At 42.7% G+C, this 288358-nt stretch overlaps 2 protein-coding genes across 8 annotated transcripts; one reads left to right on the forward strand and one right to left on the reverse strand.

The window, feature by feature from the left end:
* The first annotated feature begins 5362 nt into the window (after positions 1–5362).
* On the forward strand, positions 5363–23704 carry LOC110535810 (leucine zipper putative tumor suppressor 1). Of its 4 annotated transcripts, none has more exons than XM_021621110.3 (5): positions 5379–5803; positions 19224–19684; positions 20824–21666; positions 21893–22087; positions 22302–23704. In XM_021621110.3, exons 2-5 carry the CDS (start codon positions 19346–19348, stop codon positions 22803–22805), a joined length of 1881 nt encoding a protein of 626 aa, XP_021476785.3. In that variant the 5' UTR covers positions 5379–5803; positions 19224–19345; the 3' UTR covers positions 22806–23704. The 4 variants fall into 4 exon arrangements, with proteins under 4 accessions (XP_021476787.3, XP_021476785.3, XP_021476786.3 ...); XM_021621111.3 differs by lacking the exon at positions 5379–5803 and adding an exon at positions 18106–18264; XM_021621112.3 differs by lacking the exon at positions 19224–19684 and having other exon boundaries at positions 5363–5803.
* A 26926-nt stretch (positions 23705–50630) lies between these two features.
* On the reverse strand, positions 50631–236609 carry LOC110535812 (3',5'-cyclic-AMP phosphodiesterase 4D). Of its 4 annotated transcripts, none has more exons than XM_090190371.1 (14): positions 235202–236609; positions 85162–85353; positions 79508–79544; positions 79236–79312; positions 78531–78580; positions 66003–66115; positions 58785–58878; positions 58379–58557; positions 58082–58180; positions 57828–57992; positions 57556–57655; positions 56198–56352; positions 55709–56014; positions 50631–55605 (listed from the first exon to the last, which is right to left on the reverse strand). In XM_090190371.1, exons 1-14 carry the CDS (start codon positions 235477–235479, stop codon positions 55126–55128), a joined length of 2325 nt encoding a protein of 774 aa, XP_090046497.1. In that variant the 5' UTR covers positions 235480–236609; the 3' UTR covers positions 50631–55125. The 4 variants fall into 4 exon arrangements, with proteins under 4 accessions (XP_090046497.1, XP_021476788.3, XP_090046498.1 ...); XM_021621113.3 differs by lacking the exon at positions 235202–236609 and adding an exon at positions 147694–148642; XM_090190372.1 differs by lacking the exon at positions 235202–236609 and adding an exon at positions 102748–103632.
* Between the last annotated feature and the right edge of the window lie 51749 nt (positions 236610–288358).

The following is a 288358-nucleotide window of genomic DNA, read 5'->3' on the forward strand; positions in this document are numbered from 1 at the left end:
CAGAGACTAAAACAGGAAGCACCCGCACTCAGGTCTGTCCAACGCTGGTCCGACCAAGCGTATTCCACGCTTCAAAATTGCTTCGATCACGTGGACTGGGATATGTTCCGCATAACGGCAAACAACAACATTGATGAATACGCTGATTCGGTGAGCGAGTTTATTAGCAAGTGCATCGGTGAAGTTGTACCCACAGCGTCTATTAAAACATTCCCCAACCAGAAACCGTTGATTGATGGCAGCATTCGCACAAAACTGAAAGTGCGAACCACTGCTTTCAATCAGGGCAAGGTGACAAAAAACATGACCGAATACAAACAGTGTAGCTATTCCCTCCGCAATGCAATCAAACAAGCTAATCGTCAGTATAGAGACAAAGTGGAGTCATAATTCAATGACTCAGACACGAGAGGTATGTGGCAGGGTCTATAGTCAGTCACGGACTACCAAAGAAAAATCAGCCCCGTCACGGACCACGATGTCTTGCTCCCAGACAGACTAAACAACATGTTTGCTCGCTTTGAGGTCAATACAGTTCCACTGACATGGCCCGCTACCAAAACCTGTGGGCTCTCCTTCACTGCAGCCAACGTGAGTAAAACATTTAAAAGTGTTAACCCTCGCTAGGCTGCAGGCCCAGACGGCATCCCCGTCCGCATCCTCAGAGCATGGGCAGACCAGCTGGCTGGTGTGTTTACGGACATATTCAATCAATACTTATCCCAGTCTGCTGTTCCCACATGCTTCAAGAGGGCCACCATTGTTCCTGTTCCCAAGAAAGCTAAGGTAACTGAGCTAAATGACTACCGCCCTGTAGCTCTCACTTCCGTTATCATGAAGTGCTTTGAGAGACAAGTCAAGGACCATATCACCTCCACCCTACCTGACACCCTAGACCCACTCCAATTTGCTTACCGCCCCAATAGGTCCACAGACGAAGCAATTAAAATCACACTGCACACTGCCCTAACCCATCTGGACAAGAGGAATACCTATGTAACAATGCTGTTCATCGATTACAGCTCAGCATTTAACAGCATAGTACCCTCCAAACTCTTCATTAAGCTCGAGACCCTGGGTCTCGATCCCGCCCTGTGCAACTGGGTCCTGGACTTCCTGACGGGCTGCCCCCAGGTGGTGAGGGTAGGTAACATCTCCACCCCGCTGATCCTTAACACTGGGGCCCCACAAGGGTGCTTTCTCAGCCTTCTCCTGTACTCCCTGTTCACCCACGACTGCGTGCCCATGCACGCCTCCAAATCAATAATCAAGTTTGCAGACGACACAGCAGTGGTAGGCTTGACTACCAACAATGACGAGACGGCCTACAGGGAGGAGGTGAGGGCCCTCGGAGTGTGGTGTCAGGAAAATAACCTCACACTCAATGTCAACAAAACAAAGGAGATGATCGTGGACTTCAGGAAACAGCAGAGGGAGCAGCCCCCTATCCACATTGACGGGACAGTAGTGGAGAGGGTGGAAAGTTTTAAGTTCCTTGGCGAACACATCACGGACAAACTGAAATGGTCCACCCACACAGACGACGTGGTGAAGAAGGCGCAGCAGCGCCACTTCAACCTCAGGAGGCTGAAGAAATTCGGCTTGTCACCAAAAACACACACAAACTTTTACAGATGCACAATCGAGAGCATCCTGTCGGGCTGTCGGCCTGGTACGGCAACTGCTCCGCCCATAACCGTAAGGCTCTCCAGAGGGTAGTGAGGTCTTCACAACGCATCACCGGGGGCAAACTACCAGCCCTCCAGGACACCTACACCACCCGATGTCACAGGAAGGCCAAAAAGATCATCAAGGACAACAACCATCCGAGCCACTGCCTGTTCACCCCGCTATCATCCAGAAGGCGAGGTCAGTACTGGTGCATCAAAGCTGGGACTGAGAGACTGACAAACAGCTTCTATCTCAAGGCCATCAGACTGTTAAACAGCCATCACTAACATTGAGTGGCTGCTGCCAACACACTGACTCAACTCTAGCCACTTTAATAATGGAAAGATTTATAAATGTATCACTAGCCACTTTAAACAATGCCACTTTATATAATGTTTTCATACCCTACATTACTCATCTCATATCTATATACAGTACTCCATACCATCTGCTGCATCTTGCCAATGCCGTTCGGCCATCACTCATTCATATATTTTTATGTACATATTCTTATTCATTCCTTTACGCTTGTGTGTATAAGGTAATTGTTGTGAAATTGTTAGGTTAGATTACTTGTTAGATATTACTGCATGGTCAGAACTAGAAGCCCAAGCATTTTTCTACACTCGCATTAACATCTGCTAACCATGTGTATGTGACAAATACAATTTGATTTGATGTAGAAAATAGTAAAAATAAAGAAAATCCTTGTATTAACAGGTGTGTCCAAACGTTTGACTGGTACTGTACATTGTAATGTTGTTGTATGGTGGTATTATACATTTTGTATTGTAGATATGTTGTGGTGTTGTAATAATGTTATATGATGTAGTGTTTTGTCTTTTCTTTTATGTGTCATGTGTTAAATACAAATATTATTTATCCTTATCAGAAAGTTTTTTACATGGATGATACATTGAAGTTAATATAAGACAAATACTGGAAACAATAGAACACTGTCACACCTTGATCTGTTTCACCTGTCCTTGTGATTGCCTCACCTCTGATTTGTTGACCTCTGCCTACCCTGACCCTAAACCTGCCTGCCATCCGGTACTGTCGCCCCACCGCCGGTTTACCGACCCCGGTCTGTCTTGACCTGTCTATTGCCTGCACCTGTTGGAATATTAAACCATTCTCAATTCGATGTGTCTGCATTTGGATCTTACCTTGATTGCTGGTAGAACACTATACAAATCTGTGAAACCAGGCCTGGCATTCATAGCTACCTTTGAAAAGTATTCTGATAAAGTATGACCGGAATTTATACATAAATGCCTGGACTATTTTAATTTTGGAGAATCGCTTATCCAATGGGTTAAAGTTATGTCTAGTAACCCCAGGTGTAAAATAGTAAATAATGTTCTCATAAAGTATTACATTGTTAAGAGGAGTAAAACAAGGCTGTCCATTATTGGCATGTCTATATATTATAGCCATCGAAAATGTTAGCTAATAAAATCAGATCCAACAACAATGTCAAGGGGCTACAAATCCAGGGCTTAAAAACATGTCGTTATACACTGACAATTCATGTTCTCTTTAGAAAACAATGCACCATATTACATATTACATATTGGACCTCTAAAAAATGTTACTTTTACATTACTGTGTAGTTTACCAATAAAATTGTCCGACGGCGAAGTGGACATTCTCAGTATTCACATACCTGAATAAATAAATGATCCCAATACAATACATTTGAATAGAAAGTTAGCCAAATTAGATAAGATTTTGCTACCATTGAAGGGATGAATATATAACGAATATGAATTTGGAGGGCAGACATGATTAAATATTAAAGCATTAGACCACGCACTAAAGGCTTCAGTCATACACAAGTTATACTTAAATCCGAACTGGTTCTCTAGCAGATTAGTACGAATGTCTCATCCAATGTTCCGGAATGGCCTTTTCCAATGAATTCCGATGACAACCTCTCACTTTCGATTATTTGAAAATGAAATCACCTCCAAAATAATGCTTTTTTTTAAAAACAAGCAATAGAAAGCTGGTTGCAATTTCAGTTTATTCCACCAGAAAAGACAGAACACATTTTAGAACAAATATTATGGCTAAACACAAATGCACTAAATTGATTAAAGAAAAATATTATTTATTTTGTTGAAAAAAAAGTAAAACGGTAAAATCTTTGTAAGTTATATCATAAATATGTCACACATGCAGTTAACAAAATATATGGACCTTTTCTATCTGTTGGCCCTGCATTAAAGACCAAAACTGGCTAAAGATAATTGTGATAATAAAAACGTATATCAGTCTCATTTAAGGACCAAAAAAATCACAGCCTGCACCATACAGGTTACAAAATAGTTGGGAGGATATTTTCGATGTACCGATTCCATGAACTGACACACTAAACGACACCAGATTCAAAACTTAAAGTTTTTCAATTGATGTTATTATACAAAATTCTTGCAACCAATAGAATATTATATATATTTGGGGGATACAACCATCCCAGTGCTGCAAATTTTGCTGCCAAGAGACAATCATTAGATCACTTGTTTTGGTACCGCACATATGTGTAGCTTGTTTGTGGTCACAGATTCAGTGAATGGCTGAAAAAATGCAACATTGACTTAGAGCTAACTCTGCAAATAACACTAATGGGGGATTTGATAATCATAGTCAATCAATCAATAATATATTAATACTCTTATAAATGGTGTTTATCTTTAATTTACAATCTGCAGAAACTACGAGAATAGAAAGGTTCAGAACTTTTGTGAAACATCACAGCACAGTGGAAAAATATATACGGCAGCTAGAAATCAAAACTGGATGGTCTTCAGACAAAATATAACTTGTGTAAAATATACTGTCCGTGAAATGTATGTAGAATGTACAGTATAAGCTTGAAGTGTAATCCTAAGAATTATTGTCCATTAGTTTACTCCAATTAGGGGAAGGGTGGTAGGGTTAGGGGAAAATAGTAAAGGAGGGACATCCATTTTAACAGAAAGGTCACTTTTAATGCATATAAGTAGAGCTACTATGAGAGGTTTGGAATGCGTCTTCCTCCAACACCACAGTCGGAGTTCTAACCTGCATCCAGCTGATCATGAATGCATCTGTTACATAACTGTTATGAACCAAAATATATCCCTGTCTGAATTATTGAGCAGGGCTGGACGAACCAGTGAAGCAGGTTTAATCCTCAGGAGCTAAACACTGAGCGCTCAGACCAGGGAGAAACAGAGGATGAGTCATATCATCAGCCCCAGAGCACTGTCAGAGTTTAACTTTCATCTAAAACCAATCTGTTTTCAGCACACAATTCTTTAGAGTATTCACAAACTGTCAAATAAATACAGTAGAGACATTGTGTCAGCTGTTACGTACTAAGTTGTTACTGTTTTATAATTGATTTGCCTGCTCCTCTGTATTATTAACGTGGAGTAAATCAACATAGATTCGAAATGTTTATGGCACAGTGGGTTGAATTACAAAACCAGCATTGTGCACACTGAAAGAGACACACATGCATCACCGTGCCTCGGAAAAGCTTTAGAAGAGTGTGGAGCCATCCAATAAGAACAGTGGGCTGATGGTATGTGGGTACACACAGGCAGTGGAGTTATGATGGATAACAGAATATTGTGGCTGAGTGCCAAGGAGGGGGAGAGAGAGTGAGCGAGAGAGAGAGAAAGAGAGAGAGAGAGAGAGCAGATAGAGGGAGAGCTGAAAGAGGAAGAGGGAGGGGAGCAGAAAGCAGAGTGGAGAAATACCGCTCAATAGATAGGATGACGGGAGAGTGAGAGGGGGAGATAGGAGCGAGCAAGAAAAAGGGTGAGTGAGTGGTAGAGAAAGGGACAGTGGGAGGGAGTTAAAGAGGGAAGGAACAAGGAGAAAGGAGAGGTAGAAAGAGGAAGATAGCAAAAGAGGAGCTATGTATTTCTGTGGGAGGGTGACAGCGCTCCATTCCTGGGAGATGGGATGAAGTGAACACACAGTATGGAGAGACAAAAACAGGCTTAGAGGACAAAGAAAAATATAAACACAAACATAAAAAGAGACATTGCCCCTTTGTGTCCCACTCAGCAGCGCAAGCCATCCTCCACATGGAAGAGGCAGACCCGGGAAAGTAGCTCAGCACTCAGTAATGGAGGTAGGTCACCTAAGGCTCAAATGTTATGGCTGCTAAACTGGATGTGACTTGGTACAAGTGGTTCATATCAATGACTAGCCCAGGGTAAACATGCTAGGAAGTAACGGAAAGGCAGCAGAAAGAAGTTGAGCATGTGAATGTGCTCTGACTCGTCAAGGTTTTACTGTAGTTAGAGCAAATGTTTTGTCGTCTATGATTGAAGAAGAACCTTTATTTTAACAAATAAAGAGTAGAAAAGTTTGTCATTCTGTGGAGGTGTTTAGCTTGTTTCTAAAGAACAACTCTCTGGAGTGCAGGCGTGTCGGTCCTAACTGAGGTGTTAGCATTCCACTGCTGTCTCTAAACACTATCGAGTGCAATATAATATGTAGTAATATACTGTTTCAGACTACAGCTTTTCAACAGCTTGTAGTTAGTCTCTAATAGACAACAGACCTCCCCAGTGTACAACAAACAAGGAAATTGGTGTGCACTGCTATAACCACAAAAACATTGTGACCACTGTGTACATTATGTGTTGAAACCTGCAGACGGATCTATCTGGTGACAAGATGAGAGATTGGATAAACTGTGTACCTGCATAGACATGCATTGTAGTGCTGCTTCAAAAGGAATACAGAAACGTGTGGGTGTATAAAAACTGGAGAAGACAGGCTTTGGAGAGCAGAACGGAACTGCATTTCTTTTATATCCAATCTGCAATCTCTTCAGACTAACCATTAACATTGTCATGGCCTGCTAAAGAGACTCTCAAAATAACTGGCCCAGATACCTAAATACAGCATCCGTATATGAGGCTTGGTTCAGCGATGCTAATGTAGGGATGCTATTGCAGCGAATGAGTACACATATTTGCTTCCCCAATCCCAAATCTAATGTACGGTGCATTCGGGAAAGTATTCAGAGCACTTGACTTTTTCCACATTTTGTCATGTCACAGCCTTATTCTAAAATGGATCGAATAAAATAAAAATCAATCTACAAAGCAAAAACAGGTTTTTATAAATGTTACGTAAGTATTCAGACCCTTTGCTATGAGACTCAAAACTGAGCTCAGATGCATCCTGTTTCCATTGATCATCTTTGAGATGTGTCTACAACTTGATTGAAGTCCACCTGTGGTCAATTCAATTGATTGGACATGATTTGGAAAGGCACACAACTCTCTATATAAGGTCCCACAGTTGACAGTGCATGTCAAAGCAAAAACCAAGCCATGAGGTCGAATGAATTGTCCGTAGAGCTCCGAGACAGAATTGTGTCGAGGCACAGATCTGGGGAAAGGTTACCAGATTGAAGGTCCCCAAGAACACAGTGACCTCCATCATTCTTAAATTGAAGAAGTTTGGTACCACCAAGACTCTTCCTTAAGCTGGCGTCCCGGCCAAACTGAGTAATCGGGGGAGAAGGGCCTTGGTCAGGGAGGTGACCAAGAACCCAATGGTCCCTCTGACAGTGCGCCAGAGTTCCTCTGTGGAGATGGGAGAACTAGAAGGACAATAATTTCAGCAGCACTCCACCAAACAGGACTTTATGGTAGAGTGGTCAGACGGAAGCCACTCCTCAGTAAAAGGAAAATGACAGCCTGCTTAAAAGGCATCCAAAGAGAGATCCTTGATGAAAACCTGCTCCAGAGTAATCAGGACCTGAGACTGGGGAGTAGGTTCACCTTCCAACAGGACAACGGACCCTATGCACACAGCCAAGACAACGCAGGAGTGGCTTCAGGACAAGCCTCTGAATGTCCTTGTGTGGCTTAGCCAGAACCTGGACTTGAACCTGATCTAACATCTCTGTAGAGAACTGAAAATTGCTGTGCAGGGATGCTCCCCATCCAACCTGACAGAGCTTGCGGATCTGCTGAGAAGAATGGGAGAAACTACCTAAATCAAATAAAATGTTATTTTATTGCAATTCAGTTTTAAGAAAAATTTGTGTTAAGTAAAAAATAGATAAGCCAAAAAAAATAAAAAATAAAATAATTAAAGAGCATCGGTAAAATAACAATAGTGAGGCGTTGTACGGGGTTAGTCGCGGTAATTGAGGTAATACAGTTGAAGTCAGAAGTTTACATACACTTAGGTTGGAGTCATTGAAACTTGTTTTTCAACCACTCCACAAATGTCTTGTTAACAAATTATAGTTTTGGTAAGTCAGTTAGGACATCTACTTTGTGCATGACACAAGTCATTTTTCAAACAATTGTTTACAAACAGATTATTTCAAAAATATATATATATAATTCACTGTATCACAATTCCAGTGGGTCAGAAGTTTACATACACTAAGTTGACTGTGCCTTTAAACAGCTTGGAAAATTCCAGAAAATGATGTCATGGCTTTAGAAACTTCTGATACACTAATTGACATAATTTGAGTCAATTGGAGGTTTATCTGTGTATGTATTTCAAGGCCTACCTTCAAACTCAGTGCCTCTTGGCTTGACGTCATGGGACAAACAAGAGAAATCAGTCAAGACAGAATTGTAGACTTCCACAAGTCTGGTTCATCCTTGGGAGCAATTTCCAAATGCCTGAAGGTACCACATTCATCTGTACAAACAATAGTACGTTCATCTCTGTCTCCTAGACATGAACGTACTTTGGTGCGAAGAGTGCAAATCAATCCCAGAACAACAGCAAAGGACCTTGTGAAGATGCTGGAGGAAACATGTACAAAAGTATCTATATCCACAGTAAAATGAGTCCTATATCGACATAACCTGAAAGGCCGCTCAGCAAGGAAGAAGCCACTACTCCAAAACCGCCATAAAAAAAGCCAGACTACGGATTGCAACTGCACATGGGGACAAAGATTGTACTTTTTGGAGAAATGACCTCTGGTCTGATGAAACAAAAATATAACTATTTGGCCGTAATGACATTGTTATGTTTGGAGGAAAAAGGGGGAGGCTTGCAAGCCGAAGAGCACCATCCCAACAGTGATGCACAGGGGTGTCAGCATCATGTTGTGGGGTTGCTTTGCTGCAGAAGGAGCTGGTGCACTTCACAAAATAGATGGTATCATGTGGGAAGGAAAATGATTTGGATGTGTTGAATCAAAATCTCAATCTACATCAGTCAGGAAGATAATAGCTTGGTCGCAAATGGACAAAATGGACAAAGTTGTTGCAAAATGTGGCAAAATGGCTTAAGGACAACACAGTCAAGGTATTGGATTGGCCATCACAAAGCCCTGACCTCAAACCTATAGAAATGTGTGGACAGAACTGAAAAAGCATGTGGAGGAAGGAGGCCTACAAACCTGACTCAGTTACACAAGCTCTGTCAGGAGGAATGGACCAAAATTCACCCAACTTATTGTGGGAAGCTTGTGGAAGGCTACCCAAAACGTTTGACCCAAGTTAATCAATTTAAAGGCAATGCTACCAAGTACTAATTGAGTATATGTAAATTTCTGACCCACTGGGAATGTGATGAAAGAACTAAAAGCTGAAATAAATCATTATCTCTACTATTATTCTGACATTTCACATTCTTAAAAAATAAAGTGGTGATCCTAACTGACCTAAGACAGGACATTTTTACTCTGATCAAATGTCAGGAATTGTGAAAAACTGAGTTTAAATGTATTTGGCTAAGGTGTATGTAAACATCCGACTTCAACTGTACATGAATTCCTCAAATGTCAGCTGCACAATCAATGGCTAATGTCAACCTTGCACACTAGTTCTAAGCTCCGGAATGAGTCTTAAAGCCACAATCTGGAATTTGTATTTTAGCCCAACAGCAGCCTCACCACATAAACGTATGGGGTAGGATTGAAGAAATGTAACCACTCTCAAATTCATACCTCATACCTTATGTCTAGTGTCAGGTGTTTGTTTTTCTGACCACAACATATGACCAAGAAAAACTCCAGGCCCTACTTGTGGTTACTGTCTTTTATCACTTACAGATTTTATTTCTCCAATACTTAAACTTTTGTTCAAACTGTTAATTAGACAATTGTGATTTGCATGTTCAACCTGGTCTCATGGAAATTCATAGGATTTGGTATGTAAATCTGTTCCCTCCATTTTGTATGATATATTACGTTACGTTACATTATGAATTAAATAGCGGTCGTACAATATCATACGACATAGAGGATGTATAATATCATACAAATTGGATGATGTAACTTATCATACGTCTTGGTAGACTTTTTTTTGCATGTTGCATCATAACAACAAAGAAGAATTACAGGGAGAATTAACGTTAGTGGTTAGGAGAACAAAACAACAAATGTTAGGAGAGTTTTTGTAGCAGGTTATGTGAATTGGGTTAAGGTTAGAATAAGGGTTATGGGAAGGATGAACAAAAATGCTACAGTTGTCCCCGACGCGACTCAAACACGCAACCTTTGGATTGCTAGACGGTCGCCGTATACACCCACCCATCCGCCCCAACCAACCTCCATACTTTCGTTTCTGTTTCAAGTAACTAGACTTTGAGACAGAAATGCATATAGTAAGTATGTTTCATATACTGTATCTTTGAGGCCAGGCTGGAAAGTCTGGAGCTAAATTCACTTCCCCTCTAATGTAGCTCAGAAGACACTCTTGTCACTTTTTGGGGGCTTCTAATTTTTTGGGGAGGTTCACAAGCTTTCTATCTGTGGTCCAGCATTATTGAAGAAGGTTAGGCCCAGAGATACTTTTACCTACTGAACTTACTTTGAAAGTTACTACTTATCTGTAAGTGGATGCAAGTAGTATGGGTCTCTACAGTTTCACTTTTCGATAAAGGTAGACAAATACTGCTATTTGCTGCCTTGCTTTTCACTGTGGCCTTTCATTTTTAGTCTGACTCAGAGATAAAAGCCTAAGAAGTAAATATTTTATGACTACGGAGAGGCTACTGATCTGTAGCATCTAATGTACGATGCACACAACTCTCTAAAACAGTTTTTGGATAGATTCCAGCCACTTCAGTACGTTAAGTGTACAGACATCAGAGAGCAATAATCAATGTAGAATGTGGATAGTGTGGCTCAGTAAGGATATGCAATAATACATTAGGCATAAAGCCTTGTCACTTACAAACATACTTTCTTTGGCCTGGTCATTAATTAAGGGTACCATTTGGATGCAATTTAAAACAAGTTTCTCCTTGTACGGAGTCCAGCTGCTAGGCTTATGCAAATGCCTTTCAGAATGTTATCACCGGGCACCCCAGAAATGCAAATTCATAGAATGAGCATCACCTTTGTAGAGTAACGGTTGATTGTTTGTCGGCCTAATGTCTCATTTGAAAGGGTTGAATCGCTTCAGGCAAGCATTCTAATTTCAGAGATAGGCCTCCATTAAAACGGACCTGGCTGTTCTTACCTTAATGAAAAGCAATGATGTTTCATTAATGACTAGCACATGCTCACTTCACCACAACCAGTCATTTAACTTTTCCCCCCATCCACACAAGGCCCTTTCCTCCACCACTCAAAATGATTGATTGAAGGGCACTCAGGGTAGCCTACAAAATACCCATACTCACTTCAAACATAATGTTGACATTGTCATTGATATCACTCACTCGCACACAGACACAGAAAAACTCTCTCTCTCTTCCCTCAATGGCAGTAGGAATGAGCGTGTGCGATTCCCTATTCAGAGCTGAGGGGTCATTCACTCACAGCCTCCTCACCAATGTACTAAGTGGATTATCCAATTAGCTGCCATTGTATGCTCTGAGGAGAAATCACACTAGAGCATGTACAAGCTGGATGGATGGATAGCAGGAGAATAAGAGGGAAAGTGACAGATCGATGCTTGTCTCTGTCTCCCACATCATTCCCAGCAGAGTGTCATTTAGTTTAACGAAGATAACTCATACTTTCAACTTGGCCACACAATGCACAAGGAACAATGTCAAGCTATGTGAGGAGAATCCTTGACAGCATATACATATAGAGACAGAGCCTTCCTTTTCAATTATTCACCTCATCAAACCCTGGAAAGGTTTTTGTTGTCCTTTTTGGTGTCTCACATTCACACACACATACACACACTCACAATCCACAGTTGAAGTCAGAAGTTTACATACACCTTAGCCAAATACATTTAAACTCAGTTTTTCACAATTCCTGACATTTAATCCTAGTAAAAAATCCCTGTCTTAGGTCAGTTAGGATCACCACTTTATTTTAAGAATGTGAAAAGTCAGAATAATAGTAGAGAGGATGATTTATTTCAGCTTTAATTTCTTTCATCACATTTCCAGTGGGTCAGAAGTTTACATACACTCAATTAGTACTTGGTAGCATTGCCTTTAAATTGTTTAACTTGGGTCAAACGCTTCGGGTAGCCTTCCACAAGCTTCCTACAATAAGTTGGGTGAATTTTGGTCCATTCCTCCTGACAAGGCTGGTGTAACTGAGTCAGGTATGGAGGCCTCTTCGACTGCACATGCTTTTTCAGTTCTGCCCACACATATAGGCTTGAGGTCAGGGCTTTGTGATTGCTACTCCAATACCTTGACTGTGTTGTCCTTAAGCCATTTTGCCACAACTTTGTAAGTATGCTTGGGGTCATTGTCCATTTGGAAGACCCATTTGCGACCAAGATTTAACTTCCTGACTAATGTATTGAGATGTTGCTTCAATATATCCACATATTTTTCCTACCCCCATGATGCCATCTATTTTGTAAAATGCACCAGTCCCTCCTGCAGCAAAGCCCCCCCTCAACATGATGATGCCACCACCGTGTTTCACAGTTGGGATTTTTTTTTATTTTTTTTTTTATTTTACCTTTATTTAACCAGGCAAGTCAGTTAAGAACAAATTCTTATTTTCAATGACGGCCTGGGAACAGTGGGTTAACTGCCTGTTCAGGGGCAGAACGACAGATTTGTACCTTGTCAGCTCGGGGGTTTGAACTCACAACCTTCCGGTTACTAGTCCAACGCTCTAACCACTAGGCTACCCTGCCGAGTTCTTCGGCTTGCAAACCACCCCCTTTTTCCTCCAACATATTGATGGTCATTATAGCCAAACAGTTCTATTTTTGTTTCATCAGACCAGAGGACATTTCTCCAAAAAGTACGATCTTTGTCCCCATGTGCAGTTGCAAACCATAGTCTGGCTTTTTTATGGCGGTTTTGGAGCAGTTGCTTCTTCCTTGCTGAGCGGCCTTTCAGGTTATGTCGATATAGGACTCATTTTTACTGTGGATATAGATACTTTGTACCTGTTTCCTCCAGCATCTTCACTGGGTCCTTTGCTGTAGTTCTGGGATTGATTTTCACTTTTCGCACCAAAGTACGTTCATCTCTAGGAGACAGAACGCGTCTCCTTCCTGAGCAGGATGATGGCTGCGTGGTCCCTTGGTGTTTATACTTGCGTACTATTGTTTGTACAGATGAACGTGGTACCTTCAGGCGTTTTGAAATTGCTCCCAAGGATGAACCAGACTTGTGGAGGTCTACAATTTTGTTTCTGAGGTCTTGGCTGATTTCTTTTGATTTTCCCATGATGTCAAGCAAAGAGGCACTGAGTTTAAAGGTTGGTCTTGAAATACAGTACACCCACAGGTACACCTCCAATTGACTCAAATAATGTCAATTAGCCTATCTGTAACGGTCGTCGGTGGAAGAAGGTGAGGACCAATGCGCAGCGTGGTAAGTTTCCATATTTTTAATAAAGAAATTGAACACTGAACAAAAACAACAAAGTGAATGAACATAACAGTTTTGTCTGGTGCAGAATACAAACATTCAACAGAACATAATCACCTACACCACACAGGTGGGAAAAGGCTACCTAAGTATGATTCTCAATCAGAGACAACTAACGACACCTGCCTCTGATTGAGAACCATACCAGGCCAAACACAAAAACACCACAAAAGGAACATAGACAACCCACCCAAATCACGCCCTGACCATACTAAAACAGTCATAACAAAATAACTAAGGTCAGAACGTGACAGTACCCCCCCCCCCCCCCCCCCCCCCCACCCAAAGGTGCGGACTCCGGCCGCAAAACCTGAACCTATAGGGGAGGGTCTGGGTTGGTGTCTGTCCGCGGTGGCGGCTCTGGCGCGGGACGTGAACCCCACTCCACCATAGTCTTTGCCGGCCTCTTTACCCACCTCTATGGCCTCTTTAGAGCGCCGACCCTCGCCGCCAACCTCGGACTGGGGACCCTAGCAACGGGTCCCGAATGGATGGGAGATTCCAGCAGCACCGGGCAGGCGGGAGACTCCGGCAGCTCCGGAGTGAAGGGTGATTCCAGCAGCACCGGAGTAACGGGCGGCTCTGGCAGCTCAGGACAGACGGGCGACTCTGGCAGCTCAGGACAGGCGGGTGACTCCGGCAGCTCCGGAGTGAATGGCGATTCTGGCAGCGCTGGAGTGACGGGCGATTCCGGCAGCTCCGGAGTGAAGGGTGATTCCGGCATCACCGGAGTAACGGGCGGCTCTGGCAGCTCAGGACAGACGGGCGACTCTGGCTGCTCAGGACAGACGGGCGACTCTGGCTGCTCAGGACAGACGGGCGACTCTGGCAGCTCAGGACAGACGGGAGACTCTGGCAGCTCAGGACAGACGGGAGACTCTGGCAGCTCATGACAGACGAGAGACTCTGGCAGCTCAGGACAGACGGGAGACTCTGGCAGCACTGAGCAGGAGGGAGCACATGTAGGGAAGAGACGGAGAGACAGCCTGGTGCGGGGGGCTGCCACCGGAGGCCTGGTGTGTGGAGAGGCACCGGATAGACCGGACCGTGGAGGCGCACTGGAGGTCTCGATCACCGAGCCTGCACAACCCTACCTGGCTGGATACTCCCCGTAGCCAGGCCAGTGCGGCGAGGTGGAATAGACCGCACTGGGCTATGCTGGGGAACCGGGGTCACCATGCGTAGGGCTGGTGCCATGTACCCCGGCCCGAGGAGACGCACTGGAGACCAGATGCGCTGAGCCTGCTTCATGGCACCTGGCTCGATGTCCACTCTAGCCCGGCCGATACGAGGCGCTGCGCTGTAACGCACCGGGCTATGCCTGCGCACCGGGGACACCGTGCGCCTCACAGCATAACACGGTGCCTGCCTCGTCCACCTCTCTCCACGGTAAGCACGGGGAGTTGGCTCAGGTCTCCTACCTGACTTAGCCACACTCCCCGTGTGCCCCCCAATAACTTTTTGGGGCTGCCTCTCGTCCCAGCCTCACTGCCGTGCTGCCTCCTCATACCACCGCTGCTCAGCTTTCGCTGCCACCAGCTCTGCTTTGGGGAGGGAATATTCCCCAGCCTGTGCCCAGGGTCCCTTGCCGTCCAGAATCTCCTCCCATGTCCAGGAGTCTTGAGATTTCTGCTGCTGCCCGTTACCACGCTGCTTGGTCCTTGGTTGGTGGGTGATTCTGTAACGGTCGTCGGTGGAAGAAGGTGAGGACCAATGCGCAGCGTGGTAAGTGTCCATATTTTTAATAAAGAAATTGAACACTGAACAAAAACAACAAAGTGAACGAACGAAACAGTTCTGTCTGGTGCAGAATACGAACACTCAACAGAACATAAGCACCCACACCACACAGGTGGGAAAAGGCTACCTAAGTATGATTCTCAATCAGAGACAACTAACGACACCTGCCTCTGATTGAGAACCATACCAAAACACCACAAAAGGAACATAGACAACCCACCCAAATCACGCCCTGACCATACTAAAACAAAGACATAACAAAAGAACTAAGGTCAGAACGTGACACTATCAGAAGCTTCTAAAGCCATGACATCGTTTTCTGGAATTTGCCAAGCTGTTTCAAGGCACAGTCAACTTAGTGTAATGTAAACTTCTGACCCACTGGAATTGTGATACAGTGAATAATCAGTGAAATAATCTGTTTGGAAACAATTGTTTGAAAAATGACTTGTGTCATGCACAAAGTAGATGTCCTATCCAACTTGACAAAACTATAGTTTGTTAACAAGAAAAGTGTGGAGTGGTTGAAAAACAAGTTTTAATGACTCCAACCTAAGTGTATGTAAACTTCCGACTTCAACTGTATATGCGAGTTTGGAATATGGCTGTGTCATGACTGAGAGGACTTGAGGCTAACAACACTTTATAATTATGTCTTCTCAGTCCATCTATTCGCAGTTTACGCACCACGATGGGGCCTAACCACAATTCTACCGAAAATAACATTGGGCTGTGTGACACAAAATTTCATGACCCCCCACCCTACCACCTCCCCCCTAAGAAAATTAAGGGACCTAAGAAAATGTTTGTTTTGAAGCTCCTTTTCTGCAATTCTACGAAGTTTACCAATACTCATTACGTCTTTCAGGTAGGCTATTTAATGATAATAATAATGGATAAGGAAAATACAATGTTATTCTGCTACCAAATATGTTTTATTGTGATAATTTATGTCAACCATCAATTTAATTATACAGCACATATTCTATTTTACAGAAAGTGATTTAATCAATTGTTGACTGTGCCCAATAATGTTTGTACCATGTTTTGCGCTGCTCCCATGTGGTGTTGCTGCCTTGCTATGTTGTTATCTTAGGTCTTTCCTTATGTAGTGTTGTGTTGTCTCTCTTATTGGGATGTGTGTTTTGTCCTACATTGGTATTACATTTATTTTATTTATTTAAATCCCAGGCCCCCTGTCCCCGCAGGAGGCCTTTTGCCTTTTGGTAGGCTGTCATTGTAAATAAGAATTTGTTCTTAATTATTGTTCTTAAATAAATAAAAATACAAAAAAATGGATTAGTGACAGAGTCACACATTGTAGAAGATTACTTCCAATTTCTTAGACTCCTTGACTAGGTCATAGCTCAACTTCTGAATGTCATAGAGACAAATCAAAGATATTTCCATGTGCACCAGAGTCGCGACTTCCTCTGGCATTTTACCGCTTGTGTCTAGCATCACCGATTTAAAAGTTGTTTTAGATCGGTATAAACAATCACGAATTGCTCTACTGTACCTCTTTAGCAGAGGTTTCCAGCCGAGGGGCGAGGTACGAAACAGGACCGCTTGCTAAAGAGGTACAGCAGAGCAGAGCAGCTCGTTCCTTGTGGGACAGGTATAAATCCTGCCCTGTATGTCCCTGCTCTCGCCTATGAGGTAATGGATTGGCTACGCGTGTCACTGTGTGTCTCAGTGTCAGCTGGTCCGCTGTGTGGCAGGCTTTTGTGTCAGGCAGGTCAGCTGTGGCTTGGTGGGGGCACGTGTAGCAAACCCTCCCCCTCACTATGCACACACTCATGCAAAGAGATCACTCCCCCAAACCCCATTCTCAATGTAGCTCCAAATACCCCCAATTGTTCACCAGTGACTGAAGGCCTTACATCATTGTGATCCTAGGAGGCCCGAGGGTCAGATGGATTTGTATAATATATTTCAATTATGTAATCTTGATGAAATTACAAAATCTTCCTAAATACAAGAAGAGCCTCTGATATGGTTTAGTAAAGACAGTTCATGTACATTATCTTGAATATCTATGATAGAATAAAATGAAAGCAATTATCTACAGATTTTTGGTGAAATATCTCCCTACTACTAATGCAGTTGTGCCCTGTTGTTTATCAGGAGTTGAATCTCAACAAATGGATTTATTTTGAAAGCCCTTGAAATTAACATTCTTAAAATCAATAATGTTCCATCTGTGAACATTGCACAAAATATTTCCTTGATCAACTAAAAAAGTTGATCAATTAAGGTTTGTGTGTTAAAAGATTGAATCAATTTAGGCTGCTTGCCTAAAACAAGGGTTGACTTTTACAGTATATTCCTAGATAGGCTGAGAAAGTGGGCAAGCTGAAACTGATACAGCAGCACTAAGAGCAACTCAAAGCCCTCAGCAGTAAATCACTCTTACTGCACAATTTGCCCCTTATTCTAAAGTGTAGCCATTTATTTAACACTCAAATATGGTGTTTGCTGTTCAGTAGGAATAAATCAAACACCAGACAAAAGTCCACACAAAGAATGGCACACTTCAGCAGATAAAGAGGGGTTATTTCTCTTCAGCCAGAGAGGTGTTTGTTCAGAGTGGATGTGGGGCAGTGTGGGAGGAACAGGGAAGGGGGGGGGGGGTATTACACAGTCAGTTGATGGAGAAAAGGGGGCGGAGGGAGTTTGGGGGTGTACGGGGGGGGTTTAAAGAATCCATTGTGAGGAAAAGGAGTTAATCACTTGAGCGGCGTGTGCCAGGGTAAAAGGAGCACATGTCATACACCCCATTCCCTGGGGGGCTTCCAAGGTCCCATCTCCGTCTAGCTGAATTTACATGTCAGTTATGCAAAGCCGGGCCGCCTCTGAATAAAGCAAAGAAAGACCCACCCCCTCAGAATAGTACCCTCTTGGCTGGTGATAGTGGTGGTGTGTTCACTGCATGAATGGTTCATTCAGGGACGCACACTCGTACACACACACGGCTACGTGGTATTTCCAGGACTGAAGGGATTGCTGCGCGTTAGTCTGCTAGACGGATGCTTTGCCATGGCAGTAAGTCAATGTGAATATTTTCTAGTCTTGTGATGAATTTTGGTGGTGAATTCTAGAATTTGAGAGGGATTGTGAAAGAATGTCAGACAGACAGATAGGCTGGAGGTGGGGGTGGGGGGGGGGGGGGGTGGGGGGGTGATGTCAAAGATTGTTTACATATGGCATCTGGCATTGTTCTGTGCTTGAAAAGGTACAAATCAAAACAATAATTTGCTATTATTTGAGGAAAATTGTGAGGTATCATGCCAAACAGTACCATGTCAAACAATGTAAACATGTAAAAAATATCCTTCTCCTGAACGAAGCTAAATATAAATTTTTTTCTGACATGCTGTGACCAAGAGGCTGTATTCTGTTTCGTCCATTGTGATTATTGTCCCTGTTCACATAGCTATTATTGCATTTTCTATGAAAAGATAAGGTGAGCAGAAGAGTTCTTACTAGGTGCCTGTTTTGTCCGTTTTTTCATCTCTTCCTGTGGAATACTAACACTCCTTATTCATTCAAAACAACTGCACTTGCACCATACAAAATAAAACACTAACAGTGACAGCTATGCATGTCTTCCACGCCAGCCACGCCGTGTTAAGAATGATTTGCAACGGATTAGCTATCAGATACGTACTACTTAATGTGACTATTATAGTTGGCCCGTTGAGCCATGCTTTTGTTCCTGTCGACATTATGCTTAAAGAAAGGACACCAGGTGGTTGGGGAGCCCATGGGCAATCTCATTCACTTTGGAGACCTCTGCTACTTAGTAACTAGTGACAACTGAAAGACATTAAGTCTGTTCCCTAGAGGGTTTGAGATCATGGCTAGCAACATCTGGGACCTTGTATCTCCCGGGGCAGGGATGATGAAAAGAGGGTATGTCTACAGTATGGTTTGTTGCGAAAGTAATAGTGAGAAAAGTATAACAAAAAATCTCAAGTTGAATCTCAATTTCTTCCCTTCAGATGGAAATGTTGACAATATCTCCCTGGGGTCATGAGTTTTTCCCGCACTACAAGTACCTCTTCAACAAAATACGTTAAAGTTGTCAGGACATCCATTCTGCTTTCCCTAATGCTCAGAGACCATGGGAAGCGTCAGCAGCCTCGTCTCAGGTCACAGTCTTCACAGCAAGCACTGTCAGGCCACGGAGTACAAATTAAAGAAAGCAGGCCATCACCGGAAGACAGGCCGGAGCCTGGATGGCCTACTGAAGTATAGCTTTGCACAGGGGTCCTCCAACAACACATCTAAAGCCATCTCTCACTCAGGCAGGAGTGAGGACTTCTTTTATATAAAAGTGAGCCACAAGCCGCGGACGACTCACCAGAGAGGCATCCTAACAGAGAACCTTTTAGGACAGGGACATTTTACTGATACGGAACCAGACTGTAGAGTGCCAACTATGTCTGGGAAACTGGAGAAGGTGAGTCTCTGACTTCCTCAACATACTTGCTCAACATACTTGCCTGTGTCAATATTTCTGTGTTGTACAATTGATAGCCAGGGAGGCAATTTCAAACACAACTTCAAGATCAGACAAGCACAATAGATAGCAAACAAAAATATTACCTCTGTTGAAACACCAAGCTTTGTGTTGTCCAGTCTTTTTAACCATCGCCAAGGTTGATGACTTAAGCCACAATTTTGAGTTTGGGTTTCAGCCTAACTGCAAATGTGTGTAACCACACTCCATGTCATAGACAGAGCTAGATGCAAGGACTGACAGTCCAAGAGATTTAAATTAGAATTTTAAACATATTTTAAGCTATATATTATTACTTTAGAAAGACTAAAATGACAGCAAAAACATACCCAGCCAAACCCTAACCCGGACAACGCTGGGTCAATTGTGCTCCGCCCTATGGGACTCCCAATCACAGCTGGTTGGGATACAGCCTGGAATTGAACCAGGGTCTGTAGTGACACCTCTAACACTGAGATGTGGTGCTTTAGACCGCTGCGCCACCTAGGAGCCCTCACGAGGTATTATAAGTTATATTCCTTAAGAATGAATGGATAGGCTATATTTTAGTAATTCAAATCAGTAAATATTGCAGATTGCAATGCCTTGATCGTTTGTAAGATATCATCAGTGATGCTATCTTGTCTTATCCAAGTCCTGCTCTCTGAATAGGCCTTTATGCCCCAAGAGAGAAAGTGCTTTCCAGGCATGAAGTCACTGGACAGGAATGCTGAGTCCACAGGATTAACGCTCACACTTAAACAGCGCAACACATTATTAATATCACAGAGCAGGGCAATTCATCTTTTCTCTCTATAACTGGTGGTCTTCCCAGACAGCACAGATGGGACATATGGAATAAGCTCATGTTTCATGTTTCATGACAGTTTCATGTATTCTGTATATTCTTACATTGCACTTCTACATGTACAAATCTCCAATTTCTGGGTGGTTATCTGTTCTCGTCAGCACTAAATAATTGGTTATTCATTGGTAGCACTATTTGCTTACATGATCATCTCCATTGCTAAAAGGAAGGTTGAAAACTAAAACCAACAGGTTCTCTGATTGATTATTTGCTCTCCTTCCTCTGCCTCTAGAATACCGAGAACGCTTTGATCCGGCCCACAGCCTTCAAGCCAGTCATCCCTAGGAGCACCTCTTCCACAGAGACTCGCGACAATCTCACCCACCTGCTTATTCCCCCAGAAAGGACCAAAGACTCCCAGGGGCCCAAACAGGACACCTTTTCAGTGACACTCTCAGACTCTGGGCAGGATTCAATGTCCAGCCTGCCTACTCAAAGCACCAATGGGAGCCTCAGTGCTTCCACAGGCCCATTGTCTCAGTGTGCAGGAGGCTCAGCCCATGGCATGGCCCATCCCCTGCAGCCCCCCCGCTCTACATGGACCAATGGGAATGGCCTTAGAGCCAGTGCTAGGGCTGTAGCTCTAAGCAATGGAGGGGCAGTGAAGGCTAACAGGGATGCCGTCTCCATACCGTCCACTCAGCAGCCTATTCCTCTGTTGGAGGAGATGGGAGGCTGTAATCGCTCTCCCATCTCAATGGACGAGTCTCTCATTGAGCTGCTGGAGCAGAGGCTGCTGGAGAGTGAGACAGAGCTGCATGAGCTGCAGGTGAGCTTTGAGGAGAAAGAGGTGGACACTTGCCAGCTGTTCGAAGAGAGGCAGAGGTATTGTGTTGAGGAGATGGAGGGCCTGAAGCAGAGGTGCTCCACCAAGCTCAGGCAGGTCTCGCACAGGGCCGTGAGGAACCACCAGGCCTTGCAACTGCAGGTCAGTCAGCTGCAACAGGACAAGCAGAGGCTCCAGGATGAGCTGGCCAGGATGACCCAGGAAAAGGACCTGACAGAGGTCAAACTGAGGTCGTTTGAGAGGGAGAAAACCCAGCTCGAGCCCACCTTAGAGGAGACCCAGTGGGAGGTGAGTGCGGCCAGCATGTCTCATGAATTTTTCCTGACCACATAGCCTTACCATGAAAATCAGGGCCCTAGTTGTGACTGAGTGGGCCCAAAGTATTTCCTGGTCAGGTCACTAGGAAAATGCATTGCACAAGGTTTGCACAGGGTTTGCACAGGCCAGAGAGAATGTAATTTTAAAAAATTCAGCCAGTGATTCAACGCAATTTTTTTTTTGCATTCTTTACTAGGTATGTCAAAAGACTGGGGAGATCTCCCTGCTGAAGCAGCATCTCAGGGACTCCCAGGCTGATGTCACTCACAAGCTGAATGACATCGTAAGCCTCAAGGTCTCGCTGAAGGAGACTCGGGACAAAATGGAGGCATTGGGGCAGCAGAACAAAGAACAAGAGGACAAGATACACTCTCGCAGCGTGGAGGTCGAGGTACTGGGTCTCTTTTGTCAAAAGAAAATCAGAGGTAGTATGATATGCATACAGAATAGATTTCTTTAGTGAAGTACAGAAGCTGCACTAGTGGTGAGCAGATCTAAATTTAAGTGTGAGTGACAATGCTGAATCTAGGTCATTATCTACTAGGCCTCCATGTTGAACGGCAAACTGCATTTTATAATGACACAATTCATCTATTCCACCCCAGGTATGCCACAATGAGCTCCAGCGCAAGAAGAACGAGGCTGATCTTCTAAGAGAAAAGGTGGGTATACTAGAGACAGACATCAAAGGAATCAAAAAGGATCTGGCTCTGGCAAAAGAACAGAGGCAGCAGCAGAAGGCCAAACTGGAGGCCCAGGCCCAGCAGAGGTCAGACCAGAGTGGGGGGAGAGAAGGGTGCATGAGCACTGACTCCCTCCAGGGAGAGGTGGAGAGACTGAAAGGGGAGCTCAGGGAAGAGAGAGAGACTCAGGAGAGGCTGTTGAACAGCTTTGAGCATGAAAGACAGACGTGGAACAAGGAGAAGGACAGAGTCATCAAGTACCAGAACCAGCTTCAGCTCAACTATCTGCAGATGCACAAGAAGAACCAAGACTTGGAGAGGATCCTGCAGGAGCTCACAGTGGAGCTGGAGAGTCGGCCGGAGCTCGACGTGGACATCCACAGCTCAGGGTTACACTATGAGGATATGATAGCCACAGAAATTTGAGGGAGAAACTCACAGAGAATAATTTTAAAAAATCATCAACTGTTACAACAGGGTAATTAAACAATCATATTAAACACATAATTTGTTATATCTGTCCAGAAAACAGATGATCCATTGTTGCCTTGGCAGGGGCAGCGTTTTAAAGATAATTAAGTTGGCTAACATACTGCTGCACGATATGACAGAATTGGGGTCTGACTACTAAAATCACTGTAGTTCTCTATGACTGTGTAAAGCAGGCTTTAAGCTTGTGTTATGTTACCCATAGGGTTGGATTCCCAGAAACAGATTAAACCTAGACTTGGACCAAAAAAAAGACGAGGCTTAATCTTTGTCCAGGAAACCGCCCCATAATGTTCAATTGACAGTAGTCTACGAAATGTTCATTCCTCTTGAGCATTTTCCCAGTACTATAGTTAACTTAAGGCATTCGTTCTGCATGTGTCAAGTCCTACATATAATGTTGCAAGTCTCCACAACAACCACTGAGACTCAGCGATATGATTCTATTTAACCTTTTTGATCCCAAGCATCACCATGGCCAGAGATATTGCAGAGGGTGTGAGACAAGAGGATGCCCTCGTCAGCACCAACACAGATACTGGCATCTGCACGTGTATGGGAGTTCACATCTCTCTCCTGCAACATGATATAGTAGCCGCATGGCAACAAATGCTGAGGAGTGCAGCCACCTGTGTCACAGTCTTTCTTTTTGTCGGAAGTCTCCCCACTCTTTGTAGTAACTGTATAGCAGAGTTTGCCTAAGTGTCAAACCATTGGATGTATATTTTGTGAATTATCATCAGTATTATTTATTGATATAAGGGATATAAACGTTCAACGCAGTATTGTACTGATTATGGTTTGAAAGGGACTAATTAAACTGAGATGATAAAGAACGTATATCAATGCACTTCCATTGTAAGAGGGACTAGGAGAACATGATTGTCTCAAAGTGCATCCTACACTACACTGAGAATGTCTCACTGGTACAGATATCTCACAGAGGTACATTTGGCACTAAATCCTGTTCCCTCTCAGCCCAGCCTGATTGTTACTTACAGTATCAAGGCTGAAATCAAATTAAGGACTATTGTTAGGATATAGGCCCACAAGGCTGTAAATAGAACAATGGTTTCACCAGGCTGAGAGCATCATTCCAACCTTAATCTGATGTGCTTGACATGCAATGCAAACCAATGAAAACACAAACACAGAGAGAATAGCAATAGCATTTACATACATGTAAGGGTTACAGGTAGTTTCATTGAGGCCTCAAAATAATATATAATACATGGGTACTCAGATCTCTGCAAATCACATGGATGTTTTTAAATCTACTTTTCCAACATGACACCATAAAGGTTAGAAAGTCTGTATCAGTAATTGGACAGCAGTTAAGCTCATGAGTCTGATGATGGAGCCTTATCCTGCTGTGATTCTGATGGACAGACAACATTCAAGCACAAAGAGGTTTGAATAAATTAGCAGGGGGAAAGCACATGTGCAACGTACAAAAGAAGGACACTGGCTGTTTTCTGTGGTCTCTGGTCATAGAAGAACTAGCTGTTTTGCAGATGTATAATAACAAAGCACTCAATAAATCCACACATAAATTATGAAACAGAATACCCTATATATATTATATGTCCAAGTGCATGTATAATTAATGAAGTTCTACAAATGATCTTACAGTCAGCCACCACAGGCTAAAAGGACATGTTTTGGTATTTTGGTCCTATAACATTAGTACTTAATTAGAACAAAGTTAGCATAAACATGGCTGTATTTTGGATGGATGGATATCCTCCATAGGGTTCTAGCTTGGCAATAGTTTGAAAATATACTGTTAAAGAGCGTAGGCGAGCCTACCGTTACTCCTTACCCTCCAAGGACCTTGCTGTATATGCTATGTTAAGAGGGAGACTGGCTCTGGCTGCCAAAACGGTCAAATACTCCATCTAAACGTAAATCGATTCTCAAATGCGATATGGTTCTAGAAAAATGAAGCCCTTTACTTGCGTATCACATAAAAACCAATTTCACAAACGCTAAATATACATTTACTGTACACTATTTTAACCCGGTTTAGCACAGTTGCATCTGCCTGTATTTTTCAGTTACATTATTCTGGTGTACTTCCTTCCGTTACACACAGGTGTTCAGAGCACGCTAGATAGCTAACTAGCACAGGTGGTCACCTCAGTCTTCCGTAAACAAATCGCTGTAACATGGAAATATGGCCATATGGAAACCCTAACCCTATAAGGTGTGTTGTAATTTAACATTTAGTTTATTATTCTTTCTAGCTGATATGAAAGATAATGTTTCCAAAACCATACAGCATGCGATGCATATTAACATTTCGGACCGAACTCCGAAGATGTTAACGAAACCCCCCCAGACGGAAGATACCTTTGTGAATAGACGCTAACGTTAGAAGCATGCTGTCAACAGACCATCTGCTCGAACTTCCAGCATAAGCTAACATGGCTATGTCGCTGGAGGTTTGAGCCTGCTTGGCTAGGCTAATACTTGATGTATGTTTATACATTTTCTATAGTTTATTATGCTACCGTCATTTTTTAAAAACAAATTTTAACCACTTTCCAATGGACATACCTTCATAATTTCCCGAAGCCCACTATACTGAATCATATACAGTGCATTCTGAAAGTATTCAGACCCCTTGACTTTTTTCACATTTTGTTACGTTACAGCCTTATTCTAAAATTGTTGTTGTTTTTCCTCATCAATCTACACACAATAAACCATAATGAGAAAGCAAAAACTGTTTTTAATCATGTTTTGCAAAAATGTTTTTTTTAAAATATTTTTTACAGAAATACCCTTTCAGACCCTTTGCTATGAGACTCGAAATGGAGCTCAGGTGCAGCCTGTTTACATTCATCATCCTTGAGATGTTTCTACAACTTAGAGTCCATCTGTGGTAAATGAAATTGATTGGACATGATTTGGAAAGGCACACACACCTGTCTATATAAAGGTCCCACAGTTGACAGTGCATGTCAGTGCAAGTCATAAGGTCGAAGAGCAGATACATTTTAAAAACAAAATATTACATTTACATAAGTATTCAGACCCTTTACTCAGTACTTTGTTGAAGCACCTTAAACAGTGATTACAGCCTCTAGTCTTCTTGGGTGACGCCACCACCCCATTCTTCTCAGCAGATCGTTTCAAGCTCTGTCAGGTTGAATGGGGAGCATCGCTACACAGCTATTTTCAGGTCTGTCCAGAGATGTTCAATCGAGTTCAAGTCCAGGCCCTGGCTGGCCCACTCAAGGACATTCAGAGACTTGTACACAACCACTCATGAGTTGTCTTGGCTGTGTGCTTAGGGTCATTGTCCTGTTAGAAGGTGAACCTTCACCCTATTCTGAGGTCCTGAGCAGTCTGGAGCAGGTTTTCATATCAAGGATCTTTCTATACATCTTTCCCCCGATCCTGACTAGCTTCCCAGTCCCTGCCGCTGAAAATCCCACAGCATGATTCTGCCACTGCCATATTTCACCGTAGAGATGGTGCCTGTTTTCCTCCAGATGTGACGATTGGCATTACGACAAAAGAGAATCTTGAATCCTTTGGGTGCCTTTTGGCTGTCATGTGCCTTTTACTGAGGAGTGGCTTCCGTCTGACCACTCTACCATAAAGGCCTGATTGGTGGAGTGCTGCAGAGATGGTTGTCCTTCTGGAAGGTTCTCCCATCTCCACAGAGGAACTCTGGAGCTCTGACCAAGGACCATCGGGTCCTTGGTGACCTCCCTGACCAAGGCCCTTCTCCCCTGATTGCTCGGTTTGGCCAGGCGCCTCCTTCTCCCATTTAAGAATGATGGAGGCCACTGTATTCCCGGGGACCTTCAAGGCTGCAGAAATGTTTTGGTACCCTTCCCAAGATCTGTGTCTCGACACAGTCCTGAAGCTCTACAGAGGATCTGAATAAAGTAATTTGTTTTATTTTTTTTTATTTTATAAATTAGATTTTTTTTTTTATAAAAAAACGTTTTAGCTTTGTCATTATGGAGTGTTGTGTGTAGATTGATGAGGATTTGTTTTATATTTAAACCATTTTAGAATAAGGCTGTAACATAACAACATCTGGAAAAGGGGAAGGGGTCTGAATACTTTCCGAATGCACTGTACAAAGCATATTTAATAGAGAATATTATACTGGACCTTGTGTAGCAACTTCCTTTGAAGAGATAGCAACCAGGCCTAAATACACTATATATACAAAAGTATGTGGACACCCCTGAAAATTAGTGGATTTGGCTATTTCAGCCACACTTGTTGCTTACAGGTGTACAAAATTGAGCACATAGACATGCAATTTCCATAGACAAACATTTGCAGGAGAATGGCCTTACTGAAGAGCTCAGTGACTTTCAACGTGGCACCGTCATAGGATGCCACCTTTGAAACAAGTCAGTTCGTCATATTTCTGCCCTGCTTGAGCTCCTCCTGTCAACTGTAAGTGCTGTTATTGTGAAGTGGAAACATCTATGAGCAACAACGGTTCAGCTGCGAAGTGGTAGGCCACACAAGCTCCCCAAACGGGACCGCAGAGTGCTGATGCGCATAGAGCAAAAAAATTGTCTGTCCTCGGGTGCAGCACTCACTACAGAGTCCCAAACTGCCTCTGGAAACAAAGTCAGCACAAAAACTGTTTGTTGTGAGCTTCATGAAATGGGTTTCCATGGCCGAGCAGCCACACACAAGCCTAAGATCACCATACGCAATGCCAAGTATCAGCTGGAGTGGTGTAAAGCTCGCCGCCATTGGACTCTGGATCAGTGGAAACACTTACTCTGGAGTGATGAATCACGCTTCACCATCTGGCAATCTGATGGATGAATCTGGGTTTGGCGGATGCCAGGAGAACTCTATCTGCCCGAATGCATAGTGCCAACTGTAAAGATTGGTGGAAGAGGAATTATGGTCTGGAGCTGTTTTTCATGGTTTGGGCTAGGCCCCTTAGTTCCAGTGAAGAGAAATATTAACGGTACAGCATACAATGACATTCTAGACTATTCTATTCTTCCAAATTTGTGGCAACAGTTTGGGGAAGGCCCTTTCCTGTTTCAGCATGACAATGCCCCCATGCACAAAGTGAGGTCCATATAGAAATGGTTTGTCGAGATTGGTGTGGAAGAACTTGACTGTCCTGCACAGAGCCCTGACCTCAACCCCATCGAACACCTTTGGGATTAATTGGAACGCTGACTGCAAGCCATGGCTAGTCGCCCAACATCAGTGCCCGACTTCAGTAATGCTCTTGTGGCTAAATGGAAGCAAGTCTCCGCAGCAATGTTCCAATAGCTAGTGGAAAGTTTTCCCTGGTGAGTGGAGGCAGTTATAGCAGCAGAGGGGGACCAACTCCATATTAATGCCCATGATTTTGTAATTAGATGTTCAACAAGATGGTCATGTAGTGCATATTTGGTCATTTATAAGCTAAATTGAGTGTAGGCCTACTGGCATTTTCCTAGTCAGACTTCCCATTGAAATGTATTTTTCTCAGTTTCAGAATTCATGTTGTTACAAAATCACCTAGCCAGCCTAAATCACGCCACTGAAGGGATATCTATAATCCATAATCCCGTGTCCATGCATACATGTTGTATTACGTGTGAATATCTGAAAAATAAACTTCTGATGAAACTTTCCTCCAGATAGCACCATTTTCTGTCTGTGGGCTGCCATTGAAGACCACGCAGTCACACGAGCTGAAAACTACAGATGAAAAATGGAAGACCCTGGATAAAAACAGGTTTTAAACACTTAGTTGATAGCTAGGGACATACTCAACCCGTCGCTTAATATTGTCCCTAGAGATTATGGATAGTCCTTTTATGGCAGGAAACGTTGTTTTGATGAAAACCCACACTTTGAGCCTTATTGTTCAAGGACACCAGGCATCGGAACCTTGCGCAATCTTAAATATAAACATAATTTCAGTATCCTAGTTGCTGTCGAAGCTAGCCAGCCTACTGCTATTGCTACACAGTCGTCTAGGGGTTTTATGCCTGACTAAATTATACGTAACCTTTGCTGAATGTGTGCGTTGATATGAGAAGTAAGGGTATGCGGGTACTCGGCTAGCTCGGTCTTGACTCTCCTAGTTGGCCAGCCCAATCAGTTTGTTCATTAACATTTAAGTTTCGGTGACAAAATAATAATATTCAAAAAAGGAAAATACAAAGAAAAAATTCCAAAAGAAAAGTATCTAAACAAACAAATGCTGGCAAGGACCGCTAGACCAAGGCTCCACCTCTCTCACTGATTGCCAACACCTGAGTAATCGTCAAATGTATCACATTGCTGGCAGAACTAACTCAGCAACTGACCCAGTTGCTGCTGCCATCTAGGGTTGGGATATGGAAGTGGAAAAAGGACTGAATAACTCTGCCCTTTGCACAGTTATTCTCCATATGCTAACAATGTGGAATCAACAAATTAATAAACGCTGTATATCCATTTGAATAAATATTAGAAAATTAGCTTTTAATGTTTAAAGAGATTATGAAAGAGGATTGGTGTGTTTTTTCACTATCTAATCATGGTATGTGGTTGTTCAATGACAGACTTGCATTTGTTGGAACTGTATCACTTCATAGTTTAATTTCAAAGAGAACAGAATCATGTTTTTTTGCTAAATGCTGTATATCTGTCCTATCTCAGAGAAATAAGTAGTCCTGCAAGGTTTTACACAGTCAAATTAAATAATAATAATTCAATACAATGAGATCGGTATGTTAAACATTTGCATTTGACATTTTGGTCATTTAGCAGATACTGTTATCCAGAGCGACTTCCACTATTAAGACACAACCATCTGCCAGAACCTTGCGCGCAGCTGTTTCCCCCCTCTCAATCACAACAAACAAACCTCCTGCAAGTTGAGTTCAATATTTATAGGCAGATGTCAGAGGAAGCTTTGAATAGGTCTGTAACCTGCAGAGTAATATGAGGAGAATGCAATTGCTGAATGTAGATATTCTAAACTAAGTGTTTTGAACCCTTTCAAATGTAGTAACAGGTCCATATAAAATAAACAAACCTTTACATAATACCATAGAAGCAATGTGCACCTTTCACCTTCCATAGTCATTCCCAGCTGATACAGACACTGTGCCTATCGACATTTGGCTGGTGGTACAGGGCCTACCTTGGCAAACAGAATGGTCATACCTTCCTCTGTGGTGTCCCTTATACAACAGGAGTTCCCTGATCCTGGTGCAGAATACACAGGGGTTTTCTCTCCTCATATTTTTTTTAATTTTTTTAAATTTTTTTATTTCACCTTTATTTAACCAGGTAGGCTAGTTGAGAACAAGTTCTCATTTGCAACTGCGACCTGGCCAAGATAAGGCATAGCAGTGTGAACAGACAACACAGAGTTACACATGGAGTAAACAATTAACAAGTCAATAACACAGTAGAAAAAAGGGGAGTCTATATATACATTGTGTGCAAAAGGCATGAGAAGGTAGGCAAATAATTACAATTATGCAGATTAACACTGGAGTGATAAATGATCAGATGGTTATGTAAAGGTAGAGATAGAGATATTGGTGTGCAAAAGAGCAGAAAAATAAATAAATAAAAACAGTATGGGGATGAGGTAGGTGAAAATGGGTGGGCTATTTACCAATAGACTATGTACAGCTGCAGCGATCGGTTAGCTGCTCAGATAGCAGATGTTTGAAGTTGGTGAGGGAGATAAAAGTCTCCAACTTCAGCGATTTTTGCAATTCGTTCCAATCACAGGCAGCAGAGAACTGGAACGAAAGGCGGCCAAATGAGGTGTTGGCTTTAGGGATGATCAGTGAGATACACCTGCTGGAGCGCGTGCTACGGATGGGTGTTGCCATCGTAACCAGTGAACTGAGATAAGGCGGAGCTTTACCTAGCATGGACTTGTAGATGACCTGGAGCCAGTGGGTCTGGCGACGAATATGTAGCGAGGGCCAGCCGACTAGAGCATACAAGTCGCAGTGGTGGGTGGTATAAGGTGCTTTAGTGACAAAACGGATGGCACTGTGATAAACTGCATCCAGTTTGCTGAGTAGAGTGTTGGAAGCAATTTTGTAGATGACATCGCCGAAGTCGAGGATCGGTAGGATAGTCAGTTTTACTAGGGTAAGTTTGGCGGCGTGAGTGAAGGAGGCTTTGTTGCGGAATAGAAAGCCGACTCTTGATTTGATTTTCGATTGGAGATGTTTGATATGGGTCTGGAAGGAGAGTTTAGAGTCTAGCCAGACACCTAGGTACTTATAGATGTCCACATATTCAAGGTCGGAACCATCCAGGGTGGTGATGCTGGTCAGGCGTGCGGGTGCAGGCAGCGAACGGTTGAAAAGCATGCATTTGGTTTTACTAGCGTTTAAGAGCAGTTGGAGGCCACGGAAGGAGTGCTGTATGGCATTGAAGCTCGTTTGGAGGTTAGATAGCACAGTGTCCAAGGACGGGCCGGAAGTATATAGAATGGTGTCGTCTGCGTAGAGGTGGATCAGGGAATCGCCCGCAGCATGAGAAACATCATTGATATATACAGAGAAAAGAGTCGGCCCGAGAATTGAACCCTGTGGCACCCCCATAGAGACTGCCAGAGGACCGGACAGCATGCCCTCCGATTTGACACACTGAACTCTGTCTGCAAAGTAATTGGTGAACCAGGCAAGGCAGTCATCCGAAAAACCGAGGCTACTGAGTCTGCCGATAAGAATACGGTGATTGACAGAGTCGAAAGCCTTGGCAAGGTCTATGAAGACGGCTGCACAGTACTGTCTTTTATCGATGGCGGTTATGATATCGTTTAGTACCTTGAGCGTGGCTGAGGTACACCCGTGACCGGCTCGGAAACCAGATTGCACAGCGGAGAAGGTACGGCGGGATTCAAGATGGTCAGTGATCTGTTTGTTGACTTGGCTTTCGAAGACCTGAGATAGGCAGGGCAGGATGGATATTGGTCTGTAACAGTTTGGGTCCAGGGTGTCGCCCCCTTTGAAGAGGGGGATGACTGCGGCAGCTTTCCAATCCTTGGGGATCTCAGACGATATGAAAGAGAGGTTGAACAGGCTGGTAATAGGGGTTGCGACAATGGCGGCGGATAGTTTCAGGAATAGAGGGTCCAGATTGTCAAGCCCAGCTGATTTGTACGGGTCCAGGTTTTGCAGCTCTTTCAGAACATCTGCTATCTGGATTTGGGTAAAGGAGAACCTGGAGAGGCTTGGGCGAGTAGCTGCGGGGGGGGGGGGAGCTGTTGGACGAGGTTGGAGTAGCCAGGCGGAAGGCATGGCCAGCCGTTGAGAAATGCTTGTTGAAGTTTTCGATAATCATGGATTTATCGGTGGTGACCGTGTTACCTAGCCTCAGTGCAGTGGGCAGCTGGGAGGAGGTGCTCTTGTTCTCCATGGACTTCACAGTGTCCCAGAACTTTTTGGAGTTGGAGCTACAGGATGCAAACTTCTGCCTGAAGAAGTTGGCTTTAGCTTTCCTGACTGACTGTGTGTATTGGTTCCTGACTTCCCTGAACAGTTGCATATCGCGGGGACTGTTCGATGTTAGTGCAGTCCGCCACAGGATGTTTTTGTGCTGGTCGAGGGCAGTCAGTACAGGGCCTATATTGACTGATACCATTCAATTCAATAATAAAAAAATAGATTACAAGTAAAAGTTGTCTACTTAAATGTTAATGCTGAGTGCCAGGCCTCTCTCCATTCAGAGACATCACTATCAAGCCGGTCTGTCAGTCTGGACTTCATCACATTATCTTGCAAGTCTGCACGTGCTGGCGCCATACATGTTTCTGTGAACGCATACACACATTGTCACAGTTCTATTATCAATGGCAGTTAGGATAGGTAATATCTAACACATGAACACAGTTCTATTATCAATGGCAGTTAGGATAGGTAATATCTAACACATGAACACAGTTCTATTATCAATGGCAGTTAGGATAGGTAATATTTGACACACAAACACAGTTATATTATCAAAGGCAGTTAGGATAGGTAATATCTGACACACAAACACAGTTCTATTATCAAAGGCAGTTAGGATAGGTAATATCTGACACACTAAATATACTATTTTGAAGTTTGAACAGGTCAAATAAAACATACCCAATGGTTTCCCCATCAAACAACAGAGGCAGGAGTCTTGGCAAAAGCATCTACAGTCCTTTCCATCTGCAGAGTTGGCAGAGTTGAGGCAGAGTTCATCAGTGACACATTCACAGTCTGGACTTCATCACATTATCTTGCAAGTCTGCACGTGCTGGCGCCATACATGTTTCTGTGAACGCATACACACATTGTCACAGTTCTATTATCAATGGCAGTTAGGATAGGTAATATCTAACACATGAACACAGTTCTATTATCAAAGGCAGTTAGGATAGGTAATATCTAACACATGAACACAGTTCTATTATCAATGGCAGTTAGGATAGGTAATATCTAACACATGAACACAGTTCTATTATCAATGGCAGTTAGGATAGGTAATATCTAACACATGAACACAGTTCTATTATCAATGGCAGTTAGGATAGGTAATATCTGACACAGAAACACAGTTCTATTATCAATGGCAGTTAGGATAGGTAATATCTAACACACAAACACAGTTCTATTATCAAAGGCAGTTAGGAAAGGTAATATCTAACACATGAACACAGTTCTATTATCAATGGCAGTTAGGATAGGTAATATCTAACACATGAACACAGTTCTATTATCAAAGGCAGTTAGGATAGATAATATCTGACACAGAAACACAGTTCTATTATCAATGGCAGTTAGGATAGGTAATATCTAACACATGAACACAGTTCTATTATCAATGGCAGTTAGGATAGGTAATATCTAACACATGAACACAGTTCTATTATCAATGGCAGTTAGGATAGATAATATCTGACACAGAAACACAGTTCTATTATCAATGGCAGTTAGGATAGGTAATATCTAACACATGAACACAGTTCTATTATCAATGGCAGTTAGGATAGATAATATCTGACACAGAAACACAGTTCTATTATCAATGGCAGTTAGGATAGGTAATATCTAACACATGAACACAGTTCTATTATCAATGGCAGTTAGGATAGGTAATATCTGACACAGAAACACAGTTCTATTATCAATGGCAGTTAGGATAGGTAATATCTAACACATGAACACAGTTCTATTATCAATGGCAGTTAGGATAGGTAATATCTAACACATGAACACAGTTCTATTATCAATGGCAGTTAGGATAGGTAATATCTAACACATGAACACAGTTCTATTATCAATGGCAGTTAGGATAGATAATATCTGACACAGAAACACAGTTCTATTATCAAAGGCAGTTAGGATAGATAATATCTGACACACAAACACAGTTCTATTATCAATGGCAGTTAGGATAGGTAATATCTAACACATGAACACAGTTCTATTATCAATGGCAGTTAGGATAGATAATATCTGACACAGAAACACAGTTCTATTATCAAAGGCAGTTAGGATAGATAATATCTGACACACAAACACAGTTCTATTATCAAAGGCAGTTAGGATAGGTAATATCTAACACACAAACACAGTTCTATTATCAAAGACAGTTAGGATAGGTAATATCTAACACACAAACACAGTTCTATTATCAAAGACAGTTAGGATAGGTAATATCTAACACACAAACACAGTTCTATTATCAAAGACAGTTAGGAAAGGTAATATCTGACACACTAAATATACTATTTTGAAGTTTGAACAGGTCAAATAAAACATACCCAATGGTTTCCCCATCAAACAACAGAGGCAGGAGTCTTGGCAAAAGCATCTACAGTCCTTTCCATCTGCAGAGTTGGCAGAGTTGAGGCAGAGTTCATCAGTGACACATTCAATTAAAGGGTGTTGCTAATTCTGGACATTTCTGCTGTACTGTATTATTATTAATCACCTTCAGCCCCACATTGTGGATGTGTTAAAGTGCCTCTCATTTCAGAGACGTGAGTATCAAGCTTGTCTGTCGGTCTGGACTCAATCACATCACCTTGTAAGTCTCCAAGTGTTGGCTTCATAGATGAATCTGTGAACACATACACACAGTCACTGTTCTATTACTAATGTCAGTTAGGATAGGTGATATCTTTTTATTTATTTATTTTATTTTTATTTCACCTTTATTTAACCAAGTAGACTAGTTGAGAACAAGTTCTCATTTACAACTGCGACCTAGCCAAGAATAAAGCAAAGCAGTACGACACAGACAACAACACAGAGTTACACATGGAATAAAGAAACATACAGTCAATAATACAGTAGAAGAAGTTTATATACAGTGTGTGCAAATGAGGTGAGATAAGGGAGGTAAAGGCAATAAATAGGCCATGGTGGTGAAGTAATTACAATATAGCAATTAAACACTGGATTGATTGATGTGCAGAAGATGAATGTGCAAGTAGAGAAACTGGGGTGCAAAGGAGCAAGATAAAAAAATAAATACAGTGTGGGGATGAGGCAGTTGGATGGACTATTTGCTTTAACACCTGCATTGCTTGCTGTTTGGGATTTTAGGCTGGGTTTCTGTACAGCACTTTGAGAAGGGCTATATAAATACATTTGATTTGATTTACAGATGGGCTATGTACAGGTGCAGTGATCTGCAAACTGCTCTGACAGCTGGTGCTTAAAGTTAGTGAGGGAGATATGAGTCTCCAGCTTCAGTGATTTTTACAGTTCGTTCCAGTCATTGGCAGCAGAGAACTGGAAGGAGGATTTGGCTTTGGGGGTGACTAGTGACATATACCTGTTGTGTTGGAAAGGCATAGCCAGCTAGCTAACATAGCATCCCTCTGTTTGAGCAGGTTGTTTCAGTAGGCTAAACTAAACTCAGCAAAAAAAGAAACGTCTTCACACTGTCAACTGCGTTCATTTTCAGCAATCTTAACATGTGTAAATATTTGTATGAACATAACAAGATTCAACAACTGAGACAAACTGAACAAGTTCCACAGACATGTGACTAACATAAATGGAATATTGTGTCCCTGAACAAAGTGGGGGTCAAATCAAAAGTAAGTCAGTATCTGGTGTGGCGACCAGCTGCATTAACTACTGCAGTGCATCTCCTCCTCATGACCTGCACCAGATTTGCCAGTGTATGCTGTAAGATCTTACCCCACTCTTCCACCAAGGCACCTGCAAGTTCCCGGACATTTCTGGGGAGAATGACCATAGCCCTCACCCTCCGATCCAACAGGTCCCAGACATGCTCAATGGGATTGAGATCCAGGCTCTTCACTGGCCATGGCAGAACACTGACATTCCTGTCTTGCAGGAAATCACACACAGAACGAGCAGTATGGCTGGTGGCATTGTCATGCTGGAGGGTCATGTCAGGATGAGTCTGTAGGAAGGGTACCACATGAGGGAAGAGGATGTCTTCCCTGCAACGCACAGCGTTGCGATTGCCTGCAATGACAACAAGCTCAGTCCGATGATGCTGTGACACACTGCCCCAGACCATAACGCTCATTCCTTCGACAATAAACGCGAATCCGACCATCCCCCCTAATGAGACAAAACCGCAACTCATCAGAGAAGAGCACTTTTTGCCAGTCCTGTCTGGTCCAGCGACGGTGGGTTTATGCCCATAGGCGACGTTGTTGCTGGTGATGTTTGTTGAGGACCTTCCTTACACAAAGGCCTACAAGCACTCAGTCCAGCCTCTCTCAGCCTATTGCGGTCAGTCTGAGCACTGATGGAGGGATTGTGCTTTCCTGGTGTAACTCGGGCAGTTGTTGTTGCCATCCTGTACCTGTCCCGCAGGTGTGATGTTCGGATGCACCGATCCTGTGCAGGTGTTGTTACACGTGGTCTGCCACTACGAGGACGATCAGCTGTCCGTCCTGTCTCCCTGTAGTGCTGTCTTAGGCGTCTCACAGTACGGACATTGAAATGTATTGCCCTGGCCATATCTGCAGTCCTCATGCCTCCTAGCTGCATGCCTAAGGCACGTTCACGCAGATGAGCAGTGACCCTGGGCATATTTCTTTTGGTGTTTTTCAGAGTCAGTAGAAAGGCCTCTTTAGTGTCATAAGTTTTCATGACTGTGACCTTAATTGCCTACCATCTGTAAGCTGTTAGTGTCTTAATGACCGTTCCACAGGTGCGTGTTCATTAATTGTTTATTGTTCATTGAACAAGCATGGGAAACAGTGTTTAAATCCTTTACAATGAAGATCTGTGAAGTTATTTGGATTTTTACGAATTATCTTTGAAAGACAGGGTCCTGAAAAAGGGACGTTTCTTTTTTTGCTGAGTTTAGCTAGCTGCATTTGCTAGCTAAGTAAGTGAAACTTTCTCTCTTGCTTCTCCTTCATTTAGGAAGACATGTATTTGTTCAAAACTGTTCAACTATTGTCCTACTCTCTCTTTGAGTCAACTACTCACCACATGTTATACACTGCAGTGCTAGCTAGCTGTAGCTTATGCTTTCAGCACTAGATTCATTCTCTGATACTTTGATATGGTGGACAACATGTCAGTTCATGCTGCAAGAGCTCTGATAGGCTGGAGGACATCCCCCGGAAGTTGTCTTAATTACTGTGCAAGTCTAAGGAAGGGGGTGAACACCATGAGCCTCCTAGGTTTTGTATTGAAGTCAATGTACCCAGAGGAGGATGGAAGCTAGATGTCCTCCAGCTACACTGTGGTGCTACCCTAAAGAGTGCTGTTGAGGCTACTGTAGACCTTCTTTGCAAAATAGAGTGTTTTAATCAATTATTTGGTGACGTTATTATATTTAGTATAGTTTTATCTAAAAAGGATATGGTCCTCCCCTTCCCCCTCTGAGGAGCCTCCACTGTTACCTGTTAAACAGAATAAAGGAAAAGGAGACAGCAGGAGACGGTGAGTTGTAACAGGCATCTTCCTTGAGTGTTGAGACACAAATGGCTGCGATCCTGCCACAATTCCCAATTGAAAGCCTTGGATTAATAGTGGATTACAACAACAATATCTTGTGTTTTATACATAAAATGTGATACCATAACCGTATGGGCATTACAATAGTAGTAGTAGTATTAGGTAAGTAGTAGTATAACAATATAAAGCGTTAGCCATGAAAGAGAACAGTATGTAAAAAGTCCAGTAGATGAAGCAAAATAGTATGTATATACTGTATATAGCCATGCAGCCATAACACTCTCAAACCCTACAAGAATGGTGAAAAATCCATACATTCATTAAACACTGTACTTAGTGGCCTGTTAGTATACCCAGAATCTTTCCCTTTGGTTGAGGTGTTTAAGCCAGTCACATTTTCTAATTGAGACTGGACTATGATCAATGCCCATAACTTGTAGAGATCAAATCAAATTTTATTTGTCACATGTGCCGAATACAACAGGTGTAGTAGACCTTACTGTGAAATGCTTACTTAATGTAAAAGCCTTTAACCAACAATGCAGTGTTAAGAAAAATAAGAGTTAAGAAGAAAAGAGAACAAAAACCGATAACAATAACAATGCTGTATACAGGAGGTAGTGGTACTGAGTCAATGTGCGGGGGTACAGGTTAGTTGAGGTAATTAAGGTAATATGTACATGTAGGTAGGGGTAAAGTGACTATGCATAGATAATGAACAGCGAGTAGCAGCAGTGTAAAAGAGGGGGGGGGGGGGGGGGGGTCAATGCAAATAGTCTGGGTAGCCATTTAGCCAAATAGTCTGGGTGAAGAGATAGTATTGCTTTGGTGCAAGGACTTGTAGTGTCTCCCATGGGGTAGTACTTATTACCTACATGTATGGGGTATTTATGTTCAGCAATGCAATCCTGGAGATGTCTTTTTGTCCATCCAAAGTAGAACACGTTGCACAATGGACATTCCAGTCTGTCGATGACATGGGTGGTTTTACATTTACAATGTCAACAAAATAAGGCCTCATTCAGTCTGCAAACTCGTTTTCAACTGCAGTCCCTGGGTAGGAAGATAAAACTTATTTAAAAGCATAATAAACATTTCACATGAAAGTGTGATTCTACTGTAGCGATGCAGACCACAGCCTATACCCTGAGCAAACAGAAGATGACACTAAGAAGCCATCAATGGTCCTCTTGTCTGAAAGGTCATATGGACATGTATTTTGATTCTACAGTAACACCCTACAGACCACAGCTTGCCCTATACCCTGAGCAAACAGAATTGTGTTTTTTTGTTATTATTATTATTGTCACATATACAGTGGGGCAAAAAAGTATTTAGTCAGCCACCAATTGTGCAAGTTCTCCCACTTAAAAAGATGAGAGAGGCCTGTAATTTTAATCATAGGTACACTTCAACTATGACAGACAAAATGAGGGAAAAAAATCCAGAAAATCACATTGTAGGATTTTTATGAATTTATTTGCAAATTATGGTGGAAAATAAGTATTTGGTCACCTACAAACAAGCAAGATTTCTGGCTCTCACAGACTTGTAACTTCTTCTTTAAGTTGCTCCTCTGTCCTCCACTCGTTACCTGTATTAATAGCACCTGTTTGAACTTATTATCAGTATAAAAGACACCTGTCCACAACCTCAAACAGTCACACTCCAAACTCCACTATGGCCAAGACCAAAGAGCTGTCAAAGGACCCCAGAAACAAAATTGTAGACCTGCACCAGGCTGGGAAGACTGAATCTGCAATAGGTAAGCAGCTTGGTTTGAAGAAATCAACTCTGAGAGCAATCATTAGGAAATGGAAGACATACAAGACCACTGTTGATCTCCCTCGATCTGGGGCTTCATGCAAGATCTCACCCCGTGGGGTCAAAATGATCACAAGAACCACACGGGGGGACCTAGTGAATGACCTGCAGAGAGCTGGGACCAAAGTAACAAAGCCTACCATCAGTAACACACTACGCCGCCAGGGACTCAAATCCTGCAGTGCCAGACGTGTCCCCCTGCTTAAGCCAGTACATGTCCAGGCCCGTCTGAAGTTTGCTAGAGAGCATTTGAATGATCCAGAAGAAGATTGGGAGAATGTCATATGGTCAGATGAAACCAAAATATAACTTTTTGGTAAAAACTCAACTCGTTGTGTTTGGAGGACAAAGAATGCTGAGTTGCATCCAAAGAACACCATACCTACTGTGAAGCAAGGGGTATTGAGGGGAGGATGGATGGGCCCATGTATCGCAAGATCTTGGCCAACAACCTCCTTCCCTCAGTAAGAGCATTGAAGACCCATCGTGGCTGGGTCTTCCAGCATGACAACGACCCGAAACACACAGCCAGGGCAACTAAGGAGTAGCTCCGTAAGAAGCATCTCAAGGTCCTCGAGTGGCCTAGCCAGTCTCCAGACCTGAACCCAATATAAAATCTTTGGAGGGAGCTGAAAGTCCGTATTGCCCAGCAACAGCCCCGAAACCTGAAGGATCTGGAGAAGGTCTGTATGGAGGAGTGGGCCAAAATCCCTGCTGCAGTGTGTGCAAACCTGGTCAAGAACTACAGGAAACGTATGATCTCTGTAATTGCAAACAAAGGTTTCTGTACCAATATTAAGTTATTCTTTTCTGATATATCAAATACTTATGTCATGCAATGAAATGCAAATTAATTACTTAGAAATCATACAATGTGATTTTCTGGATTTTTGTTTTAGATCCGTCTCTCACAGTTGAAGTGTACCTATGATAAAAAATGACAGACCTCTACATGCTTTGTAAGTAGGAAAACCTGCAAAATAGGCAGTGTATCAAATACTTGTTCTCCCCACTGTATGAGATTTTATTTTTATTTATTTTTATTTCACCTTTATTTAACCAGGTAGGCTAGTTGAGAACAAGTTCTCATTTGCAACTGCGACCTGGCCAAGATAAAGCATAGCAGTATGAGCAGACAACACAGAGTTACACATGGAGTAAACAATTAACAAGTCAATAACACAGTAGAAAACAAAGGGGGGGTCTATATACAATGTGTGCAAAAGGCATGAGGTAGGCGAATAATTACAATTTTGCAGATTAACACTGGAGTGATAAATGATCAGATGGTCATGTACAGGTAGAGATATTGGTGTGCAAAAGAGCAGAAAAATAAATAAATAAAAACAGTATGGGATGAGGTAGGTGAAAATGGGTGGGCTATTTACCAATAGACTATGTACAGCTGCAGCGATCGGTTAGCTGCTCAGATAGCTGATGTTTGAAGTTGGTGAGGGAGATAAAAGTCTCCAACTTCAGCGATTTTTGCAATTCGTTCCAGTCACAGGCAGCAGAGTACTGGAACGAAAGGCGGCCAAATGAGGTGTTGGCTTTAGGGATGATCAGTGAGATACACCTGCTGGAGCGCGTGCTACGGGTGGGTGTTGCCATCGTGACCAGTGAGCTGAGATAAGGCGGAGCTTTACCTAGCATGGACTTGTAGATGACCTGGAGCCAGTGGGTCTGGCGACGAATATGTAGCGAGGGCCAGCCGACTAGAGCATACAAGTCGCAGTGGTGGGTGGTATAAGGTGCTTTAGTGACAAAACGGATGGCACTGTGATAGACTGCATCCAGTTTGCTGAGTAGAGTGTTGGAAGCCATTTTGTAGATGACATCGCCGAAGTCGAGGATCGGTAGGATAGTCAGTTTTACTAGGGTAAGCTTGGCGGCGTGAGTGAAGGAGGCTTTGTTGCGGAATAGAAAGCCGACTCTTGATTTGATTTTCGATTGGAGATGTTTGATATGAGTCTGGAAGGAGAGTTTGCAGTCTAGCCAGACACCTAGGTACTTATAGATGTCCACATATTCTAGGTCGGAACCATCCAGGGTGGTGATGCTAGGCGGGGATGCGGGTGCAGGCAGCGATCGGTTGAAAAGCATGCATTTGGTTTTACTAGCGTTTAAGAGCAGTCGGAGGCCACGGAAGGAGTGTTGTATGGCATTGAAGCTTGTTTGGAGGTTAGATAGCACAGTGTCCAATGACGGGCCGAAAGTATATAAAATGGTGTCGTCTGCGTAGAGGTGGATCAGGGAATCGCCCGCAGCAAGAGCAACATCATTGATGTATACAGAGAAAAGAGTCGGCCCGAGAATTGAACCCTGTGGCACCCCCATAGAGACTGCCAGAGGACCGGACAGCATGCCCTCCGATTTGACACACTGAACTCTGTCTGCAAAGTAATTGGTGAACCAGGCAAGGCAGTCATCCGAAAAACCGAGGCTACTGAGTCTGCCGATAAGAATATGGTGATTGACAGAGTCGAAAGCCTTGGCAAGGTCGATGAAGACGGCTGCACAGTACTGTCTTTTATCAATGGCGGTTATGATATCGTTTAGTACCTTGAGTGTGGCTGAGGTGCACCCGTGACCGGCTCGGAAACCAGATTGCACAGCGGAGAAGGTACAGTGGGATTCAAGATGGTCAGTGACCTGTTTGTTGACTTGGCTTTCGAAGACCTTAGATAGGCAGGGCAGGATGGATATAGGTCTGTAACAGTTTGGGTCCAGGGTGTCTCCCCCTTTGAAGAGGGGGATAACTGCGGCAGCTTTCCAATCCTTGGGGATCTCAGACGATATGAAAGAGAGGTTGAACAGGCTGGTAATAGGGGTTGCGACAATGGTGGCGGATAGTTTCAGAAATAGAGGGTCCAGATTGTCAAGCCCAGCTGATTTGTACGGGTCCAGGTTTTGCAGCTCTTTCAGAACATCTGCTATCTGGATTTGGGTAAAGGAGAACCTGGAGAGGCTTGGGCGAGGAGCAGCGGGGGGGGCGGGGCTGTAGGCCGAGGTTGAAGTAGCCAGGCGGAAGGCATGGCCAGCCGTTGAGAAATGCTCATTGAAGTTTTCGATAATCATGGATTTATCGGTGGTGACCGTGTTACCTAGCCTCAGTGCAGTGGGCAGCTGGGAGGAGGTGCTCTTGTTCTCCATTGACTTCACAGTGTCCCAGAACTTTTTGGAGTTGGAGCTACAGCATTCAAACTTCTGCCTGAAGAAGCTGGCCTTAGCTTTCCTGACTGACTGCGTGTATTGGTTCCGGACTTCCCTGAACAGTTGCATATCACGGGGACTATTCGATGCTATTGCAGTCCGCCACAGGATGTTTTTGTGCTGGTCGAGGGCAGTCAGGTCTGGGGTGAACCAAGGGCTGTATCTGTTCTTAGTTCTGCATTTTTTGAACGGAGCATGCTTATCTAAAATGGTGAGGAAGTTACTTTTAAAGAATGACCAGGCATCCTCAACTGACGGGATGAGGTCAATGTCCTTCCAGGATACCTGGGCCAGGTCGATTAGGAAGGCCTGCTCACAGAAGTGTTTTAGGGAGCGTTTGACAGTGATGAGGGGTGGTCGTTTGACTGCGGCTCCGTAGCGGATACAGGCAATGAGGCAGTGATCGCTGAGATCCTGGTTGAAGACAGCGGAGGTGTATTTGGAGGGCCAGTTGGTCAGGATGACGTCTATGAGGGTGCCCTTGTTTACAGAGTTAGGGTTGTACCTGGTGGGTTCATTGATGATTTGTGTGAGATTGAGGGCATCTAGCTTAGATTGTAGGACTGCCGGGGTGTTAAGCATATCCCAGTTTAGGTCACCTAACAGAACAAACTCTGAAGCTAGATGGGGGGCGATCAATTCACAAATGGTGTCCAGGGCACAGCTGGGAGCTGAGGGAGGTCGGTAGCAGGCGGCAACAGTGAGAGACTTATTTCTGGAGAGAGTAATTTTCAAAATTAGTAGTTCGAACTGTTTGGGTATGGACCTGGAAAGTATGACATTACTTTGCAGGCTATCTCTGCAGTAGACTGCAACTCCCCCCCCTTTGGCAGTTCTATCTTGACGGAAGATGTTATAGTTGGGTATGGAAATCTCTGAATTTTTGGTGGCCTTCCTGAGCCAGGATTCAGACACAGCAAGGACATCAGGGTTAGCAGAGTGTGCTAGAGCAGTGAGTAAAACAAACTTAGGGAGGAGGCTTCTGATGTTGACATGCATGAAACCAAGGCTTTTTCGATCACAGAAGTCAACAAATGAGGGTGCCTGGGGACATGCAGGGCCTGGGTTTACCTCCACATCACCCGCGGAACAGAGAAGGAGTAGTATGAGAGTGCGGCTAAAGGCTATCAAAACTGGTCGCCTAGAGCGTTGGGGACAGAGAATAAGAGGAGCAGGTTTCTGGGCATGGTAGAATATATTCAGGGCATAATGCGCAGACAGGGGTATGGTGGGGTGCGGGTACAGCGGAGGTAAGCCCAGGCACTGGGTGATGATGAGAGAGGTTGTATCTCTGGACATGCTGGTTGTAATGGGTGAGGTCACCGCATGTGTGGGAGGTGGGACAAAGGAGTTATCAGGGGTATGAAGAGTGGAACTAGGGGCTCCATTGTGAACTAAAACAATGATAACTAACCTGAACAACAGTATACAAGGCATATTGACACTTGAGGGAGACATACAGCGAGGCATACAGTAATCACAGGTGTTGAGTTGGGAAAGCTAGCTAGACAGTAGGTGAGACAACAGCTAATCAGCTAGCACAGCAACAGCAGGTAAAATGGCGTTGACTAGGCAACGGGGCCAACAGATAAAACAAACAAGCAGAATGGAGCAGAATGAGTAATGTAGGGTATGAAAACATTATATAAAGTGGCATTGTTTAAAGTGGTTAGTGATACATTTAATTACATCAAGATGGCAAGATGCAGTAGATTGTATAGCGTACAGTATATACATATGAGATGAGTAATGTAGGGTATGTAAGCATTATATGAAGTGGCTAGTGATACATTTATTACATCAATTTCTCCATTATTAATGTGGCTAGAGTTGAGTCAGTATGTTGGCAGCAGCCACTCAATGTTAGTGAGACTGTTTAACAGTCTGATGGCCTTGAGATAGAAGCTGTTTGTCTGTCTCTCGGTCCTCGCTTTGATGCACCTGTACTGACCTCGCCTTCTGGATGATGGGTGAACAGGGTGAACAGGGTGAACAGGCAGTAGCTCGGGTGGTTGTTGTCCTTGATGATCTTTTTGGCCTTCCTGTGACATAGGTGTCCTGGAGGGCAGGTAGTTTGCCCCCGGTGAAGCGTTGTGCAGACCTCACTACCCTCTGGAGAGCCTTACGGTTATGGGCGGAGCAGCTGCCATACCAGGTGGTGATACAGCCGGACAGGATGCTCTCAATTGTGCATCTGTACAAGTTTGTGAGTGTTTTTGGTGACAAGCCAAATTTCTTCAGCCTCCTGAGGTTGAAGAGGAGCTGCTGCGCCTTCTTCACCACGCTGTCTGTGTGGGTGGACCATTTCAGTTTGTACGTGATGTGTATGCAGAGGAACTTAAAACTTTCCACCCTCTCCACTACTGTCCTGTCAACTTTCCACCCTCTCCACTACTGTCCTGTCAACTTTCCACCCGCTCCACTACTGTCCTGTCAACTTTCCACCCTCTCCACTACTGTCCCGCCACAATCGTCTCCTTTGTTTTGTTGAAATTGAGTGTGAGGTTGTTTTCCTGACACCACACTCCGAGGGCCCTCACCTCCTCCCTATAGGCTGTCTCGTCGTTGTTGGTAATCAAGCCTACCACTGTAGTGTCGTCTGCAATCTTGATGATTGAGTTGGAGGCATGCATGGCCACGCAGTCGTGGGTGAACAGGGAGTACAGGAGAGGGCTGAGAACGCAGGGGATTAGCGGGGTGGAGATGTTGTTACCTACCCTCACCACACGGGGGCAGCGCGTCAGGAAGTCCAGGACCCAGTTTCACAGGGCGGGGTCGAGACAACATAGTAGTTAATCCACAATACCAACCTAACTGACAGTGTGAAAAAAGGAAGCATGTACAGAATAAAAATATTCCAAAACATGCATACTGTTTGCAACAAGGCACTAAAGCAACAAAATTGTGGCAAAGCAATACAAAATGTTATGTTTGGGCAAATCCAAATCCAATACAACAATCTCCATATTTTCAAACATAGTGGTGGCTACATCATGTTATGTGTTTGCTTGTAATCGTTAAAGACTGGGGAGTTTTTCAGAATAAAAAATAAACTAAATGGAACTAAGCACAGGCAAAATCCTAGAGGGAAACCTGGTTCAGTCTGCTTTCTACTAGACACTGGGAGATTAATACACTTATCAGCAGGACAGTAACCTCAAACAGAAGGCCAAATCTACACTGGTGTTGCTTGCCAAGAAGACAGTGAATGTTTCTGCCAGACCGAGTTACAGTTTTGGCTTAATTTTACTTGAAAATCTAAGGCAAGACCTATTTGACAGAGTTTGAAGAATGTTGATAAGAATAATGGGCAAATGTTGCACAATCCAGGTGTGGAAAGCTCTTAGATACTATTTTCTAACATGTATTGACTCAGGGGGTTGAAAACTTACAGTATGTAATCAAGATATATTAGTGTTTATTTTTCCTATTATTTTTTTTTTTACAATTGTTAGATTTTTTCTTCTACTGTGACATTACATAGTTTTTTGTGTAGATCGTTGACAATAAAGTGACAATTAAATTCATTTTAATCCCACTTTGTAACATAACAATATTTTACGTTGTTTTCATAAAAATGTTCATGATTGAAAAGGTAAATATTTTATGCTCTCTAAAGAAGCTATGCGCCTTTATGCATCAGTTCGGACATCGTCTGCACTTTATTGCCATAGCAATTTGTCTGGAAAATGCTCAAAGATTCACAGAATATAATACACAGGATTGCATAACATATCAGGGGTCAGATTCATGTTTAGTGCAGCCCTTAACAGTAGCCTACCTAAAAGGTTAACAAATATGACATGCTGGGAGAACAACCGTGGTTTGGTTTCTTCCAAATGATTGATCATTGATATACTAGCATTACAGAATTTAGACTGAACTACAATGCAATGTATTGTGGATGCTTGGGACGGTGGGTGGTGGGCCGTGAGATGGTCACCCAATACCGTGTCCAGCTTTGAATAAAATGGGCATTGGTTTCTCCCATTCCCAGTCCTGCTATTACAGTCCCTGGCCTTTCTGTACAATGTTTTAAAATATATGGTTTTGCACTGACATTGGATGTGGGGACAGGAGAACCCTTTATTTTCTCATTCCCAAATATATATCTTCATGTCTATATACTTGATCTAATTTCGATTGGACTGTGTCATCCGACCACACCATGATCTTAATTCTGAAGGAATTGTAGAGGTATCATTCTCCATAATTATCCCTCAACTGGCCTGTATGATTTTTTTGATAGACAACCATGATGGTGGCCAAATGTATTATTATTATTACCTTTATTTAACTAGGCAAGTCAGTTAAGAACAAATTCTTATTTTCAATGACGGCCTAGAAACAGTGGGTTAACTGCCTGTTCAGGGGCAGAACGACAGATTTGTACCTAGTCAGCTCGGGGATTTGAACTTGCAACCTTCCAGTTACTAGTCCAACACTCTAACCACTAGACTACCCTGCCGCCCACTAGACTACCATGCCGCCCGTATATGCTTTCGTTGTCAGGTTTCATTTACACTTCAATGATATATGTGCAAGAAGCGTCGTTGACACATCCGGAGGTGGTCATGAAGATCTAATCACAATCAGATCACAATGCGTCTTTTGATTGTCTACATCTGTCGAGAAATGTGGGCACAATCAGAATGTGTACAAGATCAGAACAACAGATGCATGTTAGAACTGGGTATAAACAGGGCTTCCAAGAGAAAGTGGTCGTGTTTCTGTTCTATTGCATTGTTTTGTATTTTTTCATGATGAGAGCTCTAAATCCGAGATGAAACCACAACTGATTGGTTCGTTAGACCGTCCCCCTTCATAGGCCGTCTCCCAGGCTGTGGGCTCTTTCACTCAGAGGGACAACAAATTGTAACAGGTCACTCCCTATACAAACGTGGGGTGTGAAACCTGACACTTCAAGTGGTAGCGGAGAGCAGACAGATAGGGCTTTCTGACCTTATAAGGCACTGGACTCTACAACGTTCACAGAGCACTTTGTACCCCGAAATGTCAGTCGGAACTGGACCAGGACTGCTCAAAGTCCCCTATATGGGGAACATTACATCTACATCGTGAAATGATTCCTTTTTAAGAAATTCTTAAAGAAACATTCAACATCTAATCGAATCATAGTGTAAAAGCAGGTGAGCTAGTTCTTCTCTTTTTGCCCATTTTCTGGTGTTTTGTGGTGGACAGCGGATTGAGCCTAACACGTCAATCATGTTACCCATAGATAGACAGACTAGAAATGTTTGAACAATGAAAATCAGTTCTGTGAAGCTTGCATTCAATTACCACTCCCTGTTGAACACAAGATTCCATTCCCTCTGTCACAAGGGGATTTTGTTACGAATTGAAAACTGGTCAAGGTGTGGAGAAATTCTGGATGCAAAAGATAAGGCAAACAACTTTAATATTTAAAGGTTTAATAGACAGACGTATGCATATCGTCTAAGAGGAAACCTACCACAGTCGAAAGGGGAGGGCAGACCTAAATACCTTTCCTTATCTGTTCGCTGTTTCATCCTACCGTGCCTGGTGCCAAAGCATTGAATCAAGGCAGAGACCTTGAGTTTGAATAGACTACACGTTTGAAACATTTTAATCACTGAAATAAACCATTGGCTGATTTTATGGCTCAAGGGCCCATATGCCAGCCACTAAAACCTGCTTTATGGTGAAATCTGGCTTAAGAGTGGGTACAAATTCCAATAGGGAATAATCATCCGAAAATAGCATTCTTATCTTTTGACAGCTGATTTAAGTAAAATCATTAAACCAGTTACATTATTTTGCACTTAATAAGCACTGCCCAGTGGCAGTCGGTGACGTTTAAGATGAGGGAGGACAATTTATTTTTATGAGCATGGTCTTATTTATATTACAGCATATTGGATGACTGTCATTCATATTCCATTCACCCAGTTCAATGTAACGTCAATAGGTTTAGCCTACTACATGATACCAATATTGTCCCTATAGTACCTATCATGAGGTTTTTACAACCTAACCTATGAATTAAAGTTTACAACGTAAGTGCACAGGTTGAGATATTTGTTTTTGTAATCTAGGTGACAGACAGTGACACATTCAATATCACCTTGCACACTTTTGCCTGCATCTAGCTGATATAGGGTGTTATCATTAGTCCAACAGTTGCAAACCAGAGTTTATATTGGACAAATTCAGATATGTTTATCCCCATTTCGTTCGGTTTGCTTCCATTTAAGAAACGTTTTTCAACAGAATCGGTGGAATGGATACACCCCTGATCACACACAAACACAGTTCACTTTCATAGCAGCCATATACAAACATGATCATTTTGCTTGTTGTATAATTCCTTCTCGCAACTACGCACTCTCCTCCTCTCACCTTTTCCCTTCTCTTGTGGACTTCAGTGCACAACACATCAGCTGTCTGTGACCAGGTGGAAAAAAAATTCCAAGCCAAACCTTTGTATTATAACTGCTAACTGCTACACACAGCATACATCGATGTCACCATATTAGATAACGTCATAGCTACTAGAACTAACGTGTTACAATCATACTGTACAGTCAGCAAGCTGTTTAGCAGTTACACCAGCGGACCCCGGTGGCAATAAATTAATAAAACCAAAAAGCTTACCTTGACTTGAAAGAGTTTCAGTGTTGAATAGCCATAGCCAGCTAGCTAACATAGCATCCCTTACTGTTTGAGCCAAGTATTTGAGTAACTGCATTCGCTAGCTAAGTGAAAGAAAATAAATACATAATAAATAAATAATCTCTCTCTCTCGTTTATTTCTCCTTCCTTTTTTTAAAATTAATTAATTTAAAACGCTTCAACGATTGTCTTTCTCTCTTTTTGAGTCAACGACTGATCACATTTTATGCAATGCAGTGCTAGCTAGCTGGATACATTTTCTGATCCTTTGATTGGGTGGACAAAATGTAAATTCATGCTGCAAGAGCTCTGATAGGTTGGAGGACAGAAACTAGCTGCTACACCATGGTGCTACCTTACAGAGTGCTGTTGAGGCTACTGTAGACCTTCATTGCAAAACAGTGCATTTTAATCAATTATTTGTATCAGACCTCAGGATAAGACCCAGATGCAGACAGTTCGAAGTAACAAAAGTTTATTACAAAAACAGGGGGCAGGCAAACGACAGGTCAAGGGCAGGCAGAGGTCAGTAATCCAGAGCAGAGTTCGAAAGGTACAAAACAGCAGGCAGGCTCAGGGCAAGTAGAGGTCAGTAATCCAGGGCAGTGTCATAAGGTACAGAATGGCAGGCAGGCTCAGGGCAGGCAGAATGGTCAAAACCGGGAAAACTAGAAAACAGGGACTAGAGCAAAAACAGGAGTATGGGAAAAACACTGGTATGCTTGACGAGACAAGACAAAACACAGGTATAAATACACAGGGGATAATGGGGCAGATGAGTGATACCTGGAGGGGGGTGGAGACAAGTATGAAGACATGTGAAACAGATCATGGTGTGACAATTTGGTGACGTGAATATATTTAGTATAGATTTATCTAAAAAAAAACATTTTTAATGTTTCAATATGTTTATTAAATTCACTGAGGAGGATGGTCCTCCCCTTCCTCCTTTGAGGATCCTCCACTGGCACTGACTATGGTGTTTTTTATTTTAAATGTAACCTCTTGGGATGAGAAAACGTGTGCTCTTTCTGACAGAATGTTAAAATGAGGTGAAATCAAACTTTTTTTTGACCAAGTTAAACTTCTCAAAAGGCACCAAATTGTTGGAACGACCTGCCTATCTTTACTAAATATGCCGTACAATTCCCTTTATAATGATACAGAAGAGACCAACGGGTAGGCAGAATCAACCCATGCTTTTATTTAATCTGTTGCATATAAAAAAACATTTTTTCTTCACTTTTTTAAATATTTTTTTTTACAGAAAGTTTATGATCTACAGTGCTATTCAATAGACTGCAATTGACAAGGAATCCATTAAAATAACTTTATATTGTCTCGTGAAACTTCAAGACAAGTTGGCATTCTAAAGACATAACCCAAAAATAATTGTCCTGAAGACCTTTTTGAAGTTACGTACAGTTTGTGTATTCCTTTCATACCATAAAAATATAACACAAAATGACAAAAGAAACCACTGATTCCATTGGTCCATGGCTGTTAATAATCTACAGTATGTGTGTCAAAATAAGAGTCCCCATCGAAGGATGTGTTTTTAGAATGACCCCCCCCCTACTATATAAATACTAGCCTTCTCCTCTCCAGGCAGAAAGATGCTAGTGGTTTTAGATATTGCATGTTGTATGGTTAGATGTGCTTGCCAAGCATGGATGAGCAACACATCGTGAGTGTTTCAGCCTAAATAAATGCAGCAGTGACTGAACACGTGGATGCGTCTCTAAATCTTGGTGCTTAATAACCCCATAGGACCAACCAACCCCATGTATCCAGCTTGGCCAAGCCACCACTCATCTAGTGGATCTTAGGCCTGAGTCGACCAGGAACTCCACAGCCATGACCTCCGTTTTCAACCTTGACAACAGAATGTATAGCACGTACTGCCTTTTTTTCCCATGTTCACATAATATTTCTGATTTGGCTGTAATAGTAAAAAGGCAACATTAATTAATGAGTTCCTTTCACAACTGGAGGCCATTGTCTGGGTGAGGTCAGCTCAAACCCCAAGACTCTCTAATGCAGCAAACGAGGAGAATTAAAAAGAAACGAGAGACATAAAAATGGCATGTTGAATTTAAGGCACAGCCCATGGGCCAAGGAACAGCTTCCTCTAGAAAACAATTTGGCTTTCCCCTCTCCTCCTCCACTCTAAGCAAGCTTCTCAGATAACCGATATCAATGGATCAGTTTTTGTGTAATAAACATTCTCTCAACAAGAGGGACATGATACAGCCACACCATCACCATAAGGGATGATGAGTCAATGAACTTACAACAAACAGCATCATGAGGAGAATAATAATAATAATAGTAATGGTAGTATTTACAGCACAATAAATATATGTTTGTAAACAGAGATACAACCAGAAAAACTGTATTATGGGAAGGTCATCCGGTGAGGATGGGGGAAAAAACTTGGCACAAGGAAATAAGAATGAAATAAAACATTAGAAACGACACATTTCTTTTAAAATAAGCACTCTTTAAAAAGACATGTTCATTACTGCAAGTCATATTTTACATTTCAACATTTTTTTTTATACTGTATGTACATAGTTAGAAAAACAGCATATTTGGGTATAGTAACTGGCAAGCCTGTACTGCGTTCTATGCTACAGTGAAAGCTTTACTGTCCCACCCTAATACGGCAAGAAAGACACAACAAATAGAAAAACATAGCAATAAATAATAACATCAATTGTAACAACAACAACAATAGAAAATGTGGAAAAGAAAGAGTCTCTTGGATTAAGTGTATAGGGCATTGTTCAAGCCTAAATGTGCACGTGAGTTTTGGCGAGTTGAAATCAAATAGTAAAGTAGAGAGATATGAAAACATCAGTGCATTAACTGTAGCCGACTATACTTCTTATGAGACCACTACTACACCATGGAGCTGATTGTCTTGTGTTCTTGGTCAAAACAAACTAATCAAAAAGGATAGTGTCATGACAACGACAGGCATTTTCTTAACGTGTGAAAACATCAACCATGTAGTTGCGTTGGTAAATATTACTGACCTGCAGTAACGGCTGCGGTCAATTCCATTCCAAGTAAATTCAGGATAGTAATATTAGTTCCCCATTCAAGAGATGAAAAGAGACATTTATTTTAAATGAGGATCTTTCAATTATTGAATTGGAATTTGATTTGTTTCTTATAAGCCATGACAAATTGTAATAATGACTGTCACTTTTCATATTTCAGACATATCACAAAGCTGTTACTTTATCTGAGGGATTTCAACGCTAAATATATTCTTACCACTATTTTTGAACAAATTGCTTCCCGAATGAGAAACAGAATCGACCACATCCCTACACCACAATCAGAAAACGAAGACAAGATTGACAGAAAATGGGAAATAAGGTTACTGTGTGCTTAGCACAAAAAGTGTCCCAACCCCCCCCAGACTTCCACAACTTATTAACCAAAGGTGCTTCTTATATCCAATACAAGCATTGCATTGTCGGATGACATTTGCTCACATTTACTGCAGGCAACCACAAGTAGAACTTAAAGGCGTCCTTCTGGTCAGTCAGACTAAATTATTTCATTGAACGTAAAGTAAAGTAGGCCTACATGTCAACATGTGTCATTTTTTTTCAGCGAAAACATTCTTGGAAATAATTGTTACATGGTTGTTACAACCAGAAATGGGGACAGTGGTGTGGGAGTAATAGTGTAAATTACTTTTGATAGACATGCAATCGACAAAATCAAGCCCGAGCACCTGCCCCCTAGGCACTCCTGTAGATATGAGAGGATTTTGAAACTCTTAATATATATCCAATCCTCTCAGATCAAGTGCGTAGACAGAGGGTAGGAGCTGGGGGTTGATTTGGAATTGAGCGATATATTAGACTGGACTCATAATTTAGACGTTTGCTATTTGACATAAAATGATAAGTTCAGTTATGCTACAAATGGAATAATGGTCTGGTTACTTAAGACAGAAACAAAATGTGGTTGCTCGGGAAGGATAGGTGGGCGTAAACCGCAACCATCTAGTAATGTGTAGCATTTTAGCTAACACTTCCCCAACCCTTTACCTAATCTTAACCTAATTCTTACCTTGTATTGTCATTTATTTTTTACCTTTACTTAACGAGGCAAGTCAGTTAAGAACAAATTCATATTTACAATGAAGGCCTACTCCGGGAAAACCCAGACGACGCTGGGCCAATTTTGCGCCGCCCTATGGGACTCCCAATTACGGCCGGATGTGACACAGCGTGGACCTTCTAACGTTTTACATACATTCTTGTCGCAGTGCTTGACTTAGACTGAAATAGGTTCTGGTACTCATTTTGGGTGCCGGTATGGTTTATATTTCAGAGCAGGAGCTCCACAATACATTTGAGCTAATATTCTATAAAATGAACAGAAGCTCAAGCAGTAGAAGCTTTTTGTGTACCGGTACTCTGCTCTGGTGAGCTCCTGCTCAAGTTAACCACTGCTTTGTTGTCAATTCTCCTAATCAGCAAAGTCAATTATCCTGCAACGCAACAAGCAGCCTGGTTTCAGACAAAGACATATACATCCTCCAAGACATACGATAACTTACTTAATACAATTTGTATGATATTGTTCGACCAGGTAAGACTTATGATACTACACATCCTTCAATTTGTATAATATTGTACAATCACTATTCCATTTGTAATGTAACATATGATACTAAATGGAAGGGGCAAATGTCTGTCCCAGATGCTACGAATTGCCCTGAGGCTAGGTTGGATATATTTAAAGGAGTGCAAATATTCCCCAATACTAACCCAAATACAATAACTAGAAAATGACCCTTTTACACACAGAAAAGCAGTGGCAGACGAGGTATTCTCATCAACAGATTTCACTTGACTTTCAAGTCACTTCTCTTTTTCTTTTTGTTAACAAAAGTAAAACCTAGGATAGCAAAAGTAAAACCTAAAAAAGATACGTACATTATGATACAAAAACTCTAGAGGTCAAATCTAGCATTAGTAAGATCTTAGCCTTTTTTTCAGTCAGGTTTTCAAGGAAGACTTCAACTTCAGAAAAGTGTCTTGATAAATTCCCACAATGCATTTCTCTCCATGTGCTGCAGCTCCTCTCTGCATGGTGACGTGTCTTGTTGGGCTTTCATTCATCCAGACCACACAGCAACTTAGCACATTGCTTCACTGGCTTTGCTGAGGAGTACAAAGAACTAAGAAAAAAATATACTATAGCAACTTCTGCAGAACGGCACTTAATAACACACAGAAACACTGCCATCAGTCAGGCAAGGCTGAAAGGAGGAGATATACTGTATATAAACAGCATTAAACACACTCTAAACGGCTGATCAAAATCCTTAATGTAACTTCAACACAGTAGGACAGGGTTTAAAGTTAAATAACACACAGACAACTCCAGTACAAATGTGAATGGAAAAGGGTTTTCCTGAGTGCAAAAAACGTGTAGAAGTACCAGTGAGCGTGTCTAAGAAGCTGACCAATAGGATGAGGAGAGAGGAGGGACCAAGGGGTGAAGAGCAGCGTGCGCTTTGGAACCATAAACATATATATATATAAAAAAAACAGACAGACACTCCACAACACCCCAAAATACTCTATAAATAATAATCTCTGGTTACTAAGAAGAAAAGTTTAGTTGCCGTCCATACACTGCTATGTATCGGCTGCTTTCTCCTCTCCCTTCTTCTCATCATCCTCCCCCTCCTCTTCCTCTTCGACTACAGATGGTTGCGATGAAGAGGATTCTCCTTCCACTTCCACCTCCTCATCCTCCCCCACCTGTTCGTCCAGTGGTATCTCTGTCGACTCAGAGTCCTGCGTACAGAGTGTTTTCGAGTCACTACAACTATTCTCCTCTTCTTCATCCTCTTCCTCGGGTTGGCTGCCACTGTCCTTCTCTGTGTCCGACTCCCCGTCTTCCTCCAGGGTGAGTTCAAACTGGAACTTGTCCCCTCCAAGGGGGCGGCTGATATCCTCAGGCTCGTCCAGGGTAGGTGAGGGGCTCTGGGGTATGGTGCTCTGGTACCACTCCCTGTTGTCCTCCAGAGTGTCCAGGATGTCCTGGGCGTCAGGGTGCACCAGGTCTGCCCACGTCTCCCATAGAGGGTGGACAATGTAGTCTATGAAGCCTACCTGGAGAGAGGAGAGGGAGGCTTAGGTTTAGTTAAAAACAACAGTAAGGATATGTGCGAGTGTGTGTTGGGTGTTTGTGAATGTGTCTGGTGTGTTTGGGTACCTGGCTTTTCTCAACCGAGGCATTGTGTTTGTCACACATAGGGCTGATCTCCATGCCTCTCTCCCTCTCTCTGTCCCCCTGGGTGAAGAACTCTTCCATGATGCGATCGGTCCACTGGCGGTACAGCTGCAAGGGCTTAGTGGGGTTACTCAGGTCCGCACAGTGCACCATGTTCTGCAGTACCTGTATCCTGTCAGAGTAGTTGTCCAGGAGTAGAACTCCAGAGCTGGTCACCTTTTTGGTCTCCACCATGGTCTTTAGGTCAGCCAGCAAGTTCATGTGTTTGGACATGTCAGTGGCTAGGACCTGGGGACCACCAGAGATGCAACACAGGCTGTCACAATACTGGCAGGGACAAAGCAATAGAACAGAACTTTCATATGAAGTTAACAGAAGCAATCATGTACAACCATGGACATTTTCTAAGCTGATGTGGAGACAATTTCACAGACGTTCGTATTGGTTACTGATGATTATCCAGTCACTCACAATGTCGATGACCATCTTGCGCAGTGATTGTCGTTGTTTTTTGGTCAGGTTCTGGAAGATGTCACAGTTCTCTTCCTGAAGCAGCTTGAAGCCCACAGCCAGGTGGTGGTTCTCCAGGACTGACGAGTCATTGTACATGAGGGCCAGCTCTGAGTCTGCAGGACAAACACACATACACTGACTCAGATGTTTGACATAAATAACGTATTACATCCACAAAACAGGGTTCGTGGAGAGGCGTTGTTGAGGTCCTTTGCCTCACCAGTCAATATATAAAACAGAAATATATACTTTAAAACACATGCTCTGGAACTTTGGAGACTACTAAGTATTTTTTTAAACCTACCGCTTTGGGCTTGATGTATGAATGTGTAATTCATTTAAGCAAAAAGGCCTTGGCTATACCATGGCTAAGGGCTGTTCTTATGTACGACAACATATCATAGCCGTTAGCTGTGATATATTGGCCATATACCCCAAACCCCTGAGGTGCCTTATTGCTATTATGAACCGGTTACCAATGTAATTAGAGCAGTAAACAAGTAGTTTTGCGTCATACCCGAGGTATATTGTCTCATATACCACATTTCTCAGCCAACGAGCATTCAGAATGACCCAATGAAATCCCTAGTTTGAAAGTGACTGTTTATCTGGAAGCTGTGCTGAGCCATTTTCCCTACATTTTCCCCACGTGGGCTAGCCCCCTAGTAATTCGAGTTCTAGCCAATGAGCTTCAGCCCCTCGCCATCTGAGTGACAGCTAGCAAGATGCACACACAGCAGAGCGAGAGAGAGAGAGAGAGAGCAATGATGTGGTGCACATATGTGACGTAGTACACAATTGGTTTCAGAACTACCAGCTAAAAAGCATACAAAAGTGCCGGAGAATCTCTTTAACACATCTGCAGAGGTCGATCATTTGTAGAATAAGGACACTATTTCCACTTGCAATGAAGCGAGTGTTTACACTATACTATTTGGTACTGTATTCTACAGTATGTGATGGAATTATAGTACCAACCAAAATACAGCAATTCCTGTTGTACTTAGAGCTTCCAAGAACAAGCATTTGTCCCAGAGCTGGGAGGGGGATGGTATCTGGTGTGTGTGCACATGGGTGGTTGAATCTCGTGAGTGTTGATCCCAGATGCACAGGAGAGACAGAGGGCATCCATCATTGATCTCTACAGTTCATTCTTGTGTGTGTGCATGTGTGTAGGGGTTGGCACGTGTGTGTGCGTCTACGTTTTCGTGCATGCTCTGATGAGTGGCTTTTATGTGTATGTGTGTGTGCGTGCATGCGTGTGCACCAGCCAGCCATTGACGTCGCTATTAAGTCAGGCCTGTACTCGGACTCACTAGTGTTGATGAGGAACTGGTTGGAGACTCCAGGGTGGTCAACGTCATGAATAGCACTGGCGAATATGGCAGCTAGGATCTCCAGGTCGGTGAACACAGCCTGGGAACAGCAGAGAAGACAGTACAGGGTCACACCAGCCATTCAAACATGATAAGATGGTGAGTAACACACCAAGTAACAGCCATCCGAAATCTGTCAGTTACAATCTGACAAATAAAAACTGAAGTATGTAACTAATGAATCGATTGACTGATTGATTGAGGGGTCCAACCTCTAGAGCGGGGGTGGATAGCAGCACGTGAGTGGACTGGGTGACATCAGCAGCATGGATGTTGTTGTGGTAGGCCACGTCGCCATGGTAATGGTCTTCTAAGGTCATCAGGTATGTTATAAAGGTGTCAAGTGGAATTTTGAACGTTTTTAACAAGTCTCTCTCCTATAAGAAAAAGCAAAACATTATTGTGTATTCTAGTAGTCATGTAAGTACAATCAACAAAAATAGAGCAGATCAAATGTGATGATTACCTGGAATATAGTGTGCATCATGACGGTCAGGGGCCTGTTCCCAGAGAACTCAGTGACTTTGAAAACATTAAGGCCCCATTTATTTACATCCTCCAGCTCCTGCAAAGGGAAACCAACCCTTCACACACCAATATACAGTAGTAAACATCTGTTTAAGAGCATCGCTCTGTCTGTCTTCCCCTCTTTCTCTACCCCTCCCATCAATCTCTTTCTGTCCCTCAATTTTCTGCCCTTTACCCTCTCTCTTCATGTCTCCTCCCAATCCCTCATCTCCCCCTTTCTCCCACTGCTGCCCACCTTAGCCAGTTCGTCTTCTGTCTCTGTCTTGACTCCGAAGCGGGGTATGTTTGAGTTGGTGAGGCTGGAGCTGTGCTGCAGTTTCTTCACCCCACTGATCTGACACATGGGCCTGTTCTTCTTGTCTTCCTTCTCCTTCTGCGTCTGCGGAGTTGGCATCTCCACCTCGTGCTGCTTGTCTGTGTCAAACACAATAAAGAAGAGACTATGTGTTAAAAACATAGAACAAGAGACCGTGAGTGGGATGTCCAAACTGTCTGTATTAACAACACAAAATACGGCCTATGAGACCTGGTCAAAAGTACTGGGTTATATAGGAGATAGGGTGCCATTTGGGACACAGATCGTGCCTCTACAGGGCCCCGGATGAGCAGGGAGGAGCCCAGGGGTCACTGCGGTCACTCACCCAGGAAGGTACTGGAGATGAACTCCGACACCTGGTTCCCAGAGCGGCTCATCTCAGACAGGTGGCTGAGCTCCCTGTTCAACATTCTCTTGAACTGGAACACAACACACAGACAAACAAACGCAGAGAGAAGGGGTTAGAGTTTGTAGTAAAACAGGGAAAATGGAGTTATATTCTGCACTGGATGTGTCACTCGTGATTTTGTATGACTTGGGACAAAGATGGCGGAATCCTGGAGCACATATTGGAGCATTCACTCTGACCATGCCATTGAGGGCCAAAGTCATTTATAAAGGCCGAAAAGTATTTTAGAAGGAAAATGGCAGACACTATGAGACTCCACACTTCAATCAATACTACTACAGCGTGCTATGACACACGCACACACACACAGTTGAGAGGCTAGAAGCGGTACCAGAGCAGGTGAGATACCCGCTGCTCCCTCCCCACTAGCCACAGTTCTGATGTCATCGGTAACCCAATTCTTCGTCAACCACTATCATTCTCCCTCGCTCCCTCTGTCCCTCCGTCGCTCACTCCCTCTCTCCTGATTGGAGTGGCAGACCCAAATGTAGATGAGGTCTTTGATTTGGAGGACAATAAGAGGAAGGTGGAGGAGAACTCGTAAAACAACAGTGATTTGCGAAACCAGGCTGAAGGCTGTGGTGCTGACACTATCTGAATACACACACATTTACATTTCATTCTCAACCTGGCAATTGTGGCGCCCCGCGTTAGGGAGCCAGCATGCATAATGTATGTGAATGGTCAATATAGATCAATATCAGAGGCCATTATAAACCCATAGTACTTACTGTGCAGTTGGACTTTGACATAAGACTCTTTGTTAAAGTGACTGCCATTGATACAGCCCTATAAATATTTACCAACGCACTCGATCACCTTTCACATACAGCATATCTCTATCCCTGCATTTTCATACGAAAAAAAACCCGGCCCCTGTATGCTATAAGCTATAAGTCATGTGAACATGCAGCCAGCAGTAAGAGCATCAAAACAATTGGCGGACATCTATATCAGAGCCACAGACTGCACACCCAGCCATACAACCATTTAACTCATAACACCAGCAATACAGGTGGACTATGTCCAACAACACGTCCACCGGTTTTTCAGGGACAAGCCTTGCTTTTCCTTCATCTGGCAAGGACATCATTCTCACCTCATCGGAGGAATAACGACTTGCTTTATCAGAAAAATACATATTCATGGTATTTTGAATAACAAAATCCACCTGACATCTTACCTTTAGAAATCCCCAGGACACAGAGTGCAGGTAGTTGACCTCAGGCATTTTGAAAAAAAAATCAATATGTGGTCCAAATATAAACAGAACAGGCAGACTAGAGCCAGCTACAGTGCAGAACGACAGAACCGCCAACAAAGAGGGAGAGGAACAAAAACAACACCTCCAGCAAAAGCAGCTCAATACAGTGAGAGTAGAGTCCCAGAATAAGAGGGGCCTTGAGGTGTGTTGCAGATCCATTCACTGAACAGTCAGTCATATCTGCCTCTTCCTCTGCGTCGTTCCTCTGCATGGGGAAAGCCATAGTCCAGGGTTTTGACTGGAGCGCCGCGCTCTAGGGAAGCTGGGGACAGCGTTTGGCTGCCCGTGGTTCTGGTGAGAGCATCCTCCCGCACACACGGACAAACACACTCACAGTAAAACCCGTACACACACACTAAAGACACTACTGGGAGGTGTGAATAATAGATGACGTGAGAGGAGGATGCCTGGATGCTGCCAGTGGTCCTGGAGAGAGAAGCTCTCCTCTCAACGACTTCTAAAGGCTGCCTCTGCCCCTCACACACACACACACACACCCAGCCTATTAGGGAGAGGATCGAGAAAACACCAGAGCTGATTGGCTGGGCTGGAGCAGAGTGAGCTCATCTCTCTGTGAGATTGATTGAGGTTGATTGAGGTTTGAGGTTGATTGAGGTTGGTTCCTCTGATAAGTTGTTTTTTCCACATTTTCTTTGAATTCTGCAGTGCAGCGGGATGCGTGTTGTGTGTCATGAGTGTGAGTGTACTCTTGATGTGTGTCATCTAGCTGAGGTAATCTGTGGGAGACTGTTGCTGGAAGCGGCGATGGTCTCATCCTGGTCATGCAATATTCACACTGGAGATAGTTCAGGCTAATTTCCTGGGAGTTGAGTCAGAGAAGACCACAGAAAATAATATGTGTAATACATTTATAAATCCCATTCAATTTGCACAAGGCGCGAGGGTCAGTCACTGGGCTGTCTGGAACATGTCTGAATGGGACAGTTTTTAAAGCACAGAGAAAACTGTGTGGCACTTTATTCAGGGTCATAAATGATGCTGTATTCTATTTGTTTGACCATGAGGCCATGGCTTTGTCCTCTGGTCAGTAGTGCACTACAGATCTGATATCTTCACTTGACCAGTTTCTCATAGTAGGAAAAAAATCCTACAGCTACAGGACATGTTAATTATTATGTGGATAATAATTCATGGGGATTTTTGTAGGGGTTGTAGGCATTTTTCATTAGGGCAAATCAAGTCCGACAATTTTAAAGTGGAAATTACAAACTTTAGAAGTCTACTTAAAAGTAAAATACACTACAAATTTGAATTTCCTGTGGCGCAGAGTGATCAAATAAAGACAGAACATCTGTATATATTTGGGGTGGCAGGGTAGCCTAGTGGTTAGAGTGTTGGACTAGTAACTGGAAGGTTGCAAGGTCAAACCCCCGAGCTGACAAGGTACAAAACTGTCGTTCTGCCCCTGAACAAGGCAGTTAACCCACTAGGCCGTCAGAATTTAAGAATTTGTTCTTAACTGCCTAGTAAAATAAAAAAATACGGAATAGAGTGCCATTTGGGACACATCCTATGTCTTTGGTCCTGACTTTCATGATCAGCAGTAACCTTGCTGGGTTTTCTCTGAACAGCTCGAATTGCAAAATTCCGGGAACTTTCAATAAATTCCCTGCTTCTCCCAAAATCTCAGTTGGAGGATCCCAGGAATGAGGAGGGTATAAGCAGGAAATCCGGAATCCTCCAATCAGGATCTCTGTAAAAACTAAAAGACTACTACACTATCAGTTTACTAGCCAAGCGTGTGTGTGTGTGTGTGTTTGATGTTAGGAGGGAATAAACAGGAAATCCGGAATCCTCCAACCAGGATTTCTGGAAAACCAGGAAATGTATTGACATTTTGCAATACTAATACAGCACCAGAGTATGTATGTGTGTTTATGAAGCAGCTTGGATGCAGCATGGATGGATGGTAGTCAGAACACATTAAAAGGCATTAACAGAGGAAGCGAGAACAGGCTATAGTTTTGCTTAAATACACATGGCACCTGAAAGTATTACATTGTAAACTACATTGATGCATAGACAAAAGACTACTACACTATCAGTTTCCTACCCGAGCCTGTTTGTGTGTGTGTGTGTGTGTGTGTGTGTGTGTGTGTGTGTGTGTGTGTGTGTGTGTGTTTGATGGGACTACTGCGTGTTGGGTGTCATGACTGTGAGTGTGAGTGTACTCTTGATGTGTGTCATCTAGCTGAGGTAATCTGTGGGACACTGTTGCTGGAAGCGGTGATGGTCTCATCCTGGTCATGCAATATTCACACTGGAGATAGTTCCGGCTAATTTCCTGGGAGTTGAGTCAGAGAAGACCACAGAAAATAATATGTGTAATACATTTATAAATCCCATTCAATTTGCACAAGGCGCGAGGGTCAGTCACTGGGCTGTCTGGAACATGTCTGAATGGGACAGTTTGTACAGCACAGAGAATACTGTGTGGCACTTCATTCAGGGTCATAAATGATGCTGTATTCTATTTGTTTGACTATGAGGCCTATCTTTAGTTTTTCTCTCCCTTTTTCTCCCCAATTTCATGGAATCCAATTGATAGTTACAGTCTTGTCCCATCGCTGCAACTCCCGTACGGACCCGGGAGAGGTGAAGGTCGAGAGCTGTGTGTCCCCTGAAACACGACACAGACAAGTCGCACTGCTTATTGACACAATGCCTGCTTAACCTGAAAGCCAGCCGCACCAATGTGTCGGAGAAAACACCATACACTTGGCGATCGTGTCAGCATGCATGCGCTCGGCCCGCCACAGGAGTCGCTGGAGCGCGATGGGACAAGGACATCCCGGAGCCTGGACTCAAACCAGGATCTCTAGTGGCACAGCTAGCACTGCAAAGCAGTTTCTTGCATTAAGAAAATAGTCCTGCAGCAACAGGACATGTGAATTATTATGTGGATTATAATTAATGGCTATTTTTGTAGGGGTTGATACGCTACCAGCGCAGGAATTTCTCTGCGACAACAGAGTGATCAAATTAAGATAGACAATCTGAATATAGGGAATAGAGTGCCATTTGGGACATGTCTTTGGTCCTGACTTTTATGATGAACAATAACCTGGCTGTGTTTTCTCTGAACTGGGGTTGGGTACATGATCACTGTGCTGTATGTGTGCTTCTGAAGCAGCTCGGATGCAGTATGGATGGGCGGTAGTCAGAACACACTGAAAGGAATTAACAGAGGAAAAGAGAGCAGGCTATTTATCTGCTTAAATAAACATGCCACCTTAATTGTAAACTATATTCGTGGGGCATACACTAAAAGACGACAACACTATACGTTTCCTACCAAAAAAAGTTAAGTTAAGTTAAGTTAAGCCTTGGACCAATCAAAATACCCTCTCAGTAGATAGCATACAGAGACACTATAATTGCTTTGGCTTTTTTGGAACAGGTCATGTCTCAGATGACCTTCCACCTTGGGTCCCTGAAGGCATTGTGGGTAGCAGCGCTGGAGCAGCTGAGACTGCTGGTCTCCCGTTAAGAGAGATATTGCGCCTCCGCCTGTGTCCGGGAGAGTAGGAACAGGCCGTCACAGGCCCACAAAACAGGCAAGCACGCGCACACAGGCCGGCTAGCTAGGCAGTCTGCTATTGTTAACTCAGCAAATAGGTTTGAAACACCCACCTTTAGGTAGAACATTTGTTTTGGGGAATTGTGGCACAAAACAGCAATTCCCTACTGAATATAGACCCAGTCAAAATGGATCTCATATCTATAGCTATTTTTTGATCTCTAACATTTATTTTGGTGGCAGATTTCCCTTTCCTAGGTGAAGGAAAAGAAAGTGTGTGTGTGTATGTAAAAGCTAACAACATGTACATCACCTTCACATAACATAACATAATGGTATATAATGGCACACATGCCCCTTATTAATACAACATGCCCCTTATTAATACAACATGCCCCTTATTAATACAACATCCCCCTTATTAATACAACATGCCCCTTATTAACACAACATGCCCCTTATTAACACAACATGCCCCTTATTAATACAACATGCCCCTTATTAATACAACATGCCCCTTGCAAATACCAATACCCATTATGTCTTTCTTCAACTTCAGGATGGATCAGAGACAATAATGACATGTGATACTGACATCATCACTCGTCACAATAACAGTGATGTCACCATTACATACAATACATGCAATTCCACCGTCTACATCTTTTGACCCTCCCCAGCCTGTGTTCTGCGTTTTACCTAAGCCTTGTATAGCTAATGCACATGTTACAACCTGCTATAATTGCGTGTAGTGAATACAAACAGCACAAAATAAGACAATGGTATGTGGATGATACTGGTACCCAATGCTACTGTTCTGTATCACCAAAATGAAATACTTCATGTTGATGTTTTAGTCAAAAAATAGCCATGTCAGAGGTTGATAATAACCGAGGAGGAGTGACAGTTGTGTACATGGTGTGTTCTCGGAGAGTAACATAGCCCGTCTGCCTGTCGTGTGTGTGTGTTCACTGGAGTGAGACGGCAAGCCAACTAGGTGTGTTGCTATGGAAACCAGGGATAGCTGTGTGTGCTAGCCGCTCATATAAGACAGGGTGACATATAGCCTGCGTATAGACTGTGTTTCTCACCCCTGTATAGGGTCAATGCACATCTGTCTGTCTGTGATTGTACTACCATCTGCAAGTGTTACAGCTACAGGATCGGTGTCTGACTGTGTCCTTTTGTCTGTCCGACCTGCCTCTCCTTTATCTTGCGCCCATCTACCCTATTGTGACATCATGGGGTGTGACATCACCAGCCAGGGAGGCAGCCTCTCCAGCAGAGCCCAGAGCTGCTCAGCATGCAGGGCGTCAGGCCCATGCTGGAGAGAGCCGAGCAGAGCCGAGCACTCTCCGTGCACATCTCCCTTCCCTGCATGATAACGCTAGATACAGCAACAGATACTGATACAATGGATCTCCCCATACCATGTGAAAGACAGTATGATTCATTATATCATTATCCGTATTAGTACAGATACTACTGTTGTAGAAGGAAGAGGAATAGGTCTGAGTGAGTGAGTGAGTGAGTGAGTGAGTGAGTGAGTGAGTGAGTGAGTGAGTGAGTGAGTGAGTGAGTGAGTGAGTGAGTGAGTGAGTGAGTGAGTGAGTGAGTGAGTGAGTGAGTGAGTGAGAGAGAGAGAGAGAGAGAGAGAGAGAAAAAGCGAGCGAGCGAGAGAATGGGGGTACTAGGGGTGCATATCAATAGTCTAAAGTCACTTCCCTCTCCTTGTATCCTTCCTCACAATCAATCCAAGTATGAATTCAAGATGGCAGTTTGGCTGAACACAACATTTGAAAAGCTGTCAAGCTCCCAACTCAGGCAACTCTCTGGTGGCAGGCCCTCCTCCTCTCTAACCTCTAGGCTACCTGTCAATGGTCACTCCATACAGTAGAGTCATGTTCCCAGCTGAGAGGGACCGAATGCATTGCAGTGTAGTGTAGTGTAGTTCCAAAACACTTCAGTTATGCACAGGTATGCATGAAGAGATGGATAGTCCATCCTTACAGTACCTCAACAGACCTTTCCTCTAGCATAACTGGATACACAGAACAGTACAGTAAGGAAAAACCCAGTATTTGGCAACATGGATCATGTAGTTCCAGACACTCACAGCCCACAGGAGCGCCCTGGTCAAATGGACACATCATTCTATAGTTAGATGACACACTTTACCAGATCTCTCTGGGAAAAGAGGTTCTGACCTCAAGACACTGGTCAAAGTTTGATTGCGAAAGATCTCACCTCCATGTTTTTTTAAACGAAGACTTACTCAAACGCAACTAAATATGACACACAATAATAAGTAAAAGGTTGTTGTCCTTACCTTGTTGGAGGCCATCTCGCCGACTGAGTGTCTGGTCTGCAAGGTCTCCAGCTGGTCCAGGCACCAGTCTAGCTCCTCCAGCGTCTCAGTGGCCAGTTTCTGATAGGCCTCCTCTGGGGGGGCAAGACAGGGGGGCAGGGGGTCAGTACAGAGGCGCTTCAGGGGGCTAGCGCAGACTGCTGGCCCGCGGTCTGCCTCCCCACACACAGCAATGCTGAGATGCCCCGAGTGGACGCATGGGTGACTCTTCATACTGGTGCAGAGGGGCCAGTAGGAGAGTGAGAGAGGCCAAGTCACAAGTCTGATTTCCACCCCAAGACAGACACCCTGATAGGGTGAGACCAGAGGGGCTTAGAGTCCTGAAACCTATCCCAGAGACCCCCCCCCCCCCCCCCCCCTCCGTGTCCAATAGTCCTACTGTCCAAACCTTTGGAGGAATGACAGGGGCGTATAGTCCTGGAACCTAAACCTAGCCCAAAACCCTGCACCAGGCTGTTGAAGCCCAAGCACCCCTAATACAGCAACAGTTAAAATCACAGCAGAGACTGAGAATATGGAGGGTGCCCCTTAGGTTTGGATACGATACAACACCAAAACAGAGACAAAGACAAACACACACACAGACACACACATACGCACAACAACACACAGAATCCCAGTCTCTCAGTGATGTGTGTGTCTGAGGTTCAGTATACAGTCCATAGAAGAGATATAATTCCAGTCATGGAGAAGGATGAAGAGCAGTCTGGATAGCAGGCCCATGTCTGCCAGGGGGAAGGATGGAGAGACAGAGGGATAGCAGGCCCATGTCTGCCCAGAGGAAGGATGAAGTGCAGTCTGGATAGCAGGCCCATGTCTGCCCAGGGGAAGGATGGAGAGACAGAGGGATAGCAGGCCCATGTCTGCCCAGGGGAAGGATGGAGAGACAGAGGGATAGCAGGCCCATGTCTGCCCAGGGGAAGGATGAAGTGCAGTCTGGATAGCAGGCCCATGTCTGCCCAGGGGAAGGATGGAGAGACAGAGGGATAGATGAGAGGAGGGAGGGATGGGGGTGAAGGAGGGGCAGTAGGTCCAGACGCTGTCCAGAATCTCACAACCAGGAGGGTTTCATCACCAGGCTGGAACAAAGGGGAGCACACTGTAGCATGCTGGTTGGCTGCCTGGCTGGCAGGCTGGCTGGCTGGCTGGCTGGATGGCTGGCTGACTGGCTAGCTGTGGAGTGCGCGCTTACCGCACACACACACACAAATCACACACACACCAGATGGAGAGCTAACCGTAACACATCACTCTGCCTCAGCCTCCCTGCAGCAGAAACGCTACATGCCAACGCTATAATCCAATGAGTGTGTGTTGAGTCTGGGCTCCGTCCTATAGATGATGTGTGTGTAGCATCCCTGGTATCCAGACGGCAAATCGCTGCTCTTCCTCAGAGCTGTACCTAAAGCCTGAGAGGACTGCACTGTGGATAGGGGAGGACCCCACAGAAAGCCCGGCCTGGAGTATGAGGCAGTGGAGCTGGAGCTCAATCTGCGTGTCCATTCAACGGAGAAAGAGAGAAGGGTGAGGGAAAATAGGTGGACAGATAAGAGGAGACAAAGAGAAAGAGGGATGAAGAAAAAGAGAGGGAGAGAGAGGAGAAAGAGACAGAGCTTCACAGGTTTTTCCCAGACCCTTCAAGCGACTGCAGTTTCTCTGATGTATCGTATGCAGTATGTGTCTGAGACAGATGACTGAGAAAGAGATTTATGGGTAGTGATGCTTTTTAAAGAGGAATAATCTCTGAATAATGATTGTAAAGTCAGACAATTTCAAACAATGTTAGGGTGAGGTATCAGTAGTCTATTCTAACCTCTTTCAACCTTGAATAACAGTGTATCAAATATTTGTAATTTCTATTATATTCTATATTCCTTATTTCCATTGCAAATGTAAGCAATGCACTGAAACCTCTCTCAGTCATTCATTAGTAGAGTGTGTCACCTTCTCAAAACCCAATTAACCCTCTTGCTGTGTTCCGGTCGAATTGAACCGATTTACAAGTTTTCTCTCTGAGAAATGTAGTTAATTTAATCTGGTTGTCATAAGGTTCCACGACTTTGTCCACACACGGCATCTGAACACACAAAATACATTTGGATAATTTTCAAAACATTTTGGGTGCTTTATTTAACTTTTGTACACCTGTGGTGTTCACGGTCAAAAATCTCTGGTCATTAGAAATGAATGGGTGAGACTACAATTAGTGTATAAAATTAAGTTCCTCACTTCCTCTCCCAGACCCCCACATACTATACATGTGTGTTTGAGCACACACACACACACACACACCCACACACACACACACACACACACACACACACACACACACACACACACACACACACACACACACACACACACACACACACACACACACACACACACACACACACACACACCTCCCCTTCTCGGCTTCCATGGCAACCCCCACAGGAACCTTTCCCCAAATAGAATCTTTCCCCCATGGGAACCACACCTGTTGGAATTCTCACAAACAATCGCAACATTGTTTCAATAATGTATATAACTTTTCTTGCAGCTGGTATGTAAAGCTTTTTTGAGGCCCTTCTCACAATTCATTCTGTGGCAGCACATTGACCAAACAATATACTGTATGTGAGGCTCTTGATCATATCTTTGTTCATGACACTGGTGAGGATTAATCCTTAGTCCTTGTTAAACTTTGACACAAAGTAGTCTGTGACTACTTTTTTTTAAACTCAAAAAACAGTTGTATGTGCTCAGGTCAATGAGGCCTACAGACCATAAATAGCAAATAGAAGTTCAAAACGTATAATGTTCACAAGAACTTAAGTTGATAAAAAGATCTAACACAACATTAGGTGATAATATATGTATTATTATGGATTTATAATCAGCTATAATGGGGTGGTCATACCTTGTGGGATTGGTAATAATCTGAGAAAGATTTAGGGAGTTCCATTGGTTTAGGACTTGGTCAGTTGGTTTAAGCATGTCCAGTTTAGGTCACCTAACAGGACAAATTCAGACTTAGTGTAAGGGGCCAGGAGAGAGCTTAGGGAAGGTAGGGTACATGACGGAGCTGATGGAGGACGATAACACTCAGCAACAGTCAACAAAGAGCTATTTGAAAGTGTAATGAATAAAACCAGCAGGTCAAATGGTTTGGGGACAGACTTGGTGGAGACAACCGAGGACTGAAGGTGATCCTTGGTAAAGAGTACCACTCCCCCACCTTTGAAAGATCTGTCTTTCCGAAAAAGGTTATAACCAGAAAGGTTAACATCAGTGTTCAAAACACTCTTTCTTAACTACGTCTCAGTAATGACCAACACATCTGGATTGGAGCTGTGAACCCACACTTTCAATTGATCCATTTTAGGTAATAAGCTTGTGTGTATGTGGCTGCTATGAAAGTTGAACTGTGTGTGTGGGTGATCATGGGTTTGCAGCAACCTCATGATGGGGTATAGAGAAAATTCAAGTTTCATGTAGTAGCGTAAATATATCGGTGTTACATTGAGCTGGGTGAATGGAATATGAATAACAGTCATCCAATATGGTGTAATAAAAATAAGACCATGCTCATAAAAAAAATGTGTTGTCCTCCCTAATCTTAAATGGCACCGACTGCCACTGGTGTCTGCATATGTACTATGTGCCAAATGTACAGTATAGTACATTACAGTATAGGCTATGTGTGTGCAACATGTACAGTAATTTTCCCAGCATGCCTCAAACATCAGCATTGCATCACTGTAACTGGCCCTAAATCTCTCTGTCATTCTCCTTTGTCTTTCAAGCTCAACTCTTTTACATTTCCCTCTCTGTATCTCTCCCTCTCTGCATCACTCTCTTTATCTCTCAATGGCAGGGGTGCCTCTCTCTCTCTCTCTCTCTCTCTCTCTCTCTCTCTCTCTCTCTCTCTCGGGTGCCACTCTCTCTGACAGAGACTGCACTGACGTCAATGACATTCTTCTCATGCTTAGTGCGACATCAGACACCAGCGCACAGAGAGACCACTCTGCTGCACAGACGGCAGGCTGCTGCCAAACACTGGACCGGAGCAGCTAGGAACACTGGAGCTGGACTGGAAGTGGGAGAGGGGTAATCCTGTACCTACCGCCAGCAAGGACATGTAGTTGTTTTAATATATGTTGCCATTGCTTTGGAAATCATCATTATCATTTAGATTTGAGTCATTTTGCAGACGCTCTTATCCAGAGTGACTTACAGTAAGTAGTGAGTTCATACATTTTCATGCTTGTTTGTACTGGTCCCCTGTGGGAATCACACCCACAATCCTGGTGTTGCAAGCACCTTGCTCTACCAACTTCGCCACAATGAAACCAAAACCCAAATTGGTTTAAATCCATTATATTTTATGTCCAATCTTCATGAGATTAAAGCAGAAGGAAACTAATTTGAGAGATACAGCTACACAGCGATACTTTGTCCCTTATACCAGTGGTTCCCAAACGGTGGGGCTTCTGAAGTTGTAATAGCAGAATGCACAAGGTGCAATTTCGAAAATTGGTTTGTGCATCACCAGTTTTCCTCTTGACATGTCAGTCATTGCAGACCGTAGAGAGCCATTTATAACTGGTCAGAAATGTCCAGATCAATTAGCCAGCTAACATTTTTTTGCTATGTTTTTTAGCCCATTGATTTTGTTTTAATGTTTGAGTCACTCAAATATGACATGAACACACATAAGACATGCAAAATGAATAGAATTGCAGGAAATTAGCTTTAAAATGGGAAAAAGTCTCCATCCCAAAATGTATAGCATTGCAATAAATGCGCCATCAAGAGGGGCCAACAAGAGGGGTGTGAACAGTTTGTGTCATGAACAATGCTTGTGCCCATAGCAATAGATGTGTGCAGGGGTAACAAGAATGCAATGGTAACAAGAATGCAATGGTAACAAGAATGCAATGGTAACAAGAATGCAATTAACCACTAAGAAACGGACAGCTGTTCCATTCCCTCACCACCTGGTCTGGATCACAAGACGAGCGTTATCTTTTCTCCTCAGGTCAGAGTTCACACAGCTACAGCACTCTTCATTGGTCTATTCTCCTCATCCAGCCTATTCTTATCCCACACTAAAAATAGCCGTCTTCAAACACCAACCAATCGATACATTGATGGACAGATGTCTAACAAATAAAGTGATAGGGGAGGGAGGAGGGGGACGGAGCTGAAAGAGAGCAGCCTAAATGTCATGTGCAACTCATGGCAGGGCTCGTCTAATGCCCCATTGGCCTCTCCATGTCCCATTTGGACGGTTCTACATGACATCCTTTATTGTCCTTCTCAGCAGGATAGCACCAGAATCTTTAGATCAAATTTCACTCCTTGACAATCCTTGTCATTCCCAAAGAGGCTGGCCTTTCGGCGCTGGATTTACGAGAGAATTGCTCGGTTGGTTGTTGGAAATAACAAATATAACATGTGGAGCCTCAAAAAATTGAATTAGAATGTAAAACAACGTTTTTTTAAAAACATTTAGCTGTTAGCTAAAAAACATGTTGTATTTTGAGGCTTAAAATCAAAACTAAGACGTTTTGTGGTTGGATTTGCAGTATGTATTCAGTTTGAGAATTTAGACTGAGCAAGCAACTTTTGACAGGCTGGCTTCATCTGGACAAACAAAATACGGTTTCTTAGAAACCAGATACCAATGTGTTCTGTGGAGAAAAGACAGCGTTTCAGTATTTGCATAATCGTTATGATTGGAGAATAGCTGTGAGGGTGATGAACCCGGATCAAATCCTCTGTTCTCCTCGAGCTTCGATACAATGTTCATATTTGAAGATGCAAGAAAGGCCAGTCTCTGGCACATGACATGGAGCAAGCACAGAGAGTGGATTAGCTAAAGATACTGGGACCCAGGCTAGGATGACACAGCCAGCACAGGCCTTCACATGAATTACAAGTAGTCAATTCTCTCAAACAATCAGTCCCATGACTCACACTATCTTTTATGGCCAGGGCCATAATGGATGCACTCTAATAATTTCTAAATATAGTGCAATGTCATCAATTATTCACACACTGTGTGCTACACATGTTCCCGGGTAGATAGTGGAATGTTTTGTGAGAAAAGGAGGTTTTGAATGTCATGGCACCTTACACTAGTGCATACTGTACATGGGTTTGGCTTGTCACACGTGTTTTGTTTTAACAGGGCAATAAGAGCCTGTGGATTCTAGCTTGGATATGTATGGCCCAAATACAAGATCTACAGCACTGAGAATGAGAGGAGCAGGATATGGGAAAGAGTATGGGACCTGTTATCAGAGTATGGGACCTGTTATCAGAGTATGGGACCTACCGACATGGTATGGGACCTACTGACACAGTACGGGTCCTACTGACACAGTATGGGACGTTCTGACACAGTATGGGACGTTCTGACATAGTATGGGACCTACTGATATAGTATGGGACCTACTGACATGTTCAGGGGCAGAACGACAGATTTGTACCTTGTCAGCTCGGGGGTTTGAACTTGCAACCTTACTAGTCCAACGCTCTAACCACTAGGCTACCCTGCCGCCCCGACCTACTGACATAGTATGGGACCTACTGACATAGTATGGGACCTACTGACATAGTATGGGACCTACTGATATAGTATGGGACCTACTGACATAGTATGGGACCTACTGATATAGTATGGGAACTACTGACAAAGTATGGGACCTACTGACAAAGTATGGGTCCTACTGACACAGTATGGGACCTGCTGACATAGTATGGGACCTACTGACACAGTATGGGACCTACTGACATAGTATGGGACCTACTGACATAGTATGGGACCTACTGACACAGTATGGGACCTACTGACACAGTATGGGACCTACTGACATAGTATGGGACCTACTGACATAGTATGGGACCTACTGACAAAGTATGGGACCTACTGACAAAGTATGGGAGCTACTGACACAGTATGGGACCTACTGACATAGTATGGGACCTACTGACATAGTATTGGACCTACTGACACAGTATGGGACCTACTGACATAGTATGGGACCTACTGACATAGTATGGGACCTACTGACACAGTACGGGTCCTACTGACATAGAATGGGACGTACTGACATAGTATAGGACCTACTGACACAGTATAGGACCTACTGACACAGTATGGGACCTACTTACATAGTATGGGACTTACTGACATAGTACGGGACCTACTGACATAGTATGAGACCTACTGACATAGTATGATACCGACTGACATAGTATGGGGCCTACTGACACAGTATGGGACCTACTGACACAGTATGGGACGTTCTGACATAGTATGGGACCTACTGACATAGTATGGAACCTACTGACACAGTACGGGTCCTACTGACATAGTATGGGACCTACTGATATAGTGTGGGACCTACTGACATAGTATGGGACCTACTGATACAGTATGGGACCTACTGATATAGTATGGGACCTACTGACACAGTATGGGACCTACTGATATAGTATGGGACCTACTGACACAGTATGGGACCTACTGATATAGTATGGGACCTACTGACATAGATGGGACCTACTGATATAGTATGATACCTACTGATATAGTATGGGACCTACTGACATAGTATTGGACCCACTGACATAGTATGGGGCCTACTGACACAGTATGGGACCTGCTGACATAGTATGGGACCTACTGACACAGTATGGATTCTACTGACATAGTATAGTACCTACTGACACAGTATGGGACCTACTGACATAGTATGTGACCTACTGACATAGTATTGGACCTACTGACATAGTATGGGACCTACTGACACAGTATGGGACCTACTGACATAGTATTTTTTATTTTTTATTTGACCTTTATTTAACTAGGCAAGTCAGTTAAGAACAAATTCTTATTTTCAATGACGGATATGGGACCTACTGACATAGTATGGGACCTACTGACATAGTATGGGACCTACTGATATAGTATGGGACCTACTGACATAGTATGGGACCTACTGATATAGTATGGGAACTACTGACAAAGTATGGGACCTACTGACAAAGTATGGGTCCTACTGACACAGTATGGGACCTGCTGACATAGTATGGGACCTACTGACACAGTATGGGACCTACTGACATAGTATGGGACCTACTGACATAGTATGGGTCCTACTGACACAGTATGGGACCTACTGACACAGTATGGGACCTACTGACATAGTATGGGACCTACTGACATAGTATGGGACCTACTGACAAAGTATGGGACCTACTGACACAGTATGGGACCTACTGACATAGTATGGGACCTACTGACATAGTATTGGACCTACTGACACAGTATGGGACCTACTGACATAGTATGGGACCTACTGACATAGTATGGGACCTACTGACACAGTACGGGTCCTACTGACATAGAATGGGACGTACTGACATAGTATAGGACCTACTGACACAGTATAGGACCTACTGACACAGTATGGGACCTACTGACATAGTATGGGACTTACTGACATAGTACGGGACCTACTGACATAGTATGAGACCTACTGACATAGTATGATACCGACTGACATAGTATGGGACCTACTGACACAGTATGGGACCTACTGACACAGTATGGGACGTTCTGACATAGTATGGGACCTACTGACATAGTATGGAACCTACTGACACAGTACGGGTCCTACTGACATAGTATGGGACCTACTGATATAGTGTGGGACCTACTGACATAGTATGGGACCTACTGATACAGTATGGGACCTACTGATATAGTATGGGACCTACTGACACAGTATGGGACCTACTGATATAGTATGGGACCTACTGACACAGTATGGGACCTACTGATATAGTATGGGACCTACTGACATAGATGGGACCTACTGATATAGTATGATACCTACTGATATAGTATGGGACCTACTGACATAGTATTGGACCCACTGACATAGTATGGGGCCTACTGGCATAGTATTGGACCTACTGACATAGTATGGGTCCTACTGACACAGTATGGGACCTGCTGACATAGTATGGGACCTACTGACACAGTATGGATTCTACTGACATAGTATAGTACCTACTGACACAGTATGGGACCTACTGACATAGTATGGGACCTACTGACATAGTATTGGACCTACTGACATAGTATGGGACCTACTGACACAGTATGGGACCTACTGACATAGTATTTTTTATTTTTTATTTGACCTTTATTTAACTAGGCAAGTCAGTTAAGAACAAATTCTTATTTTCAATGACGGCTTAACTGTGGGTTAACTGCCTTTTTAGGGGCAGAATGACAGATTTGGACCTTGTCAGCTCGGGGGTTTGAACTTGCAACCTTACTAGTCCAACGCTCTAACCACTAGGCTAGCCTGCCGCCCCGACCTACTGACATAGTATGGGACCTACTGACATAGTATGGGACCTACTGACATAGTATTGGACCTACTGACATAGTATGGGTCCTACTGACACAGTATGGGACCTGCTGACATAGTATGGGACCTACTGACATAGTATGGGACCTACTGACATAGTATGGGACCTACTGACATAGTATGGGACCTACTGACATAGTGTGGGACCTACTGATATAGTGTGGGACCTACTGACATAGTTGTTTGTATTATTATTTTACCTTTATTTAACTAGGCAAGTCAGGTAAGAACAAATTCTTATTTTCAATGACGGCTTAGGAACAGTGGGTTAACTGCCTTTTCAGGGGCAGAATGACAGATTTGGACCTTGTCAGCTCGGGGGTTTGAACTTGCAACCTTACTAGTCCAACGCTCTAACCACTAGGCTAGCCTGCCGCCCCGACCTACTGACATAGTATAGGACCTACTGACATAGTATGGGACCTACTGACATAGTATTGGACCTACTGACATAGTATGGGTCCTACTGACACAGTATGGGACCTGCTGACATAGTATGGGACCTACTGACATAGTATGGGACCTACTGACATAGTATGGGACCTACTGACATAGTATGGGACCTACTGACATAGTGTGGGACCTACTGATATAGTGTGGGACCTACTGACATAGTATGGGACCTACTGACATAGTATGGGACCTACTGACACAGTATGGACCTACTGACGCAGTATGGGACCTACTGACATAGTATTGGACCTACTGACACAGTATGGGACCTACTGACATAGTATGGGACCTACTGACATAGTATGGGACCTACTGACATAGTATGGGTCCTACTGACACAGTATGGGACCTGCTGACATAGTATGGGACCTACTGACATAGTATGGGACCTACTGACATAGTATGGGACCTACTGACATAGTATGGGACCTACTGACATAGTGTGGGACCTACTGATATAGTGTGGGACCTACTGACATAGTTGTTTGTATTATTATTTTACCTTTATTTAACTAGGCAAGTCAGGTAAGAACAAATTCTTATTTTCAATGACGGCTTAGGAACAGTGGGTTAACTGCCTTTTCAGGGGCAGAATGACAGATTTGGACCTTGTCAGCTCGGGGGTTTGAACTTGCGACCTTACTAGTCCAACGCTCTAACCACTAGGCTAGCCTGCCGCCCCGACCTACTGACATAGTATGGGACCTACTGACATAGTATGGGACCTACTGACATAGTATTGGACCTACTGACATAGTATGGGTCCTACTGACACAGTATGGGACCTGCTGACATAGTATGGGACCTACTGACATAGTATGGGACCTACTGACATAGTATGGGACCTACTGACATAGTATGGGACCTACTGACATAGTGTGGGACCTACTGATATAGTGTGGGACCTACTGACATAGTATGGGACCTACTGACATAGTATGGGACCTACTGACACAGTATGGACCTACTGACGCAGTATGGGACCTACTGACATAGTATTGGACCTACTGACACAGTATGGGACCTACTGACATAGTATGGGACCTACTGACATAGTATGGGACCTACTGACATAGTATGGGACCTACTGATATAGTATGGGACCTACTGACATAGTATGGGACCTACTGATATAGTATGGGACCTACTGACATAGTATTGGACCTACTGCCATAGTATGGGACCAACTGACATAGTATGGGACCTACTGACATAGTATGGGACCTACTGATATAGTATGGAACCTACTGACATAGTATTGGACCTACTGACATAGTATGAGACCTACTGACATAGTATTGAACCTACTGACATAGTATGGGACCTACTGACTTAGTATTGGACCTACTAGCAGGACCTACTAACATGGTTGGCTGCTCACCCTGTGACACACACTGCCAGCCCTACATAGTCCTAGAGGGCAACGAGAAGTGCCCTTCAAGAACAGGTCTATTCTGGTCCCTGTGTCATCTCCTGAATAAAACCCCTGAGAGAGAAGCCCTATTCTGAAGTAGTAGGGGACCACTCCCCTCTCCTCTTTGACAAAGGCTACCAACAATCTGTGTCTTTCAAATTGCTTACAGATGATTACAAAACAAAAATGAAAGAAAACTTGATATTGTTCATTTCGTTGTTCTGTTGGTTGGCTCTGGCTTGTTAAGTACATTGCTAGTGAATGGCCGATTCGTTTCATGGTGTTAGTTAGACACACTGATTTAGATGTCATTCCCATCACTGTATACCGGGTCACTGCTACAGTGGGGGGGCGAAAGGTAAGGGGTCACACCAGCCTGCTAAGCCCAGCCTCAGATGTAGTGACCTGATTCTAGCAGGATCCCATTGGGCTGTGTGGAATGTAGGGTCTGGCTGTGAACTGTCAGTCAGGGGATGGAGCATGGGGCCTGACAGCACTTTGGCACAGAAGCCTTTCCCAACAAAGGCTGAGTGACAGACAAACAAACAGGTGAACCGCAAGTCAAACAGTCCTGCTGATGCTACTGTACCAGGGTTGCTAACCATTGTCCTGCAGCCTTCATGCTGTTTGGTTCCCATTGTGCTGTACTGTAGCTACAGGCGTATCTCTTCCAAACATGTCAGACATGTTGTATTTACTACACACTCTGGATCGCTTTGATACAGTGTCCTGTTGTTTGGCTCCCCCTAAAGGATCTCCATGTCCTCATCCTCTATCTCTGGTCGGACAGTTCCCATCCCAATGTCTATCATATCACAATGCCATAACACCATCATCAAGGGATGCTGCATTTTACCAAGCGGATAGAATGGATGATATTGCTGAGTATTCTCTCTCCCTCCTTTCACTATCAACATATTCATACAGTACACACACACACACACACACACACACATGCACACACACATACCACAGAAGGCTGGTGGCACCTTAGTTGGGGAGGATGGGCTCGTGGTAATGGCGGGAGCAGAATCGGTGGAACGGTATAATATACATAAAACACATGGTTTGATGCCATTCCATCTGCTCTGTTCCAGCCATTATTATGAGCCGTCCTCCCCTCAGCAGCCTCCACTGACACACACACTAACACAAAGACCACACAGATAAAGACTATCAGCGTACCTGTGAATGAGGTCTTGGTGATGGGAGGTGGATTACACATGGGTGATCTCCTGGTGTGGGGAGAAACAAAATACACATTGATCTCCTCCCAAAACACTACTACTGTTCTACCTCATTCTATCTCTCTCCTATCTAACTCCTCCTGTCTTTCTCCCCCTTCTCTTTCTCCCCACTCTATCTCACTAACAGAGGTAAATCTGCTGCACCCTTTCCAGCTGAACAGGAGCGCTATGGCGGAGGGCCCCTTTACTGAGTGGGACTGCTGTTGTTGTAGTCCCAGTGAAGACCAGCAGGGGGAGAACTACAGCAAAGGATTCACATCTTCTCCAACACATTGTGTCAAATGCAGCAGCATGTGTCTGGTGGTATAGCATGCAGGCCAGGGCAAAATATCTGATCTGATTGGTCAAAATACCAATTAGTGGCAAAAAAATCAGAATTGGCCTGCCTGTGTAAACACAGTCAAAGAGAGATGACATGGGGAATACTGAAGCAGTTTGTAACATAACACCATAAAGAGAGACTTCAGTTGGAGATATCATATAAATACATTTATATCCAATATATAGCCTCAAAATCCCCAAATAACACTAATATTTAGCTATAATTAGGGTAGCTGTGTGCCTTGCTCTAGACTACTACACAGCAGTAATTACAGATTAATTGTGTATAAGGTACATGCAGTGTATGCGTCTGAAGACTTACTTGTTGGACACTCTGTCTTGTGTACAATTGGTTAATGCGGCAAAATTATTCCGTACAGTTCTTAGACTGGCTAGAACCTGGAGGAGATAAGGACAGATTGACATTAAAACCTCACATTAATCTCTTGAACAGTGATTGCCCCATCCAATCTAAACTGGTCAATGGGCCTGGGTCTTTTGCACAATTTCAGCATAGCATACTCTACCGTGGTTTCCTGAAGGAATTAGGCAACAACACAATAAATCTTGCTTAGAATTCGTGCCATTGCTCACCTGTGCAAATGGTGTTACAATCATATCGTCGCCATGACTGCAAAAAAGAGACAAAGATAAAAAGAGGTTAGATTAAAAAAATTTGACACACCTTTGTCTACAGACATTCTAAGGTCATCTAAGGTCATGTCCTTCATATTTTAACCCTCTGCGTGACAAAGAGGAGATGATCCCAGCTGTAGCCATGACTATGGCAAGACTAGAGTAATATGGCTATACAATTTGGCCTCAGGGCATTTCATATTATTCTGCACGTAAATCTGTGACACTCCATTTAGTATGATACGTTACGTTATGTAAGATTATGAATGGAATTGCGGTCGTAAAATGTCATACTGTTAGAAGACATATACTTTCATACGTCTTATACAGTCGTACAATAGCATATGAATTTGATGGTGTAACTTAACTTCTTGGAAGAGGTATTAATTTTATACGTCTTTCTCTGAGACCAGGTTGCTTGTTCCATAGTAACAACAAAGGGGAATTTACGTTGGTGATTAGGTGAACTACCGACAAAGGTTAGGATAATTTACATGAAAGGTCATGGAACTAAAACAACAAAGGTTAGGTGAATTTACATAGCAGGTTAGGTGAATTGGGTTACATTTAGAATAAAGATTAGGGGAAGGGTTAACGAAAATGTAGTCCCCGACGCGACTCGAACACCCAACCTTTGGTTTGATAGACGGTTGCGGATTACACCCTCTGATCCACCCCGAGAAACATCGCTACTTTCATTTTCTGTCTAAAGTAACAAGACCAGGGGTGTCAAAAAAGTCGGGAAGGTCTCACTTAAAATGTATTATATTTCCTTGCCATCAAAATTTGCAAAAAATAGTTCTCTATCCATCGTTTTTGTTATTTTCGATGCTCCTTGATTGTTATGCTTTCGTTATAATGACTGTTGGCAAGCTGGACGAATTGAAAAGGCTACACATTGTCGATTTGGTTTAAGTCATTTCAATCTCGATTAAGATAATTTTTTCGCACGATAAAAAAATAATTATATATATATATATATATATATATATATATATATATATATATAGAGAGAGAGAGAGAGAGTACCAGTCAAGAGTTTGGATACACCTACTCATTCAAGGGCTTAATAACACATATGGAATCATGTAGTAACCAAATCAAAATATGTGTCACGGATACCCCCGGTACTGCTGCTCATTCCGTTTACCAGCTCCGGAGGTCTATGTCACCGGCCTTCTAGGTGTCACTGAACTGGATCATTACCACCAACCCCGGACTGTCTTGTCTCATTACGCACACCTGGTTCCCATTCCCCCTGATTAGTATGTGTATATACAGTTGAAGTCGGAAGTTTACAAACACTTTAGCCAAAGACAGTTTTTCACAATTCCTGATTATTAATCCTAGTAAAAAATTCCCTAGTAAAAAATCACCACTTTATTTTAAGAATGTGAAAAGTCTGAATAATAGTAGAGAGAACAATTTATTTCAGTTTTCATTTCTTTCATCACATTCCCAGTGGATCAGAAGTTTACATACACTCAATTGGTATTTGGTAGCATTGCCTTTAAATTGTTTAATTTGGGTAAAACGTTCTGGGTAGCCTTCCACAAGCTTCCACAATAAGTTTGGTGAATTTTGGGCCACTCCTCCTGACAGAGCTGGTGTAACTGAGTCAGGACTGTAGGCCTCCTTGCTCGCACATGCTTTTTCAGTTCTGCCCAAAAATGTTCTGTAGGTTTGAGGTCAGGGCTTTGTGATGGCCAATCCGATACCTTGACTTTCTTGTCCTTAAGCCATTTTGCCACAACTTTGGAAGTATGCTTGAGGTCATTGTCCATTTGGAAGACCCATTTGCAACCAAGCTTTAACTTCCTGACTGATGTCTTGAGATGTTGCTTCAATATATCCACGTAATTTTCCGTCCTCATGATGCCATCTATTTTGTGAAATGCACCAGTCCCTCCTGCAGCAAAGCAGCCCCACAACATGATGCTGCCACCCCTGTGCTTCACGGTTGGGATGGTGTTCTTCGGCTTGCAAGCCTCCCCCTTTTTCCTCCAAACAAAACGATGGTCATTATGGCCAAACTGTTCTATTTTTGTTTCATCAGACCAGAAGACATTTCTCCAAAAAGTACGATCTTTGTCCGCATGTGCAGTTGCAAACCGTAGTGAGGCTTTTTTTTATGTCTGTTTTAGAGCAGTGGCTTCTTCCTTGCTGAGCGGCCTTTCAGGTTATGTCGAAATAGGACTCGTTTTTACTGTGGATATAGATACTTTTGTACCTGTTTCCTCCAGCATCTTCACAAGGTCCTTTGCTGTTGTTCTGGGATTGATTTGCACTTTTCGCAACAAAGTACGTTCATCTCTAGGAGACAGAACGCGTCTCCTTCCTGAGCGGTATGACGTCTGCGTGGTCCCATGGTGTTTATACTTGTGTACTATTGTTTGTACAGATGAACGTGGTACCTTCAGGCGTTTGGAAATTGCTCCCAAGGATGAACCAGAATTGTGGAGGTCTACAATTTGTTGTGTGAGGTCTTGGCTGATTTCTTTTGATTTTCCCATGATGTCAAGCAAAGAGGCACTGAGTTTGAAGGTAGGCCTTGAAATACATCCACAGGTACTCCTCTAATTGACACAAATTAAGTTAATTAGCCTATCAGAAGCTTCTAAATCCATGACATAATTTTCTGGAATTTTCCAAGCTGTTTAAAGGCACACTCAACTTTGTGTATGTAAACTTCTGACCCACTGGAATTGTGATACAGTGAATTATAAGTGAAATAATCTGTCTGTAAACAATTGTTGGAAAAATTACTTGTGTCATGCACAAAGTAGATGTCCTAACTGACTTGCCAAAACTATAGTTTGTTAACAAGACATTTGTGGAGTGGTTGAAAAATGAGTTTTAATGACTCCAACCTAAGTGTAATATCACCACTATTATTCCACAATATAAAAAAATAAAAAAATGAAGAAAAACCCTTGAGTGAGTACGTGTTTCCAAACGTTTGACTGGGACTGTATATTTTTACTCAAATCACCCGTGGGCCATATGTTTGACACCCCTGAACTACACTACTCTGGAGCTCTGTCAGAGAGACCACCAGTTTCTTGGTTACCTCCCTGACCAAGGCCCTTCTCCCCTGATTGCTCAGTTTAGCCGGGCGGCCAGCTCTAGGAAGAGTCTTGATGGTTCTAAACTACTTCCATTTAAGAATGATGGAGGCCACTGTGTTCTTGGGGACCTTCAATGCTGCAGAAATTTTTTGTTACCCGTCCCCAGATCTGTGCCTCAACACAATCCTGTCTCAGAGCTCTACGGACAATTAATTTGACCTCATGGCTTTGTTTTTGCTCTGACATGCACTGTCAACTGTGCAACCTTATATACAGGTGTGTGCCTTTCCAAATCATATCAAATCAATAAAATTTATTGGACTCCAATCAAGTTGTAGAAACATCTCAAGGATGATCAATGGAAACAGGATGCACCTGAGCTCAATTTCGAGTCTCATAACAAAGGGTCTGAACACTTATTTCTGTTTTTTATTTGTAATACATTTGCAAACATTTCTAAAAACCTGTTTTTACTTTGCCATTATGGGGTATTGTGTGTAGATTGCTGAGTATTTTTTGAAAATCCATTTTAGATTAAGGCTGTATCGTAATAAAATGTGTAAAAAGTCAAGGGGTCTGAATACTTTCTGAAGGCACTGTATACAGTACCTCTATTGGCGTCATTCATTGAAATCTATAGTAGAGTTCATTAGAGACGACATCCACATGGCCTTTACACACCCTCTACACAACCAAACATCATCATCATCCTTGGGGAGACTGGCCAGACAAATGCAAGGACTGAACACATGGGCTATATTTATTGATAAGCTCTGTTCTGGGGTCAAAAGGTGGGGGATGGGGGGTTGGAGGGGTAGGCAACTCAATATTAGAAGGTTTTTCTTAATGTTTTGTACACACATCAATAATGTTAGGGAGAAAAAGAGGAGTGAGGGTAGCACTAGTATTATGTTTTTCATTGTTGTTCAAGACATTGAACAAGACATTTTGATCCCAGAACAGAGGGGTGGCAGGTAGCCTAGTGGTTCGAGCGTTGGGCCAGTAACTGGAAGGTTGCTGGATTGAATCCCCAAGCTGACAAGGTAAAAATCTGTTGTTATGCCCCTGAGCAAGGCAGTTAACCCCCACGTGCCGTGGATGTCGATTAAGGCAGCCCCCCGCACCTCTCTGATTCAGAGGGGTTGGGTTAAATGCGGAAGACACATTTCAGTTGAATACATTCAGATGGACAACTGACTCCCTTTCCCTCAATATGTCGGGGCATGGAATCTACAAAGAGTTCCACAGGGATGTTGACTCCAATGCACAGTTGTGTCAAGTTGGCTGGATGTCCTTTGGGTGGTGGACCATTCTTGATACACAAGGGAAACAGTTGAGTGTGAAAAACCCAGCGGCATTGCAAACCGGTGTCAAGAACTGGTACCTACTACCATACCCCACTCAAAGGCACTTTTGTCTTGCCCATTCACCCTCTCAAGGGCACACATATACAATCCATGTCTTAATTGTCTCAAGGCTTACAAATCCTTCTTTAACCTTTGACCCCTTCTTCTACACTAATTGAAGTGGATTGAACAAGTGACATCAATATGGCACCATAGTTTCACCTGGATTCACCTGGTCAGTTCTACATCATGAAAAGAGCAGGTGTTCTTAATATTTTGTACTCTCAATACTTCTCAATAACAAAGACAAGAGAGAGAGAGAGAGAGAGAGAGAGAGATGGAGGGGAGAGAGAGTGATTAGGCGAGAGGTTGCATTCCATCCTCCCTTTCCTCCTCTCTTCCCTTTCCCCAGGCACCAACACTGGTCTCTGCATGCTAGTACCCAGCATGAGACCTTTAATATATTGTCTATATATATCTGCAGACATAACTGGTTACATAAAGAAGCACAAGGGACATTTCTAAACGATTCTGCCAGTAAACTATTTCCTTAGAGACATCTATGGTCTTTATGTCTTTTCCAAGAAAAATGTGTCATTTAGTGCATCAAAGATGGTCCATTTTGTATATTCTATATAAAAAATTGACAATGTTTAGCCTTCATGTTAGATATCAAAGACACCTGTTTCTTAATTTACTGTAGGTCAATGATAAGCCCCAGAGTAACAGTTGGCCTCCAGAGTAACACTCTGTACAGTAGCTTGGTTTACTGGAACAATTGTCCACCAATTCCACTTTCCTTAGAAACCACAGTGTGGCAACTGGGAAAAGTAAAAGGATTGTATGAACATCATGTTACATACAACCTGGTAAGGAGCTGCCTGATATGGCTGACCAACCAACCCCGTAAAAAAAAACACATTTCACTAATGCTGAGGGCAAAGGGCTTCGAATAGAGACGTGTCACTGTGACACCTCAGCATCAGCTGTCAATCAAACAGAGAACTGGGAAGGGGCAACAAGTGCACTGACAGCTATCACATCATATCACTCACCGCACCTTTGAAAACACTCCATCTCTTCAGTGAGAGACATAGTACTACATTTTGTAGATAGACCCTGTGTGTGTGTGTGTGTGGGGGGGGGGGGGGGGGGGACGACGACGACAGAGAGACAGTTAGAGAGAGAAAAAACTCACATGTCGCTGGCGATGGAGGAGTTTCTGGACATGGACTTGGGCGACAGTTCGTAGTCCGAGTCAGAGCGGTAGAGGAAGGACTCTCGCCGCTGACTGTGGACAAAGTTGCCCTGCAGTATGAGCCCAGACCCCGGGCTGGCCATGGGGTCCAGCGGGCTGCGCCCCGACGATGTGCCGTTGTCCACATCGAAACTGTCAGACAACAACCAGAGAGAGGGGAAATATTACACATAATCATAAACAGTGGGTGTTAGAAACATAGGATACCTTTCAGCATTTTTGTTTATTCGTACTGCAAAGAACATTGAGCAGCAGGTTGCTTAGGATTCAAAATATTCTTTCAAACAGCCACAAGAAAATCCAAAAGCCTTTATATGGTAACTGTAACAGGCCAGTACTGTAACACAGGCCAGCACTGTAACACAGGCCAGTATTGTAACACAGGCCAGTATTGTCATCCCAAGATGGCATAGCAGTTCAGACGTATTTTTGTCCTCGTCCTGTCGTGTATATAAATATATAGATATATTTACAACTTTTTTTTCACATACATTTTTAATTTTCCAAAAACTCATCTTCAGAACACTCTCCTGCAATCCGCTTCACCAATTTATATTTATATAAAAAAGTATTATTTACCTCAGATCTGTAATCCTCCGAGAGGCTAGCCAGAAATTAGCCAGAAGCTAGCCGGGAGCTAGCCAGAAGCTGGTCCAGAAGCTACTCTGAAGCTGGTTCAGAAGCTAGTTAGCTTATTTACTGGCTAATCGTTAGTACTCAGCTAATCACGGTTTGTGGTCATCGGCTGTCCTTTGGCTCGAGAATCTATCGCCAGTTTTGTACGGCGCGGTGCAGCGCAGCGCGGCTCGGAACGGAACATACCGGATTTCGGCCGCTGGCTCTGGACATCCATAACTGGATCTCACAGCTAGCTAGCTGCTATCCGTGTGACTATCGGCTTTCGTCGATTCCGGTACTAACATCTATTGTTCCGGAGCTAGCCAGCTGAAGAGTTCCATCAATCACTCCTGGGCTGCAGTCACCTATCCGGACCCGTTTTGCTGCCTACGCGGAGCCCAACCGGGCCTCAACAGTTGGACTGCCGACGTTGTCTACCCGAGGGAATTGTCCGGCTGGCTCCTCCGGCGCAACGTTGCCTGGGCGCCCATCTGCGGCCTGCTAGCCGTTGGCTATCTTATCGGCTGCTATCTGAATAGACAATCGGACAATTTTTATTTTATTTTATTTTTATTTATTTATTTATTTTTCTTCTTGGGCCTCTATAACTATATCTATTGTTTTTATTTTTGTTGTTGTTGTGTGATTTGGATTAATCCCCTCTACCACACGGAAACCCACTAATCTACTGACGGAACGCAAGAGTTGGCTAATAACAGACCTCCATTCTATGCTAGCTTGCTCCTATGCTAGCTTGCTACCGATTTAGCTGTCTAAATCGCCGTGACCCCCAACCAACCTCTCCACTCACTGGACCCTTTTGATCACTCGACTGAGCATGCCTCTCCTTAATGTCAATATGCCTTGTCCATTGCTGTTCTGGTTAGTGTTTATTGGCTTATTTCACTGTAGAGCCTCTAGTCCTGCTCATTATACCTTATCCAACCTATTAGTTCCACCACCCAAATGACATCTCCTGGTTTCAATGATGTTTCTAGAGACAATATCTCTCTCTTCATCACTCAATACCTAGGTTTACCTCCACTGTATTCACATCCTACCTTACCTTTGTCTGTACATTATACCTTGATGCTATTTTATCGCCCCCAGAAACCTCCTTTTACTCTCTGTTCCAGACGTTCTAAACGACCAATTCTTATTGCTTTTAGCCGCACCCTTATTCTACTCCTACTCTGTTCCTCTGGCGATGTAGAGGTGAATCCAGGCCCTGCAGTGCCTAGCTCCACTCCTATTCCCCAGGCGCTCTCTTTTGACGACTTCTGTAACCGTAATAACCTTGGTTTCATGCATGTTAACATTAGAAGCCTCCTCCCTAAGTTTGTTCTATTCACTGCTTTAGCACACTCTGCCAACCCGGATGTTCTAGCTGTGTCTGAATCCTGGCTTAGGAAGACCACCAACAATTCAGACATTTTAATTCCAAACTACAACATTTTCAGACAAGATAGAACTGCCAAAGGGGGCGGTGTTGCAATCTACTGCAAAGATAGCCTGCAGAGTTCTGTCCTACTATCCAGGTCTGTACCCAAACAAAAATCCACCTCTCTAAAAACAAGTCTCTCACCGTTGCCGCCTGCTATAGACCACCCTCTGCCCCCAGCTGTGCTCTGGACACCATATGTGAACTGATTGCCCCCCATCTATCTTCAGAGCTTGTGCTGCTAGGCGACCTAAACTGGAACATGCTTAACACCCCAGCCATCCTACAATCTAAACTTGATGCCCTCAACCTCACACAAATTATCAATGAACCTACCAGGTACCTCCCCAAAGCCTTAAACACGGGCACCCTCATAGATATCATCCTAACCAACTTTCCCTCTAAATACACCTCTGCTGTTTTCAACCAAGATCTCAGCGATCACTGCCTCATTGCCTGCATCCGTAATGGGTCAGCGGTCAAACGACCTCCACTCATCACTGTAAAACGCTCCCTGAAACACTTCAGCGAGCAGGCCTTTCTAATCGACCTGGCCGGGGTATCCTGGAAGGATATTGATCTCATCCCGTCAGTAGAGGATGCCTGGATATTTTAAAAAAATGCCTTCCTAACCATCTTAAATAAACATGCCCCATTCAAGAAATTTAGAACCAGGAACAGATATAGCCCTTGGTTCTCCCCAGATCTGACTGCCCTTAACCAACACAAAAACATCCTATGGCGTTCTGCATTAGCATCGAACAGCCCCCGTGATATGCAGCTGTTCAGGGAAGCTAGAAACCATTATACACAGGCAGTTAGAAAAGCCAAGGCTAGCTTTTTCAAGCAGAAATTTGCTTCCTGCAACACTAACTCAAAAAAGTTCTGGGACACTGTAAAGTCCATGGAGAATAAGAACACCTCCTCCCAGCTGCCCACTGCACTGAAGATAGGAAACACTGTCACCACTGATAAATCCACCATAATTGAGAATTTCAATAAGCATTTTTCTACGGCTGGCCATGCTTTCCACCTGGCTACTCCTACCCCGGTCAACAGCACTGCACCCCCCACAACAACTCGCCCAAGCCTTCCCCATTTCTCCTTCTCCCAAATCTGCTCAGCTGATGTTCTGAATGAGCTGCAAAATCTGGACCCCTACAAATCAGCCGGGCTAGACAATCTGGACCCTTTCTTTCTAAAATGATCTGCCAAAATTGTTGCCACCCCTATTACTAGTCTGTTCAACCTCTCTTTCGTGTCGTCTGAGATTCCCAAAGATTGGAAAGCAGCTGCGGTCATCCCCCTCTTCAAAGGTGGTGACACTCTTGACCCAAACTGCTACAGACCTATATCTATCCTACCATGCCTTTCTAAGGTCTTCGAAAGCCAAGTCAACAAACAGATTACCGACCATTTCGAATCTCACCATACCTTCTCTGCTATGCAATCTGGTTTCAGAGCTGGTCATGGGTGCACCTCAGCCACGCTCAAGGTCCTAAATTATATCTTAACCGCCATCGATAAGAAACATTACTGTGCAGTCGTATTCATTGATCTGGCCAAGGCTTTCGACTCTGCCAATCACCACATCCTCATCGGCAGACTCGACAGCCTTGGTTTCTCAAATGATTGCCTCGCCTGGTTCACCAACTACTTCTCTGATAGAGTTCAGTGTGTCAAATCGGAGGGTCTGCTGTCCGGACCTCTGGCAGTCTCTATGGGGGTGCCACAGGGTTAAATTCTTGGACCGACTCTCTTCTCTGTATACATCAATGAGGTCGCTCTTGCTGCTGGTGAGTCTCTGATCCACCTCTACGCAGACGACACCATTCTGTATACTTCTGGCCCTTCTTTGGACACTGTGTTAACAACCCTCCAGGCAAGCTTCAATGCTATACAACTCTCCTTCCGTGGCCTCCAATTGCTCTTAAATACAAGTAAAACTAAATGCATGCTCTTCAACCAATCGCTACCTGTACGTACTCGCCTGTCCAACATTACTGCTCTGGACGGCTCTGACTTAGAATACGTGGACAACTACAAATACTTAGGTGTCTGGTTAGACTGTAAACTCTCATTCCAGACCCATATCAAACATCTCCAATCCAAAGTTAAATCTAGAATTGGCTTCCTATTTCGCAACAAAGCATCCTTCACTCATGCTGCCAAACATACCCTTGTAAAACTGACCATCCTACCAATCCTTGACTTTGGCGATGTCATTTACAAAATAGCCTCCAATACCCTACTCAACAAATTGGATGCAGTCTATCACAGTGCAATCCGTTTTGTCACCAAAGCCCCATATACTACCCACCATTGCGACCTGTACGCTCTCGTTGGCTGGCCCTCGCTTCATACTCGTCGCCAAACCCACTGGCTCCATGTCATCTACAAGACCCTGCTAGGTAAAGTCCCCCCTTATCCCAGCTCACTGGTCACCATTGCATCTCCCACCTATAACACATTCTCCAGCAGGTATATCTCTCTAGTCACCCCCAAAACCAATTCTTTCTTTGGCCGCCTCTCCTTCCAGTTCTCTGCTGCCAATGACTGGAACGAACTACTAAAATCTCTGAAACTGGAAACACTTATCTCCCTCACTAGCTTTAAGCACCAACTGTCAGAGCAGCTCACAGATTACTGCACCTGTACATAGCCCACCTCTAATTTAGCCCAAACAACTACCTCTTTCCCTACTGTATTTTATTTATTTATTTATTTTGCTCCTTTGCACCCCATTACTTTTATTTCTACTTTGCACATTTTCCCATTGCAAATCTACCATTCCAGTGTTTTACTTGCTATATTGTATTTACTTTGCCACCATGGCCTTTTTGCCTTTACCTCCCTTATCTCACCTCATTTGCTCACATCGTATATAGACTTGTTTATACTGTATTATTGACTGTATGTTTGTTTTACTCCATGTGTAACTCTGTGTCGTTGTATGTGTCGAACTGCTTTGCTTTATCTTGGCCAGGTCGCAATTGTAAATGAGAACTTGTTCTCAACTTGCCTACCTGGTTAAATAAAGGTGAAATAAAAATAAATAAAAAATTGTAGCACAGGCCAGTACTGTAACACAGGCCAGTACTGTAACACAGGCCAGTACTGTAACAGGCCAGTACTGTAACACAGGCCAGTACTGTAACACAGGCCAGTGCTGTAACACAGGCCAGTACTGTAACACAGGCCAGTGCTGTAACACAGGCCAGTACTGTAACACAGGCCAATATTGTAACACAGGCCAGTACTGTAACACAGGCCAGTACTGTAACAGGCCAGTACTGTAACACAGGCCAGTACTGTAACACAGGCCAGTACTGTAACAGGCCAGTACTGTAACACAGGCCAGTACTGTAACACAGGCCAGTACTGTAACACAGGCCAGTATTGTAACACAGGCCAGTACTGTAACACAGGCCAGTACTGTAACAGGCCAGTACTGTAACACAGGCCAGTACTGTAACACAGGCCAGTACTGTAACAGGCCAGTACTGTAACACAGGCCAGTACTGTAACAGGCCAGTACTGTAACACAGGCCAGTACTGTAACACAGGCCAGTACTGTAACACAGGCCAGTACTGTAACACAGGCCAGTACTGTAACAGGCCAGTACTGTAACACAGGCCAGTACTGTAACACAGGCCAGTACTGTAACACAGGCCAGTATTGTAACACAGGCCAGTACTGTAACACAGGCCAGTACTGTAACACAGGCCAGTACTGTAACAGGCCAGTACTGTAGCACAGCTTTGATAAAGACAATGACTCATTGAGTCACCACCACCACTTAGGACAATGACGCAATCCCCATTTGATGTCACCTAAGAGTCCTCCAGATTGCCGCTGTCACCCAGGATGACCTGACCTGTTACAAGGGGAACCAGACCTGGCTCTACTGTAATCCTCCAGAGGGATCCCCATCTACGTAGCACCAGATACATCTTCATCATCACTACCCCTATCATCATCACCAGTGTCAGCTATGTGATGAAGATAGCTGTTGTGATCATCCTATAGGATCCGTGGTGGAGCTGATAGGGGAGCCCGTGCTATTTGGCACAGTGTGTGTGTGTGTGTGTGTGTGTGTGTGTATGTGTGTGTGTGTGTGTGTGTGTGTGTGTGTGTGCGTGCGTGTGTGTGTGTGTGTGTGTGTGTGTGTGTGTGTGTGTGTGCGTGCATGCGTGCGTGTGTGTGTGGTGGAGGGAACAGTGTGAGCTGAGTGGACTGCGTCAGCTGTGTCTGTGTGGGTTCGTCATTGTGAGTGTTGATGACGTGGTGTTGTGGCTATGCATGGGTACAGCACAGTAAGCACTCTGTCAGCCCTAAAAATCTGAAAAACACAGAACAGCATATTCTCTAAATCCTCCGGATGAAGAGCCCCGCTCTTTGACCCTACGACAAGTGTTTACATCCAGCTGCAGATTCTGACGTTAATAAACATTCGTATTGTTTGAAAGACATTACGACAACCATGATTCAATCTGTGTTTACTGTAGGCTTCCGCAACAGAACACTGTGGGGACTGGTTGCACATCCTGAGATTCAGCTAGCTTATTCAATCGCCGCTAAGAAAAAAGGACTATGATCAAATCACATATTCAAATCTATCACATCGCTATAGCACCCTAGCCAATGTGATTTTACTGTGGTGTACTTCCCAAAGTATTTTCTCCCAATGCTCCTTTCATAAAACCAAGGTCATTGAGACACACATGCATTCATAATTGCAAGGTATACGTAGTGGCATGCTCGAAACTATATACATTGGACGTGAAGGGGCACATGTATTTTCACAAAGCGGGCGCTGGAGAGAGATGGAGGTGGGAAAGGATTGGTGCATGTTGTGAATGTTTGTTAGCTAGGCGAGTGAGACAGAAGCATCTGTATGTGTATCAGGGCCTGCTGCCTACACTCTTTCCCCTCTGGGTCATATCACTGCACCAGGCCATGGGTTCAGCCTGCCACATAACACTGTATACCACAAACAGAACACCAGCATGTCTATCTCGCACACACACATGCACGCACAGCCCACCCCCCTTCTTCACAACAGCCATGTGGTTGTAGCCCCTACATGTGAAACCCAATATGACAGAGGGTACTAGAGATAGTGCCATTATCTATCACTGGAGTCTAGGACTGCAACTCAAATGGCACCCTATCCCTGCACAGTGCACTTCATTAAGTGCATTACTATTGACCAGGGCCCATAAGACTTGCACTATGTAGCAGGGGCACCATTATTTTCCGACCTGCAAACCAAAAAATATATATATATATATATATATATATTGTTCCTTTCTGTTCCTTTTTAAAACTCTGAAATCATATATCTCTTCATTATTATTATAATTTTTTTTTTACATTAGCTCGACATTCAATTACTTCACCAGTCAGTGCGGATAGAGCATCTTGCTATTGAGCTGGAAAGCTATAGTTGTTTTAGTCTAGGCTGCCTATGCTACATGCGGAACGTAAAATAACATTATTAACCAGTTCTTAACACAATTGCCTAGTTAAATAAAGGTGCAAAATATATAAATATATATATATTATACAGGGTGAGGAAACAAATATGTACATTCGTAATTTGATTGACCTATCTCTTTAATCAGATTTCCTGAATTGCATTTGATCTGAGCATGTGCTATAAATAAACCATTTTATTTTATAAAGAAAATTGCTTGGGCAGCAACATCTGGGGCCTGCATGGAGACTGAGAACAAACCCCGTTTGGTCCCAGGTGAAAACACACATTTACAGCCTACCTATTGTACATATAGGTCACACTACACACCCGCCCTTGACCCAGATGTAACCCATTTTGGTAAACATCGGGAACTCATGCGGGTAAATCCTCAATTTTCCCACTAGGGCAACTTATGAAATATGTTAACAATGCCAACTGATGCAACAGTGTGACACACCCCATACACACCTCCCCTTGACTGATTTATATGCATTCATGTTCCAGACCACGCCCACGTGAACGTTTATCATCGACCATCTGGCCAATCAGTGTAATTTTGTAAATGTCGGATCTCTATGGCAAGACGCATCATTCACCCCATTTCAATCAAAATTGGGTCAATGCTGTCTGAGATATCTGTGTGTGATTAACTTTTGAACGGAAGGACCGACGGACGGATGGATGGACAGAGACAGATCCACAGACCCCATCCCCGATTTCATCGTGGGGGACAATTAATAGGTTACATGAATTCCTAGAAGCAGGAATTATGTTCTGGCGGTATCATTTGCAATCCCAAAGGACATACCAACCAATAAGACTCTTTGCATGTCAAAACTTTGCCTCCCTTGAACTGTTTACTCAATCCAGCACCTGGGAAGTATCTTAGGATGTGCTCTGCTCAAGAACGCCTAAAGAACACGACATTCCATATTTTTTTTAAATCATAAGTAATCATGTGGTTACCAGTATATTATCTCCTCAGCCCAGTGTTGGCCCAGCTGACCGAGCAGGCAGGGCCTAGGAGGCTGAGAGACAGAGCCTGAGAGGCAAGGTGTGAGACACAGAAAGACAGAGGCTGAGAAGCAGGGCCCGGAAGGCAGAGAAGCAGAGCCTGAGAGACAGAGAGCCCTTAAGGCACGGACATACCGGTAGAGTTTCCAGGCAGGGAGTACTTAGCACGTCTGAACAAAATGCTGGCTGTTATTTGCAAACTGAGAGCAAACCGATTTTACATGTAGAAACAGCCAAACATTTTGGCAGTCAGATGCTCACCGCCGGGTGGTCCCTAAAACACATTGCACAGTCAGCAAGAGAACGAACGGCAAACGAACAGCAGACGAGGAAGAGGAAGGGAGGCAGGGCCTGAGAAGCAGAGAGTGAGATATGCTAAGAGGCAGGGCCGAAGAGCCGTGGCCTGGGAGGCAGAGAGGAAGGTCATGGGAAACAAAGGCAGAGAAGCCTTCGAGGCAGGGCCTGAAAGGCTGAGAAGGCAGGCCTTGTGATGCAGAGAGGCACTGAGCAGGCAGGTTCTAACTACTCTGACCTTTGGATGTAAAATGTGCAAGTTTTTATTTTATTTGTCACATGCTTTGTAAATAACAGGTGTAGACTAACAGTGAAACACTTACTTACGGGCCCTTCCCAACAATGCAGAGAGAAAGAAAAACAGAGAAAACATGTAATAATAAAAGTAATAATAATACAAAATGACTTGGATATATACACGGGGTACCAGTACCAAGTCCTTGAGCATGGTGGGTATGAGGTTATTGAGGGAGATATGTACATATAACTAGGAGTAAAGTGACAGATAATAAATGGTGATGAGTCCAAAAAGTAGTTTGTCCGAGTAGCTACTGAGTTAACTATTTAACTAACTATTTATCAGTCTTATGACTTTGGGGTAGAAGCTGTTTAGGGTCCTGTTGCTTCCAGAATTGATGCATCGGTACCACTTGCCGTGAGGAAGCAGAGAGAACAGTCTATAAAATGGGTGGCTGGAGTCTTTCACCATTTTTAGGCCTAGTATATAGGTTCTGGATGACAGAGTGCTCAGCCCCAGTGATGTACTGGACCATATGCACTACACTCTTTAGCGCCTTGCGGTCAGATGCCAAGCAGTTGTCGTACCAAGAGTGGATGCAGCCAGTCAAGATGCTCTCAATTATATAGGATCTGAGGGCCCATGCCACATCTTTTCAGCCTCCTAAGGGGGAAGAGGCATCTTCAGCCTTCTGTATCCTGTACTCCATGATCAGCTCCTTTGTCTTGCTGACGGTGAGGGAGAGGTTGTTGTCCTGGCACCACACTGAGGTCTTTGACCTCCTCCAAATATAGTTTCATTGTCGTTGGTGATCAGGCCTACCACCATCTTACCCATGGCAATCTTACACTGCGGCCACGCAGTCATGGGTGAACAGGGAGTACAGGAGGGAACTAAGCACGCACCCCTGAGGGATGTTGTTGCCTATCTTCGCCACCTGGGAGTGGCCTGTCAGGAAGTCTAGGATCCAGTTGCAGAAGGAGGTGTTCAGTCCCAGGGTCCTTAGCTTAGTGATGAGCTTGTCGAGCACTATGGTGTTGAACGCTGAGCTGTAGTCAATGAACAGCATTCTCACATAGGTGTTCCTCTTATCCAGGTGGGAAAGGGCAGTAGAGATAGCGTCACCTGTGGATCTGTTGGGACGGTATGCAAATTGGAGTGGGTCCAGGGTGTCTGGGATGATGGTGTTGATGTGAGCCAATGCCTTTCAAGGCATTTCATGGCTATAGATGTGAGTGCTACGTGGCGATAGTCATTTCTTACTCGTTTCCGAGTCAGAAATAATTAATTTTTATGTCAGAAATGCCTTCTGGAACATGTGAACTTTTATGTGCCATAATAACAAACAGGTATGCCATCTGTAAATATGAATAAAGTTATTCAATTACGAGCCTAGTTGGTTCAGCCATGGGAAAAGACAGCAACGTTCCCGCAAGCCATGATTGGCTGAGATAATGAGTGGGCTGGACATGCTGAGAGATGAGTTTGTATTGGTCTGCCATATAGCACGCTTCTGTCTATAATATGAGCTGGTCAGTATGTGTAGGTAATCCTTTCTAACGCGGCTATTTTTAAATTAATATATCACGTAGTAGAACTACATAAGTGTTGCTCTTCACTTTCTGAAGGACCGAGTTTTGAAATCAGTGTAATTAGAGTATGATAGCTAAGGAGATTGAGACAATTCTGGCGTTTGATTGAAAATATGCAGACGAAGTCAAAAAGAGAACACACAGAAGGCTTTTGTATAAAACACCTGTTCACGGATCTTCAAACTAAGGGCAACCCTGGCATCCGTGACAGAGAGGGAGGAGCGTCCATCCATGTATACGGGGGTAAGAGAGTCTAGCTAGCTACATTTTCAGATATTACACATTATTATTTTAGATAGAAAGTCATTTTCATTTTAAGTTAAAGTGTACTGTTAGCTAGCTAAAGTGTACTGTTATCTAGTACTGTTAGTAACTATTTCAATAGAATGTTTATGATAGTCTAACTGTCGATAGACATACAGTGCCTTGCGAAAGTATTTGGCCCCCTTGAACTTTGCGACCTTTTGCCGCATTTCAGGCTTCAAACATAAAGATATAAAACTGTATTTTTTAGTGAAGAATCAACAACAAGTGGGACACAATCATGAAGTGGAATGACATTTATTGGATATTTAAAACTTTTTTAACAAATCAAAAACTGAAAAATTGGGCGTGCAAAATTATTCAGCCCCCTTAAGTTAATACTTTGTAGCGCCACCTTTTGCTGCGATTACAGCTGTAAGTCGCTTGGGGTATGTCTCTATCAGTTTTGCACATCGAGAGACATGCATTTGTGAACAGCAGTTTTCAGTTCTTTCCACAGATTCTCGATTGGATTCAGGTCTGGACTTTGACTTGGCCATTCTAGCACCTGGATATGTTTATTTTTGAACCATTCCATTGTAGATTTTGCTTTATGTTTTGGATCATTGTCTTGTTGGAAGACAAATCTCCGTCCCAGTCTCAGGTCTTTTGCAGACTCCATCAGGTTTTCTTCCAGAATGGTCCTGTATTTGGCTCCATCCATCTTCCCATCAATTTTAACCATCTTCCCTGTCCCTGCTGAAGAAAAGCAGGCCCAAACCATGATGCTGCCACCACCATGTTTGACAGTGGGGATGGTGTGTTCAGGGTGATGAGCTGTGTTGCTTTTACGCCAAACATAACGTTTTGCATTGTTGCCAAAAAGTTCAATTTTGGTTTCATCTGACCAGAGCACCTTCTTCCACATGTTTGGTGTCTCTCCCAGGTGGTTAACTTTAAACAAACATTTTTATGGATATCTTTAAGAAATGGCTTTCTTCTTGCCACTCTTCCATAAAGGCCAGATTTGTGCAATATACGACTGATTGTTGTCCTATGGACAGAGTCTCCCACCTCAGCTGTAGATCTCTGCAGTTCATCCAGAGTGATCATGGGCCTCTTGGCTGCATCTCTGATCAGTCTTCTCCTTGTATGAGCTGAAAGTTTAGAGGGGCGGCCAGGTCTTGGTAGATTTGCAGTGGTCTGATACTCCTTCCATTTCAATATTATCGCTTGCACAGTGCTCCTTGGGATGTTTAAAGCTTGGGAAATCTTTTTGTATCCAAATCCGGCTTTAAACTTCTTCACAACAGTATCTCGGACCTGCCTGGTGTGTTCCTTGTTCTTCATGATGCTCTCTGCGCTTTTAACGGACCTCTGAGACTATCACAGTGCAGGTGCATTTATACGGAGACTTGATTACACACAGGTGGATTGTATTTATCATCATTAGTCATTTAGGTCAACATTGGATCATTCAGAGATCCTCACTGAACTTCTGGAGAGAGTTTGCTGCACTGAAAGTAAAGGGGCTGAATAATTTTGCACGCCCAATTTTTCAGTTTTTGATTTGTTAAAAAAGTTTGAAATATCCAATAAATGTCGTTCCACTTCATGATTGTGTCCCACTTGTTGTTGATTCTTCACAAAAAAAATACAGTTTTATATCTTTATGTTTGAAGCCTGAAATGTGGCAAAAGGTTGCAAAGTTCAAGGGGGCCGAATACTTTCACAAGGCACTGTAGCTGGCACTCTGGCTATCCACTCCGATTTCAGAGCACTCTCGTCAGAGTGTGCCAGAGGCAAGAATAACTGACAAATATACGAACGCTCAACACCTGCTGAATATAGCCGGTGTCAGTAAACATTGGCAAAAAAGCGTAATTAAATTGGTGCCAGCAGCACAGTTGCAGTCACCAATGCTCTGGATAACATAAAAACAGCCTATCCAGTGCTGCTAGGGTGTGTAAAATGGTCAGAGTGAGCTGTTCTCTCATTTGTGTCTGGAAGTAGCTAGCCAACATTAGCCAGTTAGCTTGGGTGCTTGACTGCTGTTGTTAGGGCAGAATGCTCGGATCAACCCTAGTTTTCAGCCAGAGTGTCCAGTGTGCGCTCTGAACGCTCTGAGAATGAAACACTCTGAATTTATGAATGGGCAGAGCACACTCTGGCACTCTAGATTAAATTACGAACACACCTGTATAAACCAGCCCTTGAAATCTTTGGTTGTTTAGTACATAGCATCTCATGTGAATCCTTAAAGATATGGGTGGGGCTAAAGCTTAAGAGGGTGTGAATGATGCTGAATGAGTGTGGACAAAGAAGAGCTCTCCAAAAGGTCCCAAACATTCAAGGGCCATTTTCTCAAAAGTGAGGTTACAAGTTTATCAACATTCAAAGCAGAATTACTTTACCATTGTTCTTCAACTTTACTGTATGAGGTACAGCAGCATTTTCTACTTTTATCCAATGTAAATAACACAATTTAAAATGTGGTGTTCTGCTTGAAACATGAAAGTATTACAGACTGGGTCAGGGAGAGGTTGAAAATGTCAGTATTGACACTTGCCAGCTGGTCAGTGCATGCTCTAAGAATGCATCCTGGTAATCCATCTGGCCCTGCGGCTTTGTGAATGTTTACCCAAAATCTATGGAGAACGTAATCACACAGTCATCCGGAACAGCTGGTGCTCTCATACATAGTACAGTGTTGCTTGCCATAGCATCTCATGTGAATCCTTAAAGATATGGGTGGGGCTAAAGCTTAAGAGGGTGTGAATGATGCTGAATGAGTGTGGACAAAGAAGAGCTCTCCAAAAGGTCCCAAACATTCAAGGGCCATTTTCTCAAAAGTGAGGTTACAAGTTTATCAACATTCAAAGCAGAATTACTTTACCATTGTTCTTCAACTTTACTGTATGAGGTACAGCAGCATTTTCTACTTTTATCCAATGTAAATAACACAATTTAAAATGTGGTGTTCTGCTTGAAACATGAAAGTATTACAGACTGGGTCAGGGAGAGGTTGAAAATGTCAGTATTGACACTTGCCAGCTGGTCAGTGCATGCTCTAAGAATGCATCCTGGTAATCCATCTGGCCCTGCGGCTTTGTGAATGTTTACCCAAAATCTATGGAGAACGTAATCACACAGTCATCCGGAACAGCTGGTGCTCTCATACATAGTACAGTGTTGCTTGCCTCGAAGCGAGCATAGAAGGGATTTAGCTTCTCTGATAGGCTCACGTAATGAGCGGGTAAAGAGAAAACATATTGTTCTCATTACTCTGTACCCTGCTTCCATTGCTTTCTGTCTTATTTCTCTTTATCTCTCCTGTTTCACCCTCTCTCTCTCTCTCTGGCCCCTCTCTGTACTCTATCTCTCTATGTAGCCCATCCCTCTCTCTACCCTCATATAGTTGTTATAAGCAGCGCTCAACTCTCCCAAGTAGCTATCACACTGACCGATAAATGACGTTCTCCATCTGTTCCCTACACTAACGCCCTAGCAGCACATTTAGTAAACACATTTGGAACCAGGTACAAAACACACACACACACACACTGCTCACATGTTCTCATTAAGAGAGATCTTGCCAGTCAGTCTCCAGCTGGCCAACATATGCTGAGCAGATGAGTCAGTCATTAACACCTACACATGCTGATGTCACACACTGTACCATAGCGTATAACTGATAGTAATACATGTGACAACCAGCATACCGTACCTGCATTCGTGCTATTTATGAATGAATGAATGGGAGAACACATAGCAACATAGCAACTAAGAGTAAAAAAGGGTCTGGGCAAAATAGAAGCTCTGATTGGCCGATTACAATTATTCTCTGTCCCTACTAGACAGGTCACGATAAGCATTTTAGGCCTGGAACATCCATCAAACCAGTCTGTTGAGCATCACTCTGACACTCAAAGACCTCGACTGGAACCTTATAAGTCCACACTTTCCAAAGGGTCACTCCATGTTTAGCACTGAGACCACTTTCCACCACCGAGTCCAACTTTCCAGTCCAGCTTTTCAATGAAGCTAGAGATGAGAACAGATCACATGAAAAGTACTGGGATAAGCTACTGCTGTTGCAAACATGTTCTAACAGGAAAAAATCTTGTCAGACTAAATTGGTATGTATTGACTAATAAGCACATTACAGTAGATAACAGTTAGGATATAAACCTAGCCAACTAACTAGCCATTGGGAATCTTTGCGTCACTTGACACTCCTTCCTGGCACATCTCCCCGCAGGCTAATGAGAACTCATCAGAACATTAACCACAACAGCAGAGGGGCTTGGTCTAGATCAGGGGATCCCAAACTTTTCACTCAGGCCCCCCTTCCAGCATTTGGGGAAATCCTGCACACCCCCGCATGCCTGCAAACGCACACATCAATTTCTATAGACACAAGCACTGTTCATGACACGTTTTGCAGATTTAAAGTTATTTCCTGTAATTCTACATATTTTGTCATGGGGTCCAGAGAACATTTAGCAGTTTTAATGGTACTTTTCTTGCTGACATGGGCTAGTTGATCTGGACAGTTCTGACAAGTTATACATGGCTGTCTAAGGTATACCTCGGCTGACAAGACAAGACAAGAGGAAAACTGATGATGCACTACCCAATTTCGAAATTCCAGCTTGTGCATTCCACTAGTACAACTAAAGCCGGACCCAGCGTGGGAAAAGCTCTGAATTCTGAGGTAAGACAGGAGACAGGATAAGGAGAGATGCAGTGTGTGTCTTTCCCTTGGCGATTCTCCAAAGTTTACAAATAAACATACCAGCCAGAAAAATGAATTCATGTAAGAGTTGACAGAATGAGGGAGTATTGTGATATCATAGATACATGTGGCATGTGACATGTCAAATGTGAGGCGGGTTTGGGACAGGAACCCACCTCACATGTGACGGGAGTTTAAGAAAAAAAGGTTTGCGACACACAGAAGAAGGCTTCTGGGTTGCCACAAAGACATATGGCATGTCTGTGGGCGTGGGGTTGTGATGTCACAGAGGGTGACATGCTGTGTGGAATGGAAGATGAGATGTTGTGATGGATGTCACAAAGACATGGCATGGTTGGGAGGGGGAGAGCTATTGTGATGTCACAGAGGGAGACATAATGGAGAGTTCCCTTGGGGTAGACCCTGCTGTGCAGTCAGCCATGCAGAGGAGAGATTCTACATTATTCTACTGATAACAGAGGAATGCACCTCTCTCTCTCTCACACACACACACCCCCTCAATCAATGAAGGTGAAGGGGAGAGTGTTAACAATTCACAGACATTCCTCCTTCTCTTCTCTCCTTTCCATCCCCCACCTCTCCCTCGCTACGGTCATGTACTCAGCTTTAGACAAAGCTACGTTTATCTAACTTACTGACACTGGTGACATGAAGAATTCCACCAGGTTGAACTTTCAGGGCAGACATCTGGCTGAAAGAGATCTCCTTCCACGTGTTAATCTGATCATAACACCTGTCCTTCAGTGGCAGCCTCATTCCGCTCAAAGACTTCCCAATGGCTTTAATGATGGTGCACGGTTCACACAGGCCAGATCCCAGTCTGGGATCTTATGTGGATAATTAGCAGACTGTGTGAGAACAGGGTGACCTAAAGGCCAGGGTCGAGGAGGGAACCAGCATGCTGTGTGTTTGTTCAGGGCTGGACTGGACTGCTAAGCTAAAGTACAGCATGGAAGTACCACGGCGAAAGACTGTGGAAACAAACAAGTGTTCGACAGAGATCTACGCTCACAGGGAACATGGGAGCGCAGAAGGGCTGAGAAAAAGAAAGAGCCAAGGACAAGTCGAGACAGTAGGGTGAGGAGAGGGAAAGGCAGGGAGAGCAACCCCCAGAGGTGCATTCTATGGAAAAGGAGGGGGCACTGCTGGGGGCACTGCTAGGGACGTCAGCAAGGGACTGACACACATTCCAGAGTCGATTATGATTTACATAAGGCCTTTACGACCTTCTTAGACAGAATGTATCGGCTGTTTCATGGGCTTGATACAGTGAGTTCTGATGGAAACGCAGTAACGCACAATTAGACAGCACAGAGACAAACTGCCATGCTGGATGCCTGCTCTTCCATGAAGTGTGTTGTATAGTTAACAGAGTACCATCGAGTGTAAGGATAGAAGAAGCTCTCTCACATACAGTTACTTTCCAAGTGACCCACAGTCAAAACCAAAACACCAAATACGAAAAGACAGGCCAGGGGTTGACAGTCTGAAGGAGACTAGGGAAGGAAGAGAAACCAGAAAACAGTAGACTGTATGAAAAGGGAGGTAGAGGAGGGACGGAAAGGATTGAGATGAAAAGCAGGAGAGGCAGGGGGAGGAAAACGATATGGAAATGAATGACAGAGCCTTACACGGGATGGTGAACAGAGAGAGAGAGAACTAAAAAAGAGGAATAACAGCTGGTAAGAATATAGGGGACTGAAAGGACAACAGAGAGAGAAGCAGGTGAGAGAGAGCAAGGGTTGAGAGAGAGAGGAGGGAAAGAGACGACAGAAACAGAGATATAGACAGAAACAGAGAGAGACAGGACAGCGGGGGGTTGGTAGAAGTTTGTGTCTGTTTACCAGATTCCTTCCGTGTTCCGTAGAGAGCTGGTGGAGCGAGATCGTGGCTTCAGAACAATAGTCATGGTGTGACCTCCTCACCCACTCACCCACTCACCCCTCGGATCTGCCAAACGCTACAGTCCTGTCCAGATAACAGCCCCCACAGTGCTGTTCCGGTCAAACCACAGAACCCACAACTCCTTAGAGAGGAAAGTGTTCCTGTTGCGTTCAAACCACTGTTACCACTTGTTCCCCTCCAGGTCCCATCAAACTGCTATGTTCAGATTATGGTCAAACCACCAGTCACTTTTCACTTCTATAGTTATCTCAAAAAGCTCTGATAAGGTTATTTTCAGACCGTGTCCTTCCAACTGTAGTAACCTCTTCTTCCAACTGTAGTAATCCTGTGGAGCGGTCCAATGGAGTGGTTGTGTAATGTGCCTGTTGTGGTCGTGTTCAGTGCTTCTGTGCCAAAAACCTGAGTGCTCGTGATCAAGACAGAGACAGAGACTGGTAGATGAGTTCCAGAAGACACAACTAAAGTCCCAACTAAAACTATCCACTACTGGAATCCTCTCTCTCAGATCTTCAGTGTGTGGGATCAGCCTCTTTCTCCTTCTCTCTCTCTCTCTCTCTCTACTCTCTCTTCCTTTCTTCCTCTCTCTTCCTCTCACTCCTGCTTTGCTCTCCCTCTCTCTTCCTCTCTTGTTGTATGTAAGTTCTCCTCCTTTTTCTTCCTTCCCTCTCCTTCCTCCTCTCCCTCTCTCAACTGACTATTCCTGGCCAGCAAGTATAAGCCCTTCCCCTCTTTTCCCTTTCCCTCTTTTCTATCTTCTGACACTTTACTCTCTCTAGCTCTCCTCTCTCGGACTCTCTCTTCCTGGCTGCATGTGTACGCTCTCCTCATCCTTTCTTCCTCCTCTCTTCCTTTCTCTTTCCTTCCTGCAGTAGTGATGGGTCGTTCACGAACTCTTTTTGAACTGAACTTTTTGGTGAATGTCAGGAACCGAATCACACCGGTGAAAGAGCTGTTCATTTGGCTCCCTGATTTGCATACTGCTACTACTGCTTTTTAAGCTCAAAACAACGTTTTTCTACAGATAAGTGACAAAATAATTATCTAAAGAGGGTGAATACTCACTGCAGAGACAATAAATAGTGGAGAGAGCGTGTCAACCTGGTCCATGCTGATTTTTTCATGGTTGGCCAGGTAGAAATGTATTTGAACGCGCATTTAACGATATGACATAATCGTAGCCCACCTTTTGGGCTTGACATTGTAGATTTGCAATTTTTTTCATGGTTCTAGGTAGATTATTTTGCATTTTGAACTACTGTAAGAGTAGACAAATGAGCCGGCTCCTTTACGTGAACGGAGCCAAATTAGCCGGTTTTCTGAAAAGACTGAATGACCATCACTATCTTGCAGCCTGAGGGGGGTTGGTGTTGGGGTGGGCAGTGTTGGTGAGGTTGTTGTAACTCTATCCCATAGGATCTATCCCATAGTACAGCGCTGTCTCAAACATCAATCCCACTGCTGCCACAGCAACCTAACAACAACGCCAGGTGTGTTGTATTATCCACAAAATGCTGGAGAAGTAGCATAGTGGCATGTGGCACGTTTACACTGTAAATTCATTACAATTGAGTTCATCCACAGTGACTTATTATAGGTGTAAGGAGAAAAAGGACAAAAAGTAGCAAAAAAAGGTCATAATATGAGCATTGTTCCCAGGCGTGTAGTGTTGCCGGAGTGAACCTGGAGCGTAACCCGCTGTTCCTAGGCCGTAATTGAAAATAAGAATTTGTTCTTAACTGACTTGCCTAGTTAAATAAAGGTTAAAAAAAATACATATTTAAAAATGTGTTAGATGTTAGATGTGGTTACGTTTATGCTACCTACTTAATAAAGTTTAAAGCTGATCAAAGCTGAATAAATATCTCGCAAGATCACTTAGCGATTAATTCATATTCTACATAGGCCTAACACACCGAATATAATAGCAGGGTATAACGTTACTGTTAGACCAAAAACACCTATTCATTTCTTTTGAGATTTTAGGATGATTGTGTTGAATAGTCACATTTTTCCCTCATGAGGCCATAACTTAACAGCGGACGTGCCGCTAGGCTAAATATGTGTTTTGATTTCAACAAAATACAGGTAGGCTGTAGCTTGTTAACATCTGCTCTACAATTTGCTCAAACAATAGTTACTTATATCATTCGATAAGATCTACATGCATATTCCCATGAAACTGATTAAGATGATATGGTTGGCATGCAGATGCAGCTTGGATGTTTCACCTGTCAATCATGAAGAATTATCATTCATGACTGACAGTGATAATTGAAATGATGGCCTAATCGAGAACTACAAAACTAGCCATCGAGAACTACAAACGTTTTGCTACTTTTCTCAACAACATTGATGCCCTGAATTTAGTAGGTGCTAAGTGATGGGCTACTTTCTGCACACGCCGGAGTGACTTGACACAACGCTGGCCAAACAAAATGTAGCTACAAACAAAACAGAGTTAAATGGTTCCAGTCTGCTGTGAAGCGTTCATCCATGTATACAGGTAAGAGTCTAGCTACATTTCAGATATAAGTCATTTTTATTGCAAGTTAAAGAGTACTGTAAGTTATCTAGCAAACGTTAGGTTGCTGGCTCGCTAACTAATGTTAAGTGTATGATCTGTGTAGTAAAATTATCCGAATCAGAAACCATTTGCATTGCTAGTTATAGCCTAATGTTAGTTAGCTAACATTGAACCTAGTTTGTTAGCTTTAGCTATCTGCAACTATACTACAGCTATGACAAAGTTTGTATTGGTAGTAGTATCAGTTGAGATTATGCTGGTTCATTGTTTAGCTAGCTAGCATTTAAGGGCCATTTTCTCAAAAGTGGGGTTACACGTTTATCAACTTTCAAAGCTGAATTACTTTCCCCATTGTTCCGCAACTGCAGTGCATGCTATAACATTTTCTAGCTCTGAATCTCTGCTTTTATCCAATGTAAAAAAACACAATTTCTAATTTTGCTACATAAGAACGAATCGAGGCACAGTTTTACTTGTGTACTTATTTAGGCTTGCCATAACAAAGGGGTTGAATACTTACTGACTCAATGCATTTCAGCTTTTCATTTTCTATTAATTTGTAAAAAAATTCTAAAAACAAAATATCACTATGACATTATGGGTATATTGTGTGTCTCAATTTAATACATTTTCAATTCATGCTGTAACACAACAACATGTGGAATAAGTTTAGGCGTATGAATACTTTCTGAAGGCACAGCAACAATGTTCACCACAGTTTTTGGAAATTATCCTTTAAACTACTACTACTAGTTTATATAATTTTTTTTTACTCATTTCAAGAAACTAGGCGTATGTCGAGCGTCACGAAATGTGTTTTTTGGCAGAAATGCCTTCCGGAACATGTGAACTTCCATGCGCCTTAATAACAAAGGTGTATGCCATCTGTAAATACGAATACAATTGTTAAATGATGAGCCTAGTTGGTTTAGCCACAGAAAAAGTCAGGAACCTTCGCGCTAGCCCTTGTTGGCTGAGATAATGGGTGGGCTGGACATGACATAATGGGTGGGATGGATAGAGCTAAAGAGGATCTGCAGAGAAGAATGGGAGAAACTCTGCAAATAAAGCTGTGCCAAGCTTGTAGTGTCATACCCAAGAAGACTTGAGGCTGTAATTGCTGCCAAAGTTGTTTCAACAAAGTACTAAGTAAAGGGTCTGAATACTTATGTAAATGTGATTTTTTTGGTAGATTTTTTTTGTTGCAAAAATGACTAAAAACCTGTTTTTGCTTTGACATTATAGGATATTGTGTGTAGATTGATGAGAAAAAACAACAACAATTGAATACATTTTAGAATAAGGCTGTAACGTGACAAAATATGGAAAAAGTCAAGGGGTCTGAATACTTTCCGAATCCACTGTATATGCCATTCAGCCGACGCTTTAATCCAAAGCGATTTACAGTCACAGCCCTCATTGGCTTCCTTGTGTTTGAAATGTGAGCTTGTCCGAGGATGGTCGGACTCGAGCCTGTTTAGTGACAGTTGCTATCCAAAATTATGGGGGGTCAATTAAGCAACTTCAATAAGTGAAAACCACTTGCAAAATGGAGGAGCGAGGGAGGGAGGGAGGGAGGGTGGGAGGGGCAGACAAGGAATATTTGAGGAGAGGAGGAGTAGGGAAGTGGGAAAAGAACAGAGGACGGCCATAAGAGAGAGAGTCAAAGGGGAGAGGGTGTGAGTGAGAGAGGGTGTGAGTGAGAGAGGGTGTGAGTGAGAGAGGGTAAGCTACAAGACCCCACTAGCCACAGACCATTATCCAATGTTGTGAAAATACTGTGTTGCATGTAATAGCGCATGAATTCTAGGAAGTCTAATCCCTGCAACTTCATATCAATTGTAACTTAACCATCTATTGCTACTTAGTCTAACTTGATCATATTTTATTCTGTGTAAGGTAATAGTAAACACCGCATCAACTGGAGTCAACGTCTATGATCAACATGTCTTATCAAACAGATAGAGAATGTGGTTAATGTTGGAACTATATGACTCTGGGCTATGTGAGGGAGTTTTGACAACAAACATGGAGGCTTTCACCACATGGCAGAACTGGGTCAACATGTCTGACAGGGCTATACGAACCCAATTACCTCATAACCTGGTCACACACAGCCAGAGAGAGAGAGAGAGAGAGAGAGAGAGAGAGAGAGCGCTCCTCATTAAGGTCTAACTGGGACAGGTAAGTGTTGCTCTTATGATGCACGTCTCAGACACAACAACAGCCCCGTAGCAAGACCTGGCTAGTAATAAGGCCCGGGTATGACAGCAACACACACATGCAGATGTGTTCATGCACGTACACACACACCTTGGCATAATTGTGTGTCGTTAGAACACACACCAGTCTAGGATGTAATGACAGCAGAGTGACGTCAATCAGAGGATATTGTCTTTTGTTCTGCCAGAGAGAAGAGGGAGAGAGAAAAAGAGAAGCCGGCCACTCGAGAGGTTATTTGCTTCCTCTGCTGCTTGAGAACAAATGAAGCGCTTTCTGTTATGTGAGAGAAAGGAGACAGGCCTGAGGCCACCGTGGGCCGCACGTCACACTCTCAAATAAGCACACACACAAACAATCCCAAACATACTCACACACACACTCTTACACGATGAGTTGTAAATTCTACATAATCAATGCTGACCCAAAGATAATGTGTGTAGAGCACGTATGTAACAAACAGTATGCAGGATATTACCCACACACGTCAGCTAAGGAATAGGCCTATACACCCCAAAACAGGATGCAACAGGTTTCAACTGGGGGCAATGTTAACAAAGTACTGTATATTGATAATAAACTTGCCTTTTCTCTTCTACTGGTCAATTTTTGGACCCTGTGTGAACCTTTGCATACAAAATGTATGGATTCGGTTATTTCAGACACACCCTTTGCTCACAGGTGTATGAAATAGAGCGCACAGCCATGCAATCTCCATAGACAAACATTGACAGTAGAATGGCCTTACTGGAGAGCTCAGTGACTATCAACGAGGCACCGTCATAGGATGCCACCTTTCCAACAAGTCAGTTTGTCAAATGTCTGCCCTGCTAGAGCTGCCCAGGTCAACTGTAAGTGCTGTTATTGTGAAGTGGAAACATCTAGGAGCAACAACGGCTCAGTAGTGAAGTTGTAGGCCACACAAGCTCACAGAAAGGGACCGCTGAAGCGCATAGCGCGTAAAAAATTGTCTATTCTCATTTGCAACACTCACTACCGAGTTCCAAACTGCCTCTGGAAGCAATGTCATCACGAAAAGGGTTTCCAGATCACCAATGCCAAGCATCGGCTGGAGTGGTGTATAGCTCGCCGCCATTGGACTATACTAGATAAATCCTGCCATAGTGTAGTATACATACATCCCGTCATAGTGTAGTATAAATACATCCCGCCATAGTGTAGTATAAATACATCCCGCCATAGTGTAGTATAAATACATCCCCTCACTGTGTAGTATGAATACACCCCACCACGGTGTAGTATAAATACATCCCCACACAGTGTAGTATAAATACATCCCACCATGGTGTAGTATAAATACATCCCCCACAGTGTAGTATAAATACATCCCACCACAGTGTAGTATAAATACATCCCACCACGGTGTAATTGAAATACATCCCACCACGGTGTAGTATAAATACATCCCACCACAGTGTAATTGAAATACATCCCACAATGGTGTAGTATAAATACATCCCACCACAGTGTAGTAGAAATACACCCCCCCCCCCCCCCGCGGTATAGTATAAATACATCCCACCACAGTGTAGTATAAATACATCCCACCACGGTGTAATTGAAATACATCCCACCATGGTGTAGTATAAATACATCCCACCACAGTGTAATTGAAATACATCCCACCACAGTGTAGTATAAATACATCCCCCCACAGTGTAGTATAAATACATCCCACCACGGTGTAGTATAAATACATCCCCCCACAGTGTAGTATAAATACATCCCCCCACAGTGTAGTATAAATACATCCCACCACAGTGTAGTATAAATACATCCCACCACAGTGTAGTATAAATACATCCCACCACGGTGTAGTATAAATACATTCCACCACAGTGTAGTATAAATACATCCCACCACAGTGTAGTATAAATACATCCCACCACAGTGTAGTATAAATACATCCCACCACAGTGTAGTATAAATACATCCCACCACAGTGTAATTGAAATACATCCCACCACGGTGTAGTATAAATACATCCCACCACAGTGTAATTGAAATACATCCCACCACGGTGTAGTATAAATACATCCCACCACAGTGTAGTAGAAATACACCCCCCCGCGGTGTAGTATAAATACATCCCACCACAGTGTAATTGAAATACATCCCACCACGGTGTAGTATAAATACATCCCACCACAGTGTAATTGAAATACATCCCACCACGGTGTAGTATAAATACATCCCACCACGGTGTAGTATAAATACATCCCACCACAGTGTAATTGAAATACATCCCCTCACTGTGTAGTATAAATACACCCCACCATGGTGTAGTATAAATACACCCTGCCATGGTGTAGTATGAATACATCCCACCATGGTGTAGTATAAATACATACCACCATGGTGTAGTATAAATACATCCCACCATGGTGTAGTATGAATACACCCCACCACGGTGTAGTATAAATACACCCTGCCATGGTGTAGTATAAATACATCCCACCACGGTGTAGTATAAATACATCCCCCCACGGTGTAGTATAAATACATCCCCCCACGGTGTAGTATAAATACATCCCCCCACGGTGTAGTATAAATACATCCCACCACGGTGTAGTATAAATACATCCCCTCACGGTGTAGTATAAATACATCCCACCACATTGTAGTATAAATACATCCCACCACGGTGTAATTGAAATACATCCCACCACGGTGTAGTATAAATACATCCCACCACAGTGTAATTGAAATACATCCCCCCACGGTGTAGTATAAATACATCCCACCACAGTGTAATTGAAATACATCCCACCACAGTGTAGTATAAATACATCCCACCACGGTGTAGTATAAATACATCCCCCCACAGTGTAGTATAAATACATCCCCCCACAGTGTAGTATAAATACATCCCACCACAGTGTAGTATAAATACATCCCACCACGGTGTAGTATAAATACATTCCACAATAGTGTAGTATAAATACATCCCACCACGGTGTAATTGAAATACATCCCACCACGGTGTAGTATAAATACATCCCACCACAGTGTAATTGAAATACATCCCACCACGGTGTAGTATAAATACATCCCACCACAGTGTATTAGAAAAACACCCCCCCCCGCGGTGTAGTATAAATACATCCCACCACAGTGGAATTGAAATACATCCCACCACGGTGTAGTATAAATACATCCCACCACAGTGTAATTGAAATACATCCCACCACGGTGTAGTATAAATACATCCCACCATGGTGTAGTATAAATACACCCTGCCATGGTGTAGTATGAATACATCCCACCATGGTGTAGTATAAATACATACCACCATGGTGTAGTATAAATACATCCCACCATGGTGTAGTATGAATACACCCCACCACGGTGTAGTATAAATACACCCTGCCATGGTGTAGTATAAATACATCCCACCACGGTGTAGTATAAATACATCCCCCCACGGTGTAGTATAAATACATCCCCCCACGGTGTAGTATAAATACATCCCCCCACGGTGTAGTATAAATACATCCCACCACGGTGTAGTATAAATACATCCCCTCACGGTGTAGTATAAATACATCCCACCACATTGTAGTATAAATACATCCCACCACGGTGTAGTATAAATACATCCCACCACATTGTAGTATAAATACATCCCACCACGGTGTAATTGAAATACATCCCACCACGGTGTAGTATAAATACATCCCACCACAGTGTAATTGAAATACATCCCCCCACGGTGTAGTATAAATACATCCCACCACAGTGTAATTGAAATACATCCCACCACAGTGTAGTATAAATACATCCCACCACGGTGTAGTATAAATACATCCCCCCACAGTGTAGTATAAATACATCCCCCCACAGTGTAGTATAAATACATCCCACCACAGTGTAGTATAAATACATCCCACCACAGTGTAGTATAAATACATCCCACCACGGTGTAGTATAAATACATTCCACCACAGTGTAGTATAAATACATCCCACCACGGTGTAATTGAAATACATCCCACCACGGTGTAGTATAAATACATCCCACCACAGTGTAATTGAAATACATCCCACCACAGTGTAGTATAAATACATCCCACCACAGTGTAGTAGAAATACACCCCCCCCCCATCCCCCGCGGTGTAGTATAAATACATCCCACCACAGTGTAATTGAAATACATCCCACCACGGTGTAGTATAAATACATCCCACCACAGTGTAGTAGAAATACACCCCCCCCCCCCCCGCGGTGTAGTATAAATACATCCCACCACAGTGTAATTGAAATACATCCCACCACGGTGTAGTATAAATACATCCCACCACAGTGTAATTGAAATACATCCCACCACGGTGTAGTATAAATACATCCCACCACGGTGTAGTATAAATACATCCCACCACAGTGTAATTGAAATACATCCCACCACAGTGTAGTATAAATACATCCCACCACAGTGTAGTATAAATACATCCCACCACAGTGTAGTATAAATACATCCCACCACAGTGTAGTATAAATACATCCCCAAACGGTGTAGTATAAATACATTCCACCACGGTGTAGTATAAATACATCCCACCACGGTGTAGTATAAATACATCCCCACATGGTGTAGTATAAATACATCCCCACATGGTGTAGTATAAATACACCCTTCCATGGTGTAGTATAAATACACCCTGCCATGGTGTAGTATAAATACATCCCACCATGGTGTAGTATAAATACACCCTGCCATGGTGTAGTATAAATACACCCCACCATGGTGTAGTATAAATACACCCCACCATGGTGTAGTATAAATACATCCCACCATGGTGTAGTATAAATACATCCCACCACGGTGTAGTATAAATACATCCCCCACAGTGTAGTATAAATACACTCTCCATCCAGCATTATGTACCTATCCTCTGTTGACAGGATCATACTTGTGTCCCAAATGGCACCCTGTTACCTATACAGTATAATGCACTACTGTTGACCAGACCCCTATGTGCCCTGGTAAAAAGTAGTGCACTACATACTGTAGGGAATACCGTAGGGTGTTATTTGGGATGCATACCATGTTTCTCCAGTACTGGAGTCAATCAGAGGATGAACCTCTGTGTGAAGCTGGCAAACCAACTACCTCTAACAGTAGAGGTAGTGTGGCTGATTTCATGCTGCCTGACTGGCTGGCTGTCCATGCTATACACATTACATAACCCTTTGTCAGTCTCTTGCAGTGAATGAACCAGAGTTGAATAGGCACAATCCACTGGTTCAGGAGAGCGCATGAGTGACGCCCTGAGTCACGCCCCTGGGTCATAGCTACGGGCTAAAGGCTTTATCGTTTTGATTTTAAACTGTAATATCGTCTTTGTTGCATAGAACACCACAAGAAAGGCGTAACAATTTAAAGAAATGATAACAAAACGCTCAAACTAAGAAGGTCTGTACAGCAGTTACATTCAGTTATATGTAAATGTATAGGTACAGTATAATAAAAGTTCAGCCTACAGATCATTTTAAGCATTACTGCCATCTAGTGCTGAAATAGGCATACTGTACCTGGTAGGACTAGGGACTCGATTCAATCTGTATATCTGAAGCGTTATAGACTGCGCTATCTCAATTTAAAGGTAATTTCTGATTGAGCTGACAAATACAGCATTCACTGTGAATTCAGTCTCCACTAACGCGGGAACATCGCCTTTAAATTTCAATCACGCTGTAACAATGAACTTCAGCATTACAAATTGAACCGAGCCCTTAGTCATTTGATCCTGTGCTATTGGAATTCTAAAGCGGAAGTTCCCTTTTTTCATGGTAACCTGCAGTAGGCCTAGCAATCCAATAGAATTAGGCCAAGCTAAGAATCCGAATATTCTAAAGTCACTTTGTTGAATAGATTTTGTTAGCGATAAATAGGCCTCCCAACATGAGTTTATGATACATATAGATGGCCCTATTCACGCTCACTATCAGTGCAAAGTTATAAATAGGTTGACGTGAGGCTGCTAAGAACAGATGGTCAGCCCACTCAATCGACGGGTTGAGCTCCACCCATATCTATATTACGACACACTGACGTTTATCTTATGACTTGGTTATGGTGCCGAGACAGGTACCCTACATTACAGACACACGCCTGCACATATACACACTCCCGCAAGCACACATGCATGAACACACACCACACACATGCATGTACGCACGCATGCACACACACACACACCACACACACACATGCATGTACGCACACACGCACACACAAACACACACACACATACACGTATATAGAAAAAACCTGCTTTGATAATCATAATGCACATCTGATTACTTTGAGAGAGTGAATGGGGATAACAAGGTCTAAAACCCTGCTGAATTAGCACTAATGGGAAGAAAGTGTTTTGGCTATGAGCTTTAGAGCAGCTAATAACCTGAATAATCCTCTGAAAGGACCCGTCTTCCAGAACATGGAGTAAAGTGCAGGCTTTGGTGGAGCTCTCATTCCATTATTTGTCGACTGTTTTACCCTTCTAATGGCACCAATCTCTACGTGCCTATCTAACAGCAGACGTGTTGCTCCACACACACACACACAGGCGCGCACAATGTGTACTGTTGTTATCGACCAACACCTGTGCAATTGGATCTACACAGAGCAAACAACAGAACTACAGAACTAGAGGCTGTCTGGATCACTTAGAAAAACCAAAGCCACAAAGCTATCACAGCCTGGCAACCGAGAAACGGAGCAACGACATTTTACATAACACTGTGGCGCACTCCAATGTGAACGCTGCTCTGGTTGTTAGGGTTGCCCCGGTGGAGAGAATTATCAGTGCAGGCCAGGTAGGGCTCAGATAAGAGAGCAAACACACACACACACACACACACACACGCACACACACACACACACACACACACACACACACACACACACACACACACACACACACACACACACACACACACAAACACAAACACACACACACACACAAAATGATGAAGGGCTTTAAAGAGCTGTTACTGATAAATACAGTTGGCTAATAGAACTCAATCACACTCACTTCCCCTCATCTTTCCTCCTCTTCTAATACCTCAACCACTCAGTTGTAAAATAACTAGGACAGTGCAAGAATCACAGTAACAATCCCATTCTAGTCCATGTCAAGCCTCAGTCTCTGTGACAAAACTGCACACTATAACCTTGGAATAATAACTAACCAGAAACACCACATAATGTTAGATGAATAACAAATAAAGATACCACTGCAGGAATGCACAGTCACAGTAGCCTACCCTCCATCCCCATCCCCCAGTGCCTGAGCCCCGGTCCCCACAGTTACCCTCTCCTCTTGGGCTTGATATCGATGGGCTTGTTGGTGGCGTATGGAGAGCCGTTGGAGCAGGCATGGCGGTAGCGTGCTATCCTTTCAAGTGACTCAGAGTTTGCTGGCAGACTCATCTTACTACACCTCCACACTCTACGTACACTCACAGCAGAAAACAAACACACACTTACACACATATGTGTGAGGGACCACTCCCTTACAGAAGACACACACAGTAGAGAGAGACACATACACACGCACACACACGCGCCAGGGACGACACCCCTACTAGAACTCCACTGGACATCTCCCCTCTAAGAGGCAAGAGAAAAAGGAAAGAGAGACGGAGGGAGAAGCATCAGATAAGGCTAGCATGAGAGGCAGGAGGAGTGAATGAGAGAGAGAGAGAGAGAGAGAGAGAGAGAGAGAGAGAGAGAGAGAGAGAGAGAGAGAGAGGGAGAGAGAGAGAGAGAGAGAGAGAGACACTATATGATTGTGTGGAGGGGTGGGTACATGTAGCTACTGACTAATACTTCACATGTGAGTTACCTCAGAAACACATACAGTATGGTACCAGCGCTACTACTGTCTGTCTCTAAGAGACAATTACCATCTCGCTCTACGGGCTTCTATGACCATCTGAGATAGCTAAGAAGATAATACTCACTCACTTCACTCACTCACTGGGAGAATCTCAATTGCATTTCCTTGATTCACTGTGTCTTTTCTCCTCGCTTCCATCTCAAAACACATTCTGACCTTCTCATCCAATGTTTTTTGAGAAGGAGGCGAAGAGAGAGGACCAAGGAATCAAGGAATTCCATTGAAATTCTCCCACTCACTCAGTGCTGTGATAGTCCACCCATAAGAGCTGTGATACCCAGCTTCCAAAGCTAGGTGGCAGCAGTGCACCATGCAGGGGTTGCACTTGCTGAAATTCACCATCATATTGTCGTTGCATGAGCCTTATCAAAAGCAACACCAGCACCACCATAAGAAACATACTGTATCACCGCCTAACATTTAACCAACTGCTAAAAACAGTTGACAGTAGTTGAAAACACATTTCTTCAGTTAACTCCAAATCCTTCCCATAACCTCGATCAATAGCAGGGAGAACAAGACGTTTGTTATGGCTGCAAGCAATGACATTGATGTTTCAACTAATATTTTACCATAATGAAGGTGCATTGTTGCCAGGCTAATTTGGGTTTGTAATGAGCATCCTTCCGTTGCCAACAGGGGACAGTCTCTTCTAAGAGGTAGGACAGTAAGAGCTGAACACCAAGCACACGCACGCAGACACACAACTGTGTTTGTCTGTCATGGCTTCTGCCTACTGCTCTGCTAGCAGGTGACAACTGGTCCTTGGTGGCCATCCACTGCTTTAAAGTCAGAGATACAATAACAGATGCAACAATGCACATGTCGAAACACATCGTGATGCACACAGACACACACAGACATGGAGACACAGCACACACACATGCACCTACGCACACCTGGCTGCCAAATCAGCCACAGACCATCACTGACTGCAGCATTGTGAGCACTCAGGAATGGTGTTCGGCTGTTGTCTCACAGGGCACACTGGTTGAATCAACGTTGTTTCCACATCAGGCCAATGGAATTGCGTTGAACCAACGTGGAATAGACGTTGAATTGACGTCTGTGCTCAGTGAGCTGCTATCAGAAATATGGTCTTGTGTGGCTCAGTTGGTAGAGCATGGCACTTGCAACAGCAATATTGTGGGTTTGACTCCTGCTTGGCCCACCCATGTGTGTCCTACTGTAAGTCTCTTTGGATAAAAATGTCTGCTAAATGGCATATACAGTTGAAGTCGAGAGTTTACATACACTTATGTTGGAGTCATTAAAACTCGTTTTTCAACCACTCCACAAATTTCTTGTCAACAAACTATAGTTTTGGCAAGTCGGTTAGGACATCTACTTTGTGCATGACACAAGTCATTTTTCCAAAGATTGCTTACAGACAGATTATTTCACTTATAATTCACTCTATCACAATTCTAGTGGGTCAGATGTTTACATACACTAAGTTGACTGTGCCTTTAAACAGCTTGTAAAATTCAAGAAAATTATGTCATGGCTTTAGAAGGCTTCTGATAGGCTAATTGACATAATTTGAATCAATTGGAGGTGTACCTGTGGATGTATTTCAAGGCCTACCTTCAAACTCAGTGCCTCTTTGCTTGACATCATGGGAAAATCAAAAGAAATGTGCCAAGACCTCACAAAAAAATGTGTAGACCTCCACAAGTCTGGTTCATCCTTGGGAGACAATTTCCAAACACCTGGAGGTACCATGTTCATCTGTACAAACAATAGTACGCAAGTATAAAAACCAGGGGACCACACAGCCGTCATACCGCTCAGGAAGGAGACACGTTCTGTCTCCTAGAGATGAACGTGGCTCAAGGACAACAAAGTCAAGGTATTGGAGTGGCCATCACAAAGCCCTGACCTCAATCCCATAGAAAATTTGTGGGCAGAACTGAAAAAGCGTGTGCGAGCAAGCCTGACTCAGTTACAACAGCTCTGTCAGGAGGAATGGGCCAATATTCACCCGACTTATTGTGGGAAGCTTGTGGAAGGCTACCCGAAACGTTTGACCCAAGTAAAAAATATTAAAGGCAATGCTACCAAATACTAATTGAGTGTATGTAAACTTCTGACCCACTGGGAATGTGATGAAAGAACTAAAAGCTGAAATAAATCATTCTCTCTACTATTATTATGACATTTCACATTCTTAAAATAAAGTGGTGATCCTAACTGACCTAAGACAGGGAATTTTTACTGGGATTAAATGTCAGGAAAAGTGAAAAACTGAGTTTAAATGTATTTGGCTAACGGTGTATGTAAACTTCCGACTTCAACTGTATTACTAAATCAAGACATTCAATAGCTCACCAGAGAGAAAGAGCGAAAGAGAGAGAGTGGTGACAGACACAGAGGGAGAGACAGTGTGCTAGAGGGAGTTAGAGAGAGACAGTGGACACCTAATTGGCCAGGCTGTCTCAGAATGTGTCAGTGTGATTGGCTTATGAGGCGCAGAGTGCTACAGCCCAGGGTCACAGACCTCATTAGGAGCTTAGAAACAGTTCACTGGGAATATCTCAATTGCATATTCCTTGTGTCCTCCCTCCACTCTCCTTGTTTCCTTCTCAAAGCCCATTTGGACAAGAAAACCAGAGGTTCCTTCACCTCAATGGGGTTTGAGAAGGAAACGAGGATAGAGGAGAGAGGATGCTAGGAGTATACCATTGAGATCTTCTCAAGGTCACCTGCGACAGATCAACAGGAGAGAGAGAGTGAAGGAAGAAGGGAGAGTGAGTAACTGAGAATGGAAGAGCAAGAGAAAAGGGGGAGAGCAAGAGAGTGTGAGGAAATCAGAGAATAAGAGAAAAGAAGAGGTAGGAGCGGTGTTTTTCTCTCTCCCTCTCTGCTCCAGATGGCCTTTTCACACTTCCTGTGTCCCAATCCCCTGCTGTACCCTTTCAGAGATCCGTATATAATGACTAGATGCTCATGTCTGCGCCCTAACAATGGGAGTCGTTGTCCCAAAGGCGGGAAGGCAGACGACAAGCTTAGGTCCAAAATAAGCCCATAGAAATGCATTAGGCTTATTTTGGACAGATTTGGACGAGAATGAAACCTCTCGCGCCACCTCTTCCTCTCTGACCCTATTACCCCTTCACCAGACCCCATCACGAACCCAACAAACAGGGCCTTACTGTACTGTCCAACCGACTGACTAAATAGGCTCAAATAAAGGGTTTTGGGTCTTTGTATACGGAGCCTTGGGAAAACATTCACTTCTCATACTTACTCATTAACAAAGGTAGTGTATAGAAAGAGCGAGAGAGAGGGCACCCACTCCGCCCTCTACCGCAGAGAAGGCCAGCTGGGTTCAAAAATCGCTTAGATTGGATGCCTGCCTCACATGTATAATAAGCACACAACCCACTTCAGTGCTGAGTAACATACCGTGCCTAGTGAAAGTCTACACACCCCTTACACAGTCTTCACATGTTGCTGCCTTAAAATTACATCTAAAAGGGGATTACACTTGATTTTATTCTTACCGATCTACTCAACCTAGAGGGCATTCAGAAAGTATTCAAAGCCCTTGACTTTTTCCACATTTTGTTACGTTACAGCATTATTCTAAAACGGATTAAATAAAGATTTCCCCCATCTATCTACACACAATACCCCATAATGACAAAGCAAAAACAGGATTTTATCATTTTTGCAAATTCAAAAAAAACGAAGTATTCAGACTCTTTACTCAGTACCTTGTTGAAGCAACTTTGGCAGCAATTACAGCCTTGAGTCTCCTTAGGTATGACGCTACAAGCTTGGCACACCTGTATCTGGGGAGTTTCTCCCCTTCTTCTCTGCAGATCCTCTCAAGCTCTGTCAGGTTGGATGGGGAGCTTCGATGCACAGGTTTTTTCAGGTCTCTCCAGAGATGTTCGATCGGGTTCAAGTCCGGGCTCTGGCTGGGCCACAGAGACCTGTCCAAAAGCCCCTCCTGCTTAGACTTGGCTGTGTGCTTAGGGTCATTGTCCTGTTGGAAGGTGAACATTTGCCCCCAGTCTGAGGTCCTGAGCACTCTGTAGCAGGTTTTCATCAAGGAGCTCTCTGTACTTTGCTTCGTTCATCTTTGCCTCTATCCTGACTAGTCTCCCAGTCCCTGCCGCTGAAAAACATCCCCACAGCATGGTGCTGCACCACCATGCTTCACTGTAGGGATGGTGCCAGGTTTACTCCAGACGTGACGCATGGCATTCAGGCCAAAGAGTTTAATCTTGTTTTCATCAGACCAGAGAATCTTGTTTCTCATGGTATAAGAGTCATTTAGGTGCCTTTTGTCAAACTCCAAGCGGGCTGTCCTGTCTGGCCACTACCATAACGGCCTGATTGGTGGAGTGCTGCAGAGATGGTTGTCCTTCTGGAAGGTTCTCCCATCTCCACAGAGGAACTCTGGAGCTCTGTCAGAGTGAACATCGGCTTCTTGGTCACCTCCCTGACCAAGGCCCTTCTCCCCCGATTGCTCAGTTTGGTCGGGCGGCCAGCTCTAGGAAGAGTCTTTGAGGTTCCAAACTTAATCCCTTTAAGAATGATGGAGACCACTGTGTTCTTGGGGATTGCTCTACGTACAATTCCTTTGACCTCGTGGCTTGGTTTTAGCTCTGACATGCACTGTCAACAGTTGGACCTCATTTATACAGGTGTGTACCTTTCCAAATCATGTCCAATCAATTGAATTAACTACAGGTGTACTCCAATCAAGTTGTAGAAACATCTCAAGGATGATCAATGTAAACAGGATGGACCTGAGCTCAATTTCGATTCTCATAGCAAAGGGTCTGAATACTTATGTAAAAAAAAATGTTTATATAAATTTGAAAACATTACTATAAACCTGTTTTGACTTTGTCATTATGTGTTTTTTTTAATCCATTTTAGAATATGGCTATAACGGAAAAAACTCTTGAAAAGGGAAGGGGTCTGAATACTTTCCGAATGCACTGTTGTCAGGAGTGAGACTGGATTACATAACACCAATTTTATAGCCATTCTGGTGTGTCTTTGGCATTAGCATTAGCATTTTGTGTAATTTTCCAACTGAGACTTGTTTACCACCCCCAAAAAATGTACCCCCTTTTCGTGATTATGATCTTGTCTAATTGCTGCAACTCGCCAATGGGCTCAGGAAATACAAAGATTCTGAGTCATGCGTCCTCCAAAACATGACCTGCCAAGCTGCGCTTCTTAACACCATCTCGCTTAACCCAGAAGCCAAATGCACCAATGTGTCGGAGGAAGCAATGTTCAACTGCCTATTGAAGTCAGCCTGCAGGAGCCTGGCCGGCCAACAAGGAGTTGCTAGAGCGCAATGAACCAAGAAAAGACCCTACGTCCAAACCCGGACAATGCTGGGCCAATTGTGCGCAATCCCAGAAATGGCCAGGCTGTAGTGACTCCACAACACTGCAATGCAGTTCCTTAGACTGCTGCGCCACTTGGGAAGCCTTCCTTCAAAAATAGTTTTTACCTGTGCTTTTCTCATTTCATATTTATTTTAATCCTGACAAACACCACAGGCCCTGTGACAAGCATACCCATAACATGATGCATCTACCACGATACTTGAAAATAAATGTATCTTTGAAAATGGGGAGTACATTGTGTAGATTAATATGGAAAATGCAAACTGTGCCAGGAGTGTCTAGACTTTCACTACGCATGTAGAAAAGGCTGTTGCGCAACAACTCACTGCCTTCCTGAAGACAAACAATGTATACGAAATGCTTCAGTCTGGTTTTAGACCCCATCATAGCACTGAGACGGCACTTGTGAAGGTGGTAAATGACATTTCAATGGCATCGGACCGAGGCTCTGCATCTGTCCTCGTGCTCCTAGACCTTAGTGCTGCTTTTGATACCATCGATCACCACATTCTTTTGGAGAGATTGGAAACCCAAATTGGTCTACATGGACAAGTTCTGGCCTGGTTTAGATCTTATCTGTCGGAAAGATATCAGTTTGTCTCTGTGAATGGTTTGTCCTCTGACAAATCAACTGTAAATTTCGGTGTTCCTCAAGGTTCCGTTTTAGGACCACTATTGTTTTCACTATATATTTTACCTCTTGGGGATGTTATTCGAAAACATAATGTTAACTTTCACTGCTATGCGGATGACACACAGCTGTACATTTCAATGAAACATGGTGAAGCCCCAAAATTGCCCTTGCTAGAAGAATGTGTTTCAGACATAAGGAAGTGGATGGCTGCAAACTTTCTACTTTTAAACTCGGACAAAACAGAGATGCTTGTTCTAGGTCCCAAGAAACAAAGAGATCTTCTGTTGAATCTGACAATTAATCTTAATGGTTGTACAGTCGTCTCAAATAAAACTGTGAAGGACCTCTGCGTTACTCTGGACCCTGATCTCTCTTTTGAAGAACATATCAAGACCATTTCAAGGACAGCTTTTTTCCATCTACGTAACATTGCAAAAATCAGAAACTTTCTGTCCAAAAATGATGCAGAAAAATTAATCCATGCTTTTGTCACTTCTAGGTTAGACTACTGCAATGCTCTACTTTCTGGCTACCCGGATAAAGCACTAAATAAACTTCAGTTAGTGCTAAATACGGCTGCTAGAATCCTGACTAGAACCAAAAAATTTGATCATATTACTCCAGTGCTAGCCTCTCTACACTGGCTTCCTGTCAAAGCAAGGGCTGATTTCAAGGTTTTACTGCTAACCTACAAAGCATTACATGGGCTTGCTCCTACCTATCTCTCTGATTTGGTCCTGCCGTACATACCTACACGTACGCTACGGTCACAAGACGCAGGCCTCCTAATTGTCCCTAGAATTTCTAAGCAAACAGCTGGAGGCAGGGCTTTCTCCTATAGAGTTCCATTTTTATGGAACGGTCTGCCTACCCATGTCAGAGACGCAAACTCGGTCTCAACCTTTAAGTCTCTACTGAAGACTCATCTCTTCAGTGGGTCATATGATTGAGTGTAGTCTGGCCCAGGAGTGGGAGGGTGAACGGAATGGCTCTGGAGCAACGAACCGCCCTTGCTGTCTCTGCCTGGCCGGTTCCCCTCTTTCCACTGGGAATCTCTGCCTCTAACCCTATTACAGGGGCTGAGTCACTGGCTTACTGGGGCTCTCTCATGCCGTCCCTGGAGGGGGTGCGTCACCTGAGTGGGTTGAGTCACTGATGTGGTCATCCTGTCTGGGTTGCCCCCCCCCCCCGGGTTGTGCCGTGGCTGAGGTCTTTGTGGGCTATACTCAGCCTTGTCTCAGGATGGTAAGTTGGTGGTTGAAGATATCCCTCTAGTGGTGTGGGGGCTGTGCTTTGGCAAAGTGGGTGGGGTTATATCCTTCCTGTTTGGCCCTGTCCGGGGGTGTCCTCGGCCCTAGGACCATGCCCCAGGACTACCTGACATGATGAATCCTTGCTGTCACAAGTCCACCTGGCCGTGCTGCTGCTCCAGTTTCAACTGTTCTGCCTTATTATTATTCGACCATGCTGGTCATTTATGAACATTTGAACATCTTGGCCATGTTCTGTTATAATCTCCACCCGGCACAGCCAGAAGAGGACTGGCCATCCCACATATGCTCTCTCTAATTCTCTCTTTCTTTCTCTCTCTCGGAGGACCTGAGCCCTAGGACCATGCCCCAGGAATACCTGACATGATGACTCCTTGCTGTCCCCAGTCCACCTGACTGTGCTGCTGCTCCAGTTTCAACTGTTCTGCCTTATTATTATTCGACCATGCTGGTCATTTATGAACATTTGAACATCTTGACCATGTTCTGTTATAATCTCCACCCGGCACAGCCAGAAGAGGACTGGCCACCCCACATAGCCTGGATCCTCTCTAGGTTTCTTCCTAGGTTTTGGCCTTTCTAGGGAGTTTTTCCTAGCCACCGTGCTTCTACACCTGCATTGCTTGCTGTTTGGGGTTTTAGGCTGGGTTTCTGTACAGCACTTTGAGATATCAGCTGATGTACGAAGGGCTATATAAATAAATTTGATTTGATTTGATGTGTAGGTCTCCAAAATGCCATCTATAGAAAGAGGAAGGAGAGTAAGATATGCAAATAAATCCTTGACATCAGTGGCGGCTCCTCAGAGGAGGAAGGGGAGTACCATCCTCCTCAGTGAATTTCATAAAAATAGTAAAGCATTAATATCAGTGGAAGCTCCTCTGTGTACATTGACTTCAATACAAAACCTAGGAGGCTCATGATTCTCACCCCCTTCCATAGAATTATGTAGACCTCTGGAGGACGTCCTCTAACCTATCAGACATGAACTGACATGTTGTCCACCCAATCAAACGATCAGAGAATGAATCTAGTACTGAAAGCATAAGCTACAGCTAGCTAGCACCCCAGTGCATAACATGTGGTGAGTAGACTCAAAGAGAGAGACCACAGTTTTGAACAAATTAATTTCTTCCAAAATTAAGGAGAAGCAAGAGAAAGAGAGAAATAGCTGTATCTTGTTGGAAATATATGTTTTACTTTAATTTACTTAGTAGGCAATGCAGCTAGTTAGTTTAGTCTACACAAATACCCGTCAAACAGAGAGGGCTGCTATGTTAGCTAGCTGGCTATGCCTACCCAACACTGGTAAAGTCAAGGTAAGCTTTTAGTTTTATTTTATTGCCACCGGGGCCCGCCGGTGTAACTGCTACACTGCTTGCTATACACTGTACTGCATTATTTTAGCGGGTTTACTAACGTGTTAGTTCTGGTAGCTATATTGACTATGACATTAATATGGTGAAAACAATGTAGGCTGTGTGTAGCGGTTATGGTATGAAAGTTTGGCTTGGAGAGGTTTTTTCGCCTGGTCACAGACAGCTGTTGCATTGTGCACTGAAGCGAAAAGGTGAGAAGAGGAGAGAGCGTAGATGTGAGAAGGAATTATATATACAATGAGCAAAGTGATCATGCAGTTTATATGTGGCTGCTAGTTCTGTGTTTGAGTGTGATCAGGGGTTCATTCCACCGATTCTGTTGAAAAACATTTCTGAAAAGGAAGCAAACAAAACTAAACGAATCGGTGATAAACATACCTGAATTTGTCCAATAGAAACCTTTGTTTGCAACTGTTGGACTAATGACTACAACCTAGATCAGCTGGATGCAGTAACTGTCTGTCACCTTGATTACTCTAATCTCCCTCGACCTGTGCACCTACATTGTAAACTTTAATTTGTAGGCTAGGTTATAGCAACCTCATGATAGGTATATGGAAAATATGAGTATCATGTAATAGCCTAAACATATCGATGTTACGTTGAGCTGGGTGAATGGAATATGAATAACAGTCATCCAATATGCTGTAATAGAAATAAGGCCATGCTTGACATCTGAAATGGAAACCTTATGGAAAGTTTTCCAAGTTATGGGTATCAAAAACCTTTTGAGGGAACCGAAAGTTCTGGACTAGAAATCCACTCTAGTGTACCCTTGCGTTGTCCAGGTGACCAGGTTCTTTTGGTCCTCTCTATCTTTAAGCTCTCCTTTCAGATTAATGTTTGTAAATTTGTTTCCATGGTTGCAGAATGACAGAATTCAGAAGGGCAGGTAGGTTCTGATAACCAATCAGGCCTCAGTTGCTAGGAGACAGCCTCAGGTTTAATAATCACTCATTTAATGAGACAATGTAACGGGAGAATGAATGAGTATGAACACCAGGCTTCCTCCCAAGCCTTACTGTTGAAAAATCTACAGGAAATTATATGCAATATTAGGAGTGTATAAGAAGATCAGAATAAATGAGAATGGAGTATTCCCATCCATTTAGGTGTCATAGAACAATTTTCAACAATCAATACGCCTATATCTAAACTCAGCAAAAAGAAAAGAAGCGTCCCTTTTTCAGGACCCTGTCTTTCAAAGATAATTCGTAAAAATCCAAATAACTTCACAGATCTTCATTGTAAAGAGTTTAAGCACTGTTTCCCATGCTTGTTCAATGAACTGTAAACAATTAATGAACATGCACCTGTGGAACGGTCGTTAAGACACTAACAGCTTACAGACGGTAGGCAATTAACGTCACAGTTATGAAAACTTAGGACACTAAAGAGGCCTTTCTACTGACTCTGAAAAACACCAAAAGAAATATGCCCAGGTTCCCTGCTTATCTGCGTGAATGTGCCTTAGGCATGCTGCAAGGAGGCATATGAGGACTGCAGATGTGGCCAGGGCAATAAATTGCAATGTCCGTACTGTGAGACACCTAAGACAGCGCTACAGGGAGAGAGGACGGTTTTGCGGTTTTGTCTCACCAGGGGTGATGGTCGGATCCGCGTTTATCGTCGAAGGGATGAACGTTACACCGAGGCCTGTACTCTGGAGCGGGATCGATTTGGAGGTGGAGGGTCCGTCATGGTTTGGGGCGGTGTGTCACAGCATCATCAGACTGAGCTTGATGTCATTGCAGGCAATATCAACGCTGTGTGTTACAGGGAAGACATCCTCCTCCCTCATATGGTATCCTTCCTGCAGGCTCATCCTGACATGACCCTCCAGCATGACAATGCCAACCGCCATACTGCTTGTTCTGTGTGTGATTTCCTGCAAGACAAGAATGTCAGTGTTCTGCCATGGCCAGCGAAGAGCCCGGATCTCAATCCCATTGAGCACGTCTGGGACCTGTTGGATCGGAGGGTGAGGGCTAGGGCCACTCCCCCCAGAAATGTCCGGGAACTTGCAGGTGCCTTGGTGGAAGTGTGGGGTAAGATCTCACAGCAAGAAATCTGGTGCAGGCCATGAGGAGGAGATTCACTGCAGTACTTAATGCTGCTGGTGGCCACACCAGATACAGACTGTTACTTTTGATTTTGACCCCCCCTTTGTGGAACTTGTTCAGTTCATGTCTCAGTTGTTGAATCTTGTTATGTTCATATAAATATTTACACCTGTTAAGTTTGCTGAAAATAAACGCAGTTGACAGTAAGAGGACATTTCTTTTTTTGCTGAGTTTACAAGACATGATGAATGATAGAAATGTACAGTTATCAATATTTTCTGAAGATGTTCCCAAGTAAAACAGGTTTCCTAAAGAGAACAATATGTGAAAAGCACAAACACTTCAAGGGTCACAACATCCATGGAAAGTTCATGACTAGTCTACCTGCCATGGTTACGTTTACACCTGCAGCCCATTTTTGATATTTTTTTCCATTAATTTGTGTTTTGAAAAATATTTGATGTGAAAAGATCTGATGTGATTGGTCAAAAAATATATCGGAATTGGACTGCCTGTGTAAACACAGCCATTAAGTTGGATGTTTCAGTGAGGAGAGACGGACTCGGGAAAGGTCGAAAGCCATTCGTCCTCCGAAACACAACCCAACCAAGCCGCACTGCTTCTTAACACAGCGCACCACCAATCCGGAAGCCAGCCGCACCAATGTGTCAGAGGAAACACCGTGCACCTGGCGACCTGGTTAGCGTGCACTGCGCCCGCCACAGCAGTCACTAGTACATGATGAGACAAGGATATCCCTACCGGCCAAACCCCCCGGACGACGCTAGGCCAGTTGTGCGTCGCCCCATGGACCTCCCGGTCGCAGCCAGCTGCGATAGTGCCTATGTTCGACCCCAGAGTCTCTGGTGGAGATGGAGAGTGACCGCATTTATGTCGTGCGTAATTGGCCGACTCCCACCACGGTAAAGGAGGTGCAGCGGTTCTTAGGGTTTGCCAACTACTGCCGAAGGTTTATCCGGGGTTTTGGTCAGGTAGCGGCTCCCATTACCTCACTGCTGAAGAGGGGCCCGGTGCGTTTGCAGTGGTCGGCTGAAGCGGACAGAGCTTTTGGTCACCTGAGGGCTCTGTTTACCTCGGTTCCCGTGCTGGCCCATCCGGATCCCTCTTTGGCGTTCATAGTGGAGGTGGACGCGTCCGAGGCTGGGATAGGTGCTGTGCTCTCTCAGCGCTCGGGTACTCCACTCCAGCACCACCCCTGTGCCTTCTTCTTGAAGAAGCTCAGCTCAGCGGAGCGAAACTATGATGTGGGGGACCGGGAGCTGCTGGCTGTCGTCAAGGCTTTGAAGGCGTGGAGACATTGGCTTGAGGTGGCTGAACACCCTTTCCTCATCTGGACTGACCACCACAATCTGGAGTACTTCCGGGCAGCGAGGAGATTGAACCCTCTCCAGGCAAGGTGGGCCATGTTTTTCACCCGTTTTGTGTTTACCCTTTCCTACAGGCCAGGCTCCCAGAACGTGAAGGCAGATGCATTGTCCCGGCTGTATGACACAGAGGATCGGCCCATGGATCCCACTCCCATACTCCCCGCCTCCTGCCTCGTGGCGCCGGTAGTGTGGGAGCTGGACGCGGACATTGAGGCGTTACATGCAGAGCTCGCTCCTGTCCAGTGTCCCGCTGGGCGTCTGTACGTCCTGTCTGCTGTTCATGACCGGTTGATCTATTGGGCCCACACGTCACCCTCCTCTGGTCATCCTGGGATCGGTCGGACAGTGCGCTGTTTGAGCGGGAGGTACTGGTGGACGTGAGGGTTTATGTTTCCTCCTGCTCGGTGTGCGCCCAGTGTAAGGCTCCTAGGCACCTGCCCAGAGGGAAGCTACACCCCTTACCCGTTCCACAACGGCCTTGGTCGCACCTGTCGGTGGATTTTCTAACGGATCTCCCCCTCACAGGGTAACACCGCGATCCTGGTTGTTGTGGATCGGTTCTCGAAGTCCTGTCGTCTCCTCCCTCTGCCCGGTTTCCCTACGGCCCTACAGACTGCGGAGGCCTCAGGGGTGCCTGAGGATATAGTGTCTGATCGAGGTCCCCAATTCACGTCTAGGGTCTGGAAGGCGTTCATGGAACGTCTGGGGGTCTCGATCAGCCTTACTTCAGGGCTTCACCCTGAGAGAAATGGGCAGGTGGAGAGAGTAAACTAGGATGTGGGCATGTTTCTGCGGTTCTATTGCCAGGACCGGCCTGGGGAGTGGGTGGCGTTCGTGCCCTGGGCCGAGATGGCACAGGACTCGCTTCGCCACTCCTCCTCTAACCTCTCTCCCTTCCAGTGCGTACTGGGGTACCAGCCGGTTCTGGCACCTTGGCATCAGAGTCAGACCGAGGCTTCTGCGGTGGACAACTGGTTCAGGCGCGCAGAGGAGACATGGGAAGTTGTCCGTGTGCACCTTCAGCGGGCCATGCTGCGCCAAATGGAGAACGCAGACCCCCACCGCAGTGAGGCCCCGGTGTTCGCACTGGGGGGCCGAGTCTGGCTCTCGACCCGAAACCTGCCCCTCTGCCTGCCCTGCCGGAAGCTGGGTCCGCGGTTTGTGGGGCCATTTAAGGTCCTGAGGAGAGTGAACAAGTTTTGTTATAGGTTACAGCTTCCCCCCGATTTTCGTATTAACCCCTCGTTCCATGTGCCTCTCCTCAGGCCGGTGGTGGCTGGCCCGCTCCAGGAGTCTGAGGTGCGGGAGGTTCCTCCGCCCCCTCTGGACATCGAGGGGGCCCCGGCGTACTCTGTTCGCTCCATACTGGATTCGAGGAGTCGGGCGAGGGGCCTTCAGTTTCTCGTGGAGTGGGAGGGGTACGGTCCGGAGGAAAGGTGCTGGGTTCCGGTCGAGGACGTGTTGGATCCTTTGATGCTGCAGGAGTTCCACCGTCTTCGTCCCGATCACCCTGCGCCTTGCCCTCTGGGTCGTCCCCGAGGCCGGTGTCGAAGCGCTGCTGGAGTCTTCCCACACACCTGGTTTCAATTCGATCAATTACATGTTGTGTATTTAACCCTCTGTTCCCCACATGTCCTTGTCCGGTATTGTTTATTGTAAGTGCTTGTGCACGTTTTGTCTGTTTCCCCCCCCCCCCATTGTATATATTGTTTTTATCATGAAACCGTTGTAACACAGGCTTTGCTCTCCTGCGCCTGACTTCTCTACCGCCAGTACGCACGCCCTACACAGCGAGCTGATACGCAATAAGTCGGGTAAAAAAAAAGATATAGATGTTTTATTGTCACATACAGAGAATCTGTGTAGTAAATGTTTTTTTTTTTTTTACAGAGTTGGCCATACAGTGACCCTGGAGCAAATTAGGGTTAAGTGCCTTGTTCAAGGGCACATTGACAGATTTTTCACCTTGTTGGCTCTGGTATTTGAACCAGCAAACTTTAGGTTACTGGCCCAACACTCTAACTGCTAGGATGCCTATGGCCCCACTAACCCTGGCGCCAGTGACACTAGCGTACCCTTAACACCAGCCAAATTGAGCCTTCAGTCTCTACACTGACTCACTGGTTCACAAAGCAGTCAAAAAGTTTTCCACATTTCAAATGTTATTATTAACCTTTATTTAAACAGGGAGTCACATTGATACTAAACTATTTTACAAGAGTGCCCTGTATACGTTTACAAATAAACCACAATACATAACTATAACAACAGCCCTACATATATATACATTGCAAATTAAACCCACTATAATAAAACCCACTATAATAAAACCCACTATAATAAACCCACTATAATAAACCCACTATAAAAAAACAATATAATAAAACCCACTATAATAAAATCCACTATTATAAAACACACTATAATAACACACACTATAATTAAACACACTATAATAAAACACTATAATAAAACACATAATACACAACATTAAACATATTTTTTTAAATCTATCGCATTCAGTAACATAAGTCTCCAATCAATAATTGAAAATTCCTGAAAGGCACCAGAATATCTAATTGCAAGGAATTATGTGTACTGTTCCACAAATAAGGGGGAACAAATGAAAAACTGATTTACCTAATTCTGTGGAGACCAAAGGGATCTCCAGAGTTATCCATCCCTGTGAATGGGTTTGGTAATTTGTAGGTCTAAAATGAATCAATGAAGTAATGTACAAAGGAAGTTTCTGCAAGACTGCTTTGTTAATAAATAAATAAGAGAGTGCAGCTCTCTTCATGCAGACAGAGGTCCATCCCACATGTTTTTAAAGAATACAAGGGTGAGTCCTAAAACCGTGCCCAGGGGTAATAAAATACTGAGTCCAATGGTTTCAAAACAGAGGCTGTCGCGTGCATATAAATAATATTACCGTATATTAAAGGGAGAAGCGTTGTTTGAACAATCTTCCTTCTATTTTCAGGACTGAGGCAGGATTTATTTCTATATAAACAACAATCATAGATCTCAGCTTCTTTGTCAAGTTGTCAATGTCTGTTTCAAAAGACAACTTGTCATCAAACCAGATACCCAAGTACTTATAGTGAAAAACATTCTCAATTTAGGTTCCATTTGGAGTGCAAATACGCAAGTCCACAGGGTAAACATTACGAGATCTAGAGACCAGCATGAACTTGGTTTTATTTGCATTTAACACTCATTTAAGATCAGTAAGTGATTTTTGGATTGAGTCAAAATCATGCTGAAGGTCACCAATGGCCTGCTGCACTGAAGAGGCACAGGAGTAAATAACTGTGTTATCTGCGTAAAGATGAATGTTACAGGTGTTAACAGTATTCCCAATGTCATTTATATACAACGTGAACAACAATGGCTCCAAAATCGATCCCTGGTGTACCCCTTTAAGCACTTCAAGGAATTCAGATTTTACCCCGTCTATCATAATAGCCTGGGTTCTGTCACTAAGATAATTCTGAAACCACAAACAGGCAGTGCCAAGGCCTAACACAGACAACTTCCCCAATAAGAAAGAACAATCAACTGTATCAAAATCTTTTGACATGTCTATAAATATGATGGGACAAGCGTAACACACTAGGGGATTAGGCAGACAACAGCTCTCTCTCTCTGTGTGTGTGTGTGTGTGTGTGTGTGTGTGTGTGTGTGTGTGTGTGTGTGTGTGTGTGTGTGCAAACAAGTGTGTGTGTTACAGAGGTGTGAAACAAAAGTAGTCATACACATGAATATGAGAAAAGCAGACGCAGACAGGCGTACAGTACAGTAATCTCACTCAGTGTCTCCCAGGAACACATGTAACCACCATGGCTCTCTGAGTCTCCCATGCTCAGTCACAGTCCTGCAGTCAGTGCACAGGGATAGACAGAATCCTAGTGTGCAGTGTGCACAAAACAACAAGACTAGTGTGCCAACCCACAACATTAAAAAAAAAGGTGATAATACCAACAGCTCTGCAATTACAATATATGAAGATTAAATGAGCAGACAAAACAGGGGGTAGTGTCTTACCACTGTGATGTCCTCACGTAGAACATCTTTGATTGTCTCTGGGAGAAGCACATGGAGCACCAGTGAGCTGTTTACAGGTCAAATCCAATATCAACTCAACACCACTCTGACACATCACAGCTAATGGGATGCAAAGTGTCAAGATGGATGGATTTGATTTGATCTTATTAGGATCTGTTTTAGCCCAAGGGCTAGTCTTTCAAGAGTCCTTAAGAAATGTAAAAAACAATACATCAATTTGAAAAACATCATAAGCAAAGTAAAAGCACAAAAACACAAACAAAGATCTACATTCCTATTACCTATACATATTACGAGTTACACCCCCCCAGCCTCCCACATACCTCATGTGCATATATGAATTTAAATACAATATAACATATTACAATAACCTCAACAGTAATGACAGATTAATTACATTAATAATCAAATCAATCATTCAATCAAACTCTGACACTCTCTTTTCTTTTTTTCTAATCTCCGGGAAAACAAACATTCACGCGCGCGGGCACACACACACACACACACACACACACACACACACACACACACACACACACACACACACACACACACACACACACACACACAGCACATGCCTGTGCTAATAGGTTTAGTCTGGCACCCCTCTCAGTGATGTCAGAGTAATCCCTCTTTAAAACCCTGATGACATCATCACAGCGTAGCATGTGTTTGGGAGGTGGGAGAGTGAGTAAGGGCATATGGGCACAGACAAAGTGTGTGTGTGCTTGTGTGTAAGGGGCTGCCACGATCAAGGATTCCCGAAGATCCCAAAATAATCTGGAGATTAGCCTGGTTAAGCTGTTCTCCAGAATATAGAGCACCAGGGCCACCATGATGATCATAATAATACAACGACACAATGGTAATTGTAATCATACTTCGTCATAAGCTGTGTTGTTGTCATAAACACGACAACAGGGTCATCATCCTGAGAGTTCCTATGGTTTTATGCAGTTGAGCACCTTATAATAGATGTTGTGATGTCATACCCGAGTTCTAATATGTAATTCTAAGTGTAACACAGCTATATACTGTACACTTATCGGAGAGTTTATTAGGTACACCACCCCATTCACAAAAATGAATCGCTCCTACAGGCAGTGAGTCACGTGGTGGTGGCTTGCGATATAAAGCAGACAGACAGGCGTCTATGCATTCTGTTACACTTCGGATGCTCTCGAGTGGCGCAGCGGTCAAAGGCACTGCAAGAGGTGTCAGTACAGTCCCTTGTTTGAATCCAGGCTGTATCACATCTGGCTGTGATTGGGAGTCACATATGGCGGTGCACAATTGGCCCAGTGTTGCCCGGGTTTGGCCGGGGTAAGCCGTCATCGTATATAAGAATTTGTTTTTATCTGACTTGCCTCGTTAAATAAAGGTTAAATGTTTTTTAAAAATGAAGGGAAAAAAATGGAACGAATGGTTAAAATATGTAACCTAAGCAACTTTGATTGCCGGTGCCGGGCACACCATTATTTCTAAAACGTCCGTCCTCCTGGGCTTTTCACACATGACAGTGTCTAGGGTTTATCGGGAATGGTGCGACAGACAAAAAACATCCAGTCAGCAGCAGTCCTGTGGGCAAAAACAGATTGCTGATGAAAGAAACAGAAGGAGAATGACAATAATCATGCAAGCTAACAGGCGGACCTCAAACATACAAATAATGGCACAGAACGGCACCTCGGAACACACAAGTCGTCGGTCCACAGATGGGCTATTGCAGTCACAAAGGGTTCCACTCCTATCAGCTAAAAACAAGAAGAAGCGTATTCAATGGGCACGCAATCACCAATGCTGCAAAATTGAGGAGTTGGGAGCATCTCTTTGAATATGACAGCGAGTTGGATGAGATGGAATGAGCTGTTCGCAGCTAGCTAATATTGCACTTAGTTGGTTAGCTTTAACTAGCTAAAGATTCATTTCATGACAATCCATTTGTATCGCTAGTAGTATGGGTTGGGATTGTGGTTCATTATTTGGCTAGCTAGCTACATGGCTAAACAAAAGACTGATTACGTGACCCATCGAGTTAGCCAGGTGTGTCTGAGGTGATTACGGTCATCTATTCTATTTCATGAAAATATGTACATGTCCAGACAATAGTGACCCATCCACTTTCCTAGACGTGGATGGGGAGTGGTTATATCATTTATTTCACATGACCCATCAATTTAGACAAGTGTGTCTGGGTAAGCATCATCTAATAATTATAAAGTGATTATTGAATACAAATTCTATTTTTGATATTGCTGCTATGCAAATATGTAAGTAACTATTTCACTGGACTGTACCTTCTGTATCCTGTGCATGTGACCAATAAGATTGTATTTGATATAGTGTGTGTTTACCAGAGACAGTAAGAAAAACATGACCTGCATTAAAGTCAGATGAGGATATAGGCCAAGGACTAGATAGTGTATTTTTTTACCCAGAGTTTTTCCTTATTGTAGGCTACTACTTTCACCACTTTTAGTCTTGAAGGCTTTGTTTTTTTTACTGCACTTACTTACTCACATGCGAATCATTAAAGATATCTGTGGGGCTTAAGAGGGTGTGAATGATGTTGAAAAGGTATAGACAAAGAAGAGCTCTCCAGTGCAGATCTACTTGCGGCCAAGATTCAGCCTCCTGGCAGAAGTAACCAGGTTTTTTGGCTAAAAGGTCCCGAATCTAACCTCAAGCATAAATCTAAATCCACAAATAAATGGTTAATTGACCACCAAATCAACATTTTACAATGGCCATCAATCTCAGTCTCCGGACTTAAAAAGCCACTGAAAACCTGCGGTTTGAATTGAAGAGCAGACAAAGGATATCAAGGATCTTGAAAGATTCTGTATGGATATATGGTCTAAGATCCCTCCCCAAGCGTTCTCCAATCTCATTAAACATTCTAGAAAAAGGCTCAGTGCCATTATCCACACAAGGTGAGGGACTAAAAGATATTGAAAACAGGGGTGCCAATAATATTGACCCATATCTTTTTGAGATTTTTTTTACTTGTTTAAAAAATCTACTTCGCTGAGCAATTGTATTAGTATAAATATATATATTGTTAATTGAGCATACAGTACAATATGTCTCACTATTTGTATCATTTATTTTATACAGTCTTTCTTGCTCATTTTTATCAAGGGTGCCAATAATTATGTACCTGACTATAGCATTAGCCCACTGATGCTGTATTATGGACATATCATGTCTGCGTGTTTGGGGATAGGGAAAGAGCATTGCACACCTGAATGCATACAACCAAAACCCTCTGAATCAAAGCAGTTCGGGGGGGCTGCCTTAATCGACGTCCACGTCATCGGCGCGGACTCCTTCTCTGATGATAAGCCAAGGTAAGCTACTCCGTCCATTGTTGCCATCACACTGATCCTAATCACCTTGTTCGTCATAAGCAATAGGCCTCTATTGTTGCTGTTCTCATAAACATTTTCTGCAGGTGAATCCTAACGTGATTAGCCCAGCCATGTAACACTAACGCCAACGGATAGAAACAATCGGACGATACAGACGTCAGTATAACAGATCAGCTGAACGATCCATTGTTCACATTCTGTTCCCAAATTACCTACATTCACAAACAAGTAAGCCACCTACCCTGAAGGGCTGGGACAAGAGGGATGACCAGTAGGCCTATTGTTTGGAATGTTCTGCTTTGCCCTGATTTGACTCAGCTTGGGTTGCAAAATTCCTGTAACTTTCCAAAAAAATTCCCAGGTTTTCCAGAAATCCTGGTTAGGATACCGGATATAGGCTATAGGATGTCTTTACATTTTCCAGAATGTTCTAACTACTCAGAACTGTGTGGTTCATGTACTTCACATAACCCCATGTCAGTGCCCAGGATTGTTCTCCTGTAGAATAATCACACCTTTTTGTTGTATTACTTCCTTACTCAGGCCTTTGTATTCCTTGAGGAACATAGGTTATTGATGGATCGCCTCCATCCCTTTCGGTCTTTTCCCCTCCTCTCCAGGCGTTGCCATGTCAGACCCACAACCTTAATCGCTTGCTCTGTGCTTCGTCTCCAGGTAGTTCTAGGTCTTCTTCTTTTGCGAGTGTGTGACCTGTGCAACTCTACTTTCTCCTCTTGAGTTGTTCTGCTATTGGTTCTTGTTTAGTAGTTTCCCACAGCTTGATGTTGCGGATGATATCTGGCCAGTGGACTCCCAGAAGGTGTCTGGGACAGTGGTTGGGGAATGCTTGCGATTTGTTCAGTGTGTCAGTGGTGGTTCTCCATGCATCAGATCCGTACAGAACAATGTGTTGAATGCTGTTCTTGCTTCACTAATTCTTGCTTTGATATCTTAATCTGTCCCTCCGTAACACTACTTACTGTAGATAGGTGAATCTATCTACCTCCTCTAGTTGGTTGTTTTCCATGGTTATGCGTGTGTTGTTTTTATTCTTGATCCTCATGATTTTGGTTTTCGGGAGGTTGATCTCAAGTCCAACGTAGCTGCTATTGTTTCTAGAGCAATGGTTCTCAACTGGTTTTGCCTCGGGACCCAATTTCAACCAGGTTGTCTCAGTCGCGATCTAATATTCACACTGCCATTTTTTGTTGCCAAAATGCAATCTGGAAAACTATGTCTAATGCTATATTGATAGTAAATGTACCAGCAACGACAGTCCCACCTTTTTCATTGTCAATAATTCAATTTTGCCCATAATCTTGATAAAGAATGTTAAACTCAATGGTTTGAGACCACAAAATCAAAAAAAATACGCTAAATAGCGCTTCTAATAATTCTATATTGAAAATACTGTGAATGAAGAAAAAATATAAAATTGTTACAAAATATAAGTTCATTATAATTTCTACACACTTTCGACCTGGTTTAAGTCGTCTAAGTTTATACAGGAGTATTTTTCATTAAAAGAATATAGATATATTTAGATTTTTTTTTCTCAGACCCATTCAAAACCTACCGCGTCCCAAATTTGGGTTGCGACCCACCAGTTGAGAATCGCTGTTTTGGGGTATGGGATTTTTCTGTATCTGCTGGTGAGTGTGTGCTAATAGTACCAAATCATCAGCCAAGTCTAGATCCTCTAGCTGTTCGGTCAGGCTCCATCGAATACCGGTTTGATTGTTGGTTGTTTGTTTTATGATCCAGTTTACGCAAAGAAGGAAGAAGAAGGGAGAGGGCAGGCAGCCCTGCCGCATGCCATTAAGGACTTGGAACTTTTCTGTTGGACTTCCTTCATGATGGACTTGAAATTGCATTCCTTGGTAGGTATGCTTAATGATGTTGATGAATTTGGGTTGGATTCCATATTGTGCCATACTTTCCACAGCTTCTCTCGGTCTATACTGTCAAAGACTTTTCAAAGTCAATGAAATCAACGCTTTTGTTTCATTACATCTGTTTATTTTGTGAGCGAGGTGTGACTGCTATTGGCCACCGGTCTCAGTGTTTTTTCTTTTGTTCCAGCAGGAAAGGCCTGTCTGATTAGATCCGATGGCCATTGTTGGGGTCTAATGGTGACGTACGCATGGACACAGCACCAGATCTCTGACCTCACACTCACTAATGATATGAACAGATACCAGACAACTAGGCTGTAGCACCTTTACTGTAAGGCTGGGTTAAGGAGGAGCTTAATCTCTAATCGTGCTCATATTTGTATTTGCCTTGTGTATCTCCAATCCCTTTCTGGGCAGAGGGCAGGTGTCATGCTGTTAGATGACATGCTGCCAGCCTGCCAGCCTACTGTGCCCCTGCTCTGAGAGGTTCAACCGTTCAGACACAGAGATAGAAAAGATAGATCTGATTTATGGTGAATTTAGTCATGAACCACCTGCGGCCATCTCTACTCTCCTCTGACAGATCTGACACCGGGGTTGCATTTTTATTGATCTGACTGCTGTGTTCCAAATGTTCCAGAGAGATACAGAAGATTGAATACTCTATCTTACCTCTGCTACTGGGGATACATGGGAAACAGAGCAGAGGGAATTCAATAAAATGGATGTGAGGGTTGGGGCTATGCAGTCGCAGTGGCTCTCTTCTGTGTGAGGATGGCTGCACACATCTCAATAGTAAGTACAGGGACATGCCTTAAAAAGGCCTTGCAGACAAAATTATTAGAATGACAACCTGACAGTCAAATAGTGCATATGGTCTATGGTGCAGGGCTGGGTGATATGTAAAATAATATATTTTTTCGTACGATAACGATAATTATTGCTCATCCTAATATTTATATATTTATTTTACTTTTAGATTTGTGTGTATCGTTGGGAATTGTTAGATACTACTGCACTGTTGGAGCTAGGAAGACAAGCATTTCGCTACACCCACATCTGCTAAATATGTGTATGTGAGCAATACAGCCGGGCAGCAGGGTAGCTTAGTGGTTAGAGCGGTGGACTTGTAACCTTAAAGGTTGCAAGTTCAAATCCCTGAGCTGACAAGGTAGAAATCTGTCATTTTGCCCCTGAACAGGCAGTTAACCCACTGTTCCTAGGCCGTCATTGAAAATAAGAATTTGTTTTTAACTGACTAGTTAAAAAAATACAATTTGATTTTGTAAAGCTATCACCTTTAATATATCACCTAAAATATACTGAAAATTGAATCTGACAGTGGATCCCAGACAAAGTGATGCATGGTTCACTTTCACACACACGAACGTGCACGCACTTACACACACTACACACATAAAAAAAGATGCAGATCTGGGGTGCTGGATGAGTCATTAGATCTTGGCTGTTGCTGGTTATCGTGAGTAAAGGGAACATTATCTCCAGCCATAGCTCACTGCACCTCCTTTGACTTAAGCTCTGAGTGTGTGCGTGCGTGCGTGTCTGAGTCTGAGTACCTGTGTGTGAGAGTGAGTGAAATAAGAGTGAGAGAAAAGGTGTGTGTGTGTTTGTGAGTGCATTCAGTGTGCGTGTGTGAGGGAAAGAGAGGGCTAAGGAGAGAGAACAGCACATCCTGAGAACGACGAGCTTCACATCTGGTAAGAAGACTAATGCCAGCTTTGACTGACTGACTCACTCCCCGGCATGAAACACTCCTCTACCAAAAGACACAAAACAAGCTGTGAATGTGCAAACAACAGTTACTGTATAGACGGTGAGTAGCGAGTTGAGTAACAAGGAAAGTATTTTATTGTTTAGAAATGGCACAGTATTATGCTGCTTTGATGCTCTTCCTATCCAGACGAACAGTCATTTTCCATGGAACATCACTATGTGAAACACATGCATACGGCACGCACATACTTCTCCAACAAGCTGTATATTGCCCCCATGCAGCTCTGCAGCAGACTGCCCCCCCCCCCCCCCCCCCCCCAGTCTGGCTCTATATAACCCACCTTAATAAAGATCTGAGTATCACAAGCAGCACGGCAGGATGACAGAGATTGATGCTGCAGGAGAGGCGTCAGCAACACACTCTCTCTCTCTCTCTCTCTCTCTCTCTCTCTCTCTCTCTCTCTCTCTCTCTCTCTCTCTCTCTCTCTCTCTCTCTCTCTCGTCTCTGCTGGTCCTATGGGTACACTGAGTGATGGCTTTGCCTCCAGAAGGATGCGATTCTGGCAGCACTACGACGTCACCAAAAGCCAATTTTCTTAACCTCGGGTCGCAGCAAAGTAACTGAGAGTGAGGCAATTTTCTCTAAGTTTGGGTATATACTATTTGATCCTGTACAAGACTAAATGGGGAGAAAGAGAGCTCTTGGGGAGAAAGGGAGCAGCTCATTTCATCCAGTTTCACCACCTGTTTGACTTGATTCTTGAGGCCTCACAGTGCCAATACCTCTGGGAGCAAATAAAGCGCAGAGCTCCATCTCAACTCCTACTGTACCATGGTACAGTATCTAAAAATATACCTCACATTTCTTCTCTCCTCTCCTCGCTCAGTACATCAAAGTGTATTAGGATTCACTGTATATGATTACTGTAGGTACACTGCAGCTGTTGTTACATTTCAGATTATTTCATATTTCTGCAAATAGAAATCCACATACAATGTTTATTTCATTCCCATTATTAGAGTGCTCAGACCCAAGCCCACAAACATGGTAATAACATGACATGACAAATAGCGTTGCATGATGAAAACGCCTTTAGATTGAGTCAAACTGTCAGTGCCAGCTACAATAATGTTATTATTCCCACATTAACTCTGTTCCTGAAACTAATGCTCTGTCTTCAAGTATTTATAGCCATGTAATAATATTGAACATCGGGCAGAAAAAGACAAGAACAGTAATTAGCTCTCCGAAGTCCAACCCCAAAAAATCACTATGGCGACAAATGTGTTTGTGACAAATGAAAAGTGAGTCTGGCAACCTAACACTAAGCCACTCATTAATCCCTTCAATGAGAGCTGTGAAGTCTCGACTATCTAACTGGCAAACTATTTCTCTAAACGCAACGTCCTCTTATGACAAAGACAACCGAGCGTCCTCTGTTGACAAAGATAGCACTGCCTGTCTAGAGGTCTGAGGAGTATAGATGAAAAATCACTCTCCTACGTAGGTGTGTGTATTTGTGTGTGTGTGTGTGTGTGTGTGTGTGTGTGTGTGTGTGTGTGTGTGTGTGTGTGTGTATTTGTGTGTGTGTGTGTGTGTGTGTGTGTGTGTGTGTGTGTGTGTGTGTGTGTGTGTGTGTGTGTGTGCGTGCGTGCGTGCCTGCCTGCCTGCTGAGTGCCAAATCCAAGGTGAACTGGGATTGTGTAACAGCCAATCAGCCTCTCTCTAGCCAGGTGAGGCTTTATTGTCATGGAGGTAAATGGCAGATTTAGTCTGGCATCTGCTTGTGCTCATGTCTTACTGGACCAGGAGCCATGGGGCTTTCAAATACATACTCTAGTCTATTGTACCGCAGAGCACATGTTAACAACACAACACGCTCAGAAAATAACAACACTGGCTTGAATTCAGCGCAACATGTACTTTGAGATCTTTAAATAAATATACCTTGAATATCGAGACTGAATTTGAATATATTCATGTTGAAGAGATAAGTAAAGAGGAAAACTAAAGCAACATGTTAATCCCGTAAAACAATTGCAAGATGAGGGGGGTGAAGTTCTAGTCATTCAGTCAGCAGTGGCTTGGTAGTGTTGGTTTCCCAACACTACCAAGGAGTAGGCTGGTGCATTATTAAACCTCCTATGCAAAAAAACTTGACATATGTTATGTGCAAAAAAAATGCAAAAAAACTTGACATATGTTAGGAGCTTCTATTTTTGGTGACTTTGTCCTAGAGCAGGGATCATCAATTCAGCCACAGATTCAGCCACAGTCAGATTTTTTCTTGAGTGTATGTTCGGGGAACAGAACATAATTACAAATAATTTGTTCACTGCAAATTGATCACAAGAAGCCCAAACAGATATAATATTTGACTAAAATATAATAATTTCAATTTAAATTTTTGTATATGTCATGGATCCCCCCGGTACAGTTGCTCATTCTGTGCACAAGTTCCGGAGGTCTACGTCACCGGCCTCTAGGCGTCACTGAATTGTTTCATCACGCACACCTGGTTCCCATTTCCCCTGATTAGTAATTGTATAATTGTGCCATTTGTTCACCATTTTCTTGGTCGGTTATTGTTCCCATATCCGTTGGTCTTACTGTGCTTTGTTGTTTCGGCTTTCGTGCTGCGTGTATTGTTGTACGCTTGTGATTACGGGCCTTGTCCCGTGTATTGTTGTACGCTTGTTATTACGGGTCTTGTCCCGTGTATTGTTGTACGCTTGTTATTGCGGGTCTTGTCCCGTGTATTGTTGTACGCTTGTTATTACGGGTCTTGTCCCGTGTATTGTTGTACGCTTGTGATTACGGGTCTTGTCCCGTGTATTGTTGTACGCTTGTGATTACGGGTCTTGTCCCGTGTATTGTTGTACGCTTGTTATTACGGGTCTTGTCCCGTGTATTGTTGTACGCTTGTTATTACGGGTCTTGTCCCGTGTATTGTTGTACGCTTGTGATTACGGGTCTTGTCCCGTGTATTGTTGTACGCTTGTTATTACGGGTCTTGTCCCGTGTATTGTTGTACGCTTGTGATTACGGGTCTTGTCCCGTGTATTGTTGTACGCTTGTGATTACGGGTCTTGTCCCGTGTATTGTTGTACGCTTGTTATTACGGGTCTTGTCCCGTGTATTGTTGTACGCTTGTTATTACGGGTCTTGTCCCGTGTATTGTTGTACGCTTGTGATTACGGGTCTTGTCCCGTGTATTGTTGTACGCTTGTTATTACGGGTCTTGTCCCGTGTATTGTTGTACGCTTGTGATTACGGGTCTTGTCCCGTGTATTGTTGTACGCTTGTGATTACGGGTCTTGTCCCGTGTATTGTTATTACGGGTCTTGTCCCGTGTATTGTTGTACGCTTGTTATTGCGGGTCTTGTCCCGTGTATTGTTGTACGCTTGTTATTACGGGTCTTGTCCCGTGTATTGTTGTATGCTTGTGATTACGGGTCTTGTCCCGTGTATTGTTGTACGCTTGTTATTACGGGTCTTGTCCCGTGTACTGTTGTACGCTTGTTATTACGGGTCTTGTCCCGTGTATTGTTGTACGCTTGTTATTACGGGTCTTGTCCCGTGTATTGTTATTACGGGTCTTGTCCCGTGTATTGTTGTACGCTTGTTATTACGGGTCTTGTCCCGTGTATTGTTGTACGCTTGTGATTACGGGTCTTGTCCCGTGTATTGTTGTACGCTTGTTATTACGGGTCTTGTCCCGTGTATTGTTGTACGCTTGTGATTACGGGTCTTGTCCCGTGTATTGTTGTACGCTTGTGATTACGGGTCTTGTCCCGTGTATTGTTGTACGCTTGTTATTACGGGTCTTGTCCCGTGTATTGTTGTACGCTTGTGATTACGGGTCTTGTCCCGTGTATTGTTGTACGCTTGTGATTACGGGTCTTGTCCCGTGTATTGTTGTACGCTTGTGATTACGGGTCTTGTCCCGTGTATTGTTGTACGCTTGTGATTACGGGTCTTGTCCCGTGTATTGTTGTACGCTTGTGATTACGGGTCTTGTCCCGTGTATTGTTGTACGCTTGTGATTACGGGTCTTGTCCCGTGTATTATTGTACGCTTGTGATTACGGGTCTTGTCCCGTGTATTGTTGTACGCTTGTGATTACGGGTCTTGTCCCGTGTATTGTTGTACGCTTGTGATTACAGGTCTTGTCCCGTGTATTGTTGTACGCTTGTGATTACGGGTCTTGTCCCGTGTATTATTGTACGCTTGTGATTACGGGTCTTGTCCCGTGTATTGTTGTATGCTTGTTATTACGGGTCTTGTCCCGTGTATTATTGTACGCTTGTTATTAGGGGTCTTGTCCCATGTATTGTTGTACGCTTGTGATTACGGGTCTTGTCCCGTGTATTGTTGTACGCTTGTGATTACGGGTCTTGTCCCGTGTATTGTTGTACGCTTGTGATTACGGGTCTTGTCCCGTGTATTGTTGTACGCTTGTTATTACGGGTCTTGTCCCGTGTATTGTTGTACGCTTGTTATTACGGGTCTTGTCCCGTGTATTGTTGTACGCTTGTTATTAGGGGTCTCGTCCCGTGTAGTGTTGTACGCTTGTTATTACGGGTCTTGTCCCGTGTATTGTTATTACGGGTCTCGTCCGTGTATTTTATTAGAGGTTTAACCTCACTTTTTTGTTTGGGTTACATCCCTGTGTTTTTGTATACGAGTTTGTTTTGGGCTTCGTCCCCGTGCCTTTTCATGGCATGTTGTATATTTTTGGGTGGAGTATTAAAACCCCCTATTACGTATTCCTGCGCCTGTCTCCAATCTTTTATACAACGTGACAGTATAAAATAACATGTGTATCATTATTATACGTGGGTGTCACGCCCTGACCTTAGAGCTTTTTATCTCTCTATTTTGGTTTGGTCAGGGTGTGATTTGGGTGGGCATTCTATGTTCTATGGGTGGTGCTTAGAAAATGTCTGCTCCCCAGCAGCCCATACAGTGCATTCACACTATACAACCACATCACACGGTTAAAAGTCGGAACCCATTCACTTTCAATAGAATGAATGCGAGAAAAGTGGAGTGAGTGGGGGACCGTTGAGCTATGTAGGATGAATGGGCGAGGGAGCTGAACAGGGTGGGACTTTATACACATCCTCTGTGATATTGCGATGCGAGTGACCATTTGAAGCTCACCATAGATTCCAACCGCTACTGGCTGGCAATAGCTGTTGATACGTAACACTACCCAGCTTGCATGCTAGCTTGTTAGCACCCACATGAAGGTGAGGATAGCATGGCTAGGTGAGTGCTGCTTGTATAGCGTAAACGCTCTGTTACACAGCAGAGCGAAGACAGACCACTCGTTGTATTCGTCTCTAGCACACGGATCTATACATACAACTTATATAGCTGTGTGATAAAGAATGATGCCTACTGTACAAACTTCCTTAACCTAAAATAAGTAAAGAAGTCATTTTGTATGGAAGTCCAAAGCTTTTTTGTATGCTGGAGGCTGACACAACGCATTATGGCCATTATTCCCTAGGGCCCTATAAAATCAGACAGAATCACGGAATACAGACATTATAATGGAATTCAACAATATTCAAAATGTATTGAACTTAGTAGGAAATCAACTAAATCTATGGAACTGATAAGAACATTCATTCATTTGCCCACAAAATGCATGTGATTAGCATTTTCTTGCAACTTTCTGAAATGACACATGAATGCCCATGTCTCTCTCTGTGCATGTGCCATTAGCGATGATGCTAATGGTAACATTCCTCTGGTAGAGACAAAGGTTTTGCCAAAAGCCTTCTCAATTCAATGTTAACTACAAAGTAGCCTATGCCTACCTGGCAGAATGATATCAGGATTATTTACATCAATCCAGTGGCCATCTGTTTTGCAAACTGTTTTGTAATTACGAGTGCTACAGAAACATCGCCAACCAAACAACGGTCGCTTGCTGGAGTATTTCTGTCTGTAATAAAGCCCTTTCTTGGAGAAAAACGAATTAGGATTGGTCTGGCTGCCAAGTGGGTGGGCCCATGCCCTCACAGGCCCACCCATGGCTGCACCCCTGCCCAGTCATGTCAAATCCATAGATTAGGGCCTAATGAATGTATTTCAATTGACTGATTTCCTTATATGAATTGTAACTCAGTCAAATATTTGAAATTGTTGCATGTTGCATTTATTTTTTTGCTCAGTATAATATAGACGTTTTACAAAGTATGAAAAGGCTTATTCCTTCACGTCATGAATTTACTATGATATCATCAAATTTGTATATGTTTTATTATACTTTTATGTACTAGATTATTTGGGTTGAAAGGTGTTCCTTGCTAGATTGATGAATACAACCATAGAGAAACAGTGCCAAAGTGCTGCCAGCTCAAGAAGTTTGAAGACTAGTGATAAATAATGCACCATCCATCTGAAAGCTCATCTGTAGACACACACACACCGGAGGGGATGGATGGTGCATTCCTCTTCTATGGGGACTGAAACAGTGCTCGGTCCCCCCTGCAGCAAACAGACACACCGTCAAAATGAGTTCTGACAGCTCATCACTAAAGGAATGAGAAGAAAGTCTTTGTTCAGACAACCATGACAACGTGGCCATGTTGACACTCAATCTGTCTGTTATATCCCACCAAACCCCTGAGACTATCCATGAAAGGGGAAACACATGATTGAAAAAGAATAAAACATTTATACTAAACTGAAACTCTGTACTGTACTATGTATTTGTACTATACTGGAACATATACGGTACTTGTGTACTGAAACTCTGAGGAGGAATGATTCCCCATTTAGATTATCTAACCAATTAACATGGCAATGCCAAATTATTGCCATACATTAAGAGCAGCCTGCTAAAGCTAAACCATTCAATCTCTATAATGAGCATCAATTCATGACTAAATGAAAGACTTAAGCATCCTTATTTAACTCCCCTCCAAAACAGCAGCACACTATTCCCTACATAGTGCACTATTCTGATCAGAGCCCTATAGACCCTGGTCAAAAGCAGTGGGGGACAAAGTAACCAACTGTCATACTGAGTAAAAGTAATGATACCTTCATAAAAATGAAAAAAGTACAAGTGAAATCCACCCAGTGAAATACTACTTGATTAAAAGTTTTTAAAATCTGCTTAAGTATCGAAAGTAAATGTAATTGCTAAAATATACTTAAGTATCAAATGTAAAAGTTTTTTAAATGTAAAGATAGCCAGGGGCACACTCCAACCCTCACACATCATTTACAAACTAAGCATTTGTGTTTAGTGAGTCTGCCAGATCAGAGGCAGTAGGGATGAGCCGATGACCAGACATTTTCTCTTGACAAGTGTGTCAATTTGACAATTTTTCTGTCCTGCTAAGCATCTCAACATGTAACAAATACGTTTGTGGGTCAGGGAAAATGTATGGAGTAAAAAGTACATTATTTTCTTTAGGAAAAGATATCAACAGTATGGTAAAGTACAGATACCCCAAAAAACTACTTAAGTATTATTTGAAAGTATTTTTACTTAAGTACTTTACACCACGGGTCAGAACGGTGCCATTTGGGATGCAAACATAGAAGGCAGCAGTGGCCTGAGGGTGTTACGACCCACACCTACATGTACACTACTATACATCCCCCTACTTACTGTACTGCCATGGCTTTGAGGATGAGGATTAGATAGCACCTCCTGGAAGAACAGCCTTAAACAATTAAATATTTTACTATCATTTCTGGCTTGGTATTTTCAAATCTTGAGGTACCCTTAAGCATCTGCAACACAGTCTTTCAGACAAGGTCAACTCTTTCAAAGTTGCACTCACAAATTGTAGCATGTCATGGTAAATATTTTCTCAGCAACCCTATGATGTCACGTCTGAATGACAAAAGTAATCAACTTCAAGTTTGAAGTGTGACTTTAGCTAGCGATATCAAAGGATAACTTGCGGCAATGCTGAGCATGTGTGTGTTTTAGCGAAAGAGAGAGAGAAAGTGAGAGAGAAGGAGAGAGAGAGAGCTAGTTTGTTTCTCTTCAAGTAGCTACTACTGGATTAGATAGGAACATTCCTCCTGACCGCTGTCTGTCTGTCAGCTGTTCCCTCAGACAGCCACAGTCTCTGGTTTGGCCTCTCTAAAGGTCACAGTCTAGTGGCATCCCTCCACTGCCTCTAATCTAATACTGATCAAGTAAACAATGAGTTGGAACTACTGTACATATTTTCCTAACCATGTGACCTGACCTAGAGAAACTCAACAGCTGACACTAGAGGTTTTATTCCCACGTCGGCCATCTATACCGAATACATGTGTTCCCTCTAAATTGATTGAGAAAAATGTGCTATATTATTATTCCATTGTCTTGTATGGAGTTTTCCTGACCTGAGACAATGCTTGGCTGTGCACACATAGAGAAGCAAAAATGATGTCTACAGTATGAATCTGCACAGCATGTGCTACAGCCATCGTTTGAGCTCACTCTCCAGAACACTTCTGTCATTGCACAAAGAAAAGCAGAAGCCTGTTTGTGTTGAAGACTGTACAGCATGTTAATACTGGACAGGAAGGAAGCAGGAGCGTTGAGGTATGGGTCAATAATCTGACAGAGACCCTTATGGTCCAAACATTGAGTCACTGTTATATGACTAGCTCTAATAACAAACCATTTGAAAATAGCAATCAGCAAGGAATCTTGTCATGGCCCCGACAAAGCCACATCCCAAAAGGAGCCTCTATTTAAGTGGCTGATGAAAAGTGCAGAGGGGGAATCCAAAGCAGGGGAGCCATGGCTAGCTAGCTCCATAAGCCTCCACAGGCTTATGTGGGAGAAAATGGCAGGAAATGTCTGGCCCATTGAACAATAAATCTCCCAGAGTAGAACTGGGCTGCCTGTCGGGGTTTCTAACCATCCTGGAATGGTACAGACCAGCGGGAACACATAGGACACAGGAGAACATGCAGGAGAACAGAACTCATGTCCACAACGGTTGCCGCCATGTTGGACACAGGCGCGCACACACACGCACACAGACGCACAAACTCACCAAATCCATGAGTGCCTCCTGAAAGGGAAGTTGCTGAGGTGCATCATAGTCCTCTCCCTCGCCCCGTGGCAGAGTCCAGGCTTCATGAAGCCGCGTGATGAATCTTCCCTCTAACCTTTAAGACTATCTACACACACTGCCCTCCACACACTGTGACCACTCCCAAAACAACATCATGCCTGCCTGCCCCTTAGACTGCTCTGTGCTCTATACCATAGTAATGACACTGGAGGTCCACTTAGTCATTCCAGTGTTGGGCACAAAGTCAGCCTTTATGGAGTCATGTTGTCAGCAGCTGGAATATGAATGGACTACATAATGCAAGGCCACCCCAGCTTGGATTAAAAAAAGTAGTTTGGAGCATAACAAATCCTCAAAACAAATGCAGGGTAAACACAACTATTAACAAAATCCACCAAATATGACAACGAGCAAAACAAGAAAGCAGTGCTGTAATGCTTCAGCGGTGTGAATGGAAGAGAGTCCTCAGCACTGTGACCCAGGAGTCCACACAGGATCAGCTACTAGCTTCTCAGGCGGCTGCTCTTTTTTCCGAGGGATTCTTCCGGCGAGGATCTGGAAATCGCTGTCCCACATCCTCATGGTGAACGGGTTCAGGGATTCATCTCTCCGGAAAACATTCCTTTTCCTGACAGACAGGGAAGACGGTCGGCACGGGAGCAGTCGACACTGGCGTGACAGGGCATGTCACACTCTCTCTTTCTCTCTCCCTCTTTCTCTGTCTATCTCTATCTCCCTCTCTTTCGCTATGTCTAGATCTTGCCTGTCCCCATGAGCTCCCGGGGTTGGAAGGGAAAGGGGGAAGAAAATGAGTGGAGCGCTGCGCTATTGTCCCTGCTCTCCCTATCGCTCTCTCACTCTCTCACTCCCTCCCTCCCACCCTCACAGGCAGTCAGTCAGTGGGATGTCCTGACCCTGTTATGTGTGTGCCTGCTCCTCCTGTGTACAGTGAGTTAAACCTATTGATCCTCTTAGAACTCACAGCTCACGGGCTTCATTCAGCTTACAACTGGCAGGGAGAGGAGAGAAGAAAGCAGGAGGGAAGCTTTCCAGTCCTCTGAGGCTTGGTGTTGCTGACCTGTGTGTGTGTGTGTGTGTGTGTGTGTGTGTGTGTGTGTGTGTGTGTGTGTGTGTGTGTGTGTGTGTGTGTGTGTGTGTGTGTGTGTGTGTGTGTGTGTGTGTGTGTGTGTGTGTGTGTGTGTGTGTGTGTGTGTGATCAGAGTGTGGGAGAAGTGGTGACATCCATCATTTGGGAAATTAATTTTCTATCATTTATTTTCTCTCTCTCACCATGCTTCCTTCACTATCTGTCCACCCTTCTACACACACTTTCTCTCCCTACTCCTCCCTTCTCTCTCTCTCTCACTGTGTGCCCACACACCATTGAACCATGACATTTCAGACTGCAGAACTAATGCTGGCTCATGTTTCTGCGTCTGTATGTTTCTGTTAGCGTGCGTGTGTGTGTTTGCGTGCGTGCGTGCTGGCATGCGCAAGTGCATGTGTGTGTACTATCAAGCATTCGGCCTCTTTAGGTATGTTCTTAGCAGGAACCAAGGCAACATCCATCTCTCTGTAATGTAGACGTCTTCTGAGAGATGCCTAACTATATCTAAACTCATTCAAATTCCAGGCACTAATCTCAAACCCCTAATTACATATGATTTTACATACCCTGGAGTTTATGTACTACAATTCTTGATGTCAAATAGGACAAAATAATAGTGAAACAGGACAGTGTTTCCATCAATAAGCATGTAAAATATGCTGTACATTGTAGACATCTGTGACTGTAGACATCTCACTCTCTTGTGTGTGCGAGTGCGTGTCATAGAGAGGTATGTAGATCATTACATAGAAATAACACATTTTTGCATAGACATTTTAAAGTAGTGAACTGGGTGGAGATTACTATGGGATGGAAGCGATCAGCCAATGATCAGAGCATTGTATTGGTTTGTAAATTGGTTTCCCTAGTTTGTAAATGGCTTTAAGCTACATGACCGTTATCTAGTGGCCACAATATATAAACAACAAGATTTGGTTCAAGACTCCAGCTCCAATATTAGCTTTTTTCAAACATAAAAATAATAAGAAAATGTACTGTCATAAAACTTCAAATATTAGCCCGGGTGTTATTTGCTTCAATCACTGAACACAACCAACGAATGTTAGTGTGATGGGAACCCGAGGCTTTCTGAAGGCTTCGGTGATTTCACCAATGTGTGGCGAAAAATAATTGATTACTCTTGAGCTTCATTGTCTGTTCACAATGCACATTAGTGACATCTGATGGTCAGCAAAAATGTGTATGATTATCAGATCAATAATTTTTTTTCTTCACAACTGTTTTCATCAAAACTCCGTGGCGCAATGGTAAGTCGTTCGCTTCAGTAGCCTATAATCAGTTGGAATACCAGATCTTATATATATCATGCGTCCCTTTTTTGTATTCAAGTTTACTATTTTTCAAAAATGGAATCTATGGAATTTTGTATGATGCTTTAATTTTGTATGAGAGATTGAAGTTTGAAAGCAGCATAGATTCGAAGAAAGCACGGGAACCGCAGCGAAATCAATGGAATCTCCCATTTTGCAACACACGGTCTGAAAAAGCATGTGATCAAACGAAGCTTCGGACATCATTGATGACGTACTTCTGCTCAACTGATACACGCATCGGCACACTGCTTCGAAGTTAGTTCCTTAGCGTTTTCGACGCGTGACTCGAAGCTCCGGTATTAAACGAAACAACATTAGCGCTTATTAGAGACAGGCTTCTTTTGCTTAATCATTTTGAAAAAGATTACCACACTATTTATTGTGACCAGTATGACCAGTATAAAGATTATAATAACAAATCCATTGCAGATCAGACTTGCAGAGGCTGCATACAGTATCATACACCCAGCCTATTTTGTGCTTCCTCACCATGGAGAGCTTGAATTTGATGTTGTGTTTTCCTTTTGGTGGCACTATGGCTAGCAACGATGACAGAATAGTTTTATTTATGTTTCATGCAGATGACAGTGGGAATATCAGCACTGTGGTAACCTCAACTCCAAATGTAGCTCAGTTGGTAGAGCATTGCGATTGTGGCACCAGGGTTGTGGGTTCGATTCCCATGGGAGGCCAGTATGAAAGTGTACAGAACATTTTTCTGGATAAGAGTGCCTACTAATTTACAGAAATATAAACAATTCCTTTAGGCATTTATAAGCTGAAATTTGTGCCGATGCCCGGCTATTAAAAAGGACATGCAACGATCTGAGACTCAGTGTTTAATAGAGGTTTTACAGTACCTTAAAATGGCAATGCCAATTTTAAAGTACACTTCTATGTGTGTGTGTGTGTGTGTGTGTGTGTGTGAGCGTAATGCTGGGTTGAAGAAAGGGTTAGCCCATTCTGAGTATGTGAATGTGCATGTGTGAGCATTAAAACCATCACCCTTACTTACTTACTTAGTTACTGACTTTATTGTTCCCGTGGGTACATTTTGTTTCAGTGTCATGTAGAGGTCGACCGATTAATTGGAATGACCGATTAATTAGGGTCGATTTCAAGTTTTCATAACAATTGGAAATCTGTATTTTTGGACGCCAATTTTTTTTTAAATAATTTTATTTAACGAGGCAAGTCAGTTAAGAACACATTCTTATTTTCAATGACGGCCTAGGAACGGTGGGTTAACTGCCTTGTTCAGGGGCAGAACGACAGATTTTACCATCTTGAAACCTTGCGGTTAACTAGTCCAATGCTCTAACCACCTGCCTCACGAGGAGCCTGCCTGTTACGCGAATGCAGTAAGAAGCACAGGTAAGTTGCTAGCTAGCATTACACTTATCTTATAAAAAACAATCAATCAATCATAATCACTAGTTATAACTACACATGGTTGATGATATTACTAGTTTATCTAGCATGTCCTCCGTTGCATATAATCGATGCGGTGCGCATTTGCGAAAAAGGACTGTCGTTGCTCCAACGTGTACCTAACCATTAACACCAATGCCTTTCTTAAAATCAATACACAGAAGTATATATTTTTAAACCTGCCTATTTTGCTAAAAAAAAGGTTAGCAGGCAATATTAACCAGGTGAAATTGTGTCACTTCTCTTGCATTCATTGCACGCAGAGTCAGAGTATATGCAACAGTTTGGGCCGCCTGGCTCATTGTGAACTAATTTGCCAGAATTTTACGTAATTATGACATAACATTGAAGGTTGTGCAATGTAACAGCAATATTTAGACTTAGGGATGCCATCCGTTAGATAAATACGGAACGGTTCCGTATTTCTCTGAAATAATACATGTTTTGTTTTCTAAATGATAGTTTCCGGATTTGACCATATTAATGACCTAAGACTATTTCTGTGTGTTATTATGTTATAATTAAGTCTATGATTTGATAGAGCAGTCTGACTGAGCGATGGTAGGCACCAGCAGGCTCGTAAGCATTCATTCAAACAGCACTTTCGTGCGTTTTGCCAGCAGCTATTCGCAATGCTTCAAGCATTGTGCTGTTTATGACTTTAAGCCTATCAACTCCCGAGATTAGGCTGGTGTAACCCGATGTGAAATGGCTAGCTAGTTAGCAGGGTGCGCTCTAATAGCGTTTCAAACGTCCCTCGCTCTGAGACTTGGAGTAGTTGTTCCCCTTGCTCTGCATGGGTAACGCTGCTTCGAGGGTGGCTGTTGTCGATGTGTTCCTGGTTCGAGCCCAGGTAGCGGCGAGAAGAGGGATGGAAGCTGTGCTGTTACACTGGCAATACTAAAGTGCCTATAAGAACATCCAATAGTCAAAGAATATGAATATGAAATACAAATGGTATAGAGAGAAATAGTCCTATAATTCCTACAATAACTACAACCTAAAACTTCTTACCTTGGAATATTGAAGACTCATGTTAAAAGGAACCACCAGCTTTCATATGTTCTAATGTTCTGAGCAAGGAACTTAAACATTAGCTTTCTTACATGGCACATATTGCACTTTTACTTTCTTCTCCAACACTTTGTTTTTGCATTATTTAAACCAAATTGAACATATTTCATTATTTATTTGATGCTAAATGTATTTTATTGATGTAATATATTAAGTTAAAATAAGTGTTCATTCAGTATTGTTGTAATTGTGATTATTACAAATAAAATAAATAAAAAATTGGCCGATTAAGCGCTAGCAGCTTTTTTTGGTCCTCCAATAATCGGTAACGGTATCGGCGTTGGAAAATCATAATCGGTCAACCTCTAGTGTCATGTAAACATTTAAAGTGGTGTTTAAATATAAAACAACCCTGGCTCTCAGCCAATTGTTGTGCTCTGAAATATAGGATTCAGTCCTGCCTCTTACACACATCCTGCCCAACGCACAAGTCAGCAGTCTCTCAACTCCTGCCAGGAGTCAGACTGCCCCTCCCCCTCCAGAAACCCTCTCTATCAACCACCCGTCAGAGAAAGAGAGAGAGGGGTGGAGGGGTGAAAGGAGTGGAAAGGAGGGGTGGTAAAGGGTTCATTTGGGAAGTAACCAAGTAGAGGAATTTCCTTCCTTTGGCTATAATACATAGTGTACTGTGTAAACTGTTATATTTTGATTTATTATAGACACACATATACTTGCACGCACACACACAATCATCCAAACAGTACTCTATCTCATCTAGCATCTTTGTGTTTAAATTGATGGTGGGTCCAGGTTATAAATAGCCTGTCCCTGTCCGTCTGTGGTGTTGTTACATAACGAAGGTCCCAGTGTTGGGGCTGTACCCCTGCTTTACTGAACATGATGAGCTGTCACTAGCCATCCTGCAGCCTGCCACACTACAGACAGACAGGGGAGATGGAAAAGGCCATCGTGGTTGGTACCGAGACAGAGAGAGAAAGAAAGAGGGTGGGGTAAACATAGATCGACTGGAGATTGGAGAAATGGGAAATGGGAAAGGTCACAGTGGGTAAACATAGATCGACTGCAAGGCTCAGAGAGAGAGGGATGGGGAGAGAGAAGAGGAGAAAGAGGGATGGGAAGATATTTAAGGATGGGAGAGAGAGCAGGATGGGGAGAGGGAGGGAGACTTACAAGTCTTTGAGCTTTTTCAAAACCATAGAAGAAAAAACAAGCATTTGTCAGTGACAAAACCTATTTATATCCTTTAGTACCATAATATTACTATTATTATTATTATTCCATCAACTCACATTTTGACAATAGATCATCATCTGAATATAATGATTGTCAGAACTTGACGAAAAATTCCTTTATGAAACATCAAATCTTATTTCATTCTACATCAGCACTTTCATTAAACCAGCCATGCTGCTAACACAACAAAACAGCACATTATGGATTCCTACACTTGGAAGGGAAATGGATGCCAGGGGAAGCGGATATCGATTTCATGTGCGCTGACATTTAGCAAAGTCCTTTTCTTCATTCATTTCTAGATCAATAGCTGAGAGAACAGTGCCGGTACAAACAATAGAAAAGGTACAGTACAACATTAAAGGTACATGCAGTACAACAGAAAATATACATGCAGTACAATAGAAAATGTACATGCAGTACAACAGAAAATGTACATGCAGTACAATAGAAAAGGTACATGCAGTACAATAGAAAAGGTACATGCAGTACAATAGAAAAGGTACATGCAGTACAATAGAAAAGGTACATGCAGTACAATAGCAAAGGTACATGCAGTACAATAGAAAAGGTACATGCAGTACAATAGAAAAGGTACATGCAGTATAATAGAAAAGGTACATGCAGCATAATAGAAAAGGTACATGCAGTACAATAGAAAAGGTACATGCAGCATAATAGAAAAGGTACATGCAGTACAATAGAAAAGGTACATAGAGTACAACAGAAAAGGTACAGTACAACAGAAAAAGTACAGTACAACAGAAAAGGTACAGTACAACATAAAAGGTGCATACAGTACAATAGAAAAGGTACAGTACAGCAGAAAAAGTACAGTACAACAGAAAAGGTACAGTACAACAGAAAAGGTACATACAGTACAACAGAAAAAGTAGAGTACAACAGAAAAGGTACATACAGTACAATAGAAAATGTACATAGAGTACAACAGAAAAGGTACAGTACAACAGAAAAGGTACAGTACAACAAAAAAGGTACATACAGTACAACAGACAACATACATACAGTACAACAGAAAAGGTACATACAGTACAATATAGTAGAATGCCATTCCATTGCCATAGGGCATGATATAGTAATTTACACAGAAGTATTCCTCTCACTATGTCACTGCTCAGTTCTCAGTCGCCACAAGGTGGTGTTGGCTTATTGACAGATGTGAGGGGCTGCCATATCTATCAAAGTATTCTTCATCTCAATTTCGAATGGAAATACAAGAGAAATGTGAGTACAGATGAGAAAGAGTTCCGGAACCTCTGTCCATCAGGCCTGAGAGAGGGTGAGACGGAGGTGGGCTATCTTGGCTAGATGTCCGTCAAACAGGTAGCTGTAGAAATGCCAAGGCCCCCACTCACCCTCCTTGTCATTCATAGCCTGTGATGAGGTGGCATTTCACTAAGCGTTAACTCCTTTACCCATCAAATTATACATTGGTGTTTAGACACACAAAATCTAATCTGGGGTTTGGTAGTATCAAGCGCTGGTTGGAGAAATAATGGGTTTGAGGGTCCCAATACTAGATGTGGCATAGACTTCAGTTGCAGATCGACAAGAAACGTATTCCACTGTTAATGGCTCAGGTAAAAATCCCTGTCACTGTTAGGAAGACAGCAGTCACATTTGAAAAGTTCATTTTGGCACCAAAAGGAAAAAATTGGGACAAATACTTGAATCATTTTAATAGCACACCGTTCCACCCCAATGACCCCCATAGATTCTCTAACATTCAGGCCTTGACGTATGCATTGCATACAGTAGATTCACAGACTTAAGCAAGTGGTATGAGAAAGATACTGCTTCAGTGGCTAAAACACAATCGTATGGCGTGATCAAGCACCATGCGGGAGAGGATCTGGTTTGTAGTTCCCTGGCTGTTGTTCATCTCTTTCTCTGCCTCTCCCTGGAGCAGGTACAGATGGGAAGCTGTTTAAATATCAATGAGCCATGACTGCAGGCAATCTCCAGAACAGTACCATCTGCTGCAGCTAACTAACAGTTGCTGCTGCATCTCAATAAGACTTACTCTCCCTCTAATTCAGTCGGGACCAGTTGGAAGTGTGAGCTGTGGCCAATCTGAATCTCTATCGCAGTTGGGGTGACAGAGGGCACATCCATTGTTTGGCAGGTGGTGTCAGTGTGCAATTTAAGAGGTCAGTGCAAGGCTCAGGTCTATGCTGCCATTTTTAACCCTACTCTATCCCTGGCTATAGCCAGCTCTGAGCCTACCCCTCCTGGCTTCCAGCCTCGGGCCTTACAGCCCCCATCACCCCTCCACTCCTAGCTTTCACTCTCTGTCCTTTGACGGAACCAGACCCCCCACCTCAAAAATAAATTTTTTCTTGCATTGCAGCAGTTTGTGTCATTACGGCAGCCCTGCCTGCCTGATGCTGGTTTACTTCTCCCAGCACTGCTCTCAGTCTGGATTTTAATCACTGACCAACCACACGGTTCTGAATCGCCTCACTCATCTATCTGGGTGTGATTAGTACTGCCTCAGAGTGATGCAATGATCTCCCAATAATCTCCAGGATATGGTAATAATCAAAGGAGTAGGATGAAGTTGCCCCTAGGAACAGATCTACTATATCAGCATTCCCTCCTGAAATCCTAACCGTTACCATTAGGAGGGGAAAGCCAAAATCTTGCCTCGGTGTCTACGTGCAACTTCAATTTCCTTCACATCAAATGCTATGGCAAAACCAAGTTTGGATTTGATGTTCTTCATATGACGATAAACTCATATGATACGTGATAGAATCAGATGTTATTTTGCAAAACCATCAGTGGTTGACACTGGTACTGTGAGAGACTTGCAAACGATGTGGTGATCCTGCCTAGTAACAGCTGGCAAGTTGACTAGACCTCTTCCTTCAACCCTATAACTGTGTGTCCTGTCCTTCCAGGGAAGAGCAGAGTGAAGCAGGAGGAAATCCTCAACTCATTTAGACCTGGTTCAGGCTCTTTGTTAGAGAACAATGTGGTTCAGTGAATGAAATAATCCTGTCTGAGGGCTATTTGCATAATGGCAATTCATTGAACAAAACATTTCTCATATGTGACTCGTTTCAGGAAACTAGTCATATGACGCACTATACTAGTTCACAGGAGCGCCATTTGAAAGGAAACTTTTTTTTAAATGTAAATGTGTTTTTTTTTTGTGGCAGAAATGCCTTCTGGAACATGTGAACTTTCATGTACCTTAATAACAAACCTGTATGCCATCTGTAAATACAAATATATTGTTACATTATGAGCCTAGTTGGTTCAGCCACGGAAAAAGGGAACAACCTACCCCGCTAGCTTAGATTGAATGAGATAATGAGTGGGCTAGACTTGCCAAGAGATTAGTTGGGATTGGTCTGCCATGTAGCACGCTTCTGTCTATAATACGAGATGGTCAGTATGTGTAGGTAATCCTTTCTAACACAGCTTGTTTTTTTAAAGATATCAGGTAGTAGAACTGCATAAGTGTTGTTCCCCACTTTCTGCAGGATCGAGTTTTGAAATAAGTGTAATTAGAGTATGATAGCTAAGGAGATGTAGAAAAGTATGGCATTTGATTGCAAATATGCAGACGAGTCGAAAAGAGAACACACAGAAGGCTGTTGTATAAAACACATGTCTCCGGATTACATCTTCAAATTAAGGGCAGTCATGGTATCCGTGACAGAGAGGGAGAAGCATCCATCCATGTATACGGGTTAGATACTCTAGCTAGTTACATTTTCAGATATTACACGTTACTAATTTTGTCAGAAAGTAATTTTCATTTCAAGTTAAAGTGTACTGTTAGCTAGCTAGTTAGCTAGTAATATTATTTGTATCTCAGAGCCATTTGCATTGCTAGTTATAGTCTAATGTTAGGTAACAAACATTGAACCTGGTTGGTTAGCTGCCTGCAGATTCATGCAGGGTAGTAACGTTGCAAATTGGGATTATGATTCATTGTTTTGCTAGCTAGCTACATGTCTAAACAAAAGACTCCACAATACAAGTAACTATTCAATAGAATGTTTATGATGTCACTAAGACAACTGTCGACAGACGTAGCTGGTAAATTTGCTCTGGCTATCTACTCCGATTTCAGAGCACTCTCGTGTGCCAGAACGCACAATAACTGATGAATTTACGAACGCTCAACACCCATTTAATATGGCCGGTGTCAGTAAACATTGGCAAAAAAGTGTAATTAAATTGTTGCCAGCAGCACAATTGCAGTCACCAACGCTCTGGATAACATAAAAGCAGCCTAATCAGCTTTGCTAGGGCGAGTAAAATGGTCAGAGAGAGCTGTTTTCTCATTTGTGTCTGGAAGTAGCTAGCAAGCTAGCCAACGTTAGCCAGTTAGCTTGGGTGCTTGACTACTGTTAGGTCAGAACATTAGGATCAACCCTACTCGTCGGCCAGAGCGTCCAGTGTTAGCTCTAAACGCTCCGAATCCGAAACGCTCTTAATTTACGAATGGACAATCTGACAACGCTCTGAGTTTACAAACACCCAGAGCACACTCTGGCACTTCAGATTAAATTTATGAACACACCCGTAGTATAAACCAGCCTTTAGTCTCGAAATCTTTGGTTGTTTAGTACATAGCCTCAGATGTGAATCCTTAAAGAGATGGGTGGGTCTAAAGTAGTGGTCGACCGATTAATCGGAATGGCCGATGAATTAGGGCTGATTTCATGTTTTCATAACAATCGGTAATCTGCATTTTTGGACACTGGTTATTGCACTCCACGAGGAGACTGCGTGACAGGCTGACTACCTGTTATGCGAGTACAGCAAGAAGGCAGGGTAAGGTGATAGCTAGCATTAAACTTATCTTATAAAAAACAATCAATCTTAACATAATCACTAGTTAACTACACATGGTTGATGATATTACTAGTTTATCTAGCTTGTCCTGCGTTGTATATCATCGATGCGGTGCCTGTAAATTTATCATTGAATTAATTTATCATTGAATCACAGCCTACTTGGCCAATTGGGTGATTTAACGAGCGCATTCGCAAATAAAATCACTGTCGTTGCACCAATGTGTACCTAAACATCAATGCCTTTCTTAAAATCTATACATGGGGCCTCCCGGGTGGCTCAGTGGTCTAGAGCACTGCATCGCAGCGCTAGCTGTGCCACCAGAGACTGTGGGTTTGCGCCCAGGCTCTGTCGCAGCTGGCCGCGACCGGGACATCCGTGGGGCGATGCACAATTGGCCTAGCATCGCCAGGGTTAGGGAGGGTTTGGGGGTAGGGATATTATTTGACTCTTTGCAAACTGGAATCCATATATCCTGAGGCTGCATTCATTGTAGCTGGGGATTTTAACAAGGCTAATCTGAAAACAAGACTCCCTAAATTGTATCAGCATATCGATTGCGCAACCAGGGCTGGTAAAATCTTGGATCATTGCTATTCTAACTTCCGCGACGCACTCCTTTCGGAAAAGCTGACCACGACTCCATTTTGTTGCTCCCTGTCTACAGACAGAAGCTAAAACAAGAAGCTCCCACGCTGAGGTCTGTTCAACGCTGGTCCGACCAATTTGATTCCACGCTCCAAGACTGCTTCCATCACGTGGACTGGGATATGTTTCGTATTACGTCAGACAACAACATTGACGAATAAGCTGATTCGGTGAGCGAGTTCATTAGAACGTGCGTTGAAGATGTCGTTCCCATAGCAACGATTAAAACATTCCCAAACCAGAAACCGTGGATTGATGGCAGCATTTGCGTGAAACTGAAAGCGCGAACCACTGCTTTTAATCAGGGCAAGGTGACCGGAAACATGTCCGAATACAAACAGTGTAGCTATTCCCTCCTCAAGGCAAACAAACAAGCTAAGAGTCGGTATAGAGACAAAGTAGAATCGCAATTCAACGGCTCAGACACAAGAGGTATGTGGCAGGGTCTACAGTCAATCACGGATTACAAAAAGAAAACCAGCCCAGTCACGGACCAGGATGCCTTGCTCCCAGGCAGACTAAATAACTTTTTTGCCCGCTTTGAGGACAATACAGTGCCACTGACATGGCCCGCAACCAAAACATGCAGACTCTCCTTCACTGCAGCCGAGGTGAGTAAAACATTTAAACGTGTTAACCCTCGCAAGGCTGCAGGCCCAGACGGCATCCCCAGCCGCGCCCTCAGAGCATGCGCAGACCAGCTGGCTGGTGTGTTTACGGACATATTCAATCGATCCCTATCCCAGTCTGCTGTTCCCACATGCTTCAAGAGGGCCACCATTGTTCCTGTTCCCAAGAAAGCTAAGGTAACTGAGCTAAACCACTACCGCCCCGTAGCACTCACTTCCGTCATCATGAAGTGCTTTGAGAGACTAGTCAAGGACCATATCACCTCCACCCTACCTGACACCCTAGACCCACTCCAATTTGCTTACCGCCCAAATAGGTCCACAGACGATGCAATCTCAACCACACTGCACACTGCCCTAACCCATCTGGACAAGAAGAATACCTATGTGAGAATGCTGTTCATCGACTACAGCTCGGCATTTAACACCATACTACCCTCCAAACTCGTCATCAAGCTCGAGACCCTGGGTCTCGACCCCGCCCTGTGCAACTGGGTACTGGACATCCTGACGGTCCGCCCCCAGGTGGTGAGGGTAGGTAACAACATCTCCACCCCGCTGATCCTCAACACTGGGGCCCCACAAGGGTGCGTTCTGAGCCCTCTCCTGTACTCCCTGTTCACCCACGACTGCGTGGCCACGCACGCCTCCAACTCAATCATCAAGTTTGCGGACGACACAACAGTGGTAGGCTTGATTACCAACAACGACGAGACGGCCTACAGGGAGGAGGTGAGGGCCATCCGAGTGTGGTGTCAGGAAAATAACCTCACACTCAACGTCAACAAAACTAAGGAGATGATTGTGGACTTCAGAAAACAGCAGAGGGAACACCCCCCTATCCACATCGATGGAACAGTAGTGGAGAGGGTAGTAAGTTTTAAGTTCCTCTGCGTACACATCACAGACAAACTGAATTGGTCCACCCACACAGACAGCATCATGAAGAAGGCGCAGCAGCGCCTCTTCAACCCCAGGAGGCTGAAGAAATTCGGCTTGTCACCAAAAGCACTCACAAACTTCTACAGATGCACAATCGAGAGCATCCTGTCGGGCTGTATCACCGCCTGGTACGGCAACTGCTCCTCCCACAGCCGTAAGGCTCTCCAGAGGGTAGTGAGGTCTGCACAACGCATCACCGGGGGCAAACTACCTGCCCTCCAGGACACCTACACCACCCGATGTCACAGGAAGGCCATAAAGATCATCAAGGACAACAACCACCCGAGCCACTGCCTGTTCACCCCGCTATCATCCAGAAGGCGAGGTCAGTACAGGTGCATCAAAGCTGGGACCGAGAGAGTGAAAAACAGTTTCTATCTCAAGGCCATCAGACTGTTAAACAGCCACCACTAACATTGAGTGGCTGCTGCCAACACACTGACTCAACTCCAGCCACTTTAATAATGGGAATTGATGGGAATTTATGTAAAATATATCACTAGCCACTTTAAACAATGCTACTTAATATAATGTTTACATACCCTACATTATTTATCTCATATGTATACGTATATCCTGTACTCTATATCATCTACTGCATCTTTATGTAATAAATGTATCACTTGCCACTTTAAACTATGCCACTTTGTTTACATACTCATCTCATACTGTACTCGATACCATCTACTGCATCTTGCCTATGCCGCTCTGTACCATCACTCATTCATATATCTTCATGTACATATTCTTTATCCCCTTACACTTGTGTCTATAAGGTAGTAGTTTTGGAATTGTTAGCTAGATTACTCGTTGGTTATTACTGCATTGTCGGAACTAGAAGCACAAGCATTTCGCTACACTCGCATTAACATCTGCTAACCATGTGTATGTGACAAATACAAATTTGATTTGATTTGATATCCTAGTCTCATTGTGCACCAGCGACTCCTGTGGCGGGCCGGGTGCAGTGCATGCTAACCAAGGTAGCCAGGTGCACAGTGTCTCCTCTGACACATTTCCTCTGACACATTGGTGCAGCTGGCTTCGGGGTTGGAGGCGTGCTGTGTTAAGAAGCAGTGCGGCTTTGTTGGGTTGTGTTTCGGAGGGCGCATGGCTTTCGACCTTCGTCTCTCCCGAGCCTGTACGGGAGTTGTAGCGATGAGACAAGATAGTAATTACTAACAATTGGATACCACAAAAAGGGGGTAAAAATTTTACAAATCTATACACAAGTATATATTTTTAAACCTGCATATTTAGTTAATATTGCTGCTAACATGAATTTATTTTAACTAGGGGAATTGTGTCACTTCTCTTGCGTTCTGTGCAAGCAGAGTCAGGGTATATGCAGCAGTTTGGGCCGCCTGGCTCGTTGCGAACTATGTGAAGACCATTTCCTCCTAACAAAGACCGTGATTAATTTGCCAGAATTGTACATAATCATGACATAACATTGAAGGTTGTGCAATGTAACAGCAATATTTAGACTTAGGGATGCCACCCGTTAGATAAAATACGGAACGGTTCCGTATTTCACCTATTAGAACATCCAATAGCCAAAGGTATATGAAATACAAATGTATAGAGAGAAATAGTCCTATAATAACAAGAACCTGAAACTTCTTACCTGAGAATATTGAAGACTCATGTTAAAAGGAACCACCAGCTTTCATATGTTTTGAGCAAGGAACTTAAACATTAGCATTTTTACATGGCACATGTTGCACTTTTATTTTCTTCTCCAACACTTTGTTTTTGCATTATTTAAACCAAATTGAACATGTTTCATTATCGATTGAGACTAAATTGAGTTTATTGCTGTATTATATTAAGTTAAAATAAGTGTTCATTCAGTATTGTTGTAATTGTCATTATTACAAATATACATATAAAAATCTGATTAATCGGTATCGGCTTTTTTTGGTCCTCCAATAATCGTTATCGGTATCAGCGTTGAAAAATCATAATCGGTCGACCTCTAGTCTAAAGCTTAAGACGTGTGAACGATGCTGAATGGGTGTAGACAAAGGAGAGCTCTCCAGTAGGTTGCAAACAATTCAAGGGCCGTTTTCTCAAAATAGAGGTTACAAGTTTATCAACTTTCAAAGCAGAATTACTTTCCCATTGTTCCTCAAATGTAGTGTATGATATACCATTTTGTAGCTCTGAGTCTCTACTTTTATCCAATGTAAAAAAAACATTTCAAATTTTGCTACATGTGATGTTTTTTTGTCTCTCGAATTCCATTACTGAGCATGAATTATGACAACAGCGCCATGTACGAGTGTGAAAGGAATTTGGGAGACATTAAACTGTTAAAGCAATTACAAGCTAGGTGGAGGCAGCCAGGCCGTAAAATTACCCAGACAAATGGCTCTGTCTATGAGATTATGTCTGCTAGCTCAGCACATGACTAGGTTGGCCTGATAGAAGGTAATATTGAATTATTATTTTTATATGACAAACCTAAGGCTTTACAGAACATGGCAGTAACATTATTTTTATAGGATTTACAGTTAAGTAACGTATGCAGTTACTTTGTAGCTATTTATAAGCGCGTGAGGAATAAAATGTGATAATTTGTGAGTCTTAGAAGTGGAGTTGACTGTAAGTGTAAGAGTTTACAGGAGAGGAGCTGGGCTGGCCCCTGTGTCTGCTACTGTCACAGTCCAGGTGACATTTAAAAGTCAAGGGGTTTCACCGCACCTTCTCCTGCCTCATCAACACGGCGGAGGAACAGGCAATACACATACATGTTTGACCCTGACTCCACAGTCAAGTCCCCATCACTCCATCTCAAGTTGTTTTTCAAAGGGAGGAAGAGAAGAAAAGGATGAGAGACCAATATGTAGCAGAGGTTTGTAACGAGTGAACCAGTGCAGGGCAGAAATCAAAGGAGAGTGCTATTACAGATCTGATGAGACAGGAGGGAGAAGAGAGAACATGAGAAAGAGTCGGAACGCAGACAGTTTCAGTAAATGTTTTATAAGCCACAGTGCAGGGAAGGCTGAAGGAAGTGGATGTTTTAAGACCGACAAGGATTCTCTAAAAGCCAGGGTCGAGGTTTTGCGGAGGAGGAGGTTACAGCTTGGGTTGGCTGACTGAACAAACCTTAATTCAATTAACAAAATTGGACCTTTCCAATATTCACAGTATATATGACTGCAGGAATACTGCTGGACATCAAGGGGCCCACCTTCAAACTAATGAGTTGTCATTTTGACTGAAACAATCGAAAAAGTGTAATTAATAAATGTCATATAGGATATCGCAAAAGTAATTATTTTGTTGTGTTTATAAAAGTCGAAGGTATCATTAAAATATGATTTCTATTGTATTTCAAATAGCACAATAGCATTTTCATTATTTTATATTACTCTAAGCTAGATGTAAAACAATTAATATAATAACAATAATAATTCAAGTGTTCCGTCAATTTTATTCGTGGAGTGCCTTTGTTACAACTATGAAACATAAACGTATGTGTTGGAATAGGGTAACAGCTTATTTTTATAACGACAAAATAAAAAAAAATACCCCAACCACCAAGACGCACGGTCAGCAAGATGTGAAGTCAAATGATGAAAGCATCAGTAGCCTAAACATCATCATAAGCGCCAAGTGGCCTTAATAAATTGTGAAACTTGGCACAAAGGCAACAATGGCATTATAACGAATATCAGTGTTGATATGACAGCAGTCAAAAATAGTCAGTTATCTCAACGTCGGATAGCATGGCGAGTTTGTCTGTTTGTCATCGAAATGGAGGTAACGTGTGATCTATCTGAAGCCGTCCCGTGACGTGGTTTCTCCAAAGAAAAGTGTCCCATATACATCTGACCAGAAGCTCTCCATATGCACGCTCTTTCCACCTTATGCTCCATTGACATACAGGATTTATATGAACGCTTCCAGATCATCAACAGACAGATCCCAGGCAGTGTCTCCTTGCTCTGTGTGTGCCTTAGCCACAGTACAATCCCTGAATGCTGTAGCATGTCCAGGTCACATAAACAACAACAACTGTTGAGTGAATTGCTGTTGCTGCTTTTTGCTTGAGATGTAGGGCCTGCTCTCTCAGTGATGACCTTGTGTGCTGATATTCGGCCCACAGCACTGTCACCGGCTTGTTCTATTTAAACAGTGCCGTCCCTTCCTCTCTCCTGTCTCACCGTTTCATTTGGTAGTGGCGCAGGCCCCTGTTCAGTGCGCACCATTCTGTCTTTTTCTGCTCTTAGGCCTCAGAGGTGTAGGTTATTCAGGGTGATGCTCAGAATCAGAAGAATATTCATCAGATATGTCCTTTTACACATATAACAACAGATGAAATAAATGAAGTAAAGTATGATAGGGGAGAAAGTGGGAGAATGGGTGAGTTGATGAGCGAGGGGAAGCGAACATAATTATGTAATCACCAATTGTGAATGAAGAACAGGACTGGCCATTATATTGCATTGATACATTCTAATTCTAATCTGATAATGGTATGTACCCTATATCAATACACCAAATCCACGCCGTTAAATCGGCAAGAAGATGGCAAGAAGACCAAGATGAATGGATGCACATGCTGCGTTAGCGCTGCTATGAATATGACTCAGATGGCGACGGAGAAATGACATTTGAGTCATCAGAGTCATTTCCATCCCGATTTTGTAGCAGCCCTGTTCTTCATTCCCAATTGGTGATGACATAATTATGCATTGTTCGCTTCCCCTAGCTCATCAACTCATCCCTTCTCCCCCATCATACTTAACTTAATTTATTTCATCTGTTGTTATATATGGGGTGATTATCAACTGGGCACTACACGTTCCACTGTCGGGAGAAGGAGGGGCAAAGGGGGAAAACCATTTAAAAAATGACGTGCCCTCCTAAAACTGGTTATGGCTCCAGGTCTGTTTGTGATATTACAATTCTAACACTGGCAGTGTGTTAAATACACTTGTTTAGGAAAAGTCAAGGACGGAGGGGGGCATGACTTAAAAAATAGAAGATTATTACTTTTTTTTGTTTTAATTCATGAGCAGTCAAAATGACAGCTTTTTAGTGGCTCTAGTGTCAAGAGCGAGGTCAGCCAGCAAGCATCCTGTAAAAGCTCTGAGAGCCATTGTGGAGAAATAGGATTATTATGAAAGAACAAATGTACAGGAATAGAATGGAATGTGACCTTTCCTAATGGTACAGTTGAAGTCGGAAGTTTACAAACACCTTAGCCAAATACATTTAAACTCAGTTTTTCACAATTCCTGACATTTAATCCTAGTAAAAATTCCCCGTCTTAGGTCAGTTAGGATCACCACTTTATTTTAAGAATGTGAAATGTCAGAATAATAGTAGAGAATGATTTATTTCAGCTTTTAGTTCTTTCATCACATTCCCAGTGGGTCAGAAGTTTACATACACTCAATTAGTATTTGGTAGCATTGCCTTTAAATGGTTTAACTTGGGTCAAACATTTTGGGTAACCTTCCACAAGCTTCCACAATAAGTTGGGTGAATGTTGGCCCATTCCTCTTGACAGAGCTGGTGTAACTGAGTCAGGTTTGTAGGCCTCCTCGCTCGCACACGCTTTTTCAGTTCTGCCCACAAATGTTCTATAGGTTTGAGGTCAGGGCTTGTGATGGCCAATCCAATACCTTGCCTTTGTTGTCCTTAATCCATTTTGCCACAACTTTAGAAGTATGCTTGGGGTCATTGTCCATTTGGAAGACCCATTTGCGACCAAGCTTTAACTTCCTGACTGATGTCTTGAGATGTTGTTTCAATATTTCCACATAAGTTTCCGTCCTCATGAAGCCATCTATTTTGTGAAGTGCACCAGTCCCTCCTACAACATGATGCTGCAACCCCCGTGCTTCATGGTTGGGATGGTGTTCCTCAGCTTGCAAGCATCCCCCTTTTTACTCCAAACATAACGATGGTCATTATGGCCATTGTACCTGTTTCCTCCAGCATCTTCACAAGGTCCTTTGCTGTTGTTCTGGGATTGATTTGCACTTTTCGCACCAAAGTACGTTAATCTCTAGGAGACAGAACGTGTCTCCTTTCTGAGTGGTATGACGGCTGCGTGGTCCCATGATGTTTATACTTTCATACTATTGTGTGTACAGATGAACGTGGTACCTTCAGGTGTTTGGAAATTGCTCCCAAGGATGAACCAGACTTGTGGATGTCTCTCTCTCGACAAGCTGACCAGACGGTTTATCTGGCACGGCAAAACCCCTAGGGTTGGCCTGGATAAACTGACCCTTGATTACAGTCAAGGGGGCTTAAACCTCCCCAATTTTAGAATGTACTACTGGGCTGCACAGTCTAGGTTTCTGGCTCAGAGGTTTGACAATGGTCCCTCTCCCTCATGGTTGAACATTGAAAAGCTTGAGGTAAATGATGACACTGGGGCAGAATTGTTTTACAAATGGGACAAAAAATCTATAAAAACCATCACAGATAAACCTTTAATCATACATTCTGTCCTGGCATGGTGCAAACTGCCTGAGCTGTTCAGAAGAGGGGGATTCCTTTCCCCTAAAACCCCTTTATGGAACAATAGATTGATCCCTATGTTTTTCCAGAATAGTAACTTTAGACCCTGGTCTGATAAGGGGATCACTCTTCTGGAACATTGTTACGAGGAGGGAGTTCTTATGTCTTTTGATCAGCTGAAACAGAAATACCACTTGCCTAACAGGGACTTCTTTAGCTACCTACAACTACGAAACTTTATTAGGGTGACTCTCAAGGGACAATGGAACCTACCTAAGATGTCACCTATTGAACAACTCTGCCACGCAGACCAACCACTGTTCAAGCCCATTTCCCGTGTTTACGATGCTCTTATGTCAGGACTAACACTGCCTGGGCTAGATAAACCCCGATTTAGATGGGAAAAAGATCTGGGTATTGATCTTGATGAGGATCTATGGAGTGACCTATGCAGGGATGGTGTTACATCCACATTGAATTCCAGATACAGACTGATCCAGTTTAATTTCCACTATCAGCTCTATATCACTCCATCTAGACTGCACAAGTTCAACCCAGATATCTCCTCCCTATGTTTTAGATGTGGCTCAGATGAAGGAACATTCCTCCATTCCACTTGGCAGTGTTCAAAATGACACGGTTTCTGGCAGGGGGTATGCGACACCATATCCTCAATTCACGGGGTTGCATTCCCTTTAGACCCGGAGGTCTGTCTACTGGGTAACTTTACTAACACCAATCTTAGGCAAAGCCATACTATAAAGCTAACAGAGATATTGCTAGCGATTGCCAAGAAATGTATTGCGAAATGGAATTTGGATTCCTCCCTGCCAGTTGCAATGTGGAAGTTAATAGTTGTATACCTTTGGAGAAAATCCCTTACTGCTTGAGGAATAAGTTAAATACATTTTACAGAATTTGGCAACCTTTTATTGACTATATGGAGAATCTCCCCCACATCTCATTGATTGAATCTCTATATAATCCTCACATAATGTTTCACACGTAATGTATAATATGTAGCCTACGGCAGGTGATCCAATGTCTCATTATTGTTTTTTTCTTATTGTATGTTTGTATATATCATTATAATTATAATTAGTTTTTTGTTACGCTTGTCTGTTACTGTCACTTTGTCCTATCGTTGTCTAATATCTTTTCACTTTTGTTTTGAATGTTCTTAATTGGAAAATGCAAAAAAAACCTGTGGAGGTCTACAATTTTTTTCATGAGGTCTTTGTTGATTACTTTTGATTTTCCCATGATGTCAAGCAAAGAGGCCCAGGTACACCTCCAATTGACTCAAATTATGTCAATTAGCCTATCAGAAGCTTCTAAAGCCATGACATAATTTCCTGGAATTTTCCAAGCTGTTTAAAGCACAGTCAACTTAGTTTATGTAAACTTCTGACCCACTGGAATTGTGATACTGTGAATTATAAGTGAAATAATCTGTCTATAAACAATTGTTGGAAAAATCACTTGTGTCATGCACAAAGTAGATGTCCTAACCGAATTGCCAAAACTATAGATTGTTAACAAGAAAAGTGTGGAGTGGTTGAAAAATGAGTTTTAATGACTCCAACCTAAGTGTATTTAAACTTCCGACTTCAACTGTATATATTCACATTGAATTCCATATGGCTGATAGGTCAGTGTGTTGGTAACAGACACAGCCAGTCAAGAGGAGATGGTGAGTGCACATTGGAATTATTAGCGTTGACCTCTAAACGACCCCCCTGTGCACCGCAAGCTCTTCCTGCTCTTCCTGCCTGTTGAAAACAAGTGCTGGATTCAGGCAAGGCTCTATAATAATGCCCTGTGAAAACAACGAATGGGCCTTTCCGATACACCAATGCTCCCAATGTATTTCACGAAACACTCAACCCTTGGAGACACTGAGGCTAAACATGAGGACTATCAAATGCCCTCCCAAGTCTTTCCACCTGGGATGGAAAGGCACCCACCATGCACCACAAACGTGTAGACTTCCCCAGCTGCTCCTCCTCTTCCCTGTCTATCCCACTCTCTCTTCCTGGCCCATCTCTGAACGCTGTTAAGTGAATAAATGATTGTGTGCGCTACCCATAGAGGATAGAGTGAGTATACATATACGTATTCTCCTGTGGATGTCCGCTGCACCTCCAGCTGTCTCTGAGGATGAGGGAGGGGGATACAAACAGAGGGAGACAGAAAGGAAGAGAGAGAGAGAGAGAGAGAGAGTGCTGACTCTGTTGATGTGTCGGAGGTCGCGCTGTGGGAAGTGTTGCGACGTGTTGCGGCATACACACACATGCACACACACACACACACACAGTGGCAAACACACACACACACACACATCCAGGGGTAAGAATAGCAGTGTTACGTAAGTAGTGGGAGCAGCCTGAGGGAAGCTCCTGGGCCTGGCTGAGATGCAGAGTGACGCACCACCCTGAACACGGCCAATGGCACACCCTCACACTGATGTGCCCAGCACAGGAGGGCCAATCATAGCCATCTATCAACATCTCACAGTGACAGGGATACATTTAACATAATTCACTCAGCCAGAACATGGCACACAGTCATTGTATAATGCATTAGATGGAACAGAACAAATGGCATTGAATAGAAAACAAACTCTAATCTCTACTTCCGCGTCCACCGGCCCAGTCTTCTCAGCTCTTTATAAAGAAGCTAGTTAGTCTCACTCTGGTAGTGTACATTCATGAATGCATTAGCGACAGGGACAGAGGTAATGGCACCGATTGACTGTTATTCAACAACACTCTCTCAGTGCTTTAATGAGATCTCCTTTCTCTCTACATCGATCTGTATTGATGGTCTATATAACACACACACACTAACAGCTCAGCCTGGAAGGATCGATTGATGAGGTGTGGAGGAGGAAATTTGTATTCCTCCCACCTGGGAGCGAAGCGATAGGGAGCTCTGAGCTGAGCAGCGTTGCTGTGTTGCTGTGCATAACCTCAACGAATCAATAGACTGGGAGATAATAAGAAGGACCCCTAACCCTGATCATCTGATTACATCAACAGATTAGCATCAACAACAACACACTGGCGCTATACCATCACATCTGAGGGGTATACTACAAATCAGGATCAATGAGTTAGCCAGATCGCTGATAAACAACTAGAAATATAAATAGTTTCTGGTTCATCGATTGGTTGAAACAACTGAATCCATCCATGCCCATTTGAAGCATATTTTCCTAAAACATGTGAAGTTATTTCCAAACATTTAAGTAAGTTAGCTTGCTAACTCACTAATGCTGCTTTGTAGTATACCCCTCTGGTCACACTGACTCTGAGATTGAGGCAACAACACAACAGTGGATTTGCTGGGACAGATCAACACCAGGATGGATAGGGCTGCTGCTTCCTCTTAAAGTAGGATATGTCTGTAGTCGTACAGCCTGTGAGAAATCAATTAAACCAATTTAATGATAAAAGTCACCTCTGGGCAGCAGGTAGCTAGCTAGTGGTTTGAGCGTTGGGCCAGTAACTGAAAGATTGCTGGATTGAATCCCCGAGCTGACAAGGTAAAACTCTGTTGTTCTGCCCCTGAACAAGGCAGTTAACGTACTGTTCCCCGATAGGTTGCCATTGTAAATAAGAATTTGTTCTTAGCTGACTACACTTGCCTAGTTAAACAAAGGTTCTACAGAGATGTACACAGTTACCAAAACGTCACGCCAGGGTAAGCCTACATGAAACACAGCCATTGTTTAAGTGTTTCTAAAAAACCCTATGGGAAAATGGTGGAAAAACGATTTCCCTGTTTGACCGGTAGGTTTCATGAGTATTATGACTTATACTGTCATACTCTATAGTATATAACACAAGGTCTGAGTCCCAAATGGCACCCTAGTGCACTACAGAATATGGTGCCATTTGGGACACAAACAAGGACATCCATGCTAGCTAACTTCATCCCATAGTAGGAGGAGAGTCCATTGTTTGAAGACCGAGGCCGCAGAGCAGTGTTACCTTCTGAAGCATCATATTCTGAGAAAATCTCTTCTGAAGTGTCACTTACCTAGAAAGAGAAAGAAGGGAGAAATGGGAGAGAGGGAGAGAGAAAGACAAATGTTATCAGTGCAGGCCATCGACTGCAATCAGGTGTAATTTTCTCTAAACAAGAACTAGGTCTGTTGAGTGTGTGACCCCAGGCCTGCTCCAACACCTGCTGCTGAGTGCTGCTGACAAACACACACACACACACACACACACACGTAATGGACATATGTTTAGAGTGGCTATCAACACATCAACTATTCTCTCTCTTTCTCTATTACTCTCTCGCTCTCTTTTTCCCATCTGTCTGTTATTCTAAATATCTATTCCTCGGTCACACTCCCTCCATCACTCTCTCTGCCCATCTTCCTTCTCCTCTCTTCATGCCTCTCGTTCCTCTGTCCCTCCTATCCCTATATGTAAACAATATACAGTACCAGTCAAAAGTTTGGACAGACCTGCTCATTCAAGGGTTTTTCTTTATTTTACTATTTTCTACATTGTAGAATAATAGTGAAGACATCAACACTATGAAACAACACATATGGAATCATTTAGTAACCAAAAAAGTGTTAAACAAAGTAGTCACCCTTTGCCTTGATGACAGTTTTGCACACTCTTGGCATTCTCTCAACCAGCTTCACCTGGAATGCTTTTCCAACAGTCTTGAAGAAGTTCCCACATTTGCTGAGCACTTGTTGGCTGCTTTTCCTTCGCTCTGCGGGCCAACTCATCCCAAACCATCTCAATTGGGTTGAGGTCGGGTGATTGTGGAGGCCAGGTCATCTGATGCAGCACTCCATCACTCTCCTCCTTGGTCAAATAGCCCTTACACAGCCTGGAGGTGTGTTGGGTCATTGTCCCGTTGAAAAACAAATGATAGTCCCACTAAGCACAAACCAGATGGTATGGCGTATTGCTGCAGAATGCTGTTGCACCCATTTTGGTTAACCTTTTGACACATAAGTTCTGAATATTAATAACGGTCCTTACAGCATGCGTTCTTTTGTTTTTACAATAGTGCCGAACAAAAAGTGAAAGCGTGGTAAAATCATAATCACCATGGCTAAGGCCGGGAAAGGCTGGCATCCTAAATACTTTTTCCTTCTTTTTTCAAATTAATTTAATTTATTCTCCCCTGGAAAACTAGGCTACAGCTGTGGATACATTTCATCCTCATGTCAATGTAATATCACCACTGGACATGTAGACTACAGATGCCTGCCTCGTCACCAAGCGAGGAAGATATTTCCCATCAAATGCGGTGACTATTATGGCTGGGATAGGTTTTAGCCTGGTCGAGGCAGAGGATCATGAGAACAGGCTGGTGGACGAACTCATGTTAGCAACAAAGTGAGGTAGTTTGTGGTGTGTGCGTGTGTGTAATCAGCTATATTGTATGCAGAGACCGTGGCATGAGTGAAGCGAGGTTGTAGATATAATGGGTTATCGTAAACTATGGAGCAAGACAGGATTATCAAGGTTCATGCTTCATGCCATCTACAGGCTGAATGTTACGTTGGTGAACCAGTTATCGCTCTCCTTCCAAAATGTGGTTACATTTGGATTAACTTCAAGTATGACTAACTATACAGTATGTTCCTAGGAAAAGTTGATGTAATGTAACAACTCAAATCGTTCTCTTTACTTTAAAGTAGTCTACAGATTAGGATAAAGGTTGTTGGCTAGGGAACATATGATTTGATTAAAATCTGCAGAAGGACGACGAGGAGTGTGGTGGTCCTCAAGGAGCTGTCGCATCCTGTCTATCCTGTACTGCACGTCCAACTTAGTCAACTAGTCCTATCTTCTTGTTGTACTCCAAGACACAGTCTGGCTTCTTTTTCCTCTCTCCGGTGTCATAGTCCAGTTTTCCTGTGTCTGACATTTTGGAGGTGTGGACAGTGGAAGGAACATGGACATGGTGTTTGTCGTGCCATTTCACTGCCGTTATCTCCCCGCTTGTTTGGGACTCCGCCTCCCCCTTGCTCATTTTCTTTTTGAATATTGGCATCACCTTTCTGTTGGATCTCACTGTGCCACAGAGCCCTGTGTTCTCCCTCAAACAGTACTGGAAAAGGGTAGGGCTACTGTACCAGTTGTCCACAAATACAGTGTGCCCCTTTCTAAGGTAAGGTTTCAGCATGGTGATCAAAATGCCTCATATCTGCGGTGGCGCCGGTGTAGATGATCAGGTCCTGTACATATCCTGTCAGACAGTCACATAAAACAAAGGACTTGGCTTCAAATCTGTGGCGCTTTGATGGGATGTATAGGCGGAATGCAAGCCTTCCTTTACAAGCCACAAGAGACTCATCAATGCACAAGTCCTTGTGAGGAACCAACACTCTTCCAAATGGCCAGGTGAAGCTGACCAAGAAATTCCTAATTTTGTGAAGGTTGGCAGTGGCGTTGTTCACAAAGTGGAGCGCTCTCAGCAAGACAAGGAAGTGCTCTTGGGAAAAAAAAGTTGGGGAAAAAGGGGTCCAGTAGTCCCTTACAGAGCCCTTCTTCACGAGCCCCATCAGCAGCACCGTGACCAGGAAGGTATACATTTCACTGACGGTGGTGTTCACCAATTTTGAGAGCTTCCCTTTTACGCCAGGGGTCTTCTCTTTCAGTTCATGAGAATACCTGCAAACAAATATGCATATTTAGTAGGCTAAAGGCATCCTGAATGTTGATACATTTGAAGAGAGCTGATGGTGTCCTGCACCACACTCTCCACCAATTCCTCATCAAGGAACAGTTTAAAACATTCTGACTCTGAAGGGGTAGGCAGGGTGCTTTGTACCCCAGACAGGGTGTCATTGAAGTCTATCTCTGATGGTGTGAAGTCACAGGATCTCCAGCAGCAGAGACCATCATCCTCAACTTCAACTTCTTCTCCCTCACAGCCTACAAGATTGACAGCAACATTAGCATCTTGGGAAAGTGACGGATGCTCATTGCCTGCAAGGTTGAGGTGGGCACCATTTTCCTCACACTCACAGTCCAGAAGGTTGGGGGCCACCATTTTCCTCACACTCACAGTACAGAAGGTTGGGGGGGCAGATATTCCTCGTCACTGTCTGATTGATCAGACTCAGTCTCATACACAGATTCATCATCAAAATGACGAAATATTCCTCGTATCTCCTCATTAGTGAGGCGTTTCATTTTGAAATCGGACATTATCTCTATACCCAATGGCTATCAGTGTCTGTCAAGTGTTAAGCTTTTCTGTCAGGACTGACTTAGATTGTAACTATGGTTACTCTGGTTTGCTATCTCAGACCCCCTTTCCAGGGGTTTTATTATTATTTAGTTTATACATTTCTCCTGTGTTTGCACCCCATTTATTGATAAATCACCCATAATAGAAATATAAATCAGAGTTGGACGACCATTAAAATCTATTGTGGTACATTGTAAACTAGTCTAGCTGTTAGGTCGCTAACAGTTTGGCTGTGGATGTGTTCCGTGTGATGCTTGGATGATGAAGTTCGAATGATCTTTTCCAATAAAAGGTAAAATTGAGGAATAAAATTTAAGGCTGAGACCTTTATTTTCCATCAGTACAAAAACATATTTAGATGCTGTTCAGACAACAATGGTGTTTAGACTCGTTTGTTGCGTCATACGTTCTGGTGCTACTATTCCAATCACATAGTTGAGATCGTACGCTGCAAGGACCAATCAACAATGATCACAAATATGTGATCGTACGCGTCAAAGGGTTAAGTGTGCCTTCAATTCTAAATAAATCACAGACAGTGTCACCAGCAAAGCACCCCCACACCATTACACATCCTCCTCCATGCTTCATGGTGGGAACCACACATGCGAAAATCATCCAAACACCTACTCTGCATCTCACAAAGACACGGCAGGATGGAAGCAAAAATCTCAAAATTTGGACACATCAGACCAAAGGACTGATTTCCACCAGTCTAAAGTCCTTTGCTCGTGTTTCTTGGTCCAAGCAAGTCTCTTCTTCTTATTGGTGTCCTTTAGTAGTTGTTTCTTTGCAGCAATACGACCATAAAAACCTGATTCACGCAGTCTCATCTGAACAGTTGATGTTGAGATGTGTCTGTTACTTGAACTCTGTGAAGCATTTATTTGGGCTGCAATCTGAGGTGCAGTTAACTCTAATGAACTTATCCTCTGAAGCAGAGGTAACTATGGGTCTTCCTTTCCTGTAACGTCCTCATTAGAGCCAGTTTCATCATAGCGCTTGATGATTTTTGTGACTATACTTTAAGAAACTTTCAATGTTCTTACAATTTTCCGGATTGACTGACCTTCATGTCTTAAAGTAATCATGGACTGTCATTTATCTTTGCTTATTTGAGCTGTTCTTGCAGGAATATTGACTTGGTCTTTTACCAAATAGGCTATCTTCTGTATACCACCCCTACCTTGTCACAACACAACTGATTGAAGGAAGGAAAGAAATTCCACAAATTAACTTCTAACAAGGCAACCTGTTAATTGAAATGCATTCCAGGTCACTACCTCATGAAACTGGTTGAGATAATGCCAAGAGTGTGCAAAGCTGTCATCAAGGCAAATGGGGGCTACTTTGAAGAATCTCAAATAGAAAATATATTCTGATTTGTTTAACACTTTTTTGGTTACTACATGATTCCAAATGTGTTATTTCATACTTTTGATGTCTTCACTTTATTCTACAATGTAGAAAATAGTAAAAATAACGAAAAAAAAGAAAAACCCTGGAATGAGTAGGTGTGTCCAAACTTTTGACTGGTACTGTAGATATTACAATGACCACTTAACATTGAAGATGTTTTAGAAATGGTAATGACGATTCCTAATATAATGATGATCATGACAATGATGACAATAAGGATGAAAACAGCGATACAACAGCAATATCAACGCGATATCAACCTGATGTATTTAAAGAGGTCTACTCTCTAAATGGAGTGAAGGTATGGATTCTCATTTAGATTGAACCTGTGTCCCTGTACTCCCCCTGGTGTTGAACTGGGATGTGATTGGCAAAATGTCATGACAGCCCCAGGAGTGATTATTAGATCTAGATAGGACTGGCTCACAGCCAAGGGAGCAGCGTTGCCAGCCAGGAAAATGACTAGGCTAAAGATCACAAAAAACTAACTAAACTATCTATTCTCAAACGTGGTGGATTTCAGGAGTTCTAATGTAAAATCAAATACCTTACCAATTGTTAAAGAGTCAAGAGCTACAGTATTTCGACCCAATATTCACAGCTAAAGGGTTGCTAAAGTTGACGTCGGAAGTTAACATACACTTAGGTTGGAGTCATTAAAACTCGTTTTTCAACCACTCCACAAATTTTGTGTTAACAAACTATAGTTTTGTCAAGTCGGTTAGGACATCTACTTTGTGCATGACACAAGTCATTTTTCCAACAATTGTGCACAGACAGATTATTTCACTTATAATTCACTGTATCACAATTCCAGTGGGTCAGAAGTTTACATACACTAAGTTGACTGTGCCTTTAAACAGCTTGGAAAATTCCAGAAATTGATGTCATGGCTTTAGAAGCTTCTGATAGGCGAATTGACATCATTTGAGGAAATTGGATGTTAACCTGTGGATGTATTTCAAGGCCCATCTTCAAACTCAGTGCCTCTTTGCTTGACATCATGGGAAAATCAAAAGAAATCAGCCAAGACCCCACAAAATAAATTGTAGACCTCCACAAGTCTGGTTCATCCTTGGAAGCAATTTCCAAATGCCTGAAGATACCACGTTCATCTGTACAAACAATAGTACGCAAGTATAAACACGCAGCCATCATAGCACTCAGGAAGGAGACACATTCTGTCTCCTAGAGATGAACGTACTTTGGTGCGAAAAGTGCAAATCAATCCCAGAACGACAGCAAAGGACCTTGTGAAGATGCTGGAGGAAACAGGTACAAAGTATCCATATGCATGGTAAAACGAGTCCTATATCGACATAACCTGAAAGGCTGCTCAGCAAGGAAGAAGCTACTGCTCCAAAACCGCCATGAAAAAGCCAGACTACGGTTTGCAACTGCACATGGGGACAAAGATCGTACTTTTTGGAGAAATGTCCTCTAGACTGATGAATCAAAAATATAATTGTTTGGCCTTAATGACCATCGTTATGTTTGGAGGAAAAGGGGGGATGCTTGCAAGCCGAAAAACACCATCCCAACCGAGAAACACGGGGGTGGCAGCATCATGTTATGGGGGTGCTTTGCTGCAGGAGGGACTGGTGCACTTCACAAAAAAGATGCCATCATTGAGGATGGAAAATTACGTGGTTATATTGAAGCAACATCTCAAGACATCAGTCAGGAAGTTAAAGCTTGGTCACAAATGGGTCTTCCAAATGGACACCAAGCATACTTCCAAAGTTGTGGCAAAATGGCTTAAGGACAACAAAGGCAAGGTATTGGAGTGGCCATCACAAAGACCTGACCTCAATCCTATAGAACATTTGTGGGCAGAACTGAAAAAGCGTGTGCGAGCAAGGAGGCCTACAAACCTGACTCAGTTACACCAGCTCAGTCAGGAGGAATGGGCCAAAATTCACCCAACTTATTGTGGGATGCTTGTGGAAGACTACCTGAAACGTTTGACCCAAGTTAAACAATTTAAAGGCAATGCTATCAAATACTAATTGAGTGTATGTAAACTTCTGACCCACTGGGAATGTGATGAAAGAACTAAAAGCTGAAATAAATCATTCTCTCTACTATTATTCTGACATTTCACATTCTTAAAATAAAGTGGTGATCCTAACTGACCTAAGACAAGGAATTTTTACTAGGATTAAATGTCAGGAATTGTGAAAAACTGAGTTTAAATGTATTTGGCTAAGGTGTATGTAAACCTCCAACTTCAACTGTAGCTATACAGAATGACATCACTGCCAATAAGGTTATCTATCAACGCTGGGCAAACAGGATTTAGACAGTTATGGATCACAATAGACATTTAAATAGTATTTTCATAACATCATCAGCCTATCTCCCTGTCCGTCATGATAACTTGATGTTATTTAGATGTAGGGATGGAAAATATGCTAGCCCACTAGCCCAAGGCTAGTCCTTTTCAGAATGGGCTAGTAGAAAATGTGCCCAACTAGCCTGAGATGCAGGTAAAATTCTGTCTTTTCCATTATCGCACAGCAGACTTTGGACCCAGCCTAGTAGAAATTGCTGTCTACTAGCCCAGCTGGCCAGGGCATAAAACCCTTGAGTTCCATCACATCATGTATGTGCTCCCTCTGTTGCTCTGAGAGGCTGAAGCCATAACAATATTTGCATGAGCTGCTGGAGCACCTTCTAGTTAAAACAGCCTGTAACGTGTCGCTAGCTGTTGACATTTATAAAGAGACAGTTGGCAGACAGACACCAGCTTTAAAAACATGACACACTCTCTCAGGCTTATTCCTCACAGGAAGATGACTGGATTATTGTGAAACACATCACTGCCAAGCGTCTGTCTGTTATTCTAATGGAGAGGAGACGTCAAGACACATTCATTTCCACTAAGGGAGTAATAAAGTTGTAAAGTATCTTTCTCTAATACATAATAATACATAGCTCTTTTGTAAAACCTCAGATACACTTTGCAATAAACATGTCTGCCTGCCTGCCTGCTTGTCAGTCTGCTTGTCAGTCTGCCATTCAGTCTGCCATTCAGTCTGAGACAGACAGACAGACACAATTGTGTGTGGCATGTGTAACTGGAAACCAGTCTCCTCTCTGGAGCCTGAGATCATCCCACAGATTGAGGGGGATCTGACAGGGAACAGGGTGTCTCTCCCTGACCGCACCCCAGATCAACACTCTCCATGACAGCCCTGTCAGAGACTGTGTGTGACCTCTGGATTAGTTTCATATCGCACAGACCTGGAGCCCACTGGGAAGGCTAATTACATGGGCTCATACTACACTTGTCCTGTATTAATGGTAGAAAGGTATAGCCATAATTTGCAATGCTTCAATCAATGCAGGGTCTGGTAGTTCTGCTCTCCCATTGGATGGGATTGAAAAAGGCCCATTTTTTAGAAAATGACTCAAAATATAAACTTTAACTTATAAAGCCTGAGAAACAAGGTTCATGAAATTGACAACTTACAAACATCAGAAAACATTCATATTCTGGCCATCTCTGAAACACACTTAGATCATTAATTTGATGATGCAGTAGTAGTTATACATGGTTATAAAATATTTAGGAAAGATATAATGCAAATGGAGGAGGTGTTGCTGTATATGTTCAGAGTCATATTCCTGTTAGGCTAGTCCTTTGAGGATCTCATGTCAGATGATGTGGAAGTAATATGGCTACTGGTTCATCTGCCTCACCTAAAGTCTATTATTGTAGCACATTGCTATAGACCATTGAGTGCATCAAGTGTCACGACTCCTACCGAAGGTGGCTCCCCTTCCTGTTCGGGTGGCGCTCGGCTGTCGTCGTCACTGGCCTACTAGCTGCCACTGATCCTTTTTCCCCTTTCTGTTTATTGGTTTCACCTGTTTGTGTTTTAGGCTGATTAGTCGGGCTTTATTTACCAGGAGGCCCGCCTGCTCTTTGTGCGGGATTGTTTTGTGTAACTTGTGTGCACGTCTGTGGGTTACGTGTTTCCCATTTCGTGGGGTTTGCTGGACAGATTAAGTCCCCGTGTTTGGGGCATTTGTTTTGTTGTGTGCCCTGTGTTTCGTAGGGTTGGCTTATGTTCAGTGTTTTGTGCATGAAATACAGCACTACCCTGAACTCTCTGCTTCCTGCGCCTGACTTCTCACCCACTACACCCAGTACGTTACAACAAGTCAGTATTTGGACTATATATATATACTGTATATGTGTGAAATGCTCGATAATGTATGTAATATCAACAGAGAAGTATATTTTTTTGGTGACCTAAATATTGACTGGCTGTCATCAAGCTGTCACACTCAAAAAGAAGCTTCAAGCTGTAACCGATGCCCGCAATCTGGTTCAGGTTATCAGTCAATTTACCAGGATATTTACAAACAGAACAGGATCGGCAGAAATATGCTCTAAAGCAGTATCCACACCCATTGGCTGTGGTGATCTTAATATAATAGCTAGAAAAAGCTACTAGAAATGACACAAGGAATGATAGTAAAAAGCTTGGGAGTACCTCAATTAAATTAAATTCTAGGCAAAAAAGCAAACAAAGCTCATTCCTTCATTGAGCCAGATGGCTTGTTCATAACAAAACCCTTTGAGATTGCCAAGCACTTTAATAACTATTTTGTTGACAAGTTTAGCAATCTTAGGCATGTCATGCAAACAACAAACGCTGAGCCTTCCTATTCATGCATTACAGACCAAATAATGAAAGACAAGTACAGTACTTTTGAGTTCTGTAAAGTTGGTGTGGAAGAGGTGAAACAATTGTTGCCATCTATAAATAACAAAAGCCATCTGGTACTGACAACCTGGATGGTAAATTGCTGGAGTTGGTAGCGGAATACACTGTCACATCTTCAATTTAAGCCTAGAAGACGATGTGTGCCCTCAGGCCTGGAGGGAGGCAAAGATCATTCCTTTGCGCAAGAAAAGCAAAGCAACCTTTAACAATAGAACCATGTTGATTGCTGATAAAAAAAATAAAAAAAATAAAATGCCCCCTTCCTGTAATGATCTTCTTCATCTGAGGAGGAGTAGGAAAGATCAGACCAAAGCGCAGCGAGGTAAGTGTTCATGTTATTTTATTTAAACTGAACACAAACCAAAATAACAAAAAGAATGAATGAAAACGAAACAGTCCTGTCAGGTGCAGAAACACAAAACAGAAAACAACTACCCACAAACACCAGGTGGGAACAGGCTACCTAAGTACGGTTCTCAATCAGAGACAACGATTGACAGCTGCCTCTGATTGGGAACCATACCAGGCCAAACACATAGAACTATAACACACAGAACAAACATATCATGCCCACCCCAACTCACGCCCTGACCAAACTAAAATAGAGCCAGAAAAAGGAACTAAGGTCAGGACGTGACACCTCCATCCTTGACTTTTCCTAAATAAGTCTATTTAACACACTGTCAGTGTTAGAATCGTAATATCACAAACAGAACTGGAGTTATAACCAGTTTATAACCAGCATGTCATTTTTTTAAATGGTTTCCCAACCCCCCATTTCCGCTCCTTCTCCCAAAAGATGGGCCTGCTACGCTCCTTCTTCCGACTGTTGAAAGTGCAGTGCCCAGCTGATAATCATCCTGATAATTGCCTCGAAACTGAAACTAAACTATACCAAAACGAATTTCACACCTATAGCCTAATAACAGATTAAATAAATTAAGTGATAGGGTGAATTGGTGAGCGTGGGGAAGCGAACGATGCATAATTATGTAATCACCAATTGTGAATGAAGAACAGGGCGGGCCATTCTAATGCATTGATCCATTCTAATTATAGGCCTAATCTTAAAATGTTATGTACCCTATAATCAAAGCAGTCTTATCAGTCTACTCCAGTCAACTTGGAGTAGGCTACACAGTGAGAGGCTGCAGTGTGTTATTTGTATTCCCTCAGTCGCAAGCCACTTTCCCTCAGGGGAATCCCCATCAAAACCGGATGTAGTTTGACTGCTATCTTAAGTGCCCCTCGAATTTAGCTCGAGGGAGCCAGTTAAGAACTTTGGTCACCCACAATTCAATGCAAACTGTAGTCACATGTCAAACTGTATTTTCGGCATGTCAGAAAAAAGCTTGCTAAAGAATATTTATAGACAACATTGGCAAATTGGCTTAGTCTCGTAATGAGGAGCCTATAAAACGTAGCTAGATTCATAAACATATTTTTGGGCATTCTAAAATGTATTGGAATAAATGACCAAACATGGACAATTTTGACAATTTCTTCACTTCACTCATTGGTGAACAAGTTGCTTGCAAAAAAAAAACAAGTCTTGCTGGCACCATGAACAAAGTGGGATGGGAGATCCCACCTTCTGCGCAAAAGAAAACCGGATACTACAACCAAACAAAGGTATGTCAAAGTGTGTCAAGCAAGTGAAAGTTATGAAAATTGTGTCAACTGTTAAGACAAGGAATAACAGCTAAATGAAACCCAACTGATGCCATTTCAAGAAGATGCACACAAGCTGACAATAATTGACTATTTTTGACTGCTGTTATATTGACACTTATATTAATTATAATGCCATTATTGCTTTTGTGCCGAGTTTCACAATTTATCAAGGCCACTTGGCGATTATAATGATGTTTAGGCTACTGATGTTTTCATCATTTGGCCTTGCATCTTAGTGGTTGGGGTATTTATTTATTTTGTCATTATAAAATAAGCTGTTACCATGTTCCAACACATACACTTTCTGTTTCTTAGCTGTAACAAAGGAACTCCATGAATTAAATTGATTGTACACTTGAATATTGGCATTTTTTAAATCTATGTTTTACATATAGTCTACAGTAACTTAAACTTATGAAAATGCTATTGACTTATTTGAAATAAAATAAAAATTGTATTCTAATGTTACCCAAGGCCTTCATAAACACAACCAACTGATTATTTTTGTGATAGCATATATGAAATACATTAATTACACTGTTAGAATGTTGCAGTCAGAATGATCGCTCATTAGCTTGAAGGGGGGGGGGGGATCCATTGAGACACAGCGGTTCTAGTGTTAATGGTTCAAATAACCAACTGAACAGCCTGTTACCGGTTCTTAGCAAACTTTTGGAAGAAATCATGTTTGACCCAATACAATGTTATTTTACAGAAAACAAATTAACAACAGACTTTCAGCATGCTTATAGGGAGGACACAACATGCTCGGAACTGACACAAATTACTGAAGATAGGCTGAAAGAAATTGATAATAAGAAGATTATGGGAGCTGTTCTGTTAGATTTCAGTGCAGCTTGTTATATTGATCATAACCTGTTGCTGAAAAAACATAGGTGGTATGAATTTACATCCTCTGCCTCGTGGATTGAAAGTTACATATCTAATAGAACCCGCATAGTTTATTTAATGGAAGCCCTTTTAATGCAAATTCGGTTAAGTGTGGTGTACCGCAGAGCAGCTGGCTGGGGCCATTGTTTTCTGTTTTTAACAATGACCTTCCACTGACCTTGAATAAAGCCTGTGTCTATGTACGCTGACGACTCAACCATATACACGTAGGCTATGACAGTAGAAATAAATAACTGACACTCTTAACGTAGAGCTCCAGTCAGTTTTAGAATCTCAAATACTAAAAGCATTGTTTTTGGGACAAATCACTGGCTCAACCCTAAACCTCATCTAGATCTATTACTGAATAATGTGGATATTGAGCAAGTTGAGGAGACTAAACTGCTGGGTGTAACCCTAGATAGCAAGCTGTCATGGTAAAAAAATATAGATTCAATGGTTGCTAAAACGATAAGAGTTATGTCCACGATAAGGCATTGCTCTGCTTTCTTGACATCTAAATCAACCATGCAGGTCCCACAGGCCCTAGTTTTAATCTCACCTGGACTACTGCCCAGTTGTGTGATCATGTGCGGTAAAGAAGGACATAGTTGCAGTTGGTCCAGAACATAGCAGCACGTATTGCACTTAGATGTACATAGAGGGTGAATGTCAGTGGTATGCATGTCAATGAGGACATATTGACTGTGTCACTATTGGTCTTTGTGCGAGGTGCTGATGTGTTAAAGGTACTGAACTGTCTCTTCAAGCAGTTGGCACACAGTTCAGATACTCATCGGTGCCTCACAAGACATGCAGCCAGAGGTCTTTTCACAGTCCCCAGGTCCAGAGTAGAGGCTGGGAAACACACAGTATTAAATAGAGGCATGACTACATGGAACTCTCTACAAGTCCAGGTAACTCAAGCTAGCAATAACCCCCCCCCCCCCCCCCCCCCCATATTATGTAGGGTTACATATTTTATTTGTTGTGCTTTGTTTCCTGTTTGGAACCCAGAAGGGCAGTGGCTAATTGGGGATCATAATAAAATACTAAAATACTAAATAAGTTCTTAGTTTGTCTGATTTATAGCATCAGACGGTCATCACCTCCATACAGCCCATCTGAGAGTGAAGGTCGACAGCTTGTTAAGGAGAACATCTGTGGAAAACAGGTGTGTTTCTCATTAAAGCCAGAGAGAAACAAACAGGGATTTAATCAGGGGAAAGGCTGTGTGTGTGTAAAAGACAGAGAGAGATTGTGTTCTCTAACATCAAACATGTTTGATTTCCATTGTCAATAACACAATGAATGCTACAAACCAGTAATGAGGAAAATTATTCTTACACCATCGTCATCCTCCAACACACACACATGCACGCACGCACACACCCACAGAGCCAGAGGTCCAGCCATGTTTTGTCCTTGTTTTCTAGTGACAATTAGGGTCCTCTCACACAAAGTCATGAAGAAAGAGGGAGTGAAAGGAGAGAAAGAAAAAGAGAGGAGAGAGAAGGAGAAGCATGCAGATCTGGGTCCTCATCTCAGTGCAGACTCTATAAAAACTTAAGCTCCATAACAAATGCAGTGAATTGCCCAAAGCTCTACCTAATCATCCTGGCTTATTCCTTGTGACTCCAGCCTGACCAGGAACCCACTCCCACCTGTGTTCCAACCGTCCACAGGCACTGCTGCTGCCGGGCACCCAGAGGCCTGCTCTCTCACACACAAACGCTACCTACGTCAGAGTCCCCTGAAGTAACACGCCAATGCACCCCAACACCACACCACATATGCATATACAGTACGATGCAACACCAACAAGCGCTAACATAATCCTGTTCTGAGGTAGGCTTGGGCGATATACCGTTTATACCGTATGCCGGTGTATTTCGCAATACCGACGATGTGATTTTCATTACTGGTTTCTCAAATTCTAATAGTTCGCCTAATTTCAGTTTATGTGACAAAACAAGCAAGTATAGTGTAGAGCCCTCAAACTAAATCTGGACCTCGAAGCCAGATCCACTGCATTTTTTTCATTGTTCCCCTCTAATCAGGGACTGATTTAGACCTGGTACACCAGGTGTGTGCAATTAATATTCAGGTAAAACCGACCTCGTAGGGTGAGTTGAGTACCCCTTGTGTAGAGAATCATTGTACCATCTAAACCATCTAAATATATTTTCAATAACCAAAACTATTGTATTTTCTGCTGTTTGAAGCTGGTGTATAAAAAAAGAGCACATAGAACAGATACTTTGCTTCTTAGACTTACTTTCAATGAGAATGACAGAGCTATAACTCACATTTCTATGTGAATTCTGGTAAGGTCGGCCAAAAAGTTACATATTGCAGCTTTAACAATAACTATAAGACATCTAAGATGTGTCAAATAAATTATATCCAGCTCAGGTCTCCAGCTATGCATTTGGTTCGCTAACTTGCGGATAGATGTCAAGATCAAGCTTCTGGGTTACAGTAGAGACAATCAAACCCCTCCTTGATCAAGATCCCTGTTGCCTAAGTTGTTTTGTGCGTCAATTATTATTTGTTATTTTTATAATAGTATTATTATTTATTTTTTGGTAGAAATAACACCCGTTGTCTGCACATTCGGTAATACCGTGTTTCACAGTATGGTGCAGAAATGTTAAAACAGTATCAAAATCTGGATACCGCCCAACTCTAGTCTGAAGCCCCTTCCATTCTCTACCAACCACTTGAGGGCCATAGAAAAGGTATCCAGACTAAACGAAGAGCCCAATTGAATTCAGACATACAGCATTCAAATTAGTTGTGTACTCAGAAGGGTAGTTCAACCAAAAATCAAGGTTTGCCCAGTGTTTTTATGTCTAAAAAGTAGTCTATAAGTTATCTCACTACAGGACTCAAAGAAGACTTCCTCATTTCCAGTTAAAACTGCATTCATAATATACAGTGGCTTCAGAAAGTAATCACACCCCTTGACCTTTTCAAAATATTGTTCTGTTACTGCCTGAATTTATGATTTTGTGTCACTGGCCTCCTACACACAATACCCCATACTGTCAAAGTGGAATTATGTTTTTAGAAATTTTTACTAATTCATTTTAAATGAAAAGCTGAAATGTCTTGAGTCAATAGGTATAATAATCCCTTTGTTATGGAAAGGCTAATAAGTTCAGGATTGAAAATTTGCTTAACCAGTCACATAATAAGTTGTTTATCATACTTCATCTCTGTCCCTCAGTCGAGCTGAGAATTTCAAACAGATTCAACCACAAAGACCAGGGAGGTTTTCCAATGCCCCGCAAAGAAGGGCACCTATTGGTAGATGGGTAATTAAAATTTTTAAAGCAGACGTTGAATAGCCCTTTGAGCACTTTAAAACAGGAAACGGCTTTGATAGGAGAAAATTGAGGATGGATCAACAACCTAAATGACAGAGTGAAAAGAAGGAAGCCTGTACAGAATACAAATATTCCAAAACATGCATCCTGATTGCAACTAAGGCACTAAAGTAAAAAACTGCAAAAAATGTGGCAAAGAACTTAACTTGAATCCAAAGTGTTATGTTTTGGGCAGATCCAACATAATACATCACTTCATATTTTCAAGCATGGTGGTAGCTGCATCATGTTATGGGTATGCTTGTCATCGGCAAGGGAGTTTTTTGGGACAAAAAGAAAAGGAATAGAGCTAAGCACCGGCAAAATCCTAGAGGAAAACCTGGTTCAGACTGCTTTCCAACAGACCCTGGAAGATAAATTCCCCTTTCAGCAGGACAATAACCTGAAACAAAAGGCCAAATATACACTGGAGTTTCTTACCAAGAAGACAGTGAATATTCCTGAGTGGCCTAGTTGCAGTTTTGACTTACACAACCGATCAAAAGTTTGAGGTCACTTAGAAATGTCCTTGTTTTTGAAAGAAAAGCACATTCTTTGTCCATATAAATAACATCACATTGATTAGAAATATAGTGTAGACATTGTTAATGTTGTAGGCGTATAGAGGCTCAATGGCACGTTGTGTTAGCTAATCCAAGTTTATCACTTTAAAATGATTGGATTAGCTAACACAATGTGCCATTGGAACGCAGGAGTGATGGTTGCTGATAATGGGCCTCTCTACACCTATGTAGATAACCATTAAAAATCTGACGTTTCCAGCTACAATAGTCATTTACAACATTAACAATGTCTACACTGTATTTCTGATCAATTTGATGCTATTTTAATGGACAATAAATTAGCTTTTCTTTCAAAAAGAAGGACCTTTCTAAGTGATCCCAAACTTTTGAAAATGTCACGCCCTGGCCATAGAGGCTTTTATTCTCTATTTTGGTTAGGCCAGGGTGTGACTAGGGTGGGCATTCAAGTTTCTTTATTTTTATGTTTTCTATTTCTTTGTGTTTGGCCGGCTGTGGTTCTCAATCAGAGGCAGCTGTCTATCGTTGTCTCTGATTGAGAATCATACTTAGGTTGCCTTTTTCCCACCTGGGTTTGTGGGTAGTTGTTTTCTGTATAGTTTTAGTTACCTTACAGAACTGTTCGTTTCTCGCTTTGTTATTTTTGTTCTAGTGTTCAGATTTAAATAAACATCATGAACACGTACCATGCTGCGCTTTGGCCCACTCCTTCTTCATCAGACGAGCGTGACAGAAAAGTAGTGTATATTTAAAATAACATTTATATATTTACAAAAATATACACTGTATATGGAGGTTTGGAAATGATGCAGACAGTTACATTGATAGAAGGCACAATCTACAGTATCTGCAATATTAAAGCTATCTACCACCAAAAACCTAACGGACAGTGTCAAAGGCAAAGTGACACTAATTCCTAATTCTATGGTGACACCTCCATTCTAAAGATGTAGAAGTCAGAGAAATGTAACTTGATCGACTGAGGTAAATCTAGGTGTACACTGAATCTAGGTGTATCTAGGTCTAAACCAGTGTACACTGTGATAATGTTGCAAGAGGGGACAAATTGCCTGAACAGAGAGACATTTCTAAAGGTCATAGTTGTTGCTGAGAGTAACAGAGCCCCATGGCTGCCGTGACCAAGACATGGTCTGCAATAAAGAGTTCCCTGCCAATTACCAATTAAAGTTTGGCACCATGTTTCCCTGGTAACCACTGGACATGTGTGCACAACAGGCCAATAGCGTGAAAGCAGCCTTTCCTCAAAATCAATTAGAGGAAGTAGCATTGACACTTCTCTGAATTCTGCAGCTCTTCTGTAAAGTATTTTAGATAAAATATACACTGTATATAGAGATAGGAGGGACAGAGGAAGGAGAGGGTGGAAGAGAGAAGGAAGATGGGCAGAGAGAGTGATGGAGGGAGTGTGACCGAAGAATAGATATTTAGAGAGATGGACAGATGGGGAAAAGAGAGAGAGAGAGAGCAATAGAAACAAAGAAAGAGAATAGTTGATAGCCACTCTCAACCCATGTCCATTACCCGTGGGTGTGTGTGTCTGCTTGTGTGTGTGGCACGGGCGTGTTCAATCACATCTGTGTTTGTTGGTCACAACAAAACAATTAACACACCCCATGGTTACTCTCAGGAAATGTCTTATTCATGTAACTGTTCTAGAGAGCTCTAAAGCAGGTCAGAAACCCAGGGGGATACACATACACACAAGCTGCCAGTCATGTAACACACACACCGTCATACAAGAGAAGGTTCTAGAGCAGGGGTATTAAACTCTGACCCTACGAGGTCTGGAGCCTGCTGGCATTTCTGTTCTACCTGATAATTAATTGCACCCAGCTGGTGTCCCAGGTCTAAATCAGTCCCTGATTTAAAGTTAAATGTAATTTTAAGGAATCTGTTTTTAGAAATGTTTGCAGATTTATTGAAAATGAAACACAGAAATATCTAATTTACATAAGTATTCACACCCATGAGTCAATACATTGTCACGGTCATCCTCCTCTTCATCTGAAGAGGAGAGGAGAGATGGATCGGAGGACCAAAATGCAGCGTGGTATGTGTTCATCATTCATTTTACTACAGAAAACACTGAACACTGAAACCCTATACAAAAACAATAAACAAACGAACAAACCGTGAAGCTACAAATTAGACCTGTGCTGACACAAGCCACTAACATAGACAAGCAAACAGTGCAACCCAGGCTACCTAAGTTTGATTCTCAATCAGAGACAACTAATGACACCTGCCTCTGATTGAGAACCATACTAGGCCGAAACATAGAAATGCCCCAAAACATAGAAAAACAAACAGACTGCCCACCCAACTCACGCCCTGACCATACTAAATAAATACAAAACAAAGGAAATAAAGGTCAGAACGTGACATACATGTTATAATCCCCTTTGGTAGTGATTACAGCTGTGAGTCTTTCTGGGTGAGTCTCTAAGAGCTTTGCACACCTGGATTGTACAATATTTGCACATTATTATTTGAAAAATTCTTCAAGCTCTGTCAAGTTGGTTGCTAGACAGACATTTTCAAGCCGATTTAAGTCACTGGACATTGATATTGTGGGGTGTGGGTTGCTGAAACTGATCATTGGTATGCTTTCATCAATCCTTCATTCATAGATTTTCAAAAGCTATTGCCCTAGTCCATAGCAGAGATTGAGCAGCCACTAACCACACCCCATCTCTCTCTCTCTCCTGGACTAGGGGAGTCCTTTCCCTACTGTCCCTGCCTCTCTAGCTGTGATAAATAGCATCATTCAGACACACACACACTGATGGTACAAATCCATATAGTGCCACACACATGCACACACTAATGTCCTCCTGAAAGTCCAGACTGCAACCTTGGGGGTTGACGCTCTGTCTGTGTAATGCTGAGTGCTGTTATTTAAAGACCTTATCATCCTATGCCAGAGCCAATTTACCATCGGAGGAGAGCAAATGGCTTTACACACGCACACACACACACGCACACCCTCCCACTTCCTCCACCATCAGATTATGATGCAGTTAACTTTTTGTCTGAATGCAATCTAAACCACAGTCTTATTGCAGAAATGGCAGTTCACATGTATGAAGATGTGTGAAGTCCTGCAAACACTGTTAGTCACTGTGTTGAGCACTGTGCAGATCCACTCATAGAAACAGCATCACTAATTCTAGGTATGTGGATACAACTACTGTAGGCCTACAGTAACAGTTACTGTGGTGTGCAGGGAATGTTTCCAAGAGACCATTCCCTTAATATCAAATAGAACGTAGCCAGAATGTGGTTAACGTGTTCTCAGAACTCGATATTACTGTTTTAGACACGTTGCAATAACATTCACGTGTCCAGTTTTCTGTTGGTAACGTCCCACCAAACGTACACAGAATATGGTGGCCATGTTCTCAGAACACAAGATATGAATGTTCCATACACGTTCAACTCAAATGTTGCAAATCATGTCTAGAACATTAATATCTTACATTCTGAAAACATGGCCACCATGTTCTGTGTATGTTTTGGTGGGACATTGATGGAATATTCTCTTATCCCTCAGAAAACTGGACACATTAATGGTCGTGCAACATTGTCATGAAATGTGTCTAGAACATTAATATCGTATATTCTGAGAACATTCTAAGCATGTTTTATATAAATTCTGTTTGACATTAGGGGATTGTTCTAACTTCAACACACAAACATGCTAAAAAGGTTCTCAGAAAGTTTGTGCTAACATAGACAGAATGTTCTCCCAACTAATGGAAAAATAGACACTCAAACATTAGGGTAACATTACAAAAACCTTCGCTCTACCTAGAATTGTTAGCTGGGTGTCTGAGCAGCCACACCAAAACATTGAGTGTCAGATCTTAATTATTATAATCTTTTTTTTTGTCATTTAGCAGACACTATTACCCTAAGCAACTTACAGTATTGAGTGAGTGCATACATTTTTGCTTCCCCATAGGACTCAAACACCAAACCCTGGCATCGCAAGCACCACGCTCTACCAACTGAGCTACACAGGACCACCTACACTTTCACAGCAAAATGATCCTGCAGCAACAGGATTTGAACGTTTAGTCCATACAGTAATGTTGCTTAGTCGTGGTTAGGCTATAAACTTAATATAACTGTCTAATTAGTGTGAGTTTTCAGGGAATTTGTGTAAATCATAAATCTCATCTGCATTTCCTGCAGCGCAATTCTCAGCAACAAAAGAGGGATCAAATTAAGATCCTACATGTGTACCGCACTCAAATGCTGTATCTATACAGTTTTTTGATTAGGTAAATATTTAATTGTTTAGTGGAGCGATTTAATAGACCCACTAGGTCGCAAAGGGATTTACGTACTGTTTATCTCTCTCCTGGGTGAACACAGCAGCCTTTTTGTGACAGAGAGCTCCCTGAACTACAACATCAGCTATTGTGGGGATAAATCTCATTCTGCTTCATGATGGGTATCATATCAGTCCTATTGCTGATCCGGGTATGAAAAACAGTCATCTGGGCTGGTGTGTGTGTGTGTGTGTGTGTGTGTGTGTTTGTGTGTGTTTGTGTGCGAGCATGCGTGTTTGCGTGCATGTGTGCATGTGGTGGCGTGTGTTTCCTTTTGGGTTGTTTACATTGTGTGTGGGCATCTAAGCAGAACCTGTTGCCAAGTTACAGAGTTACAGTTAATTGTCTGCCTTTAGGATTTAAAATAGTATATGAGGATATGTTATTTAAAGATTGTGAGGGAACATGGATGTAAAACCTCACCATTCTGTAATTAACCTGTATGACACTAGCATTATCCACTTTGAAAAGCTGGGGAACAGACACACTTGTTAATTGAAATGCATTCCAGGTGACTACCTCATGAAGCTGGTTGAGAGAATGCCAAGAGTGTGCAAAGCTGTCATCAAGGTGGCTACTTTGAAGAATCTAAAATCGAAAAAATATTTGTAATTATTTAAAACATTTTTGGTTACTACGCGTTACTACGTGTGTTATTTTGTAGTGTTGATGTCTTCACTATTATTCTACAGTGTAGAAAATAGTAAAAATAAAGAAAAACCTTTGAATGAGTAGGTGTGTCCAAACTTTTGACTGGTACTGTATCTCTTTTAAAGCCTTGTCTCATGATAACAGAGTTCATGCTGTTGGCGAACCCGTTTCCAATAGGCTATCGTAAAGCTAAAAATCGAAGACTGCAGCTGTGTTGTTACCCCACTTAACCTTTTCCTTGTAGAAATGCCACATCAACCCTCAAAAAGCATCTGGATGTCATGCTAAAAGGCACTTTCTGGTAGCCAGAAAGTTCCAGAAATGCGTGAAAGAGGAGAAATCTATACACATTATGATAATAAACAGACACGCATAAATAATATTTCTAAGTGTTCTAACGACATTGCCATATAAGCAATCAAACTGTCTGAAAAATCCAATAAAAAATGTAAATAATGATATTAACATTTATTGCTAAGAATGTGAATGTCATGCCCTGTTTCAACTCTCCTTGTGCTTGTCTCCACCCTCCTCCAGGTGTCGCTCATCTTGCCCATTATCCCCTGGGTACTTATACCTGTGTTCCCTGTTTGTCTGTTGCCAGTTCGTCTTGTTTGTCAATACAACTAGCGTTTTTTCTCAGCTCCTGCTTTTCCCCAGTCTCTCTTTTTCTCGCTCTGCTGATTTTGACCTTTGCCTGTCCTGACTCTGAGCCTGCCTGCCTGACCACTCTGCCTGCCGCTGACCATGAGCCTGCCTGCCGTCCTGTGCCTTTGCCACTACTCTGGATTATTGACCCCTGCCTGCCTTGACCTGTCATTTGCCTGACCCTGTTGCTGTAATAAACATTGTTACTTCAACACAGTCTGCATTTTGATCTTACCTGAAACGTGATAGTACAAACTGGCCATTGCTGACCCAGCAGACTTGGACCAGCTCCGCAATGCCATCTCCTCCCAAAGATCCATCATTAGTAGACACAAGGAGTTGCTTCTCGGTCCAATGGAAGGGTTCCAGGACATGGCCGAACATCACAACCTAGCATTGGACGCATTGCGGGAGCAATTCCGTGGATTGCCTACCAGGTTGCCTGCCACGACGGTAACTTCCCAGCCCCTCAGCAACCCGGCTGGTAGCAGCGCCATCACCCCGGTTTCCAGGGATCCCACTTACCTTACCCGTGAGCGATACGATGGAGATTCCAGAACCTGCCAGTCCTTTCTCTCCCAGTGCTCCCTTGTTTTTGAGCAGCCTTCTTAGTTCCCCTCGAAGAAGGCGTACATTATTACGCTGATGTCCAGGAGGGCACTCGCCTTGGCCATGGCGGTGTGGGAGCAACAATCCGCCATCTGTCTCAGTCTGGAGGTATTCGTGACGGAAGTGAGAAACATTTTCGAGGCTCCGGTGTCCGGGAGAGAAGCTGCCCGGAAGTTACTCCAGCTTTGGCAGGACTCGCTTAGTGTGGCAGACTATGCGGCAGATTTCTGCATGCAAGCAGCGGAGGGTGCCTGGAGCCCGGAAGCGCTGTTTGACATGTTCCTGCACGGATTATCGGATGAAGTAAAGGATAAGCTTGCAGCCCGGAACTACCGACAGATCTCGACTCACTCATCGCTTTAACCATCCAGATTGATGGTTGGCTACGGGAACCTAGGAGGGAAAAGAGGTCTGATTGCGATCCCAAATGCTCACTCAAGGATTCCACCTTGCATCTGATAAACTCCGGAAGTCCCTGAGAGGATCCGAGCTTACCTGAGTTCCTCCATGAGCCTCTGAAGACTGCTGATTTGCAGCTTCCCTAGCCAATGCTGTTTGGCAGGGTAAGGCTGTCTCCAGCCGAACGCGTACACAGACTTAACACCCAGAGGTGTTTGTTACTGCCGTTCATTTTGTCTACCTGTCCCTTCAAGAGACCTAGCTCATTGGTAGGAATGAGTACTCTGTTGGGTCTTAAGTACAATTTAGCTTCTCCCCCTACTCGCCCCCCTCTCCATGCCACCCTGTGGTGGAGCGAGCAGTCCAAGTCTTTCCAGATACTCATCAACTCGGGGGACGAAATTAGTCTTATGGACATTACTCTGACGTCTGAGCTGGGCATCCCTACTCAACCCCTCTCCATTCCCATGAATGTTAGAGCACTGGACGGGTGCTCAATAGGCCGGGTCACCCACCATACCACCCCCATCAACAGCGAGACGCTCCATTTCCTGCTAATTGAGTCTTGGTATTGCGATTCTCTTGGCTCCAGCGACACAATCCCTTGACTGTCTGGTCTACTGGTGCCATCATGGGCTGGAGCCCGTTCTGCCATGCTCATTGCCTGAAATCAGCTCTGCCTGCCCCGGGACATCTTCCCGGGGGCTTGGAAATTGCCTCGAACCTCTCAGCCATTCTTGCAGAGTAGCAGGACCTCCGGGAGGGGTTCAGTAAGGCCCGGGCCACTTCGCTTCCGCAACACAGACCGGTACCCAAGGATGTTAAGTCAGGTGCGCTGGCACGCCGCTATAGCCCCATGACTACACCCCTGGAAGCCGAGATCTTTTCCCCCTGCACCAAAATCATTAGCCCCTCTGCTGTTTGTCCTCTATTGCCCCGTACACTCCACATACTTCCTACTTGTCATGTGTCTAGATGTAAACCCATGTCTCACAGCCCTTTGTCTCCTTTTTCCAGGCCCACCCCTCTCCCCCATCTCATCGACGGCCAACCAGTCTGAAGGTTCGACCTCAGGGCAGGGGATTCCAGTACCTGGTTGACTGGGAGGGTTATGGCCTGGAGGAAAGGTGCTGGGTCTCCGTTAGGGACATCCTGGACCCAGGCCTCATCTCTGAATTCCTACACCGACACCCTGCTCAACCAGGTATGCGTCAAGGTAGGACGGCAGGTGGTGTCCCTAGAGGGGGGTGTACTGTCATGCCCTGATCTGTTTCACCTGTCCATGCGCTTGTCTTCAGCCTCCTCCAGGTGTCGCCCAACATGTATTGATAAGAATGTGAGTGTCACGCCCTGATCGGTTTCACCTCTACTTGTGCTTGTCCTCACCCTCCTCCAGGTGTCGCCCATCTTCCTCATTATCCCCATGGTACTTATACCTGTGTTCTCTGTTTGACTGTTGCCAGTTCGTCTTGCTTGTCAAGTCAACTAGCATTTTTTTTCAGCTCCTGATTTTCCCCAGTCTCTCTTTTTCTTACTCTCCTGGTTTTGACCTTTGCCTGTCCTGACTCTGAGCCCGCCTGCCTGACCCTGACCCTGAGCCTGCCTGCCGTCCTGCGCCTTTGCCACTACTCTGGATTAACTCCTGCCTGCCTTCACCTCTCATTTGCATGCTCCTGTAGCTGTAATAAACATTGTTACTTCAACACAGTCTGCATTTGGGTCTTACCTGAAACTTGATAGTGAGAGTAGGGTGACTCCCCTAGCAGGTCTCAAACTCAGGCCACCAGTACCAATGACATACACCCTAATCACTGTCCCAATAAGGGATATCTCTAGGGCATGTGCTTATTGGGCCAGTATAGTTAGGCCCTGTCCAGAAGAAACTGTAAACCCTCGTCCCTAGGCACTTGTGTAGACCTGAAACACCTTGATAGGTGTAAGCACTACAGTGAATGCATTTTGAAGTAAATCTCAGCTCTGTTAAAAGTACACTCAAGAAAACACTTGATTGATCATAGTGATTCAGGTGTATCATAACAACAAGTTAATATGCCACACCAACATTAGACGACTATACAGAAAGCCCTTCAATTGCTGAAATAAGTCAGTCACATCAGTGATGATAGTCAGATGAACTAATACCTGACGCTGAGATGGTGGCGTAGCAGGAAGATGAGTATCTTGAACTAAGAGGTTGTGAGTTCAAATCCCAGGTGAGGATAAGTTGAATAATAATTGTTGAAATCATGTAGGTCAAATATGTAAGCTGAATGAAAACACTGTAAGTTAAAAGCTCTGTGTGAATATTCCTGACCTTGCCAACAGAGAAAGAGCTATGAATGGATCAGTGGTTGATCAATCAGGGCCTCGATGTGCAATGAACTTTTCTTTGGACATGTAAATAAATGTCCTTGGAATACTTTCCTAACCCTAAGAAAACTGGACACACGAATGGTCTTGCAACCAACCCATGAAACTTGTCTAGAACATTAATATAGTACGTGTATGTTTGGCGGGTCATTGATGGAATATTCTTCTAACCCACAGCAAACTGGACACAATTTCTTTTGCCACATTCCCATGAAACGTGTCTCGAACACTACTATCTTACATTCTGAGAACACGGCAACCATGCTCTGTGTATGTTTGGTGGGACATTGATGGGATATTCTCCTAAACCTCAGAAAACTGGACACATGAATGTTCTTGTAACGTTCTCATTTAACATTCTCATTTAACGTGTCATTTAACCACTAATTACTTTAATTTACAGTGTTAAATAACACTAATATGTGAGAACAATATTTTTGTGAACAAATGTTTAATGTTGGCATTATAAAAAGGTTGGTAGCAACATGGAAAATCGTTGTGGAAATCTGTTGTAGCGCAAGTCGACTACAAAATCCACAAGGCTATGCTCTCGCTATGGGCTGGCAGGCTAGCAAATGTAGCTACACACAATAATACCAAAGACAATATCAGCATGCAACGTAGCTATTTAGCTGTAAAATGATCTAAACAAACTGCACTATCAATTTAGGAATCTACAATCTCACCATGTTCAACCTGCAGATCGATGTGCCTCACAGAGTGGAGTCTTACGTTCGTAACAGCATATATACTTTTGAAGAGACGGGAAACGTTGCCCATGCTATGTCAATGGTGTCGTGCGGTGCATTCTGGGCGATTCTTGGACAAGCAGGGCTCTCCTTGAAGGAGTGAATGGGAGTGTATTGGGCGCCAGCTCAAAAACCCAACATTAGCATGGATTTCGTCAACAAGAAGTACAACATTACAAATCTTTTCCGAGATGTGAGATAACGAACTTGCTATCTGTAGTATCGTGTAGCTTTGGAATCGTGACATTACGTACCTTTGAGAAAAATAGGCACGTTTCTCTACATATACACTGACTTTGAGAAGGGATTGCATGATGATTAGCAATGCAATCGCAGCATGACAACATGAACGTGTTTGGACGACGGCGAACGTGATTGGCGAACGTGATTGGCGAACGTGATTGGCGAACGTGATTGGCAACGGCACCATGCAAAGCACCCTGGACTAAAGAGGATGACAAATAGGAAAAATTTGCTAGACCGTCCGTTAAATTACACATTTCTCAAGGTAGGAATATCTCCAAAAAAAATATGATCAATGGCTCTTTCGAGAGAAGACGTCCTCCTGAGTTATGACATTGGCCAGTACTGAAATCTGATATGTATTACAAACTTTTTTGTGACCTAAAAGTCATATTCCTATTAACTTCCAGTGTAGTGAAAGTGACTTTGTCATAGAGCTATGTCATACTGGCCGGATTTCTGCCTGCTTGAACGCCAATAACTCAGATACACATTCTCATTTAACGTGTTGTAATGTAATAGTCTCTTGGAAACATTCCTTGCACTTCACAGGAACAATTCTATGAAAATGTTAGTTAATGACCTCATGAGACTTAACTTCTTATGGATGCAGGGGCACTTTTGAGTAGCTTGGATGAAAGGTGCCCAGAGGTTCCCAGAGTAAACGGCCTATTCCTCAGTCTCGGTTGCTAATATATGCATATTATTATTAGCTTTGGATAGAAAACACTCTGAAGTTTCTAAAACTGTTTGAATGATGTCTCTGAGTATAACATAACTCATATGGCAGGCTAAAACCTGAGAACAAATCCAAACAGGAAGTGAGAAATCTGAGGTTGGTATATAGTCAACCCATTCCCTATTGAAATCCCCTTGAGATATGAATGAAGATTCATTTCCTAGGGCTTCCACTAGATGTCAACCGTCTATAGAAATTTGAATGAGGCTTCTACTGTGTTGTGGGACTGAATGAGAGGGGAATGAGTCAGTTCCAGGTCACGGGCATACCCCATGATATCTTCCTGCGTTCCGTTCCTCCTCAAGACACAAAGGAATTATCCGGTTGGAACTTTATTGAAGATTTATGATAATGATATGATAAAAACATCCTAATGATTGATTCTGTACTTAGTTTGAAATGTTTCTTCGACCTGTAATATAACTTTTTGAAGATTTTGTCCGAAAAAATGGTCGACCAGCTCCAGCATTTGGATAGGTGTACGAAACGCGCTAACAAAATTAGCTAATTGGACATAAATAACGGACATTATCGAACAAATCAAGCATTTATTGTGGACCTGGGATTCCTGGGAGTGCATTCTGATGAAGATCATCAAGGGTAAGGGAATATTTAGCATGTAATTTATGGTTTATGTTGACTACAACATGGCTGCTAATTTGACTTGATTGTTCTGAGCGCCGTCTCAGATTATTGCACGGTTTGCTTTTCCGTAAAGTTTTTTTGAAATCTGACACAGCGGTTGCATTAAGGACAGGTATATCTAACAAAACATACATGTATTGTGTAACATGAAGTCCTATGAGTGTCATCTGATGAAGATCATCAAGGGTTAGTGAATCATTTTATCTCTATTTGTGCTTTTTGTGACTCCTCTCTTTGGCTTGGAAAATGGCTGTTTTTATTGTGGTTTGGTGGTGACCTAACATAATCGTTTGTGGTGCTTTCCCCGTAAAGCCTATTTGAAATTGGACACTGTGGTGGGATTAACAACAAGACTACCTTTAAAACGGTATCAGATACATGTATGTTTGAGGAATTTTAATTATGAGATTTCTGTTGTTTTGAATATGGTGCCCTGCACTTTCACTGGTTGTTGTCATATCATCCCGTTAACGGGATTGCAGCCCAAAGAGGTTTAAGGGAACGTTCTCTAAAGTTGTGGGAACGTTTGTTGTCAGCTGGGATGTCCCTGGCAGCTGTGTGATTGGACTGTTATCAGTGCCCTTTATAACACAATCCTGGCAATACCATCCCCTCTCAGTGCTATCAGAGCCACCACTCACACTGCAAACACACACACACACACACACACATCGACACACACACTGCAAACGCAGTGCAAAGTCGCAAACCCAACAAACAAAGCAAACATGCCACACGACACAGACAAATGAAGTTCTATAAATAGACCTGAGGTAGAGGAGGATCTGCTGCTGAACAAGTGCCAATATGAGGAGGTGGCAGAGAGCGATAGAGCAAGAGAGAGGGGGAGAGACAGGGAGGGAGAGGAAAACGCTGGTGGAATGTAATTTAGGTCTCCAGTGATTTTCTGCCACCCACTCTTTAATTCCTGTTTGAACAAAATGTGTCGCAGGCTCTCAGCGATTTAGCATCACCACTCATGGAGGGACACGCTAGGAAAATCATGTATATTACCATTCTAAATGCACACTTGGAATCAGATACCGAAAAGCACCTTTCCTGTAACTTGCTGGTAATGTTATGGTAATATGGTTATTTGGTAACTAAATAGATGTTGGACATCTGTCTGTAACTGTAGTTAAAGAGCAGGTAGCTAACAGGGTTTGTGCCACTCCCAGTTAGAATGGCGTCAAGCAGTTTGACAGAAAATTGTCCCCAGCTCCATTACCTGACCACTTCCCTCCCTTTCTCCTCCCTTCCCCTCATCTATCCCCCCCCCCCCCCCCCCCCCCCAAATAGACTTTCCAATCTAGCATTGGCTGATACAGTGTAGCATTGCAGCTATCTTAAGCTGAGTGTCAAATACTGAGTCAATCAGGATTTAGTCTATCCAGGCATTGTTGTGGCTTGGCAGCACAGTGAAGCCAATGAGACCATCGGTCACTTGAACGAATTCAGGGCTGCAACTGTTGAACACACAGCAATGACAGTGGTCCAACCACCAACCTGTCAACACAACACACATGCACGCACACACACACACACACACACACTTTCCTTGAGAAGCCATGACAAGGGAGTTACATACCAATTAGCTCATGCAAGGAGAGCTGCAGCTCATTTCTCAGCCTCTCATCCGTCATTAGTCAATACAACAGCAGAGAATCAATACAATCAGAGCAGACCCAGCGTTCAAGAAGACCGGAGACGACTGGTAATCAGGATGGAGACAGTCATCTACAAAAACACAGACACATACCGACACAGAGACAAAGACACAGACACAGACACAGACAAACACGTAACCCCCCCCCCCCCCCCCCCCCGCACACACACAAACAAGTGTGCACACACACAAACTCTCTCTCTCATAAAGAGCAGGATATTGGAAGCAGCTCTGGAGAATGATCAAGGGGTGACATCTATAAAAGGATGGATTTGCAATTTTGATTATTACCCAGGGCTGGGCAAATATTGGACAGAACACACACTGGGTTATTTTGGGTTGCATGAATAATGCAACATGTTTGGCTTTTGGGATTACCAAAACATGCCTTAATTTAACCATCAGTTAGGTTTGTTTTCACTTTCATGCTGGGTTGACCCTGCAGCTGGGTCTTTTTTAATGTAATCCCTACATTATTTTCAGGAGACAGGGTTTATTGGGGTTGTGGCTTTCTGGTAGTTATTTTTGGCCACCCATGAGAGTAGACATCATTCCTCTTCATCATGTTAAGTTTGTACAATGCAAATGTAAAAATGTCTGCACATTACATATTCTAATATCCTATTAATATTATTATTATTAACAATTTGTAACAAAGTTGTACCATCCCAACATTGGGATTGGCACAGGCTCTTAATGAACTCATACACTTGTGTACACTTCACTAAAGCTTCACAATTTTAAGTGTTTAACCTTAGCATGTGATAATACAACAAAACAGATGAACCGGAATTATATTTACTCTCACAGGTGGCCAGAAATAACTATCTGAAAGCCACACCCATGCTAAGCCATGCCTCCAGTCTTCTGATCTGACCCACTGGGTCATATTTCAATAACCCAGCATCAATGACTCAGAATCAACAACTATTTTTAAAGAAAACAACTCAACGTCAATGTCTGCAACCAGCATTATTTAGTGTGTGAAGATCTGAGGCAGCTGCATCTTAATTGAATTGCCTCTTTATTAAAAGTGTCAGTCTCAGTGTCCCTTTCTCACTCTTCCACTCTATCCCTCTCTCATTCTTTCTTGTTCTCGATCACACACACTGTCACACACTTTCCCTCTCTCTCTTCGCCCCTCTCTTCTCTTTCTCACACATGCAGACACACACACACACACACACATCACATGCAGGCTTGAATAACACACAAAGCCATGTCCGCTTGACCGGCCCCAGGGGTCAACCTTTTATATGAGCGCTGCATGGAAGGGACAGAGATGAAGAGCGAGAGAGTGGGAGAGGGGAAGACAGAGGGAGAGTAGGAGAGGGAGGGAGAGAGTGAGAGTGTACGCAAGTGGATGTGAGGGAGATTTCAACTTACCATCTACTCAAGATATTTTGTTCTGAGAATTTGACAAGGAAATATTTTTGTAATTTGTTTTTGTAGGGAAATTAGAGTTGTTGTGTGATACAGAAGACAGCCACTCCATCATGTGAATGTGATAAGCCAAATCCCGAGACCTGACATTCACAAACCACAGATCTCACCTGAAACATAGACACAACTCCAACAGCTATCTGTGTCTAGGTGGTGATGCCTCAAGTACCTAGAGCTGCTATTGTAGTTCCCATCAGATCCCACCTCAACCCTGCAGCGCTGTGTGTCCTTGACTGACAGCAGCTTGTGTCACTCAGGAAGCAAAGAGACATCAGCACAGCGAAGCTCAACATTCTGGGCACAGACCTGTGGAGAAAAACCGGTCACACTTCACCCACCCAAATTACATTTCATGCATCAAAGAGATCACCGTAGTAGCCAACACAAATTAGAAATCTTCCGTATGAATATTTTCCAATGCTGAGCGGAGTGTTATTTTAAAGCATGGCGTGCTTTGAAACTGTTCTAGGGTATCCATAGAAATCCTTTAGGAATCTGGAATACCAATGTAGGAATGTTGTTCATTAACTACTGTTCAGCCACCATAGTACCCTCCAAGCTCCTCATTAAGCTTGGGGGCCTGGGTCTGAATCCCACCGTGTGCAACTGGGTCCTGGACTTCCTGACGGGCCTCCCCTAGTGGTGAAGGTGGGCAACACCACCTCCACTACACTGATCCTCAACACAGGGGCCCCACAAGGGTGCATGCTCAGCCCCCTCCCGTACTCCCTGTTTACCCATGACTGCGTGGCCACGCACGCCTCCAACTCAATCATCAAGTTTGCAGACGACACATCAGTGGTAGGACTGATTACCAAAAATGCCTACAGGGAGGAGGTGAGGGCACTGGCGGAGTGGTGCTAGGAAAATAACCTCTCCCTCAACGTCAACAAAACGAAGGAAGGATCGTGGACTTCAGGAGACAGCAGGGGGAGCACTTGTTAAAAGTTGTGTGCTTTGTTAAAAGTTAATGTGTGGAATTTCTTTCATTTTTAATGCGTTTGAGCCAAGCAGTTGTGTTGTGACAAGGTAGGGGCGGTATACAGAAGATATCCCTATTTGGTAAAAGACCAAGTCCATATTATGGCAAGAAGAGCTCAAATAAGCAAAGAGAAATGACAGTCCATCATTACTTTAAGACATGAAAGTAATTTCCTTCAAGTGCAGTCGCAAAAACCATCAAGCGCTATGATGAAACTGTCTCTCATGAGGACCGCCACAGGAAAGAAAGACCCAGAGTTACATCTGCTGCAGAGGATAAGTTCATTAGAGTTACCAGCCTCAGAAATTACAACCCCAAAAAAGTATTCAAAGATTTCAAGTAACAGACACATCTCAACATCAACTGTTCAGATGAGACTGCGTGAATCAGGACTTCATTGTCGAATTGCTGCAAAGAAACAACTAATAAAAGACACCAATAAGAAAAAGAGACTTGCTTGGGCCAAGAAACACAAGCAATGGACATTAGACTGGTGGAAATCTGTCCTTTGGTCTGATGAGTCCAAATTTCAGATTTTTGGTTCCAACCGCCATGTCTTTCTGAGACGCAGAGTAGATGAATGGATGATCTCTGCATGTGTAGTTCCCACCATGAAGCATGGAGGAGGAGGTGTGATGGTGTGGGGGTGCTTTGCTGGTGACACTGTCAGTGATTTATTTAGAATTCAAGCCACACTTAACCAGCATGGCTACCACAGCATTCTGCAGTGATACGCCATCCCATCTGGTTTGCGCTTAGTGGGACAATCATTTGCTTTCAACAGGAAAATTACCCAACATACCTCCAGGCTGTGTAAGGGCTATTTGACCAAGAGTGATGGAGTGCTGCATCAGATGACCTGGCCTCCACAATCTCCTCAACCTCAACCCAATTGAGATGGTTTGGGATGAGTTGAACCGCAGAGTGAAGGTAAAGCAGCCAACAAGTGCTCAGCATATGTGGGAACTTCTTCAAGACTGTTGGAAAAGCATTCCAGGTGAAGCTGGTTGAGAGAATGCCAAGAGTGTGCAAAGCTGTCATCAAAGCAAAGAATGGATACTTTGAAGAATATAAAATATAAAATATATTTGGATTTGTTTAACACTTTTTTGGTTACTACATGATTCCATATGTGTTATTTCATAGTTTTGATGTCTTCACTATTATTTCAAATGTATAAAATAGTAGAAATAAAGAAAAACCCTTGAACGAGCAGGTGTATCCAAACTTTTGACTGTTACTGTACATACTCCGTCTCCGACATTGCTCGTCCAAATATTTATATATTTCTTAATTCCATTATTTTACTTTTAGATTTGTGTGTATTGTTAAATATTCCTGCACTGTTGGAGCTAGGAACGCAAGCATTTAGCTAGATAACATCTGCTAACCGTGTGTCATTGACCAATAAAGTTTGATTTGATTTTGATTTGATCCTCTAGGAAATCCATACATCCACACGGTACTACTCTAATTGATGATCAAATCCCTGGCCATGCATGGCCCTGCTGTATTCCAGATTGACCCTGTGTACTAATGGCACACCCAGCAGCAGGATGTTATGCTGAGAAGAATGGAACAATATAACAGCCCAGTGGCACATTAGCTAGTAGCTACTATACAACTCCTGTGGGGCTCTATCTCCTCTATACACAGTATATCATAGACTCCCAGAGAACAGTGGCTGTGGGTTGTACAGTCGTAAAGTGCACAGAGGGCCCATAACTCTATAAGTAGTTTACTGATTCTCTATTTATCTGCCAAGTGTTGTTATACCTACCATATGAAGTCCAAAATATATTTGTATTGTTTATCTACTGATAAATGCAGTTTTACCCCTCATTTGTTCCTGTGTCTTCCCTCAGTGTGTAACATTGGCCTAAGGTAATTTTCAATCAAAATGTAATTTATAGGCTAGTCAACGAGTGCTGTTGCGGTTTATGTGGGTGATACCTAGACAACCCATTCCTTATAGGGGTAGGCCCAGGTACCCTTAAGCTGAGTCTGCATACTAGACAATAATTAGTTAAGGCTTTTCTGATGATGATGAGAGGAGCTGTCGAACTATATCCAGAGATGACTAATGGATTCACCACAGTCATGCATCACTAATGGTTCTCATCCCGCTAAATAAAATAAAAAAACTGAAGATGAGAATCATTTGGGGTCTTTTAGGGACAAGAGCCCCATTGAATTATGTTTTGAGTCATGCAAATTACTACTGGTATTCGTTAAAAATCCCTCAGCTCACATAATCGTGAATGGTGATGAGACATGCCAGGTGACACAACGCCTGCAGCCTCCTCTACGGCCACAGCTACAATGGAGGAGAAAACTCGGCACATAGATGGGCATTGGGCCCCTATTCAATAATTAAGATGAATGTATTTTTAAAGCACTCTTCCTTCAGGCCTCATTCTCACTCTCTTTTCCTCTCCTTCCCCAGGCTGTCTTAATGAGCTGCTGTTATACAGAACAGGACCTATCAGAGGAGACCGACAACTATCACTGGATTCTCCCTGAACAATGAGGCCAGGCCTTAATGATCTAATCAAAGGACCTGCTCTCAAATGGGCACAACGGATGGTAGAGGGACATGGATGGAGGGAGACAGAATGAGAGAGAGGGACAGGGAGAGAAAGAGAGAGGGAGCGAGTGGGAGAGGCAGGTAAAGGGGGAGACAAGAGAGGGAGAGACAGAAGGAGAGGAAGAGGAAGAGAAGGAGAAAGAGTGACAAAGGAGCTGGAGACTGTGGCACAAGCACATCTCCTAATTTGGCTCCAGCTTAAACAGGCATCAAAGGGCCTTTGAAGGAATCGTGAAACAGCTGGGTCCTCTTCTCTTCTCTGCTCTCCTCTGTTCTGCCTTCAGCTCATTATAGTCTCAATGTCACCACTCTCCTCCATATTTCTTCTCCTAACTCCTACTAACTGGGCACATACTGTAGCATGGAAACCCATCTCATCCACCCTCAAAGTTAGGGAAGAGCGGAGTAAGTTAAGCCATTTTTTACATTCAGCATCACTCCGTCAAGGGAAATATAGTATTCTTTCCAACAAAGATATCTCCATATATTTCAGGATGTTGTGTATCCCTGGAAATCAGAAATAATCAGTTTTGAAAACATGGTGGTCTCTTGGCACAACTTACCCCGGGTATGGGATAGTTGAGCCAACGTACAGCTACGTTAAGCCGTCTACAATATGTTTCCACAACCTTTTTAAAACCATGTTTATCTTCACTTTCAAAACACAATTCAACACAATCTCAATAACTTTTTTTTATCCTTTAAAAATGTTAAGCATATTTTAAAACAGGCTTAAAGTGATACTTTGGGATTTTGGGCAACGATTCCTCAATCTACTTCCCCAGAGTCAGATGAACTGGTGGATACCATTTTTATGTCGCTGTGTCCAGTATGAAGGAAGTTAGAGGTAGTTTTGTGAGCCAATGCTAGCTAGCGTTAGCGCAATGACAGGAAGTTCTATGGGTATCGTCTAGCATGCTAGCAGATGCCCAAACGCAGATACCCATAGAACTTCCATAGAAGTATTCACACCCTTCGCCTTTCCACTTTTTGTTGTGTTACAGCCAAAATTTAAGATTTTGCATCACTGGCCTACAAACAATACCCCATCATGTCAAAGTAGAATTATGTTTTTAGAAATTTGTACAAATAAATGAAAAATGAAAAGCTGAAACGTCAATAAGTTTTCAACCTCTTTGTTATGGCAAGCTTATGATCAGGAGTAAATATTTGCTTAACAAGTCACATAATAAGTTGCATGGACTCACTCTGTGTGCAATGATAGTGTTTTAACATGATTTAAAAAAATAACTACCTCATCTCTGTACCCCACAAATACAATTATTTGTAATGTCCCTCATTCGAGCAGTGAATTTCAAACACAGATTCAAACACAAAGACCAGGTTTTCCAATGCCTCGCAAAGAAGGGCACCTATTGGTAGATGTGTAAAAAAACAGACATTGAACATCCTTTTGAGCATGGTGAAGTTATTAATTACACTTTAAATTGTGTATCAATACACCCAGTCACTACAAAGATACAGGCGTCCTTCCTAAAGCAGTTGCCACAGAGGAAGGAAAGGGATTTCACTATGAGGCTAGCCTGACCACATGTCCCGGATTGTGCTTGACAGTCCCGCATCTTGGCCCTTTGTCCCGCGAACAAATAATCATGTCCCGCATTTTATCAACAAATTGAAACACCACTAATTCAGAAAAAAAGGTTGATTTTTCCCATATTTCAGTCAGACATTCCAATCTGTCTCTCACATTCCGCTTATGAAAACATATAATAAGGATGTGGTAGCTAAGCCTACTGGTGATGTTAAACACTTCTCCAATTGTTATTGAGATCTGATATTCTGCGCAGCATAAGACCAGACACAGGCCAATGTCATAGGCCTATTGTCAACCATTCATAATTCTCAAATCCTTTAGGGCTAAATTCTAGCTAAACCTGGAGAGGACAGTAGGCAAAACTACTTACAAAAAGTGTGCTTCTGATAAAGAGCTACAGAAGTATGTAGATAGCCGTATTAGACTGAACGATATAAGGTAATTTAGTCAAACTTGTGAGGCTCTCATTTCTTATCAGATTTTAGGATGGTTAGCTGATTGGTATAAAGAAAATCTCTCACATGGCCAAAACTCAAAAGTGAGTGCCACTACACAGAATGTGCTTTGATTGAAACAAAATACAGGAAGGCTGTATAGTTTATTAACACCATCTGCATAATTTGCTCACAAAACAGTTATTCAAGAAGATCTAAATGCATCTAAATCCCCTGAAACTGATTGACATCAAATTATTGGGATGCAGATGCAGTTTGGACATTTCAATGGCAAAACGTGACAAATTCAAGATTTACAGTGATAATGCCATGGACTATTATGAAATGGTGTTTTTGAAAATGTAGGTGTTTACGTTCCCCAGTTTCTGTGTTGTTGTGGGTTTGTATGTGTGTATTTCAGGAGAGAGAGAGAGAGAGAGAGAAAGAGAGAACTGGTGTGTTTCGTTGTTGGTCAGTATGAATTTTTGTAAAGTATTTTGTAGCTGGTCCTACTGATGTTTGTATATGCCATAGGACTGTGTTTTTCATTAGTGAAATTGTTCACTTTAAGTTTGTATTATTCTGTTTCATTTGTTCCCAGGGGGGAAGGCACCTTGGGAGTGCTTAGGCAATGTACTATGTACTATGTACTATGTCTATGCACACTAGGTAAGACCTGGGCGGACCATCCCTTGTATTTTAGTTAGTGTGCCAGTTGGTGCTAGTTAGGTATGTTGTGAATAGGAGAGGGGGCTCTTTAACTTTGACTGTCTTTGCTTTGTTTCCATCCAGCCTCTTTTCCCCAAATTACTGTGTTTAGGAAATAAATTCCCTGTAAACGGTAATATATTCTACCTCTGTCATCCTTGCCCGCACCTGCAATTCCATACCTCTTTCACTCCACGGCGAGTTGTGTAGCAGGGTGTTGCGTTCCCTCCTCCAAGAGGTGTGCTTAACAGTAGGCTACACTGTCCCATGAATGTCCTGCAAAATCATCCTGTTGTCTTGCATTTGGGTATTTTAAATGTGGTCACCCTACATGAGGCCAATGGTGCCTTTAAAACAGTTACAGAGTTTAATGGCTGTGATTGGAGAAAACCAAGGACGGATCATCAACATTGTAGTTACTCCACAATACTAACCTAACTGACAGAGTGAAAATAAGGAAGCCTGTACAAAATACATATATTCCTAAACTTGCATCCTGTTTGCAACAAGGCAATAAAGTAATACTGCAAAAAATGTGGCAAAGTAATTAACTTTTTTTCCTGACTAAAGTGTTATGTTTGCGGCAAATCCAAACCAACATATTACTGAGTACTCCTCCATATTTTCAAGCATAGTGGTTGCTGCATCATGTTATGGGTATGCTTGTAATCGTTAAGAACTGGGGAGTTTTTCAGAATAAAAACTAAATGGAATGGAGCTAAGCACAGGCAAAGTTCAGTCTGCTTTCCACTAGACACTGGGAGATGAATTCACCTTCCAGAAGGACAATAACCTAAAACACAAGGCCAAATCTACACTGGAGTTGCTTACCAAAACAACACGGAATGTTCCTGAGGGGCCTAGTTACAGTTTTGACCTAAATCGGCTTGAAAATCTATGGCAAGACTTGAAAATGGCTGTCTAGCAACAACCATTATGTTAAAAATGTTTCCCCCCAAAGGGTTTAGTAAATTTGACCCATCAACGACATCTTAAGGACATACAGTACACATCCAGGTAGGACTAGGGTTGCAAAGCTACCGATAATTTACCAAAGTTACTCGAATCTTCAGTCATTTTGGTGATTAACAGAAAATCTATGGCAATCTATCATAACTTTTGAAATTTGTACTTGAAAAACAAACAAAAATAGTATTAAAATATATAGTATTCATTTTTTGTTGTAATTCATGAAAAATGCAACGGCATATTTTCAATTACTTCTGCAACTCGTCCAATAATTGACTGTTCACAAATGCCAACAGTTTGATGCCAAAACATTTACAAAAATACATATTGACATAGTAAAATAAATCAGTGTGTAAAAAGGATATTTTATGCTGAAACACTCATATTAAACACCATATTATTAACTAAGTTGATGGTTTATGTTTTACAGCTTTTTTGTCATGCAATTTTTTAATCTGAATTATTTCATATAGGGCCAGAGATAATTAGACACCTGTGATAATCTGAAGTAACCAAAAAAGGACACCAAATGTTTTGTGATGGATGGTTGTTTGGTTGTTTACTGGTAAACTTTCAACGTTTCCAGTAATATACCCTTCCTGCAACCCTAGGTAGGACAATAAACAGACAGACGAGATGTTTCATTGTGGTTAGTGTCAAAGTTATCAGGTTTGAAATTGGAGTACATTACAGGGGTTATTATTAGCGGACTGAGTGGCTCCTGACTGGGATGTTGCAGAAGTAGAGAGGGTCAGGAGACAGTGGAGGAAGCACTTTGAGATTCATGGGTGTCTGAGGAAGCTCAAAGACACATTATAGTAGAGTCTCTTCATAAACGTCAAGAGCAAGGAAGTTATTGTGTACAGATATACAGACACACACTCAGCTGGACTGAAGATAGCAAACACCTAATTTCACTCACCCTTACAGCTGTACATGAACAATAGAAATAAGTAATCTATAATATCAGAAGGGAATCATCTGCATGACGGAAAACAATTTAATGTCGCCTGTTATGGTAAAACACCTCCATGATGTTCACCTTGGCTGAATCTCCTCAAACCCCATTTTAGTTAGCTGATTGGATTATAGCAATCATTTTAGTTAGCTGATTGGATTATAGCAGTCATTTTAGAGGAATATTACAGTGTGTTATATCGCCACAAGATATCTGCAACAATGAGCTAGCTTTCCAACAATCTCCCATCCTCTTCTTTCCAGTCCTGCATCCGACACCCTGTGTCCTGTCTCCCGTCTACTGCTCCCGATTCAGAATGCACAGTCATGACTGAGTCACAGGAGAGGTCTCCTCTCTCATCTCAAATACACTACTGTAGGTGTGTGTGTGGGGGGGGTCACGGTGCATTTATCACAAAACTACAACTAACAGGTCCAGATCATCATAAAGGGAAAAATGTCAATTAAACAAACACCAAACGCAACAATGCTGGAACGTTAGTAGGACGATATTACTTGACACAGATATAGTGTTCTGCACGTCGTCGCCATTAAGAGTTGGAAACATGGTTAGACAGTGAAGCGACAGAAGCGAAGTCCTGTATGGCAATACTTTGAGAAGTTAAATGAGGTGGTGAAATGCAAAATTTGCTAGGTGGAATTGAGCTAGTGACAGTACAGGTGCAATGCTGTACCACCTGAAAGGGAGGCACCGTGAGACCCAAACCATTGCTGGCAGCAGCGCAGGCCCCCCAACAGACATTAGACAGGCTCTTCACACTGTCACGAACCGGCTCGAAGTTCGTAACAAAAAGGGAGACGGAGGGGAGATAAGGAATGACAAAATATATTTATTAGCTGAAGTAAACTAAATACAATTAACAATGGTGTGTGTAGTCAGTAGTGTAAGTGAGTGTTTGCGTGCATACATGTGATAACGAGGGGCGTTGAAAGGTGCCAAAGCATACACAACGGCCACAAAAATGCCACAACCAACATCTATCAGTGTGTCTGCAGGTAGAGAGTCTCCTCAATGAATGGGGAAGAGGTGTATTTATCCCAGGACACACCCGGGCCCAGGTGTCGCTGATGACCCTCCCAACCCTCCTATTAAGGAAAACAAGAAAACAAAGATAAAGAACTCGTCAGATAGAGTGGGAGGATCGTCACGACACGAAAGAAGTGCGATAAGGGACAGTGTGAGAAAATCACAGCGCTGATTACAGAAATGATTGCAGTTGATATGCAGCCATTGTCAGTGGTAGAGGATGCATGCTTCAATGCCCTGATTGGATATCTAGAACCAGACTACAAGATGCCATGTCGATAGACCGTGACGGCCCGGGATGGAGAAATAGTACAATGATTGCTCTGCAAGTGTAAAGCGCAAGCTCTCACACACCAAACACGGCGTTAACAACAGATTGTTGGACGTCTAAGAACACACTGTCATACATCCCTGCAACAAGCCATTATGTTAATGAGAGATGGGACATGGTGCCATGTACTGACCACTGAGAACATGGAGGAGAGGCACACACCAGAGAAACTAAAAATGGAATTAACTACCATCGTTGGTTAGTGGGCGGGGGGACAGCAGTAAGGTGAGTGCCGTCTGATAGCCATGACTGTGGTAGATGGAACTGCATTGTCATACGCAGGACCATATAAGCATTGTGAATTCACATGTCATTTTTGGATTTTGTTCTTCTCAATTATTTATGTAATAAAAAAAAATGTAAACGTTAAGAATTTGTTTACATTTGTCTCCTCACTCCTCTCCACCGACAGACTATCCAACACAAATCACATGGCTGCAAATTCAAACTGTTTTGCTGCAATAGGGCCTAAGCGGAGTAACCACGGCTCTCATATATACGCTGATCAGGAAAGCTCATTTCTCAAAGGCATAAAAGTTGATAGTAACTTTTCCACCGGCAGCAATGGAAAGTCATGAGAATCCGCTCTGTTATCCCATTGGCCGACAGCTGTTTCCCAAGGCCATCTACAGGTCACATTCAAACTAAACCTATGGATTGAATATGGTCCCAGGAGCCGCCACCATGTATGTTTACTATTAGTATAGCCCACGCAATACCAATGCACCGTATATACAGAAGTGACGGCTAGGCAGTCATTAACATTGGGACTGTTATTCTCCCTGTGTTTTTTTCTGGTAGAGAGAAAAGAGGGGTGAGAGAGAGGAGTGAAGGGAGAGGATGGTGTAAGCAGGAGTGGAGGAGTGGAGAATCACGCCCTGCTTAGATTACAGCCGCTATGCCTCAGGCCCTCTCCTCCTACGCGCTGACTCGCCCTGACTTCTCGCCCCTCTCTCTCCATCCCTCTCTCTCTCTATCCCTCTCTTTTCACCCCTCTCTCTCCATCCCTCTCTCCTCATCCCGCTCGCTACTGCCGGCCGCAGCAATCCAAAACTTTTCAACAGGACGCTACAGCTAGATAGAGTGCCAGTTATGTAAATAAAGGTGTTATTATTTTCAGCACTCCCATGTTTTGCCACTGTATGCCCAGATTACTCAGTCAGCACTGATGATTGTGTTTGGTTTAGAAACTGTAAAATGGGACACTGCTACACCAGCGCTAACACACACTCTACGCAGTACTAGTTGCAACATTCAAGAGCAGGTATAAACATACAGTTGGTATTCCATTTTGCTACAGTCCGTGGTGAAGCATTGGCTATGATGGAGACAGAGTGGTGAGACTGCAGCCCTGACCTCCCTCCCCCACACCCCAACACCCCCACACCAGCACATCTCCAGCATGTAGACCTCTCTACACAGGAAGCCTGAATGTCATCATCAGCTCTTACTGCTCCTGTTATTGTTCCAATTACTGTTCCAGTTCCTGTTCCTGTTCCTGTAACTGTTCCTGTTACTGCTCCAGTTACTGCTCCAGTTACTCCCCCTGTTACTGTTCCTGTTACTGCTCCTGTTACTCTTCCTGTTACTGCTCCTGTTACTGCTCCAGTTACTACTCCTGTTACTGTTCTAGTTCCTGTTCCTGTTCCTGTTACTGCTCCAGTTACTCCTCCTGTTACTGTTCCTGTTACTACTCCTGTTACTGCTCCTGTTACTGTTCCTGTTACTGTTCCTGTTACTGCTCCAGTTACTAATCCTGTTACTGTTCCTGCTCCTGTTACTGCTCCAGTTACTACTCCTGTTACTGTTCCAGTTACCGTTCCTGCTCCTGTTACTGTTACTGTTACTGTTCCTGCTCCTGTTCCTGTTACTGTTCCTGCTCCTGTTACTGTTCCTGTTCCTGTTCCTGCTCCTGTTACTGTTCCTGTTACTGCTCCAGTTACTACTCCTGTTACTGTTCTAGTTACTGCTCCTGTTACTGCTCCTGTTACTGCTCCTGTTACAATTATTGCTAAGGCGCTCACAGACAGAGGGCGGTGGGTCAGGGTGGCCCATTCATTTTTCAATGAAGACAAAGCACGCGGTAAAATTCTATTCAAGGGGCGCTTTCGGCAGTGCCCGTGGTAGCCGCCCCACAGAGCTGGAGAAAATAGGATTCTGCTCTATTTTTCAAGCGTGCCGTCATTGTTGACCAATCACAGTTAGTCCAGTAGATAAGTTCAATATAAGCTTGTTTTACGCAATGTAATTGGAAACAAACACTGTATAGGCTCCAAAAATGTTTTTAACTTTAATTTTGATATCATGCGGATGGTCAGCCTTACATTCATACCAGTGTCAATGAATTTGAGGGGTTTTATTTCTCCAGCCCCATCCCTTAGCTGTTTACCAAAACAGTGGATGGTCTGGCTGTTTTGTTACTGTTTGAACTGCAGATTCCCCCATTCATATCCAATTTCTTTCAACATGTATGATCATATTTTCAAACACATCAATAAATAGCATACCTGTTTAATTTAATTTGGTCTTTCACACCATTTCAAACATTAAGACATCATCGGGCTTTATCATGCCTATCACTTAAATAGCTTTGGCCAGGTGAAACTGCTCTAATTTGGCCCCGGGTAGCTGGATGGCGGCCATAATGGAAAACTGCTGTTAATTGTAATACCGGAAAACTTCAATTAAATGCCGTCTCAAATAGCTGCCTGTCCCTTTTAATAGTCAAGCAAAGGCACACATTTCAGAAAATAAAAACAGTTTCAAATAAACGCGGGGTCTAAATGAATTGTTTACGAGGTTACAATGAATTCAAATCAAATCAAAATGTATTTGCCACATATGCCGAATACAGAAGTGAAATGCTTACTTACAAGCCCTTAACCAACGATGCAGTTTTAAGAAAATACCTAAAAAATACAAATTAAGAAAAAAGTAAGATATAAGAAAAACTAATAATTCAAGAGCAGCAGTGAATAACAATAGCGGGTCTATATACAGGGGGTACCGGTACAGAGTCAATGTGTCAATGTGCGGGGGCACCAGTGTCGAGGTAATTGAGATAATTATGTACATGCAGGTAGGGTTGTTAAAGTGGCTATGCATAGATAATAACAGAGAGTAGTAGCAGTGTAGGGAGTGCAAATGTCTGGGTAGCCATTTGATTAGCTGTTCAGGATTCTTATGGAATGGGGGTAGAAGCTGTTTAGAAGCCTCTTGGACCTAGACTTGGCGCTCCAGTACCGCTTGCCGTGCGATAGCAGAGAGAACAGTCTATGACTAGGGTGGCTGGAGTCTTTGATGATTTTTAGGGCCTTCCTCTGACAGCGCCTGGTATAGAGGTCCTGGATGGCAGGAAGCATGGCCCTACCCTCTGTAGGGCCTTGCGGTCGGAGGCCGAGCAGTTGCCATACCAGACAGTGATGCAACCCGTCAGGATGCTCTCGACGGTGCAGAATTAACATGAATTGTTTACGAGGTCCAAATTCGCTTTTTATTTTTTTGCATTTTTAACTACCAACCCATATACTTTTGTGACTATGTACCATTTGGTTTTGAAGTTGGCTATCTTAAGAATATTAAACATTTAACTTCTTATGGCTGCAGGGGCAGTATTGAGTAGCTTGGATGAAAGGTGCCCATATCAAACGGCCTTCTCCTCAGTCGTAGTTGCTAATTCTCCGGTTGGAACGTTATTCAAGATATATGTAAACAACATTCTAAAGATTGATTCAGTACATCGTTTGACATGTTTCTACTGACTGTTACGGAACTTTTGGACATTTCGTCCCGTTATAGTGGACGCTCTTTGTGACATTGGAATTGTTTTCCAAACGCGCTAACCAAAGTAGCTAATTGGACATAAATAACGGACATTTTCGAACAAATCAAGAATTTACTGTGGACCTGGGATTTCTAGGACTGCATTCTGATGAAGTTCATCAAAGGTAAGGAAACATTTATCATGTATTTTCTGGTTTCTGTTGACTCCAACATGGAGGCTAATTTGGCTGTTCTGAGCGCCATCTCAGATTATTGCATGGGTTGCTTTCTCCGTAAACTTTTTTTGAAATCTGACACAGCGGTTGCATTAAGGAGAGGTATATCTATAATTCCATGTGTATAACTTGTATTATCGCCTACATTTATGATGAGTGTTTCTGTTGAAACGATGTGGCTATGCAAAATCACTTGATGTTTTTGGAACTAGTGAATCTAACGCGCCAATGTATGTATTGTGTAACATGAAGTCATATGAGTGTCATCTGATGAAGATAATTCAAGGTTAGTGATTCATTTTTATCTTTAATTATGCTTCATGTCTTAAAGGAATGATGGACTGTTGTTTCTCTTTGCTAATTTGAGCTGTTCTTGCCATAATATGGACTTGGTCTTTTACCAAATAGGACTATCTTCTGTATACCACTCCTACCTTGTCACAACACAACTGATTGGCTCAAATGCATTAAGAAATAAAGAAACTCCACAAATGAACTTTTAACAAGGCACACCTGTTAATTTATATGCATTCCAGGGGACTACTATACCTCATAAAGTTGGTTGAGAGAATGCCAAGAGTGTGCAAAGCTGTCATCAAGGTAAAGGGTGGAGCGGCAGTGGTTAGAGCATTGGGCTAGTAACCGGAAGGTTGCAAGTTCAAATCCCCGAGCTGACAAGGTACAAATCTGTCATTCTGCCCCTGAACAGGCAGTTAACCCACTGTTCCTAGGCCGTCATTGAAAATAAGAATTTGTTCTTAACTGACTTGCCTGGTTAAATAAAGGTAAAATAAAAAATAAACTTTGAAGAATATAAAATATAAAATATATTTTGATTTGCTTAATGAGGATGGCTCATAATAATGTTTGTAATGGTCTTTTATCAGTCTCATAGCACAACACCTGACATTCACTCAATATGGTTAGTAGATATAGTCCACACTCATCATCATCATCATCATCATCATCATCCCCACAACCCTACTCCCCAGCTAGGCAAGAGGACCACTCTGGACCAGTTCTTTGATTCAGCCTAGGCAGAAGCAGAGGGTTTTGTGTGTGTTTGTGTGCGTGTGTGTTGCTGCCAATGACTAGGGCAAAGCAGTTGGCTAGGTAGTGCTCTGTTTCAGCTGTCGTGGGCAGCCTAGCTGTTTGGAAAAGAAGGTGCTTTCTGTACCCTTGAGTGTCCATCCATACAGAAATGTTTGGATCCTATTTTAATGTCAATTGTATTAGTAGATTCAAATAAAGATTTTAAAGTGTGTGTGTGTGTCTGTCCATCTAAATAGATGTCACACGGTTGTCCAAACCATTGAGTTCCTATTCAATTAATCACTATGGTCCCTGTCATGATGATGCAGTGGCAGCACTCAACAGCAATTAACCAGTCATTATGAGAAGCAGGTCTCAGTTCAGAATAGAGGAGTAACAGCATAGCCAATCTCCCCATGCCACTGACACCTATGCCACTCTCTCTCTCTCACACACACACACACACACAAACACTATCTCATATGGATGAAACCATGGCAACCATTCTGTCATTGGACAATGGAAGTGAGAAATGATTGCCGTTCAGCAGATGGATTCCAAATCGCTATCGTTGACTCTTCTTCCCTTTTATTGTACAGAGAGAACATTACAGAAATGAGCTGTGAAGCAGTCATATACATACTCAATTTACAGTATGTGGTTACACTCCACTGTCTCTTGTGAGATTAATTTGTCTCTTCATTAGCCCTTATGTTTACCCGGTATGTTGACTACTACTGTTATTCTAATTTACAGCAACAACCTGGGATGAGATTAAGGTTCAATTTCTATTGCAGATGTATTTTGTGTTTTGACATTTACTGTGATCAGAAACATAATTGCCCACCTGTCACACCCTGATCTGTTTCACCCCCCTCCAGGTATCACCCATCTTCCCATTATCCCCTGTGCATTTATACCTGTGTTCTCTGTTTGTCTGTTGCCAGTTCGTCTTGTCTTGTCAGGTCTTACCAGCATTCTTTCCCGCCATCCTGTTTCTCTAGTTCTATTTTCTAGTTTTCCCTGTTTCTGACCATTCTGCCTGCCCAGACCCCGAGCCTGCCTGCTGTCCTGTACCTGTCTGACTCTGACCTGAGTACAAACCTCTGCCTGCCCAGACCCCGAACCAGCATGCCGTCCTGTACCTGCCTGACTCTGACCTGAGTACGAACCTCTGCCTGCCCAGACCCCGAGCCTGCCTGCCGTCCTGTACCTGCCTGACTCTGACCTGAGTACGAACCTCTGCCTGCCCAGACCCCGAGCCTGCCTGCTGTCCTGTACCTGCCTGACTCTGACCTGATCACGAACCTCTGCCTGCCCAGACCCCGAGCCTGCCTGCCGTCCTGTACCTGCTTGACTGTGACCTGATCACGAACCTCTGCCTGCCCAGACCCCGAGCCTGCCTGCTGTCCTGTACCTGCCTGACTGTGACCTGATCACGAACCTCTGCCTGCTGTCCTGTACCTGCCTGACTCTGACCTGAGTACGAACCTCTGCCTGCCCAGACCCCGAGCCTGCCTGCCGTCCTGTACCTGCCTGACTCTGACCTGAGTACGAACCTCTGCCTGCCCAGACCCCGAGCCTGCCTGCCGTCCTGTACCTGCTTGACTCTGACCTGAGTACGAACCTCTGCCTGCCCAGACCGCGAGCTTGCCTGCCATCCTGTACCTACCTGACTCTGACCTGATCATGAACCTCTGCCTGCCCTCGACCTGCCCTTTGCTTGCCCCGTGTTTATAATAAATCTTCTGAGAACTGTACTATCCGCCTCCCGTGTCTGCATCTGGGTCACATCCTGAGTCGTGACACCACCAGCGACCTTGTGACAGAAAATCCATCTCCTAAACCACTGTCTCATTCCACAATATATCCTCAGTAAATTGTACACCGTGTGTTTGTGTCTCTATAAAGGCCATGTAGCTCAAATATAGCCCCAAATGGGACTCTTGTCACCATTTCACTAAATAGGAGTCACTGTTTTTGAATACTAGAACTGATACAGTCTAAGGCTTATTTACCACTCAGCTCAACTGAAAAGAGACAAAAGCTCACAGGACCTAATATAAGAAGAGCGAGCAGAGCTTGCTGCTGTATGATTAACCTATGCCATGATTAACCTATGCCATCCTCTATGTAGGTAAAGACTTGAATACTGTATTACCCAGATCTATAATGAAACAAATACTACTATGATCATTTGGACAATATACAATACATTTCTGAACAATATACAGTTAAACTAACTTAAATGTGAATCGCCTTCACAACCTCTGTGAATACTAAGATGTGTATATTTATAATCTCGTCCATCTTCCACTTCTAGAAGCTTTATATCACTACAGCACAGACAGAGCAAGAGAAAGTGAGAGAGAGAGAGAGAATGTGTGTGTAGTTTTATTGAGTGTGTAGTGGAGCCTAGGGGGCTGTAAACCATCAGATTAACTGCCCTGCACGGCTGCACTGCTCTCTTCTGGAGCTGTAAAACAATGAGAGGCTGATTGAGAGTAAATGGACTTCAGTCCTTAGTCTTACTGACAATTAGAGTCACTCACAGGGCCTGCAATTTGTCTTTCTGTCACTTTACAGTAGAGTTCATCGCTGGGTGTGTCCTCCAACCACGATCTCTGGAAATACTGGGAAGTTACCAGAGTTTTGCAACCCTACTTATAGGGTACCCGCATTTAACCTTATATTTAACAACTGTATCACCCTTGTAGTCAATCCTCAATAACCTTTCTTTCTTTTCTTGGAACCTGTCATATTTGGAATCTATTGAGTAAAGTTAAATTCATAGCATTGAAATTCTAAATGGAATCGCAGCACTGTAACAATGTGGCATAAAAATGGTTTTGGAAAAAAAAATCGATTGACTTTTCATCATGGCAAGACAGTATATTCACGCCTTTTAGAAAGAGAAATCCACCTCTGCCAAGGAGCGGGAAGTATTATTATTATTATTACTATTATTATTATATTTCTCACACACCAAGACACGACTCCATGCTGCACAACTATAAGACAGTCTCTCTCTCTCCTCTCTTTCACTCTCTTTCCATATACGTCACATTCCTCTCAACCTGACAAACAACATTTGTATTTAATGTTTTGCAAAAGGTGGTCTAAGATATGCATGTCAGGTACTAAGGCAAGAAAATGATCAGAAGTTATTTTAGATTTGTGTGTATTGTTGCGAAATGTTAGATAATAAAGTGACTATATATAGACAATAAACAGCGAGTAGCAGCAGTGTAAAAACAAAAAGGGGGAGGGGGTGGGGTGACAATGTAAATAGTCCGGGTGGCCATCAGATTAGTTATTCAGAAGTTTTATGGCTTAGGGGTAGAAGCTGTTAAGGAGCCTTTTGGGCCTAGACGTGGCACTCTGGTACCGCTTGCCATGAGGAAGCAGAGAGAACATTCTATGACTTTGGTGACTGGAGTCTTTGACAATTTTTGGATTTTCCTCTGACACCGCCTGTATATAGGTCCTGGATGGCAGGAAGCTTGGCCCCAGTAATGTACTGAGCCGTACGCACTGCACTCTGTAGCATCTTACGGACAGATGCCGAGCAGTTGCCATACCAGGCAGTGATGTAACCGGTCAGGATGCTCTTGATGGTGCAGCTGTACATTTTGAGGATCTGGGTACCCATGCCAAATCCTGAGGGGGGAAAAGGTGTTGTCGTGCCCTTTTCACAACCGTCTTGGTGTGTTTGGACCATGATAGTTTGTTGGTGATGTGGACACCAAAGAACTGGAAACTCTAGACTCACTCCATTACAGCCCCGTCGATGTTAATGGAGGCCTGTTCAGCCCGTCTTTTGCTAATATAGATCTTAAGGCTAGTAGGATAGGGATAGGTATTGTAGTGAATGTAGGTTGGGTCGGGATTATGGATTTCCTGCTTATTCTCTACTAATTGGCTATTATATGTAGCTAGTAGCTAACGTGAACTAACTCACTTTTGTACATCGCGCTGGTCTGTATAATTAACCTTATTTTAGCGCCCAAAAGACGTAATACTTCCAGATCAACTGTAATATCAGCTGTAAAGCACAATTTCTCCTCATTCCAACAAAATCAATGACGAGACCTTCATGAAATGTCGAAATGTCGAAATTGAATCAGGTTTTTAGGGCAGTGCTAAAGTGATCTTCAGAAGTTAACAGCGGCTTTTGAGAGTCATGATAGCTTGCTGTGATGATGCAAAAAAGTTACTAGGTATCCCCCCTTACCCTTACCCAAGAAAGGGTTTTGTTTTTAAACGGTGAGAGAAGTGCTACACCTGGTGGAGAGAGGCTGTAAGACAGAATTAGTTGCTTTATGTGCACTGTACGTGACGCCATGACACGTCACGATGTAACGTACAGCATCGGAGGCCAACTTTTCACCAATACCATAGAGCCATTACCATGTCAATCAACGCTTGAATAGAAATGTAGTTCACACCCCAGATTTTGATGTCAACACAGTCGCTACAGTCCCATTAGTTTTCATTACAGCCTTGTTCGAATGTCGCGGTTGCTCACATTTGTACGGAATGGGGTTAGTCACCGTTAGCTGGCTATGAACAAGCACTACTGGCTAATGTTAGCTTGCTAGCCCGCTGGCACTGGCTAGCCTAGCTAGCTAGCTACCTTCACAAAAAGGAAGACATCATGGAACACCTTTAGGTAAGTGGCTTTTTGTCTTGTGATTTCACATTTGGAAGGTGCATTCAAACAATTAGCTCTATAACTAGCATGGTTACTTATTTTCTACCACAGCTAGCTAGCAAGCTATGATGCACTAAAGTTACTCTAGAAGAGTACGTGGCTATTCAAAAAACAAGGGAATTATCTGAAAGCATGTCATCAGACTATACAGTGTAACGTCACATGTACAATAAAACATTTTGTTTCGCTTTTTGGCCCAGCTTTGTGTGTGTGTGTGTGCATGCCTCTCTCGCTGACTGTCTGTGTAATCATGTCTGTGTGTCCATCTGTCTATTTAGGAGTACCAGATGTGGCTGCAGGAGAGTTGTGGTGGACAACACTGAAGGGCATCTTCACTGAGCAATGAGCACATGTAAGACATGTACAAGCAAGTATCCCTTATTAGGTACTACTACATGGATAGATAGGAGGCAGAGGTTGCAAGAGTAGAGGTAATACTGTGTACTGCATGTTTGGAAGTCATTAGAAGTCATTACTTGGCACTGATTGTTCAACCCAATGACACATTGTGTCACACACTGTGAACACACCGATCCGACAGAACATCCTTTCTCCTCATTGGTAGTACTCAAATGAGTTGGACTTGTTGCAGAGATGCTGTCTGGTTCATTGTAGCTCAGTTGGTGAAATGGGAAAGAATAAATAGTTACAGGAAAATAACTTCTAAATATGAGGTTTACCGGTATTCACCAAGTTTCTCATCTCTCGTTTCATGATGGGCATGAATATATGTGATGGCCCTGACTGGCCCTGAATCTATTCTACCACGCACAGAAATCTGCTCCTTTTATTCTCTGTCCCCAACGCACTAGACAACTAGTTTTGATAGCCTTTAGCCGTACCCTCATTCTACTCCTCCTCTGTTCCTCGGGTGATGTAGAGGTTAAAACTTCTTATGGCTGGGGGGCAGTTGTAATGATTTTCTTCTTCCTCTGACGAGGAGTATGAAATATCGGACCAATGCGTAGCGTGGTAAGTGTCCATAATGTATTTATTAAACTGAACACAGAATACAAAAAAACAAGAGAAATAAATGAAAACCGAAACAATTCTGTATGGAAAGCACAGACACAGAAAACAACTACCCACAAATCATAGTGGGAAAACAGGCTGCCTAAGTATGGTTCTCAATCAGAGACAATGATAAACAGCTGCCTCTGATAGGGAACCATACTGGGCCAAACACAGAAATACAACAACATAGGACAAAACATAGAATGCCCACCCCAACTCACGCTCTGACCAAACTAAAATAGAGACATAAAAAAGGAACTAAAGTCAGGACGCGACAGCAGTATTGAGTAGCTTGGATGAAAAAGATCCAAAAAAAAAAAAAAAAAAAAATGAAAAAAATCCAACCAGGAAGTGGGAAATCTGAGGTTGGTCGATTTTCAACTCAGCCCATATCGGAGATACAGTGGGATATTGGTCATGTGGCACTTCCTAAGGCTTCCACTAGATGTCTACCGTCTTTAGAAACTTTTTTGAGGCTTCTACTGTCAAGTGGGGCCGAATGAGAGGGGAATGAGTAAGAGGTCTGGCAGCAGTCACGAGCTGGTCACGCGCATTTCACATGAGAGGTATCTCCAGTTTCTTTGCTTTTCTGAAGACAAAGGAATTCTCCAGTTGGAATATTATTGAAGATTTATGTTAAAAACATCCTAAAAATGTATTCCAAACATCGTTTGACAAGTTTCTACGGGCTGTAACGGAACGTTTTGACATTTCGTCTGCAACTAGTGAACGCGCTTCGTGAGTTTTGATTTGTTTAACAAAAGTAGCTATTTGGACATAAATGGTGAACATTATCAAACAAAACAAACATTTATTGTGGAACTGGGATTCCTGGTAGTGCATTCTGATGAAGATCATCAAAGGTAAGTGAATATTTATAATGTTATTTTTGACTTCTGTTGACTCCAACAGACAAACGAAAAAGGGATCGGTGGTGGCTAGTAGGACGGTGACGACGACCGCCGAACAGGCAGGAGAGCCAACCTCGGCGGAAGTCGTGACAGACCTGTACAAATCAGCTGGGCTAGACAATCTTCAACCTCTCTTTCTAAAATGATCTGCCGCCATTGTTGCAACCCATATAACTAGTCTGTTTAAACTCTCTTCGTATCGTCCGAGATTCCTAAAGATTGGAAAGCTGCCGCGGTCACCCCCTCTTCAAAGGGGGTAACACTCTAGACCCAAATAGTTACAGACCTATATCCATCCTGCCCTGCCTTTCGAAATGTTGAATCCCACCGTACCTTCTCCGCTGTGCAATCCGGTTTCCGAGCTGGTCACCGGTGCACCTCAGCCACGTTCAAGGTACTAAAAGATATCATAACCACCATTGATAAAATACAGTACTGTCTTCAACGACCTGGCCAAGGCTTTCAACTCTATCAATCACCATATTCTTATCGGCACACTCATCAGCCTTGGTTTCTCAAATGACTGCCTCGTCTGATCCACCAAACACTTCTCAGATAGAGTTCATTGTGTCAAATCGGAAGGCCTGTTGTCCGGACCTCTGGTAGTCTCTATGGGGGTACCACAGGGTTCAAATCTCGGGCCAACTCTTTTCTCTGTATATATCAAGGATGCCTCTCTTGCTGCGAGTGATTCCTTGAACCACCTCTACGCAGACGACACCATTCTGTATACATCTGGCCCTTCTTTGGACACTGTGTTAGCAAACCTCCAAACGAGCTTCAATGCAATACAACACTCCTTCTGTGGCCTCCAACTGCTCTTAAATGCTAGTAAAACTAAATGCATGCTCTTCAACCGATCGCTACCCACACCCGCCCGCCCGACTAGCCTCACTACTCTGGACGGTTCTGACTTGTGGAAAATGTGGACAACTACAAATACCTAGGTGTCTGGCTAGATTGTAAACTCTTCTTCCAGACTCATATTAAGCATCTCCAATCCAAAATTAAATCTAGAATCGGCTATCTATTTTGCCACAAAGCCTCATTTCCTCAGGTTGCCAAACATATCCTCGTAAAACTAACTATCCTACCGATCCTTGACTTCGGCGATATCATTTACAAAATAGCCTCCAACACTCTACTCAGCAAACTGGATGCAGTCTATCACAGTGCCATCCATTTTGTCACCAAAGCTCCATATACCACCCACCACTGTGACCTGTATGCTCTCATCGGCTGGCCCTCCCTACATATTCATCGCCAGACCCACTGGCTCCAGGTCATCTATAAGTCTTTGCTAGGTGAAGCTCCACCTTATCTCAGCTTACTGGTCACCATAACAACACCCACCCGTAGCACGCGCTCCAGCAGGTATATCTCACTGGTCATCCCCAAAGCCAACACCCACTTTGGCCGCCTTTCCTTACAGTTCTGTGCTGCCAATGACTGGAATGAATTGCAAAAATCGCTGAAGTTGGAGACTTATATCTCCCTCACTAACTTTAAGCATCAGCTATCTGACCAGCTTACCTTTCGCTGCAGCTGTACATAGCCCATCTGTAAATAGCCCACCCCAACTTCCTACCTCATCCCCATATTGTTTTTATTTACTTTTTTGCTCTTTTGCACACCAGTATTTCTACTTGCACATCATCATCTGCACATATCACTTCAGTGTTAATTTGCTAAATTGTAATTACCTCGCTACTATGGCCTATTTATTGCCTTACCTCCTTACACTATTTGCACACACTTGACGTTGCACTCTTTGGGTACAGCGAGCCCCATCCCCTACTCGCTGTCTCCTACGCCCAGGCTGCTGTGGTCAGAGAGAGGTCGTAAATTCCTGGAGGAGATTATCTCCTCATGGCCACAGTATAGAGACAGAGTAAATTTTCATAGAGAACAAAGAATTTGTTGTTAAAGTCATGGGAGACAATACGGCCACATTACCATAACGCTGTTTATATAATAGCCTCAGATATGAGGTTTGCATCTAATTGTTGTATAAGATGAATGAGTGAAAATGATATCAAATCAAATCAAATGTATTTATATAGCCCTTCTTACATCAGCTGACATCTCAAAGTGCTGTACAGAAACCCAGCCTAAAACCCCAAACAGCAAGCAATGCAGGTGTAGAAGCACGGTTTGTTAATATAGCCTAGCAGATGCTTTAATATGCCCATGCACAAATCACAGTTAACACAAATCTACTTTGTCACGACAACATCACGGACCAAAATGTAATACATTTGAAAATGATAGTTTCTGGATTAAAAAAGTTACAAGTGCATATCGGCCTACCTGATGATATGCAGCTGCTGTTTTAAAAACAAATGTATTTTTCTCGAATTCATTGATGGCCAGATACTTCAGTTGTAACTGGTTCTGTTGACCTACAGTTTTACAGCTGATAGACGACTGTAGCTCTGTTCCAAACCTAGACTATCCTCTCTTAAAACAATAGCCTGTATAGAAATCAAAACCTCTCTGGTGTTGCAGCATGCGCTCTTTCGCTGTCCTGCTCTGTTGTGGTATTACAAGATTCTCCAGTCATTAAAGAAATGTAGAATTTTCTCGGTCTGCAAATAAGATGATAGATTCATCCAGTGCTTTGAATATCATGGGTATCTCCCCTGCAATTGTCCGCGGTGGAATGTGAATCCACAACCTTCTGGCTACTTTGCCACTTTATGTTTTCATTAATATTTTGGGTTCAGGAAGGGTAAGGTAAACAATAGATTTTATTGAAGGGAGGGCCATTCATTTTCATTTCAGAGAGGTCCAATTTTCACCAGCTATCCCTCAATATAAATAACGTACAGTCCCTTAGCGATGTTTACAGTATTTGCATGCTGCATGACGGATAGCTTTAGATGTTATTATTTTGGTAGCTGGCACAATTGTGCAGAGTATAGGAGTTCCTATAATGCCTTCTAGTTCTTTCTGTGTGTCAGCGAGTGCACAGTACATTCCTCTCGGGATAGTTTTATGTAATCTCTTTACTATTATTGCATGCTGTATGTGTATGTCTTAGTATCTTATAACGGGGTCCTCGTGATTGTATTGTTCCTTTCTTTTAAGACCTACGCAATCATATAAAACATCTTCAAACAGAAGAAGCTGGGTCCGCGTGTCTGTGATGACCAAGTTACAATAATAGGTCTCAACATCACATTCTAACTGGACAGCACTATAGTGGACAGAACCAAAACCAATCAGCACATAAGTACATAGAGGGTGTGGGCTCAGAAGACAACCTCTCAGACGAGCTCCAGCTAGACGTTTTTTCATGGTCCTAGTTCTCGCTGGAATTAGCGATCAACTGTTTTTTTCCCGCCTGTTCTTAGAATCACTAAAGCAGTCATTTTGACTGCTCAGGATTTTTGGGGGGGTTTTACTCTGCCATTTTTTGAGTCATGCCCTCCTCTATCCTTGACTTTCCCTAAATAAGTCTGAATAAGTCTGTCGGTGTTAGAATCGTAATATCACAAACAAAACTGGAGTGATGACCAGTTTTAGGAAGGCATGTTTTTTTTAAAATGGTTTTCCACGTTACCCCTCCTTCTTGCAACAGTTGGGCCTGCTCCGCTCCTTATTCCGACTGTTGAAAGTGCATTTCCTAGCTGATAATCACCCAATTGCCTCGAAACTAAACCTAAACTATAAATAAACTAATTTCACACATATAACAACAGATTAAATAAATTATGTAAAGTATGATGGCGAGAAAGTGGGAGAATGGGTTGATGAGCGAGGGGGAGCAAACGGTGCCTAATTATGTAATCACCAATTGTGAATGAAGAACAGGGCAGGCCATTCTATTGTATTGATCCATTCTAATTCCAATCTTTAAAAAGTCCACCAAATCACAGCATGATCAGTCTACTCTCACAGTGAGAGCCTGCATATTTGTACATGCTGAATAGCTTCCAATTTCTGGGAAAATATCCACATCGGGCAGCAGGTGAGAAAGTGTCAGAGAATGTGGTGAATGTGATGGCTTGTGGAACCTTACGTTGGCAAGGGAATTCATGTCAGCGTGGACAAGTTCTTCACTTCACTGTCATTGGAAAACAAGTTGCTTGCAAAGAAGACTGGCCGGCACCATGAACAAAGTGAGATGGGAGCTCCCTGCGCAGAATAAAACACTTGCACAGCCGTTGTACAACAGTGCTGAAGAATGACAAGAAAACAAGGACACAAAGAGAAAACCGGACACTATTACGCACTACAACCAAGCAATGGTATGTCAAAGTGTCACGCAAGTGAAAGTGACGGAAATTGTGTCAACTGTTAGGACAAGGAATAACAGCTAAATGAAACCCAACTGATGCCATTTCGTGAAGACACACACAAGGACGAGCTGACAATAATTGACTATTTTTGACTGCTGTCATCTCGACACTTACACTGAGTCAAGGGTGCAACTTTCCCTGGGGACAAAATATCCCCCCAATATTCTGAAATTGCATTTCATTTAATTTCTTATTATTGGAATGTGATACAAAACGAGGCAACTGGGTGCATTAGGACCATGCGTTACGCCTCCGTGTGGTCGGGTAGGCTGTTTGGTGTGTTTTTGCGACTGGTAAAAATATAAAAATAAAAAATAAGAATTTATGTCCTACCCACTTCTAAAACCAAAGTTGCGCCCCTGCACTGAGTGCACAAAACATGCTCTTTCCATGACCTAGACTGACCAGGTGAATCCAGGAGAACACCATGATCCCTTATTGATGTCACCTGTTTAATACACTCCAAATAGTCTACATGAAAGGGAAGGAGACCGGTGAAAGAAGGATGTTTAAGCTGGTGAATGGGCAGGTCAAAAGATTTAAGTGCCTTTGAATCAGTATGGTAGTAAGTGCCAGGCCCACCGCTTTGTGTAAAAAAATGAAATGCTGTTTTCACGCTCAACAGTTCCCTGTGTGTATTAAGAATGGTCCACCACCCAAAGGACATCCAGCCAACTTGACACAACTGTGGGAAGCATTGGAGTCAACATGGGCCAGCATCCCTGTGGAACGCTTTCGAGTCCATGCTATGATGAATTGAGACAATTCTGAGGGGAAAAAGGGTATGCAACTCAATATTAAGAAGGTGTTCCTAATGTTTGGTAAACTCAGTGTGCACAACCAAATTATTATTTTTGGGATAGCATATAGAACATTTATTTATTACACTGTTAGAATGTTCCAGTCAGAATGACTGCTCATTAGCTTTAAGGGTGGTCCCTCAAAGCCCAGCAGTGCTCGTGTTAAAGCTGCAATATGTAACTTTTGGGGGGGGAGCAACCTGAACAAATTCACATAGAAATGTGAGTTTCTAGACCTGTCATTCTCATTGAAAGCAAGTCTAATAAGCGGTAGATCTGTTCTATGTGCATTATTTCTATGCTTCCTGTTCTTAACTTCTGTTTTTGAACCTTTTACTTCCAAACACCTGAAAATACAACATTTATGGTTATTGAAAATATATTTCACAGTGGTTTAGATGGTACAATGATTCTCTTGTCACGCCTGCTCCTACTCTCCCTCTCTGGCGCTCGAGGGCGCCAGGCTGCCCTGCATTCCGAACACCCGTCACCATCATTACGCGCAGCAGTGCTCATTGGACTCACCTGGACTCCATCCCTTTGTTGATTGCCCTGTCTATAACTGTCTGCTCCCCCATTTGCTCCCCATGTCAGCATTAATGTCGTTATGTGTTCATGTCCAGACGCTGTCCTGTCCTGTGTCCGTTGGCTATTAAATGTTCACTCCCTGTACCTGCTTCTCGTCTCTACCAGCGTCAATCCTTACAAGAATGCTGACACCACTAAAAGAGTTTGGGGTTCTTGTTTTGGTTGGTGACGTTGGGTCCGTGTGCTGTCGCTGAGGGAACCGGATGTCCCTCAGCTAACTCATTGGGTTACGCCTTAGCTGGCTCGAGAGGTCTTCTTGCCTTGGTGGGCTCGGCAGGCGCCCACCCCACGTCATGCTTCAGCCGGCCCATCAGGCTACCACGCCTCAGCCGGATCATCAGGCTCCCACGCCTGAGCCGGCTTGCCAGGCTCCCATGCCTCTGCCGGATCGCCCCAAACGGCTTTTCCAGCGCCCATGCCTCGGCCGGCCCGTCAGGCTCGCCCAGGTGGGGGGGGTACTGTCAAGCCTGCTCCCGAGGGCACCAGGCTGCCCTTAATTACGCACACCTGTCACCATCATTACACGCAGCCGCGCTCATTGGACTCACCTGGACTCTTTCCCTTTGTTGATTGCCCCGTCTATAACTGTCTACTCCCCAGTTTGTGCCCTATGTCAGCATTAATGTCGTTATGTGTTCATGTCCAGACGCTGTCCTGTCCTGTTCCATGTCCATTGCTATTAAATGTTCACTCCCTGTACCTGCTTCTCGTCTCTACCAGCGTCAATCCTTACATCTCTACACTATAGATTGCTTGTTTTGTCACATCAACAGAAATTAGGCAAACTATTAGAATTTTTAATCCATTTGGGAGAACTCATAATTGTAATTTTGGGTGAGGCCTTAAAAATTTGACAATGTGACAATTATCTAAAAAACGGTTGGGAGGCAAGCATATTTCTTTTTCATTGTGACAATCAATTAGTGGGCGCGGCCAATACACTTGACAAGATAGAGGATTGTTGAGAATGGAACGTATATGTTTTTGAATAACATTCTTATAACGTTCTCTAAACCTTACTAATGTTTTCTTGTGGTTTTTATGGAAGGTTTTCTTAATGTCCTCGAACAATTTGAAAACATGACTTTAAATAGAACCGCGAGGAAACCTGTAGCAAACGTTATGCTTGAGTACTGAAATGGAGACCAAAATTGAAATGAAATGTAATCATGTTTGAACTTTTAGGAAATGTTCTGTTAAAGTAATAAAACACCAAGAAAATAAAATGTTTCTGTCAAGTTAATTAAATGTGCTGAGAATGTTCCAAAGCCAAGCAATTATCCAGCACCGTTCCCAGAAAGTTGTGCAATGGTTGTATCCAGAATAACCACATGACAACCATGCTTTCACCAAGCTCCAAGAAACATAGTTCTCAGAACGTTATGCGCTAGCTCTCTCTCTCTCTCTCTCTCTCGCTCTCTCCCTCTGAAGTCAGTGTGAAATTTAAGATGGAGAAAAGCTAAGGAAGGCAATAGCAAATCCTGGCTAGAGCTCCCAAATCCCACTCATCTCTCTCAGAAGAATTAGTTCCATCACATCAAGAGGAGGAAAATGAGGGATGGGAGGGGGAGAAGGGGTGGGTAGAGATGAGGAAGAATGGGAGAAGAGAAATGGATGGGAAGGGACAGAAGGGGGAGGGGAGAATGGAGAAAGGAGAGAAGGAGAGGGGAAGGAAGGATAGAAATGGAGCGAGAAAAGGAAGTGCGCAGAGGACAGAGGGGGAGAGGTGAGGGGGAGGAAAGAGTCGGGAGAGAAAAGGAAGATGAGAGAAGGGGGAAGAATAGGCGGGGGAAATAGAGAAGAGAAAGAAGATTAACGGGGAACAGGATGGTGAAATGTTGAATAAATGGGATTTGAATCACATAAAAGATGGCCTTGGAGAGGTTCCGTGGAGGAGAGAGGGAAGAGGGGGGAAGAGAGGAGAGGAGGGAGGATGGGAGGGGGAGAGGATGGTAAAAGGCAGGGGAGGCAGACAGGGATAGATAGGAGACTTTTTCAGCAACTGCAGCTTCACACTTACGAGGTGATGGAAGAAGAGATGTATCAAAAATACAACACAAAGGTGAATAGTATTGTTTATAGCATGTCGTCTATGGCATAACAACAACTGTCATGGGATAGTTGTCGTTTAAAGCATAAACCCAACGAGCAGCCAGGATAGAATATATAGCAGGTACTTTCATAACAAAACTCATTTTTAATCCCTTATTTTTTTACTGCATTCTCCCAATTCTCTGTCTCTCTCTTACACCCCCACATACAGACACATGCATGCACGGACACACACACACACACACACACACACACACACACACACACACACACACACACACACACACACACACAACAGACATACCACAGGAGGTTGGTGGCCCTTTAATTGGGGAGGACGTGCTCGAGGTATTGGCTGGGGTGGAATAAGTGGAATGGTATCAAATATGCCATTCAATTCGCTCTGTTCCAGTCATTATTATGAGCTGTCCTCCCCTCAGCAGCCTCCACTGACACATACAGTGCCATGGATGTTATGACTGTTAACGGCATGTTTGGATTGGCCATGTGGCAATTCTGGCAAATGCCAGATGGGCTGGATTAGTTTTTAGTTGGGTGGGCTGGTCAAAATTGAGACACACACCAACATTTTCTTAATATAAAAATAATACAATGGAAAAAGTGATATTATTTATTTATTTTTAATGATATTTCACAATTTCCATGTTATACTAATATATAATGAGCCTTTGGATGATCAGTGGGACGGCCTGGTTTTCTGATAGGCTGAGGTCCCGCAAAATGTACACCGGCCATTGCAAAGGCATAGGCATAATAGGTCTCATGGGTAGTAGCAAATATTTTTGGGTGACATTACATTAACTGTTGGATGAATACATGGCTATTATCAGTGGGTATTATATTTAGAGTTAGATATCTAGTTAGAGTCCATTTTAGAGTCCTGTTTTGCCAGTAAATGTCACGAATACCACCGAAGGTGGCTCCCCTTCCTGTTCGGGTGGCGCTCGGTGCTCGTCGTCGCCGGTCTACTAGCTACCACCGATCCCTTTTTCCTTTTAGTTTGTTTTTGTCTAATTGTTTTCACCTGTTCCTTGTTTGGGGTGAGTGTTATTTAAGTTTGTTTAGCCCGCTGGTGTTTGTGCTGGCTTGTTGTTACTGTTACGTTTGTGGTTATCGTTGTCTTTTGGGTTTTCGCTGTCCGGGTTTTTGTAACTAAGGTTTTGGGTTTGTTTGCACCTGTGTTTAGGGCTTCACCCATGTTTGGACCTGTTACTTTGTAGAGGACATTAAAGCGTTTTTACCGTTTACTTTTGCTCTCTGCGTCTGACTCCACACCCATCACTCACCCAACGTTACAGTAAAATATAGCAACTATAGTCTAATTGTCAAGCTGAAATTCATAATCACTGGATTAGGTTGAATCATTCATTCCTGTGTTAGATGAAACAACTTATGTATTGAATACCCCAGTAATCTATGTATCATACTTCTTAATAAAGCACTGTGAATTACTTTATAAGACACTGTTACCTCAATTACTCATGACATGGGTCCGACCAAATCGTGGGCTGGTGCCACCCACTGTAAAAGTTAGTGGCACCAGAGACACCAGGGTAAAATGAGTTGGCACAGTGATGTGGGCTGGTGTAGATAAAATGCCAGGGCCGGATTATTATCCAAGTCCGCCCCTGGGTAACAGTAATTATGTTGACAAGTTGAGAAACGGCTTAGTGGGAAAACACACCTTAATCATCAGCTGACGATGGTGCCGGGGGGATGGCTGCCGTCTTTTCGACTCTTAACCACCATGCTATTTTGTGTGTTTTTTCGAGTTGTTCGTAACTTGTTTTGTACATAATGTTTATGCTCTTATGACCGAAAAGAGCTTCTGGACATCAGAACTGCGATTACTCACCTCAAATTGGACGAAGAGTTTTTCTTCAATGAGTCGGACGGGAGGGGTATACTACAGACACCGACCAGGCCCAGATCCCCGTCATTAGCTGGAGAAGGAAAATTAGATTTCGCGGGAAAAGATCAGGGTGCCTTGTGAGGATCAGGCGACAAGTGGCTTATTTGCGTTTGCCTTCCATCCTGCTAGCTTACGTTCATCACTGGAAAATAAATTGAATAAACTGAAAGCACGTATATCCTACCAATGGGACATTAAAAAACTGTAATATCTTATGTTTCACCGAGTTGTGGCTGAACGACGACATTAAGAACATAGCTGGCGGGTTACACATTCTATCGGTACTCTAACAGCAGCCTCTGGGAAGACACGGGGCGGGGGCCTATGCACATATGTAAACAACAGCTGGTGCACGATATCTAAGGAAGTCTCAAGGTTTTGCTCACCTGAGGTAGAGTATCTCATGATAAGCTGTATACCACACTATCTACCTAGAGAGTTTTCATCTGTATTTTTCGTATCTGTCTACATACCACCACAGACCGATGTTGTCACTAAAACCGCACTCAATGAGCTGTATACCTCTATAAGCAAACAGGAAAACGCTCATCCAGAGGTGGCGCTCCTGGTGGCCGGGGACTTTAATGCAGGGAAACTTAAATCAGTTTTACCTCATTTCTATCAACATGTTGATTGTGCAACCAGAGGGAAAAACATTTCAGACCACCTTTACTCCACACACATAGATGGATACAAAGCAGGATGCACCAGTGACTAGGTCTATAAAAAAGTGGTCAGATGAAGCAGATGCTAAACTACAGGACTGTTTTGCTAGCATAGACTGGAATATATTCCGGGATTCTTCCGATGGCATTGAGAAGTACACCACATCCATCACTGGCTTCATCAATAAGTGCATCAAGGACGTCATCCTCACAGTGACTGTACATACATACCCCAACCAGAAGCCATGGATTACAAGCAACATTCACACTGAGCAAAATGGTAGAGCTGACACTTTCAAGAAGCGGGACTCTAACCTGGAAGCTTATAAGAAATCCCGCTATGCCCTCCAACGAACCATCAAACAGGCAAAGCGGCAATACAGGACTAAGATCGAATTGTACTACACCGGCTCCGACGCGAGTCGGATGTGGCAGGACTTTCAAACTATTACAGACTACAAAGGGAAGCACAGCCGAGTGCTGCCCAGTGACACGAGCCTACCAGATGAGCTAAATAACTTCTATGCTCGCTTTGAGACAAGTAACGCTGAAACATGCATGAGAGCATCAGCTGTTCCGGCCGACTGTGTGATCACGCTCTCCGCAGCCGATGTAAGACAATTTAAACAGGTCAACATTGCCAAGGCCGCAGGGCCAGACGGAATACCAGGATGTGAACTCCGAGCATGCGCTGACCAACTGGCAAGTGTCTTCACTGACATTTTCAACCTCTCTCTGTCTGAATCTGTAATACCAATATGTTTCAAGCAGACCACCATATTCCCTGTGCCCAATAACACTAAGGTAACCTGCCTAAATGACTACTGACCAGTAGCACTCACGTCATCAACACCATTATCCCAGAAACCCTAGACGCACTCAAATTAGCATACCGCACCAACAGATCCACATCAGATGCAATCTCTATTGCACTCCACACTGCCCTTTCACACCTGGACAAAAGGAAAACCTATGTGAGTATGCTATCCATTGACTACAGCTCAGCGTACAACACCATAGTGCCCTCAAAGCTCATCACTAAGCTAAGGACCCTGGAACTAAACACCTCCCTCTGAAACTGGATCCTAAACTTCCTGACAATTTCAGTCCTTCAGCATAACGTTTCCTACATGTTCTTTATGGTTCAATTTAAAGTAATGTTCTTAAATCGTTCAGAGAACATTAATGAGTGCTTGTCTCCTTTGAAATGGGGTCTCTTTGAATAGACTACAATGAACAGCTTTATATGCTTACAAAAACATGATATGCTAGCTCCATCCTGGCTGTGAAGTGGACTAATTCCATGGATAGAGAACAGAAGATTATAGGTTTGAATCTCACTGATGCCATGCCACAATAGAAAACAAATGTGTTTGCATGGTTAATGCCTAAGGACATGAATTTCCATTTGTCATATCTGTGCTTGGAGTTTTTAAAAAGTTACACCAAAATAAGCTACAAGTGTTATTACAAGTCTTATATAAACATTCAGAGGAAGTTATTCAAAAACCTCTAAATAACCTAATTTCTGTTCGTACTGCTTCTATAAAACCTCCCAGGAAAACTTTCAAGGAACCACAGTAAAACATTCTCAGAACCTCCCTGCAACCTAAACACTTCCAAGGAATCAAATGTGGTAGGTGGGAAGTGTCCTACATACAAGTCCTTTAAATTGTGCATTTGCATACACACGAAGACATACAGTGTTTTAATTTTTGAAGGTTGGGCACAGTGTGAGACACACTCACAGACAAACAAACACACACAAGTCCACAAGCATTCCAGCAGATCTGCTAGCCTGTCTACAGTACCTCCATTCCCTCACCATGTGTGTGCGACGGTGAACCTCCTCTGTTTGTGGTTGTTGTTGTTGATCATCATGCGGCGGAGCAGGCGAGGGGAGTTCCGGGGGGAGAGGCGGGGGGAGATGGAGGAGGGCGAGCGGCGGTGGCCCCGGGTCCTCTCCGGCTGCAGCAGGTTCTCTCTCAGGATCTTCACCAGGTCCTCGTTCAGACCGATATGTTTGGCCATGGGGGGCACTGCCAGGGTGTCCACCCCTACGCCAACTGCCACCCCAACCCCCATGCCAGCCTGCTGGGCCATGCCCAACCTGGATATACCACCACCAGAAACAGTTGAATGACTGTATACGACAGCCAGTCAACCAGGAGGACCGTATATGACAGTAACAGTCTGGAACAGCTAGTGACCGTCCACAGCAGTCCGCTAAGATGTCTGCAGTTAAACAACGTGCCAAATCTCCAATCCAAAACCCCACGGGAGAGGCATTGGAAACTCTCAACTCTAGTCCTCTTTTCTTATTTTTTTTTTTACTGAACAAAGAATTCAGAATTCACCACAAAAAGAAAAATAGAAAATGAAAGAATACTCTTGTTCTCTTTCCGTCTCTCTCCTTCTCCAGCTGATGGATGGATGCGTATGTTCAGGTCTGTTCTGTTCTTCTGCTGGAGAGGACTGAGAGCTGTTGCTGTGAAGGTGTGACAAAGAGAGAGAAGGGATGGAGCGAAGGAGGAGAGTGAAAGGGGGTTCCGTCTTTCCCAGCTCTTTAATGTACTGTTACCCTGCCAGGCACGGCACAGACATGTAAGCCAGTGAGGTGCAACCTAGTCCAATGCAGCCCAGTCCGGTCATGCACAGCAAAGCTCTGTAGAACAGTTTGTTACAGCCAAGCCCAGGAAAATGCAGACCTATTTCAGTGCAGTAACCCAGTCCAGTCCAGTTTGGTGTTGTGCAGTCCTGTCGCAGTCCAGCCTTGTAAGCCAGTACAGTAGAGTCCAGTGCAACAGCCCAGTCCAGCGCAGCCCTACCCTGCCTCTCCTCTGGTGCCTAGCAGAGCCTGGTGTAGACTGCAGGCTGTCTGTGTGCTAATGATCCTCTGGAGCAACGCTGAGCGTCAGAGCCCAGTACAGCACTGCCACAGTTATAGCTCTCCTCTCCTCTAATCCACGCTATGGTTGCCTAGGAAATTCGGCTCCGACGCAGCGGGAGGATGTGTATGTGAATGTGTGTGTGAGACAAAGAGTAGGCTATACGTAATGATCAGAACAAGGTTGCGTGTGTGTTGGAGAGTGTGTGTGGACAATGATCAGGGAAGAGAAAGGAGATTGAGTGATGGAGTGATAGAAAGACAAGGAGAAAGAAATACAAAGAGTAAGTGTCTTTTAAGATGAGATGAGACATGGTTGTGTGACAGGGCAAGGCTGGGTGTGGACAGTATGCATATGTATGGGTACAGTATATGCACATGAGTGAAAATGCATGTGTGTGTGTGTGTGTGTGTGTGTGTGTGTGTGTGTGTGTGTGTGTGTGTGTAAACAGAGAAATGAGAGTGAAGGGCGTAGGTTACTCCTGGATCACTTGTCAGGTAGTGCAGCAGAGAGCACTAAAAGCACCCATTAGTTATTGAGTAACCCTCAGCCCACTAGAAGCTGGACACACATTAGTTATTGAGTAACCCTCAGCCCACTAGAAGCAGGACACACATTAGTTATTGAGTAACCCTCAGCCCACTAGAAGCAGGACACACATTAGTTATTGAGTAACCCTCAGCCCACTAGAAGCAGGACACACATTAGTGGATCAGGACAGGGTACGGCCGTGTTATGTGCTTCACCAGATGGATGTGTAATAATTAATTTGATTTCATCTGCCCTAACCTTTGACAAAGGGGAGAAGACAAGGAGAGGAATCCTCTTCAGACTTGAGATGCACCCTTGTACTGAGCCGCTCACCATTAAAGAGGAGTTGATGTCATCTCTCATCTAGTTCCTAGAAAAAAGCCATCCCCCTTCCCAACATCTCTCATCTCTCACTTCTGTTGTTCAGATAGTGTCAGACTGATCACATTCTCTCCTTCTATCCTTCAAATCGCTCCACTAATGTTTTCTTTCTTCCCTTACCTCCGTGACTTTTATCTCTGATATTCAGGCATTTTGACTGCCTAGCGATAAAGCAATGTCATTTTCAAATAGCGGCCATTGAACATGTGAGGCTCTAATGGTGTTAAACTGTATAATGTATACCTTAGACATCACAGTATCTAGTGAAAAAGGAAGGCTCCTTTTCCCGCTGATCAACATGTATAGCCTGCTTGGATATCTAGCGATGGCTCAAAACGATCAGCTATTCATATGTTCCTCCATTGTGTTCTTCCATACTCCTGTAGAAGCAGTTTATCATCCATTGAGAGCGGAGAGAACATTATTGGTGAGACTAAGGACTGAACAGGCCAGCATATAAATCCATTTCGCTGACCCCATCTCTACCCAGCAATATTGAGCTTGATCCCTCTGTTGTCCACAAGCCATTCTGTAAGAGCCGACCCATATCTAGTCTAAAGATAACAGAGTAAAGCCTCAGAGTAGGAACACTGGCATTTACAAAGTCTTACAGCAACCACTTCGACCAGCCATAGCTGGATTCATCTTTAGTCTTGCGACTGAGACTAGATGCCGTGAGAATCATGAGTATACTAATGTCTTGTGAGAAGAAGAAGAATATCCGCACCCTTTAGATGCTCAAAGCGTTTCATGCAGCATTTTTTCAACCACATCTCTTGGAGCATCTACTGTACACACACAGTATGCACCCTCTGGTCTGCCTCTTCTCTGGGTACTTACAGCGGGTAAGCAGCCTCCTCATATCAATCCTCCTCTTACAGGCTATTTACAGAGAGAAACGACTCGGGGAAAGGCAGATGAACTCAGAATGTCACAGGAAATTACACAATCACTTTCAGTCCAGAGCACCTGTGGCGCATCACCGACTGAGTTTTATGCAGATAAGGGCAGTTCATTTTAAAGGTCAGAATTAGCAAGGCAGTATAGACTACATATAGGAGTTCGATTATGATAGCAGACTGAAATGTTAAAACGTCTTGTGTAGTCAGTATTGTACACTCATCGTCTGTCTCCATCTCCTCCTCCTCCTTCTAATTATGATAACCCCATAATCATAACTATCATCAACATCATTGTCCTCAGCATAGCAACCATTATCATAACCATCGTCACATCCATCCATCCACCATCGTCATCATCATTGTCACCATTGCCATCGTCATCATCATTGTCACCATCACCTTCATCATCATTATCATCATCCTCCTCAGCACTGTAACTCAGGTTTGCAGGTGCCTGTGAGAGTCTTTACAGGCACCACCTTTGGGCCAAACAGTGTCACTACAACAGACCAACAGAAATCACAACTGGGAAAGTGTTTTAATGCTACAGTGTTAAAATGGGAGCAATTGTAACATTTTCAATTTCTCCAACAGAAACGAGATAGAGTGATTAAACTCACACAGTATTGCCCATTTAGGTTCTCTCCCTGCTTGAAAAGTTACAGCCAAATATCTCACTATTTTTCTTACTACCGTCCTGAGCATTATTGTCCAAGAATTCAAACTAGCATAATTTTCATCACTTTATGTTGGCTAAACATTGACATGATTGACATGTGTCACTATTGTGGTCATGGCTTCTGGGTTGAGGGCAACTGCGTTAAATTGTAATTAGCCTTGTGGTCCTGTAGAGTGTCAAATAAGTTGTAAACAGATATCATTTGGGCACCATCAGACTATTCAGATGATGTGAGAGGAACTGAATGGCCATGCACAAACATGGGTGTTACTGTAAATATTGGTTACGTACATAAACATACATATATATTTCTTGCCAAATCATTACATATGTCTATGATAATATGATAAACGGTAAACATTCATGTTTTTTTAAGTTAAGTTAATTTAGTTGGTATATTTGTACATGTTACATTTGACCCCAGCTACTTTTACAATTCCCCTGGCACGAGGGCAAACGTAACGTCTGGACTTTTCAGACTAAAATCAATATTGTGATCCGATTGTCTTATATACAGACTTAGAAATGGTATGAATGATTAGGAGACCGATGTAAGTTTCTAATATAAAAAAAATGACTGGCCTAGTTCGGGTGGTCTTTGAGCAATATATTTAAAGACAAAAACTTTTACAATTGCCCCAGGTCTACCCTAGTTTGTCAGTCAGCTAGGTAGCAGTTGTATTCAATGACCCTTCCTCACCCACACTGTAAATTATTATTAAGTAACTAGTTCCACAGACTTTTTTTTGTTTACTCAACTTTTCGGTCGAAGTGTTAACTGAACTAAAACAAATTAGTTGGCCCAAACTTAGCTTGTGAAAAAGTAGTAAAAAATAAAATCAACTTAAAATGATGTGTTTGCTCAACGTGATGTGTTTGCTCTCATACAGTATGTTCATTCAACTATTAATTATTGTCTGGGCATCTTACCTAAAAGAAGGCCGTGGAACTATAGTAGTTCCACAGTTGCGTTGAATGAAGACCGACAGCAATAGGGGTAGGGGAAAGTGGTAGGTAACATGTTCCAAGTTAGGATATTTCCCAGTAAATGCTAAGAAAAGAATGGGTACACAAACCAGGTATTTAAAAAGTTCAACCCTTACAAAAAAATATTTCCTTTTTGAAACTGCAGTGAAAATGCTGTTGACTGTGGTATTTTGGACGGAGTAATTGCAGAATAACTGCAGTGTACTGCAAAATTACTGAAGTAAAAAAAACGTATTTTGGACACAGTATTTTCAGCATACTGCAGTTATACTCCACTCTAACTGCAGTGATACTGCAGTGTACTGCAGTTATACTGCACTATGACTGCAATAATGTTTTGTAAGAGAAAGTCTTGATTGAATATTTGCGATGCGCAATTCAGTCATCATGGAAGAGTCTTCCTTTAAAATTGGACAATTCCTCTAAGCTCTTTGGTCCTTGAAAAGTCATTGAAGTTGTGAATTTCTACTGCTTCAATATAACTATTCTGTGATTGAATTTATGATCAGTTTTTATGTAGGCACTTTCGTTTGTTTCCTGCTGTTTCAGTTGAAGGGTGTTGCGCTAGTGAGCAAGAAAACATCAGATGTTGGCTTCAACTTGGTTTTCCATACAAAGCGTTCCATTACAAAGGCAACTCATTTTTTGGTGGCTTTCTCATTTTAAAATATAGCCTGGAGCCAGGCGCATCTCCCAGCTAGCAAACGAAATTACTCCAGCTACAATACCTCTTTTGCCAACTGGCCTGGGCCCTTTGTCGACACGGAGCCCCGCCGATCCATCACGACTGGTCTGCCGATGTAAATCCATCCGTTGTGCCCTCAACCGACCTTTGCCGGACGTCGGTGAAGACGCTTCTACTAGCCCCGGCCTGCTAACTTATTTTAACGCCGTATCTCCCGCTTGCTACTGTAGTAACGACTACCTAGCGGCTTCCCTGTTTCATCTATTGCTGTTCACTGGACCCTATGATCACTTGGCTATATAGCTGATGTCTGCTGGACTGTTCATTAATCACGGTACTCCATTTTGTCTATTTTGTTTATCTGTCGGCCCCAGCCTCGAACCTAGGCCCTGTGTGTAGTTAACTGACCCTCTCTGCCCATTCATCGCCATTTTACCTGTTATTGTTGTCTTAGCTGATTAGATGTTGTTGTCTTATCCGTTGGTGTCTTAGCTAGCTCTCCCAATCAACACCTGTGATTGCTTTATGCCTCGCTTTATGTCTCTCTCCAATGTTAATATGCCTTGCATACTGTTGTTTATGATAGTTATCATTGTTTTAGTTTACTGCGGAGCTCCTAGTCCCACTCAAAATGCCTCAGATACCTCTTTTGTCCCACCTCCCACACATTTGGTAACCTCAGCCAGCATAATTACTGCGTCCAGAGATGTAACCTCTCTTATCGTCACTCAATGCCTAGCTCCACTTTACCCGCACCCTACCATAAGTGTCTGTAAATTATGCCCTGAATCTATCCTTACTACGCCCAGAAATCTGCTCCTTTTATTCTCTGTACCCAACGCACTAGACGACCAGTTTTGATAGCCTTTAGCCGTACCCTCATCCTTCTCCTCCTCTGTTCCTCGGGTGATGTAGAGGTTAACCCAGGCCCTCTGCGTCACCAGGCGCTCTCATTTGTTGACTTCTGTAATCGTAAAAGCCCTGGTTTCATGCTGATGTTAACATCAGGGAAGTGTGTTTTACTCACTGCTTTAGCAGACTCTGCCAACATTGATGTCCTTGCCGTGTCTGAATCCTGGCTTAGGAAGGCCACCAAAATTGTGGAGATTTCCAACCACAAATACAACATTTTCCATCAAGATAGAACTGCCAAATGGGGAGGAGTTGCAATCTACTGCAGAGATTGCTTGCAAAGCATACCTTTTAAAAACTTTTTGCCCAAACAGTTTAAGCTTCTAATTTTAAAAATATATCTCTCCAGAATAGAGGTCGACAGATTATGATTTTTCAACGACCAAAAACGATACCGATTATTGGAGGACCAAAAAAGCCAATACCGATTAATCGCCCGATTTTTGTATTCATTTATTTGTAATAATGACAATTACAACAATACTGAATGAACACTTATTTTAACTTAATATAATACATCAATAAAAATCAATTTAGCCTCAAATAAATAATGAAACATGTTCAATTTGGTTTAAATAATGCAAAAACAAAGTGTTGGAGAAGTAAAAGTGCAATATGCGCCATGTAAAAAAAGCTAACGTTTGAGTTCCTTGCCCAGAACATAACATATGAAAGTTGGTGGTTCCTTTTAACATGAGACTTCAATATTCCAAGGTAAGAGGTTTTAGGTTGTAGTTAATATAGTATTTATAGGACTATTTTTCTCTATACCATTTGCATTTCATATACGTTTGACTATTGGATGTTCTTATAGGCACTATAGTATTGCCAGTGTAACAGTATAGTTTCCGTCCCTCTCCTCGCCCCTACCTGGGCTCGAACCAGTAACACACCGACAACAGCCACACTCGAAGCAGCGTTACCCATTGCTCCACAAAAGCTGCGGCCCTTGCGAAGCAAGGGGAATAACTACTCCAAGTCTCAGAGCGAGTGACGTTTGAAACGCTATTAGCGCGCACCCCGATAACTAGCTAGCCATTTCACATCGGTTACACCAGCCATCAGGCTGATAGGCTTGACGTCATAAACAGCGCTGTGCTTGCGAAGAGCTGCTGGCAAAACGCACGAAAGTGCTGTTTGAATGAATGCTTGCGAGCTTGCTGCTGCCTACCATCGCTCAGTCAGACTGCTCTATCAAATCATAGACTTAACACACAGAAATACGAGTCTTTGGTCATTAATATGGTAGAATCTGGAAATGTTCATTTCGAAAACAAAACGTTTATTATTTCAGTAAAAGAAGGAGCCGTTCAGTATTTTATCTAACGGTTGGCATCCCTAAGTCTAAATATTCTTGTTACATTGCACAACCTTCAATGTTATGTCATAATGACTTTAAATTCTGGCAAATTAGTTCGCAATGAGCCAGGCTGCCCAAACTGTTGCAAATACCCTGACTCTGCGTGCAATGAATGCAAGAGAAGTGACACAATTTCACCTGGTTAATATTACCTGCTAACCTGGATTTATTTTAGCAAAATATGCAGGTTTAAAAATATATACTTCTGTGTATTGATTTTAAGAAAAGCATTGGTGTTTATGGTTAGGTACAGTCGTCCAACGATTGTGCTTTTTTTGCAAATGCGCTTTTGTTAAATCATCCCCCAGTGTTGCATCGATTATATGCAACGCAGGACACTCTAGATAAACTAGTAATATCATCAACCATGTGTAGTTACAACTAGTGATTATGATTGATTGATTGTTTTTTTATAAGATACGTTTAATGCTAGCTAGCAACTTACCTTGGCATCTACTGCATTAGCGTAACAGGCAGGCTCCTCGTGGAGTGCAATGAGAGGCAGGTGGTTAGAGCGTTGGACTAGTTAAATGTAAGGTTGCAAGATTGGATCCCCCGAGCTGACAAGGTGAAAATCTGTCGTTCTGCCCCTGAACAAGGCAGTTGACCAAGCGTTCCTAGGTCGTCATTGAAAATACGAATGTGTTCTTAACTGACTTGCCTAGTTACATAAAGGTATAAAAAATAAAATAATAATCTGCAAAATCGGCGCCCAAAAATACAGATTTCCGATTGTTATGAAAACTTGAAATCGTCCCTAATTAAATCGGCCATTCCGATTAATCGGTCGACCTCTACTCCAGAAACAAGTCTATCACTGTTGCCGCCTGATATGTGTCGAACTGCTATGCTTTATCTTGGCCAGGTTGCAGTTGCAAATGAGAACTTGTTCTCAACTAGCTTACCTGGTTAAATAAAGGTGATTTTTTTTTTATTAAATAAAAAATATGTGAATTGATTGCCCCCCATCTATCTTCAGAGTTCGTTCTGTTAGGTGACCTAAACTGGGATATGCTTAACACAATCCTACAATCTAAGCTAGATGCCCTCAATCTCACACAAACTTTCAAGGAACCCACCAGGTACAACCCTAAATCCGTAAACATTGGCACCCTCATAGATATTATCCTGACCAACTTGCCCTCCAAATACACCTCTGCTGTTTTCAATCAGGATCTCAGCAATCACTGCCTCATTGCATGCATCCGCTATGGGTCTGCGGTCAAACAACCACCCCTCATCACTGTCAAATGCTCCCTAAAACACCTCTGCGAGCAGGCCTTTCTAATCGACCTGGCCCGGGTACTGGAAGGATGTTGACCTCATCCCGTTAGTTGAGGATGCATGGTCATTTTTAAGTAATTTCCTTAAATAAAAAATGTAGAAAAAAAATGTAGAACTAAGAACAGATATAGCCCTTGGTTCACTCCAGACCTGACTGCCCTTGACCAGTACAAAAACATCCTTTGGCGGACTGTACTAGCATTGAATAGTCCCCGGGATATGCAACTTTTCAGGGAAGTCAGGAACCAGTAGTTAGGAAAGCAAAGGCTAGCTTTTTCAAACAGAATTTTCCATCCTGTAGCTCTAACTCCAAAAGGTTTTGGGACACTGTAAAGTCCATGGAGAATAAGAGCACCTCCTCCAAACTGCCCACTGCACTGAAGCTAGGAAACACTGTCACCACCGATAAATCCATAATAATCGAGAATTTCAAGAAGCATTTCTTTGCGGCTGGCCATGCTTTCCTCCTGGCTACCCCAACTCCGGCCAACAGCTCTGCACCCCCTGCAGCTACTTGCTCAAGCCTCCCCAGCTTCTCCTTCACCCAAATCCACATAGCAGATGTTCTGGAAGAGCTGCAAAACTCGGACCCGTACAAATCAGCTGGGCAATACAATCTGGACCCTCTCTTTCTAAAATTATCTGTCGCCATTGTTGCAACCCCTATAACTAGTCTGTTCAACCTCTCTTTCATATCCTCTAAGATTCCTAAAGATTCTTCAAAGGGGGTGACACTCTAGACCCAAACTGTTACTGACCTATATCCATCCTGGCTGCCTTTCTAAAGTCTTTGAAAGCCAAGTTAAGAAACAGATCACTGACCATTTTGAATCCCACCGTACCTTCTCTGCTGTGCAATCCGGTTTCTGAGCTGGTCACGGGTGCATCTCAACCACGATCAAAGTACTAAATGATATCATAACCGCCATCGATAAAATACAGTACTGTGCAGCCATCTTCATCGACCTGGCCAAGACTTTCGAATCTTTCAATCACCGTATTCTTATCGGCACACTCAACAGCCTTGGTTTCTCAAATTACTGCCTCGCCTGGTTCACCAACTACTTCTCAGATAGAGTTCAGTGTGTCAAATCGGAGGGCCTGTTGTCTGGACCTCTGGCAGTCTCTATGGGGGTACCACAGGTTTCAATTCTCGGGCCGACTCATTTCTCTGTCTATATCAACGATGTCTCTCTTGCTACTGGTGATTCCTTGCTCCACATCTACGCACACGACACCATTCTGTATACATCTGGCCCTTCTTTGGACACTGTGTTAATAAACCTCCAATCGAGGTTCAATGCCATACAACACTCCTTCCGTGGCCTCCAATTGCTCTTCAATGCATGCTCTTCAACCGATCGCTGCCCACACCCACCCGCCCGACTAGCATCACTACTCTGAACGGTTCTGACTTAGAATATGTGGACAACTACAAATACCTAGGTGTCTGGCTAGACTGTAAACTCTTCTTCCAGACTCATACTAAACATCTCAAATCCAAAATTAAATCTAGAATCGGCTTCCTATTTCGCAACAAAGCCTCCTTCACTCATGCTGCCAAACATATCCTCGTAAAACTGACTATCCTACCAATCCTCAATATCATTTACAAAATAGCCTCCAACACTCTACTCAGCAAACTGGATGCAGTCTATCACAGTGCCATCCATTTTGTCACCAAAGCCCCATATACCACCCACCACTGCAACCTGTATGCTCTTGTCGGCTGGCCCTCGCTACATATTCGTCGCCAGACCCACTGGCTCCAGGTCATCTATAAGTCTTTGGTAGGTAAAGCTCCACCTTATCTCAGCTCACTGGTTACCATAACAACACCCACCCGTAGCACGCGGAGGTATATCTCACTTGTCATCCCCAAAGCCAAAATCTCATTTGGCCGCCTTTCCTTACAGTTCTCTGCTGCCAATGACTGGAACGAATTGCAAAAATCACAGAAGTTGGAGACATATATCTCCCTCACTAACTTTAAGCATCAGCTATCTGAGCAGCTTACCAATCGCTGCAGCTGTACATAGCCCATCTGTAAATATCCCATCCAACTACCTACCTCATCCCCATATTATTTTTATTTACTATTTTTTTTGCCCCTTTGCACACCAGTATTTCTACTTGCACATTATCATCTGCACATCTATCACTCCAGTGTTAATTTGCTAAATTGTAATTACTTCGCTACTATGGCCTATTTATTGCCGTACTTCCTTAAATCATTTGCATACACTGTATATAGACTTTTTCTATTGTGTTATTTACTTTACTTTGTTTATTCCATGTGGAAATCTGTGTTGTTGTTTGTGTCGCACTGCTTTGCTTTATCTTGGCCAGGTCGCAATTGTAAATGAAACTTCTTCTCAACTGTCCTACCTGGTTAAATAAAGGTTAAATAAAATACATTAAAAACATTGAAGTGCAACGTAGCATCGAGACAGACATGATGGCGTAGTAGGAAGCTTGGAATGGGGTGAGGTTGTTCAAATCCAAGTTGAGGACATGTTGAATATTAAGTACAGAGCATAGGGGTTGGTAATCTCTCCTCTAGTTGTGCTGTGATTGGCTCAGTGTTCTATCACTCCTGGTGACACTGTGTCAATGCAAAATCTACAAGGAGAGCTAGAAAGTACAAGCCCCCTTGGGTGCTGCCATAGATTTACATTGGAAGTGCACATCCAAGAAGGCTCAAGGCCATTGGCCACAGATAAAATGACATCAAATCATGTTACTGTAGATTGATTTCACTGATCATGTCTACATCATACTTTCAAAATCTTAGCTAGACAAGCAGTCATGAATCATGTTGACAATTTGCTGGAAAATCCTTTTCAATCCTTGTTGAATGAAGATAAATTACAGATAAAATATATCGTTGTTCATAGGCCATCGGACATAAACATTGCACAACAAGTTGGATATTGCAAATTCAACAATCAGGGATTTGGAAGGATTCAGTGGCTAACTGCAAGCGTTGCCCTGCCTTCTATTTGGTGGAGAGGGTGTGTGGTTCAAGTTTGGGTTTAAGGGTCTCTTTTCCAAGCTTAAATTGTAAACATTTACAAGCGACACCATGGGCCAGAAAAGGTTAAATACATTTGCCATGCTATCAATCCAGTGTGACCTCTGCCACATTCAAAACCCCTGGAAACTCAGAACAGGGAAATCTCAGACTTCAGTGAGATTAAGACAAGTGGGAACTCTTGAAAAAACAAGCTCCGACTGGGAAAATAAACGGTCATCCAACTTGGAAATCCAAGTCGGGAACTCTGGCTTCTTTTTAAAGCTCCAACCTGAAAATCATTGGCGTCATGATTCGACCTAGGTTTTTTCAGTTTCCTAGTTGTCTTGACAGCACCATAAATCCAGAGAATGCCAGTCTTATATGACAAAGTTTCATGACAAAATTTGCCAACAAGAAGGACTGCCTCGCGACCTTCCTGTTCAAGTAAGCTCAGCACAAAAATGTCTTGTATGCTGCTGCATAAGTGCATGAGTGATGTAATATGCCATGGAGATATGTATACTGTAGCTAAGAAAGTACTGCTAAGTGTATGTTGTGTAGTAAGCTGTTAGTAGCCCATGTGCCTCACCCTAATAATTTGGTCCCTTTCCCTCTCATAACTCAGCCTACTGTTCTGACTTGGTGGTGCACATGTAGCCTGTTTTAGATAAATGTCATCATTGAATATTGTAAGAGCTTTCATTGTCTGCTTATATGCCCCTTATTTGTCCTATGGTTCTGACTTGGTGTACAGGGAGAAAACTTTGTTCTGAGATTTGCCGCAATACGTTTCAAAAGTGCCGAACAAATAGTTATATGTCGATCTTAGCTTGCTCATTATCTTAATCACAATTACGGCTTGCTTCTTATCCGCTCATCGTTCCCTTATGCCATAGTTTGTACATCTCAATTGACAGTAGAAACCACATTTGTTTAAGCAAGTCAGTCATATCAGCTATTATTATTTTTTAAAGGCAGTAAATGAGGCTGAATGAATTGTTTCAGTGTCTCCTGACCCCTCCTGTCTCAGCCTCCAGTATTTATGCTGCAGTAGTTTATGTGTCAGGGGGCTAGGGTCAGTTTGTTATATCTGGAGTACTTCTCCTGTCCCATTCGGTGTCCTGTGTGAATTTAAGTGTGCTCTCTCTAATTCTCTCTTTCTCTCTTTCTTTCTCTCTCTCGGAGGACCTGAGCCCTAGGACCATGCCTCAGGACTACCTGACATGATGACTCCTTGCTGTCCCCAGTCCACCTGGCCGTGCTGCTGCTCCAGTTTCAACTGTTCTGCCTTATTATTATTGGACCATGCTGGTCATTTATGAACATTTGAACATCTTGGCCATGTTCTGTTATAATCTCCACCCGGCACAGCCAGAAGAGGACTGGCCACCCCACATAGCCTGGTTCCTCTCTAGGTTTCTTCCTAGGTTTTGGCCTTTCTAGGGAGTTTTTCCTAGCCACCGTGCTTCTACACCTGCATTGCTGGCTGTTTGGGGTTTTAGGCTGGGTTTCTGTACAGCACTTTGAGATATCAGCTGATGTACGAAGGGCTATATAAATAAATTTGATTTGATTTGATTTCGCTGCCAGACAAGGCTCCGCTGACAGCCAGGTTATCAGGAATCAAGGTAAGACCCAATTGCAGACTGCGTGAAGTAACAATATTTATTGTAACACCAGGGGCAGGCAAACAACAGGTCAAGGCAGGCAGGGGTCGATAATCCAGAGGACGGCAGGCAGGCTCAGGCCGAGTTCAGTAATCCAGAGGTGGAGTAAAGGTAGAGGACGGCAGGCTCAGGCCGAGTTCAGTAATCCAGAGGTGGAGTAAAGGTACATGACGGCAGGCAGGCTCAGGGAGAGTTCAGTAATCCAGAGGTGGAGTAAAGGTACAGGACGGCAGGCAGGCTCAGGGAGAGTTCAGTAATCCAGAGGTGGAGTAAAGGTAGAGGACGGCAGGCAGGCTCAGGGAGAGTTCAGTAATCCAGAGGTGGAGTAAAGGTACAGAACGGCAGGCAGGCTCAGGCAGAGTTCAGTAATCCAGAGGTGGAGTAAAGGTACAGGACGGCAGGCAGGCTCAGGCAGAGTTCAGTAATCCAGAGGTGGAGTAAAGGTAGAGGACGGCAGGCAGGCTCAGGGAGAGTTCAGTAATCCAGAGGTGGAGTAAAGGTAGAGGACAGCAGGCAGGCTCAGGCAGAGTTCAGTAATCCAGAGGTGGAGTAAAGGTACAGGACGGCAGGCAGGCTCAGGCAGAGTTCAGTAATCCAGAGGTGGAGTAAAGGTACAGGACGGCAGGCAGGCTCAGGCCGAGTTCAGAGGTGGAGTAAAGGTACAGGACGGCAGGCAGGCTCAGGCAGAGTTCGGTAATCCAGAGGTGGAGTAAAGGTAGAGGACGGCAGGCAGGCTCAGGCAGAGTGGTCAGGCAGGCGGGTACAGGGTCATGACAGGCAAGGAAGGCAGGGAAAGACATGCGCTGACAGGACGAACGCTGGTAAAATTGACAAACAAGACAAACTGGCAGAGACAGACAGAAAACACAGGTATAAATACCCAGGGGGTAAGTGGGGAAGATGGGCAACACCTGGTGGGGGTGGAGACAAGCATAAGGACAGGTGAAACAGATCAGGGTGTGACACAGGTGTGGTAAGGATTCACTCCATGGTGCAACAAAAGAAAGATCTGCTGTTGGGACAGCTTTATGTAGGCCCTAACAGTTTGTGGGCACCGCTTGTCACCTGTTATAGTGCAAGCAATGTATTGTTTAGTGTTGTGTTGTGTTGTGGCTTTGCTGGCATGCATAAAAAAATATATATTTTGAGATTGCCCCACCAATATTTACATGCTAAAGTGTAACTAGTTACACAGCCTTTACTAGGTAAGATGCCCAAATAATAATTTATAGTTGAATGAACATGAGACAATTTGAGCAAATGCATTTTTTTAAGTTTACAGAATTTTTACCTACATTTTCTCAATTTGGAGCTAAGTTTTTTTTTTTTGGTACCAGTTACTTAATAAATATTAGTTAAAACAACTCTATTATGTTTTGGTGCAGTGTTTTGAACATCTTTCAACTGCTTCACCAATGTTGATCTCTCTCAAGGGAAGCAATGGTTGTTTTAACTATAGCCTGTGGTGTATCAATACTTGTGTGTTTGCAGTACCCACTCTCTCCTTGTCTCTCCATTCCCTTCTGTCGCTCTCTCTCTCTCTCTCTCTCTCTCTCTCTCTCTCTCTCTCTCTCTCTCTCTCTCTCTCTCTCTCTCTCTCCCCCCTCCCCCTCCCTGCCTGTATGACGTCTGTGTGTATTTCACCCTCGTTACCAGGGGCAACATGGATGGAAGGCGACAAGTGGATGTGTGGAAATAAATAACTGGCTCAAGCTGGAGACACAAAAGAGGAATGAAAAGAGACAAATCTGCAGGACTCACGACTCCTCACTGAGCACACACGCACTCTCTCTCTCTCTCACTTCTGCCTGTCTTCCCGCTATTCTTTCTCTCTGTCTTGTTCCCTTTGTCTTTCTCTCTTCCCCCCCCTTTCACCACACAAAGACAGACAGAGACACATACAGTATGCACGAGACGCCATATGTGCATACTACTCTCTACTGGTTACTTTACAGTACTGTAAATTGTTGTGTAAAATTATTTTCTTGGATGGATGAGTAGTTCTCATAAAAACTTGTTTCTGACACCCAGAAAGACAATCAGGTACACAGGTCTCATCATTTCTAGAATTAAACTTGATGTATTAGCCTGGAAGTAAGCACTAGTACTCTGTCCTGAGCCAGTATGGGAAAGGCTATAGTCCGAAATAATGGGTTCTACTAAATTATCTTAGTGAAAGAGAGATGTTTCTGCTTGACAATGTTTAATGTAGTAGGTTATAGACACAGAAAAGGCTTCATTCAAATAGTGTCAGAGAAAAAAAGCACTGTTGGAATCCAAGCCTCTGTCTCCCTCGTGTGGATACCTTCTACAACTGCCTAAGGCAGAAGCTGACATGACCTACAACATGAAACAGACGGTTCAGACAAAACAGTTTGTAACAGTTGTATCAAAGGGGAAAATCAGCACTCACTGAAAGTTGTATTTATATGTTGGACTCAATTGGTTGCAACCTGTCACAACTCCAAACTAAGGAGAACATGAATTTGGGGACTGTGATGACTGACTAATATTAATGCTGTGTTCGTAAGCAAGCAGGAAGTGGGAATTTATCACATACCACTGGGTAAAATCCACTTAAACAGCCCTCCAACTGGTAATTACTGGTGGGAAACCAGTCTAGATACATTTTCCAACCATTTTCCATCTTAATATTTGGCATAAGTAAAGGCTTTGTTGTCTTGAAAAAACAGATGGAAAAGGGGTCTTAGAGAACATCTACCAGAAAAAGTCTTAAATGGTATCAAAAATACATCAAAACACTAGAATGTTGACGTAAAGACCCCTTTACCAAAAACCATACTGTATCTTTAAGATATTTTCACATTTCTCTCCCTCATGAGAGAAGATAATGAAAGTTCACAAACGTAACAAGTAATGGTAGACCTACCAATTAGTGAGAGTGAATTTACTGGTATCAATTTTGTTTATGAATTATTAAAATATGCACTATGCAGAAATCGCTCCGCCATTTCCTGATTGCTCAAATTCGAATAGTCCGCCTAATTTCAGTTTATGTGACAAAGCAAGCAAGTATAGTGTAGAGAATCATTGTACCTTCTAAACCGCTGTGAAATATATTTTCCATTACCAAAAATGTTGTTTTTTCAGTTGTTTGATGCTGTTGTACAAAACCGAAAGTAAAAGACGCACAAACATGTAATTCCTGCACCTGAATTGGCTACAATGGGAAATCATAACAGTTGTACACCACAGTTGGGTCGCCTGGTACCATCCTCCTTTCCACTGCCATACTGTTATGTTCAGCTCATAGCTGTTTGTCTTTGTCTTTCTGTCGTGTAGTGGTCAAACCAACAGTGTGAAAACACTCTGAGTCTGGACAACCCCTCCCTCTCTGTTTCGCTCTCTCTCTCTCTCTCTCTCTACCGCACTCTCACTCTCCAGTTAATGTCACCTCTCCCAGCTCTTACTGACATCTACCCATGAGCCCCCTCTCTTTCCATTTACTGTAACCAGCATCCTCACCCGCTGAGCACCGACCGACACCGAACGTTCATGGACTTTGAAAAGTAGTTGACAGTTGGTCAGTCCACCCTGGCCTTGACGTTAATGTCCACAGACGGACCGGACTGGACCAAATCTGAACCTATCATGTATGTATGTTTTACAATGTTGGATTGCACAGTACAGTACCATGAGTAGAGCAGAGTAGACTAAAGTCAAAAACAGTATAGTACAATACAGTATAGTAAAGATGATTATAGTACATTAGAGAATAGTAGAGTAGAGTACATTGCACTGTACTGAACTTTACTGTACTGAACTCTACTGTACTGTACTCTACCCTACTTCTGCTCTGCTGTATTGTACCGCACGGTACTCTACTGTACTCTGCTGTGCTGCGCTGTCCAACCTGGTTAAAACATAAGGAGAATGACATTCATATCCATAATTATACATTTCTGCGTTGTACAGATCATTCCGGGTGTAAATCCACTTCACTTACTGTAGTTCAATAACCATTTTTTTTTTGTCAACTCAATGTGACATGTCATATCTGACACCCCATTCTTTTTGCAGGTATCTTTGAATCATAATTCGGAGCAGATATTTAACCGTTTTTGGAAAACGTGGTTGCATAAAAACCTGAGGGAAATTTTACCGTAATTCCGTTACCAAAGTTTGCAACTGCACAGTTCTTCCACTAAATCAGTTTTTGGAAATGTTTAAGTGTAAATTGTTGAAAGTAGTCCTTGTGCGTAGAGATGTACGGTTTGTTAAACTTTCAAATCAAAACATGTTTTGTTTGGCATACATTTTAAAGTGAAAAAAGCGTAATTGCGTTACCGTGGAATTGTCCTAGACTGGTATGGGAACAAGATTTACAAGTGGAAATATGAGGAAGATTGGTCTTATACAGTATGTTTGAAAGCACACAAATGTTACAATAACCTCAGGCACAAGCTCTCTCTTTTTAAAACCATTCAGAGTTTACTAAACACCAGAGAAATGGCACAAAATGAATGCTGAAATGTCTTTCCTTTTTTTGGCAAAAGGGCTGTATTTTAACAGGCAAAAGGGCTGTATTTTGAATGTTTTTGGAATCAGTAACTTAATCAACCTAATTTCATGATGTTTACAGATTTCTTGTCACCAGTCAACTAGATCCATGGAATAAGTATCTGAAAAAATATAGTGATCTATCTGGCTTGGAGCAAAGAAGTTCTGGAAATCTCTTTTATTCCCTGGTGAAGACAGTTGTGCCTGGATCCACGTTGGATATAATATATGCTTGATTTACAGCAGGATTTAACGGAGAAAGCAGTAAGGTAATGAGTTCATGTTTTCATTTGTTTTTGTGCCTTGGATTAGACACCGAGTCTACTGTGCACAATTGTATAGGATCGACTATTGCGCAACACCTTTTCCTATTAATTCCTATTAATTAATTTCCTATAATTCCTATTAATTGTTCTGGATATAATGACAACAAACGTGTAGTTTGTCATTTTAAACAATATACAAGGGGTTTGAGGCAGCCTACTTGAACTTGAATTTGGAGCTCAGAAATTCAAGTACTGGAATAGGCCTACATTGATTTTCCAATTTGGTGCTCGAAAAGTCCTTGTAATTATTGTAAGTAATTTATCAATTCTCCTGCTCCCTTATAATTACGCGCAATTTAATTTTAATCAGTTTTTGTGAGAGATGTGGCCACTTCCGTTTGTTTCCTGCCGCTTCAAATAATGTAATAATATTTGAATATCAATGCATTGGCAAGACCTAAAAATAGCATTATTCTTAAAGTGGTAATGGCCTATTTTTAAATATATATTTTTTAACACTTTTTTGCATGTTTTGGGGGGGGGAAGGGGGGGTGGGCTCTAAATCAGGCCATATATGTACTATTATTGAAAAAGTCCCTGAAAGTCCTTGAATTTGACTTGCCAATGTCTGCATAGTCCTGGGCCTGTGATGTTGAATAGGAGGAGTTATGTTTTAATTTGCATACATTCACTTTTATTCATCTAATTGAACCATAACATGTGGAACTGCATGAAAATACGTTGTCACGTTGTCACACGTTGGCCCCGTTATTTATAGAAAGACCCATGTGTGTAGGCAAACACATCGGGAGATAAAAGAAAATAAAAAGTTGTATTATTTAATGAATTATTCATTATTTATTATCAATTATTAATTGTACTGTGATAATTGCATTTACACATGTCAATAAGTACATTAATAAAAATATACAGCATAAAGTCAGTTGGATGTGTAAAGTGTTTATAGTTACACTTTACACAGAAAACAATGTATATCCTAAATCTGACATCATAAAACTAAAACTCATTAATTTGCTGAAATGACCCTTTGACCAAAAGAGGGCAGGCTTTGCACAGAAACCATTCTAACATCCACAAATATTGAAACAGTGGGAAAATGCTCTTCTTTGGCATCTATGCTTTTCATTGGAGGGACTCTACCATTATTAGTCTCTCTCAACACCCACTGTGTCTGACCACAAGAGGGCCAATGAGCCTAGCCCATAAGACTGCTGGTATTGAGAATCTCATGTAAAGTAGGATTGGGCATGTTTACATTGTCAAATGAGTTTGAATATCTGACTGAACAACCACAGGATTAACAGTACCTCAGCCATTCCAAGATGTCAAACAGCTCTTAAAACCCTCTGCTGACAACACAACAAACACTCTCAGAGATAAACAAGCTATTTAGCATAAGTATTTACCCATCCTGGTGTTGGCACTAAGCGGTTGTGTGTATTTGATAAAGCCCTTGAAGCCGGTGTTTGGAGGACATATTGGCACGGGTGTTTTCAGGCCTGAGACAAAGTCAAGGGCCGGCAAACCGTGCCAATATATCCCCCAAACACCGGCTTCGAGGGCATTATTGTTTTTATACAACGTGTTAACAACATATTCAAATCATGATTTACATATTTTCATTAAAACTGTTATTTTGATGAATTTATTTATACTATGTTATCCTTCCACAAGATATTGTCCCAACACAAATTTAGGGTCGCTACCCAAGCCGGCTGGTCGTTGATTCTATCGCTTCGATTGCCAGAGACGCAACCCAGTCATTCAGTCTTTTTGTTCTGTATCTAGGGACGCGACCCAGTCGTTCAATCTAAATGTTCCATTGCCATGCTGGCTGGCAACGTTCTTATCCCTTGCTTAAGCGCTAGCCAACTACGGCTAACTTACAGTTACGTCAAACAGTGCAGCCAGAATAAGAACAATAATTGCATTTGCATTTGTTTAAGCTGTTTTCTAGTGACATTTATTTGGATACATCCAAATGAGCTAGTGAGGCGCGATTCTGCCTGACATAGAAAATGTGCTCTTCTGTCAGGAGACTGTTGTTCAGGGGAGCTAGCCAACAACACAGCTAACACAATCACTTCAAACTGAAGCTGGAAAGACTGCAAACTAGCTGCACTTCATTTCATTTTTACCTTTTTTCAATTGCCATTTAATTTGTATATATCCATAAAAATTGTGCAAGCTGATTAATGATTTCGACTGGCTGAGAAATGCTGCCTGCCTGTCTCTCGTCCCGAGTCCCAACAGATTCATTACTATGGGACAGCTGGAGATCAAATGTGAATATTGAAACAATGTTGCTAATGTAGAGACAGAAAGCAAGGTTTATACAAATCTCCATTGTTGAAAACTAAATGTTAGTCTAAAAGAAATGTGAGGTAAAGTCTATATGCTTTTTAGAGTGGAGATCAAGTTTATAAATTGCCTGGCTGGGCTGATGTGACAGTGGATTGTGCAGTCAGATGGAAAAGAGTAAATAGGCATTTTAAAGTCATAGATTTAGCCAGTGGAAACTTGTGGAATAGACACCGGCTGGAATGCGGTTTTAACCAATCAGCATTCAGGATTAGACCTACCCGTTGTATAAAATACCATGAAGGCTGACATTTCTCTCTTTTCTCTCTTTTTATAGTAAAACACACAAGGTGTGTTAGCTGCAGGTGATTCACCACACTGTTATTTAAGGAGTGTGATTGGCTGCCAGCTGAGAAAAGTCCACAGTGATGAAAAAACACAGTTAGGTAATAACAACTGGAGGCAGTGAGTTCTCAAGTATTACCAAACAAAAAGTTCTCTGAGCAATCTACCTTTCTTCTTGATGCCACCTCCACCTGGGAATGACAGTACCATCAACAGGAATACTTCTACGATCCTAGTCTGAATTCCACTTTGGAAATACTATATGTTTGTCCTTACACAACCTCCAAACTACAACTACACACAGACAACTGTTCAGACAGGTTAAAACCAATCAACCACAGTTCCCATATCATCAAAACACCAGCAAGAAAACACACAAATTACATGACAAGCGTCTACAGACAACTTCATCCTACGTCCTGACAGACCACAGACCTACTGGAATAATGCCCTGATCCATACACCTATAGGAATAACGCCCTGATCCACAGACCTGCAGGAACAACGCCCTGATCCACAGACCTATAGGAATAACGCACTAATCCACAGACCTGTAGGAATAACGCCCTGATCCACAGACCTGTAGGAATAACGCCCTGATCCACAGACCTGTAGGAATAACGCCCTGATCCACAGACCTACACGAATAACGCCCTGATCCACAGGCCTACAGGAATAACACCTTGATCCACAGACCTGTAGGAATAACACCCTGATCCACAGACCTGTAGGAATAACGCCCTGATCCACAGACCTGTAGGAATAATGCCCTGATCCACAGACCTACACGAATAACGCCCTGAATCCCAGGCCTACAGGAATAACGCCCTGATCCACAGGCCTACAGGAATAACGCCCTGATCCACAGACCTGTAGGAATAATACCCTCATCCACAGACCTACAGTAATAACTCCAGGATCCACACACCTACAGGAATAACGCCCTGATCCACAGACCTACAGGAATAACAGACCTACATGAATAACAGTCAAAGGTCCCAGCCCTGAAATAGCTAAAAGCAGTGTCCTCCTGGCTACAGGTGCCTCTGGCAGTAAGGGCCAGATTGGCAGAGGGAGAGAGAGTCAATAAGTATTTAACCCCTTTGTTATTGTAATCCTAAATAAGTTCAGGAGTAAGAATATGCTTAACAAGTCACGTAATAAGTTGCATGGACTCTGTGTGCAATAATAGTCTTTAACTATTTTTTGAATGACTACTTCATCTATGTACACCACAAATACAATTATCTGTAAGGTCGCTCAGTCGAACAGTGAATGTCAAACATAGATTCAACGACAAAGACCAGGAAGGTTTTCCAATGCCTTGCAAAGAAGAGCACCTATTGGTAAAAAAAAAGCTGACATTGAATACACCGTTGAGCATGGTGAAGTTATTAATTACACTTTGGATGGTGTATCAATACACCCAGTCACTACAAAGATACAGGCAAACTTCCTAAGTCAGTTGCCGGAGAGAAAGAAAATGCACTTTTTGTCCTGAATACAAAGTGTTACGTTTGGGCAAATCAAATACAACACCTTACTGAGTTCCACTCTGCATATTTTCAAGCATAGCGGTTGCTGCATTATGTCATGGGTATGCTTGTAATCGTTAAGGACTGGGGAGTTTACGAGGATAAAAAAGGAATGGAACGGAGCTAAACACAGGCAAAATCCTAGAGGAAAGCCTGGTTCAGTCTGCTTTCCACCAGACACTGGGAGATGAATTCACCTTTCAACAGGACAATAACCAAAATCACAAGCCCAAATCTACACTGGAGTTACTTACCAAGAAGACAGTGAATGTTCCTGAGTGGCTGAGTTACAGTTTTGACATAAATCTACTTGGCAAGACCTGAAAATGGTTGTCTAGTAATGATCAACAACCAATTAGACAGAGCTTGAAGAATTTTGAAAATTATAAATGGAAAACGTTCCACGATCCATGTGTGGAAAACGTTCCACGATCCAGATGTGGAAAATGTTCCACGATCCATGTGTGGAAAACGTTCCACGATCCAGGTGTGGAAGGCTGTTATAGCTGTCAAAGGTGTTTCTACAAATTATTGACTCAGGGGTGTGAATACTTATATAAATTAGATATAAATATATATATATATATATGTTTTCATTATGGAATATTGTGTGTAGATGGCTGTATGCATGTTCTGGAAATATACATTTTTAGGTTGCAGAGAGGTTCTGAGAATGTTTTACTATGGTTCCCTGAATGTTTTCCTGGGAGGTTTTATTAACATTCTGAGAAGGTTATTTGAAGGTAATTATACTGAACAAAAATATAAACGCAACATGCAACAAAGATTTACCTGAGTTACAGTTCATATAAGGAAATCCGTAAATTGAAATAAATTAAATAGGCCCTAATCTATGGATTTCACATGACTGGGAATACAGATATGCATCTGTTGGTCACAGATACCTTTAAAAAAAGGTAGGGGCGTGGATCAGAAAACCAGTCAGTATCTGGTGTGACCACCATTTGCCTCATGCAGCATGACACATGTCCTTCACATAGAGTTGATCAGGCTGTTGATTGTGGCCTGTGGAATCTTGTCCCACTCCGTTGCTGGATATTGGCGAGAACTCGAAGATGCTGTCCTACACATTGATCCAGAGCATCCCAAACATGCTCAATGGGTGACATGTCTGGTGAGTATGCAGGCCATGGAAAAACTGGGACATGTTTAGCTTCCAGGAATTGTGTACAGATCTTTGTGACACGGGGCCGTGCATTATCATGTTGAAACATGAGATGATGGCACTGGATGAATGGCACGACAATGGGTCTCAGGATCTCGTCACGGTATCTCTGTGCATTTGATAAAATGCAATTGTGCTCATTGTCCGTAGCCTATGCCTGCCCATACCAATAATCCACAGCCACCATGGGGCACTCTACTCACAACGTTGACATCAGCAAACCAATCGCCCACACGGCACCATACACGCTGTCTGCCATTTGCCTGGTACTGTTGAAACCCGGGATTCATCCGTGAAGAGCACACTTCTACAGCGTGCCAGTCTGTGGTTGTGAGGCCAGTTGGACACACTGCCAAATTATTTAAAATGACGCTGGAGGTGGCTTATGGTTGAGAAATGAACCTAATATTCGAATGCAACAGCTCTTGTGGACATTCCTGCAGTCAGCATGCCAATTGCATGCTCCATCAAAATGTGAGAAATCTGTGGCATTTTGATTGGTTACAAAATTGCACATTTTAAAGTGGCCGTTTATTGTCCCCAGCACAAGGAGCACCTGTGTAATGATTATGCTGTTTAATCCGCTTCTTGTTATGCCACACCTGCAGGTGGATGGATTAACCTAGCAAAGGACAAATGCTCACTAAGAGGGGTGTGAACTAATTTGAGAGAAAGAAGCTTATTGTGCATATGGAAATGTCTCTGATCTTTTATTTCAGCTCATGAAACATGGGACCAACACTTTACATGTTGACACATCAGTACGTGAATGAAAGTAAATTAATGTAAAAAATCTCCATTAAAATCAGTCAGTTTTCAGCATCGTGTGTGTCTCAATCCTCCATAACTGCTTATGTTTTTGTTCAGTGTAAATAAAGTTCTGAGAACATGTTTCAATAAGACGTTTAATTACACTGCTAGCTTAGTTTGGAACTCCAAGCACAGACAGGACACTGATTTTTTTAGTTGCTTTGGCATTAGTCATGCAAACACATTTATATTTTGTGGCATGTCGTCAGTGAGATGTTTGTCTATTCAAACAGATCCAATTTAAAAGGAAAAATGAACTCATTAAGTTCGGGTGTGGCCAATTAGTTAGTACGGCTGACACACCAGAACACACATAACAACATAGAGGATAGAGAGTTTTGTTGAAGCTGAGAACAGAATGTATATGTTTTTAAACAACATTCTTAGAACGTTCTTTCAGCGTTACTGTCAACACCGCCTCTTCAACCTCAGGAGGCTAAAGAAATTTGGCTTATCACCGAGAACACTCACAAACTTTTACAGATGCACAATCGAGAGCATCCTGTCGGGCTGTATCACCGCCTGGTACAGCAACTGCTCCGCCCACAACCGTAAGGCTCTCCAGAGGGTAGTGTGGTCTGCACAACGCATCACCGGGGGCAAACTACCTGCCCTCCAGGACACCTACACCACCCGATGTCACAGGAAGACCAAAAAGATCATCAAGGACAACAACCACCCGAGCCACTGCCTGTTCACCCAGCTATCACCCAGAAGGCGAGGTCAGTACAGGTGCATCAAAGCAGGGACCGAGAGACTGAAAAAACAGCTTCTATCTCAAGGCCATCAGACTGTTAAACAGCCATCACTAACATTGAGTGGCTGATGCCAACATACTGACTCAAATCTCTAGCCACCTTATGTCACGCCCTGACCACAGAGAGCTCTTTATTCTCTATGTTGGTTAGGTCGGGGTGTGACTCGGGAGGGTCATCTAGGTGATTATGTTTCTATGTTGACCAAGTATGGTTCCCAATCAGATGCAGCTGTTTGTCGTTGTCTCTGATTGGGAATCATATTTAGGCAGTCATTTCACCTTTGTGCTTTGTGGGATCTTGACTATGTATGTTAGCCTGTTAGCACTATTGTTAGCTTCACGTTTAGTTTTGAGATTTATTGCATGTATTGTTTTCTGTGAGTGTCACCTAGAAATAAAAAGATGTGGAACCCAGATCACGCTGCGCTTTGGTCCAGTTATTCTAACGAACGTGACACCTTAATAATGAAAAGTAGGAAGTAATAAATGTATCACTGGTCACTTTAAACAATGTCAATTTATATCATGTTTACATACCCTACGTTACTCATCTCATTTGTATATACTGTATTCTATACCATCTACTGCATCTTGCCTATGCCGCACGGCCATCTCTCATCCATATATTTATATGTACATATTCTTATTCATCCCTTTACACTTGTGTGTATAAGGTAGTTGTTGTGAAATTGTTAGATTACTTGTTCGATATTACTGCCCGGTGGAAACTAGAAGCACAAGCATTTCTCTACACTCGCATTAACATCTGCTAACCATGTGTATGTGACCAATAAAATTAGATTTGATTTGTTGTGTTTTTTATATATAAATTGTCTTAACATGTACACTTCCGTTCAAAAGTTTGGGGTCAATTAGAAATGGCCTTGTTTTTGAAAGAAATGCAGATTTGTTGTCCATTAAAATAACATCAAATTGATCAGAAATACAATGTACACATTGTTAATGTTGTAAATGTCTATTGTAGCTGGAAACGGCTGATTTTTAATGGAATATCTACATAGGCGTACAGAGGCCCATTATCAGCAACCATCACTCCTGTGTTTCAATGGCACGTTGTGTAGCTAATCCAAGTTGATCCATTTAAAAGGTGAATTGATCATTAGAGAAAACACTTTTGCAATTATGTTAGCACAGCTGAAAAATGTTATTGTAACGATTTTCCTCCTCTTCTGACGAGGAGTAGGAAGGATCGGACCAATATGAAGCGTGGTAAGTGTTCATCATTTATTTTAAGCTGAACACTACAATACAATACACAGTAAACAAAAATAACAACCAAAACAGTTCCGTCTGGTAACTAATACAAAGACAGAAAACAACTACCCACAAATCATAGTGGGAAAACAGGCTGCCTAAGTATGGTTCTCAATCAGAGACAACGATAAACAGCTGCCTCTGATTGGGAGCCATACCAGGCCAAACACAGAAATACAAAAACATAGAACAACACATAGAATGCCCACCCCAACTCACGCCCCCAACTAAAATAGAGACATAAAAAAGAACTAAGGTCAGGACGTGACAGTTCTGCTTAAAGAAACAATAAAACTGGCCTTCTTTAGACTAGTTGAGTATCTAGAGCATCAGCATTTGTGAGTTCGATTACAGGCTCAGTTCTGAAATAACCACAGGACAACCATGCTCTAACCAAGCTCTAAGAAACATACAGTATCAGTAAAATGTTTGGACACACCTACTCATTCAAGGGTTTTTCTTTATTGTTACTATTTTCTACATTGTAGAATAATAGTGAAGACATCAAAACTATGAAATAACACATATGGAATCATGTAGTAACCAAAAAAAAGTGTTAAACATATCAAAATAGATTTTAGATTATTCAAAGTAGAACTATGCACACACTTGACATTCTCTCAACCAGCATCACCTGGAATGCTTTTCCAACAGTCTTGAAGGAGTTCCCACATATGTTAAGTACTTGTTGGCTGCGTTTCCTTCACTCTGCGGTCCAACTCATCCCAAACCATCTCAATTGGGTGGAGGTCCGGGGTACTGGAGGCCAGGTCATCTGATGCAGCAGTCCATCCTTCTTGGTCAAATAGCACTTATACAGCCTGGAGGTGTGTTGGGTCATTTTCCTGTTGGAAAACAAATTACAGTCCAGTGTTTTTTGACCCAAGCATGTCTCCTCTTATTATTGGTGTCCTTTAGTAGTGGTTTCTTTGCAGCAATTCAACCATGAAGGCCTGATTCACGCAGTCTCCTTTGAACAGTTGATGTTGAGATGTGTCTGTTACTGAACTCTTTGAAGCATTTTTTTGGGCTGCAATCTGAGGTGCAGTTAACTCTAATGAACTTATCCTCTGCAGCAGAGGTAACTCTGAGTCTTTCTTTCCTGTGGCGGTCCTCATGAGAGCAAGTTTCATCATAGCTCTTGAAGGTTTTTGCGATTGCACTTGAAGAAACTTTAAAAGTTCTTGAAATGTTCTGTATTGACTGACCTTCATGTCTTAAATGAATGATGGACTGTCATTTCTCTTTACTTATTTGAGCTGTTCTTGCCATAATATGGACTTTGTCTTTTACCAATAGGGCTATCTTTTGTATACCACCCTCCCTTGTCACAACACAACTGATTCTCAAACGCAAGATGGGAAGAAATTCCACAAAATTACTTTTATCAAGGCACACCTGTTAATTGAAATGCATCCCAGGTGACTACTTCATGAAGCTGGTTGAGAGAATGCCAAGAGTGTGCAAAGCTGTTATCAAGGCAAGAGGTGGCTAATTTGAAGAATATAAAATATAAAATATAATTTGATTTGTTTCACACTTTTATGGTTACTACATGAATACATATGTGTTATTTCATAGTTGTGATGTCTTCTCTATTATTCTACAATGTATAAAGTAATCAAAATAAAGAAAAACCCTTCAATGAGTAGTTGTGTCCAAACTTTTGACTGGTACTGTATGTGCTTTTGACTGGTACTCTATGTGCTCGCTGTGTTTTGTCTATTGCTGTCAACACATTCGGAAAGCATTCGGAAAGTATTCAGACAAATTGACTTCTTCCACATTTTGTTTCATTACAGTCTTATTCTAAAATGGATTTTTTTTAAATTCCCTCATCAATCTACACACAATACCTCATCATGAAAATATCAAATTGACATTATTATTCAGACCCTTCACTCAGTACTTTGTTGAAGCCCCTTTGGCAGTGATTACAGCCTCGAGTCTTCTTGGGTATGACGCTACAAGCTTGGCACAACTGTATTTGGGGAGTTTCTCCCATTCTTCTCTGCAGATCCTCTCAAGCTCTGTCTGGTTGGATGGGGAGCGTTGCTGCAAAGCTATTTTCAGGTCTCTCCAGAGAGGTTTGATCGGGTTAAAGTCCGGGCACTGGCTGGGCCACTCAGCCCGAAGCCACTCCTGCATTGTCTTGCCTGTGTGCTTAAGGTCTTTGTCCTGTTGGAAAGTGAACCTTCACCCCAGTCTGAGGTCCTGAGCACTCTGGAGCAGATTTCTATCAAGGATCTCTCTGTACTTTGCTCCGTTCATCTTTCCCTTGATCAAAAATAAAACTTTATTTGTCACATGCACCTAATACAAGGTGTAGACCTTAAGTGTAGACCTTACCGTGAAATGCTTACTTACAAGCCCTTGACCAACAGTTCAAGAAGAGTTAAGAAAATATTTACCAAGGTGTGTGACTTTCCAAATCATGTCCAATCCATTGAATTTATCACAGGTGGACTCCAATCAAGTTGCAAAAACATCTCAAGGATGATTAATGGAAACAGGATGCACCTGAGCTAAATTTCGAGTCTCATAGCAAAGGGTCTGAATACTTATGTAAATAATGTATTTCTGTTTTTTTTGCTAACTTTTCTAAAAACCTGTTTTCGCTTTGTCATTAACGGGGATTGTCTGTAGAATGACAATAATATATATTTTTGAAACCATTTTAGAATAACGCTGTAACGTAACAAAATGTGTAAAAAGTGAATGGGTCTGAATACTTTCCGAATGCACTGTAAATGTTCTTGGCGAATCAAGGTGATTCCGATTCCGATTTTGATTCTGATTCTTTTTTCAGTTCTATCTATGCAACTCTGTTGCCGCAGGCCTCATTCCATTCAAAAAGCATAGCAAACCACCTCATTCAAGGAAACAATAACATTCCGTTTCAGTACCAACTGACTTTACAACACATCCTGAATACAGCAAGATGTTTAAAGCGGCTTTGGCAGAGGCATCAAGCCCCACAACACTGCAGTGTGTAATATAACAGCCATTAAATGTCTCATAAAACAGTGAATGAGTGTTTCAAAGCCAGGGTTGTTCTATTCTACACTAGGTTCTACAGTAGACATTCTATTCCTCTCTGCCATCAGAGTCCCATCAGGCTGAATGACAGATGTTTTCTGTGCCTCTCTCTGTCTTTCAAAGGTGTTTATTTTATAGAAACACTGTGCTGTGCTGTGTTGTGCTGTGATGGTCTGATCTGGACAGAGTATATTAGCTGTTATTTATCTCCCCTCTCTTTGGCACAAAGACAGCCATGATTAAAAGAAATACAGAGGGAGGGAAGGAGGGCGGTGACGGGAGGGAAGGAGGGAGGTGGGAAAGGCAGGGAGGATGGGAGAGGGAGCTTGCCAAGACAGAAAGGAGAGCTGGCTTTAACTGATGTGAAGTGGCAGTAAATGAAAGCGGATGAATAGAAATGACCCGTGGAGGAAGGAGAAGGGGAGAGCGAGAGAAAAGGTAGGGGGTGGTATAAAAATAGCCCATAGACCCTAGTGGTAAACAGTGAACATCACAGTTACTAAATCCCCAGTCAGCTGTTATGTGTTTATGTGGAAGGTCAAGATGCTGCAGGGACTAAAGGGCCCCTCCAGAGGGCAATGCTGCCCCTACTTAGACGTCATTCCTATCCTAGAGCAGAAATGCTCATTTAGGTTCCACCTCCAAATAATTAGGTAGTGGTGATTTTCAGATTGAGTGGAGAAACAACAAATAGAGTGCTGACAGCTAACCTGATCTTGCTAACCTTATCTAGCTAGCTAATGTTATGTTGTTGCTGGTTTTTTACTACACTGTTTTCAAAACATTAGCCAGCTTGCTAGGCTATGGCTGGTTCTGGAGCTGGATTTGTCAAAAGCATTTAGGGAAGATTTAGCCACAGATGGATAGGGGAAACCAGTGTCTTTGACATCGCCATCTATTGTTATCGCCAAAGCTTGGGCATCTTCCATAAATTGCGGCCGCGAATCTGCCATAGAAATAGAAAGAGTTAGATGACGCTACGGTAATATGGATAACTATTGAATGGTTTGCACTAGAGATACATTTTTCTACACTGTAATGGACATGGTGCAACCTTTCAGTAGGCTGACAGGCTATTCGGCTGCAGTAGAGCAAAATCCTGTGCACAGTGGAAGTGAAATGATTGGTTTCAATGACTTTGCTCATGATGCATGCCGCAAATGATATGTAACAACACTGCGCATCGGACACGAAGCACCAATACAAATGTAACAGCACAACAAAATAGATAAACAAATTCCTTGAATTTTCTTCAACAGGTGCCTTTTCATTATAGGATAGACACTTGTGGTTTATAGCTGCACCGACCAAGCAGTGGAGCGTGTAGTGAAGCAGGCAATTATTATACCATTTATAAAATGGTCAGATATTTTTTTATGAAGACTAGCTGAAAAATAAATGAATTATCCAACGGATTATGGTCATTTTCTCGTAAAAAAAAAAAAAAGTGGAGCTTTCAAAAACATGTTTGCAAAACCTATTTTAATTTGCTCCGTGGCTCAGTCGCCCAAGTGGACATCGATGTTTGACTCAGCTCAGTTGCGTCTCGCGAAGAAGAACTTTGCAGGTGTTTCTGATTAAAAAACAATGCCATACTGGTGGGTGGTAACATTCAAATAAAACCCAGCCCTGAAAATAAACGTAGCCTGAAAGGAATTTGCACGTCATCTCATAGGAAAATACACAGATTTCTATGAATGTCCCGCTTCAGATTTCCCCTTTCAAACCCAAATATACTACTTTTTCTATCTTTACTAACGACATGCCACTGGCTTTGAGTAAAGTCAGTGTGTCTATGTATGCGGATGACTCAACACTATACACGTCAGCTACTACAGTGACTGAAATGACTGCAACACTTAAGAGCTACAGTTAGTTTCAGAATGGGTTGCAAGGAATATGTTAGTATTAAATATATAAAAAAACTAAAAGCATTGTATTTGGGACAAATCATTCACTAAACACTAAACCTCAACTAAATCTGATAATGAATAATGTGGGAATTGAGCAAGTTGAGGTGACTAAGAGTAACCCTGGATTGTAAACTGTAATGTTGAAAGCATATTGATACAACTGTAGCTAAGATGGGGAGAAGTCTGTCCATAATAAAGCATTGCTTTACAGAACATCCAGACCCTGTTTCCCCATATCCTATAGACCAGAGTGTCAAACTCATTTTGCTCCGCGGGCTGCATTCGTTCTTCACCGTATATAATGAAATGTATTATATACTGACCAGAAATATGAATGTAAACATGCAACAATTTCAATCACTTTACTGAGTTCATATAAGGAAATCAGTCAATTTAAATAAATATTAGGCCCAAATCTATATTTCACGACTGGGCAGGGGCACAGCCATGGGTGGGCCTGGTAGGGCATAGGCCCACCCAATGGGGTGCCAGGCCCAGCCAATCAGAAGGAGCTTTTCCCCACAAAAGGGCTTTATTACAGACATAAATACTCCTGTTTCATGAGCTGTTCTGGTGGCTGGTCTAAGATGACCCACTGATGAACAAGCCAGATGTGCTTGGTTACACGTGGTCTGCGGTAGTGAGGAAAGCTGGACATACTGCCAAATTCTCTAAAACAACATTGGAGGCGGCTTATGGTAGAGAAATTAACATGAAATTCTCTGGCAACAGCTCTGGTGGACATTCCTGCAGTCAGCATGCCAATCGCTGTGGCATTGTGTTGTGTGACAAAACTGCATATTTTAGAGTGCCTTTTATTGTCCCCAGCACAAGGTGCACCTGTGTAATGATGATGCTGTTTAATCTTGATATCTTGATATGCCACACCTGTCAGGTGGATGGATTTATTTTGGCAAAGGAGAAATGCTTACTAACAGGGATGTAAACAATAAGCTTTTTGTGCATATGGAAAATATCTGGGATCTTTTATTTCAGCTCATGAAACATGGGACCAACACTTTATATGTTGCGTTTATATTTTTGTTCAGTATATATTTGCTCATTGTAAAAATGTGCAAAAAATAGTCCTTAATCAATCGCTTTTGGAATTATCAATGCTCCCTGACGGTCTAGCTTTCGTTTTGATGACTGTTAGCAAGCTGGAAAGAGTGAAGAGAATATAAATGTAAATCCATTATCATTTCTACACTGTTTTGATAATTTCAATGTCCATTTAGATTGTTTTTCCCTGAAAAACTCAAACCACCGGCAAGCAGGTTTGAATAGGCTTGTAGTATTTATTTCAACTTTATTTTATCAGGGAGTCATACTGAGACCAAGATGTATTTTACAGATGAGCCCTGAATTACATAAATTACAGAAAATACACACATCAATATAAATGCAAAAATGCAAGTAGAAAGAAAAATATGGTAATACAAAACAAACACATTCTCATTAATAAGGTCCTCAATCAGCTTTATGAATAGCCCTAGAGGCAACAGAACATCCAATTAAAGAACATTTTGAAGATTGTTCCACAAATAAGGAGCAAGAAAACTGAAAGCTGATTTACCTAACTCAGTAGAGACCAAAGGAGTTTCCAGAGTTAATCATCCCTGAGACCGGGTGTGGTAACTCGTATGCCTAAAGGTTATTAATAATGTTAGGTACAGTTGGCATTTTTGTAAAAAAGGTCTTTATAAATGAAAACATAGCAATGTACCAACCTATGTGACATCAAAAAAGGGCCAACCAACTTTCTGGTCGAGAATGCAGTGGTGAGTACTAAAACTGTCACCCGTTATAAAGTGCTATGATAAACTGCATCCAACGACTTTAATGAAGTGGCAGCTGCGTTCATATAGATGATGTCACCATAGTCTAGGACCGATAGGAATGTTGACTGAATAATCTGCTTTCAACTATTTAGCCAGAGGCAGGACCTATTTCTATAGAAGCCCATTTTTATTCTCAGCGTCTTTATTAACTCATCAATACGCTATTTAAAAGACAGCTTTTCATCTACCCAGACTCCCAGATATTTGAAAGCAGGGACACGATCAATATTATTATTATTATTCAAAAATAAAATGTATCCTTTATTTAACTAGGCAAGTGAGTTAAGAACACATTCTTATTTACAACGATGGCCTACCCCGTCCAAACCCTATCCCGGACTATGCTGGGCACCACCCTATGAGACTCCCAATTAAACCAGGGTCTGTAGTGACGCCTTTAGCACTGAGGTGCAGTGCTAGACCGCTGCGCCACTCAGGAGCCCTAATACAGTCAACATTCAAAGTACATTATGCTTACATCAGAGATATTTTTATGCACTCTAGAGAACAAAATATACTTAGTTTAACCTACATTCAATACTACTTTCAGGTCAATAAAGTTTTTCTCTAATGCAATGAAGGCAGACTATAGTTCAGATAGAGCCTGGTAAACAGTGGGGGCAATAGCATACACAAGAGTATCATCGGCATACAAGTGCAGGTTTCAGTTTTTTACAGACAAGTCGATATTGTTAATGTAAATGGTAAAAAAGTATAGGACCCAGAATCGACCCTTACGCGAAACCTTTCGGAATATCCAGGAAACCTGATCTAACACCATCAGTAGATACACATTGAGTTACATCTGTCAAGTCATTTTTAAACCAGTTACATGCAGCCTGGTCTAGGCCAACTGAGTAAAGCCTCTGAGTTAGCAGTGAGTGATCAACAGTATCGAAAGCCTTTGGTCAATGAAGCGGGCGTCACAATGTTGCCTTTTATCCATACAGTTAACCACATCATTTATAACTAGGGATGCAGCAGAGATAGTGCTAGGACCTGGTCTAAAACCCAACTGATGTACATTTAGAACACATTTCAAAGATAAGAAAGATCGTAGCTGAGAATTAATCAAGAATTGTAATATTTCAGCTAGAAAGGAAAGTTTAGAAATAAACTTTTGGTCACAAGGGTCACCATCTATGTGAAGGGAGAGTACATGGGCCGCCTTCCAAACCTTGTGGATAGTAGCAGATATAATCGTCAGGTTAAAAATATGGGTTAAAAAATGGATCAAGCATATCAGCCCCAGCAAATTTGTCTTACATCAACCTTAAGCAAGGCATCTAACACAAAACAGATAGTAAATTGTTGAAATGAAAAAGATTCACTAGAAGTTCACGGGTTAACCGTCGAGTCAGCTAGAGACTGGAAGAGGGAAGAGCAGTCAATTGATTGACTGACCAGGGTCAATTAAACCACTCTCAAATAAAAAGCCTGCTGAGATGAAATGATGACCAAAAGCATCCCTTATTCTATTCTTCTCAGTTATGATGCCAGAGTCAGACAGAACTTGCTTAGGCAGGGAAGAAGAGGAATTTGGACATTTCAGTGTATTTACTGTTTTCCTAAATTTAGAAGGATCACCAGCAGAGTCAGAGATAGAGCTTAAAAATGACTTAATTTAGCTTTCTTAATCGAGATAGCACATATGTTTCTCAATTGTCTGAAAGATTTCCAATCCACTACAGGGCCAGTTTTCCTTTCTTTGCCCAGATCTGATTTTTCATCTGAATGAGATAGATCTAACCCTTGGTTTCTGATCTATCTTTGACTCTGAATTGTTTAAAAGGGGTGTGTTTATCTGCCAGAGGTATAAATATGGTGGACAAATGTTCGTGAGCCAACTCAGGGTCAGGAATACAGGAGATTTTTAAATGTCTCTACATAATTAAACAAGGATTAGTATTTTGCGGTTTCGTATCTCTAATACATACAATTGGACAATGATCACTGAGATCATATGCAAATACTAGACAAATACTTATGGGGGTTTTTAGTGAGAATTAAATCAATCAATAAGGAGTGAACAGAGTTCTTTACATTTAGCCGTGTAGGTTTTGAGATCAATTGAGTCAGATCCCCTAAAATGACCAACTCTGAGGACAAAAAGGTGTTAAACACTCGGATATAGCACCAATAGCATCTGCCATGACAGCAGGGGAGTGGTAAATCTCAGCATCAAATAAATGTGTATTCTGGTTTATGGACAGATCTACAACCAGGAGCTCAAATTTCTTGTGAACAGAAATATTTAAAGATTTGGACGCCATGAAATCAGATTTTACATATAGTGCCTTCGGAAATAAATTCATTAAAAATCCTACAATGTGATTTTCTGGATTTTTTTTCTAATTTTGTCTGTCATAGTTGAAGTGTACCTATGATGAAAATTACTGGCCTCTCTCATCTTTTTAAGTGGGAGAACTTGCACAATTGGTGGCTGACTAAATACTTTTTTGCCCCACTGTATATGTTTGTGTCAACTCTCTGTGTCATCTCTCTTTCCCCCTTTCTGAACGCCATCTTCTTTCTTTCTCAATCCTCCACTCCCCCCTCTACTTGGTGATGCGACTGTGCTTTGGAGTAACCTGCAGCCTTATCCTTTTTAAAGCCCGTTAGTTTAACGCTGAGAATGGTTCATAAGCATTTTACGAAAATGTATCACTTTCCTCTTCTCTGCCTTCCTCATTCTCTGGCTCCTAATTCCTCTGTATCCTCAGCTCTCTGTGTCTCTTAGCTTGGTCTGAACAGGTGGAAGGTGGGGGGGTTTCCCATCTCCAGGAGGGTGTTGGCACAAACAAGTGTGGCCCACAGAGACTTGGCCCAGTTAGCCTGGCACAATAAAACTGCCACAGTGGGAATAACACAATTCACCTTTCTTCCTTCACAGCCCATCTGGACCCTTTCACCAGTTCTCCCAATGATTCAAATACTACCCACATGCAGCAGGCCAACGACTAGTCATTCAGATAGCACAGAGTACACACAAACACTTATAAATGTTGGCGACATTGTCAGAGTTGTACATTAACTAACACTCAGTTTCCTCTCTCTACAGGTCAACATTTGAAACTAAGTAAAAAGATAAAAAGATAAAAAAGATAAAAAGATTGTCCCTGTTAAATAATGATAACTGTATTTGAAAATTGACAAATTAAGTTTTCTGATTGAGGAAGAGTCAGTCTCAGTAGCCAGAGGCAGCCAGAGGCAGTGTAATGTTCCCAGTGTGTTTCTGTGGTGGTGTTACACAATCAATCAAGAGGGTACAAAGAACCACCAATGGCAAGGAAGCAGTCTAGATGAGAACACATTGTTCAAAGAGCTAATGTGGACCTGATGAATAACTAAATAACTCAATACCACACATTTCACAGCCGCCATCAAGTCCCCCTTCGGCAGTGAAAGAAAATATTGGATCTCATGTCCAGTTATTACTTTCACAATTAAAATGGTGGCACGGTGCAAGCGCAGTTTTCAGCTTGCCTTTGCTTTGCCAAAAGCATCCAAGCCATACTGACAGAACTGTGGGCACATTCATTGGATGCTTCATCAGAAAAAAAGAGAAAAAGGAAAGAACTAATGGAATGGAGTTTATTTTCACACCTTCAGCCACACTGAATAATGTAGGTGTTATTAAAAGTGCTACCCTCTCACTGTCTCTCTCTATGAGCTCATTGCTATACTATTATGACATGGGTTCAACCCTTTCACAGAGAAACATACCTTCAAAACCCATACAGGTTATCCCGCAATCCACATACAGTGGGGTCTGAAATGATTGACACCCTTGATAAAAAATGTGCTGTATTTTATGCTAAGAAAAATGTAATTTTGTACTTAGAGAAAGATATTTTGTTTAACAATATTTGTTTTTTCTCAAAAAAGTTAGGGCTCTAAATTATTGACACCTCTGTTTTCAATACCAATTCAAAACTTCACTTTGCGAGGATAACAGCACTGAGCCTTTTTCTAAAATGTTTTATGAGTTGGAGAACACATTGGGATGGATCTGAGACCATTCCTCCAACAGAATCCTTTCAGATCTTTCAGATATTTCAGATATCCTTCATCTGCGCTTATTGACTGCCCTCTTCAATTCAAACCACAGGATTTCAATAGGTTTGAAGTCTGGAGACCGAGATGGCCATTGCAAAATGTAGATTTTGTTAGTGCGGCGACATGAGCATCTCGCCATTATATTCAGATCTCTGTTTGCAGTTGAATCTCTTTACATGGAGGAGGGAGGGAGAGAATGATGCTTGTGAATTTGCACATCCCATTACACATCCCATGTAATGTAAGTGGTAACGAGTAGTGGAAATCCAATGTTATTTTTGTACCTGCAAACGGGGCGGGAGTAAAGCCTCGTTCGCATTACCCATAAGCACTCTTTCCAGGACATATGCTGACCAGGTGAATCTAGGTGAAAGCTATGATCCCTTATTGATGTCACCTGTTCTATCCACTTCAATCAGTGTAGATGAAGTAGAGGAGACAGGTTAAAGAACCATTTTTAAATCTTGAGACAATTGAGACACGGAGTGTGTATGTGTGCCATTCAGAGGGTGAATGGGCAAGATAAAATATTGAAGTGGCTTTGAATGGGGTACGGTAGTAGGTGCTAGGCGCACTGGTATGTGTCAAGAACTGCAATGCTGCTGGGTTTTTCACACTCAACAGTTTCCTGTGTGTATCAAGAATGGTCCACCACCCAACTTGACACAACAGTGGGAAGCATTGGAGTCAATGTGGCTACCTGCCACCCCACAGTTTGTCTAATTTCAGTTAATGTGACAAAACAAGTAGGCATTGTGTTGAGATTTATTGTACCATCTAAACTGTATTTTTCATAACCAAAGTTATATTTTCAGCTGTTTGAAGCTGATGTACAAAACCAAAAGTAAAAGACATAAAAGCTAAACTTAAGAATAGAAATAGCACACATAGAACATATCTACATCTTCTTAGACTTGCTTTCAATGAGACTGACACATCTATAACTCTAATTTCTATGTGAATGTGGTTGGGTCGACAACATGTTAAATATTGAAGCTTTTAAAAAGTGTGATTTTGAAAGCCTGAAAAAAAACCTCATTTGTTAAGATAATGTGGGCTATTTACTTAATTTTTTTTATAAAATACATAATTTTAACATTGTGGAAATTCATATATTGCAGTGTAACGGGGCGGCAGGGTAGCCTAGTGGTTAGAACGTTGGACCAAAGGTTGCAAGTTCAAACCCCCAAGCTGACAAGGTACAAATCTGTCGTTCTGCCCCTGAACAGGCAGTTAACCCACTGTTCCTAGGCCATCATTGAAAATAAGAATTTGTTCTTAACTGACTTGCCTAGTTAAATAAAGGTCAAATTAAAAAATAACTGAAGATAAGACCTTAATATCTCAAGACAGTTTAAATGCTAAAAAGGTTGAATGTTATCTTACTTAGAAAATAGTCCTGATCATCTAGGACTAGACAATATCCAAAACAACTAACAATACACTAACTTCATAGTTTTTCAGTCATTTCAATTGTAAAGTCATGTCTTCCTACACAATACCACAACTAATTTTTCCAATCTGGGAAGTAAACTCTATAAAGTATTCAAATCATTTCATTGTGTATTTCAGATGGAATCAATGCATTATAATGTACCAGAGATCACCAAAATAACGCTCCTATGACAAATTTGAACACAGGGGGGGGCAAACACCCCGGACCCCGGCCCGGGGGCGCATGGCTGGGTACTTTTTCTATTTGTCAGGCTACTCTATGTACTTATGGAAAACACTGCACTCTACCCTTTCACTGAGACCATAAGCCTTACAAAAAAGTCATATTAAAGCCCCCCATGCAGTCTTTGTTTGAAATCATCACTGTATGTCTAATAAATCACAGTGTGAATTTATTTAATGATAAACCATTTTTAACCATTTCTTTCCCTGAGCCTCATTTGGCCCTTCAAATGCTCAGTCTTATCGTGTGGGCTCTAGGAAACAAATGTGAAGATATTTACATATATACACAGCTCTGGTTGGTCTAGAGCACACCCCCTTACCCAGATGAACAGTCATTGGTCTATTATAATCAGATCAAATTATGACCTCATGATGTGGGCCAAAAGTCCCATCTCAACTTAACAGGATGAAATTCCAGGATTTATTTTGTTCAAACAGCTCCGAAACAAAAAGCGCATCATCATAGTTGTAGTACATCTCACAGTGGACATGGCCAGGCTGACCCTGTCATCCACCATCCCCCTCCTGCTGAGGGATCTCTCCTGTCCAGACTTCTCAAGGACTCCTATATACATGCAAGCTGGCACACACACACAAACGTGCACAAACAAGGGCATTCTCAAGGACTCTTATACACACACATCATTGTCTCCCTGGTTCTCTAAGGGGTAGCGCTGAACAAGGCGGTGTGAAAACCTTTGCTTCTACCCCTGCCAGAGAAGACTGAGTGTCTTTACCAGATTAAAGGTAATTCTGAGGCTCAACAACACCAGAGAAAACCCAGAAGTGCAGTGAATAACTATCAAACTAAAGATTACACTTAAAAATCTGAAGTCTATGTCCAATTCCTTTGACAATGTGTAACAATGTGCGCTGAGATTCAGGAAGCAAGTTCCGGGAGTGAATGTCTTAATAAAATAAGACGGACCATAATCCAAAACAAGAAACACGAACAGCACACAGACACTGAGACAGAAACAATAATACCTGGGGAAGGAACCAAAGGAAGTGACATTTATAGGGAAGCTAATCAGGGAAGTGATGGAGTCCAGGTGAGTCTGATGATGCGCAGGTGCGCGTAACGATGGTGACAGGTGTGCGCCATAATGAGCAGCCTGGTGACCTAGAGGCAGGAGAGGCACGTGACAGACGGTTGGTTCTTGGGAAGCCCTTCCGTACTCAGGCCCTGCCTACCTGGTCCAATTTCACATTTTTTTTATTTCTCTCTTTCTGCCAGTGTGTTATTTAAAAGTCCCTTTGGCCTCTCTGAGCTCTGCTTTCATCTGTTTGGGTGAACAGGTTTATTTATTTATTTAGACATTTTCTTACTTCAAACAGAAACTCGAACAAGAGTACTTAGTTAGGATACTCTGGTATTATGATAGGGATTGGGGGCATATTGCTATGCACCAATGCTAATCAATGCTTTATGAATCAAATACTGTAAAAGCCTCATTACTCACTGTTCTCTTAATGGATGGGATAAATAGCCTAAAACAATCAATTAGGTCTACAATTGATACCGAACATTTATGAGGCTCTGTGTTCATAATGACTCAGTCAGTCAGTCCTTGGGCCTTTGTGTCTAACCCTTCACCAGACTGAACACAACAGTGATAGTGTGTACTTGAAGCAGGACTGACAGTCTTGCTTGGAGAACAATGAGGGGTCTTCACAGCAGACGGTAGCTATAGATCTCACCTTTTGTTGCTACGATGCCACAATCAACGTTAGGGGGAAACGCACACACATCTATCCTGGGAGCACACACACACACACACACCAACAGGCAGGCACGCACACACACACACACATAAACACACACAACCTTCTCCCTACTTGGTTTGCAGCATGCTGTTGCTGAGCTCAGTCCTCCAGGGGTCGATAATAAATTACTCTCAAAGAGCCGAGTTAACTGAGAAGGTTTACACCTCACACAGTTAGCATGTTCACATAGATTGAGGAAATGTCTTATTAGCTGCAGGTCCTCATAACTTTCCTCACAATGTGATTTTTATTGTTGTCTCCTATATATGTGTCCAGCCATCAAAGCACGATCAATCAGCTAGCTATAACACGACACTTTTGTTTTATTGACCTCTTCGAGGCTACGAAAGCAACAATCAAAATGGTAAAAAAAGAAACCGAATAAATCCATAGGTTGTCTATGACATAGAGGCACCTATTTCCTGACCTGAACTTCTCATGAACAAGACAATGTTCCCCAGAGACATCAGGAGAAAGAAAATGAGAGAAGAATGGGGAAGAAGGCTGGAAGGAAAGAGAGAGCTGGCTCTTTATCCTTCTATCTCCCTCCCATGGAGGAGCAGCCTGAGGAAGGTAGTGTGGCCCTTTGACCCTGTGTGTGTGTGCGTGCGTGCTTGGGATAAAGAAAGAGTATTGGTCCCTTCAAGACAATTTTTTTTTTTTAAACGAGGTCAAATCATGATGTCAGTGATTTCAGTTCGGAAAGGTGTAGCTCTAGGATGATGCCTGATTTTCCACCTTGGAGATGGATGACCGTTTAAAACTATTTTCCCCAGTCGGAGCTCGTTCGGGTTTGTTTTGAATGCGGCACAAATCCTCGGGTCTCCCACAATCAGCGACACCACAGCTGCTTCTGCTGACAAGATTTAGCAATCATCCTGAGGGGTTGGCGGTGGGTTAAAATTCACATAAGAGTTTCCACTCCCAGGCCCAATCTCATACAACAACAAGTGACAGAGAATGGTTGCCAGGAGAAACAGTACAGATATACCACAGAGCATGCTGTAGACATCTTTGAGAATCAATAGGACTTAACATACAGAATCAGGTTGTCACCTTGCTTCAGTGTTCACAGTGTAAAATGTAAACAGTGTTGCCAGGTTGATAGTATACAGATATAGCTGACGAGAGCAGAGCAAAGTTTAACGAAAGAGATACTCTTACACTTAAAAAACAAAGATGGTGTAAACCAAGTGGATTCCATACACCAGCATGTTCTAGAATCAAATCCCAAGAGTCTGTGCTTTAAAGACTCTTACCTACCTACAGTACAAGACATAATCCACAATAGATTGGCTATCTGGGACCAAGGTAACGTGCATGTCCCAGAGTACCAGTGTTTCATTGAATGTTGTATGATTCAATATGGCAGGGGAGAGCTGGGACGGAGATGGCCCTCCTAGCTTAGGTCAAACAGCCGGGGTAAGACTCAGAGAGTAAGGTGAACTGGCTTCCCCACGACTTAGAGCACTGGAATTCAAGTGGCAGACTGTAGAGAAGAGGATCCTGCCCCAAGTCAGCCACTTAAATCAGATAGCTCAGAGAAGATGACCCTCACTGTGACTAGTTAAGACAAGAACGACCCAAACACCCTCTTCACAATTGCACAGGAACTCAGACACTTATTTTGAGATAGGTTTCCACTTTAAAATGTTACATTTGGCCAGGAATTTGAGTTAATGAAAATCGTGAGGTTTGCTATCTGGCCATACACAGACGGGCAGGCCCATGTGAGAAACATCTTTCAGTAACACCCGGAGATGTCGGACAGTATCATCTCTTGAGCCGTTTGAATTCAATTCCAAATCCATGTTTCATGAACAGAGTTTGAAAAAGACAAACAAGACAAACATAGACTTGTATCCGGGCATCTTCTGTGGCCGTCTCTGCTCTGCCGGTTTCTTCTCAACACAGAGCATCGGTACGTTTACAGCGCATTGATGGCTGGTGCCCAGGGTCCAATTACAATGGAGAAAGCTGGATTGTGTAAATGCCACAATGTAGAGAGGCAGTGCCTTCCCACATGGCATGAAGTGGTAGCTTGCTGTGACAGAGTAAGATTCTAAGCACCACAGCTGATAGTGTACAGTATCCATTGGATACATTCAATCTATAAATAACAAATATGGATTATGTTTAATGTCTGTTCACTGGAGAGAATAATTAGACAGTAAAACACAAATTGCGCATTATTGATCTGATCTGAAATTGCTGTTTTCGGTTTGGGAAAAAAGGTTAGCGATGTTGTTGTTTTGTTCACAGATGTTAATTGGACTGTTTGACCCTCTTGTGTTCCTCTGTTTCGGCATTTGGAGAAGACTCCTAGGTTTAGCTACATATATAGATCTTAATATAATCACCCTGTTGCAGGGTAACGTTCCTGCAAAGCAAGAAATGTAAACTTTTAGTGTATTTGGGGACTAAAAAGGCTTCTGAAGTTTGTCATTTTCCACTTGAAATTTCAGACTTGATTTTTCCTTACAAAAAACCCTTGTATCAAACCCTACAATTTTTTTTATTAATTATAATCCAAATAATAATTCACATTTATTTTATTATTATTATTATTATATTATTTTATTATTTTCCAGCTGTAGCAAAGTGGTTTAAATTAAGATCCTACATCTGTATAGCATGGTCTGTGGTGGTGAGGTTAGGGCCAATGGCGGCCGCTGATTGGCTGAATACCCGGGGTGCAAGGTGGTTGGAGTTGTCAACAAAGCAGCATGACAGAAATATGATGCCAAGTTCTCAAACTACCGGTAGTTTCTTTGAGAAGATATATAAAATCAGTCTTTACAACAGCAGAAATACACCTATTTCCCTTTTGCATGTCAAAAACCGAATGACCACTGCTGCTCATGCTGCCATCGTTTCTCACGTGCGGAAGTAAGCAGTCTGGCGCGAGAGACATATTGGGAGGGAGACTAGAGCATAGCCAGAAGTTCTGACTGAAGGCTCATTTGAGCACCCCGGGATGGTACATTAACTTTGTGCTATTATGATGTATGCTAGCAGTTCCACCTCATAGCAAATAGCTGGCAAAACAATCCAAGCAAAGTTCGCACTGCCTAAATGCGCCCGTGGAGGCAGAGCTATGGCTGATGGAGGTCACTGAGAGGCAGAGTTGTAAGTAACTGAACAGCTTGTTTTGAACAATATTTTTTTTTAACGGGAAAATGTACACATTTACCACACTTTTATGAGCATTTAAAACATGATTCATTAATTATAATATATATATATTTTAGTAAATACAAATATGACATTTTTTGTGTGTTTTTTTTTTACCAAACATGTGAGGCGCCGCACCTAAAGCCCTAATTGGCGGGCTGGCGCTGGTTGGGGCAGTGGCACACACATCCATGGTGTTTGAGGAGAGTCAAAAATGTGCATTTTCCTTTGTTTTATATATATTTTCACACGAGGATGGAATAATACTTGGAAATTATTGCCCTATTAATGTTAGAGCTGATTAAAATGACCACCTGAAATTGGCCTGCCTGGTGACATCACCAGGTGGTAAATTAGTTACTAGACCAAAAATAAAGAGTTCCAAACCTTACTGCCAAAAACAGCTAGTTTTCAGTTTTCCCCCTCCCCAGTCAGACCACTCCCACACAGTCCTAGCAAAATTCTTGCTTGAGAAATGGCTCTTTGATAAGAAGCTTTTTTGTTTTTTTAATCATTTAAAATGAAAATAATCACAATAAGGTACTTCATTTTTCTCAGACTGATTTGATATTGAGATAAAAATGGCTGCATTTGACCTTAAAAACATGAATCAGTTCTGCTCCATAGACCTAGTGTTTCTCAATATGCATACTACTGCATATTGAGGGGGACCTGAGCCCTAGGACCATGCCTCAGGACTACCTGGCTCCTTGCTGTCCCCATTCCACCTGGTCGTACTGCTGCTCCAGTTTCAACTGTTCTGCCTGCGGCTATGCGGCTTCTGCCTGCGGACGTGCTACCTGTCCCAGACCTGCTGTTTTCAACTCTCTAGAAACAGCAGGAGTGGTAGAGATACTCTCAATGATCGGCTATGAAAAGCCAACTGACATTTACTCCTGAGGTGCTGACCTGTTGCACCCTGGACAACCACTGTGATTATTATTATTTGACCATGCTGGTCATTTATGAACATTTGAACATCTTGGCCATGTTCTGTTATAATCTCCACCCGGCACAGCCAGAAGAGGACTGGCCACCCCTCATAGCCTGGTTCCTCTCTATGTTTCTTCCTAGGTTTTGGCCTCTCTAGGGAGTTTCTCCTAGCCACCGTGCTTCTACACCTGCTGTTTGGGGTTTTAGGCTGGGTTTCTGTACAGCACTTTGAGATATCAGCTGATGTAAGAAGGGCTATATAAATGAATTTGATTTGATTTACAGTGCTCCGAGTGTGCAAATTGGAGCACGCATCATTCGGTGTATGAATCCAAATCAAAGTATGCAAAATGGAGCACGTAGGGCACTTCTCGGATGTGTTCTCAGCTTGTACACATTCCGAAGCGGGCATCAATACAAGCGGAAAACGCAGAAAAACGCAGTCAAAGTTTGCAGTTACTCATTTATTAAAATAATTAATAACAACTATTTACTTAATACAAAACATGAATTCCATTGACATGAGTGCCCATGTTCTTTTTCACAAATGGGTCTTCAAAATGGAATTTTTATTTTACTAGGCAACTCAGTTAAGAACAAATTCTTATTTTCAATGGCAGCCTAGGAACAGTGGGTTAACTGCCTTGTTCAGGGTCAGAACAACAGATTTGTACCTTGTCAGCTCAGGGATTTGAACTTGCACCTTTCAGTTACTAGGCCAACACTCTAACCACTAGGCTACGCTGCCACCCCAAATGACTCCAAGCATACTTCCAAAGTTGTGGCAAAATGGCTTAAGGACAGCAAAGTCAAGGTATTGGAGTGGCCATCACAAGTCAATCCTATTGAAAATTTGAGGGCAGAACTGAAAAAGCATGTGCGAGCAAGGAGGCCTACAAACCTGACTCAGTTACACCAGCTCTGTCAGGAGGAATGGGCCAAAATTCACCCAACTTATTGTGGGAAGCTTGTGGAAGGCTACCTGAAATGTTTGACCCAAGTTAAACATTTTAAATGCAACGCTATCAAATACTAATTGAGTGTATGTAAACTTCTGACCCACTGGGAATGTGATGAAAGAACTAAAAGCTGAAATAAATCATTCTCTACTATTATTCTGACATTTCACATTCTTAAAATAAAGTGGTCATACTAACTGACCTAAGACAAGGCATTGTTACTAGGATTAAATATCAGGAATTGTGAAAAACTGAGTTTAAAATGTATTTAGCTAAGGTGTATGTAAACCTCTAACTTCAACTGTATCAAGATTTAGGAGAAGACTAAACATGATCACGCATCAACGTTTTTGTACCTGCGCGACACAGAAGACTTGGTCTCAAATGTCGGTAGCACCTGAATGTCTGCCCTCTTAAATCCAGGGATCTGTCCTGTGAGCGGCATTGTGTGAACATCGAAAGTTGTTGACATAGTGGACGATTCATTGAATGTTCTCGTAGCCGCACCTTGTTCCTTGTAGAACTTTAGAGACCAGAGCTTACTCTGGCCATTTTTTTAGCCAGCTAGCTAGCTAGTCTGTCTACTTGTGCCTCATCACACACCAGAGGTGGGACAAAGTCCTTGTTTTACAAGTCTCAAGTAATTCTCAAGTCTTAGCACTCAAGTCCCAAGTCAAGTCCCAAGTCAAGGCAGGCAAGTCCGAGTCAAATCTTAAGTCAAGTCTCAACTCCTAAACGAATGCCAAGAGGGTGCAAAGCTGTCATCAAAGCAAAAGGTGGCAATTTAAAATATATTTTGATTTGTTTAACTTTTTTGTTACTACATGATTCCATATGTGTTATTCCATAGTTTTGATGTCTTCACCATTATTATACAATGTAGAAAATAGTACAAATAAAGAAAAACCCTTGAATGAGTAGGTGTTCTAAAACTTTTGACTGGTAGTGTATATAATATGTTACAGAGGGTAGTCGAGATCTAGGATAGATGAGGAGGCGAAATACTGTTGATGTGCTTTACTTTAAAAGGTCAAAGGTAATGAAGTACCACAGGAGTAGGCAGTGCTTATCAAATATAAAATGTATGCGTTCTCCACAAATTCTGATCCTAATAAGAATGTACTCGAGAATGCCCTTGAAGAACGCACTCGAAGCGTGGAACACGGTAGTATGCATATTGAGAAATACCCCTTATCTAATCTCCATAGGATTTCAGGATCTCAGAGCCATAGAGCAAAAGCCACACACATACACACACGTTTATACATATGTTTGAGTGTATTTTCTTGTGTGCATGTCTACGTGTTGAAAAGAGAGATGAGATGATAAGAAAGGGAGAGGCAGAGAGAGAGTGCTGGTGTCAATAGGAATGGAGAGACTGAAGAGATAAAGGTTCCTATATCAAGCCTTCATTTCACACCCTGGTCTGTTTCACCTGTCTTTGTGCTTGTCTCCACCACCCTCCAGGTGTCACCCATCTTCCCCAATATCCCCTGGGTATTATACCTGTGTTCTCTGTTTGTCTGTTGCCAGTTCGTCTTGTTTGTCAAGTCAACCAGCGGTTTGGCTCAGCTCCTGCTTTTCCCCAGTCACTCTTTTTCTCGCCCTCTTGGTTTTGACCCGTGCCTGTCCTGACTCTGAGCCTGCCTGCCTGACCATTCTGCCTGCCCCTGAGCCTGCCAGCATCCTTTCTTTTGCCCCAACTCTGGATTACCGATCTCTGCCTGCCTTGACCTGTCATTTGCCTGCCCTGACCTGTCGTTTGCCTGCCCTGTTGCTGTAATAAACATTGTTACCTCAACACAGTCTACATTTGGGTCTTACCTGAAACGTGATACCTTCAGGTCCAACCCTATATATTTGATTTATTCTAGATATGGTCTCAGTGAAGGGAATGACATGGAGCCTTCATTCCCTTAAAAATTACCCAGTTCAGCTATATACTGTACAAAAGAGAGCTGGATTCAGGCCAGAGGGAAGTCACGTTTACATAATGATTCACTGCCCCTGATCCGCAAACTTATTCTACCAACCAAGGCAACTCACTCATGACACAACACAATGATATTCAAGGGTCTGCCCCGTAACCAGGGTTGGGGAGTAACTAATTACATTGTAATCTGATTTTATATATTTATTTTTTTACTGGAACCAACAAAAAATGTTGTAATTGGATTACAGATACTTTTGAAAAACTAGATGATTATTTTTTGGGATTACTTTTAAATTCAGAAAGGATGTTTGCAAAATACATTGTGACACCTTTCTGTTTTCTCAATAACATTCAATTCAGCATTGACAAAAAGTGCAAGTTTAAGTTTGTGCCACTCGAGCAAGTCTGACCACAAGTCAGAAACCACTATGACACACCAAATGCATTCGGATCTTTTTCTTGTCTTCTTCTAATGTGTACGTAATCAGTGTACGTAACTGAACTTAATCAGATAACAACAACACACTGATAGCCAATACAGAAGGCTAGATGGTCAAGATAGACCATCTAACTGAACAGTGATCAACATCAATTAGCTCTCAGTCTGTTCTGATTGTCTCTGGTTTCTGACACTCGGTTCATTCCAGATTCTCTCTGTTTCTGACTCCATAGAGCAAGCTAAGATTTACACCTACTTGGTAGGTATTATAGTATAATATAATACTGGCTAGATTCTGGAAGGCTTCAGAGCAGGTCAGATTGATGGATATGTATACAGTGTCCTAAGTCAGGCTTTGGTACAATTAGTAAAGGCTCTGCTAAGGGAGGGAGGTGGTAGGAAATCTGAATTCAGTTAATGAGAGAGATCACATTTCTAATTCAATCAACGGAGCCCTCCATCTAATGTAGTCATGGAGAATATTTAGAAAATGAGAGAGCTGACCTTAGAGGCATGTGTTTAGGGAGATAGAATCATGGCAGTCGGCACATTATCGCTTATTATTTAAATCACACTGAAGACTTTATATACATACAGTACATTCACAAAGGTGACAACGGTGGAGATACAGTATATTCATGTATGATTAAGTCATGGGTATTTCCATGGTAAAAGTTCAAAGTAGTCATAGTGCTTAGAGTTGTATGGTTTGTTAAACTTCTAAATCGATGGTTCTTGTTTGGGATACGTTTTAAAGTGAAAACTCTGAGTCTCAGTGTAATTCCGTTACCAAGGAATTGCCCTCATGTCCGTTAACTTAAATATAAGTTAGATACAGGGATTCATTCAAGCATTCAGGGCTTGAAAAAAATTACGGACTCCAAAGGGAAACCCAGTCGAGAGCTACCCAGTAATGCGAACCTACCAGATGAGCTTAATGCCTTTTATGCTTGCTTCGAGGCATGCAACACTGAAGCATGTGCATGAGAGCACCAGCTGTTCCGGATGACTGTGTGATCATGCTCGCCATAGACACTGTGTGCAAGACCTTTAATTGGTTCAGATTTGGTCTTGTTTTGGTCTTGCTCATAAAAATAATACCCAGTGTGAAGAATAATACCCAAATATAAGAGGATATTGCATATTTCTACCTTTGTGTACCTATTTAGGATACATCACCATGAACAGATGATACATTTCTATATAGTACAGATCAGGGACCCATGATGAAATTATGTTAACAAAATTCTGTTAACAATTGAAAATCCACTTCACTTACTGAAGTTCAATAAACTAAAAAGGTTTTTTCAAAGTCATGGTGTCATGTCATAGCTGACAAGCCATTCTTTCTGCAGACATCTTTGAATCTTAAATCGAAGCAAATATTTAACCGAGTTATAAGAAAACGTGGTCACATTAAAACGGAGGGAGATTTTGCTGATATTCTGTTACCAAATTTTACATCTGCACAGTTGTTCCAGTATATGTGTTTTTGCAAAATGTTCTGTGTAAATTGTTAAAATTAGTTATTGTGCATAGAGTTGTATGGTTTGTTAAACTTTGTGATCAATGGTTTAAGTTTGGCATACATTTTAAAGTGAAGAATCTAATTCTAAGCGCAATTACGTTACAGTGGAATTGCTCATAAACCTTAAAAGTTCCAGAATGGTATAATAATGGCAGCCATTTTGGCCAGAGAAGTCCAAAACAGTCTAATTGGAATGAATGGTAGCAGGCATAGGTGATTAAAGTAAGTGATATAAAAAATGGTAGATTGATGAGGAAATTATTTTTAGAATAAGAATGTAACGTAACAAAATGTGGAAAAAGTCAAGGGGTCTGAACAACAGTCACATCATTCATTACCAGATTCTGCTGAGGTCTAAAACCTAGGGAAAGATTTTTACCAAATACAACGCTCTTAGTTTTAGAGGTTTTCAGGACCAGTTAATTACTGGCCACCCATTCCAAAATTGACTGAAACTGTTTGTTAAGGGTTTCAGTGACTTCATTAGCTGTGGTTGCTGATGCGTATATTGTTGAATCATCAGCATACATGGACACACATGCTTTGTTTAATGCCAGTGGCAGGTCATTGGTAAAAATAGAAAAAAGTAGAGGGCCTAGAGAGCTGCCCTGCGACACACCACACTTTACATGTTTGACATTATAGATGCTTCCATTAAAGAAAACCCTCTGAGTTCTATTAGATAGATAGCTCTGTGTCCACGGTATGGCAGAGGTTGAAAAGCCATAGCACCTACGTTTTCTCAACAATAGTTAATGGTCAATAATATTAAAGGCTGTAATGAAATTTAACAGTACCTGTCCCACAATCTTCTTATCAATTTCTTTCAACCAATCATCATTCATTTGTATCAGTGCAGTACATGTTGAGTGCCCTTCTCTATAAGAGGCGGCAGGTAGCCTAGTGGTTACAGCATTGGGCCAGTAACTGAATGGTTGCTTGATCAAATCCCTGAGCTGTTAAAGTACAAATCTGTCGTTCTGCCCCTGAACAAGGCAGTTAACCCACTGTCATTGTAAATAAGAATTTGTTCTTAACTGACTTGTCTCGTAAAATAAACATGTCTGTTGTTAATTTGTTTACAGAGAAATAGCATTGCATTTGGCCACTAAAGAGACCAATAAAACTACTGAGGCTGTCATCTCAATTTCCACCATGTCCCCGAGGTAAACCTAACTGAACACACCAGATAGGACTAATGTACAACGGGGTCCCTAACTGTTGATGTCACTTAGATGAGCGTCACACTATCTGGAGTGTTTTCTTAATGCGTCCGAAACGTGAGCCATCAAGACCTGTCTCTATCCAGCCTCTCATATGAAACCCATCGTCTCCTAGTGAGCTAATGGGCTGGATTTATTAGGCAATCACAGTCCTAATGACACCAAATTAACTTATGATTCATGCCCACAGAGTTGATGTATTATAAACACACAAACAGTATCAATATCAATCAGTATTAACGTACAGCCAGACTTGTGATGATACAACCATTCATTAAATGCACTATGTGCTATGCAAGAACAAAATGATGATGTAAAGAACAGTCTATACTAGAAAAATATATAAATGCAACATGCAACAATTTCTAAGATTTTACAGAGTTACAGATCATGGAAGGGAATCAGTCAATTTAAATGAATATTAGGCCCTAATTTATGGATTTCACATGACTGGGCAAGGGCGCACCCACTGGTGAACCAGGCCCAGACAATCAGAATTAGTTTTCCCCACAAAAACAGCTTTATTACAGACAGAAATACTCCTTAGTACCCAACCCCCCCCCCCCCCCCCTCAGATGATCCTGCAGGTGAAGAAGTTGAATGTCCTGGGTTGGTGTGATTACACGTGGACTGTGGTTGTGAGGTCAGTTGGACGTACTGCCAAATTCTCTAAAATTACATTGGAGGCGGCTTATGGTAGACACATTTACATTAAATTCTCTGGCAACAGCTCTGGTGGACATTCCTGCAGTCAGAATTGCTATTGCACACTCCCTTAAAACTTGAGACATCTGTGGCATTGTCTTGTGTGACAAAACTGCACATTTTAGAGTGGCCTCTTATTGTCCCCAGCACAAGGTTGCATCTGTGTAATGATCATGCTGGTTAATCAGCTTTTTGATATGCCATACCTTTCAGTTGGATGGATTATCTTGGCAAAGGAGAAATGCTCACTAACAGGGATGTAAACAAATGTGCACAACATTTTAGAGAAATAAGCTTTTGGAACATTTCTGGGGTCTTTTATTTCAGCTCATGAAACATGGAACGAATACTTTACATGTTGTGTTAATATTTTTGTTCAGTATAGTAGAACCACTAACGTAACTGAGCTGCTATAAAGTTACTATAGTGGCTGACTACCCTGCAACACAAGGGTACTTGCTACGAGAGAAACAATTGCTTTTCTTTAGTAAGCATAGTAGCTAATGTAGATCTGGGCCCGTGTCCACAAAACGTCTCAGAAAAGTTCTTAGGGATCCTGTTAAAACCTGTTTAAAGACGAAAAGACTTCCAGCTCAGAGTAGGTTTTAGGATGATGTTAAGACACTGTAGACAAACTCTAAGCAAGGAGTATAATCAACTCACAAACGTTTATATCAGCTGGTAATCATGACAGTTGGAGGTACCTGCAAAGATAGTGATGTCGCTCATTGACCAAGTTGCAAATTAATTACCAAGGCATCGCCAGCTGTGAACAGAAAAACATGGTGAATAAGACTGTACATCAAATGTTGTAAAGTTACACTCTTAACTGGTCATGAGGTCATGAGGTCGCCTAAATATCTGTCACCTTGGTGGAAGTCAGTTAGTCTAGCGGTTAGAGCATTGGGCAAGAAATCGTAAGTTTGCTGGATTTGAATACACGAGCCATCAAGGTGAAAAATCTGTCAGTGACCACATTTTCATGCACACATTATTCCAGATAGTAGACATCATGCTCACAAGTATCCATGAATAAACAGAATATTCCTAATTTAAGTTCATATGGGCTAAATGGAATAGTTATTGAAATATGGACACTGACTGTTGGCTTATAACCTCTCACGTGTAGTGTAATATAATATGAACTCTTATACAACAAATTTTCATTTTGTCTCAGGAACAGGAGTGGAGAAATATTTATTTATTTCAGCATCCCTTGAGAATACACATATAATGTGTTATCTTTGACACTGTTATCAGAAACGTATTTCATCGTTTTCTCAGTTTTTGATTTCCTTAAAACTGGTCAAACTGATGACATTTGGAAATTTGACATTACCACTATTCCACTATTTTGGAGTTATTGTGTTTCTCTCTCTAGTCCCTAAACTAAACAGGCAACTTTACTGGTGTTAACTAGATTACTAATGCATTTCTTCTTTCGATGTAAGACATTATTCTGGTGAGCACTACTTTATAG

The sequence above is a fragment of the Oncorhynchus mykiss genome, chromosome 11 (assembly GCF_057628025.1).
Source record: "Oncorhynchus mykiss isolate SJ-2025 chromosome 11, ASM5762802v1, whole genome shotgun sequence".
NCBI classification, from domain to species: Eukaryota; Metazoa; Chordata; class Actinopteri; order Salmoniformes; family Salmonidae; genus Oncorhynchus; species Oncorhynchus mykiss.

Excerpts from the sequence above, each read along its gene's own strand:
- LOC110535812 (XM_090190371.1), bottom strand. The coding sequence starts at position 235,479 with ATGGCCCAGCAGGCTGGCATGGGGGTTGGGGTGGCAGTTGGCGTAGGG. Across the intron at positions 85,354-235,201 it reads TTCACCGTCGCACACACATG|TTTCGATGTGGACAACGGCA; the intron begins GTGAGGGAATGG and ends GTTGTCTGACAG. Across the intron at positions 58,879-66,002 it reads GCGAGATGGCCTCCAACAAG|TTCAAGAGAATGTTGAACAG; the intron begins GTAAGGACAACA and ends GTTGTGTTCCAG.
- LOC110535810 (XM_021621110.3), top strand. The coding sequence starts at position 19,346 with ATGGGAAGCGTCAGCAGCCTCGTCTCAGGTCACAGTCTTCACAGCAAG. Across the intron at positions 19,685-20,823 it reads TGTCTGGGAAACTGGAGAAG|AATACCGAGAACGCTTTGAT; the intron begins GTGAGTCTCTGA and ends CTCTGCCTCTAG. Across the intron at positions 22,088-22,301 it reads CTCGCAGCGTGGAGGTCGAG|GTATGCCACAATGAGCTCCA; the intron begins GTACTGGGTCTC and ends ATTCCACCCCAG.